We start from the raw sequence: 288,358 nt of genomic DNA, 5'->3' as shown, positions 1-288,358 counted from the left end.
AATAATTTAAAAGCATTTTTAAATATCTTCCATTTTCTATTATGAGCCTTTGGATTTCCACAGTTTGAGAGAAGTGAGACATTGTGGCTTAGAAAACTAATTACAAAACATAAAAATGCTCACATCTAATGGAACAAATCAGACAGAAAAAAGATTTCCATACAGAAAGATCAATGTTGGAATGGAAGCTACAGCTTTTACGTAAGTGTCTTCCTCTCAACATCTTTGTTATACATTCGCTTTGTTCCTGTTAGCTTACTAATTAGCTGTGATTTTTTTTTAATGCCCCTTACACTGGGTTAATTTTGTCTAACTCAACAGCAGGGGTTTGTGTAATAATAATTCACATAGCAATGTCAATGATTAAAATCCGTTCATTAACATGGTACCTTAAAGATAATGAATGTGAAGCTTTTAGCTAACCCAATCTCTAGGCTCAGAAAGGCAGTTTTTGCAGAAAATAATAATAAAAAAAAATCCTTGTACAGATTAGCTTTTGCCAGTAGAACAAATGAGATCTTTGTTTGGGTGTATTACAACACAAAGTCATACAAATCAAAGAGCATTTATTATGAATACAATGATGTAGCATGCTTCTTTTGACAAAAGAATTCTAATAATGTACTTGAAGAATGCAAAACAGGCATTCAGAAGTGCTAATTTTCTGGCATTTTTTGTAGACAGCACTGTCAAGGCACAGATAATCAACTGAGGGGTCAGAGTACCTTGAGCTGAACGTTGTCAGAGATGTGGCGGAAGGTGCTTTAGGCTGGATACGTCATTTCTCTTCAGCTTCTTCAAAAATTTTAAACAGGTTTATCTGTCAGGATACAAGAAGTGTGGTTCAGTAATTAGGGACACAAGATGAAATACCATTTTGGAAAGTTTTAATAAGTGCTAGAACAACTGTTCTACTGAACTTGCTGTCTTTTCTAAAAAATACCTTTCCACCTACATTCTAATGGTTCTTACATTTCATTTTTACTAAGTGCAAAAGATGTTTGCTGGATGAATTCATCCACATACAAATAGTATAACTAATAAAGAAAGGTGCCTTAGGAACAGCAGCAGGATAACAACATTGAGAAGATCAGTAACTCTCATTCAAATCAGTCACAGCATTCTCCCCTTGATATACTGTGCTTTCACTTCTATAAGTCAAATATTGGTTTTGAAAACTAATATATAGCGTATCTGTATTTTCTACCGTCCCATTGGACTTTTTTTAATGTCAAATAACATTTGTACAATAGCCAACTAATTTACATGAATAAATTCTGGCTTTAACAGTTTTATTTAAAAACTAGGAAAAAACTGTTCTTGACACCATCTTTCCTAGCTAAGACTGTAGGACTTTTGTACATTTTTAAACTATTTTTGCCTAGTGCAGTGGAAAACTCTAAATCTCAAGCTAAGGGATCATGCTGCAAAGACTCAAGTAAATCTGTGCCTTTATTTATGTAGATGCTGTCACTGAGGTCAGCTGTGTGCTTGTTAAGCCTTTACTGTATTAAGGTTTTTAGCAATTGATCAACATGAACAGAATTCTTCAACAAACGAGCTCAGCTGACATTTTCAATGGGGTGATAGCCAAATGGGTCTTTCAGATCGTCTCTCTGCTGTGTCATTCACTCAAGTAAGTAATTCAAGAAGGAGGTCAGCGAATGGGTAGTTAGTGGGAACACTTACTGCAGCTGTAGCTTCTCTGTAATTTTCCTGTGGATAATTTCATATATTTTTGTCTTTAGTGCGTTGCTGTTCCCATTGCTCTCATAAGCACAAATAATTACTTCCATTTTTTAAAGGAAAGAAAGCAGAAGATAGCCCCCTAGAAAGCTGAGTCACTAAGCTGGCTACTAAAATTAATACAAATATGACTAAGTAAAAGTTTCATCTGATAAAGGCATTAATATGAAAGCTGAAATAACTGCTTTTGAGTAAGAGACTGTCAAGACAAAGCTTCAGGGTTTGATTTGCCCAGCAAAATGCAGAATCTGTGAAAATTCTTAATCTCATATATGTAAACTGAAATGGACTGTATCTTGTTATTTTTCCTCATATTTTGGCTTACAGGCAATAATAGCCTGGTAAATTTGGCAGAACTCTGAGCAGAGTTCTACACACTATGTAACTTGCCTTATAGCTCTCCTGTGCAAAAAAACCCTGCACTGATCCATATGGATTCTTATTTCCCAGAATGCCTCGCAGCCTGAAAAAGTGAGAAGAAGAACCTTGCTCTCCAAATAAAAACATGCTGCAAAATATGGAGCGGCCACAGTTTCTTTGAGCTCCACCAGTGAGGCCTGTTACTAACTGGACACGTTCAGCACCCTGCTACTTCCAGGTCTATGACAAAATAGAGCACGATGCTGGGACTTGCACAGTAATATGACTTCGTACTGGGACCAGAGAAAAGTTTTAGAAGGTACAAGAAAAATGTATAGGCACCTGGGGACTGAAGAGGGAAAGTGGTGCATAGAGCAGTCACAGTTTTAATGCAGCTACACTGAGGTAGTTTTGATAAATTGGAAAATATCCCTTTTTAACCACTTAGGATATAGGCAGCTCAAAGGTGACACAAGATCAGCTTTCCCTCCTGCCACACTTTCATGCTCACTCTTGGTACATCTCTGTTTTCCACACCAGAACATAGTTTATCCCCTGTTACACAATCCAAACAACAATTTTGTATGATTCTTTGGATTTTTATTGGCAAAACTTCATGAGTTCTTCCTGAAGAAGTAGCATATTGAGTTCACGATTATAATTATTTATTCTCTTAAGCAAAAGCTTCCTAGACTCCTAATAACATCATTAAATACCACAGAAGGAATTCATTGGCCTTAATAGACTCGAATCAGTATTTCTGTTTTGGCAGAGACAATGAAAAGGCTAACCCAAGACCCTCAGAAATTCTCCTGGGACTGAACTTTTAAAATGCCAATTTGAATCTGTTTAGTATTGAAGTAATATTTTCTGATTGAATATTGAAGTAATATTTTCAGTTTGTTAGTTTTTATGTTTAATATTTTTGAGTAGTCATGGAAAAAGAAGTGCTTGAGGGACTCCTCGCTCCTTTTCCAGGGATGTCCTCTCAGCTCTGTATTTCACTCATTTCCTCTCCCTTTTTTCCATTCTGACACGCAATCGTCCCCTCACCTTTCCAAATAATAATAAACTGTTTCTTATCAATAAACCTATTCCTAAAAGAATGGGCTCAAATGGATCAACAGCCTGACCTCCATCTCTCTGTGCTGGATGAGCTGTGCTCAATGGAGACGCGGATAATTACCTATGAGGAGATACCTGCTTCAGTATCTCTTTCATATCATGCTATGCCAATCATATCTTATTGAATTGAAAAATGCATATGTTATGAGTCATTATTCTCTTCTCAGCCTGCACATGTGTGAGAGTGCATATTCAGTAAAGACTACTAATAAAAGAACCAGACCTATTGTTCCTATACATATTTTGCCGTATTCTGATAGACATTTCAACTTCTATGGCAGGTGGAACGGCGTACGTGATAAAAGAGAGAGGAAATCAAGTGAAATTGAATATATCCAATTGCATGGTGGATGAAGGAGATATTTTTCCCCTAGAAAATATTTTGAAGCAGCTTATTCCTGTACGAATGGGGACCATCCTCCAGCTACTAAAAGCCATTGGAACAACTTGATTTTTTTTTTTTATTGGATATCTCACTGGTCTGATTGCAAAAGGAAAAATAGTGAAATAAGTAAATAAAAATAGCTGCAGAGATTGAAAAAATTGTTAGTAATTTTTTCTTCTGAAATGTTAGGGTGTTAGGGCTTCTAAGTGTATTGGGCTTTTGTGGCTATGTCTCATTGTGGAGTTTATAAGAGGCCCTATTGCGACTAGTGTAGCACTGTCAGTGTCCTTATTGTCTGGGCTGGGATTTAATTTTGGTACATCACTTGCAACCAAGACAACCTTGGCATTGCAGTTTGTCACACTTTTTTATGAGCTCTATCTCACTGAAGTGCATTCTCCCCAGCCTACAGCCGTAGCCTACTAGTCTGGAACAAAACTCTTGAACGTAATGAGAAAAGTAAAATCATACCAGAGAAAATTAATGGCCAGGCCTTTCTACTGGCTTTATAAAGACTATGACCTCAGCAAAACTGAGTCAGTGTTCATGCTGCTACTTCTGCCTGGAGCCATGCAAGATTTCATACTTCTATAAATTTGGTCCAGGGGAAACATATTTATGCAGCCAAAAGCCAATAGATGTGTAGGTCAGGATTTGGTCTCATAGGTCTAAAGAATAACAGTATATTCTTAGCCTGTATGTGATATAAGTAGGTGTTCTGCCAACTATAGTTTGTATCTTGTCCTTGTGGTAGACCTTTCCCCCAGTGAATCTTGTTGACCTCTTTCACCTGTGGTATGGTTGTGGCTCAGCTTGTGATCTTGATGTACCGTAAGTCCAAACAGAGATTATTGCCCTATTCTGACAGGCTGTGCTGGTTTTGGCTGGGATAGAGTTAATTTTTTCCACAGTAGCTAGTATGGGGCTATCTTTTGGATTTGTGCTGGAAACAGTGTCGATAACACAGGGACGTTTTCGTTACTGCTGAGCAGTGCTGACACAGAGTCAAGACCTTTTCTGCCTCTCACCCCACCCCACCAGCGAGCAGGCTGGGGGGGCACAAGAAGCTGGGAGGGGACACAGCCGGGACAGCTGACCCCAACTGACCAAAGGGATATCCCACACCATATGACATCATGCTCAGCATATAAATGTGGGGGAAGAGGAAGGAAGGGGGGGGGACACGTTCGGAGTGATGGCATTTGTCTTCCCAAGTCACCACTAGGCGTGATGGAGCCCTGCTGTCCTGGAGATGGCTGAACACCTGCCTGCCGATGGGAAGTAGTGAATGAATTCCTTGGTTTGCTTTGCTTGCATGCACGGCTTTTGCTTTACCTATTAAACTGTCTTCATCTCAACCCACGAGTTTTCTCACTTTTACTCTTCTGATTCTTTCCCCCATCCCACTGGGGGGGAGTGAGCGAGCGGCTGCCTGGTGCTTAGTTGCTGGCTGGGGTTAAACCACGACACAGGCTTTGGAACAGCTAAAGGCAAATGCTGAGAGGGAAAGGAAGAGAGGTTTATAATACAGAGATTGGCACAGTTAGAGTAAAAGTTTTCTTGATTTCCTATTGTGAGGCTTTCTGCTTTGTGGAACAGAAACACAGAACAGACTATAATTCCTTAGAGTAACCATTCTGACATGTAATTCTTTCTGAAATATAACTCTGAAACAACTCTTTGCTGTCTTCAGTAGGGACAATAGTTGCATATAACAGAAAGGCCAGATTCCAAGATGGAAACCTATCACTCTCCAAGCAAGAAAACTCTGAAAGTGTTTTGGAAGGATTGTTTAATTTCTGTGGGTTTACCTTTAAGAGAAAATATCAAATGTATGGAATTCCTCTCAAAAAAGTTTCTATAGCAAATGTTAACTGTCACTTCAATGATTACTTGAAAATGGTATTGTCTTACTAGTTTTGACAGGAGTTCAGATTTTGTGTTTGTGACCTCTCTGTACTGTAGGTGTTGTTTTATTGTCAATTGTTCAGAAAATCTCCATGTGGTGAAGTAAGTGGAAGCAGAGATGACTGGCAAAAGTTAATAAACAGTCAATACAGCCTTGCACTGCAACCTGTGCTCCTTTCCTTATTATTCCTGAAATAATGAGATACTTAAGGTGTATCTGAGTACTACAGTATGGTTTAAATCATACAAACGTGCTCCTCTGATCATCAGGTGATGATTTTATGTCTTCATCTTGGACTGGAAACTAAACAGGAGTCCATAATTAACTGATCATTGCAGAATTAGATGGCATTAAACTGAATTTATTTTAATAAGCTGTACTACTTGCCCAGATGAAAGGCTCAGTGGTCTGAAGGACCTCCTGAAAAGAACAGGGAATAAGCTCTGTACAACCAATATCTTTTCTGTTAATATAAGTTATTGATGTAATTATCTATGGTTAAAGAATGAAAGAAATATAGCTGAGCCAAATATGTCTTTAAAAACATATAATAATGGTAATTGCTGCATATTCTTATATCAGAATGGGAAAAAAGAGAAGGAAAGATGAATACGCTATAGGAAAGAAGTTAAATTATAAAGAAAAAAAGACTATAAGCACACTTGTTAGAATTTCTTAGGTTCAAAAGCTTGCTTCAATGTGAAATTCACTATTGGCCATTACAAACACTAGAAATGCACATGCTAATACTTAAGTCTCGTTAACAGAAGATTGTGGTGAGCAAGGATTTTAGCCTGCAGTGTCTTGAATTCACTGCCACACCCATTCTCCATCTCCTCCCCCCCCCCCCCCCCTTCATGTCTGCCTTGATTTCACATGGGTAGAACAATTTTTGGAGTTCATTTATGCTGCTTTTAATTTGGCTAGATGGGTCACCACTGAATGATGTGGACAACGTGTTTCTGCCTTTTTCAGCACTTCCAGCTCTTTGTGGTCCCATATCATGATGAACTCTAAGTTAACCTAAGTCTCTCCCACAAAACATTGCAGAAAACTAATCCACCATAACTCAGAAACCACTTTAAGAAAAGCAACAAATTCCGAGGCAGTAAGTTACGCTACTTGAACTCAGAATTATGTAGATTACTCACACTGACACTCATGAGTACAAAATAGGCACATACATTTGTGCCAGTGAGATGGAATAAGGCATAAGAAAGATATAAATAGGGTATGATCTGCTTTTAGCATACATCCTGCTAGTAACTGGTTTATTGGTTCTACTCCTCTCAGTAATTTTCAACATCAGTAGGTCAAATTCAGTAGGAATGTTTCAGTTATATGCTGGTAAATGATCCTGTGATAAATCTTAGGGACTCCCCTGGAGGAAAGTTAAAAATTATATCAACTGAGAAATCTTTCTAAATATATTTAGATACATTTCTGAATTTGATGTTATCTGTGTTCATGTCAATACAGATCACAGTAGATGATTTTGTTGCAGAATACGTTACTCTGAAACAAAATTATCTCATATTCACTGGGTGGTATCAAAGTGGTCTTTATTCTGCTTTGTTGCAATTAGATAGTGGTGATGGTGTGATGATGGACATCAACACAGTGACAGAAAAAAGGGACATGTAAGTCATCCTGAGTGTAATAAATGCTTGAGAATTTGACAATAACAATTTGAGAGTCAACAGGGAAGCTTGGCACGGTGAAGTGCGGTGAATCAGGATGATCAAATGATTTTATTAGTTTGCTTTTATTAGTCAGATCTATTTCCATTTTTTTTAATATGACCAGGGAAAAAAGAAGTAATTGTAATCAGTTTATCAAATACAACCCTGGCAGAGAGTATGCCACTGGTAACTTGATTTTGTTCTAACTGAATATACTATGTTTTGACTAATCTTCAGCATCCAAGATCATTCCTCTTAAAATGTCAGGAAGAAGAGTCAGAGTAATAGTTTATTTGTTTTGTTTTGGTGTTTTATTTAAAATAATCTCGAAATATGTTTCAGAGCTGGCCTCGTTGTTTCTGGCAGACATGGGACAGGTGAAGCTTAAAAAACTGAAAAACATCTCAATTTGTCTTCAGACCACTACCATGGGCAGTCACAGTATAAGCTTTGCCGGTGTCCCTGCCCTCTCCCCCTGCCACGTGAACTTCACCTAAAATAATCATGTACTCAGTGGGAGAGAAGGGAATCTATAACTGTGATAGCTAATGCCCAAGGCTCCCCTAAGCAATGATGAACAATTATTATAAACTATTTCAAATTATAGACAGTAGGCACTGTGATGGAGACTTTCGAAGACTGGACTGAGACAATTACCAAATGAAGGAAAATATTATTATTTTAGGAAATGTAACATTTTAATACATTGTGAAAAATTATGAGAGAATAATAAATGGAGGGCATAAAAAGAGCTAATAATAAAAAGGAGCTTGGTGAGAAATCCCGCTGTCATATTTGCATTTACCCTGAAACTAATGCCGTGCACATTTTTGAATGCAAATAATTCACAAGAGGAAGCAAAATGAGGATGTTAATAATCATTTTTCCCTTAATGAGAAGCTGTACTTTGATTGAAAGGAGCTTTAAGGTGGCCTAAACTAGGCCTAACAAAGGAGCTTTTTTTTTTTTTTTGAGACTTTAAAGGAATGCATTAGAATAATATTCTGTCACTTAAAATCCCCAGCATTAACATTGTTATCACAAATCTTATTTCAAATTAAAAAAGACGTGTTAGGAAAATTATTCATTCCATATGGGATTTTCTTTTTCACTTTGGCTATTAACTTAAAATGCTTTTTCTTTTGGGAACAGCTTAAGTTTTTAGGTTTCTTTTTTTTTTTTTTTAAATCTCATTCACAAAATAGATTGTTGTACCGGCTCCTTATCTCAGGACTTCCACACCAAGGCTCTAGGTTGCCTTCCTCATTCTTTTATCTAGTGAAGGCTTGTTAGTCCCAGGTGGCTTAAATGGAAACTGGCTTCCTGAACTGACTGGAGTGTCCATCTTCTTACTGCTGCTTAGAAACACTCGTGTATTTCATATGAAAAACTTTAATGAATTAAAACTAGGTTAATTCAGGTTTGAAAACACCATTTCCAAACATTAAGAATATGGAAATTACATTGGATTAGACTGAAGACACCACGGCAATGTTGGCCAGCACCTTTTTATCCACTCAAGGCAAATCCTAAGTGGATATAATTCTATTAAATTATACACACCTTCTATTAAAAGGAAGTGAACCAGACTGATTTGTCCCCATATGGCCTGAATCCTGTCGCTCTCCCCAACAGAGGAGTACAGTATAATTCTCTGTGAGTCATCAACACACTGAAGAGCTTATCAAACATCCTTCACTGTCATCCCATGTATGCTGGAAGACAGCGGTCATGTTTTCTGCAAGGAATTCCAGCAAACGGGGTTTGATTTCTTTCCATGTATTTGTTTTCACTATGTATTTTGAAAACAGCCTGTGGGTTATGTATGCTCTGCACTGCGTGTGGTGTGTGGCTGATCGCTGATGTGTCACGTGATGCACTTTCTCCTTCATTGCACCTGTTTTAAACAGAAAAACGTAAAATAAATATGATGAAGCAAATAATAAATAGGAGTAGTATAAGGACCCGGATCTTCAAAAATGAGAGGTGAGAAGTGCCCCGCCCCCTGCAGGCAGTTACATGAGCTGCCTGCCCCAGAAGCCCTGCCCCTTTTCTGGGCACGTGGTATAAGGACCCGGAAGTCCCTCCCCACTACGTACATGGGGGCAGCCATTTTCTTTTGGCCACCATTTTGTGGCAGAGAGCCTTATGTGCTGCTATCAAACGTACACATTTTCAAGTATAAAATTCCTCACACAGTTCTGTGAGCTAAAACAATTCATTTGAAAGTTTAGATGGACTCTAAGAGGGCAAGTACAATTTAATTGAACTGTGGCTCACAAAATCAGAGTAAGTTGCCACTAATAATTTTTTTCTGCAGTGACCGTTGAGCTGTAGTGTACATTCGCAGGGCATAATTAATATTGCCTGTCATTAAGATGCACCATGTTTCTTATTTTGCCCTTAATTACTTTGATTTGATGCTCCTCATTACTCATCAGCTGGTAATGGCACGGCAGGATAGATGCGTTTTTAAAAGCAAATGGTGACTTAGGGATTGTTGTTAGGATTTTATAGAATTAGTTTCTTTATGAACTGAGCTAGGTAATTGTCTTGGCCCTTGCAAGACTGAAACTAAGCAGGAACAAAGTTCAGTAAATAAGATTAATTTTGTTCTCTATGCCAACCTTACACACTTAAGTAATTTTCTATTCCATGTTTATAGGTTTTTAAGACATTATGATACTTTCAATATTGGCTTGGTTAATTCTCCCAAACAATGCATGAAAATAATTTGATGATAATAATGACTAAAGATTTTAACATATTTTTTAATTAAAGAAACATTTCTTTGATTCTTTCCCCTGAGGTTTTTTCAGGCTTCTCATTAATGTTGCAGCATGATTATACCTTCAGGTTGATCAACCAAAAATTGTCATCTCTAATGGTGCAATGTGCCATTTTTCTCATGGTGTGTGGCATTAACTCCACGAGTAATCAAATTCAAATGCACTCAGTTGGGTTACTCAATTAAATCTTACCCAACATTGAGGATGGCTGAGTATCAATCTCAGGAACAGCTTCCCAATCATCTGAGCAAGCAGCTATTTAGGATATGATCCTGTAACAGCTAATCTGTCTTGAACTACATGTGTGAGATTTATCCATGAGATTGTTTGTGTGCATAAATACGTGCATAAATCTTTGTTTGATGAAGGCCTTACACAGTGTAACTAATGCAATGAAATGATTTGTCCTCTCTTCGGGTCATGGGTATTTATTTCTCTTAACAAGTATGTATGATTTTTATGGGCTAGTTTCTGATTATGTGTTAGACTTAGCAAAATATTATTTCATGTGGCTATGAAACTGTGCTCAGTAACTCTTTTCAGTTTTATTTTCTTAATGATAGTATAAGAGTTCTTATATTTGTGGAATGGCTTCCCCAGCATTTGGCAAATTTTAGCTCAAGTTTAATACGTTACAGGTTTAATAGTTTAATTAAATTTTCTAATATGTGTTCACAGTGCTGCTTATATATATACTGAGGTATTCATGCAAAACTATAAAACAAATCATTGTACACAACAAAGGATATTCTTTTTATATATAGATCAATTCGGAAACTATTCTGCCTGTAAAGACTATCATATGCAATTCCTGGATTTCATTTTGAGGAAAAAATACCTGTAGACACTATTTGCCTTTTCTGAACATAATTAATTGTAGCAGATGCACTTTAATGATGACAAGAATAGAATTTTATACATATATTTACATATTTTCAAATGTCTATATGTTGTGTTAATTTAATTGAAATATTGGTATTATAAAATGTACCACAGCACTTTATAGTGGTTAATGTTATTTAAAGCAAAGTTTTTTAAAAGAGGCCAAAATAACCCTTGGATTCCTACTACACAAAAAATGAAATTAATTTGAACCTCAACAAGTTGCAATCAAAACAACTACAAAGTCTTTGGCAAGTACTGTGCGTGTATGTGTTTAATTTTTATCAGTGACGATTCACTGTCTTGTGGCATTGGTGTTTATTCTGACACTGATATATTGGCTTGTCTGTTTCTATGCATGCATGTGTGCACTTATTTTCAAAATTTTTTGTCAGTGATAATTTCAATGGAAATATGCCTAGGAATCTATCAAACCTGGTACTTGTGTTTGGATTCTACTTTATGCCCTTTTCCACAACTTGTGACCTTTTATCCAGGCTATTTTTCTCTCTCTCACCCCCTGAGCTTTGTCCCCATAAGACTTTTGAAGTTTTATACCTTCAGATCTCCAGCAAAGAATAACAGGGGAGACAGAAACAATTGGAGAAAATGTCACGGATATAATCCAGTTCTACAGAACAACTCTGATTTGTGTTTACTTAGTTTTTAGTTTTCAAGTATATATGACTGTTTACATCTCTTCCTTTACCTTCAGCAAATGCTGAATTGATCTATATCACATTTGCTAATTGCAAATGTTGTTGCAGGTTTGCCATCTGATAACTGATGGAAGCTTTATATTCTGAGCCAAAAGCAAATGCACACAACCACCACAGGTGCATATGGTATTGCTATAAACTACTATTTACAATCACCCTCTTGTTCCTCTGACATTGGCTGAAGAGCAGCTATCCTGTATTGTCTAAGAATACTATGTATTTATTTATGTAATTTTAGAACATAGCAGTATTTTTCCCTGGAAATCAGGATTTGCAAGTAGTGAGGGCAATGGAGAGATTAATGAATCATTCTTTCAACCGTGTTGTCTATCTTTTTTTATATATATATGTATACGCACACACACACACGCAAAATCTGGTTTCTGTTCAAATAATGTATAGCTATTGTTTAACTAATGTTAGACTTAAAATTCTTTCAGGCTAAAAATACCAAGAATATATTAAAAAAGTAAACTTAATAACCAAGTATTCCTAAGGCAGTCTCCTAGCTCACAGTAATTGTTTTTATGGCTGTAAACATACAGACAAAAACTATCTTGACATCCCTAAGATTAAAGTTTTTGTCAAGGAAGGAAAACTTTTAATGTATTAAAAAGGCTAATATATTTTATCGTGCTACATAAAGTTATAATGCCTTAGCAGATAATCTACACTGCATTTTCATTCTTGGAATAGGATTTCCCACCTAGACAACCTTTTATCAGATTGTATTAGGATTTTTGTTTTCCCCTTGACAGCTGTCATTAGTAGAGAAGTCAATGGGCTCATCAACAAGGTAACAAAAGAAGACACCACATAGCTACAGTTTTACTCGAGAACAGGAAATGGAATTACATGCATTAACTGTACTAGGAATGTTTTTCTTCTAGCGATGGAGGTTGGAGACTGAATTTAGATAGGTACTGATGTAGCTTCTAGATCTTGATTTCTCCCTGTGAGACATCATGCTGAATACTTTGCACTGGATCCCCATTGGGAGTGGTGGAAATCATACCTTTTATGCTACTTATGGTAGCTGCAAGATAATGACTCAGGAAGAGTCACTGATATGGTTTGGGGAGCTTTGGTGATGTTCTTATTGTTCTTTGCACAGCAGGCATTAGGGCAAATGTTTATCAGGAAAAAAACCTAAGGGTTAAACAGAACTAAAGAGAAATTCAAGCATGTTTAAACAGCTTTCTCCCAGGCGTTGTTCCAGTTTTTGATTTGCATACGTCTACCAAAATTAAATGGTGTTTTAAACTTAGGAATCTTTTGTATCCCTTATTTAATCCTTAACTCCTAACTTGAGAATTATTAATAACATTAAATATTAGTCTTACACTGTTAGCTGACTAGTAAATGGAAAAGATGTCTAAGAAGTCTTATTATTACCCTTACTGGAATCATTTCAGATTAGTTAAAAGTTACAAAAGACATGCTAATATTAAAGTCCTGCTAGTGGAGCTACCTAATGAAGAATAAGAATATTCGATATAATACCAATTAAAATGAGATGTAAAAAGGGATCTAATACTAATTGGTTTTATCTCTGAATTACTAAATAGTTATAGTCTAGAGAAACAAGAATCCTAGTATTCCTAATTTATTCTGTAACAAATAACTGCAATGGTTTAGAGGAGTTCAGTTTTAGGATTGGTAAATCCTCACTGGCATTTTGGATTAGCTAACAGTAAATGCAGAAATGCAAGTGACTTGACCTAATGGAATTAAAGGTGTTTAACTTAAATAATGGGATGAATATAAATGTTTTTTACTTGTTAGACCTCTCTATAAAAAGTGTTTTGGAACAGATAAATTAATGAATATTGGAGATGTCAAATTAGAAATAAATTCAATTTCTTTGTTCATTAAAGTTTATATTCTTCCCAGACTGCACAATAGACAGTATAATATGCATTTGAAGTGAATTTTTACTATTTTAAGTTCTGGTATCATTCTCAAAATCTTATTTGTTGAATATAAAAACTGATTAAATCTAATCTCTTGGCAGATCTTTTGCCAATAGTATCTCACCAATGATGCTGAAACAGAATTGCAGAAACAATGGTTGTTTTTTCATGGCAATATAATGCAGCTTCCTTTTTATCTTTAGCAGTTTACTAGTTTAGGAGGAATAAGGTGAAAGTGTATAAATGTGGAATTAGCATCTCATTTCAGAGAGAGGTATATTTAGCACTTGCAGATTTCCTTGATCTCTTTTTCTTTCCTGGCACAGTGAAGGACCTTTTTCAGGGATTCAGGAACTCATTCCTTCATGAATGTAACATGGTATATTGGTAACATCTCATTTTATGAAAATGCAGTCTGCTAGCATATGTGCAACAGTGCTGTAGTTCTTCAGACCCAGAATGTTTGGGCTTTATTGACATATTTCTCTGAATCTTATAATTTAATTAAATTTATGAGGTAGAGCTTTTCTTCAATCGTGAGTTATACATCTGTTTCACATTAATCTAAACCACACCTAATGTCTTTGCCCAAGTCTCTATATGTAAATGAACATCAATCACCAAGTTGCCTCTTAAGTTTTTCTAAAGCTGATTCTTAACTTTCTGAGTTTGTAAAGGAAACTGGAAAAACAGTTCCCTAGTTACTTATATAATATAAATATTTTATACTCAAAGAGATTCATGTACCGGTAACCAGTTATTTTATGGTCATTAGATTCTTTGCTCATGGAAAGAATATCAGACTATTTTTATAATAATACATAATGTCAGAGAAGATTGGAGACCATTTTCAAGAGTCAGCTAATCCACTAACATTATGAATTCCCAGTCTGTCAGGACAGCTCTGTAGTGTGAGCCGTGAGCTCTCAGTGCTCTAGTACAGGCATAAACCACAATGACCACCACATTTTTCCCTGGATACTTAAAAAATGTGCTGCTCAGTCTGTTCTTACAATGAAATGACAAATAGTTCCATAAGCTCCAGGATAAATTAACTGTAGATTTCTATGGATTTGTGTCTTCTAGTTGTTTGACACTCATGTTTACAAAAAGACAAGATTGAGGTGAAGTGTTGCTCACTGATAAGGCTTTTTTCCATCTGGTGTCATCTGTGGCTATGCTATAACTTTTATAGATGCTCCTTTACTACTTAGACTGGCTGTTTTCATAAAATTTGAGTGTGGTTAATGATCTTTAACAACTCCATTCTTCTGTAAAATTTGGTTAAGAAATTCAAAAACTTTTGGTGGACCCATGCAGAAGCAGACAGCATTTATGTGCAAGTTTATTTGCATAGGAAAGAGATACTTTGGGGGAAAAAAAGCTTTACTGACTATTCTTGCCCAAATAACTGGCATTTTATGCTCATTTTCCCCTTTTCCCTTCATGGAGGGAAGGAAATATTTTGTCTTTGGGGGGGGGGGGGGGAAGCCTTCTCTTTAACTGTGCACTAATTGCAATTTATTGCTCTGTATCTATCTTTTACAGTTCTGGGTTTCTCCAGAGCAGAGAAAACATGGAGAAGCACAGTTTACAAACATGTATTTTCAGCCTTTCCATGGGGGGGCCATACATTCCAGCTGGCAACACATTAGCTTCCGATTGAAAAGCCGTGAGCTTTGTTCCAGCTCAGTTCTTAATTAACTGCACGTCCTGAGGTTAGTTGTCTCAAATTTCATTCATATCCTCCAATACAATGGAAAGACATTTCTGATATCACTGACTTTGGGGCTAGATCTCTTACTGTTCTATTTCTGAACTCTACCTGAATTTAAAGTAGGATTTTTTTTTTTTTTATGAGAATGATATTTATATGAAGTAGGATTATCATTTTTTGGTCTTCACATGAAGAATCTTCTAAGTGTTAAGGGTATATAATAACTAATTAAGAGACTGGAAAGGTGCCATTTGTTTTGTGAATTGGAATTCCAGCTGATCTTGGGTTTAGTACAATAGATATGTTTAATGCCTGTGTATCTGCATGTATCCTCACTGAAGAAGCCAAGGTTTGGCTTGTGGAGCTCCATAGACAGGAATTCAGAAGGAGTCTTGGATATGTCCTTCTGTACCTGTCTGGCCTAAAATCATTCCATTAGTCTTTTACATATGTAAGCAATTAATTCACAGCTCTACAAAACCCTGTTAATGTTTTAAAGAAATGTATATTTTTACCTGCTATTTTTAAAAAGTGTTCCAAATGAAAATATTTAGAAAATATTATCCCAGAAGTGTGTCAAGACAAAGCAACCTTGTATTTTCTACTGTGTAAGGAGTTGACTGTGTGAATTAGAACTTGCCACAGTGCTTTAATTTGCACAGCCCACATTTGCCCAATTTAAAATTAATCTGAAATTACTTTTTGTACTTTTTGAGAATTTTATAGTGTAGTCATTTTTGCTTAAATTGCTCAAAATGTAAATTTCTTTCTTTAAAAACTTAATCTTTTGGAATTAATCTTGGAAGTTTTCCAAGAATGTTTTTAACAGCTATAATTGGTTCAAGATCAAATCACTTCTTATTTTGCACCTTGGAGGTTGTTATGAACTTCTGTATTTCCATTAAATGGTCCTATATTTTCTTCAGTAAATGCAATTTTAACTATTCCAGTAATTAATAAAACCAAAGAATGGTTCCTACTGTGAGTCTTGCCTACATGCTTTTAAGTCCGTGTATCATAGGTGAGGATATGCTTGTAAAGTCTGACATTTAATTAAGTTGTTTTGATCTTTTGTTCTCCTTTTTGCACATATTAATTATTATACCTGTGAAGTCTAATTCAATTGTTTGATATGTGTTGATGTTTTCATAATATAACAAGGCTTTGTTTCTTGTGTACTAGAGTTATTGTGTAACTGTGATCACAAGATACCCAGAGCTTTGTAACATACAAGAAAAATACGCTCATGACCCAAGTTTACAATACTGATCATTTTACCTGTAGGGTAAATGTCAGTAATTTGAATATGTGGATTGGTTTCCTTTTTAATGGCTACATTTGATATAACAGGACTACGTTCAAAGCGTAGAGAAGGAAACACTTTTAAAAGCAAGAAAGGGGTGAGCCCTACTTTTTACTGTGTATGATTTTTAACAATGACTTTGCCCAGTTCATTTCAGCAGGATTCAGTGGAGCTCATCTATGAATACGGTCGTTTGAAAGAAATGTCCATATTCTTCTATAAATAAATCTGCATCTGAAACCTCTTTCCTAAAAAGAAAGTTCATGCACTGAGTGCAATTGTAATTTGAATCTCCTGGTAGGTCTTTTTTTTTTCCCCACTTCCCTAGCCTAGATCTGATCCCTCCCTGCCAGCTGTTAGTGAACCTGTTTGGAATGAATGACAGCAAACAGTGTAAAGATCTTATTCTGACAGATGTCTCTGAAAGGGACTACAAAAAGGAAGTCTCTCATGAAATAGAAATTTTTTATCCAAATTGCTTGAAGAAAAATGTTGTTGCATTAAGCAATGATTACACTGAATTTAAAACTGAATTTTCACTTCATTGAACTAGCCGCTATTCAAACTCATTGGATGTTTTGCTGAATACTTGGTAAGATGGAACCTTCCTTTGGTTGACTTTTGTTGGCCTTTAACAGTCTATACTATGGCCTAATTAGGAAAGCACAGCAACAGGTCATAATTCATCCTGTGGGAGATAAATGAATATGAACTGAGTAAATGGCTTGAGATTTTTCTTATATTTTGATCCATATTAACTCTTCAATACCTTGCATGTTCACAATTATGTGTGTAATATTTTTTCTCATCTGTATGTGCACAGTTCTGACCTTATTTCCTAAAGCTGAAGGGAAGGACACAGAAGGTATACAACTGATCTGAAATGCCTATAAACCTCAAGTCCAAAGTTTGAAGCTCTGTCTAGCCTTCATGGAGTTTGTTCTGTTTTTTTTCACAACATCTTGCCAATAAAGCCAAAGGATTTGCTTTTGTCTTCGTCCACTATAGCAGTTAGCTGCTCACATCACTCAGTATGAAATTATATCCTTTTACCTTTGCTTTTTGTGTGTTACTTAGTGATGCACTGGGAATGAAAGATATCATATAATATGTCCTATTATTATTTTAGATAAAATATCTGGTTAAATTCTTCCTGATCCAAATGTATGTGAGGTGTATTTCAAAGTGACTAAGAGAATGTATTTGAATTTTTTCAAAGATTTAGTAGGTCTTAGATGGTAGGAGCTTCTCCATTGTTTAGGACATTTATTTACATAATCCAGAGAATGAATGATTTTGATGAGCTAAAATTTTGGTTCTTCAGTTCATTTGCTTTGATATTTAAAAACTTTTTTTAGTCCAGATGAAGCAGTCAGTTACACTACTAGAATTCCCTGGTTATTCTAGTAAATTCTATGGTTATTCTAGTAAACTACCCTAAGCTTTTTCAAATTTTACAAGGAACATGTTTTCCAGAAGATACTTTTTAAAGTGGTCCTTGTGAACTTTTTGCAGACTTCAAGATGTTAAGGATTATAAACTCCATTAGAGTTGTTTTGCTTGAAGATAAAGGAACAGTTCACAACACCCAAAAGACCTCCAGAGCTTTATTGGTATCCCGAAAGTTTCTCCGAGAAAAGAATTCTCTGAGTGGAAATCTCCATGTTCTTTGACAATACGTCCTGTATATATGTAGTGTAGTTACCATTTTTTAGGTAAAAAATAGTGATAACAAAGATTATTGTCTTGCTAACTTCATTAGAGTTTTAGATGATAGTTTAATCATGAGAAGACTTATCCTTTTTTTGTTGATATTATTATGCAGGCATGCCTTGAATCAAAACTCTTCTGGAAGGCATCATACATGCCAGTGCCTTTATACATTTTATCTTGCTCCCTTGTATGTATATAGGCAGCAAAAACACTGTAAAAGCCCAATGGAAAACATTTCTGGGAGACAGTAACTGGGAATACAGTTCTACAGAGGCAGGTGTCCATTCCTGATACCTTCATCTACCGTGCCTCAAATATAGAACAGATAAGGATATGAAGTCTTTGACTAGAAATATATTTGCCTTCACTTTTTTCTATTAATGAGGTTTTGTATCACTTGCTGTCGTGGTTTAATCTCAGTCGGCAACTAAGCACCACGCAGCCGCTTGCTCACTCCCCCCCCCGGTGGGATGGGGGAGAGAATCAGAAGGGTAAAAGTGAGAAAACTCATGGGTTGAGATAAAGACAGTTGAACAGGTAAAGCAAAAGCCGCGCACGCAAGCAAAGCAAAACAAGGAATTCATTCACTACTTCCCATCGGCAGGCAGGTGTTCAGCCATCTCCAGGAAAGCAGGGCTCCATCACGCGTAACGGTTACTTGGGAAGACAAACGCCATCACTCCAAACGTCCCCCCCTTCCTCCTGCTTCCCCCAGCTTTATATGCTGAGCATGACGTCACATGGTATGGAATATCCCTCTGGCCAGTTTGGGTCAGCTGTCCTGGCTGTGCCCCCTCCCAGCTTCTTGTGCACCCCCAGCCTTCTCAGTCGGTAGAGCATGGGGAGCTGAAAAGTCCTTGACTAGTGTAAACACTACCTAGCAACAACTAAAACATCGGTGTGTTATCAACATTGTTCTCATCCTAAATCCAAAACACAGCACTGTACCAGCTACTAGGAAGGAAATTAACTCTATCCCTGCCGAAACCAGGACAGTATCCACCCCTTATTCTATACCATCTACGTCATGCTCAAGTCCCGTATTTTCCAGTGCAACCTCATTAACCACCCACCCCGCTTTCCATCCTTTGATATAACACACAGATGTCATTCCCTTAGTCTATGGACCACCCTTGTGGAATGTCTGTAAAATGTCCAGAAATGTCCATGAAATATCCATTGAGTTCATTTAGTCCGTGACTTTGGGCTCCATCTGTGATGGTGGTCACTCAGGCCAGGAGAGGTGGTGTGTTGTGTGGAGTTACTGGGCACCAAAGCCAGCTCAGGTCAGGTCACTGCTGCACTTGCACTGCTTCTTGTAAGGCTTCTCCTCCATCAGTTCAGGTGGTTCCTGCTATAGTAATTCCTATAACATGCAACTCAAATCATGGGTTACAACAATTTAAAGGTATATCCATGACAATCTCCACCCCTGGTGCCTTTGGGCCAGACCATAGGGTTTAGCATTGCAATGAACTCCTCCCCTTGCCCCTGCTCCGGCTTGGACTTACCCACAGACTGCAGTCCCTTAGGGGTGTACCTGCTCCAAGTGGAGCCTTACCTGTGAGCCACAGTCTCTCCAGGGGTACACCTCCTGCAGCATAGACTTATCCACAGCCACAGTTGCTTTGAGATGCACCTGTTCCAGCATGGCCTTCTCCATGGGCCACAATGCCTTCAGAGATGTACCTGCTCCAGCGTGGCCTTACTCACAGCCACAGTCCCTTCAGAAGTAAACCTGTTGTAGCACAAACGTAACTGTGGCCACAGACACTTCGAGATGTACCTGCTCTGGCATGGGCTTATCCACGGCCACAGACGCTTTGGGGTGTCCTGCTCCCGCATGGACTCATCCACAGGTCACAGTCCCTTCGACTCGTGTTCACACTGGAGTTCCAGCCTGTCCAGTACAGCAGCACAGAAACAGCAGCGATGCCCTGGCCATCTGCCAGCCCAGGCACATCGCCATTGCTGTTATCAAAATGTTCCCAGGCACAGTAGAATATGATGATAAGCAGTACAGCAGTACAGCAAGCAGCGAAAGCAAAAAGCAGCCACTAACGAGCATTAGACTCTAATATACTGTAAGGCAAGCAAGCCCCATGGCAAGCACAGGAGCCTGCCACTTAATAGCTAAATAGCTATAACAAGTATAAATTCAATCTAGCACATTCCAATTAAACCTGTCATTATCTCGAACCCTTCGAGCCCCACGTTGGGCGCCAAAAAAAGGACTGTCGTGGTTTAATCTCAGTCGGCAACTAAGCACCACGCAGCTGCTTGCTCACTCCCCCCCCCGGTGGGATGGGGGAGAGAATCAGAAGGGTAAAAGTGAGAAAACTCATGGGTTGAGATAAAGACAGTTGAACAGGTAAAGCAAAAGCCGCGCACGCAAGCAAAGCAAAACAAGGAATTCATTCACTACTTCCCATCGGCAGGCAGGTGTTCAGCCATCTCCAGGAAAGCAGGGCTCCATCACGCGTAACGGTTACTTGGGAAGACAAACGCCATCACTCCAAACGTCCCCCCCTTCCTCCTGCTTCCCCCAGCTTTATATGCTGAGCATGACGTCACATGGTATGGAATATCCCTCTGGCCAGTTTGGGTCAGCTGTCCTGGCTGTGCCCCCTCCCAGCTTCTTGTGCACCCCCAGCCTTCTCAGTCGGTAGAGCATGGGGAGCTGAAAAGTCCTTGACTAGTGTAAACACTACCTAGCAACAACTAAAACATCGGTGTGTTATCAACATTGTTCTCACCCTAAATCCAAAACACAGCACTGTACCAGCTACTAGGAAGGAAATTAACTCTATCCCTGCCGAAACCAGGACACTTGCCTGGCAAACAACTATGACCCTGTGAGTACTGAGAAAGTAAGTAATCGTCTAGACAACTGATAATTGCTATTCTTATCTGAAAAAAGGAGTGAAAGAATAGCAAAAGACTTGTCACCAAACATACAGTCACAAGGTAATTTTTCAATATTGAAAATACGATCTAATCCAAGTCACAAAAGCTAAATTCCAATACAATGAGCAATGGTTAGTTTGGTAATTTTTCATAATGGAGGAACAAATTGTTAAAAACAAAGAAAGGAATGACCTGCAAATTGATCCTATATGCATGAATCAACCATGTAAATGTTAAAAAACTTGGAACCTTGATTATAAGGTAATAAAGATTAGTTATCCAGCTACATAAAACTAATATGGAATTCATCTTCAGATATGCAAAGCTACACAGTGATGCTTCATCAATATTTGAAATCACTATGGACAATGTTGAGATCTTGATATAATCTCTTAAAACCGTGTCTCACCTATCTAGAGAGTCCTTGTTAACACAGTCTAGCGGATTTTCATGCCACTAAGACTGCTTAATTTTTAGTTCTGTAATTCCACTTACTATGATATACTTATTACACAATGATACTACTTACTGCATACCCCTCTTCATACAATAGCTATGGCAGAAAGTTTTTTAATTGAAGAAAATTATTGCAAGTTTAAAGATTAAACGTGAATAAATTTGATAATTTAATAAATTTTGTAACATTTTTAAGACAACAAAAAATAACCTCATATCTTGTATAAAGGCACAGTTTTTCTGGAAGGTCTCCAGAAGGTCTCCACCTCTCACCTACCAGCACAAGGGAGCACGGCACACTCTTCCACATCGTATGAACTGATTGCGATTGCCTACATAGCTCTTTTTTCCCCATCCATTTCAATCAGAAATTTGCTCCAGAGAATGAGCCAACCATCGTTTTTCTATGCGATCTGCAGCAGCTATATCTGACGCCCATCGCCATGCTTCTGTAGCTGAGCTCTGTGCTGCTTCTGACAAGTCTGTTTCCCTCAGATTGGCTTTAGCCGCTCTGTTCAGTGTGCCTGCAGACTCTTTTCATTATAAACAGTAGGGTTGTGGGGATGAAGAGAATAAAGAAGAAACAAGTAGATTGGTATGAGTGATTTGAGGAGGGAGAAAAAAATCTGCACAGCAGAGCATTTTTAAGATTATGTTATTGCAAATTTGTGTTCCATCTTTGTCAAGAGGGAAGCATCAAGTTTTAATAACAACACATGACAGGCTTAAGGAAAGGGAAGACAGGATTTTCTTGCTTTCTCCTCAGCAGGTGTAAGCAGCTATTTGTCCATACTGGCCAGTCAGTACCTGAGCAAAGGTTGGGTTGGAAGTGGAACAATGTACCAGTGGCAGATAATAAATGAAGCAGACCATGGAATTAACTGGAGATTTCAACGCAACTCAGCCTATTAAAAGAAATGATGCTTGCCAAGACCGTCATCAAAACTGCCTAATGAAAAGAAAAAGCTGCATACGGTGATGTCTTAGACAAAACTCAACAAACATTGAGTATGTTCTTTTTGGACAAAGACATAGAGAAGGTAATTGTGAATTAAATCCAGCTGCACAGAGAAGGTAAATGAGAATCAACTCCAGCTGTGCCTGATTTCCATAAGTATCCAGGATTGCAGTTTAGGCTATAGGCCTAGATATAGCACAATTTACTTGATGCTTCTTGTTGCCCTTGACAAAAAAAACCAACCCAAAACCAAAGAAAAGCTTCATTTATGCTGATATCACTTCAGCAATATTATTGGCATGCTTACACAGTGTGACGGAGCTAAGCTAATCACATGCAAAATATTAAGATAGATGCTGAACAAATGTGTTTGCCTCCCAAAATGTAATGACTGTATGATGTTTTAAGTGGGTCTGATTGTGTTGCTATTAAGGTTACTTTACATTTTCCACTGGAGTACTGGGTTCTGTTGTCATATCCGTGCCAAACTATAACCCTTTCATTCATTAAGACAAACACAGTCACAGGATACATAGTCCAACCAAGTAATATTTTACGATTTCCATCATAAGGGTGTGTATATGTACATAGTTCAGCACTGTCATAATCATTCCATCAGTGTCTATGTATTTGCAATTTTAACTGTTATGATTGTCGTCTTAGTATATTGTCATTGACATATCCCCTCCTACTCATTAATGGTATTTATGTATTCAATTAATACATTTCTTCTAAGTAAAAGGCTATTTTATGACTAAAGCTGCGAAGAGGAAAAAAACCAACCTATGAGTGGAACAAAATGAGACCTTTTGTGAGTAAAGGGCCTTGGAATGCCAGAGGATCTCAAATGCCTATTGTCTGGGGAAGAAAGTGATTTATAATATATGCTGAATGAATTCAGGGTTTGAAAATGAGCAAGGGCATGAGGTTGATTGTTCCAGGACTGCTTTTATTAAGAAATCTGGCATTGTGCTATACATAAGGTGCCTATTTGTCATATAACTGGCATAGTCCCACAATGCCAGAGTGTTTTGATGAAATAGTGGCAGCTGAGGAGTAACAGACAGATAGTTGTCATCTAGATCAACTGTTCCACCACAGAGTTTTATTTACATTTAACCAGACATGGAAAAGATATTTTTTACTAGTGGAATTAGGTGAATAAACTAGTATAATGTAACAATAACACTTTACATTATTTTTAAAAGAAAAAAAAAGCTACTTCTGTCATTTCTTTCTAATGAAAAAAAAAAAAAATTACAGTCACACCAACCATTAAGCTGAAACCATTTGTTGCATGAGGAGGGCTAAATCTATGTTCTAATAGATAAGTTAAATATAAAACATAAGCATCCAAAAGTGGTTTTGCTCAGGAACTAAGTTTTAGATGTCTAATCTCTGGACATCTAATCTCTTCTACATTACCTGACTAGAACATGGTGGAATTATGACCTAAGAAAAGTTACCTAAACACCTGTGTGGTAAGTAGAGGCATGTGAGGTAAGATAGCTCACCTATGCGGTAAGATATGTTTCAAGAAATCTGCTTTAAATTCCTCCTCTGTCTAGAGCTAAGTTGCCTGGTCTAGGGTTTTAAGGTTGAACTCTGCCTACTTGGGATCTGTAGTCCCGAAGCTCCCCGGGTTATACACCGAGAACTGTTCTTTGAAGACCAGAACAACGTTAGCAGTTTTCTTTTCAAATGCACCTGTGGAGAAGAAACCTCATGGTTAAGTGTGGGGTTTTTTTGCTGTGAGATATACATGTAAACCCTCTCAGGATGAAGAAGGAATTTAACACATTTCCTATTTGTAGTGAGTGCTCTCCCTCCTAGGCTATTACACCATCTTTTTCTTGCATTCATTATGAAAGAATATTTAGCTGTATTTTCATTGAGATTAAATTCTGTTTGTACATTATGTATGTTTTCCACCCCCCCAACCCCCCCTCCCCTCCCCCCCCCAGATTGCACCCTTCAGGATTTAAGGAATCCTTTGTATAATTTTTGGATTCCTATCAGGCTTAAGACAAACTAAATGAACTGCTAAAACTGGAAGAGTTTTGAACATGCTCTGAAACAGAGTCCTAGATCCTAGCGGAATTAGACTAAGTCAAACAAAGAAATGCCTCTGTGGTTAGATAGTAGTGAGGCTGGAGCTTTTTCAATCACAATTTTAGACTTTCCCTCAACTGCAGTTGAATTCAGGGGAGAAGGGGTGTTTTTTTAAAAAAAAAAATCTCTAACTGTTAGTGTTTTTCACAGCAACACCCAAAAAGTTGAGAGACATAATGTGCACCTTGGTAGAGAGATAGAACTCTTGAGTGTGAAGACATCGGTGTTAGAAAAGATGGATCAAGAACCTGATCATATTTATCGAGAAAGGAAATAAAAACCAGCTTGCATTTTTTCTTTTGGAGACTATCTCCCCCTCCCCCCCACCCCTGAAAAATAACCAATTTTAGCTGTTTCTGTTCTCCTATTTAGCTCAAATGTATTAGAGGGAGAAAGGCAGAACACATCTTCTTTTGTCAAGGAAATTACAGATAACAGTTTCACTCTTGGAGTAATCTTTTAAAATTGTCCATGGCCAAATTCAACAATGCAACCCAGCCCAGCCAAGTACTTCAGTATGCACATAATTTTATTCACTTACTTAAATCCCCCTGACTTCAAGAGGATTTAAGCAGTGCTTAAGTGCTTTGCTGCAACAGTGCCTTAAATTGGTAGATGGCAAATTTCAGACAGAGAAAGAAAGGCCACAGATTTTGCAGTCTCTGCTGGTAGGTGCCTAAAAAATTGATTTGATTTTTTCAGATGATCCTGTAATTCCTATTGCATCCAATTTTATTCTTTTGGTGCTTTTTTTTTAGAGCTATTTTGTTCTTTTTTTTAGGATCCTCAGTTATACACCACTCCCAACCTCACTCCAAACCTAAAAGAAGAGATTTTTCTGGTCTGGTTTGGGCAAGCAATGTTTCAGCAATTGCACATGACAGAGATAATTTCAAGGCAAATCAGGCATATCCTAAATCAAAATGGATGGATCTTGCAAGAACACACTTCCAACACTTAACAAGGTAAATAGGGACAATTTCTAATGGGTTATTTTCAAAAGCAGTTAGGTGCTAACCCTAGTGAAAGTAAGTTATGACTTTGAAAATGTCACCTTTTGCATTTTCTTTTTGTTTGTTTTAGTTTACATAGATAGTATCTTCTTAATGTGATGACTGATCTTTAATATGATCAATTGTCATTCCACTTCACTGGCAAAAAGATCACAAAGTGTTAAGATGATTAATGTAACTGTCAGGTGAAATATTCATAAATTTAGCTGACGTACCTCATGTACAAAGAGATAATATATATCAGGGTTTATGTGCTTTGCTCACTTTGCAAAACACAGCCTCTGACTTGAGTAAATGCATGCTAAATTATAAATATGACGAGAAGGGAAAAGAAAAAAGCACGCTGGGTTTTTTTACTTTTTATTTCAAATCAATCTTTAGAAACAGATCCTTTTACCATATGTTTACACAAAACATAGTCCTCACCCTGATTTGAATTTTTGGACTGCACAAAAGTTATTAATTAAAACGTTAATAATTAAAAACCGTTTCCATGAAAAGAAAATCCATGGATCAAAAGAGAGGGAGAGTGCAATACACTCAAAAGAGAGTATTGCAGTGTCCTGTGAGCAAACCTAAGCTTTGTGCTGTTGCTCTTTTCCCCATTAAACAGAACAAACTTTCAGCACAAAACCTGGATCTGTTGCTCAGATAAGAAATGGAGCATGTGTAGCAGTTGATGTGGGTTCACTGCTGGCCAAACTCTGCCTGTTGGAACCTGTCCTCAGCAGTATGTTCTGGGAGAACAACATTTCTCTTCAAAAGAAGCACTCTTGTGTGCATTAAGCAAGTGGAGGACTCGCTAGCTCTATTGAGAAAATAAACAGTGCATTTCATGTGGGCTTTTTTTCCCAAAATATTTTTTCAAGTAAGTTAGGAGCATAAACAGAAAAAACTCTTTAGGTACAGTGGCACATGGCATACCTGCACTCAGTCTTGCCTTAAACAGTATGACTTGGGCCTGTGCTACATACCAGCCTACATATTCTCAATCCTCTTTCAGCAGATCTAAATGTAAATATGATAGATAAGGTGATAATTGTTATTCTGAATGGCACCATTTTTGGTTTTCCTCTGTTCTCCCAAATACTGCTGACTTACTCACCCAGTCATTGCAGCTAGTTAGTGAGCAGCAGAATTGAGTAACTCTGATTGTGCATTTCACACAATTTTAATAGTTTTAGGTAGCCTGCTACATGGATGTGTAAAATCTTTAAAGAATTTATACAGAGAACACTTTGGAAACACTTTTTTTTTTCTTTTTAGTGCTTCTTTGAATGTAATTAATAGTGTGGAACAGTTCTAAGCACTTGTTTGAGTGCTGTGCTAGAGCTTTTTGTTTCCAGTATAAACTGATGGAGATCAACACTTTTTTGACACTCCTAGTACCAAGTGCTTATAAAGTGTTTATATCTATAATTGTGTCAAATTATGTTAATTAAGCACTGAAAGACACTAGTAAGTTGAAGTGCTCAAAAAGTGCATTACTGTAAGTGTCACCCAGGGGCTCTTCACATCAGACACTTGGGGGACAATTTTTTTCCTCCCAAGCACCTTTAGAGCACTATGTCTTAAAGTGTCTTTCTAGCATTAATTAAATTAAAAAAGCAAGTGCCAGTTAAGTGCACATGATTTACTCTAATCTTTTGAAATGCAAATGTATTTTAGACTAAAATGCCCTTCCCTTTTTACAATTCACCATTTTCCTCCTCAATTGTCCCCCACAACTTTTCTTATTGAGTATTCAACTGCTAAAAACAACCATGGGAAAGGCTGGGAATTAACTCCATTTTGAATGATTAGGCAGAAAATAGAACTATTCAAAGGATCAAATACCTATATTAGGGTATCTAATAGCCTTATGAAGAAAAATCATATTAGCTTAAGAGAAATGATGTGTAGACCTGGGCCACTCTGAGTTTGTTCTTATGCCTGCCCCTACCCCTCCGGGTTACTCATGGAATTTATGCTGCAGGTTTCTAGAGTAGCTGGATCAGACAAGAATTACGGTTTTCTTCCAGTGAACTTAAATCATTTGTTGGTCATTAGCCACATGTTAGCGTCATGTACATGAGCTCCCAAAGACTAAATGGTTTGGCCAAGATGATCTAGTAAAATGGAAGATTATGCCCCACATTAGATGATTGATCTCCACTGCTGTTGTAAGATGGAAGAGCTTCATACGGCACTATAGATATTTATTATGAGGACAGAAGTAAAAAAATACAGTTTCTGAAGGAGAACGGTTTGAAGATAGAGACAGCAGCACAAGGACACCAAAGTTTAATACATGTTTCCCTGAAGAGTAAAAAAAGCCCAAAACATTCTGAAGTCTGATCAAGAATAAACAGGCACTTTTAGGAATGTTATTATTAAATACCCTACTTCAAGGGCTATTCTGTTTCATGATAGAATATTCTTCTTTTAGGTGTGAGGATAACAATCCTTACATTACCTAATTCTGACTAGACTCTATTAAAATGTTTTTTTCACTTTTCTGAGAAACTGTATTTAATCCCTATGTCAATGTGCTGAGAAAGATAGTAAAGATATATCTGAACTTTAAACATCTTTAATCTTTCTCTTTAGCTCTCATTCTTGTTGCACAGCCTCAGCAATCAGATTTCAACACTCCATTCCTCAGAAGAACATACAGATTTAGAAACCATAGTGAGATAAGATTCTCCTTTGGCCCAAAGACACATTCTGTAACGTCTTTGAAAGGTCTTTTAAATAGCAATGTCTACTGAAATTTTCTAAATAGATAGAATTTTATTTGGTAACGACTAGAAAGTATCAGACAGGTGGCAGGAGTCCACAGGAGTGCAGAGGTGAGTTGTGTAGTCCAGGTAAAGAGACATCCTAGTCAGTCCTCACTGAAAGCATTATCTGAAAGGTCCTTTTTAGCCTAGAGTTTGTAAACTGAATTGTTCTTAACTTCATTCCCTGGGGAAAGATATCCATTTCACAAGTGTCACTCTCAATGTAGCAGGAGTGAAGAAGCCAAGAACTGGGTAAACATTGAGCTTGTTTTACCAGTTCAAGGTAAAATATATTGTCAGGGCATCTGAAGGCTTTCTCAACAATTGCTTACAGTGTGTATGTATTGGAGCAGCTTTCACTGCTGTATAAAGCAGAGGGCTTTATGCTCTACAGATCCCAGTCCAGCTCTTACCTGCAGGTTGATCCAGTTATTGGTGAAGTCAATTACCAAGGGACTGATTTAGAGTGAGCCGAATAAAGTCTCCAGAGTATCAATTAAATGTAGAAAAGAAAATCTGAATCGTGATTAGTTTGAACTGTTATTGTCTGCTGTTTGGAAGAAAAGGAATCAGTGCTCTGATTGTCTACTGTAAGGTTACCTGTTATACACCGTATCCCTCTTTTCTGTCCTTCTAGCTACTTGATTGCCTATTTATTTGCAATAGTCTTCGGAGGTAATGAACAGATTAAATTTAGACAGAGGGCTCAGATTCACTGTTGGCACAGCTCTGCTGAAATAAGTGGAATGAGACAGGAGAGTCAAAATACCTTGTGTTCAGCTACCATAAGCTATCTGGCCTGTTGATGACGTCTAAAATCCCTGCAGTGGATGCTCATGAATGGTTATACCGTGTAATTTTAAAGGGCAATACATACAGGTCTGAAAACCAGAAGGCATTGAAATATAGAATGTATTACATTACCCAGATGAAATAATTGTCAGAATGAGTAAAACTAGGCATTTGGAGGAGGGACCAGTGAAAGAATTCTTTTTGCTTTTGGGCAATGTTTCATTTGATTAGGTACTTTTTTTTTTAATCTTGGGTAAAAGAAAGGTGGACTGGTTTGGATCCAGGTCTTTTTAATATGAGGTACATAACATCCACCGAATGTTGTGAGTAGTTAGACCAATAGTATTGGTTACTGTTATATAAATGACTTTGTAAGCAAAGCATCAGCCAACAGATAGCTTCCAGCACTGTTATTGTTGTACCTGATGCCAGTGTTCACTAATTCCAGGGTATGACAGGTCCTGAAAATCTCAAATCATCTGGCAGACCTTAGGACATCTGCCGCTTGTCTGTCTAGGAAAAGAAAGACTGATGAGCATACAAAATCAGAGGATCATTAAGGTCCAGATTTAAAGCCACAGCCATGTAAAAAGCAGGACAGAAAGGAGCACTAACACAGTGACGTTAAAAAGAGAAGCTTATAGGACACAGGAAAAAAGAAAATCCTGGGAGCAAAAAGAATGAACAGTTAACTGAAAATACATGCCATAATATCCTGGCAGGGCATACCACTTTTTACTGCTGGCTATGAAGGTTTCTGGGGTATGGCTGTACAAAGCTGTGGTGTACCAGAAGTGCCACTAAGCTTTTAGGCCTTCAACTCATGAAAGCAGAAATGGTGAGTCTCTACTTTTTACTTTCCAATGTCCCATTTGCATGAGGGAATGAAAATGCAGCCTTCAATAAAAATGTCTTATTTGATGAATAGCTTATGCTACAGAAATTTTTTAATAAAATGTTCATACATGACACACTTGGCAATTATTTTCCATTGCTCTAAACTTGTATATATCTTCCTTATGCAGTCACTTAGTACGTAACTCCAATGATGTGTTTTTCCCTCTACACCTACAGTAAGTTAGTTTTCATAAGGATGAGAAAGCGCCTCCTGAGACAACACATTGCTGAGAAGAATTAGAAGACCAAAGGTAACAGATCTTTTAATTTAAGATAGAGCCACTTGCCATTTCTGTTCCTTTAAAAAGCAGTCAATTCTAATTATAGAGATTTATCTTGGATTAAGGAAGAAAAACACTAAAGTAAGCACTGCTGCTTCTACTATAACTCTAGAGTTAAGGCTTTTCTAAATGGGAATTATGCATAGTGAAGACAGTAAAGTGACTGCCATCAAATTCTGAATTAACTGTTCATATGATGGAAATTTTGTTGTTCTGAAAATATTTTTCTTTTAACTTTACATTTAAAAAGTGGAAAAAAATAGGCATTACTGGCAATTACCGATGTTGGGGAAGAAAAAAAAAAAGTGAGGAAGAGGTTTTTTGAAAGGAGGAAAGCATTTCTAATAGTTCTTGTAAAGTAATATTCAATTTCATCCACAGAATATCAGAATTCCAATGGAAGAAAACACTTGTGATCCATCTTAACTTGAATATTTTCAGAGTCCAACGCAAATAGTGAAGGTTTCAATAAAAGCTACAGGCACCCTGGTTGAAAGAGATTAACGTGGAAAGAATCACTTTCAGTGCAGTTTCAAAGACAACTGTTGCATTTCCTCTTCTTCCCCTTTTGCCTCACGTCCCTGAAATGTTTTTGATTTTATCATATCTGCCTTTTTTCTGATAGCGTTTGTTCTCCACATGGAAATTCTTTAGTACTCATCACGATATCTGGTAACCTTCCCTGAGATATCATTTATCATGGGACTGTTTATCACTTTCCTTATCTGGGCCACAGATGTGCTGGCCTATATTTGGAGACTTCATTCTTTTCTGAGCTATCAAAAAATCTATGGAAAGGAATGGGACAACAAAAATCAAGCCACCTCCAACAAACAAGGATTCACAGTCTTTAGAACTTTAAAAATATTCAGCTCTTCTTTTGTCCTTGTCACCCTCTTGTTGTAGGAAATGTGACCTGACTATTTAGTACAGTAAAAGATCAGTTTTATGCCAAACTTTCTGGTGTTTCATTGTTACCCACATGGGAAGAGCGGTAGAACTGCTGTGCTACCTCTCTCAAAAATCTTGGTATTGATATTGCACAGCCTGCAAATTTAGCCCTCATTCTGAGGCAGAACTAAGGAATCGGAGTATGTTTTCGGTATATTTTATTATGGATATCCATGATCTTACCCTGAAAACTACAAGCCTCTCTTAAAGCATATATTCAAAAATATGAAGCCAGAGAAGACTTTTAACATCCTCTGTTATATGTAACAAAACCCTATATATAATCCTAACATGAGTATTTTCTGTAAGCAACTTTGGTAGAGGATCGACACGTGGCCAATACAAGAATTTGGAATAAAAAAATATATCAAGATCTGAACAATATCTATTTTGTTTTTTCACATTTTATTAACTCAGTATTCTTAAACTAATACTATGCTAATACTAAAACATCCAATACTACTGGATGATTAGAAGTTGTGTTCTTCCAACTGCGTTATACTTTTTTACTCATCACCCTATTGTATTTCTTAATACAAATAGGCCTGGAGTTACATTTTCTTAAGAAAATAGCCAGAAGATGAGAAGTCACCAAGGGGGAACTCTTGAAGGGTATCTACATGCACAAAATGAAGTGATAAATATATATGAAAGATCAGTGTAAAATTATAAGAACTATATCCACAATTATCACAATGCAATCTAAATCAACTTTAAAGGAAAATGTGGCTAAGTTTAATTTCAATTGTTACTTGATGTAGTTTGCTGAGTATAGATGACAGCTGAAAATCTGTTCATATATTGATGAACTGCAAGAAGAGACAGAACAAAAAACCCAAATAACAAGCTCTGTGACAGTACAAACATCCATTTGAATTTTGACTATTGGGCTTTTGGTATGTTATTTTTCTGAGTAATGAATGGAAGCATACACTCTACTCCAACTTGGCCATGCGTGGCCCAGAGGATGCACTAAGGATGTCAACAAGAGTTCAGAGCCTTTGCCTAATTACAGAAATGTATCTTCAGTAGACTGGACTCTACTATTCTGTTAAGCCTCCTCCAAAGCATAAAGACAGGGATGAAAAGAAAGACTTGGCAGCATGGTGGGAGGTAGCGAGAAGCTGGCAGAAGACTTCAGGATCTAAATAAGCTGTCCTGAGATCTCCCTTTCTCCAGCACCAACAGATTGGATGAGCCCTGGACTTATTTTGCAGCCGCAGCAGGGACTGCATCTCTGTGGATGCCTCAGGACACACCTACCCAGCACCACAAAAATCCCTCTCAGTACCTATAGAAGTACTGAGGCCAGGCTGGCCCCACGCAGAGATGACATTTCAGCTAGAGAGATCACCCAGCAGGAGAGATCTGAGCAGGCAGTGCAGGTGACAAGAAGTGCAGTAGTGCTTTCTCCTACAGCCTGGAGAGGAGCCTGTCCAAACGTGTTTGGGGCACTACCAACAATCAGTTGTTCTCGACCCTGTTTGGGGGTATATTTTATTTACTTTTTAAATGGTTTCACACTCTGTTGCTGTGCTTTCCCAAACTAATGCTGTTTTCCAGTTCCATTTAGTGAAACTATTTTTTTGTACCAAAACTTTTGGTTGCAAGTGGGAATGTATTGTCCAGTGAGTGATCCCAGGAAACTATTTGTTTCTCTTGTTTTTTTTTTTTTTTTTGGGGGGGGGGTATTGAGCTGTTTTTAATTCCAGTTCAGAACTCTGAGTTCTGAACTTGGCACTTGCTGCTATTGAAAACTCCTGACAGAGCACTCAAAATACTCTATACGCTAGGAAAAAAATATCTCCAGTAAATAAATTGGTAGTAACTCAATATTGTAGTCATTAGTAATCTAATTAGAAATCTTTAGAAATCTGAAAGAGTAAGTTTTTCAACAAACCTAAAGAAGGCTTCCAGAGTTAATGAATGATTCAATCCATAACGGGCCTGAAAGAAGAGTATTGAATACATTTGTTTAAGATACGAGTACCAGGCTTTGGCCAGGAGGAAAATCTAGTAGGTATTCGGCATTTAACTTTTAAGTGTCACTGAAAGAAGTCTGTGTGGAGTATGAAGCTTCTGGTAACACTTGTGTGACCCCTTTTACCATTTACAATTGAATGTTACTTTTACCTATAGCTAAACATTCCTGAATTTTGGATTGGGGTTTTTTCAGAAGGTTTCCCTCACAGCATAATTAACTGTTTTAAGTTTCAGATTTGAAATTAACACATTTGATCAGAGGCAGGTTTATTAGTTGCTTCTTACAGAGTATAAAAGAGAAACTTTCACAGTTCCAGTGTAAAAATGAAAACAAAACCTGGCCAGAGCCATGGGTTTATCCAGCTAATAAAATGAAACTTCAGTAGTGGTATATTTTGTGCTGGAACTATGACACGCTTCTTTAAAAGAGCTCAAATTTCCTTTGCAAATGGAACAGCCCAAGGATCTGTAGCAAGCATACAATATTCTGTTATTCATCTGTAGCAATGCCAAGAGTAAAAGAGGAGGAACTGTTATTTAAAAGTCTGTGGAGACAGTACTTGGTTATTTTCTTTAACTCAGTGATGAATCTGCTTTTAATATATGTGGAGAACAAAGCAGTTCAGACCATTACACTTTCTAAACAGAATGTATGAAGAGAGGCAATTCCTCATGCAATGTAGGCAATACTTGTCTAGCACACCAGCTCTTCAACTTGCAATCCCTGCATTGTAAACGGCTCCAAATATCTGCCACACTGAAGAACCATTTCCTCATCAGTGAGGAGATGACAGGTTATTCACTTTTTTTTTTCCTTTTTAAATAAAATCCTTCATGGGTTAGGCAAGTAGCAAGTTAATCACGATAGAAAATATGTGAGATTAAAGAAGAGACACAAAGGCTCCTCGGGGTGCATAGTTGTCCCTTTTGCCCATTTAAAACCCTCATCCAGCTGTGCTTGAGTGGTGTGGTGTGCCGGGGTGAGCATGGATGGTGCGTGATTCCTCCTGCTCTGCATTCTCCTGGTTGGGGCAGTCACATTTTGAAAAATGCTCATCAGAAAGTAAGGGGAGATAGTCCTTCTACTGCAAATTCAGCTGCAGTGTTTGATAGCTTGTCTTCAACCCTGGCATGTCACGATGGTGCTAATCTGCAGGACCCATGGGTAAGTTATCTCTGTGCTGTGTGGCTGGATTCAGTAGTTCAGATATGACTTTAAATAAGATTTATTGTATGCATTGGCCTGCAATGCTAGGCATTTTTTTTTCCTTGTTTTCCCAAAAGGTTCAAAGACATTAGGCAATCCCAGTCTGCCCTTCAGGCTGGGTTGCACCCATCTAGCAAGGGCCTGATTTTATTTGATCGTGCAGTGGTGCTGAGAGCCCATCGGGAATGTGGGAGTCCTGGCTTCAGTTTCTGTCTGTGCTTGACGATTGAATTCGCATCCCCTGGTGGCTAGGAGGTATTTAGGATGGAGATATTCCAAATATTAATTGGATGCAGAAACTGGAAGCCAGAATTCCCTTCTCCCAGGTGAATGCTGAATCAAGTTAGGTTCTGGAGTGATATTTGTTCTTACTTTCTGCTTTTTGTCTATGGCTTCATAGTTAGGATATAACAGCAAATTATATGCGTGTGATTTGTCCATTTATTCAAGGAAACAAATAGTTTCACTTCAGTGGAAACATTTTATGCTGATTTTCACTGAATCGACCAATGCTGGTTTTTTAATTGGGATTTTCACTATCTACTAACATGTTACCAACTTCCATCACAAGCCAAGAGCACTGCAGTATTTCTCATCTTTATGGTTTGACAGTGCACATTAAGAGAGAAGGGGCTCTACCTTGTGATTTTTTCCTCTTCCACAAAATGCAGTCTGCAAAATACAGCTATCGTGTTAGGAATATATTCAAAAGAGATTATGTCAGTAGCTAAGATGGCAAGTTTTAAAATTGAACAAAAGCCATTTAAGCTGAATGTTTCTTTTTGTTTGTTGTTGTTTTTTTTTTCCTGTAACAAGCAAATTCCTACTTTTGGTTATTATTTCATAAATAATAACTAAACATAAGCATGTCTCTACCTTTTTGGAATGCTCCAGTATTGCTCTTTGCTTTGAATTCTTTTACCATTTTACTGTTCAGTATTAGACAAGCAATATTGATAATTATATATATATTTGGCATTCAGAGCTGGCAAATACACAGATGGTGAATAAATTCTTTCACAAATGTAGCGATGTTTATATTTGCAGAAGTAAGGGATACGAGTAAGAAAAAAGTAAGGGGTACATTATGGAATTGAGATTACAAGAAATTTTTAAGCAGTTATACTGCAATTATTCAAGTTGTAATTTGATGTTAGCATCTGTGCTGTGTTTTATATTTATTTTCAACTTCCTAATATGTATTTTGCCTTGACTAAATGCTGTACACAGTACAAATAAAATCTCTCCCACAACTATCAAAGTAAATAGGCATAATCCACAGAATCAGCATCTCAGGGGTATTATATCATCTTTGTCTGTTAAACAGAGTTAATGTTCACCCTGTGCATGTTCCCTCACATATAATAAGGACCCATTCTCAGCACTTATATGGGTTTATTGGTAACATTTTAATGCCAAAATTCTGTATATTATTTCTAATGCTAAAATAAAACAGATATACTTATTATTGCAAATTAGGACAACAGTTTCCAAGCACCCCAGCCTTATCGGTATGTTGCTCTGTCCCACTTCAGGAAAGCTCCCTTCAGTACATGATCGGCAGTGAAATCACAGGGACTTGCAGATAGATTTGAATAAACCCATTTCTATGAAGACATAAGGAAGAAACGATCGGAAGTTCAAAGGTCAGAGCTCTCTGTTTAATTTTTTAATGATTTCCAATTCTTGCCGAGGTTCCCAGTATCAACACTCTGCTCAGTTATTTGTCTAGCAGTCATCCTATCCATATTTGATATGGGATAATTAGCAACTGGCCTTGAGAAGTGCAGCCCTTTCTATCTGCACAATCAATGTTAGAAAGTGTTCTACTTCCTAGGGATAGCCATGTATTTTCTGAACAGCTCTTGATTTATTAAAAGGGATGTAATGATCATGAAAAGTGTTAAACTTACAGCCTTCTATTGACAGTGGTTCTGTTTAGCTTCATTAGATGTGATGCTAACATCTGTCCAGTGAGATGGAGACCACCTGCTCATTTTATGTAAGTTTTAATAATCATCAATTGCTAAAGACCCACATATTCAGCACATTAAGCAGTGCCAATGATCAAAATGAAAGTATTTGTAGTTCCTTATCAGCCTTCCAATTTCGTCTTTTATTGCAATTATTGTATCACAACTTTCTATAATCTTTTGAAAGCAGGCAAGAGTAACAGGTCTTTGTCCTTTCAAGCTGGCAATTTAAGTCTCATGAAGATACCAGCCTGAGATGGCGGTGCTAGTTTCACTGGTTGGCATGATGACGACTAGAGAATGCACAAGCTGTGAATGGTCAGATTTGTCAATGGTTTGTAAACACTGGAGAAATAAGGACATTCTCCAGCATGGCTTGCCAATAGTAACAGGTGACATTAATGTGAATTTACAAGAAAAACTTATAAAAATAAACCCATTTTTTGCTGATCAGTGACATATAAAATGATTCCTCATTCCTTCTTTCCCTTAAAAATAACGAATAGAGTCTAAATTCCTCTGTACACAGCAACCTACATCATATTTTACTAGCTGGTAGAATGGTATTTTTAAAAACAACAGCTATTTCTTTCTTTCATGCCCAGTAAGACCCTTTTCCTTTCTCCTAAGGGAGTTTATACTATGATGAATAAAAGGAGAGAGATAAATGGTATTAAAGCTAGGTGAACCACAGCTAAACAAGTACCTTTATCAAAAAGACAGACCATTCCTGAAATCTTAAAGGGATATTCTTTTTCACAAGGCAACTCTAACAAAGTCCTAGAAAACTCTCCTACTACTAAATTAGTATGTATGTCCGTTAGCATGCATGCATACCAAATGGGAATTTATGCTGTGTTGGGCAATAATGCACTTACACAATTTTTAGCTTAATAGAAACAATGATCTTAATAAGCATATTAAATTGGAAGACACTATCTGATGATGTACATTTTATTTCTCTACTAACAAACTGAATTACATGCTAAAGGTTTGCTGTCAAATTGAAACCTAGTCAGTCCATAAAAGTGATTTAATAACAGGTTCCTGTAGCGCACTATTCCTGCATCTCTCTTTAACTACTGCGGTTTTAAAATCCATTTTTTCTCATCTCATTTATGAAAATGTTTCTCTCTCTTTTGAGCATTATGAAAAGTGAAAAGGGGTACAAGCATGTAGGAGAGATGGTGAACCCTGCCACATATGATGATGTAAAAGCTGGCCATATTAAAGTCAGTAGTAAAACACTAGTGAGCAGGAATTCTTACAAAAAGTACAGCCACATACACAATAAAAGACATTAAAAATAGGCAATAGCATTGTTACTACTATGTATCTCCCAATCTGAATAAATTAAGCATTTTCAGAGGGAAGTAAATGTTTTTGAAATAGATGGTTGATCTTTGATTATTTTTTAAAAAGTGCTTTATTATCAATTAAAATTTGTTGAAGCAAGTGGGTTTGTTTACTACGGAGAAGCCTCTGGAAAAAAATGTTGCTTTGTAACTTTTTTCCTAAGAGGATTCTCTATGCTTGTATTTAATCATTGTATTGTGTGATTCCTGCTCTACCTTTCCTACTCTAGGCAAAATATAATCTTGGAACGCAGCTCCATAATTTCGATATGCATATAATTTTACGTAGTTGATGAATCCAGCATGCAATGGTAAACAGCAGGGAGGGGCTCAATGGAAACTCATTTGTTAGTTTTCCCACTTGGAGGCTGTTATTTTTATAAATTACTGATATTGGACACTGTAGGAGTGCCCTTTTTCATATACACTGAAGTACTTCACTGGCCCCAGGAGACACTAAGACTAGTGGATTTTAATAGTTATAGATCTTAAATGGAGGGTTAGAAATTGTTTCTTTTCATTACAATTACAACAAGGAATTAACCCCAAGGGTATCCACTTAATTTCATAATATATAGACTGGAACGCTAATAATGTGGCTCTTCTAAAATGTAATAAAGAAGCAACTGCCCCTTGGCTCCCTGGGGTAGATTTTTGTAAAATGTATTGCAAAAAATGCAACACAAAGAAGATTTTGCCTTAACAAGCTTTGTAATGTCACTAGCTCCAGTGCTCAAAGTGCTCCGAAGCTCATAGACACCAAGTATTGGCACTGGTTTTACAGCAGGAATTTAGTACCAGCACTTTCGTATCGCTTCACTGGTACAAGGAAAAACTAAAACAGTGATAGAAGGAGTGGAGGGTACTTTACAATTAAGCACATAAAGAAGTGAAAGAGCAGAGGGAGGAAGAGGGAGTACAGTAGTACAAAGTAATTACTTCCTTCAAGGTCCACTTGGACCTATCCTCTAGCCGAGTCTCCTGTGTTATTTTAATCTTCCATGCCCTATTGCAAAACAAGCCTTGGCCTTACAATCGGCAGCAAGTGAACTCCAGTACATTTGCGGTTCCATTTGCACTTGTGAGTAGCAAAGTAGCCTCTGACCTCTCAGTCATTATGGATGGTGACTGTGGAGCAAATTCCTGGCCAAGATCTTAAATACTGGATCAGGCTGTGGTTTTAAATCTAGGTTAAAGACATTTCTATTTGCTGATGATTTTAATGGGGTCTGACTAGATACAGCATCCTAGGAAAGCTTTGCAGTAAAGGCAGCAAGAAAAGAAGTACACTAGCTGTGCCTATTCTATACTGAAAGGAAAAAAAATGCAGTTAGAAGGAAAATTAATTTTGGTTTGGTTTGATTTTTAAGGGTAATGCTTCCAGACATTTCTAACAGAGGTTCTAAGATTGTTGCTTCTTAGGGAAAATTCATTAGGGAAGAAACCTTTGGCCAATGCTTTTTAATTATGCATGATATGCCCAGAATTCTGTGCGCCTACTTATGTTGCAAATATTCTGTTTGTAGCAGCAAATTTAAATAATTTGCCTGACTAATCACGGGTATGTGCAAATGCTCAGCTGATGTGTTTGTACCCATCCCCTAAAATCAGATTCCCCCAGAGTTACTCAAGAAAGAATTTTACCTATAATTTGTGGCTTGTACACATTTATTGGACTCCTACTCCCAAATGCTGGAAATCCAAAATTATGATCTCCGAACTAACTTTTCTAGATAAACTGATAGTTCCCATTTAATTTATGTAAAATTTTCTATAAAGATGCAGAAGCACCTGTCTTTAACAAAAGTTATTATTGTTAACTGTCAGAGATATGCCAAGGCAAGAGAGAATACGTCTAGAAGGTTGCCAAGAAAAAGAATGGAAATGGAAAGAGCAAGATAGCACTTTGTTCACGAAGACAGCACATGGCAATACATCCAGCAATACATTACAAGCAGAAGTGGGAATGCTAAGCACCACATATGCCTAGGATTGCCACTATATGGGTCAGGCAGGAGAAAGCATAGCAGGGACTATTAGAAGATTGGGAGATCAGATCAGAAAGATCACAGAATCACAGAATGGTTCAGGTTGGAAGGGACCTCTGGAGGTCATCTTGTCCAACCCCCATGCTCAAGCAGGGCTACCTAGGGCCAGTTGGCCAGGACCACGTCCAGGCAGCTTTTGAATATCTCCAATGAGGGAGACTCCACAACCTTCCTGGGCAACCTGTGCCAGTGCTCAGTCACCCTCACAGTAAAAAGTGTTTCCTGATGTTCAGACGGCACCTCCCGTGTTTCAGTTTGTGCCCATTGCCTCTTGTCCCATCACTGGGCACTACTGAAAAGAGCCTGGCTCCATCCTCTGTGCACCGTCCCTTCAGGGATTTATACATATTGATGAGATGCCTCCGGAGCCTTCTCCAGACCGAACAGTCCCAGCTCTCTCAGCCTTTCCTTGTAGGAGAGATGCCGTAGTTCCTTAATCATCTTCATGGCCCTTCTCTCCAGTATGTCTATGTCTTGCTTATACTGGGGTGCCCAGAACTGGACACAGTGCTCCAGGTGTGGCCTCACCAGTGCTGAGTAGAGGGGAAGGATCACCCCCCCTTGACCTGCTGGCAATGCTTTGCCAAATGCAGCCCAGGATACCATTAGCCACCTTTATTTGTTTAAAAAAACAAATAAACATACCAAAAGAGCTGGCCTCTGCCACTGCTCTTTTCAACTCACAGTGAAGTACGGTGGGTTGCTTTCTACTGTGGTGCCTTTGTGCAGTTTCAAGCCTTCCCTCACTTTTTTTTTTGCTTTTCTTTTTCCATTACTGTTTTCCATGGATAGTCACCTCAAAATTTTGACTGATAAACTCCATCTTTTAAAAAAAAAAAAAACACAAAATAAACTGGGAGAAAATCTGAATTCATAAGTCTTGCCAGCTGGTTTCAGTTAATTTTATTTTACTGGTATTAATTTTGGCATTTCTGGGCCTTTTTTTCCTTTATTGGCATTAAATTAAAAGGGGGAAAAAGATTTACATAAGAGAATTTATATTTTAACAACTTTCATCACCTTCTCCAGGTTACAATATTAATGTTCTTAAATGTATCCTGAAGCCAGTTTACTCAATAAGAACAACAACAAGAGTAAAAATGTCAAGGAAGAACAGAAGAGGCAGAATAGAAATTCAGCATGTAACCGAGTTAGAAGATGAAGGCTGAAAGAGTCTCTGAAGAGAAAAGTTTCAGGATTAAAGGAAATGCTTGCAGCCATTTCTCCCACTTGTGAGTAATTACTTATATGCAATTGAGTAATAATTGCAATTGAAATCATATGAGTGATTTCAGCACTCAGCGTTATGATCATGGATCATAATCTGGATTTTAATTAAGGACAAATTAAAAAAATAAAATGCTATGGATCTCTTCAAGAACTATTTTTGTAAATGATAAGTCAGAGTTGTTTCACTAGGTGAAGTCAAGTTGAAATTGTATGTATGCTAGGAACTAAGTTGGAGATCTTAGTGTAAGGGCACCCATTTCCTTTCTTCATATGAAAGCACCCATGCTATGTTTCTTCCATTTCTTCCATCTATTCACAAGCGATACAAGAGCAAGTTGTTTCAAGGGAAATCCATGTTATAGCAAGATAACAAATGTGATGTACTTCACAAACAGTGTTATCTCCTTCAACCAGATACAAACATAGATACTATAGGTTAGGTGCCAATTTGTTTCACACAAATGACATGCTGTAAATCACTCCTGCTGTATTGCCATGTATCTAGTCATATTGTACCCAGCCCCTGCGACCCTAGAATAGATTCATTTGTAATGTAAGAAATGTGTGGTAAAACATACACTATAAAAGATAGAAGTACCATACTTGAGAGCTGGAAGCAGAAATCTGAACCACTGACTATTCCTTTTTCACAGGTATTGTAATTTTTGCCCTTTTTGTACTGCCTCCATCTAGTGATAGATAAGTATGTGCTTTGTTTTCCAGTAAGGGTGATTTCTGTGATAGGCACCAGATGTTCTGTAGCCTTTATTCTAAAACCCACATTCTTTTTAAATAAAATAGGGATGCATACCCTTTATTATAGCATGAAAATATGTTACTTGTCCATTTGATAGATTTTTGAAAAGGCATAAAAAACCCAAGTCATCATAAGTACTAAGGTCATATTTACATAAAGAATTGTTTTTGAGAAACTGACTGTAAAGTGTTTTATTTTTTGAAAGAATAATACCAACTGTGCACAGTCCAAATTGTACTGGATCTCTGTGTTGTGGAGAGTATGAGACAGCTATAGACTCCTGCCTGCAGAAAGACCAATATACAGATCGTGAAAAACAAAACTGATTTGGACTCTTAAGAAAGGCAAGGAAGGGAAGAATGTTTAGAATACTAGATCCGTGTGATGCTTTCCAACAGGTTAAGTCTTGAAAATGCCTCACCATAAACTCCCATAGGGAGCCCATGTCAAAGTAATAGAATAAAATGCCACGTTGTTTACAGTCAACATGAGGGTAATGCTGAATGCATAGCTGGAGGTGTGATACACAGGCTGAAGGGATGGGGATATAAAAGCATGTTTGGGATGCTGAAATTACCTTTCCCTTTGACTGGGGAGCAGAGGCTAGGCAAACTGATTGCAATTACTAATCTAGCAGTTCTTCACTTATTTAAATTCTAGATCTTTCAAGACCCTATTGCCCCACCTTTTTCCTTTCCTTTCCTTTCCTTTCCTTTCCTTTCCTTTCCTTTCCTTTCCTTTCCTTTCCTTTCCTTTCCTTTCCTTTCCTTTCCTTTCCTTTCCTTTCCTTTCCTTTCCTTTCCTTTCCTTTCCTTTCCTTTCCTTTCCTTTCCTTTCCTTTCCTTTCCTTTCCTTTCCTTTCCTTTCCTTTCCTTCCCTTCCCTTCCCTTCCCTTCCCTTCCCTTCCCTTCCCTTCCCTTCCCTTCCCTTCCCTTCCCTTCCCTTCCCTTCCCTTCCCTTCCCTTCCCTTCCCTTCCCTTCCCTTCCCTTCCCTTCCCTTCCCTTCCCTTCCCTTCCCTTCCCTTTCCAATATATGAACAGTTCCAGCTGGAAACATAGCATCTCCATCTTCTGTGCATCTAGACAACCACTTTTGGGGGATTAGAAGGGAAACTTTTTTGCATTTTTCAATGTAATAGAGTTGAAAGCAGTTAAGACCCAGCAAATTTAATATTAGAAACCATGAGCATACTATTTCATAATAACTTGTGGCTGATGTTTGCTGTAGGTAAAGGCTGAGAAGATCAGCTTCAAGGGAGTACATGAGAACAGGGATTCTGCTAATGGACTTCGTGTTCTCAGGAGAAGAAAAACCTTGGAATCGTCTCAGCCGAGGCCTTTGAAAATATCTATTGTCCCTGATCAAAAGCATAGTAGATAAAAGAAGCTTAGAAGTGGATGGAGTCCTAGAGGTAGGCTCTGGAAATTCTACCCTAGGTTGCTTTTATTATGAGCTAAAGAGCACTCCAGACTTGCACTGGATTCAGTTAAAAGCCTGGAGTGTGAACATCAGGTAAATGCCTGGTATGTATATAAATATACATATATTTATATATATATGTATCACAGCCTTCCAGAGTTAAGTGAATGAAGTTGTGTGACCTTCTATGTAAACCATTTATCTACCTGCTTGTCCAGACCAAAGCTGAAGCAGAATGCAAAGGCACAGGTAATCAAAGAACTGAGCTCCCTTTTCAGCTCTGTTTAATTATTAAAGGAAGTTTCTACCTAACTTGGTTTCAGTAATATAATCCATGACACTGTAGTTTAAAATCAATAGTTCTTTGGTTAGGACTGAAAAATGTAACAGGACATTTGAACATCACTGGAAACGACTGAATCCTTATGCAGTACCTCACCAGTTGAAACTACTGTTCAGAGTTTCAACTATGGTATGTTTATGCCTGAAATCTCAATAAGAGGCCATAGAGGGTATGTCAAAGAAATGGACAAAAAAAAAAAAAAAAGCTTTTCTAGAAATAGTATTCTAGTTCTTACCCTAAAAGGGATGTACTAGCACAATGCTTGTCTGTCCTTACCTTGTGCAGTAGCAGATTTCACAGGATAAGACAAATATCTGAGTATTAAATTAATTTCTGGATAGGAGAAATTCATGGGACCCTTGATTATTTGTCTGAAAACAAGAATGCCACTTAATCAGCTGTTAGAATAGTGAAAGGACTTCTCAAGCTGTCATTATCAGAAAACATAAACCATCTATTAGAAACAGCCTCCAAAACAATGGAAAGTAACTGGTGAACTAGCCAGACCTCAGAAGCATATCCAGTAAACACCATTGTCAGAACACTTTTTTTAACCTCCAAGTAAACTGTTGTCTGAACTGACTAACTCTGATCTGCTGTACAAGTCTGCCTGTATCCTACCACTCTAGTGGGGGAAAACCATGTGACATTTTGCATGGGGGAAATTCCCCAGTTCCTTTCACCATTTGGGGTTCAGGAAGTCTTGGATAAAAAGCAGCATGGATTCAATTCCTAAATGTCAAAGTGATTTCTGGGTTTTTGAGTCAATAGGAAGACCATGGTAACGGGCTTAAGGCACTATTGGACTGGATCTGGTCACTGTGACTAGCAAATAACAAAAGTTGTTTAATTCTCTGCCCTTCTGCATTAAGTGTATCTCTGTTGTAATGTGTGGTCTAAAACCCTTTCTGAAGATGCCTTATTCCCACCTACTGCAAAGCATTATGTGTGTGAGTCCAGAGCAGCTGCTGCTTATCTGGAAGACTTAGCCAAACAGTGAGGTACGTACTTGTACTCAGAAACGGAGGTCTAAAACAGTGGCTGAGGAGGAAATTGCAACCTATGGGTCTCGAAATGCCGCCTAGCCCTACAAAACAAATGTTTACAGATGCAGTAGAGGAAAGGGAAGCTAGAAAGACTGGTCTAGCCAGGCTTTCTTTGCTGAACAAGTGTGAAGACTGGCAGGAAGGAGGATATTAAACTCCTATTCAGTTAAGGACAACTTTAAGCAAGTAAATAATTTGTTATCCTTGATGTAGAAGGTTTCATGCAGCATGTGGTTGAGTAGGGACTTAAATCAGACTCTGTTCAAGGAGTCTGTATATCAGATGTGATACCTGGTACATAGCAGGTCTGCTAAAAAGGACTTTGGAAATATTTGAAGTGGTCTTTTTATAAAGTTTTTTTAAAAGTTGATTCAATTTATGAATCTGAAAAATTATTCTGTGTCTTCTGGTTATAAATGTCAAAGAACCAAAAGAATATAGTGCACCTTGTAACTAATCTTTTAGCTGCACCAAGATATTATTAGTGTGGAGGGGCATGTGTTGAGAATGGGAGCAGCTTTTGAGAATTGAGGGAAGTATTTCTATTTTTAAAATGAGGCATGCTGTCTTATTCATCTCTGACCATTTCAAATGTGTAATATTCTTTTATTAAATCATACTCCTTTTATTAAGAAAATCCAAGTGGGTGCTTCTTGCTTTCACAATACCTGTAGAATAGACTAAAGTTCACTTGAGGAAAAAAAAATCATTCTGCTTTCATCCCAAAGTACACCTTATTGAGAGTTGTAAATAGACTACACTCTCATATTCAAACTTGCAAAGCAAGGTTTGTGCCACTTTTCTTGGTAAAAGGCAATGTGCAGTTGTACTAATGTCTTTGGGGAGATATAACTTTCTGGAAGAACGAAGGTAAACTGAGGTCTAGGATGTAAGTAGGTACAAAATTCATTCTGATTTGAGCAACTTAATTATGACTTGATTTTGGTGGAGCCAGTAAAGTTTGTGCAGAACATGCATTTTTATTATTAGGAGAGAAATGGTCTGATCACAACCAAGACATTTTTTCATGGTCTTTCCTACTCGCCTTGAGCAAAGACGGATGAGTAGCAGCAGAGACAGCTGTGCTTAGAGCCAGAGATTGTGGCTCTCAGCCTCACTTTGTGGCTACACAAAAGCACAGTTCACTGCTTGAAATTTCCAGCCAAACTGCTTCTCTACACTATATCTGTTATAAAGCATACTTTTCTGCACCAGATAAATGCTTTTACTTGAAGAAATCCACCACAGGAAGTGGTAATGCCATGTCTATTTAAACCTGCATATAATCCATTTCCATATGAGCATTAAGATACTAGCTAAAAGACTTGCAGAATGCCTGTGTCCATATTGTTTCCTTTGTTGTTGTTCAAGGCCCTAGAGAAACCGTAAGTAGGTGCAGCTAAACTAATGTCAGTAATAATCCTAAGTCACTTAGGAGCAGATGACGAATCAGGACACTTAAAAGCTGCAGAACTGGTGTGAATAGTAAATGTGAAAGACAAAAAAGTAGCAGCACGATCCTGCTTATTGGATGGGTTTTCAAATAACGCCCAAATTCAGATGATATAGGAAATTACTGTGCCGTTCAGCCATTGAGGCTGCCTGAAATGACATGTGTTGTCATGTCTTTGAAATGTTGTGATCCTAAATCTCTTTTCAGGACAGTGGAATGGAGGCTGACACTGTGGTACCGTTACATAGTTTTTTGTGTGGCCAGAGCACTCAGCCAGCATGTGGCAAACTGGGTACAGCTCTCTCCTCATCTTCTGTGGATTTCAGCCCTTCTCTTACCTCTCAAAACAGTGTGCTAGCCACCATCGGTAGTAGAGATGGGACTGCAATCAGTTTTTAAGCAGCAAAGCTCAGATGTGCTATTGCTGTTGCTCATGTAGCTGCCTGTACTCTTCTTTTATTTTTAATTATTAAATATTTATCAAAACAAAACACTTTAAACAAGAGTTAAGTATCTCTTTTCCTCCACCTCATGACTTTGTAAAAAGGGAGGTGGGAGGTTGGACATGTGAGCTTAAGTCCCTCCAAGGCAGAGAATTATATCCAGGTTTTCCATGTGATGAATGAGCACTCCTGTTCTGTGAAAAGCCTAATGTATTTGATATTTACTAGATAGGTCTAGAAGATGAGAAGATTGGACAATAGTCTAATTTATGGATCCAGACTGGACTTTGGTCGGGGCTTGGCACCTATTTCATTCACAGTTATTTGGATATGTGATACATGAGACCTGGACAGGCTGGATCGATGGGCCAAGGCCAACTGTATGAGGTTCAACAAGGCCAAGTGCCGGGTCCTGCACTTTGGCCACAACAACCCCATGCAGCGCTACAGGCTTGGGGAAGAGTGGCTGGAAAGCTGCCCAGCAGAGAAGGACCTGGGGGTGCTGGTCGACAGCCGGCTGAACATGAGCCAGCAGTGTGCCCAGGCGGCCAAGAAGGCCAATGGCATCCTGGCCTGTATCAGAAATAGTGTGGCCAGCAGGAGTAGGGGAGTGATCGTGCCCCTGTACTCGGCCCTGGTGAGGCCGCACCTTGAATACTGTGTTCAGTTTTGGGCCCCTCACTACAAGAAGGACGTTGAGGTGCTGGAGTGTGTCCAGAGAAGGGCAACGAGGCTGGTGAGGGGTCTGGAGAACAAGTCTTATGAAGAGCGGTTGAGGGAACTGGGACTGTTTAGCCTGGAGAAAAGGAGGCTGAGGGGAGACCTCATCGCTCTCTACAACTACCTGAAAGGAGGTTGTAGCGAGGTGGGTGTTGGTCTCTTCTCCGAAGTAACAAGTGATAGGATGAGAGGAAATGGCCTCAAGTTGCGGCAGGGGAGGTTTAGATTGGATGTAAGGAAAAATTTCTTTACTGAAAGAGTGGTTAAACATTGGACCAGGCTGCCCAGGGAAGTGGTTGAGTCCCCATCCCTGGAGGTATTTAAAAGACGTGTAGATGAGGCGCTTAGGGACATGGTTTAGTGGGCATGGTGGTGTTGGGTTGACGGTTGGACTCGATGATCTTAGAGGTCTTTTCCAACCTCAATGATTCTATGATTCTATGATTCTATGAGCAAATTGCTATGTAAAAAGAAGAGAAATTAATGTGTCAGCTGCGGTCTCTTATGTGCTGTACATGCAAGCGATCTTACCCATCTTTCACTATTGGAGGAGGTATTGTTGATTAATGTTCAAAAATGTTCTAAATCATAAAAGCATGTTCAAAATCATAAAGTCATGCATGAAGTTTCTTGTTTGTGTGTTCTGGACTTAGAAGCAGTAGAGAAAGAAATTTTCTGGTGGAAAAATTAAATGTGTGTGGCATCCAACTGCTTTCAAGGCTGGAGAGCTGTTGGGTTGGGTAGGTGGACTGCAGTTTTACATGAAGGGGTTTGTGGGACTTGAGCAGTCATGACTATGCTGTCAGGAATTGATAATCAGAGAGTTGTGCTAATGAACCTTTCCTGCTTCCAATAATTAAACTACCTAATATCCTCTACTGCAACACATAATATAGATGCACTTGAATATTTTTGTATCTAGTTCTGGGTATCTGCCTCTTACTAATTCCCACTAGAAACCTCTCTTTGAAGTTTAGACATGTTAATACCTTAAATTACCTGACTATCAATGAATGAAAACCAGATATAACGGAAGAAGTTACACAGGAGGCATGTTTATGGCAAACAGGTTAATATTTCCATTGTGTGTGAACAGGGGACCAACATCATAACATGTTGATTGTGACACTAAATGTGCTACCCAACATCTTTGTGTCTGTGTTCAGTAGTCCGCAAAATTATGATGATGATACCTATTATACACAACTGTTGAAAGAATTAATTCATTAATGTTTGCAAAGAACTTTGAGATCCTCTAGCAGAAGGTACTACACAATTGCTAAGTGTTAATTTATTATCTTTTTTACCAGATTCAATAGGACATGTAGTATAAATCTTTAAAAAAGCAAACAAAAAGCTAATCAGGAGTCTCTTATTCACACTGTCAAAGCTGGTAATGACCAAATAGTCTTGTTTGTGGGAGTACAAAAAAAATAACCCGTGCTACTTGGTATGTTGAAGCAGCAATTAGCACACATGGTAGGGAGAAGAAGTGGAGCTAGACCAGAAATAAGCCTTGATGAGCCTAATTGCCTTTAATTATCCCTAAACATTTTCTTGTTGTCTGTCTTATGAAGGCAGAAGAAACCCTGTAGCTCTAAAAGGAAATAAGGCTTGGTTTTGTTTTTGTCTTTTAAAGAGGGACATAATAGCCACCATGGAAACATGTTCTTAATCAACGACATTAAACTCCTGGCTGCTCTGCTTCTCTTGAAATTGCCTAGCTTCATTATTATCAGGGGGAAGGAGGAGGGGAAGGGGTTTAATCACTATTTAGCTTTTCTTAGCAAATTAAAATATTAATTACAATACACATTTTATCTTTGCTTAAGCTATTTGTAAGTATTGGTGAATGATATCTCACTTCATGCTGGAGTAATATATTCTCAAACTATTCAGACTTACTTTTTCAATTCCTTTTAAAAAATCATCGGGGCATGAAATGCTGTCTTCTGAGAGCCAAGAAAAACTTTTTTTTTTTTGTCTTGAAGGTAACGTATAATTAAAGGTACGTTTTCTAAAAACTAAAATGTGATTACTTCAGCACAGTCAAATGCTACGGGAAGCTGAGCAATGGAAAGCCAGACACCTCCAGACTAATGGACGGATGTTTCTCTTTTGTTTGTATTTACATGACGCAATGCAGTAATCATCAACCCTATTTTTTTTCAGTTCACAGAATAATGAAAAAGAGAGGAGGTGGTTTTTGGTAAAAGGAACTATCACAGGAAATCCATGGCCTCTGCAAATCTACCCCTCTCAAAGCTTAAGTAATATTAGTGATGTTAGTTTGGTTGACGGAATACAGAAATATGGTGGGATTAGAAAAATGATTTATATAATGAGCAAGATCAGCACTATTACGCATCTTTTGTGAGCATTGTACACCTTTTCTTGTTGTGTCCATGCCATTTGTAATTTTTCATTGTGAACATTCTGCTGTTACACTTCATAGGGAAGAAAATTTGCAGAAAGGGAACAAATTAAACGATGACTCTGCATCAAATTGTGGCTCAGTAAACTTCTTTTTAATTAAAATGTATGCTGGCATAAATCAGTATAGTTCTATTAACTGTAATGAAGCTATGTTGATTTATACCAACTGCAGATATAATTAATTCATCTATTGAAGTAGTTTGTGTAGAATTATATGGAAGGCTGTAGGAAACACATAGCATTATGTCAAACAGATGTAGTCCTACACACATTGCTGGCATTGCTGTAGGTCACTGGACAACAGATAGAGAGAACCAAAAGCTTATTACTGGTTTTCACTAAACAGTGGTCTGTGACTTCTGCTTTCCTTATGGTTGTCTTGCAAAGTTTGTGGGTATTGCTGGAAAAAGCAGGGCACGACTGTAAGTAGCTGTGAGAGCATTTAGCCTCTATCACGAGAGCCCTACTAGTCATTGGATGTACATCTGCATTCTGAACATTCGAAGGCATTTAAGCTTAAGACACATGTAGGCTGATTTAATTAAATCAAATCACCAAAATTAAATCTATTCATAAACAGGGTGGAAAAGACAATATGAATCTGGCCTTGAAAATAATTCTCTTTTTTTTTTTAAAGAGTCAAGTTAGCAATTAAGAAGAAAAAGTGAAGTGAAATTTGCCAGCAGCAACTTCCATTTCAGTTCAGTTTTAGACCCGACCTCTTTTACCATCATGATCTCTTCCTTTCACCTTAAAGAATAAATACTTTAAAAGCTTAGGGTATATGTGCAGAGTGGGTCAACCAGCCCAAACAAGATTTTTAATTGTAGCCATGGGATATTAATCTCAGAAGACATGCCATGGGGTCAAAGGATTTTCTTTTCTTAATTGCAGAAACCTTACACAGGCTTACTCCTAGACATTCTTGCTGACCTACATTATTGATGTGGTCTGACTCACTGGTCCTTATTTATTTTGTATGGCACCTCGTTCTCCTGCCCCATTGCCATGTTTTCTGAGTCTTTTTTAGTTTTCTCTTTCTTGTTGCTATTGTTCTTATGCTACAAGGAAAGCTGAGAAAAATACATTATGAAGCCTGGCTACAGCACCTCTTGTGACAGCAGAAACAAAGAATATGGCCATTTCTCATTCCTTCTCTCCTACCTAAGCACAGACAAAGACAGCATTTGATTAATCCTGCAGGCCTGTATATATATTACCTCTCACCAAACACCATTTTCTTTTTTCTTATGTGGGTGCTCTTGGCCTACATGTGACAGGAAGGATTTCTTCCCAGGACCCAGACCATTGCAATGCCATCCTTTGCTTGCAACTTTCTAATAAATTTGTGATGAAGCTGGGCCTGTAGTCCAAGAAAGTGATTATTCAGAGTGGTGGAATGCTAAATATTGCCCATCTTGGAGGCTTCGAGAGTTTGGCCCATCCTGTAGGACCATTAAGCCACTTTCTGAGTTATTTTCTCTTCCCATGTTCAAATGAATTTTCCTTATTGCATACAAGTAAGAAATTTTCATAAGATTTTCACCCTGCCAAACTGTTCAGTTTAATTTTCGTTTTCCATAGACCATATCTACTAACAGCAGTATCATTTGGGCTTGGTCTAAGCAATTCTCTTCCCCATACTTGCATTGTCACTTTAAAGAGTTCATTGTGTTACAGCTACTTATAGACCAGATGCCCTTTATCATAGTTGCTTTCCCCTAGCATTCAGTATGTATAGCTTTGTACGGAGATTTACAGAAGTGGTTTAAACACATACAACTTCTGCTATTGCCTTTATAATTCCCTCCCCCCCTAGGTTTCCTGGAGTAACTCATGTAAATTCCTAGCTGAGCTAAGAAATTAAATCCTTAATAGTAAAATACCTATATGATCTGCTTGAGGATGATGAATTGGTGGGTTTGTGTAGGATTATGTACATCTTGTGCACAGATGTTTGACCTTTCCTATAGACATGTGTTACTTATGTATTTAGCGAGGAATGGGGTTGGCTTTCCAGCAAGAGGTTGGATCAGGCCCTTTGAAGGCTTTGTTTATGTTTCTCTGTGGCAGAATCAATGCAAGAGAGCAAATGATTGCTGCTATTTGCCCCTTTACCTGTGTCAGCACAATTCCCTACAAGCTGAGAGGAATCCAGGAATTAGAAGGCTTTTTGGGGGTGGAGGGGAGAGAAGTTAATAGGAACCACATTAGTACAGCTGCTAGATGTGTAACATTTTATTTTCTCTGTGATCTTTGCTTGCTGTATACGAGGCAGCAGTTGAAGGGAGAGTTTAGTCCTGAAATCGGGTTTAGCCGCTGGGCTGCCACAGAGTTCAGTTTGGATTGGAAGCCAGAAGCAGCTGTTTTTACAAAGGCGAAATCCTGCATCAATCTCTCACTGGTCCTGTTAATTTCACAGTCTCTGTAGAGCTCTTAGCTCCTCTTATTCCCAAAGGTACAACTTTATCTTCCTGAGGATCTTGACTTTGAAGAGTGGGAGGGTTGTTATGATCCCCAGGTCAGGGGAGACTTGGTTTCTCAGCTCCTGGTAAGCTTAAAGAGAGCCTGAGCTAGGATCCAGTAGCCTGTTCTAGAAATGCAGGAATGTGAAGCAAGTAGCGGCTTCTGCTGAGTTCCTGATGATCCTCTTGGTGTAGTTTTTTTTTTTAATGACAATGAGGGCTATATTCAAAATCTTTAAGCTTGATATATGAGTGCCTAAAATTATGTGCAACTTACTTTGAGCCTAGGAAACCTAGGAAAAGATGAAGAGATCTTCCAGACCTAAGTAGTCATCTTACGCTGCCATCGACACTTTACTGCATTCTTCTGTGACAGTTATTTTACTAGGTTGCATCTCTGTTGCTTAAAAAAATGCCCTTTCCCCCACTACTGTGAGGGGATGCATGCTGAAGATAAAGCAGCCTCATAGACTGACCGTCCAAGGTCAACCACAGTGGGGTCTGGCACCGACCTCTAAACTTGATCAGAGACAAGCCCTTGACTTTTACTTGAGTGTGCTTTTCTCTTCTGTTTTGGAAAAGGTCATATCCAGCAGCTACTTGAAAGTAAAATCAGGAAATACACCTCTCTCTTGCTCAAGATAGAGAGAAGATAAGGGTCTCATAGCGTCCTACTGACTTTAACCGAATGCAGTGTAACAACATTTAGGGACACCAAAACAATTCTTTAACTTGGCATGGCTGTGATAACACAGTCTTCAGACTAAACCTCACAAAGTTTGGAGCATCTAAAGAAAGGCTGTCTTACAATAGTTTAAGGAGTACTTCCAGTAGTCATTTAATTTTTCTTTGCCCTAACAACAAATCTTTCCATGCATAGTAAATATAAGGAAGACTGAGAATACTTTTTTTAAGTGGATATATTTATTAATATTCCTCATTTATTACTCACTTGCAGTGAGTGGACACAAAAAAAACCCCGCAACAGACAAGATCTATCCCTGTCTACTCTGTGATAACACATCTCTCTGTCTGTTAGCAAGCTCAGAACTATTCTCAGATAAAATCATATTTTGTTTCTCCTGGGAATATTTTCATGGGGAATTGCTAGTTCTGGCAAACAGTTTTAAAAATTGATTTACACTTGATAGCAATAAATTTCAGATAGACATTGTGAAGTTTTGAAAGCCTTTGCCATTCCATAGTCACACAAACATAACTGCATTGCAGTGTGATGCTGTACAAAGATAACTAAGATAGTGCTGGTATAAGAAACAGTACAGTGTTTGTAGAGCGGTCCTTTGCCAGAATAAATACGTTGTGTTCCTCATCAGAGTTGCTAAGCCCGTCCAAGTTCCCAGTGGTATGGCTATACAGCTCCCAGCAATTAGCTATTTAAGTCAGAGGTAGCAATTATTCATGGAAATGCATTGTGCAAGATATACTTATCCTGGGAACATCCTCCTCATGTGGTACAGTTATGTTAATCATCTTAGTTCCTTCAGTGTCTGCAACAGTGGAGAACCTGTGATGGTGCCTCTTAAGAATAAGTATGGAGAATGGAAAATCTTCTAGGATGTAAATTGTTAAGTTGAGAGTGTTCAAGGAAGCCTGACTCAAAACAAAGCTGTGGTATATGAGAGTGAATGTTTTCTTTTCCACCAATGTAATTTTTCAAAGAAGTTTTGTGTTTTCAGTGCTACCAGCCGTGGAAGCTTCTGTTTCAGGCAGGATGAAATTGGAGACTGTAACGCTTAGCCAAACAGCAGCTCAGTAGTGAAAGCAGAAGCCTCGACGCTGGAGACTACTGAGCTGATATCTTAAAGTGTAAAATCATATTTTGAAACTGCTAATAAACCACCACCCATGGTCTCCAAAGGGCAATTTTGTCTTTGTATGTTATGCTATACTTCTGCTTATATTAATTAGAACTGTCCTCATTTCTGATCTTTGCTGTATTTTCTTCCTTCACCTCTTTCATTCCTCAGCTTGTATTTTATGTGCAGAATAAATGTTAGTTCTGTGTAAACAGCCTAGATGCAGTTTATGTACCACTGAATTTCACTTAATTGTATTAAACTGAAGGTGACCTGAAAGCTGCCTACACTTATATCAGCTAGCAGCATGGGATGAACGTCACCTCTTAGGCAATGCTGTATGGCCTGTTGTGGCTAAGAATTACAGTGTACCAGTTATGAAATGGATTCTCAGACCATAGCATTTTCTGCCATAGCAGCTGCTGACAAGCTGATATCACCTATGTCATTTGGAAACTCATGGACTTTGGAATTGAAAGTTATCTTCTGCTGTTGGAGTAGATTTACTTTTTTCCTGGCAAAAACAGTTAATCCAAAGGTGAAAAGGTATATATGTATATATACACACAATGGCATAGGGACCTCTGATAATTCAGCAGAACTCGGTAAAAGATAAACCAGACATATTTTGATGTATTTCTTAAAGTGTTATGTAAAACACAGACAACAGTTCCTATCACAGAATGATTGTAGCATGAATGGACACATTCCTTCAGAAGTGGAATAGCCCTATTGAAAAATCTTCCTGAAGACTTAAGTCCAGCCTGCTGTCTTCTCATTGGCAATGATTTTTTAGTTCCTACCACCTGTAAAATTGAAGGATCAGCTTTTATCTGGCTGCACAGTTACCTGGAAAAAAGGAATCTTCAATTACAGCTGAAAGTAGATTTATTTCTAGCATTTGACACAGGTTCAAGAAGTCCAGTGGCAATGCAATGTCAAGTATATTCCAATCCATTCTCTTACAGTTGTATTTGACATTGCAGGATTTTATTTTAATAACCTTAGTAACAATGCTTTCAAGAAAGGTTTTCATCTTCCTCACTTATTTGACACTGTCAGCAATGATTGCCGAGTTATCAATAGTCCTGACCTGGGATTTATTTTGCAGCCCAAGATTGGCTTTAAAATTTGTCAGGTCGCATGTTTCCCAACTTTTTTTCCCCACACTGTAATGGATAAAATTGTAGGATAGAAGAGGAAGATGGAGATGAAAACTGAGACTCTCAAGACATCAGCAGAATTAAAGTCCATCTTCTTCCATTTCATTCCTAAATATAGTGAAAGGTGGCAATAGCACACCTGGCTAATCTTTCCCAGAGGACACCCCCCCCCCCCATCTTCATGATGAAGAACATAGCTTGAGACCAACCCAATACTTCCAGCTTGTTCTCTTAGCAACAGGAGAAGCAGTTGCCATGCCATAGTTTGCAGGCGCTAGAGAGCAGGCATGTAGGTCTTGCTATCATCTTCCAAATCCCCTATTTTTAGAGTGGGCAATTGGAATAGAAAGCCGTACCCTCAAACGCTTGCTCGTGATTGAGGAGGACTCAGCTGACACTTACAAGTGACCTGAGTCTGTATGGAGAAGCAGGCAAACTTGGGAAGGCGCAGCTTACAAGAGGAGGAACAATGTCTGTTTTCCTCCCTGGCTGCTCCTGAACTCCAGAAGTACAGGCAAGCACATTCAGGATTAAATACAAACATAAAGGATTTTTATGGCTATCTCCTTGCTCGGTAGAATGATAATGTATTTGAAAATAAAAGAGCAAAGGTTGTAATATCTCGCTTTTTTCTGCTAAATCTCTTCATAAGGTTGTGTATCTTTAACAGGAAAATGTCTGAAAGGCAAGAAGTTCTAAGATGAGGTTAAATGAATGAAAGTCTTGTGAGTTTTCTGAAAATTGTGAGCTTCACAAGCACTGCTATATATTTTACTAATGCCTTCAAATCAGCAAGTGCAAGTCCTTATCTTTCAGTATAATTTTGCTACGATTAATATTAAATATTGTGTGATGTTTTAAGGATCATGGCCTCAACTAATACATATGGAAACATTGTAAACTTCTGTTTTCTGTTTAAAGGAATTAGACATGTAACAGCAATTGCTCTGTCTCTTAGAACGGTCCCCTAAAGTCCCATCTGGGATGCTCTCTGGGCAGATGTCTTCGCTTAGCGTCTAAAATGACACTAGATACCGTTGTTTAAGCACAGAATTATTCTCATTGTTTATTGCTTGGCTGCTCCTTGTGTCTTACAGGGGCAGAGAAATCTCAAATGTAATTAGACAGCCCTGGAGATTTGCCCTATGAGTGCAGATCTAAGTTGTGGCTTTTCCCCAGCTGTTCCTGAAGCTGAAGCTTGCAAAGGGTCTGGTGGAAAGCAGCTGTTTAAAAGTCTTGTTTTAAAAGGAACCTGCACCAGAGGACTGTTCCCCAGCTTGCTCAGTGCTTATGCTGATCCATCCTCTTTGTGCAAATGGACTTTGCCCCACAGCCTTTGATCCAGAACATGTTGCAAGAGACTTGCTTGTCCAAGTCTTTCTTCAGACAAATTGGTCCAGGGAAGAGAACATGCACAGTTAAACGAAATAAGCATTAGTAAAAGTGTCTGTCTCATAATTCTGGTAAAGTGTTTAAAACAAAAGTCTTGAGGGAGATTTTTCTGGCATATGAGCACTGTGTTCTCCCAAATGCCTTAACTTCTGAGTTACACCACCAAGTGCACATTAAATTTATCTGTATTCTGTGGCATAATACAGCAGAATAACTGTGATTTTGAACCTCCACACAAGCTTGAAGAAGTGAGAAGAGAGTCTGGCTCATATCTCAATAAAAAGAGGTAAAACAAGAATTCAAAATTGGGTTCAGAAGTGAAAACGCAGCGGCAGCTCATCTGTATTCATTCTGTTTTGAACAGGAATTCCAGAACATAGACATTTTTCAGCAAAGAAACACTGGTATAGCAAAAAAAGAAAAAGTATAATGCATTAAAATAACTTGCTTCAGTTATCACTTATTTATTTTGTATTGAAATAATCATCAAAAAGCTCTAAAAGGCTGATGTTAGATAGATGCCTGACTATCTTCCTAAATCCGAGCCAAGTTATTATGATTTCTAATTAATAGTGCCACAATATTGTAGCAGGACTGTGGTAATGACCCTGGCAGGAATTTGGCCAATAGCTTTTCATTGCTGTAAATATTTTAAAGATATTTAGCTACCTAAAGGTACCTTTTAAAATGTACCTCTTTCATTTTGGCATTTTACCAAAAACTCAGTCCGAGAGATGCCTTTTGCAGCCTGTCAGAAGGTCACCAAATTCAGTTTATTCTAGAATAAAGAACAGCTAGACAAGCTTTATATTATTCTTTAGGTGTAGAATGACAATTTAGGGGAGACTTTCTTTAAAAGTTTTCCAGGGAAGGACATGGTTTGTAGTTAGCATTGTCAGGAGTATAGTTCTAACACACTTTATAAAAGCATATATTAATTTTGCAACTTCATTTTACAAGTATTAACCTCAGAAGGGTATATGGATATTAGTTTCACGCAGCTGTTGTGGAACGTCTTCTCAACAACCTCAATACAACAATGTTTCTAGGTAGCCCCTTTTCAAAGTTGAACTGGAATTCGGATTCACAAAAGTAAACAGAGCTTTTGCAATATTGACGCTAATGGACTATTTTTATTAGAAATTTGGCAGGACTGGTTTGTTTTAAAATATACCAAATTAGCTACAATAAAGATTTCCACCAGCTCTTTGTTCTTCGCACCACAGAAGAAGGATTTATTTTGGATCCCTCCTTCAGTGCCATTATGTCTTCATGCTTAAATCTCTCACTGGAGAAATACTTGTGCTTACTTTAGTGCATCATTAAAATTCTCACCCTCTTTAGCCAACACACTCCAATTCTTTTTTGGTTTTTGGTTTGGTGTTTTTTTTTCAGATATTTGTTTCTCTATCTTCTTCTGTGATTTTTGTTTCTCTGTTGTCATCGTGCTTCCTTTTGGTCAATTTTTATTTTCCAGGGGCTCATGTTATGTTCAGTGTGTTCACTTGCACCTCATGTAACATTGCAGCCACAGTAAATAATCTTAAAGGACAAGCCTCTCAGATTCCTGTCTTTTCCTCAGCTTAATTTTAAGCTATTTTGGGAAAAGAATGGCATCTGTTGGTTTTATTTTTTGTTTTCTCCTGAGTGCAGATGACCCATTGTAAGGGAACACAATGAGCCATGCCCTGTTACTGAGCGCTGCAGAAGTCAGTGTATGAAAATGAACAAACTGATTCTCTGTCCTTCACTATGATTTGTACTATCCCACTCTTTATTGAATTAAATGTGTTAATAAAGGACTTATGTAGCAGCTAAGAAGGAGTTGGCTATCATTTATCAATTAATTACCCATGAAAACTGACGTTATATGGTAGTGGTAATCGTACCCATGGTGTTAGGCGTATGCTACATAAAAATGCAGTCACCTTGAAATAATGTGGGCAAATCAGCTTGTAACCTACAGGATACTATTGATAATATAGTTCCAAGCACTGAAGGACTGAAATTTGTCTCTGAGTGGTCTATGGATAGATTGTGGAATATTTTCTTTTTGGGTTTTGGGTGATCAAATTGGTTGAGCTACCTTTAATTCTGAAATCAGGGATTTCTCTCTTACCAGATCTTACATGCATAGAGTAAGTTTAATACTTCTTTGGGGAGGGCGGGGGGGGCGAGGCTTTGTGGCAGACAGGTGGTGGAAAACCAAGTTGTAAGAGAAGTTAAAAAGACATTGGTAGAACTTGTATTGACTTCAACGGCTAATTTCTACAGCAGTAGAATGAAGGCCCTGATATGATACTATTCTCATTGCTATTCTCTTTTAAAACCAGGCTAATACAAGGTCAGCTGCAGCCATTTATTGCTAGGGGAGAAAAGGGTCCATGCAGCTGCTAGGTTACAAGTGGTATTATGTGCTTCAAGTCATTTGTGCTGCATTAGACACTGCTACTGCAGGAGCTTAGAGAGAAAACGGTACAAACCAGTACCTTTCTGCCTGGTAACGCTTACCTGGGTTTGCTCCTGGCTCTGGAATGAATGAGAAAACTTGGAAAGAAAGCAGCTATGGTATACAAGTACGGCAATCTAGCTTAGAGGTTGTATAAAATATGCTGATATGCCTGCCCTCTCCTCTTACAGTCCTGATTACTGAAAGTATTCTTGAACCCCCACTACGCTAATGTCATTTAGCCTTCTTGCAGTGCTGTAAGACACCAGACTGTTGGCTCTTTTTGGCAAAGTCATTGACTCGATGAACTTTTCTTGTTATGAGGACTGGAGCAGATGCTGAGACTGTTCAGACTTCGTTGCTGGAGTGTCAGACAATGAATGCAAATGATAGCACATCATTGTTTGTGTTTAGGTTGTCACCGTCTATTGTCTTTTCTCTTCCTACAGAGAAAGATGCAGTCACTTCCCAGGAAGCTTACAGTTGACGTTTGTAGATGAGGTATAACGAGTGAGTAGCAAATAAGAACACAAAGAGGTTGAAGTAGTAACAGTATGATGACCTAAAGCCTGTTTAAATCAAAAGCAATATGCTCATTAACTGCAATTGTCTTTGGAGTCTAGAAAGATGATGCAAGAAAAAAACCTGATGACACCTCAGTTTTTATATATCAACTTACCTAATCTTTCAATAGGCTTTGAGCAGAAAATACAGTGAGTGACTTGGGAAGGCAGTTGACTTTTGTTTTGATTTGGTTAGATTTCTATGCAGTTATTCATCATGGTGTCTGACACGCATAGGTAAAAGGTTTTCATTATCCCCCCCCTACACACATCCCCAGTAAAAAAAACCCTTGATATGAATGTAATAGTATAAGCCACAATATATTTGTAGTTTAAAATGTTCCTCTCTCAAGCTTTAACCTATGGCTTAATAAATGAAAAATAGTATGCACCAAATTGCAAAAATTATGCACAGGCATTCGTTTCAGAGTCAGAGCTATTTGGATGCAGCTATAAATGTACCAGTTGTGCCAATGACTAAACAATACATTTATTCTAGCTTTATTGTTGGACCATTTTACACTTCAAGTATATTATATGCTTCTGATCATACACTGTGCACCGTGTACTCTTTGTAATTATGGCAATCTGACTAGTTGCTAAGGTTGAAAAAGGTAACTGCCACTAGAAATCTGGAAAAGTGAATTAATTAGTACATTTTGTTATGTAAGAGAGCACTGCCAAAGTTCCCATTTTATGTCGAGTTCAGAGATCTGCTAAAATGCTGCCCTTTGGAAAAAAAGGCATTCTTATTATTTCAGCTACATTGACAAAGTTTCACTTCAGATTTTATTCTGAAGTCATATACATGTCTCATGTTGAAATCTGGGCTGTAAATGGTGCTACCTCTGTGCAGTAGAACAGAGGTTAGTAGCCTCTGGAAGCAAATCAGCATAAGGAGAAGTGAGGTCAGGCTATAGGTAAAGATGATGTTGTCTGGAATGTGAAAATAAGACACTGTCACCATTTTTTTGAATAAGCTGTAGCAGATAAGTTCTCAGATAGGATGTATGTTACATAAAACTTCAAATTTGGGGCACTAGCTAAAGGAAACATCTCTGTTGCGAGACTCATTCCCAAACCAGGCATTCTGGTGGTAATTTCGCGTTGGGGCCCAGGACTGGGGGCACTGGCAGTATGTACTGGGCACCCAGTGTTGCTGTAATTGGCTTATTCTTCCTCGAGCTGAGGGATCCATTGTTAAATCCTTTCTCGCTGATTCAAAGCAGGGACTTCAACCCCGAGGTGACTGCCTTAATTTTCCTGTTGTATCTCCATCTCTGTAAGAAGCTTTCAGTCGGACTGGAGGAAGCGAACAACCGTTTTTTTGCTCCAGATACTGCTTTAAGAATACAGGCTTTAAGTCCCTACTGACAATGAACACGGTTTATCTGTTTTTCAGACAGCCGGACAGAAGCACGAGCTCCTCTAAAGACAAATGACGTGTCAGCAGCCAACTGCAGGAAAGAGAAAGGATTCCAAAAGTTGCAAATATTGCAGTCAACTATCCAGGGCTTATTTAATATGCTTTTATTCCAGTTTCTTTCATCACTTTAGTTTTTGCTATTCAAAATATAAGTGGTTCAGGTGAATACATTCACAGAAGTATGATACAATAACTTCTGCCCTATTCCAATATAGAATGGATTACCTCTATGTCTTACTTGCCCTTCTTCTCTTCTTCTGTTTCTATAAAACAAGTGTCCCAGTCAGCCTTTCCCATTTCCTATTTTGATCATCATCTTCTTGTCTCCTTTAAGCTAGTGTGAACAGGAACTGAAGATAAAATGTGTGTTTATAGGTAGCATTTTAAAACAGCTGCAATTTCAGTGCTGGACCAACCTTCTGATTAGACAAGTGGAAAAGCTGTGATGTATACTCTATAATAAATGTCAGAGCAAAGAAGAGCAAAGAAGAAAAAAACATCCTATTAAAGGAAAGCAATAGCCAGGAAGTAAAAGAAGAACCTGTGCCAAAAAGCAAAAAAAAATTCAAGAGCAGAACAGAAGTTCAAGGGTGACAAAGAAAAGGATCACAGTCCCTGACTTTTAGACGGGTATTGATCTAGTGGGGGAAAAACAGCGTATGCTCTCCATTGTGAAATAGCACTTGTTGGGGGTGATGCACGCAGAAACAAGGTTACAAGTAGCAAAGAGAAACAAAGCATTTTTCCATGGTTGGAAAGCATTTTAAAAATTGAGCTCTTTTTTGTCTTTATTTTTAACGTCCAGTACCCAACTCTAAGAATCAAAAAACTGAAATACGAGAAGATCCTCTTAATTACTCGGAAGAGAAATCATAATCTCACTGAAGTCAACAAAAACTTTTGCCATTGATTTAAGCGGGGCCAGGGCTTCACTACAGGCTTTGCTGTTACGAACAGCCATCTGGCGCTGATGGCAGAACAAAACATGGCAACAGGAAATACGTTGCAAAAGCTCCTGTCATCTGCTCTCTTCACTTTTTCCTCCTGTTGAAGACGTTACTGTGGCCCAGTGCTGGGCTTGGAGTATGTGGTACCTGCTATTTTCTACCAACTGGACTAGTTGACCTGGATTCCTTTACTCATAGGGTCATTTGGCTAATGGAAGAAGTTGGATATGCATAAATATAAATGTGTGAGTTGTCTTGTTTCCTAAGAGGAAATAATGCACTAAATCTTGTCATTCCCCAACCCCCAACTGTTCAATTATGCCTTACCTGTTGAGAGAAAAGTGATTAAGTAGCGAGCATTAAATCTACCGGTGATGCTACAAGAAGGAGAGCATGGATGTGGAACAGCACTGGCTCTGCGATAAGGTAATAAAACAGAGGGGATGAGAAACAGAGAGAAATGGCAGGATGAAGACAGTACCAGACAGCAAACCTCACTCTGTTCCCATTAACTGGTGCAGGTCTGGAATAATCTCACAGACCTCAATCAAAATATGCCAATTTCGTATTGGCATAAATTGAGTCAAAACTTATTTGGGCAGATCCTGCATGCTCTGCTACTCCTTGTTGTAACAGAATGCCTGCTTGTGTACTGCCTCGTAACTACAATGAAGTGATTGTGGTAATTTTTCAGTATTTCAGGAAAAATATTCACAGAGAGCTGTATCAGGAGGTCAGAGTATTTTTCCATAATTCACCGAAGCCAACCAGGTATCTTCACGATCTCCGAAATGGAGGAGTTCTTACAGAATCAAATTTCATTCCTTATACTGACTTTTTTCAACTGGATGCTTTCCGTAAGTCTTGCTGCCTCTAGCATGCAGGACTCACAAATTGCAGTACGCTGAGCAGCTTCGCAGCTGTGAAAGCCATTGTTTGTCTGGAGCTACCACTTTTTTCTCGCTGAGAGTATAACCTATTGTACTTCATTCTGGGGCACATAGCAGACAGCAGCGTGCTGATCCACCATTCACATGGGGACACTTCAGATCATTCCTTTGTCCTGTTTTGGAGGATAACCAAATACTAAATATTTGACATGCAGGAACCCTTCCCCTTACCTGCTTAAGCATCATCACCATTCATTCAGGAGAAATGCAGCTCTTCTGTAGGCAAGTGGTGCTGGGAGTTTGAAGATATGCGGATTTGCTAGGCTGAATGCAACTTTGTACCATCCGTGGAGTACATAAGTCAACGAAAGAAAGGTACTTTTCATTTCAGCATTTGCTAACAGATACCTTCTTAATCTTGTTCCCTGCTGGTGTGGCTGACTCTTACAGAAAGTATACTGGCTAGTATGCAGACCATTTCAAGAGCAGTCTGTCTGTATCTTTGTAGTGAACAGAGGCCTTGAAAGCTATTCTATTCCTGATATATTTAATCAGAAAAATGTGAAACAGATACGATTTTCTATATCACATAATGAAAAAGGACTTAGTTTTTATTGGAATGAAAAGTTTATCTAAATAATAAGTTAGCAAGCTTTTAGAACATCACCAATTGCAACTAGTTGCTGGACGACTCCCTTCGAATTACTGAAACTTGTAAATCAGCGTGTAAAGAAGCAAACCAAACAAAGCTAGTGTTTTTCGAACAATTTTCCAGATCCTAATTCTTCTGCTCCAAAGAAATACATTTTCTTTCCTTTTCCTGACAAATAGAAATCAAATATCAACTGATTAGATTTCAGTGTAAATCATCGTATTCTAGGGAAGGGTTGAGAAGCAGACAGAAAGGAGTTGTTTGTTTTTACCAGAGCAACCAAGAGCTTTTCTGTGTGTATGTTTAATGAATGAATCAGCCTACTTTAGCACACAATTGCCTAGATCGATAATTATTCAAGAAACAATACTGCCTTGGGAAAATCTATAGTAATAAAAAAGAAATCTGGATGGGCTGAATAACCTTTTCAGGCAGATATTTATCTCCAAATGAAGCTATTTTTTGTAAAGTTTCTATTCTTTAGAAAATACATTATTGCTTGGTTAAAAAATAATCAGATTGTTAGTATTTAGAGTCTGGAGTTCAGGGTGCCAGTGAAATAAAACATTAATGGATGGTATTCTCAGATGTATAGCCGGGAAGATTGTTAGGTTTTAAGTATAAAGTCAAAGTGGCAATATGAGCTGAATCTATGCATCTGTACTCTAGTGACAACTGTTACCATTACCAATATGAACAGATAGCAGGTTCTAATTAAAGTTACAAGCCAGAGGGAATAGGCATTAAGAAAGAAAAGAATAATTCCGTGAATAAATTGCACTTGATTTACTAGTTCACAAAAAAGGTCTAAAAATTAGTATCTGAAATTACTTTAAATACAGCATCTATCAAACCACAGAACAATAATCAAGTCAACCTAATTAGAACACTTATAACTATAAGCAGCATGTAGCATGTTCTTATCTTGACGTGGGGAGACCAAGTAGTCCCCTAAGTGCCAGTTAATCTACAACAAACTTTTGCTGAGACCTAGAAGAAACCCCCTGCAGCAGCTACCTGCTTACTTTAGATGTCAGACTATCCAGAATGTAGCTTCTTGTACTCTCTGCAGCTGCATTTAGAGCAACTTCTGTGTGCACACCATGAATTGGATCATGAAAGGTCCTCAGCAAATTACACAGCACTTTGCAGGAGCAGTTTTGTCCATAGATGTAGGTTAGCCTTCTTTATATATAGGTGTCACTTTTAGTTACACTTTGGCTTACTTAGTATTCATTCAGGCCAGCAATCCTTTAAATATGAGACAAACATTGTCTCTGCAGATAGCTAGCTTTTAAGAGTGGACGTAGACCAGATTCCTTAAGCGATGCTGAGGAGTACGATACTGTGTGTATTACCAGCACCTCTGGATAGGTAACACTGCCTTGCTGGCACTGATCAGTCTTGTTCTCAGGGCAGGGTGTGGTTTTCATAGCTTTAGAAAACTGGGCTGGATAATTTACGGGAAGCCTATGCTAAGGCAAATGCCTAATCAACTTTCTCTCGCTAGTGTATTGACTGTTTTCTTCATTTTCAGTGGTTTTGTGAGTGGTAGAGTTTTGGTCCATTGAAATAAGTTGTTTTGGTTAAATTCAGTTTTGAAAGCATGCTTTGAAAATTTCGAGCCGTGCTTGGAATGATAAATTTCTGGACTGCTTTCTGCAAGCATATTGTGATCTGGCAACGCTAGGCCGTAAACATGAATTTACAAGTTTGAAGAGTTAGAAATGCTTCACTAAACTGAAGTATTTTGTAAAATTACCCAGTCGGATGGACACTAGTAAGATTTTTCTCTCTTGCCTTGAAGGGGCAGCAGCTAGTGGTGCTGGAAAGGAGAGAAATGAGAAAAAGCAAAATTAATTCTGTACCTCATTTCATTCATATTATCCTTTTATTTTCTTCTCCATCTGTCTGTATTCCCTTCCCCACACCAGCTTTTGAAAAAAGTCCAGGCTCAGGCTCTTCCAGCAGCCTCTAATATGCTTGGAAACCTTCACTGTTTCATATAAACTTGCATGTGTTTGTGCTTTGTCATGGAGACAACCCTGTCACCAGCCATTTCAGCTACGGTTGACGCTCTCCTCAGGAAGGTTTTTAGCAGTAGCTTCACATTAAGCTACTCCTGCCTGAGAGAAATAGAGAGCTGAGTGCCCAGGTCAACATCTGCAGCGGTAGCATGACTGTAACTCAGCACAGATACTGAAAGAAATAGGCCACTGTGAGCAGGTCTTCAGTGGCACGCTGAGGGGCTAACTACTCTGGCCAGCCCAATTTTGACTCTGAGTTTCTTAGCTAGAAGCTGTGTGTGGGAAATGGAGGGCCCTGAGTGCACCTCAGTGCTGTGGTGCTCACCTTTGGCCGGAGAGCATCTACATGCCACCCTGCCGGCCAGGTGGCATGGCCGGTACCGCGAACATGGTGCTACATGGCCTTTCAGCAGCTTCACACAGTCCCTCACGTGTGATGTACGTTACGTCAAAACCCGTGGGGTTTTTGGATCTGCACAGGCAGGATCTGTGACCCTTTCGCAACACGAACGGTAAACCCGGTGTGGTCAGAGCCTTCAGCTGCCATGTGGTGAAAACAAAGATCTGGGAGGATTTTACAGCCTGTTTCCCATAGCAAAGGGATACACACAGGCTCGCAGAGATTTGGAAAGATTTGCAAGTGCAGCTCTTGCTGCAAGGAGCCAGCTGAAGTACGGGCAGATCAGCAGGTGGTGCAGAGCTTCGATGGTGGCATTCACACAGCAAAGTTACACAGACTTACAGGGCTTATCTCTTATCTCCAGACAAATTGTCATTATTTTCAGGACAGCAGCTTCAAGCAGGGGGACGGAGGGAGCCCCTTTGTGACCTAATTTCTGGATTGTGGCATTCGCAGGCTGCACTGGTACACGTGACGAGGCAGTGACACTGCTTGTGGTGCCTGGCTTGCCTTGGCTCACCTCCGCCGTCATGACATGGCTGCACATGCACAGTAGCAGAACTTGGGATGACAAAATGTCTTTAGTGACAAAAATGTATGTGTCTACAGGGTTAGAATTACTTCTGCTCCTGAAGCGATGCCCGTTTTACCTGTGGATGAGGTACCTTGGGATTTCAGTGCCTAAATTCCACCTAAGTTTCACTTTGAACAGTTAAGTGCTTTTGGGGTCTGACACCTAGCAGCTCCACATTTAAGCACATAGTGCAGAGGAAACATTGCTGAAAGAGCTGTGAATGCTTAGGGCAAGAAAATTGTGCCCCTCTAACACAGTAAAATTAAGTCGATCGTGCAGCTGCTGAGAGTGGAGGGAATGGTTGATGTAATTTATTTGGATTTAAAAAAGAAAAAAAAAATCCTTGTAAAAATATCCCTACCAAGAAGCCATTAAAGCAAACCAGTAGTGAGGAAGTGAGAGCTAAAGTAGTTGTGCATTAGAAACTAAGATGTAGAGCAGGATTAAATGGTCAATTTTTTTATTATGGCAAAAGGCTAATGGTAGAGTGCCCCAACACTCTGTATTCAAACTGGTGCTATCTGGAAAAGGGGATGAACATGCTATCTGAAAGGTGGCACTCTTTGCTGTTACCAGAGAATTATTTCAGTTAATCAGAACTAGGGAAGATTGTGAATGACCTGGGTTAACAAAGTGAATAAATGGGCAGTGTGATGCAGATGAAATGCAATGCTGACAAATACAAGGTTGGGCACACATTGAGGGGAATAATTGAAGTATTTGTAGGCTTTGCAGGGTTCTAAATTAACCATAACTATTTAGGTCATTACTTGCTATGATCAGCTTAGTGGAAAAAATTGTGTTGTGAAGGGATACTACGAAAACAAAAGATGATGTGAGACCATGGGGGGGGGGGGGGGGAAGCACAGAATAGAAAATACAATTCCATCCACAAATCAACAATAACAATTCACCCGTAAGTTTGTTCTTGCCCTATCTCTTCAAGCATACTGACAAAAAGTAATTCTGTGGACTGGCAACTAAATGATTAGAGACATGGAGGAGGCTGAAAACAAGGATTTGTTTAGAAAGGAGTCAAGTAATAAGAGACGGAGGGGAAGTATTTATAACAATGAGTGGAATAACGAATGCAAGCTAAGAAGTTTCTATTTATCCTGCTAATGCAAAAAAGCAGCAAAGTGGTATATTTAAAGTAAATGAAAATGAATTATTTTCATGAAAACCTCGTTAACCTTTGGGACTCATTCTCTTAAGCAATCATGGAGGCCTTGATTCAGTTCAGCAGCATTATGCTACTTTAAAGCAATTCTTATGCTACAAGAGGACTGGAACAGTTATTCCAGATAGCTATTCAATGCCGCTTATTCAGAGATCCTGCTTCTCCATTAGAAAAGCCCGTACAGATACTAACCTGCTGCTTCCTATTTGTGAATCAGACCTTTCAATGTGCAAAGATGTTTTTGTGCTCAGCTTTGCTGTGTTTAAACTTTAAACTGGTTGGCAGTGCAGAGTCTACATTGTGCCAGGGCTCCTACTCCAACACACAGAAGGAGGTGTGCATCCAAGGAAGAAATGGTTAAGAATTACATGAACTTTGCCGTAGAAGAGTGTTCTTGATAAAACTACCTATTCCGAATGTTATTTCTGCAACTGTTACTTGCCCCGTCTGGGATCCTGGACTGATGACTTCAGGAGCTGGTGCATTATATGGAATGCACCTTTAAAATCTCCTTGCTGCTGAGTTGAGGCTTGTATGATTTTCAGTAGCATTTATAACCACTCGGGCTGCACCATGGTGTGATCCGTTTCACATGCCAGGAACTTTGATGGGGAGCGGTTGAGATTAATGATGACATAATACAGTAAGAAGAGATAGTAATGCTCTTAGGCATGAATTAATGAAATACCATTGAGAATTTATCCTGCGTGAATAAAAGGATTTAGAAGTTGTCGTTCTAAAAACCGCATGAAGGATTTTACTGAAAAAACCCCAAACGCTCTGTTGAAATAGATGGGGTCCTAATGAACCTTTACTCCAGATTTTTGTCAGAGCTGGATGATTGAGCTGATCCATTAATTAAATTCCTACTAATTTACAAAGTGTTTACATAAATGAGAGGCACAGATCTCTCGCTTCCAGGGCTGTGGTGGTGCTAATTTTTATCCCCAACTCAATGCAAAGCCGGATTCCAACCTGCGGTGTAGTTGTGGAGTAGAGACCCAGCATGCCAGCGGCATCCATGAATCTGGGGTCCTTATCTCATAGTGCAGCCATGCAGCAAGACCCTTGCTTACTGAATTGGTAGCAATGCTCTTCATAAATGTGGAGGGTGACTGTCACCATCTATTTTAAAAAAATCTAAGGTATGCTTTACTGTGACCTCCCTGGCAGACGTGTCTCAGCGGGGCTACAGCTGAGGTGGAACTGAAGAATTACTGCTGCGTCCCACGACTTTTCATTCTCCATCGTCCCCTAGAATTAGTGAGTTAAAACCCCAGTGAAGGTGTTCGTATATATGTAATTGTCTACCTGTAGCTTCTCTTGATTTAAGAATTAATTTTATTCAGGGATAAAACTTTACACTAGCATATGTTGTCCTATAATCAAGTCTACAAGGCAAGTTTTGTTAGTTTTGAGGCAAAGTGGGATACCAACAGTACACAGGGACTGTTTACTTTTTTGTTCTGTTAATGTCTGTTCTGAGTTCAGAAAAAAATTTCCTTAAAATTAGGACATAAAATATGACACATATTTTATCCATAACTTATGTCAATTTGAAACACCTTTTATTGCCTACATAAGTGAATATATGTAAACTTTATTAGTAATTTCATTTCCAATTTAAAAGAAGCAAAGGTGTATTGTAGAATTCACAGATAAAGGTTAATTTTAACTATAAAGGTATATTACCAGTGTTGCATTTCTTCATGTTATGGTTCACTTATGTAGAATTGAGATGTATTTTATATTAAACAATGCATAGCACCATTATACAACAGTTCACTAAATGCACATCCCATTTAATCTTTTGTAGGAATTAATATAACTGGACTGAAGTTACAAGGAAGAATTGAACTGAGCCAGTAGGGTTAACACTGATACTAACAGGAGATTACTAGCCATAAGAAAATTACAGCTCTTCTGAAAGACAGTGCCTAAAATAGCAGCATATTCTTGGCACCATCGTAGGAACTGGTTAACTGATGACCCTGAAGAAACACTTGTTTCCATTAATTCTGCTGTCATTATTTCGCTATTCTCGAACTCTTCCTCTGAATTCTTCTGTCCTTCTGATCCCAAGACAAGATGGCAGGAACGTGAGAGAGAACATAAAGAAATTACAGTAAGCTGTCGGCTATATAATTATATTGTAACCTACTACACTGAGAAGTTACACCAACAGAAATTTGGCAAGGTTTCGGCTGCTAGCTGCTAGCTAAACACAGGACACTCACTAGCATAACATTAAAAAAACCAGGCTCACTAAAAAGCAACATCTACATTACAAAGAAGCTAACAAAAGAATTCCCTTATGATACTTAGGTTCAGCTGGTTCATCTTAGGTTCATCAGCTACATTTTCTTGTTTTATGAATACTTGCAACATCTGCAATTGAATATATATTTAAGATCACAATGCTACAAACCTTTTTCCAGCAAGTAGTTTTGCCACCTTTAGTTAGACACAAAGGAGTACTTGCTCGAACTAGGGTTGAAGATTCTGCTGAAAGTCGGCGATCTTATTAGGTCATGTGTACTGTAATTACTTGAGCACCACAATTTTTAAATCCCTAAGACATGATTTCCTAGGTAGAAGGCAGCAAGTACGCTTTTAAGTTGCCAGACAGACCAAGGGAATCATTTTTGCTCCAAAGAGTCTGCTGTATACCCTGAATCAGAACAAATTCTTATTTCATAGAGATTTCAGATTTTTAAAGCATCTCTACTAAACAGAAGTAAACAGTTTCTGATTAAATTTTAAATGTTCCAGTGACTCTACTGTAAACATAACAACTTTTAAGTGTTAAGGAACATACTGGCAAGAGTTACCAGTAGGGTCGATGGTGAAGATGCCTTTTTCTTCAAGAACAATTGCTACGGTGTCACAGTCCTGATTACAGATATATCGAGGTTTCCTGAACCCCACGGTTCCACCTCAACCTGGATTTTTTTTTTTTTTACAGAGTCTGAATTGTCTCAACAGCAGGAAGTCTTGCCCAAAATATTCTTCTGAAATCCAAACTTTTTCAAAATGCATCGATTTATTTTCCAAATGGGACTTTATATATTCCAATGCATTAGAAGGTAACAGAACTGATACGGCTTTCAAATGAAATTTTGCTGTTCTCATACATATAGTCACAGTGGCCACACACGAAACTGTGGCCTCTGTGATGACGGGGCATTAACTTTAGAGTTACTTGGGAGAACACAATTTCGGAAGTTGTGACAAATGAAGTCCTTGGCGTTATCTTTGAGAGGCCCTGGCTGAGAGGGACAAAAGAGGATTGGGAATCAAGAAAACAAAGACTTCAGACTTCCAATTTTGCCACTGCTTTGTAGATAACATCTTGGGCATCAGCTGCCTTCTGCAGTTCTTTAGTCTGATAAAAATGGGGCCAGTCATGCTTATTTATCTAACTCAAACCAGTGCCATGATGGATTAATTATTTGGATAGCACTTGGAGTGCTACCCAAATGCTGCTTATTCATGTTTTCCCCACTGCAACAATGTATCTTCATCACTAATAATTAACTGCTAATTACTGTTGCCGAGAATATGATAGTGGTGTTTACCACCTTATTTTTAATTTCAGTACAGATGCCTACTTAGAAGTTATGTAAATATATGAAATTACAGTACATTTTCCTAATGACCCTGCTATGTCTGAGTTTTATCCTATTCAATTGTGACTAGAGTAATGAATAGTAAAGATGACCTTTTTTCTGTAGAGCTATATAGACAGTTTCTATTGTATTCTCGACACTTAAATCATGAAATGTAAAGAAGCCATTCTAAGCAGGATACAGCCGGGTCGAAGGGCTGCTGGTGCCAACTATGCTTCGTACATAATAATGCACATTTTACCTATTTGGAAAAAAATTCACATTTATTTACTGTCAAACAGGTGTTAAACTTTACACTGGATATTAGTGATGGGCTCATTATCAACAGGTTTACACAAAGGGATGAAAAAAGCAGAATTTTGTTGAAACAATTTACATTTCATTAGATTTTTATCATAAAATAAATTAATTACTAAATATAGGCAGAAGGAATATGGAAGAGTAATAGTTATGTTTTATTTATTTTTTTAAAGGACAGGCACCTTTTATTCACGAGAAAGCTTGTGAGAAGTGTCCAGTGTCCCCTTCACCCCTTACCACCCAACCCTGATTAAAGAATGAACAGGGAATTGAGTTACAATCTTTGTTAGCTATACCAAATTTGTGCAAGGCTTGGCGTAATTGGCTTCTAAAACAATTTTCTCCCCAAATTATGTTTTTTGGCAATAAAAATTCAAAACGTAAGAATAAAAACTAACTTGTCAAAGCAGAACACTGTTTAGTGAAAAATAAGTGAAAACGGGTAGAACTTGCATTTTAAACATACTACCGTACTATGAACAGAATGTAAGAAAAACAGCTTATAACATATGTGCAACCAAGAGCTTTTCACAATATTTTCTTCAAACTCTTTAAAATTATTTTTTAATGACAATTATATTCAGTTGGACACAAATGTGTTTATTTTACCCTAGCAATAGAACAAAATATAATTTCTTTAGCCATTTTTTCATGAGAACGGTTCATTGTACAGTTGAGGAAATATATGAAATAAGGCCTGTGGCTTGATTGCTAGTGGTTAGACATGTATTCAATCTTTGCCCTAATGGAAAAGATTTGCAGTGAACTGCAAACTGATGCAGAATATCTCTCCTGCTTTTGCAAGTCTTGTCAGGAATAGTAAGGTACAGTAAATTTGTCCCACAGGATTTTAGAGCCTACGTCTTGTATATAATACAATGTAGGCCTAGAAAAAAAAATGGTGCAGCCATATTTACAAATTTAGTTCACAAACTGCTGCAGTAAAATGGCTGGGAAGTGTTTATTTCTCTTTTTTTCACAATTTTGTTAAATTCAGCAGCAGAAGATATCTTAAAATACCTTGTCGGTATTTCTTTTCTTTGTAACAAATAATTCATTTTAGTATACTCTGTGTATATACAAAGTTTTTGTTTTATAAAAATTCACAGAACTGTGAGGTCCAGTCATCCCCGTTACTGGAGAACCACAGGGTCAACAGAATTGTCTCTTCAAGCAGGTATGAGGGAGCCTGCATGGGGCCAATTAAGTCTTTTTAATACTTGTACGTGACCTTTAATATTTCTTTGCTACACTATTAAAGGCTTGTCACTAGTTGCATTTGTCCTTCTCTAACATCCCCTTCTGGAATACATCCTTCCTTGTTAATGGGAATTATATAGCCGTCGCTATTACCCCTGCTGATTTGATAGTACATCTGAAGCTGATGGCCAGCTCCTAGGTTTGGCATGCTCTTGTAGTAAATGTCCTCATTTTCACTCCTCCTGGAGGGAGACAGATCTTCTTCAACGTCGGGGCTGCTCTCTGGATACGGAGAGTCTCTGAGATTGGGCATGCTCGTGTAAAGAGAGTCTCTGTTGGGGGACTGGAGGTGGTCGTCAGCCTCGGCTGTCAGCTGTGAGACATAGCTGTCGGTTCCCTCGGTCTTCACTTTCTTCTGGGGCTGGTACAGAAGGGAGTGAGTCCGCTGAGGAATGAGTGGGGCCTCAAGCTCTTTGTGGTGGAGCTCCAGCCCGGGGGTGTCACTGTGCATCAAAGATGAGGCGTCTGCCACAATGGCGTCATCTTCGCTACTGCTCCCGCCGATCACGGCTTTGGCTGGTAGCGTGCGCTCCAGGTTGTGGTTCTTGCTGCTGCCCCGTAGGTTGTTGTGCACTAATTCTGAAATGATCATTTTCTCAAAAGCAGTATCATTCAGGCTTAGTCCACAGTCTACAACTTGCACACTGTCGTTATAGTCTCCATTGCGCAATGAGTAGCTGTTGTTGAAATTACCATTTAGCGGTAGAGTATCCATGGCACTTGTATCCCTGGCATTGTTCAGTGAATGTCCTGAAATGGAAAAGGACAGCTCTGGTTATTGCCTGATGTGCTTTTTATCACTTTTTTTTTTTTTTAACAAAATTCTTTAATGTAGTTCAGGACAAAGTTGTACTTGGAAGTAGGGCTTGAGAAAAGTTAGGTTATTGAACATTCCCAAATGTAAACAGTTGCACACCTTATAGGAAAGATGCATTTTAAAAATAGTAACGTGTATTTCCTGTGGGGACTTGTGGCATTTTAATTTCTTAATTTAATGTCAATTCTGTTACTCTTCCACAAGGAACTGTTCACTCCATGCCCTTGCATATGTAATGCAAAGCAATTCATTTGGAAACATCTATGTTTTGAAGTACACCACCATGATTTAGAAAAAGAAAATTAACAGAATTTGTCCTAAACGACACTAAATTAAAAAGGAATTAGATCACAGACATAACTGAAGGTAAATGTACAACATAAACCCACATAACTGGCAAGCAACTACTTTAACAACATTTCTAACGTTTTTTCCTTTTTTTTTTTTTGAGATGAAGTAAAGAAAAGAATGAAAAAAATGGATAAATACAAAGAATTTATGTTAAACAAGGACAGCCATCTTTCACACTACAGGGACCAGGGCCCACAAGCACCATCCAACAACACGATAGACAGCAGGTGGAATGACTCACTTTGGACAACTCACATCATGTCTGTCTGCTCAGGCTATCTGGCCTAAGAGTAGCTGATATATAAAAGAAAGTAAAATGATTTATTGTAACATGATGAAGAATTACTGAGCTTCTCAGCAACTTAGTCAGAGCAAGGGTTCAGCAAATTAGATTACTAAGCAATAACAGCTTTTCTTTTCCCACTTAATGTAATTTTTTTGCACTAATATTCTGTCTGCCAACAACGGCCCCAGGCTTCTAAAGGTCAAAGTTTGCCTGCAGTCTGCATCAGTCACAGTGACAGCACTGAATGAATCAGAATAGTTAATTAAGAGTTAGGCCCACAGTTACCATGGGCATGGAAGTCAAATGCAGAAATGTTAGGAATTTCTGTAAGTATGGGTCGCAGAAATTAAACCAAAGAATAAATATTAGTTGTGGAATGGGAAGAGGAAATCAGCCACGGCTGATATCTCAGAGCTGCTGGAGGAATGACAGATTGGGTAAGTCTGCTGGAAACATGAAAAGAAGTTTACGGGGGAAAAAAAATGAAGTCTTACGATGATTAAGGTCTTTATGTTTTTGGTTTTGGCTTTTTTTTTTTTTTTGGCAACACGATAAAGAAAAGGTTTTCCTATAGACACAAAGACATGTAAACTATGACAGCACAGTGCTTCCCAAGCAAAGGAAAAAGAAAAAGAAAAAAAAAACTTTGAAAGAAATTAAACAGTCTGAACCATGGAAAGTCAGATGGTTAGAGCATTCCTAGAAAATCACTTTATCTACAGATATGTCTGGAAGTAAAGAAAGAATGCAGTGACTTTACTGAAATGAGACTGACCACTGTGAGGCTGCTGCATCATATGCAAGGCTTGGAGGAGTACAAGAAAAAAGTTGTTTTGGAAAAGATTATACATTTTCCCGTTTTGGGTTTTTTTCATAATTAAAGCTGCAGCTTATCTTAGAAAATTCAATCTTCTCTGGAAAATATTGTTTTCAATTAACGAGTAACTGCATTTTCTCATGAAAAGATTTTTGTCTTCAACTTTAAAAAATAGAGTAATAATTTCCAAATAAATTCTGAGTAATTTGCAAATAATTTTGTATTTGCGTTATTGTTAACTCCTCTCCATGTGTACTGATTTAAACAGTGATGAGGGTTGTTTGAAAGGTCTCTTTAAGCTTTGATTAAACAACTTTGTAGTTTTGCAATTTCATATATGTTCCAAGATTTTTGTTGCAATGGATCTAGCTGCGCAGAACATATGGCATTTATAAAAGTAGACAACACATGGACCACATGCTGGCATTCATTTTCCTCATGAAAGTGATTAAATCCTATAATTTTAATTCTCTTTTCTTCTGCTAAACAGATACCAAAATATATCTGATAATCCAAAATGAGTTTTCTATGATATACTGCAGAGTTAAGCATGCTAGAATATATTCAAATTGGTTTGATGAGGCAAATTTTGTTGCCCATGATCAGGTAATTCATTCGAAATCTTTCCATAGCCTGTAGCAAGATTACTGTGGGAATGTAAAAATATAAACAAATTGTTAAGCATTTATGCTTGACACTGCTTTGGTTTTAAAAGCAAATTATTTCAGCATTGCGTAACTTCTGTTACCGATAGGGTTTGCTACAGACCTCATGTTGTTTCCCAAAAAGCAGTATGCAAGTACTTTCTGAATGTGGAAACATTTCATTTGCAAATTGTGAACCACTTGCCCGCTGAGTCTACTTCATGACCACTAGTTATGTTTTAATTGTGCCCATTAAAAATCATGCTGAAAAAATTTACATTTGATAGGCAAAGTTAAGTTTTACTCCCATACTTGTCTCTCTGTAGGTTGCTAGAGGAAAGCATAAGGAAAGTAAGAAAACAAGAGAATGAAAATAGAAACTACAGTTCAGTTAAAAAGGAAACTTGAAATAAAAACTGGAAACAAGGTTTTATGAACTCTTTATCAAAGATTTATCGTTCCAGTTATGCTAAAGTGATCTTACGACTCATCAAACAGTAACTGCTAGATATTTACTGATGAATTGCACCGCAGTTAAAAAAAGCAACTAGATAATGTAACAACAAAATGTTAGGTAAGTGATGACACCCCTTCTTCCTACAGAACTAAACTGTTCTAACTGTTAATCTCAAGATTCTCCTACAGGAAAATGATCTACCATAAAGCTGCACTATACTATAGTTTAGATCTCTTTGACGCTGGATACAATTTTCTACACTGGGGTATCCAAAGGTGTCAAGATGCCTTGCGCTGCTTTAGTATCTAATCCGTTCCATAAGCAGGTTTTTCTCAGCAAGCTTTAGAGTCAACCTTATATTGCATAGACATGATACCTCTAAGTGATATATATCTTGAAGATGGGCTCTCGGACCATGTGGTGTCAGTCCTGTAATAGTATATTAAGATTTATGCCACCTGTGTTAAAAACATGGATAATTATTGGTAAATACTGTTATGGCAAAGGCATTACTATAATATAGTGCAGTTTTACAAGCTGACATTGGCAATACTGTATTTCTCGAACTGACAGAAATTCAGAATGTATGGCTAGGGTATTGCAACTTGAGTTTCTATCTAGGGAAAAGAAGGGATTTGGAGCGAGCCAAGAAAAGCGGTTTTATTCAGGAAGTATAAGCACACCTGGTGAGTTAAACACAGGAGCTGAAGGGGCATTACATACAACTGTTTCAGCGAGCAATGTGTTATAGGGGTTGTTAGTGCCGTGTGGTCGAAGAAGAGGGTTTGTTAGTAGGTAATTGCCAGTCATTCCTAAAGCAAAAGAAACAGAAAAAAATGTCAGTTCTTTAATTTTAGGCTGACAGTTTCAATAAAAAATATTTTTTATTCATCATGAATCATGTAGGACTTGTCAAATGTAATTCAGCCGAAAATTTCTGAATTTATTTGAGCTATGTATTTGAAACGGGAGTAGGAAAATACAGTTAGATTCCAGTAATTCACAGGTGCTGTCCAAATCCCCAAAGTAAACATCTGGTGAGAGTGACATTTACTAATGTATACAAAATCAGTTACACAAGAATAGCAATTAAATGTGTAGAGATCAAGGTACTACATAAAGCTATTATAACTTTAAAAATGATCATATGGAACACTTCTGTCCAGAATTGAGAGAACTGAATTTCTCAAATTGAAAGGTATTGAAAAATCTCTTATGACAGGACCAGAGCTGTTATTCACTTTATTAAAAACACACGGAGAGTGGAAGGGAATTGCTGTTTTCAAACAGACAGTGGATGACAAACTGCAAGAAGCACATCTTAGTATATGTAAAAGTATGCATGCTGAGGGGAAAGCAAAATATTTGCTCTAAGAAATCAGAGCATTCACATTTTCTCCTGGGACATTCATGCTGCAAATTTATCTGCCAGGTTTTAAAAAAGAATTCCTCAAATGACAAATTTTCTTTAAACAATCAGTTTACAAACAATGTAAGACGAAGCAAAATACTACAAGAACAGATTTTCTTTAAACCCATTTTACATGTTAATGCAATACCATTTAAACAACTCTCGGAATAATTAGGAAAAAAATCAGCATATTTTGAGAAAGTATTAAAAAGTCAATTGATCTCTGATTTCCAGCTACTGGAAGAAAAATGGGTTGGAATAATGACAAAAAAACTCCACGCAAAATGCTGTGATTTAAAACTTACTTTAAACATTTCATTAAGGTAAAATTCCACTTTCTTTTCTGTTGCATTGCACAGCAGTGTATCAGGATCAATGTATTTCAGACCCAAGGACAAGTAAAGAGCCAGCTATATTTTTATAGTATGGATATTTTTATTTGGCAAGGAAAAGACAGTATATATTCCAAATATTAATGCTTTTGTACTACCATCGATACTTGGTAGCAGAAATGAGCAGAAAATTCTGAGATTCAGAGGATTATTGCCTGATTATGCTAATCTTATTTGAAAGTTTGTATCAGTGAACAACTAAAAAGGTTTTATCGTAGTTTTTTCAGTTGTAATGTACTTATTACTCGAAATACTAACTGAAATATATTTTTCTTGGGTTTTCTTTTGTGTACTATGTTTAATCTTGGTTAGAATTATTACCTGTAATTTATAGTTATGAGAATTTTTTTTCAAGCCAAAATTTTTTGCCACTTTTAAAAGCTTGATTTTTATTTTAAAGGAAAAATTACACTTGCCATTAATTACTAAACTACCCTCATACGTATGTATCACTGAGATAGTGACAGTATTATAACTGAATAAAGATGATATCAATTTTTCTAATCATGGCAGAACATCTCCCGTGACTTGATACTGAAGCTCCAAAACAGGGAGAAGCTTCCAAGACCTCTGTTCAACTCTGAATTAACTGAGGGTGCAGCATGGTTAGAGCAAACCTCAGGAGTCAAGAGACATCAAATTAGGGTGAACTCCCAGACTTTTATCTGTAGCGTATTTATGGGATTTTTAGTAAGACACTGGAAGGGAATGTACTTCTTTCTTGGGCATGAAAAATACACATTTTCTACTTAGGAGAAGTTACTTAATTTTGATTTTGCCAGAGGAACATATGAGATTCAGATGGAGGGAGCAGTGAGACACAGAGGTCTTATCCACTTTCTCTATGCCAAATAGCAAAAACAGAATCATGCTTTCTGAAACCTTTTCTTTTGCAAAATACCACACTTTTTACTTCCACAATAAATGCGAGTTAAGTACATGTCCCTACTACCAAATCTTGAAAAAAACAAGGGAGGAAAATTTGCTAGTTGTGGTTGATGTGGGCTTTACAGCAGCCCTGACAGCGATGAATTTTCTGTTTGAGACTTTCTGAGTTGAGCAGGAACCGCTCGCAATGAGATCAGGGCTACGTGTTCTTCTCCTAGGGATGTGGGTGGAAGAACAGGCTTTGAACTTGGCTTGCACAGAGCAGTATTGCTAGCTCCATTGCTAGCTCAAACTGCCTTAAAAAAATACAGGGGGAAGGGCAGAAAGGAAGGGACATTCTGTCTCAGTTAATACCCTTGTCTTCTAACTGGACATGAGAATGAGGTTATAGATTTCAAAGTCTATTTGAGCTGAGAAATTTGGTTTTGGCTTCTCTGTGCCTGAAAATCTGGATTCTATCCCATGTGACAGATACGATGCTCTTTGAAATAGAAAAGATAAATGCTTTACAGACATCTTTTGCATAGAAATGATATCAATTAGATTTCACTGGGAAAATTTCTGCACCTAAAAATCATAGTCAAATATGCATTAAAATGTTACTGCACTCGTATTTCTGTTTCAGATTTAACCTATAAAGGTTAGGAATGATTTAAAATTATGATCTTGCTTTTAAGTTAAATTATTGATGAAACTTATTTAAATACATTCCCACAAATGGAGGAATTCAACTTCTATAGCAGGGGGCCAGTTGAGGGAACACGGTTTTAAAAGTGCTGGTGGATGACTTTAAACCTCTGCTTTTAGAGAACATTTGTTCCAGAATTTTTTTTCAAAACATTCTTTTCAATTCTTCTGTGTTAAATGGTATAAAATCTGTATAAAATTTAAGGTTTCTAAAACTGAAATGTTCCCAGTGACTGACCTTGATTAAGTGTTGAAGTGCTGTTGATGTCACCTGAGATAAAAGACGATTCAGATTGTTTTCTCACAGTGTCATTCCACATCCTCCTTATACGACTCTGTTAACATAAAGCAGTGAGACAGAAGCATAGTAAGTTACAAAAAGATTTTTTCCTACTTATGTGCTATTATGTAGAATATTTGTGTTTATTTCGGCCTGAAGTAAGCCATTTGTCTAGCACAGAGTGAAACTCCTTCTTTTGTTATTAAAACTCTAATTTATTAAATTTCATTTAGATGAAACACGGTGGTATAAGCCTTCCTATAAACCAGCCCCTAATTAAGGTGTTTGCATTAGACCAAAGTAAAAGGAAATGTTTAAAAAGAACCAATTCTATTATGCAGAAGTATGTATTTGCCATCCAAATGATAATACTGAGAAGACAATTAGTGCTTCTGATTGGAACACATCTCAATAGGCTTTTTATAAATAAGGTTAATTAAAAGATGCTGTCAAAATCTTTGTTACCTGAGTGCCAGAGGAATAGCGAGCACTAGTTCTTGTTGTTGATGCCTTCACTGAACTGTGGGGACTCTCAGTTGGTAGTCCACCACAGCAGTAGGAATGTCGGAAGCATTTGCCATATTCCTTACGTACCTACGGGGGGGGGGGGGAAATTACTTAGCACAAAAATAGCCTCAAATATCTCTGCTGGCAGAAAGACATGAACATTGCATTGAAACTACTCACACACTTTTCAAGCAAATAGATGATTCTTGTCTATTGAATTGTTGACCATTAGCAAAATCAGGTATTTTTCCCTACTTAGCAGCAGCATTATCAGCTATCCAGGATTTTTGAACAAATTATTTCCAAAGTATACATGCGCTTCATTTAGATGTGCCTGAATAATCATTACTGAGTTATTTACAGGATTATTTTTATTTCATCTTCATATTGTAGATTAATATAGCTAAGTTCACCTGAATTGAATGCTGGCTGAAAACAGTCCTTTTTTTATATGAGCTTTTGGTGCAGAAACCACAGAAAGCCTATCTTCCCATCTCAGCACGCAGGAAGGGCTGAGGTAACTAGCCTTTGCACTGCTTGGTACTGCCCGTTAAGTTATCCCTTCCAAGACAGTGTGCAAAACCTGCCATGACCATAAAGGCATTTTCATATAAAGTTACTCTGTTACTCACACAGCTGCTAGTTGATATGGTCACACCTGCTTCGGGATTGTACAAAGCTCACAAACGCCCCTGCCCCGCTCCAGGCAGAGCACCAGCTACGCTGGTCGAGGCACCGTCAGTGTTTCAGAGTCAAATTTTGAACCGTAAAGGCTGGGAAATGGAGCATCTTTCACTTTTAGGACCAAAAAATAAAATCCTCATTACTGTCTTTGCTGAACCTAGAAATCTGAATACACCTATGTATGTGAGATTTCTGTCTGACAGAGCAACAAAACTAATTAATGATTCCAGTATTTGGCCTGCATTTATTCACCTTCTGTTTCCAGTGACCTACTGGAAACCTTAGTTTTGTAATTTATGTGTGTTAACATTTGTCATGAAAGTAATCAGGATTAATTTTCAGAGCAGTTAATTCTCTCATATTCGGTGACTGCTACACTGACTAGTACTTTCAGGTAACAGAAGAATGCATACGCATCTCGGCAACATGACAGCATCAGTGAAAGGACACAGTGGATAGAATTTTTAAAGATGCGTAAGTCTAAATTCGTAAATCTTCCACCAGATTCTTGGGAATCTAAGTGTCACTTCTACATCAATGAGACTCCTAAGTTTCTGCGAAAAGTGGGATTTCAGCTAATCTGGAAATTCTGCTTGACCTATGAATATATAGGACAGAAAGAAAGCTATGGGTATGTAAGAAAGGAAGAGGGGAAAATGCAAAGAGTTAATAAGGTGGATTTACATATGCCATGTGCTGTCTTCAATATTACAAGAGTTTTACTCATGGAATAAACTGTGATGTTTCTATAAACCGCAAGGATGAAGAAAATTTGAATAGTAAGTGCCTTAACTTCAAGCTAGGGACAATAACTCATCTTTTTAGAAAAGTATATGGTACATATTCTAAGTGAACCCCTGTCTATATCAGCACAAAAGACACAAAAAAAAAAAGAAAACAGAAATGCATGGACATAGAGTTATAATCTTTAACTCTGTAGTCTGAAAAACGTAAGTCTATATATATCATCACTAGATGGTATAACACCTAAGAAAATACATTCCTGACCACTAATGGATATTAAATGCTCCAAACCACTACATAGTAGAGACAATAGCAATCAAAACTGTATTTTTACCCAAATACCACCCTCCAGGGCTGGTTTTGCCTAATGCCTATATTGCAGTGAATGTACATTATCTGTCAGTACTGCGCATTCCACTGTCATTATTTCTAAATTATAGCTTGTTGGAAACTGATGGAAGCAACAGCACTATCACCCTGTCAGAACTGGAAACGTAATAGTTTTCACTTTCACAATTCTATTCCTCTGTTCAATTTAGTGACCAACTAGTAATAACGGAATAAAAAGACTACATTAGCTATGCAGACAGAGGATAGGATGATATCCAGTCAAAGGCATGGAAACTTAAAAATCTTAAATGGCAGCTTTAACATTCTTTCAGGTATAAACCTTATTGCTCTAGGTTATGCTTTTTCACACTTGACTGGTATTTTAATATTGCTTTTTGCTGACTCCACTTAATATAAAAACAATGCACAGCTGTAAAAAGAAATAAAAAGGAATCTGTTTTTGATTTTGAAGTCCAATACAAATGGTAGAAAGGGCAACATTATATGAAACCCTAATCTAGAAATTATTTGCATTTTGAGAATGTTTGCATTTTCTTCCCTCTCTTCTTTTCTTAGGCTCAATCTCCTCTCTAAGTGTGCTTTTGTTCTCTCAAAATGAGAGGAGTGCCGTTTTCATCTGGATAAAATTCTTTCTGCCTACCAGATCTTTTCCTAAAACATGGCTGAACGCCATCGTCTACCCCAAATTTAGAGATGCTGATACTGTTATGAGTTGGTACAGTTGAAAACACACAAGAATGTGATTTTGGTACTTACATGGCAACGCTTTACCCAATGTTCTCAAATCATTTTATAAGTATCAGTTAATTATATCTCTGGTTAGCTAATTATAATGGGGGTTAATAATTGCTAGGTCTCCAGCCTAAAACTGGTGAAAATATTTAGAATCTAAGTATCTAAATATTGCAAATTGGGTATTTCCAAATGCAGGATGTATTGCATTTTATGTTAAGTTTTTTTGGGTGGGATTTTTTGACTTTTCCTCTCAGCTATCGTTACTTTCATTTGCTACGCCTTCTAACACAGGCTATGAGGTTTCTTTCTTTTGTTCTACACTAAAGCACCTCTAAGGCATCCTTGAAAGCAGTCTCTACCCTCAGTCTGGGGAAGAGGAGGGGTGCAGGGGACCCGAAGAGAATCCCACCCAGCTGTGCCCTTCACTTCCTTCTCTCCCGCTTGCTCCTCTCTCCCATGCAAGCTTTCCCTCTCCCCAGCAGATCTGCTCCTTCTAGACCCCTCTGCTCCCAGCGGGCGAAGGGGAGCAGAACTAATTTAGCACATCCCACTCATGAGGGAAGGCTCTTACCAGGGGATTCCAGTTTTTCCAGTTAAGAGCATGAAGCTGTTGGATTGCTGGGGGAGGCAAACACTTGAAAAAAAGTATTCATGCTGGCATCTTTGGAAAACTCTCCCTGTTAGCAGTTGTCTAGCGTTAATGACTACTTTTTTCTAAAGTGCATTGAAGTTCATAATAGAATTAATTTTTAAATCTCGCTTAATTTTGTAATGAACGAGCACTTATAGTACAATCCTTGCCTAACGCCCGTAGCTTTATGTGGCAGCTTAATGGGATCTCAGGAGAGGTCCTCTGCCTTGATGTGAGAAAGAGAGAGAGCTTCCAGGCTGAGATGGGCTTGATATTGTAAATGATCCTTTGTTCGCAGTGCTGCAGCGGAGGCAGGATTTATTTCATGTGCACATAAAGGACTTTTGGCTGTAAGTCCAGACTAATACGTACCACATTATCAATGATAAACAGTACATTTTCTATAGTAATTTTCTTCCCAAAGTCTCAAAACTTTCCAAGCCCAGGTTGGAAATGCTGCATCCATTTTAAACCTGCCCAGGCCACAGAACAGTTACGTGACTCCCACAAACACACACAGCAAGAATTGGTTTTGAATCCTAGTCCCCTCCTCAAACTCCTTCAAAATACTCCAGTTCTTGACATTGTTATTTTTTTTCTCTATTTTTTAAGAAATATATGTGATATTTTCAAGGAGTTAAGGAACACACATCTGTGTTTTCAGTAACTTACTTTCTTTTGAAGCGCACAGTGAAAGATGAAAATAAACATTCCTTGGAAAGCATTAAATACTGTGAAGAGATACGTCATCACAACAGTCCCCTCATTGATAAACAGCAGGCCAAATGACCATGTTAGGCCAAGGAGACACAGGAGAGCAAATGCACCCAGGACCCAGGATCTGTAAAAGAAAATTAATTTTAGCAACATTACTTATGAGAATGCAGGTCGCCAAATCCAATATTAACATTTCAGTTCCTGCAGTTGACTTTTACTAGGTTCATATTCAAATGTAAAAATTCCTTGGGTTTAACCTTTTATCTATTAAAGAAAGAACAATTCCATTTGGTACTCTTAGTCTCCAGTGAAAACAGCAAGAGTAGATATGACCTTTTTCTTTCTCAAGAACTGCATAGGATATCAAAACTATTTTGAAATGCAGAAGTATAGCGCAAGCCCCAGCTACTCCATTGCTTTATCTGCTTTTACAAAAGAGTGATAAATCTGGCTTAGCCACTAATCACACCATAGATTTTAAACAGTGGTGCTGCCATATGACACCAAATAATGTAACACAAGTGCACAAAGGTTAAACAGCAGATTAAAAGCCTAGAGCCCAAATCTTTAATGCTCCGATAAACTCAGCTAAACTGAAGCCAGATGATGTAACTTCCGCATGAAGAAACCCTGCTGAAATGTGACAAAAATATGGATATTGCTCTACAGAACAGTCTAAAAAAGATTCCATCATGAATAGGTTAAGGAAAAGGAATTGTAGAGAACGGCACAGAATGAAAGGGAAAGGGAATTTAGTCAGTGAATTCCACATCTAACTAATGATCTTACTTGATAAATGGCTTATTATCTTCATAGCTAGAAAGCATTATAAGCAGAAAAGAGAAACAAAATTATTAGACAGAATTGAAACAGAAATAAGAGCATTTTTAATTGTCTATAAAAATTAGTCAAAATTAGGAAATTCAAAATGCAGAGGCAAGCAATTTAAAATTATAAAGGCATATAATAGTTAAAAATTCTTTAGCAAATCAGGTATCTCAAAACTAGTTAATTAAAATTAAGGGAAATCCACAATATTGACCGAGTTTGTAAAGTTAAAAATCATGCTAGAAATTTGTTAATGTAGGGTTCTATCTTACCCAGGTAAGTCCGTATTATAGTAGCCATCACAAACACGGTAATTACTGGTGTGGATGAGAAGACAGAAAGAGGAAAAGGAAGAAAAGAGAGAGATGCTAAAGATTAGCTCTCTCTCTCATCATGCAACATGCAATGAAGCTGATACTGACCTATCTAGAACATCTAGTTCACAATGTTAGCCTTGCTAAAAATCTCCCTTCGCCATTTTCAACATTCAAAGCAAATCTGTAAGACCCTTTCACATCCAACCCTCAGTGTTAGAAAGTTGCACCATCCCTTCAGTGTTGGTAACAAAAACCTTCAGTACAACGTAAAGCTATACAGAATACAGTAAAAGACTATCTAAAGAAGCAAGAGCTGCCAAAGCCGTGTTAATTATAGAACACTTATATTACTCTGCAAAAGGGATACTGCAGTACAGCACCATGATAAAGTAAACATTTGTTAAATTAGCATGAAAACAGCAGATAATCTTCAAGTTAACAATAATAATAGAGTCAATTCTCTTGGTAGAACAGGATTACGAGTAGAAACTGCTCAGAATCCCTAAATCAAAAAGTCATTTAACAAAACAAACTTAATATAATCATATCAGCCATGCAAACAGGAACATCATTTTTGAACTGCATTTTAAATGCAAATGAAATTACTACAGTGCTGTGGCATTTCCGTGAAACAGTTTCTTGGCACTAGTTCCAGGCTGAAATTATCTAATTTTGACCGGCATTTGTGACATTACAGCAACAATGTGACGAAAGCAGGATTGGCTCTGTTTGCTTCTAATTGACATCTGCAGTTGCTGGGAGACAATGGCATGTGCTCCTAATGGAGAGTAGCTTTCAATCAGTTCAGCAATCAGAAAATAATCATAGTTCTCATACTTGAACACAAAGCACTTACTTAATGTTTTCCAACCTGCTAGAGTCTGGTTTCAAAGTGTTTGAGTGCTTCACCATTTTGCACAATGTGATCACCAGGAAGATAAGATTCAGCTGTCAAAACAGATAAGAATGAAATTAAACTACTTCAAGTAATAGGTTGAATAATGATGATGTTACAGACTAAACAAAACCCCCGTAGTTTATTTTCAATATGTAATGAAACTGGGTAACTATATCAGACAGTCTGCAAAAGGTGATTGCAAATATGGATGAGGGTAAAAAAAACATTAGGAGTCCTTGTTTCACTTAATTTTCCAAATTCACCTCATCATCATGAACCACCGTATTTAGCTCATGTCCAACACTTGCCATTGTCAGTCTAGCTCTGTCTTCCAGCATGTTGTGCTCGGCCCCTGTTCACCTTCGCCTGTCACCTCTGGCCCTGTTCTCCATCTCACCGCCTTCCTCTGAGGTCTATGGTTACGTTACCCCTTTATTGTACTATACTAGTTGTCTTTTTATCACCCCATCCTGCTTCTGGAATGCTTTTCGCCTTTGCTGGTTTCTCCCTTTCTTTTTTTTTATTCCCTTTTGTTCTCACAAATCCCACTGGGGTCTTGAAAACAGCTTAAATGTAACTGAAGAAAAAGAAAGAGAAAAAGAAAAAGAAACACAAAGATGTAGCAAATGCATCAAACTTAACAGTGCCATAGACATGTGCTGGTGGTGCACCCCGCTACTGCCCTCTTTCCCTTTGTAGTCTTGACTCTGTCGAAGCGAGACTGCATGCCACTTGAAGGGAAGGACTACGCTGTCTTATTCTTGTTGTGTCATTCATATAGATAACTCCGGGGAAGACACTGAAGGTAATTTTTTATAGTTTTCCTACTGTGAAACAGACTCACAGGTATCGAGAGATACTAGGTGCCTTTCTCCTATCGATTTCAAAGCATGTGAAAAGCATAGGCAAGTCAAATACAAGGATCCCAGTAGAATATGGGTTGAAAAGTGGTATACAGTCAATTTGAGTAAGTAGTACGTGCTGTCCTATATCATGCAGACAATTCAAATAAAATTGTATGTTTGAAAACAGTAAGAGTTATGTCCTTTCAGGGAGAAGACATACATCCTTATCTACTAGTACAATGGTCCACAAGAAATGGCTGAGCCGATAGCTAAGAGAAGATGGGATAATATGCTTGGACATCCTTATAATACATATATTAGATAGATTATAACCCCATTCTTACAATCTTCCGTATATATTTGCAACTGGTTACTGATGGAGAATGATCAAGCCCAGTCTCTCATTTTGGGGAGCCTTTGGTTTGAGACAGCATCAAAATCCTCAGAGTTTTTGTTAACACTGGGGATACCAGTTCATACCAGACGTGTTCCTACAGCTGTGCCACAATGGTCAGAAATGTCACTCAAATCCTAATAAAGAGCAGGTCTTAACAATCTAGAAAAGAGGAGCATTCTGAAGGCTCTGATCAGAGTCTGTTAATAAAGACATGTATTATAGAAATAATTCCTACTGCTGAGGGCAATCAAGTTATCACCCCTGCTGCTGTCTCAAAATCAGGACGGACAGTATGGACTATAATGCAGTTCTCAACACCAGAACAATGTTTGGCAGCTTTTGACCTCATCAGCCCTGATTCAAAGTAAAACATTTGTACAATTGTATCTTGAGATTCATACAAAAAGTGTATTGATACAAATAACAAAAATAAGCTTTTATAATCTATTTCTGTCTGTGTTTCAAGAACTGACAGAAAATACTTGAACTTAAGTGGAGGTATGTACATGGTGTAGGGTAAGCACGATTTCCATTGCTGCAAAATGTAATAGAAGCATCAATATCTCATGACCCTGCTGATTAACTTTTATGATTCTTATTGGTAATGACTAATCAGTTGAGAAACACTTCATTGTATCATTGTGGGCTGGTTTTGGCTGGGATAGAGTTAATTTTTTCCACAGTAGCTAGCATGGGGCTGTGTTTTGGATTTGTGCTGGAAACAGTGTTGATAACACAGGGGTGTTTTCGTTATTGCTGAGCAGTGCTGACACAGAGTCAAGGCCTTTTCTGCCTCTCACCCCACCCCACCAGCGAGGAGGCTGGGGGTGCACAAGGAGTTGGGAGGGGACACAGCCGGGACAGCTGACCCCAACTGACCAAAGGGGTATCCCACACCATATGGCGTCATGCTCAGCATAGAAAGCTGGGGGAAGAGGAAGGAAGGGGGGGACGTTTTGTCTTCCCAAGTAACCGTTACGCGTGATGGAGCCCTGCTTTCCTGGAGATGGCTGAACACCTGCCTGCCGATGGGAAGTGGTGAATGAATTCCTTGTTTTCTTTTTCTTGTGTGTATGGCTTTTGCTTTACCTGTATTAAACTGTCTTTATCTCAACCCACGAGTTTTCTCACTTTTACTCTTCCGATTCTCTCCCCCGTCCCACCATGGTGGTGGTGGTGGGGGGGAAGTGAGCGAGCGGCTGTGTGGTGCCACATGGGATTAAACCTCAGCCGGCAACTGAGCACCACACAGCCGCTCGCTCACTCCCCCTGCCCCCCCCCCATGGTGGGATGGGGGAGAGAATCGGAAGAGTAAAAGTGAGAAAACTCGTGGGTTGAGATATGAACAGTTTAATAATTGAAATAAAATAATAACAACAACAACAACAACAACAACAACAACAATAATAAAAGAATATACAAAGCAAGTGATGCACGATGCAATTGCTCACCACCCGCCGACCGATGCCCAGCCAGTCCCCGAGCAGCGGCCCCCCTGGCCAGCTTTCCCCAGTTTATGTACTGAGCATGACGCCACACAGTATGGAATGTCCCTTTGGCCAGTTTGGGTCAGCTGTCCTGGCTGTGCCCCCTCCCAGCTTCTTGTGCACCTCCAGCCTTCTCAGTCGGTAGAGCATGGGAAGCTGAAAAGTCCTTGACTGGTGTAAGCACCACTTAGCAACAACTAAAACATTGGTGCGTTATCAACATTATTCTCCTACTAAATCCAAAACACAGCACTGTACCAGCTACTAGGAAGGAAATTAACTCTATCCCAGCCGAAACCAGGACAACCGCAACACATTGTAATCATTTTGTTCCTCTTCTCTAGGTTTCCACTGTACTGCGTAAGTTCCTTGGGTGAGAAAACAAGTTGCTTCTCTCACTGGCCTTTACACCAGACAGAGGACGGGGGCTCTGTGCGTGACTTGACCCTCAGTTCCATGCCTTTAGCAGGCAGACTTTCTTCTTATGTATTTGAAAAAGTTTCTTGCACATTTTGGTAGCTGACTTAACATGAACTTCTCCAGCCTGCTTAAAAAAATATAACTTCGATTTACTTTTTGTGAAAACAAACAGATTAAGAGCTAAGAGACATGCCTCATGCCAATCCTAACACGTAAATCAACTTTGGCTGCATCCTATGCAACTGGGAGTGTACAATCCAGTTCAGAATAGTATTTACAGCACAGCTGGAAGCTAATCCTTGCCTAAGTAGCTACCCTGGAGTATCCTGTATTGTACTAGCAACATCATTCTTGGATCAAAAACTCATAGACGTGGCTTAGCCCATAAATGACTGCCTTATGAAACGAGAAGTTTTTATCCTCTGATTCTTTGTACGACTGAAGTGCTGGTTTGACATATGAAAAATCAAAAGCTTGTATTTACATACTGAGGTTCCTTCGGTGACATGCAAGCAGACACGGCCCTACCCCAGAGCCTGAGCCAAGCTCCAGCGTATTAATGTTTTATGTAGATACTCAGCTCTGTCTGTATATATGTCCTTGCTGGACTAGGGAATAACTGTACATAGCAGTTTCTTAATAGACACTTTAATTCTAATTTAGGTACAGAACCCCAAAAGCAGCCCACAGAAATAATACTGCTGTATCACAGTAGCTGAAAAAGTCCTTCCAAGAAAAAAAGCAAAAAAAGCAAAATATTGTACTTTGAAGACAAAGTAACTATGACAACAGAGCATATGATACTTGTTTCTCCATCACTGTGAAATATTGCATAGTTTTCAGTTTCAGCAGTCAAAAGATCATGGTTTGCCACTTGTTCAAACATGCTGGCATCTGTGTTACACATTGTATTGTTATCAAAAGCCTATTTTGCCCGCTTACAAATACTGTAACCAAACCTTTCTATAGATTCGCTTTTGGCTCCCTTACTGCTCTTCATCTAGAATTCATTGTTTTGGAGGAACTCATGAGTTAAAGACTTTTGGGCATCCTGCCATTTTATTACACAAGACACTAAGCAGTGAGGGAAGGGAACTTGCTGGAGAATAATTGCTTTTAGAATGAATGGCTGAATTACTTTTCTTGGTGAGAAATACGTGGGGGGGAGAAGGAAACCCACTTAGTGCTTTTGCATTCACATGTACCAACTTTGTATAAGGAAAGCTTTTTCAGCCCTGAGCAACTTGGTCTGAGCTCAGAGCTGAGCCTGTTTTGAGCAGGAGGTTGGACCACAGATCTCCTGAAGTCCCTTCCAACCTGAACTGTTTCATGACTGTGTGAGGATTGAACTGTTACTGATCTAAGCAAATGAATCTGTAGATGTTTTCCAAGCTTGACAGACGGTCTGAGTAGGACACCTTTCTTTAAGAAGAATATTCTCCACTAACATGCAGTACTCTGGGGTCATGTAAAGGCCCACATGAACGGCAAGATGGGCTACTGAAAGCAAACTTGTAAGGGAAAAAATGGGCCTCTGACAATGACGACTTTCTCATCACTTCATATAACATAAAGGACTAGCGACTGGCTGGGCCTCATCCTGACAACATCCACCCCAGATGAACCAAAATCTGCACCTGAACAGTACTGCTTTCCTTCAATGATAATAAAAACTATAAATACACCATGTAAACACACACATACAGCCAGAGTGTATAGATCTCAAACAGTCGTGAAATTATACCCTTGATGAAGTCAGTAAAACCTTTTTTATGCTGCACTTCTGAAAATCAGACCAACACTCTTTTGGAGGCTAAAAATAAGAATTTAAAAGTCTGGTCAGGCATCAGGTTCGGATTTGAAGATTCTGCTGTGATACCGAGAGTGACAAAACACACTGTTACAGTAGGTGGAGCTATAATGTGAGATCTCTTAAAACATTAGCTGATAAGAATAAGCAAAAACTTGGATTGATGGTATTTCATTAATGTTTATACTAGGTTTTTGCTGTAATTTCTAAAATGTATTATCCACTATAAGAGACAAGATACTGGATTACATAGAGAACTAGCTTAATCTATACTCTGATTTTAGAAATGTAGGTAAAAGTGAGAAAAAGTAATTAAAGCACCTTTTAAAATACCAATTTCTACTTATCTCTTAGTATGACAAGCGTAATTGAATAGAACGGAGCAAAAGAAAGACAAGATATATATTAAAAAATAAAAAGTAACTACTTTAAAATATAAAATTTGAAGAATTTTTATGGTAATAATCAAATGCAGCACTCCGGAGGATCATGCTTCTTCCCTCAGCCAACACACAGAGGGCCATTTCTCGTTTGGAAATCAGAAGGTACTGGACATGAAAAATGGTGTAAGTAGGATTTTTGTCTTTCTGGCACCTGAAACCTATGTAATTTTGAGAGAGGGAGTGTCTTCAAGTCACATTAACTTTTTTAAAAAGTGGATGTAATAACCTGCATAGAAGACTAATGGATTGGAATTAGTTGCAGGTACAACGAATTAGTAGCCAAATAAAGCTAGATTTTGCAGTAATTATGACAAATTTCCCCCTGTGAGCAACAGATAAATACCATTTATCAAGTATCCACTATAGAAAGATATACATGTATTATTTATATACATAAGCTTACCAATACAGTCCCTTTTCATATGTGGAACTAGATTATGTGTGCATCTGTATGTATACATCCACTGACTTTGGTGAAGCAATGCCTCAACCTGAGTGAAAAAAGAAACTATCTTTCCTATGTTAATGGAACAGGACATCCTAGGAATTTTTGCTTAAACAACCTTCAGTAGCCTAATATATTAGCTCCATCTGTGAGAAGCAAACTCCAGTGGTCTTGGCTGAATTAAAGTCAAACCAGTATCACCCATTCCTTGGATATGAATGAATATGGATCTACATAGAAGTCAAAATACTCAGGCTTTTCTGACCCCACATTACAGGAGTGCACTGTTTGTTTTATAGCCATCAACCTGCTCAACTGAATCATATCTGCCTGAGCTTAGCAGCTTAAAATTCATTCCACACAGCCTGCAGTGCTGACATGGATATGATAAGACAGAAGAACAGAAACACCACTCTGAAGTAACCTAGCTGAACTGCACATGTTCTGACCCTTTTTGAACTCCCCAGAGCTTTTGTTACCTGGCAAATGCAGCTCTAAAACTGCTCTTGTATCTCCAGATCTTTGCTCTTAGCCATGCAGAAGCCTATTTCTCCCTGGGACTGGCAGCGAGAAAGGTGCTCTCTGAAGAAGGCTTCTAAATGAGTGTGCATGCTGAACTCTTACTGAACTGAATTAATTATTAAAGATGCAGATGGAGCTGTCCAAATGATAAGAACAGCTCCTAACGCATCATGATCCAAGCTTTCATTAAACCATTTCAGGCATACTAATGGTTTCCCACCGCTCATTACTTACATGCTCTTTTCTCATAGATATAATAACCCTGGTGCCCAAAGGCATGACAGGCTATGGAAATAGTTTAGTTGAAAGTTCCTCAGAAGACGTACTAAGGAACTTCATACTTCCCCCCATACTTCCCATCTTCATTTTGTACAAACCTGTATACAGATACAAGCTTATAAACTCAGAGAAAAATCTGTAAATTAAAGCAGTAAGCAATATTGTCAAAAAAGAGTTTATGTGCATTGACAGTACTATTAAACTGAGAATCATAAAAGTGATTTGATTAACATGTTAAAAAGCTTATCAAGGTGAAATTCTCACATGCTGCTGACACTAAGTAAGCTACACTGCAAATATGGCTCTTCGGTTACACTGCACATGACATATTATTTTTCAGCCATTACACTTCTCACAGTTCTTCCTCCAGTCTCTCTTGCTTTCTCAGTTGGGACGATTAGAGGGCAAAGCAATTGCTAGAGAAGAATTACTCCCAGGAACTGTGCTGTGATTGCTACCTGCTGTTTCATATTTTTGAAGTTGGGAATACTGCTCCCAAAGGCCTTTTGCGTCTCAGACTAAATGATTTGCTGGAGGATAATAATGTCATGGCCAGTAAATAATAGTGAACTATGTCTGTACATGGTCAATATGATTAAATGTCCTTCACCTCTATTCTCACTCTGACCTGGTTATGAGGAAGTGAAAAAGCCGTCAGCAATGCCCAAGGCTTCCCATGTGAAATTTTATTTTGAAGCGAGAGAGAGAAATAGAGGTAACAGCAAAATACTCCCACTAACAATAAAATAAAAAGCTAGGCACAAAAAGCAAAATTATCACCACACAATCAGACTTGAGGTAACTGAACTATTGTGGTATGAAACTTAGAACAATTTTCTAGTAATGATTACAACTGCAAGAAACAGCTTCGTGTTGAAAAATATTGTCTCTCATATTGAAAATACTAAGTATATCTTTCAATTGTAATTGTAGGTTTAATTAAAAAATCCCTATCATCCTGAGACTCGATTTAATTTAAATGTATTTAGAATAAACCGTACAATTATTATGGTCTATACTTAAATCTTACAAACACTATAATTTTTCTAATTCAACTCATACACACATGAGTTTTGGCATCTATGCCTATTTCTTTGAAAATATGCCAACGAACTCAAACAACTTCTACACTGCACAGCTATCTTTTCTTAAGTGACTGTTCAAGGATTGAAATAGTTTTTGATATAAACAGAGAGTAAACCCAACCTAAATATACATAAGCTTATTTCAATATTGAAGTTACCAGGAAGGAATAAAGTACCTACAAAAGATTGGCTGGGTACATTTTTTATAGAAAGTTCCATAATCAAAGTATCAGTTTATTTGTACATGGAGAAGTAATGTAAACTATAAGCTACAAAAAGTGTTGAAAGTGTATGTCCAGCGTATAGATCTATAGAAGTCAGAAATTTCAAAATTATGCCTGGTGCATGTGCTTCAAGCTGAAAAAATAATAATGACAAAAATACAATTCCTGAATTTGGAAATTCAAGGGAACTGAACTTCTGTTAACATTTCACAACTCTACTACTGTATAAAGGCAGGGGAACAGGTAACTATTTAGACTTTCAAAAGCATGAAAACAAATTAATTCATCCTTCCAAACTATCAGCAGTTATGAGAGAAGCTCTCTATGTACATAGGCTATGTCCCCAGCACCAGCCATCTAGAATATTTCCTTAGTATAGCCAGGCTTTAAAGATACTGAACTAGCAGAGAAAAACAAGGTGAGCCAAAATACACATCTTGCATTCACTTTCCTTCCAAATTCCTACATTGTGCAGTATCGGTAGTATTAGTTTGAAGTAACAGGGAGATGTTTTTTCCCTGGGTCGACAGATGACTACGCGCTTTTTACCTGAAAGCGCTCAGAGAATGGATAATTGACGTACGAACACAACATTCAATCTTAAATGGACAATGGGGCACACAGCTGTGGGTGTACAGATGGGTGTGCATGCGTACAAAGACTTTACTCAAATGATTGCAAGAACGTGTATATGCTTTCTACTGGTTACATAATATTCTATTATTTATACTAAAACAGATGAACTTGTATGTCTGACATACATTACATGTAGCATAAATACACACAGAAGTAGTCATGGAAAAATATGCATATGCAAATACCCATACAAATACTGTGTAAGTGTAATGAAATATAAGACTTATTTAATTATCCAATGTGTTAGAACACCCTTTTGAGATAATTACGTTGGATAATTAGCAGTTAAATTCTGGAACATGTACAATAGTGACTCAATTGAAAGCAATAATAATGGTTCCTTTAAAAAAAAACCCTGTGTTTAGTACTTCACTGATTTTTCATATGACTACACATGTCAATACGACCTTCAGAGTTCAAGCCATTAGGAAAAAACGGCTATGCTGAAGTGCCACCACTGCTTTGACAAATAATCATTTGGTCACACTCTTTAAAAGATTTCTAAACATTTACATAACCATTGGTCACATTACAAATTGTTTATAAGCATTTTCATGAAATGTGTTGTGGTATTGACTAATGTTATTCAATCTTTTTAACTTTGCTGTGAAGCAACCTAAAACAAAAGGAGAAAACAAAGTTCTTACCAGAATAATAAAGGTAACAGGTCCAATGAAACTCCAGATAAAATAGTTATCTACATGGAGCCAGCAACTATCATGGAAAAAAGAGAATGAAAAGTGAACAATTGCATTAGCACCTCAGTCCAATAAATGGAAAGTGCAAAAATACTTCTTAAGCTAACATTTTACCAGTAAACAATGATAAACATTGCACAGTACCACTTAGTCCATGGATAATTTTCCCTAACCTGAAACTCTTCTGATGAGTCCTGTTTAATAACACTATTGAACTTGAAAATACATCATCAGAATAACTAACGTATAAGAAGAAACAAAACCAAAATGAGATCTCTTTCTTTTCAGTCAAGATTTGGTCACAGGTGCTATCATGGACTAATGAATCTAACATCAATAAATATTTTTCACAGGTTTTCCATGTAATCTTCAAAATCTGCTTTTAACTTTGTATCGTATGCACAGTGCTTACTCCTGAGGAGTAAGAGACAGAAAATGTTCAGATGCCATGTTTTGCTGAAAAACAATATGGTATAAATAAAATGCCCCAACTGGCAGTTGAACAGTAGAGAAAGAATACATATGATACCAGACTAAACAATGTATAAACCTATCAGGGCTGACTTCACTTAGCCGTTTGTTTTTCATACAGGCCAGTTCCCTGCTGAACTGCTCTTATTTGTCTTTCATCAGTAGCAAAATCAAGCAGCTTTCTTGTAGTCAACAGTATCTTCCCATTCTGTAACTAATTTCATCAAAGGACAAAGTAAACACTACTGGAAGGCAAATTCATGCCTCCAGCAACTCAAATCCTCAGAAATGTTTTCTGTCTACCTTCTGTCACTTTCTATATATAGCTGTATTTTTGTAAATAAAAGGCAGTGGCTAATTTTAATCCTGCTCTACTCGCCTGATAAAATATTATCAAAGTGAAACATATGGGTTGGAATATTGTACTGTCATAATTCGGGACGAGAGTTAGCTAGAGGGGCAGTTGAACAAAGAGACCTAACGAAGCATTAGCTTAAAACTGGGTGGTTAGGCCTGTCAGATACTTTAAGTTGAGAATTTTTACTTAATATACGTTTGAGGCCAAAAAGTTATTTACTGTTTCAATTTGTTTCAGGTCAATCTTTTGTGTTAAAAGAAAGACCATAATTTAGAATCGGTCTCTCTAGAGTACAAATCCTCTGAACCTAGAGAATTACAAAAGACTTGATTGTAATTTGTGCACAGCATTGCCATTCTCTTACCAATAAAGCTTTCAGATGGTATTTCAGTCTGTCAGGGACCCTCTGACAGCTAATAGGCTTTAAAAAATTATTCACTTGAAAAACACTCAGGTCACTTGCAATTACTTACGCTTTCTCTGTTCCGTAGCTCTTATAGTCAATAGCTGCTGAGACACCAACTACTGTAGCAGGGAAGAGGTAGCCAGCAACATAATAGTATTTCTTCCTAGAATATTCACTTTCAAATACTTCTACTAACATTAGATAAAGCTGCACTCCTTCTAGACACATCCAGGCAAAGGCTGCCAGGAAGAAAAAGTGTAAGAGACCTGCGAATATTGGACATGCAATCTGCAAAGAAAAAGAAAGATGGAAATATAAACCACAAAATCTTCACATCATTACACCTCCAATTAAATAGTGTGTAATAGAACAGCATATACTTCTAGCAGAGATCTTTCACAAATTCAGGAGCATTTTCCCTACCTGAAAACTGAACATTTGAAAATACTAATGTGTGCTCAGTAGCTACAGAAAGTAAATTAGCTGAACAGCGTGAATGAAGATAAGGAAATCGCACCCTCACTCCCCAGTCTTCAATTATAGAGTGGACTTTTCAATTTTATAAGCAACTCTTTAATTTTGAAACTGATATGGTTTTAGGACTTACAGTTTAGATAATCTGAGACATGAACAGTTGGTTCTAGATGCATAATGTAATACCGCTTATTTAAAACTGTGAAGCGGCCATCAAGCCATTTTCATCTGCCGTAATTTGGAAGTTTCTACTGTCGTAACAGAAATCAATCTGAATTCTCTCCCCTTTGGCTGAGTTCTGGATGAAACTATACTGAATTATTAGATTTCAATCCAATGAATCGTTTCAGAATTAATTTCACCAATACTGCCAAAAAACCTGCATGAATGTGCAGTGTAAAAAATATGTAAATAGATAGATAAGGCTCTGTACTAATATATATATACACAAAAAAGTAGTCAATAGCTGTTGAGACATATAAATATATAGAGGAAACATATAGATGTTCCTAGTACGTCAACATTTAATTTCATCTCCTCTTTCAAAAGTTTAACCACCTGTTTCGTTAACAGCCGATGTTTCTCAACTGAAAATGAAAAACATTGCAGTAAGTGGGAAATTAAGGCCACAGTGATACTTTTTATGGATGTAAATACTATTTATGAACATGTCTATCTTATTTTCACACTGAGCTTTTATTTCAGCCTTGCTGTGTCAGAATGCTGAAAGCTTGGCATGTTATCATGTTTTAATTCAAATCCATTTCAAACAGTCATTTCAGAGAACAAGATCAGTACACACAGAGAAAACTTACCTTGTACTCTGTCTTATCGATGCCTATTAGGAAAATGAACTCAGCAATGAATAGGTTGATACAAAGGTTCTTGTGAATAGTGTTACGATCACTTTGCAGGCCACGGAAAAAACAGAATGTGAAGATGCAGATGGCCAGGCAAACAAGAGAGATGACAATTCCCACCCAGGTGATGACAGTGAGGAGCAATTCGTGCACTCCATCTTTGTACTAGAAATAACCAAGAATGGAGAAAATTAATATGACTCTTTATGAGTATAAACAAAAACCTATTTTCACACGTAGCATCCAGAAAAGTTACTTGTTCGTTACATGAGATGGGCAAAATGTACTCAGTAATTTCTCAGTCTCAGGTCAGCTTCCCAGAAGAGCAAGATTAGGGTAAGTAGAAGAGGAGCAGGTCTGAGAGAAAAATGTGACTTTTTTAGCCAGATCAGATAGCATTTTTACTTTTCCTATGGCTCGCTGTAAACTTGTCAGACACGAACAAGTAGAGCAATGTGAAAGTGCCACTGGACTCTGATGCAAAGAAAGAGGAGAGCTTTCCCTGGGACCTTCCATAATAGTACGTGTTCTTTCCTACAGACCTGCAACTCCACAGCGGAGAAGAAAGCAACGATTTACACACCAATTAGGACAAAATGCAGAATATGTTCCACGTGTAATTCCAGCTCTAATCTCACGTTTAGCTAAAGAAGGTTCCTTGTTTCAGTTGCGAGAGAATCACTTTCGTCATCTCTGTTATCTTTTCAGCGACCTTTCCGAATACAATGCCTTTATGAGAAGTCTCATATCCTTGCAAATATTGCGTGCTCCAGGCCCCCTGACATCCAGCAAGTGCTTTAACTAGACAACAAAATTTCAGAGCATGAAGAGGCATTTAAACAACCAGTATGGAAGCTCCTTGACCTTCCTGCTCTAAAGAGAGCTGACACTTGTGCTTCCAGGGAACAGCCTGCACAGCTGCTCCTACAGATACTCTCCAGCTGCACTGAGGGGAAGTCTGTAAAACAGCTGGAAGGTTGGTCAGTAACTTTAAAATATGACTTGAAGTAAACTCTTGTCCTTCCTTGTTTTTCTTTCCTGTTATTTTGCTTGTAACTTCATGGGTGAGGAAGGAAAGTGCTACAGAAAGCAAATTGCTTTGGAAAGAGTGGGTAGAAGCTATAAATACTTAAGAAACTTCAGCAATTTTGGATCTTGCTAAAAATTTAAAGCTAAATCTTTAAAAGTTTGTTCCCTGCCGATGGCTAGAAACATCATTACCTACCACAATTTCCCGATGCGCCATAAGAATTGCAAAGTTGGTTAGGTGACTGCAAGCACACGTTGTATGAGTTTTATTTGTGTCAACCAGTTTGCAGCCTTGAGTTGACCAGTATCCCATCATAGTCCTCTCTGAGTAGTTCCAGAAGGAACAATTTGCATTGAAATAATTGTCAGGCTGGGAGATAAAAGGATAGCAGAAAATGAGGATTTTACACACTAAGATGGCAATAACGATTGTTTAATATGTGTAAAGGGTAATTTAGATTAAACTTTGCATGTTTCGGACAATAAAGTTTTTCATCAGCAAAATTGTGGACTATGTTATACAAGGAAGACATCTAGTTTAAAAGGGACTTTATAGTCCGAAACACTCTTAAGTGTAGTCTCAATTACTGTAGACCCAATTTTAAACAATTACAATTTCCATCTTACGATTTTATGCACTGATGGTACATTATAGCCATTTTTGCTTTCTGCAAAATTAGGACTGCAAATTTATTCTGAAGATACTTTTCCTGTAATTGAGAATTTGAAAATATGATCTTTTTCCTTTGATCCTCACCTTTGGTCAGGCCAAAGTCATGTGAACAGACATCAGGAAAAAGTTCATTCCTCAATGCCTATCTATTTTGATGAAAAACAATCAAAACAGATTTATAGAAAGAGGCAAAATGAGAGGAAAATCCAACCATATTTTCTCTATCACATAGTGATTATTTACTTTCCCCATGTGAGACATGAAAACAGAAAGGACCAAACTAATGAGCAAAGAAACTCATCAAATAAGTTACCATGAAGAAAATATACACAAATTTAAAGTATAACAAACCAAGATATAGTACTTTATTCTTCACTGAATAAATGCATTTAAACAATTTGTACAGGCTTCCAGAACTTGGTCCAAAATTAATGTAAAAAGTTAAAGTGTCATTAAAACTTGCTACATCAGACCATCAAGAATCTTAACAGTTATTTTCTACCCTGCTACTAAAGTAAGAGTTAATTTTCAGTTAGAAACAAATTAGTCATTTACATTTTCATGTTGATTACTGAATTAGCTTTCATTAAGAATACACTTAAGTTCTAATAATCACTGAACCAGGCTCATTTAATTTTATGTTCATAGACTTAACTAAGCTTGTGTCTCTGACCTAGTCCAACATTTAAAATTCAAATGGAAAAAAGGTTATTTTTCTGCATTGCTTTTCTCTCTTGCTGATTTTATGACCTTCCCATTAATTCATTAGTATAACTCACATCAATGTGTTCCAGTGTAAAATGCACAGGATCAGTCAGGTACACCCGGCTAGACTCCTTGTTGATAGAGGCTGCAATGACGTGGGAGTTGACTGCGATCGTGCTATTCCGCCCAGCAAAGTCGCTGCCTAGCTTTATGGTTGCATTTTCAGTACTGAGAAAACGTCCCAAACTTTTGTAAATGATGAAAACCAGTTTTGCTAATCCTACAGAAGAAAAAAAATCCCATCATCATGCCACAGAGATCTACAGAAAGACAGCAACCTGTACTCTAATGAACTGACAATAAAGCATCACTGAACAGAGAGGCATTTTCAGGCTACGGATTTGAAGAAAAACGCTCAGGTACCCACGATCTTCAAGAAAAAACAACAGAGCAGTTTTGTTGTGTTTTGTTTTGATATTTTAACTGGGGGAGGTAATGTAGGTTTTATAAAAGTTAATGGAGTTTCAGTGCTCCATGCCCAAGACTCACCGTTCCTGCTGTTCTGTTTCACAGTGCTTGCAGAGAGCTGAATCGAGTTGCCTCCTTTACTGCCCTGAGGAAATTTCAAGTCCTGCACCTGGCCCTCAGTAATGAGCACTGCAACATCCAAAACTAAGCAGACCAGAAAAAAAAAAAAAAGTGGTAAAAAAAGAGAATGCAGAGAAAGTCTCTTGGCCAGACTGCAATACGCCAGATGACAATATTTCCCCCCACTCTTTATTTAGTTTTCTCACACTGCTGTCCTCATTTGCCACCATAAGATAGATCTGTACGGCATGTTTCAAGCACACAGAGTTAGTTTCTAGTGCACACTACTAAAATGACAGCACTTTAATAGTGATAACATGACATCAAACCTTGTTTTAATTTGTGCCCCCAAAATATCCACTTAAAAATACCACACACACGTTGCAGAGAAATGTTAATTTTGAAGCTCCTAACGTCTATGCAGTATCCTCTGCTAATAAATTTAGAACTTTAAGTATTGATTTAGATATAAAGAGTTTTTTAAACAGTCAGCAAAAGAATACCTAAGTATAGTTATGCCGTGTATTTAGCTAAATCAGTATTTGTATCTAAAAAAAAATTTCTAATTTTTTTCCTAAATCTAATTCTGTATAAAGGTTTATAGGAAACCATTTTATTGGTTCTGCTAAAAAATATTTAAATTGAAAACTTAGATGCCACTCAGCCTTACTTAAGATTTAATTTTGTAACACATTGTGTATTGGGACGCGTTGATGGGATTACCATCGCAGGCTGGATTCCCTCGGATATGTAAAATCATGTAGGTCAGAGTAGTCAATTTCTTGACAAATATCTGCGTTGTATTAAACTGGTCTAACTATAGGTCTAAACTATAGACCGACAAAAGGTATGGAATTAGGGAATGATTTCTGTTTCTCTAAGCCACACAGATGTATGTGCGCTGGGAATTCAGTCTTGCATGGCATCAGAAATGTGTTACTAACTATGACTTGAAGACAGCTTATCACAAGAAGTGATGTTCAGACAGTATACTGAGCTCCATGGAACTGCTCGTGTACATCCTGAGAGAGATTTTCTGTGGTTCTACCCACACTCCTTCAGAAACAACTGGTGCAGTTACTTTGATAATGGACTGTAACACCTTTCCCCATCCTTTCCCACTATCTACTCAAATTAAAAACTAGGCAGAATCATCTTCTACAGTTACAAATATGCAGACATTGAAATGTGAAAAGTCTCATTTCTGCCATCTATTCCAACTCTCCATCTCGGTACCCCTCAAATTAGCAGACTTTCAGCTTCCTTGTACCTCACTGAGACTACGTTAATCTCTGTAGTAAGATGAAGGAATTTTAATTTTATGCATAGCAATGATTTTTGCTTTAACACATCCCGCGTATCACTACTTGCACATCTCTAGTACCAAACCCCTTCATTTCTCTGTCACCACTTAAATTCCAAATTATGCTCCAACTATCTTCAGCTATTCCACAGTCTCCGGAGCATAGCTATTCTGCATTATGGGAGATGTAGTTCACTGAACACATTTTTACCTGAAGGCAGTCATGTTTAATATAAACATCTGGCCTATGTTCTGAGTGCCTAAAATATTTAACTGGCAGAGTATGTTGCAAAAAAGTAATTTAAATTCATTAGGAACAGTTTATATATAACAGGAAAGCATTTCTGCAGCTCTACAGAAAGCAGTTGTCTCAAAAAATCCATACTCTGCCATTTAAGCACTCCTCATATCCATATTTTCTGCTAATGATTTTTCAGTGGTAAATCAACTTTGCAACATCAACTACTTTCCACTTTACACTGTATTAATGACACTAATGAAGAGTGCTAATTTTGAAGAACTAAACAAGAAAGGCATGTCTCCCCCACTTAGAAGCATTTACCCTTCCACCAAATGTTGCGCAGCTCAGCTTTCAAAGAGTATGTCACTATCTGGAATATTTTCTCCTGATTTTGCATGACGCAATGCACAGCACTTCAAAATATGTTTGAAAAGAAATTTACTTACCGATATTTTCTGTGGGCATTGAGACTCTAGTTGGTTCTAAGAGATTATCAGCCAAGACAAAAGCCCCTTCTTCTAATGTATCAAGTAGCATTGTGGCTGCATGGGCTTGTTCTGAAGAATTCATGTCCTTCCAGGACTCCAGAGCTTCAGGCCTGAGCAGGTTGTCCACTGTATCCACAATTGCCTGCATTCATTAGAAAACTACCATTAGGTCTGATTGCCCCAGGCAGCTGGGGAAAATTTCCAACGTTATCTGGTGACAATTATAATACTTAACTGTCAGAATGATTTACTGTGATTTAATGGCACTAGAAAACTATTTTCAACATAAAAATATCTTCCATCCTCTCGCTGGATTAGCTATTAATAGAAGTGCAGTTAGCCACTAGCATTGTGTGGTCTCTAAGTGGTAAACATGCAGATTTGACTCGTCTTGTGTCAGATATAAAGACGGTCTTATTGATGTGCTGAAAAATGTAAAAATAAATGCCAGAAGTTGTGCCCGAAGCTTTCATCTTAAAGTTAATGTCAAAATGTATAACTTCTATTTAAAAATACTAACGCCAAAATTGGCATTCTGCAGCTTAGGCTAAAATGACAATAATACTCTTCTGGAAACTTAGCCCAACTCATGCAGCCATAGCACTGTAACTATTTGTCTATGACAAACTGCCTTCTTTATTACAGGAGGCATGAAATGAAGCTGACTCAGTGGATATAAATTAGCCTGGGCCACTCTCACTCCCCCTCCTGTTCCTGTACCTGTTCATAGATACTTAAAAAGATTACTAACTCCCATTCCTGCACAAAGGTCAGTTAAAAAAGGAAATCAATAGAGCAAACAAGATGTCCACTGACTGTCCCTGTTATCAGTGAAGGCAAAACTGTAAAACTGAATCAAGCTGCCATTTTAAAAAGTCTTTCTTGTAACAACTCTATCATCATGCTTTAAGGTTCATTAAGCTGCATATAAAGTAACAGTAAATAAGGAAGAAGAAGAATTCAGTGACATGATTACATTATTTTTACAAAATAATCCAATCAATCAGAGTAATCAGTTAATCAATTGAAGGCAGGCTCTTACATTAATGCATAATGGAGCTGTGCATTGAGTATGCTGTGCATTGAGTACGCCATGCATTGCTGAAACACCCTGTTTACTCTGTCCCATTTACCTAGTCATAATGTGTCATTAAGCATATATATAATTTGTTTGATCAATTTAAAAGCATTGGGAATGGAAACAGAACACATTGTACAAACAGAAAGATGTCAGTCTGGAATACTATACTGTGCAAATAAACGAACAGGAAAAGTTGGTCAAGGCTATTGTCAGAGCAATATTAATTAGCCTAATCCATTTTAATATCCTCTTTCTGTCTGCATTGTGAGCTGCCACAACCTTCCTGGCAGGTGGAAGATACTTCGAAGTGGCATTAAAGCCTTTTTTCTTTCTCTAATGGGAGAGAGAATAGTCAAAATGCTCGCACTGATACTGCTACAGCCATTAAATAGAGTGGAACAGAAATTGGTCTGCAGAGGCCAGATTCATTAGTCACCAAGAAATACAGATTGGAGCCTCTAATCTGAGGTACACATGAATCCTCTGTCACAAAGTGGGAACTTGCTTAATTTGCATAGTGTAAGTCAGCTTTTGATTTGTAATTTCAAGAGGTTTATTAGTCTTATCTAAGCAGAGAAGCCCATTTGAGACCTACAGAAAATGACACCGGTCGGAAATTAAGGTTGTGCTACGGTTTCTTGTATATCTCCATATAGCACTGACAGTATGCATTCATTAATATGAAATGGTTTTTATTTATTACAGGCTAATCTAACCCTGCACTTTTCCTGTGGAAAATGATCACCTGCCCAGTAATATTTCTGAGGCGTTCTCTCCTCTCAGACAGAGGTGAGCGGCTGGTGGGAAGACCATGCGGCCCCTGCGATGCAGCTGTCGGAGCAACCCCATTACTGCTCTTCTCACGTTCATGTTTGCTATTGAAAATGAAGTATGAAAACTCAGTCTACTCAAACCGTATCTGCTGGATTTCCCTTTACTATTAAAAAATATTTTCTAATAAAATACTATTACAATTATTATTATTTGAGAAGTGAATTTCTCTCCAGATCTTTGTCTCTTTTTGTCAATTTTTTGCATAACTGGACATCTCCCATCCACTTCCTGGGCTGCAGGATAAAAGACAGAAGCGCCCTGTACAGAGAAATGTCTCTTCAATAAGAGTCTGAATTATTTTATTATGTTGCAAAGCATTTCAAGGTTCTTTTCAAAAATCATTCTTACATTTTATCTCAGAGGGTACAAGTAAAAACCAGTATTTTAAAAGAAACTTTGAAAAAATGTGCAATAAAATTTTTCAGAGCCAGACACGATCTGTTCTAGGACTTTTTTCTCTTCTTCACAGGCGCGAGGTGGCATTACTGGCATTGTATCGCAGAGCAGGAGCTGGCCACTATGGACAACCGTTCTACAGCAGATGAAAGAAACTGAAAATCGGGTAGCAATGTGTTACCTGCCTTCCAAATAGCCTGGTTAATGGGACACATGGCACACATTTTACTAGCAAAGTTAGAGAAATGTTCGTCTTTACATCTTATCCTGAAGTCACTGAATCTGGCCTTTGTAACAACTCTTAAAACTGTAAGAGTGATTTTACTAGGTATAAGAATACACAAAGAACAAAGCAGGCTATATAATGTACATTTTTCATGCAAGCAAATTAACTCTAAACAGTCTTTGATATAAAATACTACCAAGCTGAAATAATTTCTGTTAAGTTGCCAGCTTTTTACTCTACCCAAAGTTGTATTATGAGAGAGATGTTACTTCCAATTCAGATAATAACCATTTCTGCTCTTTTAGTTTTGAACAAGTTGAGGTAAAAGAGGTATAAACTTTGTTCTTTAATTTTTTTTTCTGAGTGTTATACCTGTGCAAAGCCAACATTTGTACAGTTGATATGGGGCACAATACACATTTATCAAAGACTGAAATACATAGGATCATGCAGCAAGATGATAAAGCGTGGCAGGTTGCTGAAGCAGGGAGAAAGCAGGGTGACAGCACAGGAGAGATACCTTAAGGTAAGCCCTGCATGTCTTCTCTCGTTTTTGGAGCTTTTTAGTAAGAAAAAAGAAAATCAGAAGTTAGACACATTCTGGAAAGCTTCAGAAATATAAAAAAATTAGTCTGGTGTTCCAAATCCCGAATTTGAACTATAGCCTGGACATTAATCTAGTTTCTGTCCAGCGATGACTGTAAAAAAACATCACACAGGAAACGTTTTTCCCCAACCTTTATACAGGTGCCCAGATATCTTTGCCCAAATGGTGGGATTTGTGTGAAAAGGTCAAAGGAGAAAATCCCTGTGTGGGCACTTGATCTGTCTCTGGGAAAACTCTTTTAAGGGCAGCTAGGGATTGTAAATAAAACTATTGCCAAAATAACAGAGGAGCGCGTGGAGCTCTCTCTCTAAAGGAGGCTGAAAAAATGTTTCGTTTGTAGCTTGTTGACTAAGTTGACGCAAAGAAAAGGCCGAGAAATACAGCATTTCCTCTGAGGAAAAGAGTAATGGTAATAACACTTGTGATTTGTATTTAAACCACAAAGACATACGTTTTCTCTGAAATGTTTCTCTGAACATCATTCCAGAGAAAACACTTACTTGTATTTTAGATATGCGTATTACGACATTTTTATAAAGATCAATTATAAGTGATGTTGGCGTCTTTAAAAAGCAAAGAAAGTGCTATTATTCTGCAGGAAGTCAGATTAAAATAAAACCCTGCACCTATGCAGAATCCTGCTGATTTTATTACATGTTCAGGGTTAAAAGGATCACTGGATAAACATGCTGATTTGTTACAGAATTTCTGAGAGCTAATGCCCATTTCCCTCACACTAGTTATAACGCATTCCAGATTTTAATAAGGAACACAGCTATGTATTTTAGGACCAGTCAGCTATTGTGAATTATATCTTATTCCCTAAAGAAGGTAATTGCAACTTTCCGCTGTATATTTACTGCTGTTTTCTCTTACATGTTTATTCCAGAACTATAAGTACGCAGGAACAAAGTATAGATTAATATTTCTGAAAGGAAAAAAAAAAAAAAAAACAAGGACAATGGTTATCCCAGCAGGAGGAGATGACGGGAGGTGTGTACCTTGTTATAACTCCTTCCAGCAGAGTCTTTTTCACTGGGCCGCAGTTCCTGCAGCTGAGCATCCAAAATGTCCACGAGCTGCTCCATCAGCCTCACTGATGAACTAACATCGCCAGCGAAGACCGGTCCTTTGGTGTGTTTAGCCAGTTCATTGGCCAGACTAGCAGCATTTTCTCCACTTCTAATCTGAAATGACAATTTATATTATCTCAGCAGGGTCCCTTGTTCTGCTTGCGGCTCCTAATTCCAATTCTCCATGTACCTTTGTTGTGGTGAAATAACCATTTGCACATACATTGAAACCTGCAACTAATTGAGACCAATGACGTTCTCTTTATCTCAGAAGATTAAAGGTTCTTAGATCCGTGACACACAAAAGCAGTTCTTAACAGCCATCAAAACCAGAAATCAGACTGGGACTTTTGGGCTAGATCTTCTGTTCATCCTTACTTTTATTTTACCGCCATTATCAGACAGTAAGAAATCTATTTGTTCATACTAGTGCTTGAGGCATTTGAAAGTCAAGTAGCCTGGTACTGACAACAAATTATCCAGTTTTCATAAACTTAGTAAATCTCAGTAGGGAGGGAAAACACAGAAAGTGGCTCTGTGCTCTAATCATACTGTTATTAATGCACTCAGACAAAAATCTATTTATTACAGTATAATTTTTCCTGAACCAAAAAACCTTGCGGTATACCACACTTTTTGCTGTGTGATTTGTAATATTTGACTTATTAAGCAAATACAGCTTTTGTTTTTTGAACACCAGCAAAGCTACTTTGCTTTAAATAGAGATGAAAACACATAATCACAGATTCAATACAAGAACTTAGAGGGAGAGCGTACCAAAACACACATATGAACCTAACTGTTGGCCAATGCTTTGCACGCAAAGTACACGTAACTCCTTCTACTTTAAATGAACGCAGAGTAATAAAGACGGCTTTAACAAACTGAATTATTAATGCTCAGAGTTAAAATCCTTAATCATCAGCGTACACCAGATTAAAAGGTTCCAACCAACCTTTTGAGCCAGCTGATTTACCCAGTGTGAGGTGCAGTTGCTGAGATCGGGGCCTTTGGGGTTCCACGTTCCCGTTAAGACCACGCAGAGATACGAGGCAGTTCCTACAACAGATGTGGAAAACGACAGTGAAATGGAAACCGTTCTTCTGCATGCATTCAGGAAATCGGCTACACTGTGCGCCTAAGCAATGTTAAACTCTGAATGCCGCTAATGGCAGTAGTTGACAATAATTGACAAAAACGTAAGGAAATAATGTAGATTACAAACAGCAATAAAAAAGTCAGTGAAAAGTACCAGACGTTTTCTGCAAACAAACAAAAAGCCCTTGATTTTTCCTGGAGCTCATCCAGAGGGGAGCTCATAATGAGAAAGGCAGCTGTAAGCATATTTTACAACAGTCCTCAAGCAAAGCCCTAAAATTTGACCTAGATTCTCAAAAGCGCATGCGCAAGGTAATTCTGCGGCTACGCTCAAATGCCGTTTGCAGATTAAAACTTGACCATTGCCTGTAGATACTGCATTCTCCAAGTAACAAAAAATCATGTGACAGACAGCTTGAGATAAAAAAAAATTCACCATGAGAGAGCGGCACACTGCTTTTGAAATGTCTGCTTGAAATCAAGATATATTTTTAAAGGCAATACCTCGTGTTCCTTTGGGGCAAGGGCGTTCAACCATCATTCCTCTTTGTGTCTGAGGCCAGCTAATCCCCCTGGCCTCAGTCGGTTCACAGAATCTCTCTGGCAAAGGGAAAAAACTTGTCACAGGAGGAATTTTGGTTGTGGAAACGGGTGGCGGTGGCTTGGGACCTCTGCTTCCTTCCTTTGTTCCTCCAGCTAATGTTGTGCTTATGGGACCTTTCTGTGATGTAGTGCTAGTGGTTGACACTGTGGTTTTGTATAGCTCTGCTGAAGAAGTTATTGTCACTGCTGTGGTAGGCACTGCACAGAGAAAAATAGAGTAATAATAAAGTAAATGACTTCAGAATTATAAAAAAAAGTTCTTTAAGTGTTATTTTTGTAGTTTTAAATGATTCTCTGGTGTTTCTTCTCCTTTATCTTAATATTACTCTTATTGCTATTCTGTGTGCTTAATATACAATTTTGACTGGTTTTTTTTTTACTCCCAGCTCATACCAGTATGATGTTTCAGCACATTCTCCAAATAATCTCCTCCGTAATAAAAACTGACAGTTACATTTCTAATGGCTGAATGGCAGGACTAGTGAGCTATCAGTACATAACAAACATGCTCAAAGCAATTAAAGATTACTTAATCACTTTTGCAGAAGGAATAACTCAATAGAATAATTTGAATCAGCGTGCCATAAACAATGCAGTCCAGCTTTAACAACAAAGGCAGTGGGCTGTAACTAACGAGACCATTTAAAGGAAAACAGATCTCAAAACTTCAAGTCACCCACTATACACCTTCCAGGAAAATAATTACGATAACATCTTCCTACCCGGCAGTCATTCTGCTTGAGAGAGCTGCCGCATGCCCGATTAGCTCCAAACAGAAGCAACGCCTAGCACGTACGTGGTGTTCTCGTGTTTGAACATTTCGGGCCTTAACATCCTTTTTTGATAAAGCAGGTATGAAGACGCAACTCGCTCAAGCCAGTGGCAAGAACCTAGTTTAATCTTTTATGAAACACTAGGATCGGCTTAGGCCAAATCACTTCTGCCTGGGACTCGCAGCTGCTCACTCCACTGACCCACGTCGGGAGCGCATCGCTGGGGCTGCTGAGGTACAGCCCGAGCGATGCCATGGTTTTGAGGCTTCGGAGAGAGAATACTAGTTAACGCTAGTGGAGATAACAGTCTGGAATTCCTGTTCATCACCTTCAAATATATATTGAGCAACGGCTGAAACAATGCAAGTGAGCAACGTAACTGAAACAGTTATCATTAATTATTTCCAAATCTTCATTAGTGTTCACAGTGCTTTATAGACACATAAAAGCACAGATCCTTGTGCTTAGAATAAATAAGCTCATCTCAAGTATTTTTTAAATCCTAACTGATACAGAAATAAGTGAAGCTAATTTTAGGATTAACTTCAAGTGGACAAAGTGGCTTTTTTCTTTCTTTTTTTCTTCTTCTGCTAAGCCCTTGAACTCTTGACTTACTGGACAATGCATCTTCTCTAAATTAAATCATAAACAAAAAACAAAAGAAGAGCTGCCTCGCTTTCTTTCAGCAGATGTTTTTTAAGTTAGTGTTTTGAATAAGATTAACTTTCAGTAGTTTGGCAGGTAACAACTATTTCAAAATCCTTTTTCAATTATATTTCAGTTATAATATATTAGGAGTCTCAAATACGAATTTATCTTTTTATTTTCATATGCATTTAGAGTGGAGTTTTTGAACATCACGATCTATTTTTAAAGACTAAATGCAAAGATGTGCTTTTCATCCCTCTCTTGCTCACAAATGAGAAACTTCTTCAGAGGCTGTCTTCTCTTCAGTCTCATTCTTGGCTGCTTGAATACAGTCTGTGTAATTGTGCTGAACTCATGGCGCAGCCAGCTACTATGAAACCCATTGAAATCCCCGGATCTGTTCTGCAAGCACTTGCCTGACATCTTGTGAAACTGCTGTAATTTTCTTTTGATTACAATGCATCCAGCCTTCTAGTGCTTTCCCAATTAACATTTGTCAAAAGCATTTGCAATCACTTGCAGAAATGTCAGGCAACGCCTGCTGAATCAGGTCCTGGGGAACGGGGAACTGGTGGGGATGGAGAATGATGCAGGGGACAACCAATTATTACCATCCATCCCCTAACACATTGTGCTAATTAGTACATATTTAATCACTGAAATGTGTATTAGCATTATTGCAATTACTACTCAAAACCTATAATGTTTAGGATAGCTTTGTCTCAGGAGCAACATATCACTGTAGGAATTCATAACAACTCTCTGAAGTTCAGTAGTAGCTGCACCCTGAGCTAAAATATCCTGCTGCCATTACACAACTTTAGGTAGAACAATTTTATTGCTATCCATTAAAATACATTTCAAAGCATATCACCTATGATTCAAAAATGACCTGCATAGCTTAGTCGTAGTGCATACTTTAGAAATATAATCTCAGAATTTAGGAGAAAGACTTCAAACCAGCTCTCACAAAACTGAGGAAAATACAGATAATTTCTAAGAGATTTTCTCTTGAATTAAATTTAAAAAAAAAGGAGAAGTCAGCGTATTTAAGAATGTACCAGGAAACTTCAGACAGTGCTGGAAGGCTGGGAAATAAGGTGGTTGAAAAAATAAGAAATGACTGAACACATCACTTTAAGGAATACATCTAGCTTTTAGAAGGCAGATCATTTTGTTTTTAATGACCTGTTGGGGAACTTAATCTACAAGGCCATTCTCCTGAGCTGCAAGAAGACACATGATAGCTGCCACCACCTGACGTGTCTCGTTCTGGAAGCTGAGGGTGATGGCATCCGCCGGCTCACATGCACTGTCTTGCGGAGCGCTTTACCAATATAAGATAATGGCAGTGATGATTAATATGCTGCAGCTAAGAAGAAGAACAAACTCCATGTCGAGGTTATTAACCTATTGTTCCAAGCAGCAGGGGTGAGCTGCTACAAGGCTGAAGATATGTAATTTTTGTCCAATGCCAAAAAAGCTGTTTTTACACTGTGAGATTCTATTTTGGACTTTTTGAGTAGGCTTGACATGCCGAGGAGAAAACAAAAACCTCTTCTGCCTTCTTCCTTTTTTTTAGGAATAGGTGTGTCTCATTATCAGCTGAAGAGTGTCTTTGTAAAATTAAAAAAAAAAAAAAAAAAAGAGCAATAGGAAGTAAATCCAAAGACTCAAGTTGAGGGTAATTAATTTACATTTGTTTCATGCAGTTCCGAACAGCTGATTTAAACAGTTACGCATACTATCTGTTTCTAAAAATGAAGACACCACTGGAGTAAAACTTAACACCTGTTTAACAGTGTGATGTCTATAAAAAACATAACGCAATTGCCTAGGACAGCAGGGGAATAGTAACTTTGTTTCCCCAACTGACAGTGAAGAGTAGATTTAGAGAAGGCACACAAGCTATCTAGTATTCTTTACCAACAGGTTTCTATTCTAAGCAGGCATAGAATAAGTTTTAAAAAAAACAGACCAAGCCAAAACAAAAAAATCCCCACCCAAAATACAACTCTGACCTTAGATTTAAACTTGTGTGGAAATGCCCAGATGATGCGCCACTTCTGAAAATACTAATGGTTCCATTTTCATCTCTGGCATCTAGGTAATTTTAGAAATCAGCTGCATGGATTTTTCAGTTAAACGTATGCACTTATAGCTCAGGTATTTCAATGTATTCGGACACATGAAAATCTATGTGCCTGCCTTCATTTTCAAAAGGTGTCATACACTGAGCTCCCGTGTCAAGCAACGGAGATCAGAAACCTGTGCAAATCCAGACTTCCCTGCCTACCGCTTATTACCGCTGTGTGCCTGTTTTCATGCTTCAGTGAATAGCAGGGAAGTCACTAAGACTCACCTAATTACCTATAGGTTCCAGCTATTATGCTAGCCAGTACTCTATTGACCCTGCCAAATCCCGTTTAGTTGAAAGCGAAATGTTTACATAGCCATTTATAAATTTATACCCTGAAAATGGTAACAAATACGCCACAAAATTAGCAAAATATCTATGATCAAGAACCGTGCTATTTGGTCCCCATTATGTTGTCTTTACTTGTACAACCACTGTTTAATCAATCTGTAGTGTATCAGATTCGATCTAATAGTAAAGACCTAACAACAATTTGCTGCATGACTTTGTCGTAGATTCTTGGTCTTACAAAGATTTAGTTGCACTAGTTTCCTATTATTTCAAGTCCTTGGTGACAGTACTCTCCCAGTTTCTGTTCTGTCCACACTCACAACATCCATATTTTCCTGCAGTGATCCAATAAAACTTAATGATGGGTATCATGGTACAAAAGGGGAGACAACTTCAGTTTGAACAGTTTGCACAGTTAGCGCAAATTGGGATGAGTGTAGATGAAATCTCTCCCTAACGCACTAACACAGAACAAAAGCATTTATCTTCTTTTTGTTACCAAGGAAACCTTACAATGTAATGCTCATATTCACTTTTTAGGGGGAAAATTCCCTTCATTCTTCCTGATCTTTTAACTTAAAATTCCTTTAAAAATTCCTATTTCAGCGAGGATTCATTTGGTCCCTTGGATACCTTCTTTAGAAAGAATGTAACAGGACATATCCACTAAATTTACCAAGGGTATAAAAACCTTGGTTTGTTTTGTATTTTTCATAGTGGCTTTTTGCAGGGCCTGATATATTTTATTTCTAAATTAAGGTTTTGATTTTTAAATGTAATTTTTACACTTAACCTTAGAAAATGTGCTCTTCTGCAACATCTGAGTGGTACGTGTTAGCTGTAGCTCTGAAAACCATTTCTACATCTATATACTATAATTCCCATGAGAAGAGAGAAGAAAAAACAACACATCAAGAATGAGGTTAAGGGGTGAGTTCTAAGGGCAGCAGACCCCATTGTCAGGGTAGAACAGTAGTCTGGCTGCAGCATCCACAGTTTTAGAAATCTGAAGAGTTCTCCTGAAGATTAAGAAAATAAGGATATGGGGAGCACATAACATGGACAGTTGCAAGAGGAGAAAATGGTGTAGGTTTGCAGCAAGGGCAAGGTCAACATTAGGTTAATTATACTGGTATTTCAGACGTTTCAGAGGCAGATTTAAAAATGAAACAAACAACAGAGAGAAAAAAGGCAGGTTTGGGGTCATGGATGAGTCCAAGATTTTGGCCCTGGGAGCAAATGTAGACCCTTGAGCTCAAAAGTGTGACTCAAATGTGACAAATTCATCTTTCATGTAGGAAGAAAGACTGTTGTTTTTGCAGCACTCGGTAGTTGGAAGTTATGGTGTAGACAAGAACTGATAGCCAAGACAGATAGATGGGCAAAAAAAAAGCATCAGCGGGTGTCTATATATCATTATTGCTCCCACGGCAACAGAGGGAACACAGATTGCTGAATTTCCCACAATGGCCCCAAGTTAACCATTTGAACAGAAAAGGCCATGACTTCCAATTTTGAGGCACTGACCTTGTGACACCATTAAATACTTGATATTAAAGTACCATTGCAGAAGACACTAAAAGAAGGTTCTTGTGTTAGGTGACTTAATGAATGTTATCCTAACACCTGTGTCTTTGAGTAGATGATTAAGAAATCTGAGTCAACCACAAAAAACCCAAACCAAACCAGAACAAAAGAAACACAAAAATGCCCTTCATCAAATGTGCTGAAAATCTAATTCCATGAGATAAAAAAAATCCAAATGTGTATTACACATATAGATCCTTTAACTGTGTAACAATAGAAGAATTGATCTTCAATTTATACAGACTTTATGCTGAAACAAAGAGGAACTGAGAAGATAATAGAAATAAAATATAGAGTTAGCAACTGTACAGAATCTCTTCTTGGTTTTATAGCAGTACATCTCAAGGACAATCATATTAGATAATTTTTCCTTCAATTTAGTAGTCTTTAACTACAGGTAATTGGCTTAGGCAAAAGAGGAAATGAACTGAAACATATTCTTAGATCTGCTATGTACAGATCCGTACGAAATTAAAATATTGGGTACTGGCTTTATATAAGGAAAACCACCATTTGTGAATATATGCATCACATAAACCTAATGTCTTCATATGGTTTCTATATTTTAAAAAGGCCATAATCAAAAATCAAAATATATTTACTGATGTCATAATGCATTTAAAACCCAAACTCATAAATCACTCAAAAAATATTCCTTCTCTGTCTTCATGGGTGAATGGACAAAGAGCTTGGACGAGAGGCAAGCACCCTGCAGTGTGCCCTGGACCCCTTCTCGTCTAGGTCTGGTTGGAATAAACCGTTTCTCTCCCTGCCATGCGTGCCAGCAAGGAACCCAGGAACATGAAGGGGTGCTGGTGGATGCCCAGATCTCCTTCTGATATTAGATGGGATTTGGCCAGCACATGTACCATAACTTAGGATCTTGGAGACTCTCTCATAGTAAAAACGTTATGAAATGTCTTACTGGAGACCTTTGGTGGTTTATTAAAGCAAAGAAAGGATTCCACAAAGCTTTTTCTTCTTTCCCTGTTCTTCCTTAACACTTTCCCCTCAATACAATGGTTTAAAGATTAGCTTTTGCCACATTCATGGGAGCTGCCTGAACTGCGAAAGCTACTTAGAGCCTGCACCTCCATTTTCTCCTCTAACTATTAAAGCTTTGGAGAATTTAAAATGCATCTTCATCTCAGTTAAACCGAATGAAAAGTGACATGCATGAGAATGTATGAAAATGAAAGCTATAAATGTTTTCTAATTACATAGGTGGGTATGTCTCTGCTAAGAGCAGCCCCAAAGCCTCCCTGAGGAACGGACTAGCTTGACGTACAGAGCAAAGCTTCCCAGGATAGCTGCCCTCACAGCCGGAGCTCAGTCCCCAAACACTTGGAACCCGCCTGAGCCTGGCCATGTAATGCCAGAGAGGTGTGCAGGAGACAGATTGGACAGATCTTCACTTGGCTCTGGAGATCACTAATGTATTGGTTCTAAACTGCCTTGTTCTGCTGCGTCTTATGTACTTTTGTACCTAGGAAAAGCTATTTGTATGTTGATCCAGTTGTGTGCACACTACGTGGTTTGCACTGCTGTGCATGGATCAGCTTCACTGAAGCAGGATAGCTACTTTTCACGTGGAGAAGCCATTATTACTACTTTTTTGTAGTAGAAAAAACGGCTGCTAAACATGCATACCAGTTAGTTGAGAGAAGTGAAGTGTTACCTTCACTGCTAAAGCAGCTTATCAACATTCTGTTCCTTGCTGCATGCATCTTCTGCCACGGAGCATTTCTCTTGGTATTTACTCTCCCCTGCAGATGTTAATATGTGGCTATGCCTGTTCATGTAATTTTTAGGGATTTCTGAGGCCTAAAGACCTCTGTTTTTCTCTCCTCTTTTGGCAGTTAGTGTCTTTCCTTTTAGGTAGTTGTTCTAACTTCAAGTGAGCTGAATTGCAATTGTAATGGACTTACCAAGAAACCTGCTAAAAAGAGGTTGGATAATCTCGTCTAACCCGGCATTAGAAACTGTGAAAATAGGACTGTGGAAAAATATTTATGCTTGGTATTGCACATTAACCCCATACATCTCCTCTGGGACCGTGCAGCACACATCACTCTCAACTGCTGGCGCCAAGAAGTTAAAAGGTCTGCGTGTATGTTGTAATCAATTCAGAAGTCAGGTAACACCGAACGGACAGGAACAGGCTTCTGGCTCAGCGTGAATGAACTCAACTTACTTTAGCTATAGAAAGTCAAACTGACTGATGGTATAAAGTAAATAAACAATTCCCCAACTCATTCTCAAACACAGAAAAGCTAAACACTTGTATAAAAAAAAAAAAAAGAAGAAAAGTACAAGCCTGTAAACCAAATAAAGTAATTCTATCTCTCCTCACAGGTGCTGCAAATTTGCCTTGCACCAACGTAACGCTATACTGCTCAGCACAGCGCAGACAACCAACCCCTCTTTGCCTTTCCGCCAAGAGCTAAGTCTAAGATCGAAGATATCGTAACATAGCTATCTGAATGGAAGTATAAAGAGATTAAAAATGAGAAAAAACAAATTCTTACCTTGGGCAGGATCAGGTGGGCCAAACTCCAAAGAGTATCGCAGAATGAAGTTGTTATTCCACACGTACAGCTGGTTGTCTCTGGGGTTGTAATCCACTGCAGCGATGTACTGGTACTGGTTGGGGAAAGGAACGTCCACATGCTCGCCTCTGCTTAACCTGGTGTTGTAGATGTAATCAATGGCGTTCTTGCCGGTTTCGCTCTCGTTGTCCTGATACACCGACCGCACTACGTACAGGACACCACATATCATGAAAGCATTGGATGCTGCCCGTTTGTCGTACGTCGTTTCCCAGGTGGCTTCGAAACGCAGGGTGTAGGGGTTCAGCTGGCTAATTACTATCATCCCATTGTTTTGCTCCGTAGCATAAATTACCCATAAGCCATTTTCATCAACTGCCAAGTCAATATCAGTCTTTCCTCCCCATCGGTATGGAGAGGTGTCATGGTAATTAGCATAATTGATTATGGCCTCTCCACTCTTAATTCTAGTCCTCAAGTCGAATTTTACTATGTTCCTAGTTCTTTCCTTGTTAAAAAAGACAGCGCCATCATACACTACAAATCCAGTACCATCCACTCGATTTGGGAGTTTATATGTTGTCTGCTGGCGTCCGTTTTGGAAGTCCTCTAAAGAAGCATATTCTATCAAAGTATCGGTGCGATACGGAGTCCATGGCATGAAGTATATTTTATCTGCAGCCTGGAGAGGATCTTTGCACCAAGCACCTGCTTTTTGTTCAGCTTCATATAAATACGGTGAGTCCACAATTGCTTTCAACGTCCCCGGGCAAACAAAAACTAACAGTCACAGAGAGAAGTAAGACAAGAATTACGTCAAATTAAGACTGTCTCATAATAAAAAGAAAAAAAAAAAGAAAAAAAAAGGTAGGTAAATCATAATGACTGTGTCAGGAAGAAAAAAAATCAATTTAATTGGCACTAGATTATACCTTATGTTATAATTAATGCAATTATCACCCTTTATCATCCACTTTTCTTAAAGTTACCATGTTCTTGCTGTACCAGTATGGAAAGTGGATGGGAACTGTTTTCACTAGTACAGACCAAGGCTCAATGGCATACACAGACAGCTGAAAATGTAGAGCTACTCTTGCATTTTCGTCTTAGACTTTTAGTGAGTACGCATTAACGCTCCAGAGCTTTTAACTGGTGTGCAGCAGTGCGCTAGGTCATTTCAGTCCAAAAAAAAAAAAATCACATCGACTTGTTTAGAACTTTAAGAAGTGGTGAGGCTGAAAAAGGAGGTGCCTCGATTAAAAATAAAGGAACAAAACAAATCATCAGGTATATAGAGAAAGCAATTAGGAGCAGAGAAAACAAAACACAACCAAAGCAATGAATGAAACAGACCAGGAAACCCTGTAACCATGGCATGCTATGGAGAGGGTTCTGGAAGCCAGGCAAGATGACACTTGATTAACAAGAATTTACCCAAGGGTGAGAGAAAGAGAGGGAAAGAAAGACAAAGAGAAAGGAAGAGAAAAAAGCAAGGGAGTCTTCCCTCCAGCCCAAGTATTTCAGACACTATACCCCGCCACCTACTTCAAGCAGCCAAGTCACTTTATTGCAAACAGTCGACTTCTTTATGAGGTGTACTTATGAGATCCTGCTGATTATCATAATATAAGAGTGTTGTGGGGAGGGGAAGGGAAGAGGTTAACATCCATAAGGCACATAACAAGGAGCTGGGGTTTGGACTGTATACGTTATTTACCTTTTTGCTCCACTTCTATTTTAAGCATCGGAAGAAAAATAAAAAAGTGCAAGGAAAAAAGAAAGAAGATTAACATAAATTGACTATTAATCTAAAGATTAAATTAGTAACAGACGCTAAATATAGGGAGAATAAGAACTGCACTATATTGGATAAAGAGAAACAGACAACAGGAAAACCTAGCAGGAGAGAGATTCTACGGTTACACAAGTGAACATGGATCAATCATTTTAGTAGATTAAGGAGGCAATACAGATATGTTGGCATGTAGTTTCACTTAGTGAACCTGAATAAATAATGAATGACTTTACTAATGCATGCTATACATACTCTTCTTCTCAAAGCATAATGCTATCAAGTTGGTTTTTAAGTGACACAGTAATTTGTCATATATGTGCGAAGGCACATATACATATTAGTCAGATAATTATCAATCCAAAATGCAGTATATTAATTATATAGGTTTGTATGTGTGCTTATTAAACCTTCCCCCATCTTTGCCCCAGACATCCCTCTGCTTTTCTTTCTTGTAAAGAAAGCAGCTTGCATCCTTTAGCTCTCCTTAGGCTTTATTTTATTTTTTTTCCTGAATGTTAATCTTGAGAACTTTTGCCACTTTGCCAGTCTATAACTGCAAAATCAGACTAGAAGGAATAAGCAAAAACATCTAGAAAAAAGAAGCAAAAGCACAGTAAGCAAGAGGAAAAGAGAAGAAAAAAATTAATATTTAGCTCATTCAGATATTCTCCAGCATCATCGATTAAGCCCGAAACAGCAAGCTAGTATGCAAGGACAGTCATACTAAGTGTTTAAAACAAACATCCATCCCATCACCATACATGGAAAACAGAAACCGAACCCGATTAACAAAGTTACATTACTATAGCAATTTTTCCCCAAGGGAGTTTTAAGGAACATATTACAGGAAGACGTATAGCTGAAGTCTGGCTAGTAAATAGCTTTCCAATAATTATTTGCAATAAAATCTATATCATATACTCAGTAGCCTTTGAAGTATGCTCCCTTAGTTTCATAAAATGACCTGGAAAATGACAGATGTACCAATCTGTGTAACAGTAGCTGCTGATACCAAAGAAGTGTATCAAAACTATTTGCACAGCTATTGCATTTTCAGTATTACGGTATTATCCTGAAGAATGTATTTGTATGTTTCATATAAAGTTTTGGATTTTCAGTTTCATTTAACAAAATTACATATGATTATTTTGAGAGAATGGTATTGGCTGAGCCAATCTAGTGTTTCTTCAGGGAACAATTCCAAAACTTTATGGGGGACGGGGAGGGGATTAATATTGTCAAAATGAGCAGTAGTTTTCCTAGCCTTTGTTCATTTATACATCTTTAGGTAAAATAGTTGTTTTTCTGCAATTTGTAATTCTTGAGTTATCCGAGTAAACAGAAGATATATTCTGAGGTGAATTCCTGGGTTTCACAATCAGTGTTGATGGCTTTCAGACGATTCTGTTTGTGAACTTTTACGCATGAGTTTATTCCTTGCCAACGAGCAATATTGATATTGTACCTGCTTAGAATTAGTAATAGGAGAGGGGGAAAAAGATAGGGATAACTAAAATCATTACTGGCATGTCTGCTCTGCGTGCATTGGTGTACAGCTGTACATTTTTCAGAGACAGATGGGCTTATTGAAATAAACAAATGCTGCGAAGTCCAATCAATACAGACAGAGAGAGAATAAAACACTTTAAAACGTTTTCTATTGAATTCCTGAGTCCAAAAGAGGCTTAAAATAAAAATGCACAGATGTACAAAATGGTACTTTTGATGTTCTTCTTCATGAAAGGGCTGACTTCTGTTATTCAGTCAAAGTGTCAACATACATTGTGCAGCATAATTGAGAGAAATGTCAAGTATGGTACTCTCATTTTCTTTGTAATTTAATCAATAACAGTCTTATTTTCAGACAAAGCAATGCCTATCAAATTTGTCTAGAATTTTAGTTTTGTTGGAGATCCAACTGAGTATCTCAATAGTTGGTTTTTGTTTTGTTTTTTACTAAAGAGGATTAGAAAAACATCAACAACAGGTCTACCCTTTGAGATGCAAAAAAAGCAGCTTTTCATTAAGTACTTTCTTATGAGGGCGATGAATACAGAACCCAGAGAAAGCTCAATCAGTATGTATGATCAGCAAAGCAGCTATGTATTTCTGGAGGCCAGCAAGACATAAAGGAGCTCATAAACTGCATTTTGTACAAGGGTGACACCAACTCCAGTGTGTAAGAACCCCCAACTTTTATCACATCACCTGGTATGATTGCTATTTGTAATCTATCATGGACTGCAAGGTGCCACAGTGAGACACAGCAAATCTTGCAGTCTTGCAGTCACTGAAGATGACGTTCAGAAAAAATAAGAACCATAACTGAACTTTGGTTAGAAGTTCTGTGATCATTAAAAACCTCCCTTCCTAGACCCACAAAAGCCTATCCCACCTTCCTAACAAGTCTCTTATGCTGGGACAGCTGCTATTTGCAAACCTAATGATTTCAGTCATTCCGTATGTTTAGATATGGAGCACTGGAACCAGTAAGGGAGAAAAAAATTAGACTTGATAACTGGAGTTTATCAGGCATCAAAAAAAGAGACTTGGAAAAATACCAGGATGGGCTTTGTGGGACAGGGAAGAAAGATGGTCAACAATCAAAATGGCTACTGAAGCACAATGTGGTTTGAAATCAAGCTTCAAAATTGATTTTAGTGACTGGCAACCTTTTTGATGACTGCTGGCAATGACAGGTGATGCATCTTACAGTTCTGGAATTGGGCACAGTGTCATCGCTGTACATGCTGCAGCTGACAAACTCCAAAACTTACAGACTTTGAAAGACAAGAAGTATCCAGAATCCTGAGTTATGATAGACACAGAATTACATTAATTCAAAGGTAGGCCAATGCAATTGACAGTAAACAAAAATAAACATTTTAGAAGTAGAATAACTACACGTTAGAGTACAGGGTAGGCCGCGCTGTGGCACTATACTTCTGAAAACTGGAAAAGAAAAGATTCCTGTAGATAGCAATACCCAATCGGTAGAACATATCCACACTTCTCTTCCTAAAACAGCATAAAAAATTATGTTTGAACATTATTTGCATTACACTTTTTCTCTATGAGCTAGCCTACTGGAACTGGAAACATAACCTCTTGTCATTTGACTGACCTCATGGTTTGGAATCAGATGCACTGCCCTCTTTCTGAGAATTTGGGAATGAAAATAGCGCTAAAGTAAAAGTGATCTTTGTGGAACAAAACTTTGGTTAGATTGGGGTAAGACATCACTCCTCAAAAGTGGCACGAGAAGAACGGTTACAACAAGCCACCGGTAACTACACACAGGAGGAATGGTACTAGGGATCACTGTATGCAGTAGGCTTCCAATCCTACAAATGGTACAGAAAAAAAATCAGCAAGCAACCATTTCACAATGACACAGCAGAAATGAAGAAAAAACAGATGATCTGTGTTTGGCCTTTAACAACAGCGAAGGTTCAATGTGGTGAAGCAGTACAGAGTAGTATTTCAGACTAAGTCGTCTAACTTTTAAAATTGTGCAGTAAACCGTATGGACAGTTTTGACATAGCTTTGCTTATGCCAGAACTCATTTCCTTCCTTTTTGGATATATACTGTCACCACAGTGTTTTTGCATCTCAGACTTGGCCTGTTTCCTGTACCAACAGAAAATGTGACTTTGGTTAAGGATTACTGCAGATCAAGAAATTCACGCTTAATAATAACTTAAGGGAATGATCAGTGCACTGCTCAAATGCCATTGCAAACACAGCTATTTCTCTGGTGAGTTATGGGACGAGGGAGGAGTCACTGCAAAGAATGACCTTACAAGAAAGCAAAACCAGTTAAAAGTGTCGAATCTGCAGAACTTTTATAAACATGCATACATGTCAATGAAAAAAAGCATTAATTATTGCAAGGAAATAAGAAGTATGCCTAAAGCTACTGAATTCTGGCATTAGAAAGAATATTGTACAAAACTGCTGAAGTAGCCGTAACTTCAAATTTTTCTGTCTCCATATGATTTCAGTATTTACTTTGTTTTCGGTGAAAAATTCTGTTTTGGCAGTTGATTCAAGGCACAATTCATATTTTCTCTTTACATTAAAAGTGAACATTTCTTTCTCACTCTTTTCCCCATTGCTTTTAAGAACCAAGTTTGAGTAACTTATTGATGAATTATTCACTCTGAATTTGCGTTCACTTATAATGTGCCCCTGAAGCACAAAGTCCTCTTACAATGTCCCCCAACTGGGGCATTTGCCTCGGAGTGTCAGTGTTGGGTTTTGCTGTGCACCCAAAGTCACCACAACAGCAGGTAGCCTTTCAAGTAGATCATGATTAAAATTGCAGTCAATTCCTGCTTTAGAAGTCTGTGAGCCAAGCCAATTTGTCAGCAACTGGTAGCGGGCAAAAGTACAAATTTCTATCTGGCCTACTGAATAGCTAATTCGAGTTTGTTTTCTGGAAAAACAGTAGCCTTAAAAGCCAAACACTTAAGAACACAGACAGACACTTGGCCAGCATCACACCATGGCTTCCTTCCACACTTCGTGAAGCTAATTGGAGGCCCTAGTCTGCAAGTGCTCTGCATGCATAATGGGTCCGTTGGCCATAAACATATGCTTCTTTTTCATGTAACAGCACTCCAGCTTTAATTGTGAAGGCCAGAGGAAGTGAGCAAGAATAAAAAGATTATACTTACTGTAAGGAACACATTCATACTGAACTTCTAGGTATTTGTATGTTCCAGGACAAGGATCAGGAAACACATCTGACCCAGTAACTACTATACACTGTGTTCGGTTGTTGCACCTGTAATGGGAAAAGAAAGCAAGCTAATTAATTTAAAATCACATTTAATTTGCAAGTTCATACTAAAGTACTATATGCAGTGCTAACTCTCTTCACACTTGGGCAGTCCAATCTGTAAGACAACAAAGTTAATTAATACTAGATCACTCAAAGTCCGTAAATAAGGCTTCAAGACAGTATTTCAGTTCAGGCTTTATACTTTTAAATTTGGAGACTGATGTTATCTCAGATGTCACTTGTTTCCACTGGTACATATAGCTGTCCCAAATATATACTGATTTGATACTACTGTTCAATAAAATCAAAGCAAAATGCAAAGATGATACAAAATGAAAAAATGTGTAATTTTGAATAACGTACAATAACACAAATGAACAATTCCTTCCATCTTTAGAGATATACATACTGCTGAATGGTTTTGCATCTCAGATTTTTGTTGTGATTCAAGGAAATTATTTTGGTTGGAAGAGTTATTGTAGACAAAGAGCATTAGCATTTCCCTTTTAATTATTTTAGGAGCAATTGGTGGACTCTAAACTTCCTCTGTTAGGTTACAGGAAGAGGTAAAGAATGACCGTCTGAGGAAATAAGAAAAACAGTTAAAAAGAAGAATTGCAAGAAAATGAATTAAAATGTATTTTAGAGGAGACTAAATACTGAAACATATTATCTCATTTGCTTAACAATGGAAGCAAATGCATTTTAATACAAAGAACAACTTTATTACAATGCCCCTAACCCCAAGGGTCTACTGAATTTAATGGATTTTTAAGGTTTTTTTATAATAATAATCAAGAGATTTTAGACTACTATTCATTTTTCCAGGAAAAAAAAAAAAAATTAGCTTGGAAGTGGAAAAACAATCACCTAATCCTGAAAAGATGGTCAGAATGTAATACAGAAAAAACAGAAGGAAGTGGAAGAAAAAAAAGAGAAGGTCAAGGAGTTTGGTGACTAAAAGAAAAAGAGCTTGGCTTATCTTCTTAGGGGTTAGTTTTGTTTGTCAGCAAACTGAGTAACAGAAGTCTGAACTTAAGTAATAGTCTAGCCTTTGACTCCAGCTGTACATGAACTTCTCTATTGCCCTACTACTTCCCACACTCCCTGAATACCACATCCCAAGCTAAAATAACCTATCTTGTATCAACGGCTTTCCACAGCTGTACATTGCCAACAGGTATAAGAATAATTCACGCTACCTCATAAAAAGTAGAGCAAGCACATTTGAAGAACTCTGATATAAATCACGTTCCCTTTTATATACTAATCAAACTAGCACAGAGCTGGTCAGGGCATACTGTGCCTCTTGCTGAGCAAACTCAGGAACAACAACTCTTCTGACTTTATTAGTTAATTCTGCTTTTCTTTTTCCTTTTTTTAAGTTACCTGTTTCTAGCCTCATAAGGCTTATAATTGTAGAACTAATTGGAAATAGCCAGGGATTTCTGTATATACACACAACCCTGGATGCAGATAGATGGTGAGGAATTCGCATGTCACCTCTGCGCTGCTTGTGGCAGTGACTTTCCAGAGAGCACAGGCAGGTCCCTGCACAGCCAGCACACAGGTAACGCCGCGCCACTCCCAACAGCACTATTATTCAGTGCAACAGCTCATGTAGTATATTAGGGAGTCTGGAACGAGTATGACACATCCAATGGCTTTCAGACCCATGCTGAAGTGATGAAATGTGCACCCAACGTGCAGAGAAAATCATGGTGCTGAATCTGTAATACTGAAAACATACAATACAGCCACTTTTTTGTACCCACACGAAGGTCAAAGAGCTGCTCTTCTGTGTGTTGTGTAGGAGGAGGTTGTAGAAGCAGGAGAAGGCAATATGGCCCAAAACCTCAAAGGTATCTCTGTTCTAAGCCCCGTAAGGGGTTTTTTATGCCCCACACCTCAGGCCAGACTAACCAGCATGAGAAACCTCAGATGTAAGATTTTATAATTAATTTCTTTAAAAGTCTTTCTGTTTCTTTAGTAAAAACCTTATGCTGAAGCCAAAGTAATTCCTACAAAAAGACTTTGTGTAGTGCATCATTCAGTATAATGATTTCCACAGCTTTGAGTTGTATGAAAATTTCATTTTACACTTGAATGAGCAGCAATTAAGAGAGAAATATTGATTTGTTACAAAATAAAACGGATACATATTGGGAGAAACTGCTTGAGAATGAAACTGATGAAGGTCATATGTAGCTGTGGGAAAAAAAGTTTTACTAGCAGTATTTGTAAATCTTCTGAAAAAGATGGACTCTTGTCTCCCTATGAAAAGTTGTTTTCTTCTCTTTCATTTTCCCCCAGTGAAAGACTCATAATGTTGCCATCAGTCAGGAAACCGAGAGGAACTTCATGCTAGCTTGTACCAAAAGGATGTATAATAATAATTCAGAAGAAAATGCAGTATTTTTTTCTTTGTGCAGTAAGTGCCAGCGTCAAACTTCAGGCATTGAGTGGCATTTAGAGGAAGTTGTTGGCATTCTAAAAACTTTTGACTATATCTTTATGCAAGGCTTCACCTGCTGAGCATATGGTCACCTTTTTCTCACCTTTGGCCAAAATGAAGGAGACCCCAATTCCAAACCAATGAGCTATGCCCACTGCTGCAGTACACAGCAGTGCTACAAAGCACACCACCACCACCTCCCCAAGAAGTGCAATTACTTGGATAACTGAATGAATAGAAGTATTTGCTTTAAGTTGTAGCTTTTTACATTCACATCACTGATTTTGCTGCATTGCTGGCTGCATTTTATAAAACATGAGTAATTTTCATATAAGGTTCTGATTTTCATGCACTTCCAAGATTTCAAATTAAAGACACTTGATTAAGATATTCACATGTGAAAAAATGGAAATTTCAGGTAACTATTTGTTACATAGTTAGTGGTCAAATTCCAATTCCAGTGAAACCTTCACAAAAACCCGACAGCAACTACAGCAGCTGTCAATCCAATTCATGGGTTACAGAGAAGAGATGAAGAGTAAGTGGACTTCGTAGAGGTAGTTCTGAGACAAGCAATTCAGGGAATTTACACTTCTGTGATTTATACTCTGCATAAACGAAAGTCTTCTGTCTGCTGCACTGTTGGTTTTTTTCCCCTGTAGAACCAGGGATACTAACTTCTCTATTAGTTATTGGCCTACAGTTCTGCTGCTGTCTGCAAAGACCATTTTACAAACTGATAAACGTTTCAGTTGAGCTTCTTTAAGACAAGAAACACTGAATTCTGTCTGGTATTTTGGACAAAAGATATTCCACTCTCCATAAAATAGCACTAAACAGCAGATTATCCTACACGGCTACAGATTGTCAAAGCTACTGCATCACTGCCATAGCAGAGCTTCATCATTTTGAGAAACCTTTACACGTAGAAACACTATGCCCAATGAAGAGGATATTACACTGTTACACCTTCAACTCAATCCCGTGACCCATTTTCATTCCTTTTTGTAATGGGCAAGCCCTTTCTGAGTGCGGCCACTTCATGGGATTCTCCAAAAGAAGACTATAGTGGAAATAAAGTTCCTGGTGATTTGCAAAATCGGCCTAGACATCATCGGGGGGGGGGGGCAAATCCAAACCCCAAAAACCTTAACTGGCAAATAACTTGGGAGTCCCTCATTCATTTTAACCAACGTTATTTTTTCTACACAATACACTGTTAGTTCGGTCCATCTATTCAAACTCTTTTAGAATTATTCCAGCTGAAGGCATGATACAAACCAGCTCTAATTTCTGCAAATTAAGAAGTCAAATCACAAATACTTTAGTGTTTCAGGGTCTGTAATCTAGTGTTTAAGTTTTCTATAGGTTTTAAGTACCATTTAAGTGTTCTGTAATCTAGTTAACTGCATACTTCCCTAGCATATGTTAAAATACTCAAATTCTCAGGTTTTTATGTACAATCTTAAAATTCGTATGATCTCACACCGAGGAATGTCTTCACGCCTAAGACATTCACAATATTCACAAAGATTTATGATACAATGACTTTGTCATTTACAAGGAAATAAAGCAGATCTGCAAAGAACTCTATACAAACTCAATAACAGTTGATTTAGGAAAGGTAATATATGAATTAAATTTGAAACCCTAGTTAGGAAAAGACTAACTGTAGCACTGAAGGAATGATAACTCAGGTTCCTGTGCTAGCAGCAGCAGGAGTTTTGCAAGGGGAAATGTAGGAAGTATCACTATTCTCATGAATGCAAGGAGCAATTGTGTACTCTAACACTCGTTTCTTCAGTATTTTAGTATGAATGAAGAAAGGTTACATTTTCATAATGCAGATGCATCACTTAGAGTAATCTGAAAATCAAATGGAGTGTTTAATTAACAGTTACAGTACAATGTCTGAACTCCTTTCACCTCAGGAAGAAGACTGTGCAAATGAGGAATGGCCCTTTCACATTTCAGATGAATACAGAGAAAAAGGAAAGTAAAGCAGCTTCAGCAGGGCTGTTAGCAAGTATCTTCTGCTCACGATGTAGCCATGTCCGTGCTGCATCCATCTCCTTCTGTGCTCAGCTTTAAGGACAGCTGTACTTTCCATGATAATTTGTTTGCATTTCAACTCTAATCTTGACTTCTACAATTCCCAACAAATTGCTTTTGCTCTTTTTTTATTATTTTATGCTCATTATTGCACTTTTCCACGTGCAATGTATGGAGATGAGATTCCATGTGCAATCTATTGTGTGAGGTGTTTTAATCAATAATCTTGTTCTGCTGATTAAGCAGGGGCTTCTGTTTTGGCAAGATAACATTAGTTTCTCCTGTCATGCTCCAAAAGCTATTGGGAATCTTCAGCAGATCATTAGATATGCTACAAGAAAGCTTTGGTACGTTCTCTTTTCTTTCTTAAATTACTTCTTCACTGTCCTATCATTCCCCGTCACCGCTGGCACTGCATTATTATTACAGCTCCCCTGAAACTTGCACTAGAGCTATGTCTCCAGGCCATAGGATGCCATTTTCAATTGAAGCTTCTGCTTGAAAATATAAATTAAGAAAATTTCATTATCTCCTGCCAAGGGCCATTATTCACCACTGTTCTAAGGAAGATTAAAAATGCAAGATCTATGGACTTGAACAAATACTCCAGCATTAAAATGAAAAACACAGTGTATCATGACTGGACCAGAAAGTGAAGTACTGGAATCTGAGAAGCAGATTCTGGAAAGACATTAGCATTACATGGATCGAACAGATTGACTGAGGGAAGAGGTCATCTTTATGGGTAAGTCACATCAGTCACACAAAGATACACACAGTACCTTTTGAAGTGGTTTGCAAAGTTAAGGTATTGTCGCAGTTTAACCCCAGCCGGCAACTAAGCACCACGCAGCCGCTCGCTCACTCCCCTCCACTGGGATGGGGGAGAGAATCGGAAGGGTAAAAGTGAGAAAACTCGTGGGTTGAGATCAAGACAGTTTAATAGGTAAAGCAAAAGCTGCGTGCACAAGCAAAGCAAAACAAGGAATTCATTCACCACTTCCCATCGGCAGGCAGGTGTTCAGCCATCTCCAGGAAAGCAGGGCTCCATCACGCCTAATGGTGACTTGGGAAGACAAACGCCATCACTCCAAACGTCCCCCCCTTCCTTCCTCTTCCCCCAGATTTATATGCTGAGCATGACGCCATATGGTGTGGGATATCCCTTTGGTCAGTTGGGGTCAGCTGTCCCGGCTGTGTCCCCTCCCAACTCCTTGTGCACCCCCAGCCTCCTCGCTGGTGGGGTGGGGTGAGAGGCAGAAAAGGCCTTGACTCTGTGTCAGCACTGCTCAGCAGGAACGAAAACATCCCTGTGTTATCAACACTGTTTCCAGCACAAATCCAAAACGCAGCCCCATGCTAGCTACTGTGGAAAAAATTAACTCTATCCCAGCCAAAACCAGCACAGGTATGTAAGAAATTATGTCCACATTACAATTTACCCTTCAAATTTGTTTTGCATAAATAACTTTGACAAAGATAGTAACATAAAAGAAACATCAATGTTATTTGGAAAAGGATACGAGCTAATGTCTAGCCAGAAATGGGCTATCAAAATAATTTTGCGTATTCCTAATGCTTTATTTCTGTGAATGCCGTGTTTCATTAAGTAAGGTAAAACTGGCAAACACAGAAAACAGTCATGCGCACTTCACTTTAAAAAGAAAAAAAAAAGATACAGTATAAAGCCACATTTAATAAATAAAATTCATTTTTAATAAAATTGTCAATACATTAAAAAAATCTATCTTGGTATGTTTTGAAACTTTTAAGTCAGATCTGACAATATTTCTCTTTCAGCATATTGATTAAATACTTAAAAGCTAGCATGATGACATGTTCCTGCATATCGCCTGCAGCAACCTGCTTAAACACCACTTGAAGCATGTAAACTCTGAGTTGTAGCACCACATACTCCATATGGTCGTCTTGTTCCTTATTCACCCTGGGTGAGCTGCAGTCTGAGTAAGAAGAGATGAGAATGTGGGATGACTACACGTCATGTATTGACTTTTAACAACAGCGTATTTTAAATTGAAAAATTCCTGAACCTTTTTACCCAGAGTAAATGGCTGTCTTTACATATGTATTCCTAATGGTCTACAACTGCCACGTGAGATGTGCTTCTGCTTTTGTATGCATATTCACTAGACCTCCACTCCTGTTATTAAACTCAAAGTTACATATGTATGAAGATGTCAGATATTACTTAAATGCTATGTTTTATTAATTTGGCCTTAGAAAGTATGTACAAAACTTACATATAAAATAGCCAGAGAACAGAGATTTTATTTTACGGGTGTATAGATACATACGTATGCACACGCACATACCACAGTAGATAGAATTTAAATACATTCCTTTAAATAATTTTGAGTTTCAAATTCACCTCACAAGAAATACATTATTACATACTGAAACCTAATGAGTCAGCAAATTGGGCCTAATCAAAGACTGAAAAAAAGACCTGCTACAAAACCCTAGCCTTGCTATAAAGCCCTGCTTTGAAGCAGCATTGGCCAGCCATCACTGCAATATCCGTAGCGCTCCAGCAACCGCAGTAACACAACCCTACCCACGCAGAAAGAGTGAGCACACACATCCCTGCAGAGCCATGCCTCCTTGAAGACAGACATGTAATCTTGCAACTGGCTTTTAAAAAAACCAGGATGCCACACTGGCAATTTTGCTTACTCACGTATAAAATTTTCTAAAAGTTATTTTCAAGTTAGAATCCCTAAAACTATTATGGGGGAACGAGCATGCAAACAAAAATAGCACCAATTTTACCTAGCTCAAAGGGAAAACAAATTTAGTGTGCTGTGGTGGTAGTTTTCATAATCTAAGAAAAAAATGGGAGATACATGAGCGTGTATGAAAGCAGAATTTGGCCACAAGAATTGTGTCTAAACATCGTAGATCTTCCTGTGACTGCTAAAGCATTAAGGCACGCTAGAAATTGGTTTGAAAATTCACAAGCCATCCTTGGGATTTTCTATGCACTTGGCAACATGACCACTACAGCAATAAACCTGGTGGCTTCAGAGGAAAAATATCGGGGGGGGGGGACTGAGAAAATTGTTTCTACTTTCTTTTTAAATATAATATTGATGATTTGTTGAATCTTCCTAATTACTGAGTAAACATGACATAAGGAAGCTACATAGTGTATAATTAATATTGTAGAAGAAGGTGCACGATAGCATTGTTTCCGTTTGCCCAATAAATACGCAATAACATTTAATTGTGTTTTCTTTATACAATGTAATCTTGTGGGAGTCTGAGGGTACGCATTAAGGATGAAAACTCCAAATAGACTATAAAACACAACAGAAAATACGCAACTCCCACAGGCCCTTTCTTAGGATTACCCAGTTTGATTCACTATCAATGAATGTGTGTCAGACTTGTATGGCAAAGTAATTTAACAGAGTATTTCTTGCTTTCAACCTCTTACAATTTTTATATATTTAATTATGACCCATTTGCCTTTTAGTATTCACATTCTCTAAGTTCAAAGCAGTCACTGTTAAAAAGACGAATCTTCTCACTTACTCACATCTAAGCTGAGATATTTTTTTCTTGTTAGAATTCATTCTTTTTCAGTACTTTGTTTACTGGTGTAAACACTACTGTTATGGGGTTATTATTAACCTGAAACTGAAGCATCAGATAAAATAGGGAGGGGAAAAAAAAGAAAAAGGAAAAGGAAATGTAGATTCCAGTGGGATACGTAACTCCTGCCTTCTCTCGGTAATTTTTTAAGTGCTTTTATAATCCCATCTTTCTATCTCCACTACTTTCTACCATGTATGTGGAAGGCCTACTAGAACTATCAGAGCCTGTGAGGAGCTGACCGTAAAGCAAGGACAGGAAAACTAGATATCAAAAGATGCAATAAGGTGTGCAAAGTAAACGGAACAATCTCCTGGTGAGGTTTGCATAGGTGCAAGCCAAACCCAAACCTTGTCACAGTATGAAGCAGAAGAAACCTGCTTTTTAGGGAAAATGTTTCTAATGTGACCCCACCTGAAGAAGAAGAAATGAAAATAAAGTCATATTCATAATCTTGTCATATTATTTATGTGCGTGCATATTTGCAAGCAAAATGCAGCATGGGATTACAGGCAGTGTATGTCTTAGTACACCAACTAAGCCAAGCAGATCCGCACTGCTGAAAAGTAATCAGTTCAAAAGATCCAATTAAATGTTTCATCATTCAGACAAAACAAATAGCCTGCAGCTGTGCTTATTTACTAATGAAAACTTTAGCAGTGCAGCATTGTAATATCTGAGCAATTTACACAGATTATTCACACTGAGTGTGTGTGAGTGCAGCATCACGCCTTGTGGGTTGAGCAGGTTTCAGGGGAGAAACATAGGGTTGGGTAATAATACCAGAGCTTTACGAAGGGGCATTTATTTCTGAGACACAGAGCTGGAGCAGAGCATATAGAAAATCCAAGTGAAAATCCTGAAGCACAGTGTCTGATCCTTAGGCATAACGCTGCAACAGACTTGCAGGAGAAGAGACTCCCAGGTAGAGAGCATAGGATGACAGCCAAAACCCTTTAAAACTCTTTTTTGCAGCACTGTCGATCTTTTTTATCCATGGCTTGGCATGCAGCATATTCATAACGTAGTTAAAAGTTATGTAACAAGACAGCTTCTGAGTCATTATTAAATGAGTAACTTGAAGAATTACAATATTGAAAATGTGTAGCTTTATCCATCACGTTAATTTGCACAGATCTTAAATACATTTTAAAAAATCACCCACTTTAATTACTAAAATAAGGTATTTCAAGTGACAGGTATGATTTGTTACTGCAACTTTTGAAATGTAGAAGCCTTGGTACACTTTTAATGTTCACCCTTCGACTGGACCTCCAGGTCAGTTCAATGCAAATTCAGCTTGACTCACTATGGGTCTCCTGAGTTTAAAACAGCTCTTCTGTTTGCAGAAATGCATATTCAACATAAATGTATCTTAGCTCTAACATGAAAGTAAGACTTATTAATTTACAGAATTGACAACCGAGGCAACATGATTTCATAGGGTCCTTTGGTTTCCCTCTACAATGGACAGGATGAGGACAATTTCAAATGGGGGGGTGTGGTAGGGGCAACCCTAACTGAACTTTAACACATGCATTCCCCTTGAATAATTAAAAATATTATAGCCTGTATCAATTAGGAGCAATTATTTATAAAAATGTTCACCTATTGCAGTTTGCATATTGAAAAATGATCACATTTTTAACAAGGGAAATGGGAAATCGCTATGGGATGCCCTACTTAGATTAAATTAGCAAGAAACTTGTTATCAGACCATATAAAAGGTACACCATAATAAGACGTGACCTTGCAGAACCTTGGAGCCAATCTGTGATTTTTTCCCCCTGTAACCCTTCCTAATTATCTGCAAAGTTACAGACCCTTTTGTGGCAGGTTATTTTTCTGTGAATAGTGAGGGGTTTTGGGCTTTTAAATATTTAATTAGTCTTCTGATATGAGAATTGTTGCACATGCCAACTGCTTCGATTTTCAAACTGTGTTCATCCTAATTATGTCCAGATTTAGATTGGTCATCCCAAACCTCTCACTCTTGTAATTATTTACTCCTTAAAGATCATTCAGCGGAGAAATATTTTTCACCCTTATGGCTCTTTCTTTCCACAAATGGCTTTTCTGGTCCGTTAATTACCCACTCAGAGGATTAGAGTTTGTAATAATGCAAGAGATCCTGCATGTAAGATGAGTTTTACAGGGTGAAAAAGAATAAATTGTTTTTTGTAAACTTGCCTTGGGGAATATCCCCTTCTTGGGTTATAATTTTCATCAACAGGGGCCATGTGCCCACCGCTGCACATCCACCAATTCCACAGGGCTACGGAGTGACTCATTTCTATGGCTCAACAGAACTCAAAGCAAAATGCTGAGCAAGAGGCCAAAAGACAACTTGGTTATTTTATGAGATTTATTAAAGCGCAATCTGCTAGCAAGATGGTACGGTCCTTTTACTCATCATTTTTAATGTGGATTTCATGGCTTTAAAGTTATATATATTTAACCAATAACTAATAATAAAATTACAACTTTTCGTATTTCATCTGCTGATTTTTTCCAGAAGTGCTGTCCCTTGGGAGGCCTTTAGTCAACTCTGTAACAGTGGTGTCATTTCCTATTAAAATGTGTCTGAGGGTACTCACTACAAATACTTTCTTTTCTTCTGAGAGGAATGCCTGTCACAAAAGCACTGTTATTCATTACCCACAGTGATGTCTGGATCTAATTATCATCTGAAAAGCTTGCAGGGCTTCCAGGTATAGGACTTCCCTTGCAAAAGTATCCTTCTGCTCTAACTTGGAAAGCACAATCCCACTTTCTTCTTTGCGATTTGAAGTTAAGGGATTAAGTTACTGATCTGAGCTGTGCACTTTCTGATTCCTGGAACTCCCAGTTTTAAGCCCAACAACGTTTAGGGGGCTGCTTCCGTTTGCTTGTTTTTCCACTGCAAAAACCCTACGTATTCTGCGGCTGGTATTTATGCAAGTCAAGCAGATTCAACCTCTGTAAAAAACTCATCAGAAAATTCACTGGCTTGACTCTGTCAATGCACAGATAATCTTTAACTGTGTCAAAAATATTCATGATCTAATCCTTTTATCAAACTGTCTACCACTGAAGGAGTCTCATGTGCCTGCACAATTAAAAACCCCATGTTAGCCATACATAATACTGTATTACATTTGATGCAAATCCTTTTCTATTGAAATAAGCACTGGGCTGACAGCAGGAAGTGACCGATAAGAAAGCAACAAGGCATTGCTGATGGCATGCATGATAACTGAGCACTCACTCATATGTGTTCTGTCTACAGCACGTTACCCAAAGTGCTCCTGTTTTAAATGCGACTCCAGGAGGTGTTCTTTTGCCGTATCTCTGTCACAAAGGCAGCAAAATTATCTAAGCAAGCTGAATATACAAAGTAAATAATGTTTTTCATACCCACCAGTGATGCTGGCACTAGACTAATATACTGAAGGCAGTATCAGTGCTACTACACCTTCGATGAGAAAACACCTACAGCTTCACAAGTGTAATAGTATAGTTGAGTTCAATGCTGTTAAGAAATTCAGTAAACAAGGAAAGGTTATGGGTTCAGAACGGTCACGTTATTGTGACGCTTACAACTCAGCTTAAATTAATGTATTAAACAGACAGAGGAAAAGAAGCGCAAAATCTGAGTGACGGTGAAACAACAATTTTACAGTGCTGGAAAAATGTGTGTATTAAAAACATTTCAAAATTGCTCCATCATATAGATATATATCACAAGAAGCAAGATATCTGAGAAGCAATGAACAGTAAGGTTAAAGATCACAGATTACTAGGAGCATAGATGCCTTTGCAAATAAAACGACAAAATATGTATCTTGCCAGGTGAAACGTTATACAGCTCGGTGTCATTAAGAAGTAGAAACACTTCTTCCTGTAAAGTGTTCGAGCTATATGACTTTGGTCAGGGTAGCTTGCTCAATGAAATGATTCTACTAGCATTTCTTTTAAAAATGTTACAGGACCTGTTTTGCGTGTGTTCATGTGTGTGTGCGCGTGCGCACTAGAAGAAACGGAAATTCAAAGATTCTGATAGCTAGTGTATTAAAGTGAAAACTTGAAAAAAAATACAGCTTTCAATAGTAAATCTGTAGTAACGATTCTGCACTGCAAGAATATTATAAAGCAGGTTTGACATGGAAAAATTCTATGTGATAAGAACCTTTCCTCCCCATTGATGTGTCTACAGCGGGCTAAAAATATACTGAATACCGAGTATTTGGTCTATGTAACACTCTTAAGACTGCATTAACTTCATTGCAGTAACTTGTTTTATAGGCTCAGTTCATCATGACCTATAAAATGTTAGGCTGAAGCGCTTTAAATATCTGCGAACACCATGTGCAAGCCTGGGAGTACAAGGCACTGTGCTGTGAAGCGGCAAAGACAGTACTCTTCTGAGAAAGTAGCACACACTCTTATGTCACCGATATAAACAGGGTAAGCATGCTAAATAATGTATGAAACAGGCGGCCAATCTATATAAAACAGGAATTCTAGTTGAATTCTTTGTTTCATTTTATTGAAAAAAACATAGAAGTTGACTATCATACTAAATTAAAGAACATACATGCAAACTCCTTTCATTCACAGTTATTATATGAAAGAAAAAAATAAAGACCAATTTCATTTGTGGCCACAGCATTTTTGCTAATTATTGTTCTGCAATATGTAGAAAATAAAATGCAAAGCAGGGAATTATCTATGTTTTTCAGTAATGACGGCCCATTTATTAAGCAATTAGATTGCAATTTTATTATTAGAGAGGAAAAAAAGAAATGCTGTAAAATACTGTTATTGCTTGTATCTTTGATCCTTAAACTTTTCCATTTCAGCAACCTCATTAATGTCAAAATGCCACAAATACAGCCACCCCTTTTTAGACTGTATAGCCTGGGCACAGGCAGAATCTATGGGATTCAATAAAGAAGTTTTTTCTTGTTGAATTCAACTAAAAAGCTTAATTGAGCCACAGAGGTCAGAAGGTTCTTTTTATTATAAGTAGGAGATTATTCTGTGGCAGAAGGAAATTTCCAGAATGAGAGATCCACTCATTTCTCTATACTACTCTGTAGCTACTTTTTAATTTTTAAACCCATGTTACTCTTCTATTCCTTTCCTCTGAATTAAACAGCTTCACTGTAATAATCTTCAAATTCTAATTCCTTTGTGTTACTACTGAAAACTTTTTACTTTCATCGCTACTGCTGACTTTATAACACTAAAAAATACTCATAATTTACTTACATATATTTAATTCATAATAATCTGTCCTAATTTACGATCTATACCCTGCTCTGCCCATCTTCATGTACCTTTTCCATGTCAGTTCTGTTTACTAAGTGATATTCAACGGATTTCCTATAATGCAATGAACCTTAACAGGCAGCTTTTAATTGCCTCGCGTAGGAAACCACATCACTATTAATTCCACAGCAACAGTATAAAATAAAACTATTGCTTCTCAGACTCTAGAGCAATTAGACCTCTCGGCTATTTGGCTAACTCTGCTTCATGATACCCAGTGCAGTTAATTATATTTTTTGATGTTAATAGTCTCTGTCAGTTTCAAGCATAACTCCTCTTTGATGAATATTTAAATTATATTTGAATAAAAAAATAATCTTGGTTACATTTCATATTCAGCAGTCATCACAGCTTAATAAAGGTCTCCTCAGCAAGGGTTGAGATAAATGGCTATATGAACACACGTATAAAGTCCTAAATCAACTTATCAGACAATGTAGCTGTTTTGGCTAAGTATTATAGAGGATATATTGGGGTGGGAGGAATTAATAGGCTTCAATTATTACAGTATTATTCTATACGAACTAAATTTGGCACAGTAATATATAAGTAAATCAGATTTTTTTAATAATAAAGTTCTGAGTGCAACTAAACCAGGAACTTATCTTGGCTAGACTAGAAACTCAAAAACTATATAAATTCATACAAATTCGTCTAAGAGAACGCAACATTCAACTGAAAGATGTTGAAGGTTAAGCAATGTTGTCTCAGTCAAGTTCTCAGAAACACTGGTAAGTTGCCAAGAGAGGTAACTATGTACCCAAAACATATAGTATGTGATTAACTGTAGGCTAAACAATACGCATATCTCATAGAGCCCATTTCAAAAATCAGAACACCCCCCCCCCCTAGAAAATCACAGGCTGAAACATGTATTTTATACGATGCTCAAATATACAAGAAAGTGTATAATACTTAAAAATTTATATATACGTATGTATAGTTATTTATATTTATTTTCACCCATGAACAGCAAGGAAAGACTCATGAATGTGTATATACCATCCTGCCAGATAAGATATACAGACTTAAGAAGAATTTGATGGTGTTTTTGCCGATAATAAAGGAAAGAAAACAACTTAAATATAAGATATGAAAACACTAAATAAAATATCAAGCTACACCCTGGTAAAATAATGAATCCAATCTTTTTTGAAGTAAACTACATCTAAATTTTAAATGTCATTAGTTGGTATCAATGATGCTTTTGTTGTTTCCTTTGTAGCTTGTCCAATGCCATGATTACAGCAACGCACGAATGTGTTATGTGCTTGCGTATCTGTAATATAATTTCTTCTGCAGAAAATAATAATAGAACACACCACAAAAAGATGATCAAGTACCACTGACAGCTATTTCACCTTACCTGACTGCTCAGAACCTTGTAATATGAGGATAAGTAATGCCACGATGGAACAACCCCATTAATAAAACCCCCTATTTTTAATGAGTAAACTAGACCTCCTACTTTCATATTAAGAATTAATGATAGTGAAAATGCACATTGCCAGATAAGGTTCTTCTCAGTCATGGGTGTTACTGTTTTTTTCTGAAATAAAGCCAAGGACTACGGTAAGCTTCATAAATATTCTAGGCTCTGTGATTACGCCTAGTTCATGAAAATAGGCTATGTGTATTTCTGCTTTTTTCTTTACATTTGAGTCATAACTAAGTCTTGTGACTAACACATAGAAAACAAAACAAAAATCAATCGAGCCATGGCCTGGTATTGTGAAAAGCTTAGTTTAAAAATAAAGAGCATTTTAAGCTTCTGCTACATCAAAATAATCACGGGAGTGACTGCCGTACTAAGACCTACGTCTGTTTCAGATGAGTAGCAGCCTTCATTTTTAAAGGATGCTTAAAAAAAGGTATCGAATGTTGACAATCTTGTATGGTACATGTTTTGTGAAGCAGTTGTCAGCAAGCTGTAACAGAAACTGCTGGCATGCCAAAGCAAAAGAAGGACCTCGTACATGAGGTAAGCATCGGTACCACAGCAACTCCGATGTGCATAAATCCTGGGAACGTACCTTATCCACATCAGCCTGTGCTATCCTATCATCGACACCGGTACTTCCCTGACACGAAAAGGACAGATACACAAGCTTTTAATGACCAGAAAGTAGAAAAAGGCAAGGTGTATCTCTTGTTCTGAGACACTTTTCACTACATAATCTCTTTGGCAAAGGGAGGCAATCTTCGTCTGCAGAAGGGAAAAAGCAAGGATAGCAGCAGGGGTCAGCAGAGCCCTTGTCTAAGCCCGGCAGACCCCCAAAGTAAAGTGCGCCATTACCACAATCACAGTCATTTGTGAATGGCAGAGGATAAAATCCTGCCTGTGAAAACTGTTTTAAGTCACATTACGAAATGCAAATCTGAAGCGTGCTACAGTTTAAACACGGAATCAACCGTGGGGCCCTGTCTGAGGAAGCTATTTTTGAGGCACTAAAATGCTTCTTTGTGGAAGTCTTGTAAAGGCTTGAATTCAGCTCTGCAGTGACCCCACAGCAGGTTTTGCCTTCTACCAGCAAAGACACCCTGCACGAGGTTTGCTTTTGGCTAGACCTTTTCACTCTGATGAGTGAGATTAATCAGTTATAGGAGATTTACCCACTATCCATCCAAGCCTGGAGTCCAGTGGAAGATTTTCTTTATTCACTCACATTATGGAACAGACCAAACTTGTTTTCACTTGAAAGGACACTAATATGATATGGCAATGTTTCCTCTGCAGACCTGACAAGCAGAAACAAGACGGAGGGCTTGAGAGATGTGTCTTCTTCAGAAAAGAACTCATTTTGTTTTCTTTCAAAAATGTCTCACTCTTACTTAAATATAGGATTTTTCAAAATGACGTATTTGTTGGACATGTAAATAGGTGGAAAAGAATGAACATCTCCATTCTTCCACTCTCCCGTTGGGAAGGATTAAGAAAAAATAAAGTCTCAGGAGAAGGAATGGATACGCTGCTTCCTTCAGCTTTCCCTTGATCACTCTGTGGGGCAGGAGGCACTTCGCTTACATTTGGAAGACCCTTCATTTAAGCGCAGCTGTCTTGCAGACAGATGATGGACGGAACAGGTTAAGAGTATTACCAAAAGTTCACGGTAACAAAAACCCAAGCATGAACTCTTCACTGGTGTCATGACGGACATGGTAATTGAAGGTACATGTGTTGCGTGTGCTATAGATAGGACGGGATACGTGCAACAGAAAAAACACTTGCTGCTGAAGAGGATTTATTCCGCTTTTAATCCTTTAACTCTTCTGCAGCAATACTTTAAAAAGGAAGGGTATTTAAAAAAATTACAGTTCCCTAAGTTCATCTATTATATCTAACATATTTTTATATTTATGCTTATGTATTATAATGAGGTTTGCTTTGTTTGTGCATATTTAAAAAGCAAAATGATACTGATTAGATATGTTTAGTGAAGATCACATACAGCTACAATTATAGTATAAATTGTAGATGAAAACAGAATTTCAAGGCCATTTCAGTGCAGGATTGATGTAACCTCCTTTCTGTTGCAGATCAAAAATAAACTGAATATACCAACTGTGAGATTATATTTTTAAATGTGGATGTTTGCATGGTCTGCAAAGTCTGTATTTTTAAACATTTTGTATTTTTCCTCTTTTTAATGTTCAAAACTATGCTCTCAGATTCAGAACACAGATCAGAAGTTCCTATTTAAAAATTCAAGGTATTTTAGCCTTTATTAGGAAGGAAACAATGTTTTATTTCTGAAGTTAACATTAATTTGACTGTCAACATTAAATGCTTGGATTTTGCGTCTAAGTAAATGATTCCATAGATTCAGAGTTAATAGGCTGTATTTTCTTTAAATACAAAATGTTAATTTTCTATAAGCCCCGCCAATAGCTATAACTGTAAATTACTCAAAAAATAAGGTGTACAGATTGGAATGGACCTGACATTTTTTTAATATTGATTTCTCAAGATTTAAAATTATATTATTCAAAATTATTACCTGCCACACTACCCAAGTATTTATTTAAATACACAGGCAAAATATATCATCCAATTGCACTGTACTGGAATCAAAAAGATAGTTATGGTGTCTAATAGTTAAAATAATTGGGAACTTTTCCTAAAAAAAAGTTTAGGACTAGGAAAAATGATTCCTACTAAAAAAAAAAGCCTATTTTTAACTCAGAAGAGAAAGGTGCCAGCATGCAAAAATGCATCTTAGCAGGTTACTGTTCTACTATAAAATTACATACACAATATGTATGTAAGGCAAGGCCTTTGCCTTTGAAATGTATTTTAAGTATGTATTTACAAGTACTTTTAAATATCTGTTATTATTTTGAGCTAATAAAACAGAAATCCAAACACTATGTGGTATCTATATAACCCTTAGTGCCTGTCCTAACAAAAACCTATGGCCCATCCACCTGCAGCGGCAGAGCAGGGCTTTGAAGTTGATGCTGGAGGCAGAAAGTCCCCATAAACGTACAGGCGGTTTGAACGCAACTCTGGCAATCCACCTGCAATCCGCGTACGACGGAAGTGGACTTAAGACTAGGTCATAAGTAAACTTTATCATGTTAATTTTCAAATCTCTGCTGTGCTTATAAAGAGCAGTACTAGTCAGCCTTACCAGCTTCAAAGTCTCGCGACAGTTTCTGGCTACAGCCACACAAACACACTTTATGAGCGAGCAACTAGAGCAATTTCCTCAGGCTGCTTTGCATCTTCTGCTTCCCTGTTCATTTAATTTCTTTTTAAATGAAGAGGAAACAGAGGAGATTTGTCCCTGCTAAAGGACAGCGGAGCACCAAGGAGTTTGACTATTTTAACATCTAACTGCCTGAAACGTGGGTCCTCTGCCACTCACTCACACTACTCCCTCACCAAATATTCTAGAAATAAGCTCATTTCTGTGCTCAACTTTAGCACGTGGTAGGATCTCTCAAACTTGACTGTATGCAAAGGCGGGGGTTAATTATCAGAGAAGTGTGAAAGGGGAGAGGGATTTTCTAAAGGTCTAGTCTCTTTCTTCAAAGCTTTAATTTTAACCGTGCCAGTCTGAAGTTTACACGGAATCTAAATACATCTGAAAGACTTTATTCTAGAATAATTGGGATGTAATTTCAATCAGGGACTAAAAATTTAATAACTACTTTACAAAGGTAAAAGCAAAGCAATGAAGTCATTAGTGTTCTAGTCAGGCTTCCTAGAAAAGCATTAAGTTAAAAATCTTTTGAGAACTGCTGAAAAGAAAGAAAAGAGAGGGAGAAAAGATTAAGTAGCAGCTTGTTCTGAGAAAGAGGAACTGATGCATCAGTGGACACTGGCAAAGTTTGTGTGCTAATATCTCAAATTCTCTGGAAGGGGAGCAGGGCATGTGATTACATGGCTTTGTGTTAGACTGGAAACCTCATCTTATTTTTCAATCTTCAGATTTCACAGTGTTGATCTCATTAAAGTAGTGTTTTCACGTTGTAACTGCAGTAAGCGTAGTTGCTGTGCAAAAGCTGTGGAGTAATGTTGCAAATGAATGATGAGTATTTAATAATTGCTGTGGAACTACATTTAACTGCAGGTCTAAACTGACCTGAGTGGTCAAACGCAGTGGTAAAAACACTGCTGGCTGAAGTGATAAAAACATGTCTTTAGTGCTTAAAAGTAAACATTGTAAGATTTTAAGTAGCAATGTAGAAACTATTGCTGCTTATTTCTAAAGGTACAGAAGAACAGTTTTCCCTGTGATCAAATGTTCTAACATTGGGGTTTTCTAGTCAGTTTAAAAAAAAAAAAAAAAGACAACCAATGAATCTGATAGTCCTTCAGGTGAGATTTTCTATGCAACTGCTGCCATCAAAATACAGCTGATGTGATACTTTTAGGTATCAGATCAAGGACGTGCTGAGTACCAAACAACAATTTGCCTTAGACAACAAAAAATTATGATCACCAATGCAGTTATAAATAAATGAGATACAAGAACTTTTAGTATTTCATAAGAAATTTGCAACGTTCTATGCTTGCAATATAGCACAAATTGAGCAATTTTGAGAAAAGATTAAACAAGGCAAGAGACAGCTTTTCTACTTAATAACAGGATCTGAGAAAGAAAACTACGAAAGCAAACTTTCAAATTACTATAAATGCCAGACAAAAATAGAAAGCAAAGTGTCAAATTATCTTTGCCATTTGTTCAGACAAAAAAAAAAAAACCCAAAAATGAGAAACTCTCTCTGAGCACAGATACTCTGAACCAATGTCATACACGTGATCACAACTTCATTGTAATCTGTTGAAAAACGGGTGAGAGTGGAAGATTGGGGAAGTTCAAAAATACTCTCTGCTATCATAAACTTACAGTTGATTAACTGAAAGGGGAAGATTGAAGTTTCAGCTTTGCAGTAACAGTTTGATGTCACTTAAAGCAAATTGTGCCTCTGTATTTGTCTCTGACTACCTTAATCTGTATATTTGCGGTGAACGTAAGGAGGACTTTGATCAAAACACAACATGCATTTTACACAACAAGGAAGTCTACAGAGAGGCACTGCATTTACAAAAGCAACTGAAGGTGGTTTCAAAGGGAGTTGACAGATTAGAGGACGATGACACTGCTTCTGCAGTCTCAATGGAAATCTGGCTTGATCTAATTAACAACAATGAACTAGAACCACAAAAAGATAATTCAAACATGATTTAAAGAAGTTATATTACCTTTTTACTAGCGTAGCAATGGAGCCTTTCCCTTACTGATCACAGAACAAGTCACAGGTTGAACACAGAACAAGAATAAAAGGCCTGATACCCTTAATTTACCTCCAGCATTTGAAATTGAAGCCTGAGATCTAGCCCAAATATTTGACTACAGAAGTAGAGAACGTGCATGTATTCACAAGAAAATGATAAAAAATTGTAAGAGTCCCACTCATGACAACTTGAGTGAATTGGGAAATCCAAATGGAAGATTATTTTTAAGATGTGACTATATGTTACTGAATGCTACCATGTTCAAACAGAACACAGTAAATGGAGCACAGCATGCAGGACAACTTGCATCTTTCATTTGACACATCTGTGTACATGCACCAGAAAGCTCCCAGGTTATTCCCATCCCCTTTTTGTTCAGATTCCTCACCCCAGGAAAAACGCACTGGGAGGAAAACTTCCCACCAATCCTGAACTTATTCAGGCTTGTAGTTTAAGCCGGTAACAATGCCAGTGACTGATCTGTGCTGACATTTCCACAATTGTCAGTACTAGGCGACCGCTGCCCGTATGCGGCCTGTAGCACAGGAATTTCTGTGGATCTTAGTTCTGATGCACCTTTTGTATTAAAAACACTTTTATTGGCTCTTCTGACTGATTGTCTTTGTGAATGACAATTGCTGTCACTAAGACATAATGTAACTTGTGCTTATATGCGTATGTGCTTCTGTACACACATGTATAATGACATAGAATCATCCTGGCATTTAACCATTCTGGCATTTTCCATTGGATGCATTTTACAGGTGAGCAATGATTTACTGCATTCATAGGAAATGTGTAACTTTGCCAGGGAATGTTGAAGTTACTGAAAAATGCAGCAGCCATTTGGACACATTTTGAGTGCTGTTTGACCACCTAAAAGACAAGGAGACAGGGAATCTCCAAATAAGTGAATTGTTCCATTCTCCTTACAGTTATCTTCCTGCTTTTTAACTTTTGCTCACGGAATTTAAAAAAGCCTCTGTAATAGTAATACTTCCTTCTAATATTACTAGATAGAAATACTACCTCAATAGCAAACTACAACTCAGCATTTCCTACAGTATATACCTCTTACTGTACTAATTCAGGCATTTTTCCTCTTTAGTCCTCAAAATGATGTATATATTTTTACCTTTGTGTCATAATTTTGTAGGCATCTGGAAGGAAGCATTCTGTGTTCTCCATCTGGAAAGGGTCAGCATCACAAATCTTGTCATCTGTCCGTCCATAGTTAGCACTTTCGATCATAATAACATCGCTTCCTGGACACCGGAGGTCAATGGAGTAACCTTCGCAGGACAGCTCCCTCCTAACCAAACCAAACGGTAGTGCTGCTCGGCTGAAACCTAAAAAAAAAGAAAAAAAAAAAGGGACTGAGCCTAAAGAATATATTGCATTGGACTATTCTTTTTCTGTCACATAGGCACTAACTCTCATCAGTGTGCTAAAGGAAGTGCACCTTTAAACAGTTTGACCTCGTACCATGTTAAGTGAAGCATCTTTCATGAAGCTGTCACATCCCTACACCACTGCTGCTGTGTCCTTAATCTGGGAAAGGAGGAAATTCCTCTTCACTTCTTCTAACCCTTGCCAGGGCAGACAGTGGTGCCTGTCTGCACGGCTACATTGCACATTCCCTCTTTGGGCACAGTCAAACAGGCTGTGTCTGAAAGTGGGAAGCAGCAGACCAAGCAGGATTTGCAAATGCAGAAGTGATTTAAAAAACCAAACCAAAACAAAACCCCAACCCCAAAGCCATAGTCCAACTTCATTAGTCTTTCTTAATTTGTATCTTCCTTTCTCCAGGAAAAGTTGGTTTCTTTTGCATAGCTACTTTATGTCCCCAGCATGGACATGTCTGTGCTACCAGATCCAATATACATGCCAATACTTTACCTAGTTGAACTTCAGTGCTCCTTACTGTGCCTTTTACATAAATTAAACCACAGACAGGTAAGATTTCAAACAAATATATGGTCAGATATATTATCACAAATAAATGATCAGCAAACTGCAGATGTATACTGTATAAAATCTCCCTGTCCCTCCCAAAAATTACATACGGGTTTCAGGGAATTCTCATTTTTAACATGTTTTTCTGCATGAGAGAATTCCTAAAAATAGGTAACTTCTCTTAAGAGTAATGAAGCAGTATCAAATGCTTTAGAAACAAAACAATGGCCCAGATATTCACCCAGATGTTTTGCCTTTTACAGACATTTCTTTATGCAAAAAAATATTGCATCAAAAAACAACTGTAGCTGTATACTACGCTCTCTTGTACACAGAATATTTGTTTCTTACAAAATGTGTGCATTACTGTTTTGGAAGACAAGCTGGGTAACATGATAGTGTTAAATACCTATTTCTTTAGAATAGTAAATCCTTTCTAAATTTTCAACAGAATCACAGATATTTCCTATTTTTTAAAAAAGTCATCCTAATACAGTAGCACAAGGCCATTAATATTTTAGTGCAGGCTGCTGGAGACAAGTTGTGACAGCAAAGAGAAAGCTAGTAAGTATGGAAAGTTGGAGCTCTGGTGTTTTGAAGGCAAAGAAAATAAACTTTTCATAAAAAGTATGATGCGTTAGAAGAGGCAAGGAAGCAAGGATCTAAAAAGATCAAGAACTTGAGGTAACCCCTTGATAGTAAATTTTCATGTGAACCAGAGGCTGTCACTTTTTCTATTGAATTAATGAACTGTGGATTAAAACTCCTAGTGCATGACGATGATTATCTGTTAGGACTGCAAAAAAGAGCTGTTGATAATGATCACGCCAGCATCAGGATGTGGCTCCCTGGCAGCCAGAACCCATCTTCCCGTCCGCCCCTCCTCTACCTGCACGCCCCTGCCTTCCCCTTTGCACCAGCACCAGCTTTCGTCCAACTTGTGTAGTAAACTAATGTGAGGGGCCAGTCTGACTCTAACTTCTCTCCACTGCAGAAGAACCGACGAGGTCTCAGAGGACCAGCTCCTTGGCTGGGCGGGAATTCACCCCGGCACAAGGGGAAGGGGAAGGCCAGAGCGCAGCAACCAGGTCTGCCTTCACATTACATATCCTACATGAAACGGGTACCATTACTCTGCCAGTATGTTTCAGTATTTGTTAATAAGGGCAGAAGCCATATTGCTGTAGAAAGCACCACAGTTCCATCTCAAATTCACTCCTGGCTGTTGGTTTGGCTGCACATACCGTGCACAATAGCAAACACTATTATTAGAGGCTTGCTGAAGTATCATGAACTGAAAGCTGGAAAGAGCTAAAACATGAATCCATCACATTAACACCCTATATGTTCCTCTCATGCAGCAAATTAATACAATGAAGACAGAAGCCGCTCACAGCTCAGTGAGGGCGTGAAATGGGCACAGAGAGGGGTACGCGCAAAGCCCCCACCACACATGCATACAGCAGCTCCTTTGATTAATTACCATCACGACAGCCGCGTTGGGACCAAATATAATGCTGCCAGTGACTGCCATTCCTACATCCTACCGCTCCTGTCAAATTTAATGCCATCCACATAAAGCTCATCCCCCCAGCTGGCGGCAATGGTGCCTGGATCTTCTGCACTCAGCAGGGCTTCCCCCGGCGCTAGGCACTGCCATGGCCTGGCCGGGGGAGTCTGGCCACCCTCTCCTCCCCTCCCTGCCTCCCACGGGAGCCTCCCACGTGCTGTCACATGGATGCACGGCCCCACTTTTGGGTTTCGATCAGCAAGGAGGGGAACAGCGGCTTCGGCTGTCCAAAGGGGATTTTTGCAGACGGGCAGAGCGGGGAGGGGCGTGGGTGCGTAGGGTACTGCCGCTGAGGTGTCGGTGGCTACGCATGCGGCGTCTGTGCAGCAGCAGGTCAGACGTATGGATCGTTATGGGGCCAGGGCTGACAAACCCACACCAAGCTACCTGTGACAGGTACCGAACCCTTACTGCGGATCCTGCAGCACAGCCTCCACTTCTGTTAGGAAATACCTTGAATCCAAACACAAGAGCTCCGCAATTTGTTACAGCGATCAGCTGCCTGCAAATCTTATTCCACCATCGATGGCAACTGCTATAAGTACTATGAATGTGTTTTACCCTGCAATTTTTCCCCCTGCAGGCATCCATGAGAAGTTCTGTATTAGGACAAACATTAAAAATACTAGAGCGAAGTTAGATCACTTCACAGGCAACAGAGAACACACCTGAGATTGTAATGTAGGTGTTACACTGTAAAAGCAGCAAGCAATAAAGCAAAACAATGCAGCATGCGTTAGGCGGGGAGACTGCTCTAAGGAATCTCTATGGCGCAGAAAGAATTTTAACTGAATAAAATAAATAAATTTAAAGTCCGCTAACAAAGTTGCTGTGATCTTTATTCTGAAGCTTTATTTGTAGCTTTTTCCTATCAACAAAGAAAAAATAAGCATATCAACAAGCAAAGTGTAATTCAATCCATCTTGTAGCCCTGACAATCGAAGAAAGAACCAGTGGGAGGCCCTGTGAGCAAAAAATCAATATTGCAGCTTTGTGCCGTGCAAATGTGAATACTGCCAAATAGCAGTGCTTAGGGTAAAATGAACTGTTTTGCTCCATTTTCTCCTCTCTGAACAAATGATTTTGAAACGACAGCTTTTTTTGGAGCTATAAAATGTCAAGCAATAACTCCCTGCGCTTTAGGCAAGTGATTGGAATAAATACCTCTTGGCAACAGGTGCAATGACTTAGGACTGAAATTCATTTACATTCAGGAGATAATTCCCGATAAACAGATGCACTGCCAAAGGATGGAAGTTTGAACGACTGGCATCTGAATGCTACTGCCCGCTTCTGCATCATTCCAGAGCTTTTTAGACGTAAGTATGTGGCTCTGTCAATAATTACTGTTGTCACTGGTAACTTTGTATCTCCAATGCAATTCCTCATGAATATTTTCAATACTGCATTTTCTAACCAACCTGTGTTCAACCTGCTGCTTGCCTTGCTGTACCTTGCATAAACCTCTTTTGTTTGTCTCTGCTCCTGCAGTTGAAATCAACATTCCTCGTTGAGGAACCTCGGTCCTGCTAATTGCTTCAAGGCAAACTGTGCCATGGATGACACCGTTCCTGCTGTCTGCCGCCCAAGAACGCCAAGTGCTTCCCGACTGCAAAGACCTTTCTGGTGCCGGGGCTGGGACTTCCAGCACAACCTAAACATTAACTCAAGTAAGCGCCTATTACCAAATGCAGCATATGCTGTCTCTGATTCATTCGTGTCTGTATATATTAATCAGTGTTGTGTGTGTGGTTTTTTTTTAAATTGAAGATTAATACCTAATGAGAGAAAGAGCATGGTTTCTGTCCTGCTGACCATTTTGATTACAGAACAGCTTCCTGGCAAACATATGTTTCCTGCACGTTTTATCTGCTCACAGATTAGTTGAGTGCAGGCTCTTTATTGAAAGAACAAAATAAATGGCTTTTGTGAAATCGCATTTCTAAGAAAAAAAGGTAGAGGCGATTTTCAGTGGTAATATACATTCTTTAATGCTTTGTTGATCAATCCATGTAGAAAAACACACTGAGAAAGAGATCTAAATGAAACATCACAAACAAAAATCTTTCCTCTTATACTTTAGTCTACGAAATGAAAAAATGCAAGTCCTATGAAAGAAATGTAACTCAGAACCATGTTTCAGAAATACGTTAAATTCACATTTGGCTAAGAATTGTTGAAGATTAATTAAGTTTGCAATGCCTTATTTACGGTCTTGGTTCCTTCGTAAGACACAATTTGTCTTTAGAAAGATAACCTAAATTTGTCAAAGTGCAAAGAAAAGTTAATAATTCACAGCATCCTGCCCACTAGCATACCACCTTTTTGAGCTGTCAATAATAAGAGAGTGTGCTAAGTTCGGCAGATAAAAGCAAAAAGGCACCACCAAATTTGAATGTTCACCCCATACAGAGGAAAAATAGTGGAATGTAAACAGGCTAACATCAGTACTCCTTGACATCAGAAGCAAGGAACCTTTGATTAAAACTTACAAGCACAGAGAAAGTCAACATGGAAATATAAAATTATTTCAAAGAATGCAGATACTGGAAGAACTGAGAATCCAAAACAAATCTTTGCAGAAATAAACATATATATGTCTCTGCAAGCAAGGAAATATTGCTTCTTGTGTTATTTGGCTCTAACAGAAAGGTCTTTTGAAAAGAGCACATCTTTTCAAACAGAATGTTTACGGTTGTCTCTTTCACAATCTCTTTTATTTTACCAAATCATGCAACATGATGATTCAAGTTCTACACAAGATGAAGTGATGCATCTTGGGCAGCATTTCAATGATATATGTTCAACAAATGCAAAGCCCGAAAAAAACTGTGTTGAGAATCCTCTCCCTCTCCCAGTGAAGTGTGTACATGCATGCACAGAGGGTGCACGGAGACAGCTGAACGTACTTCACCATCTGAAAATCATGCAAATGCTCAACATGGGCTCCGCAAACCATTTCTAATTCCACAGAAAAGCCTCAGCATCCTGCAGTTTCTAAAGAATCCCACGAACTCTGTCAAGGGAGACTTTTCTCCCTGTCTCCCAGCACCGTACATATTTCACACAGACAAGCATGTTATTTTGTTAAACAGCTTTTAAATTATCCAATCCTGGTCAACAGATCACTACCAACTACTGCAAAGATAGAGGCAATTTAAATGACAACTGTGCTTTCTAATTCTATCTTTGAAGGAAAAAGTCAGTCTGGCAAGCATGGCTATTAAAAGATTACACTGGCACAGCAAGAGCTTCTGATACTGCGCAGGGGTCTGAAGTTCACAGCACTCGGCTCTTCTTTCAGGGAAACGCAGCAGCCAGCGCACAGCCAGCCCGCGCTGCAGCCCGGCAGACAAAACCCCACTGTTCAGTCGGGGTAAAATTAGGCAGGAAGCGATCATTTCAGAAATACTCTCCTACAGCTGTATTCTTTGCCGTTTTAAGTATAAACTCATTATTTTCATTTAAGATGCTGGAAGGAGGGGACATCTAGAGAAAAAGGATTATTTAGTGAAGGAAATCTATTTTCTTGTAAGAGACATCTTTCTCTTTTTTTTTTTTAAACTCATTCATACAATGGGATTAACTCAAAACAAGGTACATGAAAGCATGTTCATTATTTGAACTTTAACAAAGAGGCCCGAAGTCCTTAAGAACAGACTTGACCATTTAAACATGCACATAAATTACACTGAAGCAAGGCAACTATTTCATTGAATAAATTAGCTGTGAGGGGTGATTTTTAACACTGGTTTCTAGGCTTCAGTTTCTCAGACATACCGTTTCATATTTTAATTACTTCGCTAAAATCTGGAAGCCTGTCTCTTACAAAATAGAAATATGAATTGCTATCCAAAAAAGCTTTTAGAAATATTAATGATGGATTTTTATCAATAATTTTTACATTTTATTAGATCGCGATTTAGTCTTCAAAAATTTTAGAATTTGAAAAAGCTTTGTCAAATTTTAGCGTTTTTCAAGATTCAGTGTGAGCAGCAGAATTACAACAGTAAGTAATTTTCTGTAATTATATACTTAATATTCAGTGTACATAAACATAAAGCATGGTATGTCTGATTAATGAAAGTCAGGGCAGAAGCCTGAGTTAACGCCCTCTGACTCACACCAGGACGGGTCCTGCCTTCCAGGTTCACTGAAACTTACAATTTTCCTTTTACAGTTTCCAGTCTCCATGCAATTCTCAAAATTATCCCTGTGAGGCTCTCTTCAGCAAAAAAAGAGTCAGGGCTTACCTGCTTTCTGCACCTTGTTGAATGATTCAGCAAAACCTAAAGTAAGCAGCAGCATCCCAGCCTTTTTAAGTAACAACGTCGATCCTTCCTGTGTATGGCTGGCAAGGATCTCATTTAAATTCTCCGAAACAGCTCTCACCCCTCATTCAGAAGGGCGAGAATATGTCTTTCCAAGGTAGCAGAATTAAGGGGTGTTTTGGATTGTACTTTTGTTGGGATTTGTGTTTTGCTTTTTTAAATAGCAGGAGAGAAAAGAGTGCTACATTGACAGACCTCCAGACCGAAGTCCTTCAATCATCCGGAACAAGAACAGCCCAGACAGCAGCCGTGCATGCATCCCCACATTAGTCCATCATGTCTCAACCTTATTTTGAAGGAATCACCACTATGGGAAAAGAGATAGTTTGGTCTTCATGCCCATTTAATCCTTCACCTCCCTGCTGAGGCTGCCACAAGAGTGCTAATTAATGCTAAACTGTGAAAATGGGCTTCTGCACTTTGAATCCAGCCACACTGAAACTGGATAGAAACCACTAATTCCTTTAATGAAAGTCACCAAACCAGAGCCTGGATCCTGGCAGCATTTTAGCAATGCCTACATATGGCAGATGGAAACCATGTGATCCAAACATGAAAGTCTAAATATCTAGTGTAAAAATATGAGTGTTGTTCAGTTCTCACTCAGAACCAAATTTTATTCTCATATGCATGCACCTTTCCCATCCCTTTCAGTGGGAGCTGTATGCATGAGAGCAAAACTTTGCCCTCTTGATCTAAAATTATCCCAGTTTGAAACAGTATTCATCTGTCAATGATATTTCTTTTGCCAGCCAGATGTCTGTTCTCAGGCTGCAAGAATCTCCTTCCTTTTTTCTTTCACATCATACACACTTGATCCTCTGCCAGCTCGCAGAAAGCACTCTACCCTTTTCTTTCTTGCCGTTAAATACACTGCATCTTCAAAACTTCTCAAGGCAAGTAAGTCCCATGGTCTCTGTAAATCCCCCTCCTGGAGGTTATCTCCAGTTTACCAACTGTGAACTCTCTGAGCACACCACCTGTCAGGAAGGAGAAGCTTCTGAATCAGAAACAACCTCCGAAACAGGGAGGTAAGACACACAAAGGCTGATGTGTCAGAAATGTTGTGTCAACAGGATTTCCCATTGAATTATTTCCTCTGCACAGGATGCTAGTAGCAGAATAAAAATAAATATTCTTTTATTTTCTGTAAAAATGTATTTTGACAATAATTTATCTTTCCAGCTATCTCAATCATTTTTGATTGGAAACCATGCGTTGAGGAGGGGCAGGGGGAAAGGAAGAAAGGGGGTATGATTTCTATCAGCAGTACTCAGAGTGAACAGCTGACAAAAGAAATATGTTTTTGTTCCCATCTTTAAGAAACCCAAAGCCTTGTCACCTCAGAGGTTGACAGAAACCATGCAGAGATGTACCATTTCCTTGGGAATATGTGCATTGGTTAAAGTTAAATCACTCCAGCAGGTGACATGTTGGTTGCCAATAATAACCCTCGGTGTACTGTGTACATTGCCTTCTTAAACGGGTTATACCCTAACCTGTTTAAGAAAGCAAGACATTTAATCTCACTAAAATGTAGAAATTGGACCCTGATAATTCTGGCTCATTTTAAAGAAAATGTTATTCTACAAATGCCGGAGTTTAAAATACCAAATACGGGCCTAGTGCTAAAAAATTATCACACATTTAATTAAGAATATTGTACAATTGCTACCATATGGTAATATTTGAGATCACAGTTGTAAAATTACAAAGGGGGCGTTTTCTTGTTTACAAACAGAAATATATATACGTTAGAAATGGAATCAAGCAACAATGTAAGAGTTCATATACTCTCTTGTTTCAATAAAATGATGGGGTGGAGTCAATTGTCACAATATAATTTACAGTGGAAAAATTATGTGGTTAATTTTAATGACAGCAAGCCACTTAAAGAGTACTTATAAGTATGCAAATAGCACAGCAATCCCCCTTCTCATTCAGTATAGCTTCTGAAACATTTCTGAGGGCTCAGGAGTAGAAAGAAGAAACACAGGCTCAAGATCCTGCAGATGCAACTGCTAAACCAAAATAACACCGTCATACCTTTTGAAAACAAGGAGAAGAGCAATGTGATGAATGTACTTTAAGGTAAATGTGCCATCACTTCAAATATTCCCACAAATAGATATGAGACAAGAGTAGCAAGCAATCTTGGAAAATGCCTGTCAGAGTGAAAGGCTTTCTTCCTGACTTTACCTTCTATGAAATATTTGTGGATTTCTAAAAGACTATTATAGAGAGAAGAGGGTTATACCATACATAGTTTTTACAACAAACTTAAGGTTCTGGCACATTCCAGGAATCATGGAATAATCCTACATAGATACTTGAGAGCATCCTCTGAATAATAAATTGCACGAAGAAAGGAAAACTATGTAATTGTTTATAAATATCTAGGTAATTTTAGAAGTCCTAAGGAATATATGCAGTTCTGCCATGCTCCCTGGGCAGCAGGGAGTAAGAATGGCAACAGAGGTACCACTTCCAGAGTAAATAAAGGAAATATGCACCTCTGCTACCCTGTCAAACTGCTGTTAATCACTCATAAAGGAACTGCATATCCACATGCCTTATTGCAAACACGAAAGACAAGGGAGATAAAGTCACAGGATAGCTAAATTCCATCTGGGCTCAAATTCAGGGCTTCTGAATTTGGATTCTGTTTTTTAATCCTGGAATTTGTGTGTGACCCTGACTGTCACAATGTGGATGCAAGAATGCTCTCAGCTTTTAGAGAACCAGCTAATGAGTGCTCAAATGAAATAAATGAAAAATCAGGATCCCTGAAATCTCTCTCTGAGTACTAAGACAGAAAGTAAACCATTTTCCATAATTATGTGATAGGAGTTCCATAATTAATGCTATTTACATTAGAAAGTAACAAAAGGGATGAATACACACTGTAACACAGAAAGGAAAACTGCATTTGCTCACTACTTCTATTTAGAAGCACACATCTAATAGCTGAAAGACTGTGCTTCCAAAGTTGTTCATTGATCTTAATACAACCAATAATAAAGGAAAGGACTAGGAAAGCTCTGCACCAGAGCAGGTGAAAAAATCATCATTAGGTGCTCAAGTATAAGCTCAATATCCAGCAAGACAGAAGTACTGCACCGGTACTACAGATGTGGAAGGTAATTTCCTCACTAATTAATGCATTTTACATAGTGGTTCACTGTACCAGGTCACAGTTCTCTTTTAAGAAAATCTTTCCCTATATATCTAAAGCAAGTATTTCAGGAGGAGGCAGCTGTGAATTATAAAAGATCTGATTGCTCCACTTCTTTCCACACCACCTAAAACGACATTTTCCTTCCGAAAGAGCCATATTTTCCTGATACATTATTTAGGTGTACAAACAGGCGGACGGCTTCTGCAAGTCAGAGGGGATGGCTCCTGATCTAACTGCCGGGTCGGGAGGGAGCACCGGGGCTGCCCAGGAGCTGCTGGTCCCGCAGGGCTGTCGCCTCCTCGCTGTCCCGGCGCAGCAAAGCCAGCCTTGCCAAGCCGACTGCCAGCCTCTGCTCACACCCACCGGGTCCCTCCGCTCGTCGATCCGTTTACATTGTTGTTTCTTCTTCAGCAGCGAGTTTTATTAACCAAGATAATTTCCAGTGAGCTCTGAGCACGAGCAAAGCAGCCGTTACGGCAGCGTAATTGAGGAGGGAGTTGTTAATCTGCTGGGGATGCCAAGGAGGGAAGGAGAAGGTTAGGGGTGTCCAAAGGAGGCAGGAATGAGCAGGTGTTAGGGTAACTATTTAAATTAGGCGTCCTGACATAATCATTTATAACGGAGGCTTTAGACTCCCTGGAAGGCACTAAAGCTGGATATCCTATCTATTCTACTCAGTAAGCAAGCTTCATTTCTTTTGGTACAAACAGCGATTTTAGTAAGTCTGCACTACCGCAAATCAAGCTGCATTTAATGAAACTATTCTCTGCAACTTACACAATCCCACGGTAGAACTGCAGTGCCTTTTCCGTCTCTGCCACTGCTGAATTTGAAGTCCAGATCTTTAGTGGGTTTCAGCAATGTATGGCTCATGTTATCTTTAAATACACAATAAAGACAACAATGTTTGAACTCCAAAACCAAAAAGAACCCTATTTTTCACGATGGTTTTCACATACACAAGCCTCTAGGAGATTACAAGGGTACTTAGTGAATCAAATGCAAAATACAGAAATAGTATTATCTCCCACTGAAATGCTGTCATCTCTGAAGGATGTGTTGAGATCCAACATTATACAACTCTTCACAGTAGTAATTTTGTAATATTTTATCTGCTTGAAAATAATAGGGAATTTTAGGTAAGCAGAATCTTAATTACCCCAATTAAGTTCTCATCCCGCATCACTAATATCATTGGGAGCTTTGTCATTAACCTCAATGAGTGCAGGATAGATTCCTTAGAATTTAACCTGGACACTCAATACTCTTGTTCTAATGAAAAATGCATTAATGAGCTTCATTAGACTACTCCATTTTAAAGAAGCATCTTCAGCAGTCAGTTTCCTTCAACAGCCTAATGGGGCGCTGGTGCATTAGTGAGCTAGGACTTGACACAAGAGTGTTTAGGTCACTGTAAGTCTTTTTATTGACTCAACGAGCTTCATGTTCAGCCCACCAAGGGAAAAGCAACACCTATTGACTCACTTCAGAAACTCCCTGTGGTAAAGATGACAAAACGTGTATAAACTTTTGAAATTAAAACTGGGGTGGTACAGCTGAAACACTATACGTAGTGAAATAAACACAATTAAAACTAAAATTCCTCCCTATAATTAAAAAATGACACACATTTTCTACACAGTCTGCACGGAGGATCCTCAACCCATTTCAATCACTACCTTTTTTCCAGTCATCTACTGGGGCACATCATGGGAAAACTAGTGATCTTCTGTGACCTTCATTTTATTTTATTAAATGCAGCAGACACCTCATGCTGAAAGCGAAATAAAAAATATGCAACCCAGGAAAGTACTTTAAGAAAAAATGCCCTTTGGAAGACCCAATTTCAGTCTTGATATATTAATGACACAGATTTGCCAATGACATTTGAATAAAAATCTCTATTATATAGATTATTGTGTTCAAAATTCTATTCTGAATTACTAAATTTAGAACAGGCCCCGTAGATCACGATTCAGTCAATGCTTTATAAATGTGGGAAATACATATTTGAAATACATGTGAAGTTGGAGCAGACTAACTGTACTTCCCATCTTTAGCAACACTTTAGGAGAGGATTTCTGTTTCAAATAGCTATCCAACTGGTAGTAGTAAAAAACCTCCCAAGTATCAAAATACATTCTTTGTTTACACAACAGTGGCTGATGTATTGCTAATAAAGCCTTCAAGGAGAAAATAATGTGACTTGCCCAAGCAAGGGAAACTGGCGCTTGCAGATACTATTTTATCTTTCCCATAGCTCTAAGGACAATTTAGAGGTATCACTTGTTGCAGTCCCTTGCCTTTGAAAAACTGGGGGGGGGGGGGAGGTTTGGGAAGGGTGGAAGGGGAGGTGGTGAGTGCAGACTCTATAACAGACGTCTAGTTAAACGCAGATTAACAAGTCATCACCCAACATAATGTCCACTGAATTTCAGTTAACTGCTGTCTGAGCAACCTGCCTAAAATTCCACAGGCTAAATGCCGAGCCTAATTTGTAGCTGGTTTAGAGCCACATCAATCTGGGATAGGTGTAGCTGGTTGTAACAATAGTGCGGGGGTATTCAAATTTGGAAGGGAGGGGACTTATGGAAATCCCTCTCCCTAATTAAATCAGAGAATGAGAGTTTGAAGTGGTAAATAATAAATCACAAAGAATCCTCAATCTGGTTGTCAAGGAAACCAGTATGCCTCTGCCATAATTGCTGTGAGCCCAATCTTGCCCTTTTTGACATCAAGCCTTATCATGCATTCTGGTCAGAGACTGAGAAAGTAGCTTTTCTATTCCTCTCAGGCAACCCCGTAACTCGCAGTGAGCTCGCCTGAGCGGGGCCGCACCACCGCGGCATTCAGCGCCATCCGCCTCCTGTCCGCCGATGGACATTAACTAGCGAGCGCCGGTATACTGCCATCAACTCTTAGATTAGAAATGGGACCGACCGGCTTGGTCGTGGCACTGGAAGGTCTCAGCAGCTGTGTTTACCAGAAAGGCATTCCTAATTTACTGTTGCTAACAGCTTGAGCCTGGTTATCTCAGCCTGTCACAAGTCCCAGGAATTTCTAGTTCCCCTGTGCTCCTACTCCCCTGAGCACATCCTCCTGGGAACAGGAATCAGCCGTTCATTTGACTCATGGACATCAGAGATGAACAGGGAAAGGGAAGCACAAGACAAAATAAATGCTTTCGACAGCACAACAAAATAGATTAAAAATTGACTCCATGCCAAGTCATTCAGATAGCTTACTGCATCACTGTCTTTTTCCTCTGCGATGATAATTACCTTTTATAAACATATCCAAGCTTGTTTTTTCCTTCTGTTTTTGGTGTAATCGCACATCACCACTGGACACACACCAAACTTTGAGCATAAGCAATTCCCAGTACTTCAACACCAGGAAGGCCAAAAAGGGGAAAAAGCTGTACTAGTGTCTCTATCTCATCCTTCAAGAAATCCTGAAGCAGGCTTTAGAGGAAGTATCTTCAAAGTAAGGAAATAGGAGGAACAACGGGCAAGTACATTATGTTCCCAGCTGACTTTAAGCAAAAGAAAATCCAGAGAGACAGGGAAGGATTGTGGAAAGGAAAAAAAAAGGGAAATCTCCCTTTAGGAACTACAGAGAGAAAAAGACTACCAGAAAGGTTTCTAAAGGAAGAATTGCAACTGATTCTTGTTTGAAACGCTGCAACTAGTTGATTGTCTCCTTGCTATTTTACCAATAGATAAATCTTCTTTCAATTCCTAATCCTATTCCAAGCAACAACCACCAAAACTAGTTTAATATATTTTTATAAATTTAATGTTAGCAAAATACGTTAGAAGTAACAAGACTGATAAACCCTGGTGATTTTAATCCTTTGCTGTACGCCATTCCAATGATCTTTGTTTCTTTCAGTACTTAAAGAATGCAAAGGATTCACCTCAGGATCCAGGTTTCAGTGGGACACTCTGGATATCCACTATGTAATTCCTGAACTCTACCATGACATCACATTTGGGTAAATGTCATTTACAAATTTATTTTTATCCATTACTCAAAGGGGTATAACATGTTAACAGCACTTTCTTCTGTCTGTTCAGCTACTACTCAAGGAAGGCTGTTTATTAATTTTATTGACTCTAGCAACTGTCATATCTTTTTTTTTTTGGTTGGTAGATAAACCAAGCATCTCAAGAAAACATATGGTGCAACACAGTTCTACTGCTGTGATATTCAACTATTCCAACATAAACTAAGGACGTTGGCAAAAACCTTTGTTCAACAGATCTGTAGACATGCAATGCATAAAAAGTAGTAAATGCTTGTTCCAGACCAGGCTCAATCAAAACAAAATAAACCCTCCTCCAAACCCAACCCAAATCCCATCCATAGTCGTCTTCCCAGGAAGCACAATGTAGGTGCTTGGTAGCTAAGAAAGCTCGGAGAAATTCATCTTTGACCTTTGTTCCAGAACAGTTCATAGGATCAGAGCATCATGAAATAATTCAGGCTGAAATGGACTCCTGCCTCTTCCTATTGGCTCAAAATATTCTTTAATCCAAATACCTCTTCCAGCTATAAAACCTAAATCATATATAGGAAGACTTATTCCTACGTAATTTAAAAACTTGAAGCCCCTGTAGTTGTCATCCCAGTTAAAAGGTACAATTGTCGATTAATTTCAGCCAATTACGATAATGCATATTACTATCTGTATCACTGTATATGCCTCTAAAACTCAATCACCTTAAGAAAAAAATGAAAAAGACAAAAAAAGGTTTCCATTAGAAAAGACAACGCAAAAGCAAATGAATGTGCCATTTGGGTATAAACGCGCTCATTTGCAAAATACACATGTAGCATCCATCAGAAGAAAAAAGGCCTTTAGCTGATTTACAGATAATTTACTATAGCACACTCTTACCACTATATTATTCTTATTTGAAAAATTAGTCTGGATTCCTGAGCACAATGACAGCAACCAGTTTACTTTTATGTCTTTTGTTAAATATCCGTGATCTTGAACCTTTAAGGCTAAACATCTCTCTGACAAACTATTTCTGTCATCCAAGAGTTTCACATTCTTCGAGATTCAAAGAACGGTGTCACTGGCTTTCCCAGTGACACAACCTGCTGGAGGAGGAGTTCAGTATTACCCAGACCCTGCTCCGTCATAATCCACTGTGAAAAAAATACCTCCGTCTCTTCTGTTGGTAGGAAGCCGTAACAACCTGATATTTCTCCTCTGAACAATCTTCCAGGTGGTCAATTTGATTTGTCAATTCTTTAGGATTTTTATGTCCTCTGTTTGAGCAGTCTCTATCCATCATCTTTTGTCTTCACCTTTTTGCTTAGACTCCTGCAATTTTGAACAAAAGCCTTCAAACGTCTTATTCTCTACAACACTAATCCCTGGACTTCAATGAACTTTGCTGTTATGCAGGGAGTTTTTGCAAGGCATTATTGGTTCTTTATCTGAAACCAACTTGTTACACATATGGTATGAACCGAAACAGAGGTGGTTTGTCCCGTAGCAGTAGAAGCCAAGGGCGTCCCACATCTTTATGTCTGTGCTAGCCCGCACGGCGCAGCAGTGGGCATGCTGCCTCCTTGCCACTGCAAACTTCAAAGCACCGTCTGTACTTCAAACTGGCCAAAGGCTGTGCTGCAGGGTAGTGCCGAGCTGACGATCGACTGTTGCCAGATCTTGGTTTATCAGGTTGGGCGTGTTACCACTAAACTGTAGATAAGCAGTTTCCAAACAGTTCTGAGCTCAAATGCAATTTTAATATGTCCCTGTACAGTATCATGCAGAAACATCCACAACTCTCCTGCAGTAGTTATTAGAAATGGTTATTAATTTTAACTGGCCTAAGCTAGCTTTTAGGGAAATTATATCTTCAGGCTTCATCACCTATCTGAATAGCCTCTTTTTGCAGTTACCATTGCTATTCATCTACTAAGAAATACAGGCAATGCGTTCTGTATTTCCTCACAGATTACCAACTATATTAAGCGAAGATGACTGGAAGCAAAACAGAAATAAAAAATTAAAGGCACTTTGAAACAAACTGGCTGTGATGCTCATTTATAGGCAACTTATCCATAGGCCTCTGTCCTGGTTTTGGCAGGGATAGAGTTAATTTCCTTCCTAGTAGCTGGTACAGTGCTGTGTTTTGGATTTAGGGTGAGAACAATGTTGATAACACACCGATGTTTTAGTTGTTGCTAGGTAGTGTTTACACTAGTCCAGGACTTTTCAGCTCCCCATGCTCTACCGACTGAGAAGGCTGGAGGTGCACAAGAAGCTGGGAGGGGGCACAGCCAGGACAGCTGACCCCAACTGGCCAAAGGGACATTCCATACCATGTGACGTCATGCTCAGCATATAAAGCTGGGGGAAGAAGAAGGAAGGGGGGGACGTTTGGAGTGATGGCGTTTGTCTCCCCAAGTAACTGTTAGGCGTGATGGAGCCCTGCTCTCCTGGAGATGGCTGAACACCTGCCTGCCGATGGGAAGGAGTGAATGAATTCCTTGTTTTGCTTTGCTTGCGTGCGCGGCTTTTGCTTTACCTATTAAACTGTCTTGATCTCAACCCACGAGTTTTCTCACTTTTACCCTTCCGATTCTCTCCCCCATCCCAGTGGAGGGGAGTGAGCGAGCGGCTGCGTGGTGCTTAGTTGCCGACTGAGATTAAACCACGACAGCCTCTTTCTTGGAGAGTAGGACGAGACTGAAAACAAACTCCAAAACAGCAAACCACAGCACTCCCCTTTGTGAAAATTACACAAACTTTATGTTGAGGAACAAGCTCTGGGTGCAGGACAATGTTCCAGTGGCTCTTTTCTTTCCCAACCCTCCTTCCAGGTCCCTGATGGAATTAGATGTAGTTCACAATCCCCCATTCAGAACAAAAATGAAAATTGTCTTGGTATCAGATTCAACAGATATTTATCAGATAAAAACATCCTAGCTGCACGGGACTGCTAATTTTAAAGATTACCACCGCTATTGATTTTGAAAGACGAAACATTTCCCATTGTCATGACAATTTTACAAACTTACAAATCAGAAACCCTTAAATTTTTACAGTTCAATTTTAAGCATCTCCTCTTAGTCTTTGGACGTTAACCCTGTAACAGCCACAGGTGACAGTGTATCAGAAGAAGAAATGAGGGTTATCTCACCCAGGTAGCTACTGAGAAGCTTTATGAGGGCTTTCCCATCACCTTTCTTCACCTGCATAGCAACAAACCAGCTAGTGGGACAGACACAGGAGCTAAATTTGTTCAAGTCTTGCTCAGTAGGGTTGCTGGAACTAGGACATCGCAGAACATCATAGTGGAGGCAGTTTTACCACGAAAAACAAATTTGGCACTAATATGAAATACCTGACAGTTTGGAGTCCAAAACTTAATCAGTTCTGAAGGTCTGTCCTTTATGAAAAGAAACCACTAAGACACTAGCAGAATAATTCAATGAACTGGAATCTGTGGCTTCAGTTTTTTTCTGAAAATACCACATTTTCTCTTAGGCTTGCAAACACTTTGAACAAGTGGCCTTTGCAAGGTGTCATTTAGTAAACAAAAAAATATTACCTTGTGAATTAAAACTACTTTAAATAGAATCTGTTGTGACCACAATTCATATTAACATGGCAAGCTCTTACAGAACGCCTTTTCAAGGAAAGAAATATATTCCTTGCGTGTTCAAGTATAGAGCCATAAACCATATGAGACCCTATTTATTTCAAATTTCCCATGATGCCATTTACTCCAGCTTTTAACCTTTTATGTGACATTGAGCTATTTTACAATCATAAAATAGTAGAAAAAAACGACCTGTTAATTTGAAAGGGACACATTACAACATCTCTCCCTGGCACTATAATGTTTTAATTTCTTTTTTCAAGGCAAACCAGTTGGAAAGTGACCATCTGCTAGTCCGTTAGCACTATTCAAGCAAAGTAATGCACAAAATGTCCTCCTTTCCCAGCAAGAGTAGGACCATTAACTGAAAGGAATTTAGGATATTGTCATGTGAGTTTAACAGATTGATTCACAACAAAATAGAATCTCCATTTCTTTAATTACTGTTAAATGTACTGACTATAAGGTGATGATACAAAACTGCTGCACATTGTGTGACACCTAGAGCAGTACAAGAAATCTGAACCTTTCAAAGAAATAAATTACTATTATCAAATTTCCTGTGCAAATTGTGTTCTTCTATTTTGAGTGTTAAGCTAAATGCAAGCACACTTTTACAAGTACAGTTCTATTTCTCACTTCAAAACACACAATGTGCTTTGGACACTGGGTAAGTTTTCAATATCACTTAATGTTTTGAATATTTCAAAACAGTTGATAACAGCAGTGAAAGAGGAAACTCGACAAGCTCTCCATGCTGATACAGAACTTTTTGGATGAGTAGAGCTCAATGGAGCCGTAATCTCGGCTGGCACCTGTACATGATACTATAACACATACAGCTAGAACTGCAAGTTTGAGAGAATAAATTAAATTAAATTCACATTCATGTTAGCACTTTAAAAGATGTTGTCAGTACAACTTTGTATGCATGCAAGCCACTGCACTTTTGAAAGTTTTACACTAAATGTTTAGAATTCAAGCACGCTGTCTCTAAAGGTTAGGAGATACACTGGCCGTATCTTAATCGGCCTTTATCCACATTATTCATATCTGTACCTTCTCAACATACCTAACTAAACTGCAAATTAGGCTGAAAATGAAGTAACTGCACTTCAAATTGTTAAATTCTAAAAGAGTTTATCGTATGTTGAATTGTGAAATACAGCAGATGTCAAACGCCATTACACAGTTGCCTTAAACCTGCCGTATATTTTACTTTAAAAGCATTTTTCTCTTCTTCCTCTTCCTAGTCTCCCTCTCCCTATCAAAAAATAATCAAGTAATTCAGGAATTTACACTACTAGTACAATACTTGCTAAATATAAAAGACTGTTTCTCAGCTGTTTTTTGGAACAAATAGATCTTTTTGACCAGTTATTAATGATGTAGTAATCATATCCATTTGCCCAATAAATGTGCAAGTCTTACCAGTTTCCTTATTTTTATTTATAAATTTCATAATGGCAGTAAGGCACTTTAGACTGTGTATTTCTTGGGGAATACTGCACTTCAGGGACTGTTAAAGTCACTCTGCCTTCAGCCTTTATCACCCTACGTGAGGTATAATAAACACTGAGAAATGTGCTGCCTATTGTGTGCCTTGTTATAAAGTTCATGTCCAGCAATTCTCCTGTCCTTTCTGTTTGACTTTCCTTTCTTCCCAAGCCTCTCAGACATGTTCTCAGCAAGTCTAACTGATTCGTAATGATTTTGGACGACAGACTGGTGTTGAGCGGTACAGGCTCAAGTTATGCAACAGCCTCATTCACATGGCAAAAAACTCACCTACTGCGTACTCCATTAAGTCATGATCAGGGAGTACTGCTCACTCATATGCTGGATTCTGGCCCTTTTTGCCTAAAAACTTCCACTATTCCATACGAAATTTCCTGTGCTCTTTATTAGTGTTGAGTTTTCCCAGTAACTACACATTACGAGGCTTCAACTAAGTCGAGTAGACCTTGCTCACAATGTTTCTCGGGACTCAGGGTACGCTTTTAACAGAAATTCAAGGAAGGCTGTATGTCATTTATGTAACTTCTTTACCAAAGGGTCAGACAATTCGGTGCTATTTTGCAAGGTGCAGAGAAAAGTTCTAGTCAAGCAGTAAACTACAAAAGCTATGCAGAAGACGGAGTGATCCTCCAAACATGCTTGGATGCCATGTAGGAATTCAAAAGCGACATTACCTACAATTGCCTTAGTTCTTGGACTGGCTGAATTGGACAAGAGGGGAAGGCCAGATGACACTACAAACTTATCTTGCTGTGAAGACATAATTGTTAATTCTCTGTGTGGCTCTAATTCTCATACAAAAAGCCAGGCGCACACATAAATATGTATTTATTTGCCGTTATGTTAATTTTGTTAAAAAACATCAATAGTTGATCAGCTGAAAAATGTGTGCAATTTTGAAAGGCTTTTGAAAACATACATGTCTGACTTGACCTTATGACCATTTTCTCCTTCAGGCAAACCAATATTATAACCAGAACAACACGAGAGGATGAACATTGTTGGGGAGTTGCTCACTGTGCCTGTCATACCCCGTTAATGCAACTTTGATTTGCCTTTGTTCTGACAGTAGCAAACAGCTGCTTGTAAATGAGCCACAGTCCCTGGGCTGCCTCCCATTATTCCACACTTTTGTTTGACAAGGTCACTTGCTGTGGGGATTTTGGGGAGAAAGAGTGTGCAGCCTATAGAATTAGAGTTAAACCACAGGCAACCCAGCTTGAATGCTCTTATTATTTTTTTTTTTCATAGCACCAGCAAAGCAAGAATAACAAAGAGAAAATCTTTTGCTCGGTGAGCAAGTCAAACTTTTCTTTTTCCCAGTGTTGATTTCATAATCCTAAAACTATCTTATAAAAAGCACGTCATGTTTCCATAAATCCCCTTTCATTCAAATCTTAACAGAATTTGTATGAAAGATGTACTTAATTACAAAACAGGATTAGCAAAAACAGATTAATATTGTTTGTTCATCCGCTGCTACAATTCGTCAGGAGACAATACCCAGCTATAGCTAACAGCGACTCCGACAAATGCTGCAAAAACACGAAGAAACAATCTGAAAGATTTATGCCAGTTTCCACAGGAAATTGATTTATTTTTGATAGGAACCAAGACAGACTAGTCTTCCAGAAAGAAAAGCATCTCATAAGCGAATTACTGCTATGATAGCTGCCCATTTAAGGGCAAGCAGACATTTCTTTGACTTGGAAGTTTTATAGTCTTGAATTAAACTGTAGAATCAGTTTACAAAGACTTTAGGATAGTATCTGGTACTATCAAATCATCCCCAAACCTTCATTTTCCATTTTGACCTATGATCTTAAAGACAGTGAAAGCTGTCATTGAGGATAGCCTGTTTCTTTGTGACAGCTCTTGCTTTTGAAGCCACGCATAAACAAGGAATAGGTGGCAAATATTTAAAAGGGATGGCTGATACTATGGGAGACAGCCAGTGGCAGTCTGCAACCACAAATGAATCACAGCAGAGCACTTTCAAAATTTACAAGTGAAGAAAGAAGAGGTGCTAACTTTAAAAACGTCTTTCAGGCTCTTCAAGGAGGGTCACTGAAAACAATGAATGGAAATCAGTCCAAAAACCTTCCCCAGCAGCCAACTGCGCTATTCCGAAGGGACAGTCCCGATTGTTCAGATTTTTATCTCATCGGCCCAAAAAGTGACTGAGCTCTTCCTGCTCTTAATTGTTTGCTTCCTAGTTTTTTGTTGGAAGAAATAATGCTGGAAGAAATAATGTCTTCATCACAAAGGGCTCTGCATCCGCATTAAAAGAAAAACTTACAGACATTTCTGTAATCTTTGATTTAATTTCCGAGTCTCCTGGTGTTCTCAACAGAAAAGCACGGACAACTGTTAGACAAGTTTACACATCTTCCCTGGTCAGACTGAAAACTCTGAGCTTGGAAGATTACATTTACGGCCATAGGACAGGGACAGGCAGCCTTCTACTCTCTTCCCTCTTTAGCTAATTCAGCCTAAACCTTGCTCTCCACCACAAATCCTTCAACAGCCACCTACATGCAGGTAAGAGAAGTCTTCCTGAGTTTCAGCTGGAAGTAGTTTTCCTTGTCAAATGCCGGTTACAAAATACATAGTTAGTGACATACCTGAAATATTCTAACTGAATTACACTTGAATTATCCCCTGCTAACAAGTAGCCATCAACAACAACAAAGTCTAATGATAATTCATGGTGACAACTCACCTTCCAATAAAGCACGCTGAAAACATTCTGGTAGTCGAATGCCAGAGTGCAGGATGGGAGGTTGTTAGCCTCATTTGTATTCAAAGGCAGGCAAATCACTAAAACTCATTTACATCCTTCCATCTTTCTTAGTGCATGTCAACAGCAGGTGGTCTATCAATACTACCTTTGAAATAAGTAGGTGGTTTAAATTGCCTTCAAATTTCAGTAAAAACCCTGAATTATACAATAGACCTTGAGTCTTAACTCTCCTGTTTTCTTTGTGTGGGCTGTAAGAGAACATGAGTAAGTATGGCACTTACTTTGTTCGTATTTTAATCTACATTAAAAAATAAGTTTTACACATAAACCTAGGCACCTTAATCTTGAACGTTAGGAAAGACAGTCGCAGACACAACCATCTCAGCAAAGCAAGTTACAGAAGTTTATTTGCAAAGGTTTGAGTAAAATCCACAATAGATTATGAAAGACTTGTATAGATGATTTTTTTTAAAATACACATTTTTAGGATAAGCAGATGAAGACTGACTCTTGAATCCTTCGATGCATGTGTTTAAGTTTCCCTGCTGCTAGCCCACTGGAGACTACTACTCTGAATAGATTATGTTCACTACACACTTCTAGGGACATATGTCTCCTATTTTTCTCTGTGGCACTGTGACTATCCTAACAGCCAGTTTAAAAACACAAATGTCTGTTGTCAATCAGGGCCAATTTCTGAGGAAGTGAGAAGAAACACTGCCTGAGACAGGAATCAAGGACATCTTCATGCCCCAAAGAGTACACAGCCAGCAGTAAGCAACATCACAAATGTGTTTATACAAACCCAGAATAGATTAAAGTAACTAAAACCAGCATTTGGTTGCTGTTCATCTGTGATGTTTGCTTTCACATTTTGACAACTCCCTCAGAATTTCTGTGAAATGCAGTGTCCGTCAAAATTAATACTTTGATGTCTGGCTTCAAACTTCTATAAAGAATGGTGCCTTTTGAAAGCAAACACAGAGGTCAGTAATAACTCCCCAGACTCTACAGATTATGCTAAATTAGCTCCCACATATTGGAGAGCGGGTGGAGAAAGCGTAATACACTGTCCCAGTGTCCTTGAAAGACGAAGCTGGTGGGGTCAGTCCCCACGAATCCATTACAACCCAAGAGGGTTTGTTTACTACCCGTCTGGCCTCAGCTGAGCATTAGTAACAAACGACATGCACAATTTGCATTTAAAGATTTGAGTAAGGTTTGGTTGCTAATAAATACACATATTTGTTTATACGAAGGGGATTTTTCTATGTGAAAAGAGGTCAGGATGCTGAAGGTGCCCCCTATGCTACTAAGCATAAGGGAGCATGTACTTCACAACGAGTTAAAGATTGTTTAAAGACCAGGGCAGTCATTATGCTGTATTTACTGTCTAGACAGGAATAGCTCCACCTAACCATTCCCAAAGGTTGTTAGCATTTCTAAAAATTAAGCAGCAGGAGGAAAAGGTTAAGATCAACTTACTAATTAAGTTACACTCACAGAAATCTGGAGAGGGGAAGGGAAAGTAAATTTGAATGGCATCCCCCAGTCTCAGTACCAATCCTCAAATACGGGTCTTCCTCCACGAAGGGAAACCTTAGGACTGAGCGTCTGTGTGCAGGGTTGATGTCCAGTCACAGGGCTGCACAAAAACCCCATCAGCTTGAGACAGATAAAAGAAACCCCTTGGAGGTTATCTAAATTACTGGTAGACACAAGCAGTGTTTTCATTTTATTTCCATACTGTAAATCTGCGGTCTGCTGGTAAGTACATTCTCTGGTCTTTTTTAGCTTTTGGTGTTAAAAGGTGAATTCAAGATAACTGCCAAACAATGAGGCATGTTCCACGCCTAAGTTATGATGTTAACTGTATGATGAAAGCAGAGATTTAGGTCACTTCCACGGTGCTTAGCAAATTCCCAAGGGCACTTGACAGGAAAACAGCACTCCTCCACCCGAGCTCCACTGGCAGCAACCGAGATAAAAGAGATCCCTTCTGGTGACAAGCATTGCTCAGGAATTCCTTAGCAAGTGGTGAGACGGGATTGTCTGAGAGATCCCTCAGACTCCCAGGACGGAGAGAAGCTCTTCTGCTCTACAGGTTCATGTAGGTGGAAACCTTGGGTAAAGCTCAGAGAGGTCTTTGGTTTCCATTGCCACACAGTGCTCCTAGGTATGATACGCAATATCGTTTGTGCTTGTTTACATACGGGAGATGAGAGGAGTCTGTTGATGCAATAATAATTAAATGCTAAGCCAAGAAATAACTGCATGAGCAAAGAACGGGTGGCATGCAGAGCCACTGCCATCCACACCTCTAGAAACAGAATGGATGAATGTAAATCAAACTGATTAGAATCACTTAAATTGCTGTTTGAATCAAAGTTCAATTATTTAAATTGTTGGAAAGAAACCTATATTTAGAGAATCAATTTATCCTTACATCTGTATTTTTATTATTAAAGAAAGGACAACTCAGTGATTGATAATCAAACATATTGATTAACTTAGATTTTAAACTGAATTTGCACTTCCCTTTGCCAATTTGTAGCTATACCTACCTCAATGATATTTCAATTGAGATTTTTACGTTCTTCCTCTTTTGTTACAGTAGAAAGGGTAAATAAGTTTTTTTTAATTAAGTGAGTATCAAATCTTACTTACGTTGGACCTTTTGGGGGGAAAAAACAGACTGGAATTCAACTAAACATGCACGTCTTCAAATCTGGTGGATTATTGCCATTTAAATTAAGTTATCCAACTTGTTTACATTATAAATGGACACATTAAAAAAGCACAGCATTTTCTGGAATGAAAAACTGAATTGTTTGGGTTTGGTGACCAGGTCGTGCAAAATTTTAAAACCAGTTTAATCTCATCCTCTTACATCCAAAAATGGAGTTAGAGATCAGAAGAAAAGAAAAAAAGATTTTTCTGCTTTCACTGTTCCTAGATAACTTTAGATTTTAACAAACTTGTCACAGAAGTGGAATAAACAGGATAAATGGAAACTAAAAATAAACCCCAAACTATTTTTACGCCTGCAGAGGACAGCACTCATGCCTAAAGCTAGTTTAGCACCTCCCAGACTTTTGTTCCAGATCAAATCGATGCTTTCACCATTCCTCTTTCTTAGAGAGGGAAGAAGCGAACCAGTAGTGCTTGAATAGTGCTTATTAAATGCAAACCGAGAAGTGCCTGCAAGGGAACCACAGTACCTGCAAGCGGCACAGCAGTGTCCCACCCCTCCCTGGCCTCCCCCTGCCCTTCGCCTGCCTGCCTTCCTCCCTTCCCAGGCACTGGGGAATTAATAAACCCAGCTCTGACTCCTGACATCACTACTGCTAAGCAGACACTAATGACTTTTTTTTTTTTTCCCTTTCTCCTACTTCCCTGTGGGTAGAAGTTGATAATAAACTCTGTATAAGGCACTGGCGCTCTTACTGGGGAGAAATAATAAACTCTGCGATTCCACCTCTTCTCTGCCCATCTCTCTGGGAGGGTAGATTAATGGTGAGGCTTACATTTTCTCTCCACCTCCCTCAGCCTAAAGGTTAATAAACCACTCAGCATTTGCTTTTCGTGGAAATGATATATGTGGATTAATTAGCATTTCCTAGGTAACACATTAATACAATTGTGAGTTCTCAATACCAGGTTGTTCCAGAGACCTATTATAAAATTGTAACCCAAAGGCAGCTGAGGATTCATTCATTTCAGGACCGAAGAAATAATTCTGGCTACGACTACAGCTGTAACTTGGCCTAGAACTGAGCAGAGACAGACTACTGTATCGAATCAGGAGCATGACCAGGAGCTGGGTGACCTAGTTAGAAGCTTTTACTCTCTTTTGAGATCACTGGCAGTAGGCCTTCATGCTTTAAGACAATTTATACTTGATCGAGGTTGGAGGATATCTAACATCAGCATCAGGCTATTCTAGAACAGCATCTTGCAGGGTTTCCTGTACCTTCCCCAAGCAAATTATTGACAGGAGGAGCAGAGCGGGCCCCTTCAGCCTGGGGCTTAGGGTGGCCTCAGAGGAGATAAACGTTCATCCCCTGTCAAGCACAGAAGACACTCTCCAAGTTTCCAGCTCCTTGCGCGAGTGCGCCTGCACGGGAGTATTTTTGTGTAAAAGGTGGGAGATGGCACCAGCAGCAAAACCAGAACCACTCCCGGCAGGTTCACCTTTGAAAGAGGCTAAATGCAGGAACAAGTGTTGACTTCCAGGTCTCAGGTTGAAGGAGATGCCTGCAAGTAGTCCTGAGTGCTAACTCAGAACTAAGCCCCAGAAAAACACATTTCCTACTGGCTAGCAGTGGACAACTCCAGGTCAGACCACCAGCAACTTCAGATCCCACTTGGGGGTACCACCAAGTGTACAAGGAGCACAATGACCGTAAGAGCGTGGGACCACACACCTAACGTTAAGCAAGACCAAGACTGAATGTCTAATCTCCAAAACTCCCATGCCAATACTGCAACGTCTAAAGATTACTGCTTCCCAAATTAGCAATTACTTACTGTTAAAAACTGATCTTGAAAAGAAAAAATGCAAAGATCAGCTATATACATATATATGCCAGAGAAGAGGCCAAAACTAAAAATACACTGAATACAGTATCTCAAACGATCTGTATAGTCATTTTTATATGACTCGATTATGTTTCCAGGAAGGCATTATACAGTTTCAGAGCAAGGCATCTGCCAAACTAATGAGAGCCCAAGAGTCAAAACAAAAGCACAAATAAGTACTGAAAAGTAAAAAATTCCCAAACTATACGTAGACTCTACTGTCTAAAACTGCAGGTGCTTAAGAAAGAAATTATTTCTTAACTGTAACATAAACATTTACAAAAGTCAACTTTTTCTTCATCTGGTGTTCATCAGAAACTTTTGCTCGAGTCTCAAAGCAGCAGCCCACAATTTTTGCGTCTTCCAGCACAAAAAAACAAAGGGGGTGTCACTGGGGATGGGAAAAAGAAAACCTTGAAGAGCTGGCTGAGAGTAACTAAATACTTCAAATCTAAATTTTAGTCACTTCAGCATGTTTGGAAGTGATGCAGGTTGGCCGAGAGCCATCCTCAACCCAACAAGTGTACCTCACCAGCTGGCATGACACAGAAAAGAGCCCCCGACACCTCAGGAGGGAACAGTCAGGAAGAGATCGGGTGAATTAATGCTGCACTCCAGGTTGCGTGCCTGGACAAAACTTTTCTTTGTTCTTCGGCTCTGCTTTCAAAATCAGTAGGTATTTAAACCGCTTGTTCTTCAGCTCAGATTTCAAAATCGGTGTTTATGTTTTATTGTTTTACAGTTTGGCAAGATCAAGCACAATTAGCTTATAAAATACTATACTGCCTTTCTTCAAGGTTGAGGGAGGGTGAGGAAGCACAACGTTAACATCGAGCAGTTACACACTTGGGCAGCTCTGGGCACACTCAAGTTTTATGCCATAGTATACTCCGGCAGCTGTTGAAGTTACTGTGTAAACCAAGACAAATAAAACTGTGCGGTCAACTTCAAAGTAAACCTTGTCTGCATTTGCAAAACCAGGCCAGGCCCACTGAAATGCCACGTTTCTGCTGCACTGGGAAGATGTGGGACTGGGGGGAGGCGGGGACGCAGGTATGCAGCACGGGCTGGGGCAATTTACTTACTGTAAATTTAACTGATTTTTTTTTTTTTTAATAAAATTTTTCAAGAAGTTTTCTTGGATCCACACTGAAGTTTCTGATCAGAGGAGGCTGAACATACCAAGCCAGGAGTTAGGATTTTGAACGAGGGAGAACAGAGTTTCAGAACTGTCCTCCGCTGGAAATCTGGCAGGTTTTGAGGACCCTGTGTTTTGTGCAAGAGCTCGCGGGCTGCTATGGGTCGCCAAGGAGGGTCTGGAGGCAAGAGGGGCTCAGCATGCAAAGCCTGCAGCTCGTTTGAGGCGAAATGTCTATTATAACATCACAGAAATGGCTCAGAATCTATGAATTTCCATTACATGGGGTACAAAATCAATCCAACAGAGGGTGAAGAGGTGATTTATGTGTAAGTACCTACAGGAGGGAGAAGCTCGCTAGTAACTGTCCTCATAAACACAAGTGAAGGCAGAGGCAAGCAGAACACAAGACAAAGCCACAAGGAGCTGTGCACGTTTGAAAGTGGCACGCTTTAAAGCAATGAGGAACACTCACTGTCCTGTGAGCAGAAAAAGCAGTTCCTTCTGACCAGTTCTGAAGTTCGAAGTCCACCCAGGATACATGCTGTGACATATGCATGTATAAGAAGAATCCCTGAACTTCTGTACAGGACAAACAATCCAAACAGCTTTATCCAGGATTTGAGAAGGTTACTTCTTGGGGAGTGAGCGTTAGACAGTCTCAGAGCTTTTTTCTTAAATTATCAGGTTAAGGATCTTCCAGTGGAATGGCAGAGCCCACCATTCCTAATGATAAAGTTAAAAAAATAAAAAAATACTAAAGAAAATAACAAAGAATACCAGAATTACCCCTCCTTAGTTATTTAACGTAAGAAATATTCTGGTATAGTTTGTAGCTACAGCTAAGTAACTCAAACACTGTTAGTATTTTAAGAGGTACCAATCAGTGGTTCATAAATGCTTTTTGATACACTGTAGAGTTATTTGTTTTAAAAAATGCATGCATGGGCATTCCAATTATTCCTAAAATAGGGAAAAATATGAATGAGAAAATTATTGTTATTCTACATTATTTTCCACAAGAAATGTGAATTTAGACAGAGGCTATCAATCTTAAGAGAGAACACTACTTTTAGAAAGCTTCATCACAAGTTTTATTTTAGACTTTATTCTATTTTCTGAGTAGAAACAGACTTCTACAAGCAGGACTGCCTCAACTTCTGGCTCCAGACCTACCGTGAAAAAGTGCATGCATGCAGTTGTTTTGTAAGATCTCAGTTTATTTTCTAGGAATTACTACTCACTACTTACAAAGACGCGTTACCAGATTACCCATTCCTATTGCTTATTAAAGCACGAACAGGGTATCTCAAGTCTGTCATAGACATAATCCTGGGGGTGCCTCTTCTGGTCTCTGGACAACACCACACACATCCCAAAACATCAGTGCTACATTACCCTTTCAGTTGCATGAGGTACCTTCTAGCTAACAGCCCAATTAATCATGAGGATGTACTTGAAAAGGAAGTTGAAATCTTGTTTGGATAATGAAGCAGAGATTATAGGATGCCTAAGAAGAAATTGTGCCATACAAGCACAAATTGAACATGTTCATTATAGTGGTACAATACACTTATTAGAACTTTAAAAAAATTAATTGACAAAATCTTAATTATAATTTTACAAATTAACAACTTCAGGTAAAAATGGATGTGGATAGATGAAGGGGTCTGAGGAATCTAATAGGGTCAAATTGTATGCTGTTGAGAATCCACACAAATTAATTTTTTTATTTATAGTTATTAGCTCCACAAAAATGCTCAAAAAATAGCATCTTCTTTTATACATAGATTGAAGAAGCTGAAAATTAAGAGGAAATTGTCTTTCTAACTGAAGATAGAACACATTTTAGTATTACTGATCTACAATTGTTGAGCCTAAAAATCCATTTTATAGTATCTCTTCAGAGTTTCATTGTACATTAAAGAGTATTTGAGTCCAGCCATGTGAGGCGCTGGACTCTGGTGAAGTTGGAGAGGGGACATGTCCACAAGTTCACCCTGATGTTGTTCTCCTATAAAAGATGTTATATCTGCATTACTTCTTCCATAAAGGTAAGGACTTCACAAATACAGAGTAAAAAATAATCTTACATGATTTTGCAATCTGCATGTACATCCAGCCAAGTGATAATTCGTTGCTTATTCTTACTGACACCTTTTGTAAGTAATTTTTTTAAATTATTCATTGGATTCAAAATAGTCAAACCTCATTATCTAGTTTCTCTGGATTTACTTTCAAATACAAAAGTATCTGTATTCCAGGTACTTCAGTTATTGCAGTTATAATTGTCTGTATTCCAGTATTCCGGTTATTCCATGAAACTGGCAATATAATCATTAAAATGGGAGAATATGGAGGACCTGAATTTTTTTCCTGCTTAAGCAGGGAGCAGACCTAATCATATAGAAGTCTTGTTTTATTATAATTTTAAACAACACCCACCCCTCATTACTACCACACAAATAACTGGGTTTACACACCTGTATCAAACTTTCAAAACCACTATGAGACTGAGGAACATTGAATACCTTTGTTGTATGACCAGATGCAAACCTACTGTAACTCTGGCCAAAGACCCTGTGCTACTGAGTAATCAAAAGACAACAGCTCGACCTTTTCCGTGCTGTTATCCAATTCACAAATAAAGAGCATTAAAAGAGATTACAGGAAAGCCTTAAAGTACCCAGCGTCAAACCTGTTTCTGTTAGCTCTGAACATAGAAACAGAGGTAGGAATTAGTGGAGGCACTAAATGCTTGTCAATTCTAGGGTTTATATGTATATTTTCAGACTCTCAGGAAAACAAGAGATATTTACACAAAGTCATAAAAACAAATCTTAGTAAGAGAAAGCTAGCACTGAATTCATGGCTAGTGAAGTCATCGCAATTAAACTTGCTCTCATTTAATGAGGATCTGGTCTGAAATCTCTCACCTGCAGGAATAAAACAACTACCATGATGTTTTAATTTTATTATTTTGCCTTAATTTAATTTCAGGGTTTTTTTTAGGGAAAAAAAAACCTTACGAAATCAGATCTGTTAAACTACCTACCAAAAAGGGCATTGGACTACTTAAATAGGCACTAAATTCTGCGCTCACATATAGTCTCACAGAGGCTGGTAGGCTCTACTTTCATGGATAAGCACATCCTAAAGAGATTACAACATCTTAGGCAAAAGGCTATTGAGTTACAGTGTGGATTAAATTACAGAATTTGGTAAGTGTGTAGTATCATATATCAGCACATCCACCAGTTTAGTTCAGGAGATAAATTACTAAAACTATGCAAGAAACTGAATAGCCTCTTATGACAGTTTGATGCATTATTGATTTTTTCCCCATTTTTATTTCCAAAACAAATTTCATTTAATTTTCATTATTTAATTCCCATCAATTCAGGCAATTCACAGACTTTTTTGGCTGTTGAATGTCTTTGTGCAGAACACATTTAAGTAACTGAGTGGAAAATTCTGTTATAACCATGCTTTTTCCTTCTAACTATTGGCAATTATTCTCCCAACCCACTGACAGAGTTACAACCAACTTAATTTTTACATATGAAGACTGAAGAAAAAAATTTTTACGGGAACACAGACAGTTATCAGTACTCCAGCATTCCAGGTTACTACTCATCCAAAGCAATAATTACCCCTTGATTCAGCTTACCAGGAAGTCACCTATTTAATTTTTGCCCTTCTGTTTTAACAAAGGTTCCGTAATACAATTTTTGCCTTTTCATTTCAGTTGCTTACACAGGATACTTTAATGCTAAAATAAAATGATCTATATTAGATCAGCCCAAAAGCTCATTATTCATACTTTAGGCAAGCAAAGCAAAGAAGGTAACTCTTTTAAGCACTCAGTCCTGTTAAATCTTAATAACAAAAATAATATTTCTAGGATATTTGTACACTACAGGGTAATATGAAGCAAGCCAAACTATAATAATGAAGAATAACCAATTTAAGTATTTACAAAAATATGTCTCTTTATGGGAACTGTTGAAACATAATCCAAGAAAGAAACAACTATATTCAGCCTCTGGGAACTTTTGCTAGACACATTGTTTTACATTTATATTAGATCATAAAACATAATTGATATTTTCAGAAAAACTGTTTAAATTAGATGAGGAAAAGCTGCTTCAGCAGTAACTTCATGCTGGTCAACCAGAATGCAATACTGTCACCTACATATACGTTTCGTATCTGGAAAAAGCAGAGTATTTCATAGAACCAAAACTGAACTACTAGAAACAGGGAAACTAGCACAATTAGCACAGAGTTATTCCTTACCTGTAAGAACAAAAAGTTATAAGTCTATTTTTAAGACAGACAAAGAAAATCTGGCAAAACTGCAACAACATTTTTTGCCTGCTAAGAGAACATATTGCAAAATATATTTTACCAGTCTATGTGGCCTGAGGGGCTACAGATTGCACAATGATCAGGCCTAATTGTATAATAGCACAGAAGAATTTGGGATCCCAAGATTTCCTTTTACCTGTAATAAACTATTGTTCAGCTCATTCAATAATGGAATATTCTACTTGGGTCAATGATGGCAGCTCAGGCAAACAAAAGAAGCCTTTATGCTCCATCTAGACGCTGCAAGGTGCTTATTCAATTTCTTCTGCATCAGGGGCACTGTTCCTTACCTAATATGTATACATTTGCTGAGTGTTATTCAGCCTTTGTTGCTTCTGACCCTCACTTGGCATTTAATTCCCAGTCCACCAGGGTATTCATGCTTGATGGCACTGATGCACACACTGAATGCTTTATTTATTTAATGGTACAGGGAATGAAGCTATAAACTGTATTAGACAATATCCTGTTTAAAGATGCCAATGGTCGGTGTCACACCATTACTGACCCATGTCTACAGCGGTGAATATGTCATTGGAATTTAGAGGACAGTATATAATGATTACAGATCAACACTGCAATAAGGAAAGAATAAGGTTTCAATTCAAATTCCTATTTAACATTTTTCAGGAATATCATTATAGTATTGAAAATGTTATGCATGTTTTTATGTTCTCTATTTTTCAAAGATGCACATTAATCTTCGCTGTTAGGAGCAAAGAAATTTTCCTCCAAATACTGCAGACCCTAGTAAAAACTGCTGATACTACAATGAAATTTAAGATACATCCCTGTGTAGCTATGCAGAATTGTTTTAAAGCATGATGGTCTGTGCCTAAAGTAGTAGAGAGCCGATTGTAAACAATTCACGTATAATTTGGTAACTAGTGAAGAAAAATACTGACCCTTAGTCGGTTGAATAACTTTGTCATTTGTAACAACAGAAGTAACTTCACCTACACTGGTACGGTATGGTCTTTCTTCTAGTTAAGGTAAGGTTTTCAGAACAGCCAAACTCATGAACGTTATTCAAATATTCTCTCAAAAGGTCTATTATCTAAAACCAACCAAACAATATTTGACCAAAATATTATGGAAGTGACCAACACAGTTGTGACCTACTGAAATCTCCCCATTTGAATATACCGACTAAAGGGAAATACCACACAAATGCTAATAGGCAACAACAGCAAGAGGTATTTTAGAGGAACTTAAATTATTCTGGAAGCCTGGGACCTAAGATCCATAACAGCCTATATCATCCGTTGTTTTTAATTATGTCTTTTAAAAAAGCTCCCCTGCTGTGCTTCTGAAATACTAAATGGCCTCCACAGCTACTTGGCATAACTCATTCTAATTCATGATTACAAGATGGTATTTTCAGACTATTCCCTCTTTCCCAGCAACTACTTAAATGGAAAAAAAATCATTCTGTCTTAATTCCTATTTAAGCCATCCATCTGAGGAAAAAAATTTGAAATGCAATAAATGCCAAGTCACAGTACGTAGCATTTACATTATGTTTCTGCAGAATTCCTATGTAAAAAATTAAGCATGCTGATTTTAATATTTGTTTTTAGGAAAAAAATCAGAATGTAGAAGTTTTACTTTTAAGCAGGATTGTGTGATCTGAATAAGATTTTGTTCCAATTTTTATTCTTCTGTGCAGGATACAGAATTTTAAGATTACAACCACATATGTTAAAAGTAAAATGTTCCGCTCAATACAGTAGACATCGCATTTCCTAACTGCACTTCTACCTTCAAATGCTAAAAGTTGATACGTATATTTATCCTGTAAGCTGTGACTTTAACTATTACTTCTAAGAAGGTTATGCCCTTAAGGTTCAAACAAAACACACTGGAAGACACCCTTAAAGGAAAAGATTCAACCACTTTGTATGACCTGTCCTCTGCAGGATTACTCCCATAAACTCTGATAGCCTTTTTCTTTCTTTACTCTTTTCTTATTCCTAAAATACTACCGATTCTTTTTTAAAGAATACTGCAATTAAGAACTGTATCATTTGCATAGGAGAATTACTATTGTTATCTCCCTGAGAAAAGAAGAGGAAGGTAATGGAAGGGGAAGGGAATAACTGAACGCTTGGGGTCATAAGGAATAAGCCTTAAACAAAGACAGAATACAGAGTATTCATGAATTTGCAACTAGTCAAAATGTGCCAAGGACTGTGTTTCCTCTCTGTAAGCTCTTTTGTGCTGCACGTAAGCAAAAGTCAAGCTAAACCCAAAAGAAGCAGTATCTGATTTTCTGGACAGTTTCTCTGATAGGATGTGGCTTGGGTTCTGTTTATCTGGAATAATGCTTGACAGCTGCATCCCCCAAGCACATGCTCCGATACAACGTCCCAAGATGGGTGAAGCATGTATAACAAAATGAAACTTAAAGCAAGACAGCCGAGTCAGACTAAATCCCCGTTTCATCCGAGTCCTTTCTTCGAGACTGAAAGACATGGGGACTGTCTCTTGGTAACTTACAGAGAAACCACCAGGTCTAGGGGGGGAATATAGTGTCATTCTTCGCCTTTTTTTTTTTTTTAAACATTGATTTTGAATAGCACATTAAAAAGAAGCATGACAGAATCAATAGAATTTAAGACGCTCTTGTAATCTGGGTTTAACATCATACTAACACCTCTAATCAAAGACGGGGAGCCCTTTGTGGCATTTTGACATCTACATCTATCATGTGGATACGGCTTTTATTGAGCTGAATTAACAACTTTAGTCAAATAATTAAAATCTAGCTGCCCAAAATATCAGAGTAGAAGTAGTTTAACACTTCATCATTCTTGTAAAAGTGTAATTTTAGTTTGTGCATTATGACAGCTGTTTTGTGGGTTTACAATAAAAGTAATCAAGCAGTAGAACAGAAAAAGAAATTGTAAAACAGCAAAAGAAATAACATTACAGTAGCCTGCCACATGTTGAAATTAGCACCGATTTTACTCCACGGAAATTAAATCCACCTATAAAAACTGATAATACCTCAAAACCATAAGCAAGGGAATACTTATAACATCAAATCCAACCTGGGTTCTATTTTTCTCCTTAAATAAAAAGGGTCATAAAAATCTCTCATTTCCTCCCAAAAGTGGGAGTAAAAAACATCATGGGCTCTATCCTTCAATTTGTCTTCTCATATCCTGTTGCAATGGGAAAAATCGATTCTCCAACTACAAACTGAGTTTAAAAAGACCAAGGCTGTCTTTTCAAATGGCATAAACGAGCATCACCACAAAAAAAAAGGGGGGGGGGGGGGGGGAACAGTTTAGCTTTCATCTTTGCTGCTCCTCCCTTGTTTTGGCTAGGTGTTTTGTGGTGTGGTTGGTTGTTTTTTTTTTTTTACAGTGCAAGTGGATCACCCATGCTGCATAACTGATCAGGGTTCAGACCACATTTCTGTAGGGAGGGGCAAACTAAAGCTGAAACAGGTCCCGGGGTGGGGGAGAAGGGTAGGGTGATTTTTTAAGTGGTCACACTGGCTTATTTTAATCGCAAATGAGTATAATCTCAGTTTTCTATTACTCTCAGCAGTTGAAGGATTTGTTAATTTAATTAATAATAATTGAAATATAGACAAGACAACAAGTATTCATAATTCTCCATAATAGAGATTCTTTTGCCTTTCCCTTCTATTATTATTGGTACTGGTGTACAAGACCATTTACACTAACAGATATGACCTTTTCAAAACGAAGGAGTAAGTGTGAGACAGGAGAAGGAAAGGAGATGAAAGATGATGCCGGTACCGCAGTCATTTTATGCTAAAGGCTCTGCTTAGATGCGTAATTCATATCGCTGAAGTTAGAATAATTTGAGACCTGAGTTTTCAACAGCCTGTATAAATGGTGTGTTGTGTTTCAGGAAGTGTCGTCTTCACTGAAATGCTGGTAACGTGTATATAATTATTTCAAAATAAAAATCACAATTTTTAAAAAGCTTCGATGCCTTAATTTTAAAAATAAACTATATCTCAGTGACTATCTTCTTTTACTACCTTGATGCCAGTTATTTTGAGTTTTATTGATACATATCTTTGTTTCAGCCAGGTTTTTTCCTTACTATGTTAACAATGTTAATGAGAGAACCACACTTTCCATACAGTTGAAAAAAAACTTCATAGTCATGTCTTCAATTTTTTTTTCTTTTTTCACTTCTCTCATGGTTCAAAATGCAGAGTAGGTATTTCAAACTATGAGACTTGTACCACAGCAGTAAAGACCCTACAGCAAAACACTTCCAAAGGGCCAGGCACTGTCCCCAGATGCACAGCATGGCTTCTTATTTATTTCAGTGGGAGTCTTAAACAGGCAAGGAAGACAAAAAATCATAAACTTAATCTCTTCTTCAGGTGCTTAAGTAATAATAAAAAAATACACCTAATCTTAAGTACTTCTACTCAGGAAGGTGCTGACACACTTCTCACCTCTGCAAAGTGAAGAGTAATGAGACAACTTAATTCTTTCATATTTCGACAATGCTAGCTATGCCTAGAGACTGCAGTTACAATTTCTGGCAAGAAATTTTCATTCCTACGACTCGGATCCAAGTCCCAACAAGCACCTAGGCTGATAGATCCGAGATAACTCACAGATTGAGTTTCTAGGTTAAATTAATACAACCCTCTACTACTCACTTTAGGCTGAGTAAGGTGAACTGAATTTCATTAAGAAAATCTGGAAAGTGCTGTTTGAATTGGCAAGGAAATAGGGAAGGATGGTGGGAGGCAGAGACTACCAGCTGAACACATCTGCAGCCTCAACTCCAAACCTTTCTAGAAATCCACAATCCTACTGGATGAAGGGGGGGGGAAGAGACAAGAACATGCGCTAAAGAATGCTCTCTTATCCGGACTGGCCGCTAAGCCAACATTAACTTGAATGCCTTGATGCTTCTGGGAGATTAAGAATTGCCCCAAAGGGAAACACTGCAAAAGAAAGGGATTAACAAGAAGTGAGTTCTAAAAACTTCTTTTTTTTTAAATTGTAGACAAGCCAGAAATAGAGAACAACAGCTGAAGGGGAAATTAGAAAGAAAATGAAACTCCTGCAGACGATAAGGAATTGAGAGGGTTCAGATCTCTCATGAGATTATTACAGCCAACAACCCAATTCAGAGAGATGCAAGATGCACGTTACCATTTCGAACCCCTTACAGCATCAACAAATCTGACTAGCTACAGTGTAGAAAATAAACATTACAGGCAAATATTTTAATTGTAGTGCTAATTCAGTTGTTTTTACTATTTGTTTAAAAGTATACTGTGTTCATATAGCTAAATGTTTTTGTTTGGGGTTCTTCTGCATCAATCCCACTCAAGCACATCACTGTGGAGAAACCTGGAGTGGGTGACGACAGGCTTTTCTCCCTCAGACACCTTCCAAACATTCTCAACCTCACAAAAATTAACCAGAAAATCCGTACAATATTTGGTTTTCATTACTTTAGTGTTCCATGTGAGAACACGTGTATTACTCATTACAAATGTCTCTCGGGCAGAATCATTTGGACTGGGAGGTTGCAGGTTTTCCTGCATAAGAAGTATTTTCTTCCTCCCACCCTGCAGGAATATCTTGCCTTGCCGCCATCTGCCTCTCGCCGAAGGGGACACCTCGCTGCCTGCGGGGCATCAGCCAGGGGAGCATGTTCCTTCTGCCTGACACTCACAATACCACTTGCCATGCTGACACTAGCAACTTAGCAGGAAATGCATACCACTGCTGCCAGCCCGATGTCCTGGACTCTCCCTGTACATGTCAGGTAGACAAACACTTTTAAAAATTGAGGAGCGTAAAAGGGTCACATTCTTGGTAACAAAACTGGGAAGAGTTAAGGAAGAAATGTAAAATACGAAAGCAAAATTGTAGAGCTTGCTTCCCAAGGAAAACCTTCCCAGCTCTTGCACTGCTTGGTTCACTCGGCAGGTTTTTGAGCTCCTCCTCTACCCATAGCTAACTTGCTTCAGAGCGGTACTCGCAGCTACGTTTCCTCTGTTCCTTTGTTAAAGATAGAGTCCCCCCAGGGCTGCTCACAGCACTTGCTCAGGGCTACCTTCCTCTCCCTTCGATCAAAGTGGAATATCTCAGTCTCCTATCAGGCATCTCTGCCTTTCACGATTTCCAGCACTAGTCATATCAAATAATCAAATATAGCTGTGGAAATTTGTGTTTTTCCCTCCTGCTTTCTGGAGTAAAAATTTATTTTTAAAAAATGCAATTACATAGGACACCACCCTCCGTGCACTAGGGAATCAGGTTTCATTCAAATGAGATTCAAGATTTACTATAATGTACAATTCCAGATTATAAATCTTATCTATTTAGAAGTATTCAGCATGTACATAGCTTACTTATTACCTAATGCCTCCTCTTAGGGTTTTATGGAGGTCACATGCAACGTAAGAATAATATGGCTGGCATCTAGAATGCCTTTTCCAGATTACTGTCCATTACTGTTTCATATCAGTTTGGGACTCTTGTCACTACAAAATGCAGTTCCCTCCAGCTGAATCTTAAGCAAAAACTCCAAACATAACAAATCTGTATTTCTGACACTGTTGTAACATCCAATTTCTTTGTTCAGATGCGGATCCATTAAGCTCCAGTAACAGAAAATGTGCTGTGTTAAGAGGTGAAAGAATACAGCCCATGTTTCTTAAAATAACAGCCAAGATTTTCTTTTTGAATTGTTTTAAATATCTCCTACACGTCCCAAAGGAATCTACTGCCTTCTGCGTGAATCTCGCCTCTTCTGCATGGTACAGGGCAACCTCTACATAAAAAATGCCATGCCTTGGCACCAAGAGCTTGCCATATGAATAATCGAAACATAAGAAGATGCTTGAGAATAGTGACAACTAAGATAATAGAATTGAAGTGCACAATAATGTGTTTAAATACTTTTTGGTTATTGACATAACAAAGGAGATTACATGTTGACAATAGGAAATAGCTGTATCATGAAAACAATGGAAGAGTTTATTTCTATAGCTCAACCTCTATCTCCATATATATCTATACATATTCTTCAAAATAGTGTGTGAAGGTAGTCTTAATCATATAAAGTTGATCCAAAAGAAACACGCATTGTAGAAAAAAAGCTGGGAAAAATAAAACTATCCTTCAAATAATTATTATATTGTAGTTATACGCCATAACACAGTATAGTACTAAAGACCAATAGTAAATTTGAATTACAGGATATAGAAATTGAATTTGCCTAATATGATACACTGACATTTTATTTGAACAACTTTTTCATCATTTTAAGAATTACCGTTTAACATACACATTATACATACATCATAAACGGTACTCTTAAAATCACTTAATTTTTTTCCAAGAGAAAATATTTCACTATGAATATTTTCCATTTGTTTCATTTAGAGGCACTTTTTCTATTACAAGCTTTGAAAGGAGTGAAAAAATCATGTTTTGTGAAAGAGTCCAGTTTTCTCTGAATTCAGTTTGTTTCTACATGATCAATCCCAGTTGAGCTCATAAATCTCACAGTAAAACTTATGAAACAGCTACAACAAATATCAGAAAGACAAGAAATGGTTGATCTGACTTTCCGCTCAGGCTATTGCAGGATGAACAGATCAGTTTCCCAGATGTCTATTCATGCCTGGACTGGGGAAGCCATTATAATGAAAATCAGAGTTAAAAGGTCTGGGGCCTCACCTGGCCTGGAGGTATGCTCTGAAAATCCTGTTTTTCCTGGTCTAGGAGTCACCTAAAGAAGTGACCCCTTGAACAAGGTAAATGAGTTCTTCAGAGGCCTGAAATAAATTCCTAAGTGCGAGATGCTATTTGGTCTTTGCCATTTACCCATTTCCCTCGGGTTAATGCACTCCAGCAGAAATAAGAGCTGGAAAACGCCACTGTCATAGTCTCCCATGACTAGATTTTAGCAACCTAAAATGCAGATGCAATGCCTACTGGCACCCATAAACATACTTTTCGTAACACCTAGGAACCTACAGCGTGCACCTACCATGAAGCGGTTGCCTCCATCTCTAAGCACATCAACACTTTTAAAAATACTTGGCTCTTGGGACAGAAAACTGAAGCTTTGTAGAAACTAGGACATTGACGGGAGATTGAGGCAATAGTTTCAGAGTTAATTTGATCCAGCATAAAACTGCGCTACCAAAGAGAGGGGTAGCCCTGTGTTCTCCTCCGTGCCCTCCTTGACACCCAGCCCCTCGTGCCACCCCCAGGGCCCGGCTGGGCAACGGCCCAGCACCAGCACCATGATCGGGGCCGAGCCCCGGCTCCTGTCAGCACGGGGCCGCAGGGGTGGCCGTGCCAGCGGGGAGAGGGGGAACCAGCAGTTGGGGCTGGGGCGGAGGAGGAGCACCCCCCCGTTCAACGGCAGGGCAGACCACTGCCGGGACCGAATTCATCGAGAAACCGGGACACCCGTTGTAAGTCCCCAAAGCCCGTGAAGCAAACTGACCAGCGCTGCTGTTGCATTTCAAGTAAGCTCCAGTCTTCACCAATTACCCAGACGATTCTACCTCCAGAATCAGATTAAGATTTAAATTAGAGTTAATTGATTGAAAAAATTCCTTGAGAAGTTAATTGTTCTCCGAGCTTGCTGAATTGCTGCCTACAAACTCAGAGACAGAAAACAATACAGATTAAGCACATGGAGAAAGTTTAAATTAATTTTAGGGAGCTGGATCAAATTACCATGAATATTTATTTTACTTTAGATTGGCACTAACAGAAACATGCATTGCCAATAGTTTAGATATGCAAAGAGAATAGAAAGATCTAATCCATTACATCAAAACCCACGCACTGATTTTTAAGGCAGTCTGATTTGCATAGAGTAACTGCATGCTCAGGTATTACTCCAGACTCATTCCTTTTAGGACTACAGATTCAGGATAGTTTCCCACCTCTAAGATGCAAAAAGAGAGAAATATATATTTATAACTGTCCTTTTGGTACCTGCTGAGTTTTTAGTCAAAACTGTTCATCTATGAATGTATATTTTATGCAACAGATGCCAGAGGAAATGACTTGACTGTAAGTGAATTAATTTATTTTTAAAATAATGTTTCCTTTAGCATCCTTAGTTTGAGAGGAAAGGACCTCTGAATGCTCATCAGGGTTCCAGTGTTTACTCCCTCTGTATTTTAGGGCAAGTAACTTGACCTTTCGTTCCATGATTTATTCATTTATAAAATGAAGAAATGTTAACACAAGAGCACTAGAAGTTAACTGTTCATAAAAAGTTCTGAGGACACCATGCAGTGGAGAGCTGGCTACACTCTACTGCACACCTTCCCAAGCTTTCAAGCTACTTTTTTTTTCCTTTTTAAAATTTTATGTCATTTTTACTTTTTTCCCCCCTAATTAGGAAATTTACTTAGAACCAGTTTGCTAATACAAGACCAGGCTTTAGCAGCGGGGAGATAAAATTCAATGGATGCACATAGCTGTTCTCTTCTACTATCAAAATCACGTTTTCTTCTCCAGAAACTTATGCAGAAGACGGAGAAGCAGGGAAGAGGAATGTACCAGCTAGTGGGTTGGTGGTGGTTCAAGGTGAGAATGCACGGGAAGGTTTCTGAGCGCCAAGTTTCCGTGCTGCTCAGCTAACCTGCTCAGTTTGCCTCGCGGGGTCAGGTCCAGTACAACTAGCCTGATCCTGCAGCAAGCTGCCTCTGCTGAGCCCCTGAACACCCCTCCAAGGTTAGCATCAGGACCAGCACAAGAGCAGCAGGGAATGAACACAGCCAACGCAGGAGTGAAAGGAAATGATGATTAATCCAGCGTCATCTGTGCATGACATAAATGTGACCTAAGTTTGATTAGTCTTCCTAATCTAAGCAAAGGCAGAGAGAAACTCATCCATTTATGAGGAAGCATTTGTCGGTTAAGTGAGAATTCTTATCAAGTGCTATGTTTTGTGAGGTTTTTAAAGCACCTAATTCTCCCTGATTGAAACGGAAGTTAGGCGCCTAACACATTCAGAAATACACCCATAATTGTCAGCCTTGCCTCATGTATTAACTAGAGTTATTACCTTGATCAGTTTTACTCCTATTCAAAGTGATAATGAAATGGCAATTTTTTCTAGCTGTTGAAACACAACCGCCTTGTTTTCTTGCAGTAACATTGCAAACCAAATAGGTTACAGAAGAAATGAAAGCGAGGAAGACAGAGCTATGCACGGGTTTGTTTTCACAGAACCATATGAGAATTAGCCTCAGAAACAACCTGAGATCCTTTAAAATAGGCTTTGGGATTGATAGTGATGTTTTTTGCATACACTTAAGACCACGATTTTTAAACACAAATTATGATATAGCAGCATGAGCTCAACATGAGTATATCAAGAGACGGTAGGAGTCATTTTCAAGCTAGTTAAAAAAATCCTGTTGATCTGCTAGATTCTGTAACTATCGATTAACTATGTATTAAAATATTTATTAACTCTTCATAACTGGTTTTAAAGGGTGCATCATTAGTAACTAAATTTTCTTCATCAGGATTCCAATCTCTGGTCTGAGTTTTTCAATTCAAAAGAAAGGTATTATCATCCATCAGGCTTTTTTTTTTTTTTTGCTTTGGGTTGTTTTTTGTGGGTTTTCTCCTTGGTTTTGTTTATTTGTGGGTTTTTTTTAATTAAGAAGTTGCTATATAACGACTCCTGAGTGCTAGTAAATATTAACTTGCAAACTAGAGGGAAGAAATAAAACAAGCGTGAGGGTGCAACTACTAATAAAATTGTCTTGGGCATATATATATAACTGAGATGCTCAAGTGAACATCATGAATATTGGACTGTATAGAATGCCTGAGAATGAAAACAGTAACTCTTATGAGAAGTGTGGAAAAATGCAAGGAGAAATCATAAAGAAACAGATGTTGCACTTACTCATAGTAAGGAATGTATCTATTCTATAAACAGAATTATTTCTATTAAAGAAACCTAAAAGGGCAATTGGATGACATCAACACTTCTTAAGTTTCTTTGGATTCATTTTAATAAATATCAGGTAAAGGGAGACATAATTTAGCTGTCTGAATTACTGGATTATGAATTAAAAGGCTCCTTTTACCATTCCGTACTCAAACCACAGTCATATTAAGCATAAGACTGTAATATGAATTCTTAAAGAATGAGAAAATATTATCAGTTCTGCAAGTGATTAAGTCTAGCCCAAAAAGAACATGTAAGGCAAATGCTTTGGAAAGCCTGCCTTTTTGTATAAATGACAGATCAAAGCGGTATTAGTAAAATTATATAATCCTGTTAAACTGGATCGTGGAAAAGGAGTACTGAAAGGCAATTTAGAGTCTACCACTTCCTTAAACCACCACATTCTATTTATTTTAGCTTGCAGGTCCTTGCAAAACTCTTACGTACTTTCCTTTCTGCTGAAATCACAAGACAGGACAATCAGGTTTGTTATCAAAAAACCTCCAACATAACAAACACATGCACGCATTTTTCTTGGGCTGAGGAATAGCAGTCTTCTGCTTTTCACACTGGCAAATTCTATAAAGACAGAAAAATTCTCTCAAATTTGTCTTCTGTTCTTCACTGAAGACTTAAAAAAAAAAACCCACAAAAACAAACCATACACAGATGGATGGAGATTTCTTACATGTTGTGCACACTGTAATGTCACCACAGGACCACCTGCAATCCTGCGCTGCCCAGATAGGTGTTCTCAAAAACACCTGGGTAAGCTGTTTGCCCAAGGACTATGTACGGGAGATAAGAGGTAATTAGCAAATGAAACTATTCCTAGCAATCCTCCTTCAACATTAAGTGCAGAGCTGCAGCAGCAAGCTGGCACCTGGTAGAGGGAAATGCTAGATGTGATCATTTCAATTTACACATTCAGCACTACATCCCATATGCTTGTCAATGTGAAAGTGTCAGTGCTAACAGAGATACCCTAAGAAAATGCTCTGTTGAAATGCTGACATGAAGTTTTTATGTATGAAGCAGACCCTCTCCTCTGGACCATCTGTAACTTCTTCCTTTTCTCATGGGGCATGTGTTGGCCATAAAATCTTTTCATTAAAAAAAAAAATTAAAAATTAAGTTTGACTTTGAAGAGAAAATTTTAAGCCCTTAAACATCCATAAACCAAGTTTATATACCCAAGCATCATTCATATAAACACACTATTTGCTCAGCAAGAAGAAAAATCTGCTGAGCAGGAAAAGTTTGCTGCAATTAGATATAGCAAAATTTATAACTGTGCTGCAAAATTAAAGAAAAGTATCTGGCACTATGACTTCTGTCACTATATAAAGTTAACCAAACCGGCAAAATATGACTGTTTTTGTCTCCTGACTCTGTGGTATATTTTTCCATGCCTATGTTCTGTGCACATCTTAAATTCACAGGTGTTTTTCCGAAACGTTTTCCAATGATTTCATAACCAGAAATTCTTTAAGTACAACAAAAGTAGGAAGTCTACTTTTGTGTGACAAGTGACAGGGTTGTTGAATTAGGTGACCAACTAAGGCTAAGGAAGACAATGCAGAGAAGTTGAATGATTTCCTCTGCACAGCTGAGGTTTGCGAAGTGGCATAGATCATCAGAAAAGGATGATGGAGAGAGAGAAACAGGATGACAAAGTCTGCAAGACAATGGTGTTACTCAGTATACTCCTTAAATGATCTGGAAATGGGGTGAGACGAGAGAGATGGAGAAATCTGCTCCATGATAATGTCTTTAAAAAGTAAAGTCTACAAAAGACAAGGAGATTCATGACCACAGTAACGCACTCCAAAACCTGAAGATACAACTCAGGATATTAAAAAAGTATTTCATTAAGCAATGAGTTGGGACAAATCTACTGGGACTCAATGACAATGGATAATTAAGAAATGCCCACTGTAAGCAGGCTACTTTCTGCATTTTAGTATTTTGGCACCTTCCTCTAAGGCTTCAAATATTGACTACCAGTGAAAGAAAAAAATCTCAACTAGAAGGACCAAGATACAATGAGGCAATTTACAGTTCCTGTAGAAGTGTATGTAATCTTAAAATCCCTAAAGCACCTTTGAAAGGACTAGCTTATCTGGGAAACGAGTCCTTTGGAAAAATCTTGTTTCCCTCTTCAAGGCAAAAATCAGATGCAACTCTGATATCTACGTAACCACACCCCTACAAAGCCACAGAGACAGTCTTCACATTTGCACTTTTAAACACTCGCAAACAATTTGGGATACCCTTCGCCATCTTCATAACCAAATCAAGGCTCTAGATACTCTGACTTTAGATGACAGAGTCCCACGAAGTAGCATTAATCATATTAACTAAAGAGTCAAACCGGTGCTAGATTCTAACAAAGAATGACACATTTTAGACCCGTTTCCCCCTTGAAAATAACATACTCGTTCATCTGGCACAGTGGTTTCCCAAGCTCCAGCAGACGTGCAGATCTTACTATTTTTTCATCTACCTAAGGATGGAGCACTCCGACCATGACCTACACCTCTCCCACTTGTCCAGTGTCTGATGCCACGGTCACATGGTTCAGGGAGGTGAGTGGGGGAAACATCTTCCTAAAAGAAAGATGGACTGTCTTCTGCCAGTCCTGCTCCGCCTATCAGCCCACCATAGGGCCACCACATGGGTGCCAGAGCCAGCACAAGGGAGGGTGATGGGGTGATAGAGCAGGACTCAACACTCCCCACCACCATCAGATGAAAATACTGTAGCTCAGCGTTAACCTGGCTCACCCCACTGATGTGCACGTACCCAGAAGCGCAGCCGTGCCCGACCTCCGTGACGTCGGCTCCTGGGGCAGGCGCAGATGTCCTCCTGCTCAGGTGCGTGGACGGCACCTGCAGCCTTGCCCTTGATGGTCTTCCAAAGGCACACTGCCTACTGCAAACATCTTCCGATAATTAAATCTTAATACTTTCACTTTGGAAAGCAAACACCTGACACGGAGAAGCTGTGCACATCTCCACATGCTCCAGAGACTTTCCTAAATAACTTGTCAGCAGTACTAATTGAAAGTGTGTAGTGTTAATATGTTAACAGCAAACATATGATCAAAAATACGTATTTTCCACAGAAAATTGGAATTTTTCAGGGGAGAGGGAAGAGATGCATGTGGATCTATTATTGTGTAAATTTATTATTTTTTTAAGTATTTATTTGGGATCTAATTTAGAAATTACTGTTACACATACTAACCATATGCTTCGTGGGTTTTTCTTCTCCCTTTAAACAGCATTAAAGCCTTACATTGACCTCATTTGAGCTACTTCAAGTTCTGATCTCCTACACACAACATACACAGAAAACAATTGCAGTGCTTCTCTAAAAGTCTCTGACTATAAGGTCTAGGTGTATATTCAAATGACACGGGCTATCTGACAGGTCTAAAAAGAGACTTATCAGTTTAGGTTGCAGACATGCTATTGTGTTGTCTGTACTCCTGAGTCAGCAGAATAAGCATTCTTGTAACCTTCAATGCTCTGGTTGAGGAAACCAAAAAAGGTGAGTATGAAAAACCCAGAGAAAAATAAGCATTCTAAGTCCAGGGATGTTAGTTTGCCGTCATCAAAAGGAGACACCTACCTATGCTGCAGATCTAATTCAGGAGACATGACTTTATAAACGCTCAAAGAATAAAAATGAAACTTTAGCTGTCCATATACGTACATAATGTTAAAAAAAAAATATATATAAAAATATACCTGTTTTTAAGCTCAAACTATGCAGGTAATTTGTTCAAAAATTAATTCTCAATGAAGGTATACATTTGTGTGGGTAATACAAGTGGAAACTGATTTCAGAGTCTTTTATTCCAATACCTCCATCACTTCTAATTCCCCCAGGTTATCTTAAGGATGTAGCATAATTGAGAATTATTTTCATGGAACAGCAATTTTAGATAAATGAGATATTGGAGATGAGAGTCGTATGTCTAAAAATGCTTTCACATCTAAAACATGAAATATCAAGCAGTAAACATAGCGTGTTATGCCTATTTAAATGGTTATCTGGCATAAATAAATAAATATTAAAAAATCTTTTTAAGAACTAAATTTTTAGTTAACAAGCTTCTAGTAAAAGTCACCTCATGAAGACCAAACTAAGGTACCACAAAAATGTGAACTGCCTTTTTATTGATAGACCTGTTGTTAATACTCATGAGAATCGCTTGCGAGCGGTTAACTAACACATTATCAAGACATAAACACGTTGCATAAAAATTCTCAAAATTTTCAATAATGAGCTTTCCTCATGTTATTTTTTCATAGTGTCATTGGAAACAATTCATTGGGCCTTATCAGACAAGAGTTCCCATTTTCTATCATTCCATTTTAACCTGCCTAATCAGTTGAACAAAATTACTTTATGTAAAATGATTCCTTTAGTTGCCTTAGCTACAAATCCCTGCAGTATTGTATAATTGAAATCTACTCACGTAAGTTAGGAATAATTAGGACCCCAAATTAAGCCAAACACAAAGTTAATTCAAATAGTCAGCTGCTGTCATTTAAACGGTTACAGAGTTTTATTGTTGCTTAACATCTTTGAATACTTTTAAATGCACCTTTTCTTTTCTCCCCCCCCCCCCCATTACGATCCGATCCCTTACTCCAAATGGAAACAGGATCCAGAGAATGAATTTTGGTCAGGTCACAATCATTCATACCTTGACCAAAGATTTTCTTTAGTGAAGTTTTTCCCCGTTATTGTCACTATTTTTTTTTTAAATCAGCCAAATAAAAAAAGGAATTAAAAAGAATGAAAACAGACGAGGCTTTGAGGTAAATAAAGTTAGAATCATTGAGTCTGTTACAAATGGCATTACCACGGCGACAAACTTTTAATAGCAAATATTCAGAAAGTATTAAAAAAACCTTTTGTAAAAAGAAGGCAACATAGAAACGCTGTTAAAATGGATCCATAACAAATCTAAGAGCTAGAAAATAATGCATCAAAGAGGTAAGGTTACATATTATAACTGGAGCTGTTGCCAGGACTGAGTTAGGACTCTGTGGATTTAACAGAGTGAAATTCAAAATAATTTATACAGCAAATTAATTGTTATACTGTCATATATAATACATGTAAGAAAATAATTGTTATATTACTAGATTACAGTGTAACTGGTAAAGAAAACTACTGGTGGTTAGATGCATTTCTTGACCGTTTTTCTGTCAGCACTTAGTTTACACTGCAGAAAAAAACACTGCATATTATAAATCATTCAAGACAGTTTATATATGGATGACTTCCAGACTTTTGTATTCTGAATTTTTAAAAATGTATTTGCACAGCATGCTTTTTATATATATGAAGATATATATATCTCTCTCTATCTCTACACTAGTATAAAGATATAGAAGATTTAAAGTTTTTTATTACTGGGCAGGATTTGAATTGAAAGCCTAAACCAAACAGTTTATGCATGATATGCTATGCTGATATATTTAATTTTTTTCCAGCTGGTACATTAATCCATGAAGTGATGTTTTGTGGACTCTATCCATCTTTACGGGTAATAATCCACATCACAAACCACCCGTTTGCCCTCTAGTACTTTCCATGCTTCGCTCTTCACGCATGCCAGCTTCATCTGTTGCAAATTAAATGATGCTAAAGCGTAAGCAGCAAACTGTTCGTTTTTGTTTACTAAAAGCGTATTTATCTTAAGCCACTAAAAAGCATCATCAGTTCTAAGCCACAAATCCACATTTTTCCAATAGACCTTCAATGGTAAATGTTAGCAACAGCACAGAATAAATCAGAACTTTATTCTTAAAGTAACATTTTATAATTAAAAAAAATTATGACAAAATATTAAAGGCAATCCACAAGCCTAAGTTAGAGAAAAGAACTGGGGCAGCTCAACAGGGAGAAATAAGAGAAATTAATGTAAAACACTGTGGAAGGCAGATCAAGTCACATGCATAGTCAAACAGGATCAAGAGTGAACAGGCAAATCTGACTGGAGCTCGCTAGGAAGATGGTTAAAACAGAAGTGATACGAAATAGTGCTGCATTCAGACTTTAAAAAGCAAACATTTTTCATTGCTTTTCCAGCTGTGCTGGTTTTGGATGGGATAGAGTTAATTTTTTCCACAGTAGCTAGCATGGGGCTGTGTTTTGGATTTGTGCTGGAAACAGTGTTGATAACACAGGGATGTTTTCGTTACTGCTGAGCAGTGCTGACACAGAGTCAAGGCCTTTTCTGCCTCTCACCCCACCCCACCAGCGAGGAGGCTGGGGGGGCACAAGGAGTTGGGAGGGGACACAGCCGGGACAGCTGACCCCAACTGACCAAAGGGATATCCCACACCATATGGCGTCATGCTCAGCATATAAATCTGGGGGAAGAGGAAGGAAGGGGGGGGACACGTTTGGAGTGATGGCATTTGTCTTCCCAAGTCACTGTTAGGCGTGATGGAGCCCTGCTTTCCTGGAGATGGCTGAACACCTGCCTGCCCATGGGAAGGGGTGAATGAATTCCTTGTTTTGCTTTGCTTGTGCGCGCAGCTTTTGCTTTTCCTATTAAACTGTCTTCATCTCAACCCACGAGTTTTCTCACTTTTACTCTTCTGATTCTTTCCCCCATTCCACTGGGGGGGAGCGAGCGAGCGGTTGTGTGGGGCTTAGTTGCCGGCTGGGGTTAAACCATGACACCAACTAAAAATGCAGCAGATAGGAGAATCTGGTTTCAGTATCAACTTCCTCTCAGGTTTCCTAAATGAATTACTGAACTCAAATTTAACAGGAAAATTGCTCAAACAGCACCTTGCATTAATTGTACTTTCTGCTGGAACAGAACAAAACTACCTAACTCCTGAGAGAGACATCAAAATCCCTGCCAAGGGAGAACACAAAAGCCAGCTCTCCTTCCATCATTGAGATCCCTCATAAAACTCACCAAGTGCTGTATCCAACAACTGAAAGTTATGTGGTCCCCCTGGGTTTCTCACATGTATGTGTTGCTTAGGCAACAGATGAAAAAAAATTCCTTTTGCTTCCCAGCTAGTCTCCCACACACACATTTTATACACCGAGAAAACATCAGTGACTATTATACTAGTATAAATCGAGAACACAAAATGAATTAAACATTCCCAACCACCTGGACTGGTCCAAGCTCAGGAGGAACAACCAGGGAGTCTCCCCTACCACTGCCAACACACTCGTGTACGTTTACACGGGTTGCCTTAATGTCACCGCGACATGGATGAACCGTCTCCCTGATTGAAAGACGGACCCACGAACCGAGCTAACATTCATACAACTCCACTTCTTTACACTTCACAAGAAAGCCAGGAGATAGAGATTACAGAAACACAAAGAGCTTTAGCACAACTGGAATTTGAAAGCCAGTGAAGTAGTTCAAGACTCTTTCTGGAAGGGCAAGAATTTGGGACGCCTTCAAGCAAAAGCATTTTTTCAGCTCCTATCTATCAGAAAGAACCGCATATTCAATTTATCATATGATGTCTTTTGATTTGAGGTGTGGCTCATTTACAGAACCACCCATACAAAATTTATCCTGTGTTAAAAATGTAAAAAATTCAGTATTCCTGGAAAAAAGTGAACGATGATTGGCACGATATCCAGCGTTCATGAGTCTCGTTCAAAATGTCAATCCAAACAAACCATCAATGGATAAACTAGTGCTATCTATAGAAATGAGTAAAACTGGAGCCGGTCCAGCTTTGACAACAAAATTTTATCAAATTTGAAGCAATTAGAAATAAAAAAACTTGCAAGTGTGGTTTTACCAACGCAGGCACATAATAAGTACCATGTAAAATTGAAAGTACAACAAAATTATGCAGGAACCTTTACTATATATGTGTGTGTTTTATTTCCTTATCTTCCTTTCTTCTGATTTTATATTTGGATAGCATGTAATAGAATGTGCTGCTTTAGAGCCATATTATCCAAGTACAAAGTCATATAATAAACAAAAAAATAATAGAGGGAGCAACTAAAAATATTCTCCTAACCAACCAATGTTGATGGGTAAATGTGATACTAATTAACCACTGTAAAAGGCCAGTCAATTTTTAAGTGTCTCTTCCATGAAGGTTACTGTATAAATATACACAATTGCGCAACAGCATGTTGGGAGCTCCTGTACTATTAAGTGCATTTATGACTAGAGTATGGACAGACAACAAGCCAAGAACTTCTCCCTGTCAATGGTTTTCTCTCCTCTTCCTCACGTAACACAACCTGGAATGCCATCACAAACACAGAAGTGGGCACATATATGAAACATACATCAGAGCTGTTCACGTAAGTCCTTTTTCTGTAGTGCTTTCATCCTACATACACTCGCTGCTATTAAGACATCCGTACAACACACAATTAGCATAAAATGTATTACTTTTCTGTCCCATTTACTCACAGATGTAGACCATGAACATCAATGGAGCTACTTGCAAATATAAAGCCCATTATGTGCTTGTAGAACTTGGCAACGACTATTAAATCTAAAATCATTATACTTTATGATAATTTTTATAATCTGATCATAAGGCCACTAAATGTAATAAGAAAGCCAGTGCTGAGGCACTCAGTGATATCAGATGCTTTAGGCACTTATACTTCCATTTTACACTATGACCTAAAAGTACAATATAAAGAAAATGTTGTTGAAGCAATATAAAAAACCTTCTTACTAAGACAAACAGTATTCTTCCATTTGACATAAAACAGAAACGAAAATAATTAAATACTTTTAAAAATACAAGTGTTAATAAAAGTAAACGATACCTTTTTCCATATTTAGTAATAGAGTACTAGTGAAGCCTATTAATTTTTTAAAAGACATATATGTCCAAATTCTGCTATTGTGTTCTTGGAAAGGTACCTTACTGTAATAAACTAATCTAAAATATACCCAGATTTATATTTAATAAAAGAAAAGCCCCTTAGGCAATGCTGTCAGTGCAGGTTAGCCGAAGGTTAAGTCAATCCCCTCTCACTGCAGTGGTCAGCTGCATGGCTCGCCTTGCCCACCGAGACCCAACGAGGTTGCAGCAACAAAAGATGGTAAACTGAAATAATAGCTTAGAGGGCTCTGAAAATATAACACCTGCCCCTAGCACAACACACTGCGTTTCTACAGTTTTACGTGTTACAGGGTTCTTTTCTTCTTCTGAATACAGAGCTCAAGAAGATGCAAAATCTCCCCTTCCTAAAGGAGAATGTTTTTAAGTAACTGAGGAAGAAGACAGCATATTAAAATAGTAATACTATTATTCATCTCAGAGTAATTATGCATTTATACTTTTCTCTTTGCTTAAATCATAAGACCCTTACATTAACATTTCCTAGCAAATTCTCATATAAGTGTTAGTACAGGATTTAAAATGGTTCTTCATGCATTCTTCTACATGGTTCTTCTACATTTTAAAATAGTGGTGATTTTGCTTTGGTTCCAAAAATGTAATGTTACAGCATAGGATCCTGCAGACTTCACTGCTCAGGGAATATATGAAAGGATATTCACTGCCAGCACGTTAAAGAATCTCTGGCTTTTCCAGGCAGTCTGTCAATCTCTATTATCTGGAAATGCACTTGAGAAATTTAACAGACATTCTTCTTTAAGAAGTTTGGTCGCACTGTTTAGATCAATTTCCTTTCAGAAGATACGTTGGGCCTACACCTCCCTCAGAAAAGGAAAAAGAGATGTCCCAGATAAGTATGCACCAGAATATCCCAGTGACAAATGGCATGCTCTTCCGGGAAAGAAAACAGGACTCAGTGCAGCCGTTGCTTTCTGCCGAAACCCAATTGCTCCCTTCACACAGATACTTTCTTCTGCATAATCTGCATTAACCAATTAAGAAAAAACATTTGCTAGAGAATCATAAATATCATGACAAAAATGAAGATAGCGTTGGAAGGCTTATTAGAGAGACCCTCCAAAGGGCGGGCAATAACTGGCTGGCCTTAGTACTCTGGGTGTGCTTACGGATGCTTTGCGACCTCTGTTAAACCAAGTAGTTGCCTACTAACTGTGTGCTTCACAGAGCTCTCACTGTGATAAATTCCCCGGCTAGAAATTAAATTAGTGCTCCTAGTTGCTCTTGCGTGACTCCGTAATGGGTTTCACCCCTTGTAGAACTTAAATCTGCTAATTAACAGAAGTTGATTTATTCTCAAGTCCAGGGTACAAGATTTTTTGAGTTTTTATCCTGGGCAAAATCCTACTAATACTTCCTAGTAAAAGTACAGGAAAACCTACGTGCTTCTACAGTTTGTCGAGTACCTGTGCCATATGCCTTAGACACTCTAAGTCTGAGTGGCTTGACAGGAGGCTGAAGATCTGAAGCAATACACTAAAATAGCAAATACCTTTGTAGTGGCCCAATGTACGTTATCTGTATTTAGTATGTCTTTTCTTTAGTACATGCACTAACGTTGGCTATGCACTTAAAACTGCTCCAAATTTAACACTCAGCTCCTTGGCTGGTATAAGTGGAATTTATAGGAATTTGTATTTCTCAGCGTAATGTTAATTAAAATGTACATTCAGAGGCAAAAACAGGCTGGATTTTTTTAAAAAACATCAATGCCGTTTAGGAAAACAGAATTAAATAGATAATGAAAGCATCATGCTTCTTCCTTGGGACAAAGCATAGATAATAATTCATAATAAAATGAATTAAAATTGTATTAAACCTTGATTAAAATAAAATGTAAGCAAAGAAAATTATTTCAGTGCTTCCCAAGCACTTGCGCTTCTCAAGCAGCAGAAGAGAATAAAAACAAAAGGCATCTAAAGCTAGTAGAAAAGGTAGACTTTCTAAGCAAGATAAGGCTTAAAATATCAAAACTTGTACAGTCCAAAAAACAGTCTTAATCAGAATGTTTAGCTCTGACATCTTTTTTTCAAATGCATATTAGTGTATCTGTCTTAACTTGCTTGAAGAGAAACCAATAATACATATAATAAGCTTTTTACTCTGCTTTGCTATGGAAACAAGGCATGTGTGATCTCACTCTGACTTTCTGTATTTTCTCAGATAATTTTTAACTTGCTGGATGATTTCGCCTAATTAGGAAGCTGGGGGGGTGGGTGGGGGGGAAGAAAAAAGATAGAGGTGGTATGTCAAAAGTAATTCCTTTCCTATGGTTCGTAGGAAACAGGTACGTGAAGGTGAGGGACTCAACTGCATGGGACTGACAGGAGCAGGAACCCACTCCTTCCGTGAGACCAGAGAGCCGGGACGGCGTGGGACCGGGGACGGACTCCAGCACAGCCGCAGTGGAAGCTCCCGTCTCCCCCAGGAAATCAGCCACGGTACGAGGCCGGGCTTCACACAGCTAACTCCCATTCAAACTACTTTCCAAGGTAGATCTTTCAGTCCGTCTTTTGTAATAACATTGTACTTTGAGAGACAGACCTATAGTAGAATATGCTAGAAAAAGGGACAGAAAAATACCTTCCTAAATGACATTCATATTCAAGCTCATGACTTCAGCTTTTCATTCCTTTTTCCTGCCTCTCATCTTATTTAGGGCTGGAATGCTTGCTGTTGATGGTAATAACAATGTTTTTCAAGCCTCTACACAACAATATTGACCTGTTGCTGATCAATGTACCAGCAGCGTATAATAACTTGGTGCGGTTTTCCCTCCAGCTGCCAGCACTCACCCGTTCCAGGTTCATTTTACCTGAAGGAACAGACTGTTTCAAAAGCAACCCCACATGAACTGCTCTAGCCAGGAAAAACAAAGCAAAACCAAGACCTTCTTAACTGAAGATACGATTCCTATTTGGATAGGCGACATTAAAATAAAATTGCAGCCTTCATATAACTGTGCCTACTTGCTAATTCCCTGGTGAGTTAGAGTTAAGGCACTGTGAGAGTAATGAAGTCTTTATCTTGATTGGAAAATGTTTCGTTATATGAACAAATGAGTCACTTGTCCACACCCAGGATCTTTTTATCCCCCCTCTCTCTCTGTTTAACTGTACAGAAACATTAAAGTATAACAGCAGGGAACTCAACCAGGTTTCATCGCCCCCACCAACTGCAACAACCTTGTACGATTTCTATAAAAACCCCTAAGTTCCAAGCGAGAGAATTAAAGATTTTCTTATTTCTAGCAAAAGTTAGATGCTCTTATTTTAACCTTTGTTCATGTTCATACTTCCAGGCATGAAGTGCTACTAAAGCACGTTACACTTGGCATCTCTTATTACTGAAGCAGAAGGCAATGTAATCTTGTGAGAAAGTGTAATAATGCGGTATTCATTTTGCTTCTGTGGCTGGAAGCCAAGTCTATATTAATATTCATTTCCAGTATACAGAGCCACAATATTTCATTTATTTTAAGAATTTACAATTAATTTGGTATGATTCTGTTATCTGCTCCCAACTTCCTTCCCTGTTTCTTTTAGCTGAAAAAGCAGCTCTTGTATAGACTTTAAAAAAGTAAATTCGCAACTGAAGCATCAAAAGATTGCTACTGGCTACTAAAAGCAAGAAAAACAGGGACAGAACAAAATGAACTTGAAATATTACAGAGGACAATGGAAATTAGCTTTCTGCAAATGGCAAAAATTCAATCTGCAGAAGTTCTCAGTTGACTTTTTCCTTTCCAAACTCAGCAGATAAAACATTCTTTGCAGCGTGCTGTTTGCTACTGTAATCAGACCAGAGAAAGTAAGTTGTTTGTCTGCTTTTCCTTTCTGTTTTCAAATTTTATCAACCACCACATAGCATTAAACTGAAAGTAGCCTTGTGAATCTTTGAAAAATGTACTAGATATAGGGATCTGAAACAATTACAATAACAAATAAAATCCTCAGTATTTTAAAACTTCAGAAAAAACATAAATAGATGCCTCTACTTCTTAGACCTTTGGTTTCAACTAGTGCAACCACTTTTGCAATTTAAGCGCATTTATAATTAACACAAGTTATTACCAGCCAGTCGTAAGATTTATAATTCCATTCTCCTAACATGCATTTACCTTCCTTACCTGTGAAAAAGGATGAAAAGCATTTTATCTTCCAGCTGTTGGCACTTACTTTCCTATAAAAGTGACATTATACCCAAGTCCACAGACTCAACAGACACCAAGAGAGCAGTCAATACAGCAGCTACCAAATCAGAAATCCCATCAATGATGAAACCATCCAAGATCTGCAGTGTGCCGTGGGAAATGCCAGTTTTCTAATATATCCTGGCAATATTTAAAAAGAAAGAGGGGAGGGAGGGGAAACTGACTGTGAAAGCTATTTAAGTGAAATGAGACTTCCCCATGTTCAGAAACCTTCACGAAGACTCCTAGGACGCACTCCCTGATAAATGTGTATGTTCAGACATACATATGAATAACCTATTTTAGCAAAGCTCGTCTGTCAGTACAACACAAGATCACAGTCTTAGTCTAGAATAAATGCTTAGGAAATTCCACAGTGAACATGGAAGACTGCATACAATATTTACATTTTTAACCTTGGGTTTTGCCATTTTTGGGGACTAGATCCTTTTTGTTTGTACAGATTTGGGAAAGAAGAGAGGGGGAGGCAGAGCAGCTGTCCTGAAGTATCTCTGAAAATTTAGCCTTAAAATTCAAAGAATTTTGACAGGGTAAGGTATGTATCTGCTTTAAAAGATGGTGAGATCACGCCACAGATGCACCAAAGAAGCCTATATATTATATACCAATTACTGAATAATGTAAGAAGGCAGGGAGGTGCTACTTTATTACTAAACCAGTCTTTTCACCTGCAATCTATTCAATCAAAATGATTACACACAGAAATAGCCTCAAGTTCTATACAAAAATTTGTAATTAAAAATTCATGTTTTCCTGATCATTCATTTGTGTTTCTCTATTACTAATTAAAAGGGCCACAAGAACAGCTGGGGAGACAGGCTAACTGGATAAAACAGAGTTTATGAAGAAAACCAGATAAAGAATAGATGATACAACTTTTCCTAAAAAGCTTTTTCCTTCCTCATATCTTTAATTTAAGAGCTATTTTAAACACATTTGATAGCGTGAAGTATTTTTCCCTTTTTTTTAAAAAGCAAAAGTATTTTTAACTAGATGCTATTCCTCTATGCACTTTGAGTTTTATTTCCTGAAATTTAACTTGCATAATTCTAATCTTAATGAAGTGTTTGCCATTTTATTTTCAGCCAGCCAAATTACAAAAGTAAAACAGGTATCTCATTTGCACTGTTTAGTTATTTCATATCACGTTTAACATATCTATACATTGCTAACAAATGGTTGCACAATGAGAACAGAAAAAAGCAGAATAAACAGGAAGAGTCCAAAAATAAGGCACCTACCAAACAAGGATATTAATACTGTCACTTCAGTTGCCTGAACACTGCATTTCAGTTTCAATATACCACACTGTATCAAAACCAATTTTTTTTCATTAAAAATGAGGATTTGAATCTTATAAATTAAACCTAGAACACGCTACAGATACTTTTAATTTGACATCTTAAAACTTCAAGTGATCTAACAAATTAATTGTACAGACCATTCGTCTCATCTGCAAACAAAAGTAAAAAAATAAACTAAAGCTTACCTTCACTACACTGCAGGAAGCTGATAATGAGCAGAAACCAAAAACTTTGCATTCTGCAGCCAGAAGACACCATTATTGACCCCTGTAAGAATTTTCTTTGTATTCCTTAATGAATCCAGTTATAAAAGCCCAGCATCATCGAAACCAGTGGTCTGCATTATTCATCTTCATACCTGGAGAAGCAGAGGATTTGGAAGAAAAGGAGAAAAAAATCCATCAATAGCTGAACACCAATAATTTAGAATACCAAATTTTACTTGACATGAAGACAGAAATTTTTAATAAAAACTGACAGTACACCTGTACTGTAGCTGGGAATTTGGCAGGTTTGTGGGATGTAATCTCTCAAGGTCAGTGATCATTAAACAGAATGCCAAATAATGATACACGTTAAAGTTGAAAGTACGAATGTTATTGATGTACTTGCACTAAGACACATGGGGAAAAAAAAAAGAGAACGTTTTCTCTGAATATAAGAAACTGGATTTGCAGATGACTAGGCTAAGCTTTTCCCACTCCCCAAATCTGACACAACCTGCATTTCTCTACCTCAAAGAACAACAATAAAATTAAATCTAGGGTACTGCCACATTTCTTCGTGATTCGAAACATGGAGTGGCTGAGAACAATGGAGCAACTCTGCTCAACAGTAAGGCTCTGCAGGTCTCCTCCCCGCCACGGCCAGGCGTTCCCTTTGTGCTACACACAGGTTGCTCTCCTCAGATGTGGAGCCCTAACAGCAACTTTGCCGACAAAATACTCTGTTTGGTGAGGAAGCCTCTTCATATGACTCTACAGTTCGCTGTATTTCTACCCAATAAACACCTTCAGAGAAAAAGAAATAAACATAATAGATGAGACTCTCCTGTCCTTAGCCTCTGACAAGATTTGTCTCCGACTGAGAAATAGCAACCGAGCTGCTCCTGTAAACGATGTGCCAAAGGAAGAATTCTTAAAGCTATCATTTGCATTTGAAAAATATAATTATGGTGATAGAGTGCAGTTGCTGTGATAGAAGATTTGACAGCAGAGTGCTCCCGTTCACTAATGACTTCATTCTCTCACCAGCTAACTGAGTAACTACATACTTCCCCTTCCATATCTCACTGTACGAAGCTAGATCGTGCTTCAGCCCCGACTATTAGTTTGGGAAGCTAGAGAAAAATGAACATCCATATAATATAAAAACAAATTATTTTTAACTACAAAGCTGGCACCATATATTACAGATATGTGAAACTTTGGAAGAATGACTCTCTGAACATTGCGGCAATCATAGATCCAAAGAGCTGAGTCTGGTGCCACATTGGCTTGGTCTCTCCAAAACCAATGGACAGGACTGTGTGGATGTATTCCTGAGATATTTGAAATTAACATTACTTTAAAAACATATAACAATGACTATGTAAAAATTTAAGTGGCAGGATCCAAGTCGCTTATGAGTCTTACGAGTACTGGAGTATGTTGAGGGCTTTAAAAAATACATTTACCCTTTTGGCAAGGAGAACTGGAAAGGATGAAGAGCACACAGTGCCAGACAAGGAAATTCTATGATCTGCAGATCATTTTCAGAAGTAGAAAGTGTAACTCCTTTTATATTAGTCAATGTTAATATTAATCAATGATAAGTTTGTTCCCTGAGCACACAGACAGCAACAAGACTGACACTCAGTTTTTTCCCCCAAGGAGAGAAAGATGAGAATTAACAGAAAACATTATGGAACAATTTCTCTGGCTCTCAATGAAGGCAATGTGACTGTGGCAGAATAGGAAATTATTAAATAGCCAAGTAGGCTTCTTTACTTGGCTCCTCTTTAGGAGGAGTGATGCCACTTCAGTGCAGGCATCCCTCTCGCACAACACAAGCGTGCCCATGATTTCTCACACAGGGAAATGAAAGAGAACTGACATCTGAGGCCGACTGATTTTATGTTTATTTATACATAAAAACAAACCCTTTTTCCTATTTCCAACTACAGACAGGTGCTCTTCAATCACAGGCACTTTTATCCACATGTTTTTCAACAAAGAGCATGCAATAGCAAAGAGTGCTTCAGTGCAGGACAGCCAGAGCATGGCTCTCCCTGGCACAGACCTATGTGCCTAGAGGTAAAAGATGTGCCCTCAATTTAGATGGTGATACACCAGCTGCTACAGGACAACCCAGAAGCAGTTATGAAGAGACAGTCATATTGTATCTCCAGAACTTTCACACTGGGCTGTGAGTGTTTTGCAACTAAAAAAAAAAAAAAAAAAAAAAAATCTAAAAATCCACAAAGGATGCACTGCATTCAGCAGAAATTACAATTGCAAAGGAGCTCCTGCTGAGCAAAGAAGAAAAAATTGCCACCATGATATATCAAAAAAAAACCCTGGAGATAGTTCAGCTAAAAGCTTGGGAAGAGCTTGGATTAATTTTTTACCTGTAGCACCCAAAGGAAAAATCATAAAACTATTTCACAGACACTACAGACTAATCAGCATAATTTCAGTAAGCAATCAGAATAATCCAAGAGAAAAGATGAGGAACAATAATGGCTGAAAGTGAAATTAAGTCAGCCTTCTGATTGCTCCCAGTCCATCCAGAAGATTTTGACTTACTGAGACTCAAGTTTTATCATTATTTCCATAACATATCACTGCACACCCAGATTTCGAGACATCTTCCTTCACCTCCAAGTGGATAGTGACATACCTGTGCTTTATCATCCTTAAACTCATTGCTTCCTTGTGGGCTTTTTTGAAATTGGAGGAGGGGAAAGGGTTGTGTTAAAAACAAAAACAGTAATCAAAGCACCACTTGCGGTACCCAACATCTCTCTAGGAAGTAGCTGCAAAATTTATGGGAGAGACTTTTTTTTTTAAAATCGAGTAAGAGTTCCTGACCTTGTAAACTGACTTATTTTAACTGTTTTAACAAGAAACCAGAGTTTCTGAAAGGATATTGATGTTTTTGTGATACCAAAACCAGCAGAAACTATTCAACTACGAATAAATGCAAAATATTTTAAGGACAAATTTAAGTGCTTTGTGCAATATATTGTTCTCTCTAGATTGCTGTAGCCTACAGACACAGTGTGCTGCTGCAAAAAGAATTCAAAAGAAACTAAACAGCCCCTACCAGATTATCAGTAACATGTTTTTCTAAAAAAGCAAGAAAAAATTAAGCAATGTTTGAAATAGGGTTTGGTTTGGTTTGGTTTTGCTTCTTTCGAATAAAAATTAACACCTTCACAGCGAACAATTTTTAATGCAACCTATATATTTGAGAAACTCTACGTGGCTCCAAGTAAAAGAACGGTGCAGTTCTGAACCAACTATTCATCGGTATAACAAAAGCTAATCCTGAAAACGGTATCCAGACATGAGCTGGAGCCAGAGAGCACTCCAGCTATAGACACTGCTGTCAGCCGCATCCTTCTGACCATCCATCTATCAGCGATACGGAGACTGTCAGTGGCATCTCACAACAACAACAAATCCCAAACCAAACAAGCAGGACCAGGAAAAGAGGTATTAAGTTACTTCTGTGTAAACAGAAAAAGGAGACCACGTCGAGCGGCTGTCCTGCGCAAATAACTTATTTCCCCTCAGACCTTAATAAACCTTTTCACTGACTCTGATCACTGACTGCTTGGGCTTGTGGGTGGGGCAGAGAGAAACTCCCTAGAGCAAAAGGTTGCTTGAATTTCAGAGTGCAATAAAAACTGCCCAGAAAATTTCAGTTGTAACTTAAATCCCTACCTCTGGGCCATACTGCAGTCTCTCATAGAAAAAAAAAAAACACCAAACCTCTGCTGGAAACAGAGCGGATCACCTTGTTGTTTCTTCGCATATGCGCTGTTAAAGGAGACTAGATCAGTACTGGAAATGTTAATGTTCAAACCTGTACCCTGCAAAGGTATTGGGCATCTCTTCATACTGTATTCATAAGCTGTGCTCCAAGTCCCGAATATCTTAGTGCCCCTGCCTCGCTTCCCTGTTCTTCTGTACTTCTGAAACTTCTTACAGATGGAACACGACCGCTGCAGAATACATGCCACTGTTGGCCATCCCTCTCCCCGCAACATTGCTCAAGAGCACCCCAGAGATAAGAGAAAGCTGCTCCAAGCATGCTCCTTGAAATACTTTCATCTTTGAAGAGAAAGACCTCTAAAGGACTGCCGCGTCCCGATTCCACTCTGTTTAACCTTCCCAAGGTTTTATTTTCAAAAGCCAAAAAAGGGTCTTTTAAGAGCTTCCGGACAACTGACACAGCATGCTCAATAGCTGCCTTTTCCCTCCTGTTCCATCCAGCTTTTCAGGCAATTAAGACAGAGGGGAACACAAAGATCTTTCCAGCGAAGCAAGAATGTTTTTCTTTAGCTGCAAGTCTTTCAGACTAACGCTCATGTATTTTACAATATAGTGCTTAATTTTCCAAATCATCTTAGAAACACCGTGAATCACTTGCAACCTCAGTCAAGCTTTAACATCTCTATTACAGAAACAAAAATTACACTAGCTTTACAGGCGATGAGGCACAGAGAGGTAAGGAACATCAGCCATAGCTGCACAGCGCATACACGCCAAGGAACTAGCAGAACCCAGGCAATCCTTCTTATAAATCCTGTATGACCTACCTTGCCACACGTGCAGCACCCCCACTGCCTTTCATAACCCAGTTTATGAAACTAAGTAATTCTGTAATATATCTGAGACACTCTGCAGAGGAAAGGAGGGGGAAGAGGAGGCAAGGGTGAGTAGATATATTTTCATACAATATAATAGACCACTTAGTCTCCTGAGAAATCATGTGTCCACGTGCCTTCCCATCATGAGGCTTTCCCAATTTAAAAAAAAAAAAAAAGTTAAACTTCCTATAATCTGTAACATAAGAATTTAATTAGTGCCGTGTGATTAGTAAAACTGTCTAAGCCACATTAGTAAAATACTAGAATTAGACTAATGCTGTTTATGATCCAAGAGCTACAGTTTTATACACATCTGCAATGAGACCCAGCTCTAGTTTTCAACGTTGAACATATCTTCAGATGCATTCAATATGAGTTATTCCTAAGTCTTCAATATGGTTATTCAAAAATTGACTTACATCAATAACTTTGCATTAGTGCTACAGTACCAGAATGTAGAAAATCTTCAAAGTTATGAGATCTTACAAAAAAACTTGAAGAAAAGCAAGACCCCGTGCTGGTTTACTTAGCACCCTTCTACTACCTATGGTAAACAATCAATGCGTGATCTGTTCCAATTAAACAAGTTGCATATTGCAAGGAGAAAGGAAATGCTAACTCTGCTCTGTCTAAAATTGGTTAACAAAGACTTATTTTCCATTAAAAGCAATTCAATGCTTAAAATGTATCAGAGGGTCTTATCTTCAATTCTGTATTCAACAGTCCCTATTAGCTGCCAGCTTGAACACTGGATTTCTAACCCAAAACATCTCTTTCCAAGTTGCATGGTGGGAATACAGTATCAGGGAAGGGAATAATACAGTAAGAACAAGACTTGACCAAGGTCATCCAATCTCGCAACAAAAAAAATTACTTTAGTGCATTCAGTTGCATCATGCTCTGAAGTGACATACCCATGCCTGAGGAACGCCTCAAACAGCATGCCATGAACGTGCACCCTAAATTGAGAATGACCACAGAAATGCCCACCCCACATCAGTCTGGGTTCCCAGCTCATCAGTGCAGCAGATCATTCAAAATACCAAATCTACCTATGCAAGACATGACACTAAACAGTGCACTGACACTATTTTAACAGTGCAACATCACAATTTAGTCCATCAGTCCACAGAAGCTCAGTGGTCTACCGCAATCATTCACAGAGAAAATAAATAGAATTTAAGAGGAAAAAACGAAGATTTTTCTTTCTCATCAGCACTCCAGTTCGGCTTGGCCTCACTCCTGTGTTTTACAGACACATTACATAGTGCTCCATTCCCGACAAGCCAGCTTTGCCCCTTCTTGTTAACACAGGATAAAGCCTCGACACTCTAGGGAGTTTTCATTCAATAAGCCAGCAAAGTAAACCTTTGCTAGCGCTAATAAGAATGGCTTTTTTTGGCTCCAGGCACTCTCCTTTTGCCAGGTCTGAATTTCTCTTTTTGCCTTTGCTAAGCACTCAGAATCAAGGGGGGGGTGGGGGTGGGGGGTGTCACTCAATCTTCATTGCAAATTCCCTGTATTTCACCTTAATCGACATCGTGCCGCTACATCAGACCACCTCCACTCAAAACAGTGCAGGTAAAACCTTTTTAACACTTCTGCCCTCTGTGTCACTACATCTTCCCGGGGTCTCAAAGATAAATCCCCAGCATCCAAAGACAGGGGGAGGGAAAGGGATGCTGTAAGTCAATTACAACCGTTATCGGCTGTAATATCTTAGTGTCACGCTGAGCATGTTAAATATGCTGATCACTTTGGACACCAGAGACACAGTCTGAGGCTGTTTGCCATTCTCTTCATTAAACTGCAAAACAAATAGCTCTCATTTTCAAACCTACATAGGACAGATTTTATGAACATCAAAAATAAACAGGAAAATAATGAATAGCTATAAAAAACACTGAGAACCATATGACAAACCAAAAGAAGCAATCGTAACAGCTGAAGAAAATTCAAAGGCTTTTCAAACTTCTCAGAGAAGAGAAATCCTCAAAATAATCTATTTATATTAGAAGATATCATTCCTTTCCCTCAGAAAAAAAAAAAAAATCACTAGACTAACATCAGCCAAAGACACTGCAGTCTTGTAAGACAGTAACTGTTTGCTGACAGCCTTGACAAGGCTTTGCAAAGGCCCATATTTCTCAAAGCTGTTACGCCACTTAGCTGATCTCTTTTTTTTCCTCCCATCCAGTGTTTTTTACTGCTGAGAACTTGTTTGAAGTGGAAGTAGACTGAAAAACAAAACAAACAGAAAAGTCCTGGGACTGCGGTCAGACATGTCCGTACCTGTGCAGCGACGTGGTGTTTCTCTAGCTGACTGCAAGGATTTCAATGCACCCGATCTGCTTTATGACCGCTCAACATGGGGCTTAAGCAGGGAAATGAGTTCAGATATGCCTTTCAGAGCTGACACGCTGAAGTAAGACAACCTCATTAGACCAGCATAGAGCCACCAGCAAAACACCCATGAGCTACTAACTTCCAAAATAAAATCAAATTACAGGCAAGAGCAGACAAGAACACGTTTTTACCCATGCATTTACAGCATTTTTACCCATGCTGTAACTGGGTTAATGGGGACTGTATAGCCCCAATATGCTGGACCTGCAACCGAACCATGGTCGGGGACGGCTGTGCTGCAGCCTCGGCATCTGGTGTTCCTGCACAAACCTCAGTTTGGGAGCACCAATCCCCTGGAAGCTACCGCACTGAAGACTTCTTGGCATGTGCCAAGGAATATTATCAAAAAGATTGATGAAGGTGCTGTGATAGCATCCATTTTAAAGCATCCCATTTTCTATCGGTTGTACTTAAGATCAGTATATGTGGTCTGTATTCAATATAAATGATACGGTTCAACTTTCAAGAACAAGCTTGTGTGGGCAGCAAAGTCACTTTTGATTATTTTTAAAAATTCTATCAAAAACCTTTGTTGTTACCAGAGAAATACCAACTCTTTAAAAAGTAACTGAAAAATATTTATCATTTTAAAAAAAATCAGGAGGCGGCGGCACTGGGTGTAATTTGTGGCCTGTCTTTTGCTTAGAGAGGAATATGGTTCTAATGTTAACATCTGTGAGACCATGGCCTAATCATTGTGCAGTGAAATATGAAACAAAATCAATGGTGGCACATAAGATGTAATCTCTACTGTTTGGCTCACTGCACTGAATCCTTGACTTATAAATCATTGTTACTAGCCATTCAGTGAATCAATATTCAGATTCCCTCTTGGTCTATACATATGACCACTAAATGAAATAATAATGACCAAAATCTGTCATATATTAGGTTATCAATATTACCAAAAGGGATTTCTTGGGAGCAATGAGGTAATCTAGGATAAAATACATCAGATGAGCATGCAAAGAAATGTGAAAAACCTGTGACTAAATATAGAGACAGCAGAAGAAAGGTATTTTTAAATACCTCTTCTTCCATCATATCCTCAAGTATTAACGTTTACCATAGCATCACAATAATGCATTTCATGAAAGACCGTTTCAATAATGTATGCTTTTAATTATGATTTAAAACATGCTGTACTTAAGCATTTTTTTTTCTTCTTTCAAATGACCCCTTAGGTTCTAGTTTTCTTTCTTCTCCCTGAAGCACAATTAATATTACAGCGATCAGAGAGTAGTATTTTCTTACCAGCAGCCTGATAGTCAGGAGCTTCAGAAGACCACATTTTAGTTCCACTAAAAACCACCACCACCAAACAAACTTCTAAGAGTAATTCCATAAAGTTGTATTTTCCAAACCATTCACAAACCATTTAGTTATCAAAAGGTAGTGGATCACCTCTTGCAGAGAAACCTGAGAAGTGCTGTGTGCTACCATCCCATACTCGGCCATGAGCCACGTCAAAATTCCCAATTTTGACAACAGAAGAAGGGAAGGAATGACGGAGACCTCAAATACGTCACCTTTGAAAGAATAATCAACTAAGAATGGTCTTTAACTGCTTTCTTAGCACACAAGAGGTTCTCCAGGCAAGTATGACTTACAAGTAGAAACTTCACTGAATTTACATAACCCTCTGGAGGACTTCTGCATGTGTATTAAATACAAAAAAAGAAGCACACATTGACAGAAGACACATTTTTCAGGTTTACCAATTTTACATACCAGTAGCACTTAGAAGGCTGAAAACTCAAAAATCATGAAATAAAAATCAACAAACTCACTGTTTTTCTTCCCTTGTAAACTGGCTTTTCTCATACACACACTCATGGTGAAAACAAGAACTCAAGGGTGAGAAGCCATATATGACAGTACTGCACAGACAGCACTAACTCTCTTCCTTGCACCTACACACAAATATACGACCAAATTATGTAACTATTGCTCGCACATCGTCAAGAATGTGCGAAACATGCAATAAATATGGCAAATAAATCTCCAGTATCTATTCAGAAAGGGCCTGATTCTGCAATGAAACAAAGACTTCACTTCTGCTACTGGATGATGGGCTCTGTAGAGATGTACGAGTTGCCTAGGCATCTGATGGTGCAACTGTAGTTAAAGAGTATTTTCTTGTACAATTTAATAAGCAATGAACATTCAGGTGACTATTCTTAACTGTGCGAGGCAGTTAATGACTACCAGTCATTCATCAGAGCTGTACCACTCCTTTAACTGGAGTGAACTGTGGGCTTTCTTATTTATTCAAACTGTAACAGAAAAATAGAAAAACTATTTCAGTTCATTTGTTATTTCTTTTGTAGAAAGGCTAAGTCGGAAAACTAGAAAGATTACATTTGGAGAAGTTACGAGCAAAAAGAGCTCTAAATTATAATTCAACAGAAAGGCTCGTTCTACTTGCATGTACCACTGTTTAGAACTCTTCTCCCTAGCATCTTACATAGTATTTTCTCTTCCTTCAGGGGGAGAAAAAAAAAAAAAAAAGATGTCTTTTGGAAACAGTGAAAAGAGAATGTGAAAAGGGAAGTGTGAAGTGATACCTTCTATTAAACAAAATGGAATATGGGTTATCTCCAGCACTGCCATGCCAACCACAGCGAGCACTTGAGGACGAAGTATCTCTAAATCGCTTTCACTCGGAGAATTTTAAAAAACAATGAATACATTTCAAAGTATTCAAAAGAATGAACTCTTTTCACTGGAGTGACTGAAAACATTATATTTCCCATACATTTTAATTTTTTTTAAATCATCCATACAGCACAGATGAAATTTAAGATACATTTTAAACACAATTTTTAGCAACAACATGACCTCTGATGTTCTGTGGTTTCATTAAGCAGACCAAGAACTCTGTGTCACGCATTTACAATTTATTCTAATATAGGTCTTGGTAACTCAATGAGACAATGACACTGCTACTTTGGAAAATATCGTATTTTTCTTTAATTAGGTTATGTTATGATTTTAAATAATTTATTTACCCTTTCACAATTGCAAATACTTAATGGCCTTTATTTTGTATTCTTTTACTAGAAATTAAAGGTACTTTTTTATTTATCCTTTCAGTATATTACATATATATAACAATGTTATATATATACATAACAATGTAATATAAACCTGCTCTTCATGTGTTCTGCTGCAGTTCATGAACTGTTTGTGCAATTAAAAAGAAAAAAAATACGTCTACATTTGTCTATCAGCAATATTTATAAGTGAACAGAGCACAAAGATTACAAAATTTTAATAAGAACATTATATTATAGTAGCAATAATCTAGGTGTTTTACTGGGAAGTGAAGTGGATTACCGTAAATGAAATTTTAAATGTTCTTTCCATTTTATAGATAACACAAAATGACTCTTTTCATGTCTCCAGCGATAAGGATACATGTGCCACACATTTAAATAGTGCCTTCACCCTATCCAACCCTGCTCATGAATTAATAATTCAGTGACATTAATACAAGAAGATAAATGATAAAGAGGTTACAGCACAAGGGCCAATGGTACACATATACTTCTTATAGAACAGCTAATACCTCTCTGCCAATTACAGTTAGAACTTTTTAACAGTTTTCAATGGCATTTTTACTATCTAAATAGCAGCTTATGCACACACAATTTCACACAACTCAAGCTTAATAAATCTCCTGCTGCTACCAAACAATCATTCGGGGGGATTAAAGTGCAACATCTGCTAACATTAATAAGCATTTTACATACCAATATGTATAAAAGCAGTTGCTATCGGTCTTCTGAAAAAGCTTCTAGACTGGTTTGGCATAAATTATACCTTTATCGTTCAACTGGTAACTTCAGCTTACGGCAACAATAAGGTAGCTATTTTGCTATATAGCAGGGAAAAAAACAATCAAATTATGTACTGACTGCAATTATCATCTGTAGTGGAACAATTTTCAAAATACTTGAAAAATAAACAAAAAATGTATGTATGCAAAGAATTTCAGGTAAGAAGCTGGTAAAGTCCCACAATTTCAGTATTTACAAGAAACCGAAGCTACCAATCTGTTTGCAAGAGACAGTTTCTCTCCTAATAGCAGTTAGAGCTTTTTAATCCACCTTGGGCTTTTTTATTTGTATTTCTACCAAAGCAGAACCTACTGTGAAAGAATGTGTGGCTTTCCAAGGCATAAAATAAATACCAAGGGTTTTATTTAATTAGGAATTCCAGCATACATTTTTAGGTAGAATTTGGCAAATGAGCGTGTTTTGGAGTCGAGAGACGTGTAACATCAGCTTGAGCCAAGAACACAGTTGGCACACACGGCACAAACTTTTACGCGCAGCCCTGCCAACGCAACTCAAGCCCTGCAGTTTAGCCATGGACAGCCGAATGCCAGAGCCTGCCAATCACCCCTTCTCTGTAGTGAATACAATGAGCAAAGTCATATTCTAGCTGGTGTTACCATTTTATTGTAAAGCAGCTTTCAATATATTTTTAAAAACGTGGAGAGGTAAAGTATTTCAGGCTCTTACTTCATAAGCCCTACAATCTTAGTATTTTTTAGAAACTGAAAAGAATCAATAGTCAACATTGCAATAATAGATATTATAACACTTATAATACCTTTGTATAGCGCTCCGAGATAATTTTGTTTTGTGCACACAGGTGGGCCAGTATCTGCAAGCTCATTTCTTTCTTTTATGCAAAAAGAAATTTGTATCAAAAATATCCAGAGAGATGACAGAACAGCAAACTGGATCAAATAAGTATGTAGAAAATACTTAATCTACTCTTCTTTTTAATTAGCAATTAATTTTCCATTATGAATTGCTTAAACATTATTGTTTTAACATTATTTTTAAAGTCAAAACATTGCTTTAAAAAGTACTATTACCATATTTTCCTGACATCACCTACATTCTTATTTGACGTGTTATAAGAGAGATGAAGAAAATCAAAGCAATAAGATAATAAAAGATTCCAGCAATCCCAGTGCTTGACAACTAACACTCGGGACCTTTTGATGCTATCAGGCTTTAAAGTACCCGGAACCAGGGCTGAAGCCAGGCTTAGCCGAGAAAAAACAGTCATTTAAAGACAGAAGGAAAAAGCTTAAAACAAAAGGTAAGTACATTTGGTATCTACTTTTTCCTCAGACTGATGGTTTCTTTAGGCTGAAGTCTGCACCTGCAATTCCCATACATATTTCAAAGATCGGAATCACTGTTGCCGGAGGAAGCACATGGGGATTAAGAACCCAGATGCCTCAGTGCCACAAACAGTCTTTCTTAAATACAGCTTGAATTTTAGATTACCATTTTAAAATAAAGATTTTTGAAGTTACTGTGCGCTGCCTGTAAAAACACAGCTTTATGTAAAAGTGACAAATTCTTACTTTTTTCTTTCAGACTAGAAAAACATGATATTGGCACACGACTTTGTTTTCAGGCTATTCCTCCATCGGCACTCTAATTCTCACATCAGACATGTCCCCTGCCATGTGCTAGCCTTACATGCTCTTGAAGATTTACTGCTGCTGTAGTAGTCTCATGGCTATTTCAAATCCAGGTCACAAATTTCCACAGTTACTCAGATTAACATTTGCAATTTAATCTATTTTAACACAAGAATCCAACAGCACTGAGACGAAAACGAGGTGACTTTTTTACTCAAAGATGACTGAATATTAAATATGAAATTTAACAGGTTTTAATCATAACGGCTTGTAAACAGTGTAATATATACATCTGCCCTAATTTATAAGATGAAATTCTCACATAACACTCATCAAACTGAGCACAAAAAAATTGTTCTGGCATTTCACTAAATTAAAATCTTCAGTCCCCACAGCAAGAATGCACAAATTTAGATTTTATTAATACCTTAAATCAAACTCACTTTTATGAAAGGCAATTTACAAGTCATCTTCTCTTGTGCTGGCGAAGAACAGAACGGGGTCTTAAGCATATTTTTACAGACACTTTGATGATAGTCTAACCTTTTGGTCCGATTGCTATTTTTAACAAAAATAGCATTTTCTTTGAAATCAGGCAACCTCTTGTTTTCTTTAATATAGTTTTAAGCCTTCAGTGACAGAGTGGCTGACAGCTCAACAGACAGAAGGTAAATTTAAGAGAAGTTGTCCCTGTTTAGAAAACGCATGCCGTTTTACCAGCTTCTCATTCACCAATCTGAAAAACTCCAAATTTAATCTAGTTCACCGTATTTCACGGCCTGCCCAAAGATATCGTATTGTGCAAAACCTTCACACTCACAAAACCATGCAAGTCATACACATGCTCAACAAGCCACCTTGATTTAACTGGTGCTCTACCTACTTTAATATTTTAAATTTCTAGCACTAAATAACACTACCAAGCCTTCTGCATTGCAGGCACTCCTGCAATAGATTACAAATCAGATGCACAATGAAATCATCAGCAGCAGGTAGACTCCCCCGTACTGCCAGTTACTCACCAGAAATCAGTGAGAGTCACACTGTGGGGCCCAAAAAAAGGGGGGGGGGGAAGGAGGCGGGGGGGGGGGGGCAAAGGGAGCAGGCAGAGCTGGGAGATGGCATCCCCCCAGCTAGTTTCAAGTGCAGTGGAAGCGGGAAAGCCCTTGGGTAGGGCGCAGAAGGAAGGCAAGCAGATGGAAAAGGGAAGGCCTAAGGAAAGACGCGGCAGTGCGGGCAGGCTCGCCCTGCCGGGCCATGGCTGGATGTGTCGGGGAGCCTGTGCAAAATAAAGAGGCATTTGAAGGAGCGGAGGAAGACTGACAGTGAAGGAATGCAAGTCAACAGGGAACAGAAAACATGCAGCACAGTACAGAAAAGGGAAGGACTTGCTAGCACGAAATAGCTGAGTGTAATCTGAATTCCTTCAAGCGGACTGCCAGCATTTAGGATCAGTTGCCACACTCTCATAACCCAATGTATAAGACTTACTTCTATCCGGGACACAAACGCAAGCTATGCTAACTGCAACTATTCACTTTTTAATCCATATGAAAAGCCCACCAATCCACATCAGAAGCCACAAATCTTTTGAAGAATGAGTCAAAGCAGTAATAAACGTGGAGACAGAGAAAGATAATGTTGGCAGTAAATGTTACAAGAGAGGCCAGCACACACACGCAATGAGATGCATGTCTGCCTGTGTACCTGCATACAATTACTAAGAAACATTTGCTGTTCTGCAAGTAATCATATTCTATAAATGACTGATGATTTTACAGTGCCATAGTAATAATAATAATTTTAAAAAGCTGACCACAATTTCAATACAACTATTGCACATTCTGGGCAATTTTTTTGTTTAAAAATCAAGTCCATAAGAGGTTGTGACAGTAATAAATATACAGTTTATTTATGGGTCACTATTGGGCTGAACTGAGATTTCATTTCTGGAAGGAGAGAAAAAGAAAGACAGAAGGATGAATAACAGACAAAAATGGAAAGGAAAAAAAATAACCCAACCTAAAGGCCCGTCTTCTCGGATACGTAAGAAGCGACAGACGGAGGCATGACAGAACACTTCACCTGACACTGCCTGGTTATCAACATACTCTCTAGAAGTTACTCAGTTTTATTTTAATACCTCTTCAGTCAAAAGGTGATTTGACATTTTTGACCTAAAAATAGCAGCTTTATAGATCTTCTAAAAATAAAAATATCTAACCCAAGATTAATATGGTGTACAATACAGGAAGACCTCACAGCAAGCACAGCATAAGATTTCAACAGCCAGACATTTCACCCCAATGATTTCTGGTCACCAAAATAAAAACCAAATTCACTGTTACAGTATTATTTTAGGACAGTTAAGTAAATATCACTTTTCAGCTTTTCCACAGTGTTGTTATTTACTAACTAGAACATGTACACATACAGTCAAGCTGGCTGAGAGTGGAACGGAGGAAACCAGGCTCTTCCAGGCTGGCAGCAACCTTCGTCTGTGACTCTGGACAAGCATCTCCTCCTGATCTGCCTCACAATTTTATCACATGATAAACTGGACACTTTATGATTTTGAATGAAGAAGTACCAATTAACAAATACTCAGACATATATGTAATCAAGCATACACACATTCATGAGCAGATATTCATTTACTATTGTTAATTTTTTTTTATTACTTCACTTTCAAAACTATTTATAAAAAACAGTCTCCAAGAATAGCTTAAGATAGGTAAGAATAAAAATATATTCAGCTAAATACTTTCAAATATTTAAATATACTACTAAATGTTGCATTCCTCTCTAGGAAGTTATTGATCTTGCAATGCCCACTAACAGCTCTAACTTCCAAACAGCAGGCACCAATTGCTTCAACATTCACAAAGCACCAACTTCTTAAAGCCTGGACTCACACAAAAGTCCGTTTCCCACTTTTCATTTTGAGCCCCATTCAATAAGCCATAACTACGATTTTTTTTTCGTGTTGTTATTCTATTACAGGTACTGGGGTTGAACAGGCTGTGGTATGGGAGGAAAAGTACCACTGCCCTTCTACTGAGGACCAAAACATCAATAATTCAAGATGATTGAGAAACACTATTCAACAAGACGATTAATTTTTAAGAATGTGGTGGGGATAGTAACAAACATCGCAGATCAATTTTAAGTTTTACAAGAACCATCAACAAAGCTTACGAATATGAAGCCTTTGAAATAAATAAATCTACATCTCTCCTTGTTCCAGGTTAAAAAACCTGGACTCTAGGAGCCACAACTCCAGAATCCAACCAGCAAAGCTACGAGCATCACCGGTGACCCAGGCTGCTGTGTGGGGGCACTCGGCTGCTCCAAGTGTGCATTAGAGTACTTTGTGCCATATACTGTGCTGCACCGCTTAATAAGGTTTGTCAACACAACTCTGAGGGCTTTTTGATCTTAAAGTTGTTCTGTTGTAGGTTCCCCCTCCAGAAGTGAGCATTCAGTGAAAATGAATGTCAGTGAGCACGCTGATCAAAAAAAAAAAAAACAACAAAAACCCCAAAACAACAACGAACCACCTACCAAGCAAAAATTAACACACCATTACCCGAGACGCTCCCGCAAGCTCCCGAGGGTCCCCGTGCCGTTCACCTGCAGCCCTGGAAGGGGAGCGTGGTCGAAGCCTCCCCCAGCCCCGGTGCAGGCGTGTGCCCTTTCCGGGAAGAGAGAGAAGCAAATCGGTGTTTCCCATGGAGCACAGGATGAACCTTTCTGCTCCTAAGTGCTCTTACGGTTTCCATAGTGAATGTCATTTACATGAAGGCATTATAAAGGTTCCCACATGAAAATGCATCTCTGGCATAATTACATTCTTTCAAGTTACTTTTCCTTCCACTTGCTCTAGTTCTTAGGTGAAAGGAAAATATTGACAAAAACAGGACATGAGGGGGACATGTGATAACCACAGACTGAAAAACGTGAAACCACCAAGCCATTTACAACTGTTTTTTTTTAAAACTTTAACTCTTCGTTGCTACTGGGCTGGCTGAGATCAACTACACAGGGTAAAATACTCTTTAATTTATAGCCTAAGGGTTCTTCCATGTTTAAAAGGAAGGAGCATGTAAAGAAATACAGTAACTTTCTCAACCCGTCTGTTCTTTGAAATGTCTTCATTAAAATGGAGATTTTGACTTTTTGACTGTGAATAACAGAAAAAGGACAAACCTGGTTTCCAAGGATCTTCATCTGCAGACGGCGCACACAACGCTCCCCTCTTTCATCTCACAACGATCACACTTTTTTTATATCACAGGCAGTTTTTGAGGGGGAAGGACAGATGGGACTACCTCCAGTTCATGATGATTAGCAAAATGAGCCCTAATTACACCTTTGTTTTATTGTGAAGCAACTGAAAGAATCTACCCACGAATTTGGATTTGCAGCACAGAAGGACTCCTACTTTCCCAGACCTGAGTCGCAGCCATGACGGAGACCACCGCTGCATGCAGGATGGCGACAGCTACAGATCAGACCATCTCACCAGAGCTCCACATCACAAGCCTACAGTAAAACAGGCGCTCCCCATTTTGTTGTTGTTGTTGTTTTTGGATGGAAACATCTTGTACGCATTGGCATGCACAGTTTTTCACTAACACTGCAGTAAAAACACAACTTGTTCAATGGTCAGATGGACTTGAGTGAATTTTAGAGCACAATACCGGGAGCTACCTCTTTATACCATTTGTGAGCCATAATAAAATTCCACCAAGCATATTTGCTCAGTTGGTTTAGCAGAGCTAATATTTCCTATATGTACAAGACCTGTTGTTCTTTTAGGTAACTTAAATAATGGCTGTAATTAAGTGATTGAGGAGATATTAATCATCTCTCTCAACTGTGCCGAAGTAGTGAACAGAGTTGTGCAAACCGCTTAACCATAGCACTGAAACAGCAACAAATTTTCCTACTGCCCCATGCATTTTTCATAAATCCTTACCAATTAGTTTTAATAATCTGTTAATGCTGCAGCTTTATTTGGCGTATCGGTTATTATGTATCTATATAAAATATAAAAAGAAATAATTTACTGGCTATCTTCCAGCAGACCTACTATAAAATTTACATTTATTTGACTTTCCTTCAATTAACATATAGGACTTCGGTAACTTTTTTTTTTAATATATAAAACTATATTGAACAAAAAGAGTTGTTTTAAATAATTGTTTCATATATCGAGTGATTTTCTGTGAAAAATACACAAGAACTAAGAAATGTATTGTTTACAGAATCTTAGCAATCTATCACATGCAAAGATCAGTGAAAGCTGGACAAAAAATTAAAATAAATATAATTAAAATAAACCAAACTTTTAAATTGGCCATTAATTAGATAGGTAATAGAATGATGCTGATTTCACTGTAAGTGACTATACTATTATCTCTAACAAAAAAAAAAAATCAAAGGGGCTATATGTTCAGAAGCAGGCTGAAAACAGTACTTTCTAATCATGCCACTCTCCAAACACTGCTGTGGGTATCACTGTAATCAGAAATAATATCATTAGAAGTGAAGATGTAAAGATATACGAATTCTGTACAGGTGACGGAAGTATAAGGAAGAATTTCATTCACAGGTATACTTCAAAGGTTATACTGTTTTAATGTGCTCTGTTCGGCAGATTTTTCAGTCGTGAGCCAAGAACTGCCGATTACTTGCGTCCCATTTGCCAAATACAAAAGCTTTATTAGTCATAACAACAGTGGTGATCCAAACAGACAAAGACATATAAATAATAATAAAATAGATGGGGAAAAAAAAACAAACCCAGACTTATCCCTTCTTCAGGGTTAGTTGTCTGTGGACAGTTAAGTATGACTTAGTGTGGCTTCATCTTTAATTCACACTACAAGTAAAATGACTACAATGTGGATTTGTGCTTTGATTTATTGTCTTGCAAACAGAGTAATACTGATTTTAAGAAGCCATTCATTACGGGATTTGTACAAAAAGAAAAATGGTTAATCTTTATCTTACAGTTATATATACATATTCCAAAAATGTTTCAGGAGAGCACATAAGGACAACAATTTGCTAAGAGTATTTCTGCATGTATTTTCCTCTTTCAAACACAGAAATTGTCTTCTAAAAGATTAGAAAACTTTTTTAATGATAAATACGTGTAAAACCAATCCACCGTTACCTATTTTTAGTACTTTTAAAATAAATTATAAATAATTGTAACATTTAAAGCATTGATAAAAATGCTTTACCTCGTATTGAATTTTTATGCATTATTCGCCCTTTTATTCTAAGTACTGGCAGCTTCTTATACAGGTTATACAAGCCAAGCGCTGCCCTCAACAATGCAGTCACAGTTCACGCACTTAAATTGGTTGGAGCTCCACGTTCATCAGGGGGTAACATTCGTCCTTTTGTGTTCTCTTTTTACTTACAGACAAAAGATACAATCGTTTTCCACAGTTCAAAATGAATGAAATGTGAAGCCAATCTAAGAACCTACAAGAGTTTTTCTAAAATAGAAAATGTTATTCTGCGGGTCATAATTCTTGTTCCGAACACAAGACTAAAGACAAAGCTCCAGAATTTTGCTCTAGTTCTGTAAACACAAGATGTATGAGTTACTAATGACAGATGAAGTCATACATTGCTACCATGATTACAAAAATAATGAAGTTTTGAATATTCATTGTTTAATGCAGTCTTGAGGCCCCAGTTATTTTCCAGTAATCCACCAGAAAACATTTAAACCTGTGTGCAACGTTACCTTCTATCAGCACATTTTCAGAAGTGGAATATTTCATGTCAAAAGAAACAGGTGCATCTTTCCTCTGGCTTTTGGTAATCAATAACAATTTAAAACAGATGGGTACAGGATCTTTCTACATAAAGTCTTATACACAGAATTAATCCAAAACATCCAGGAAATGTCGTGTCTTACAAATTTAACTAATACTATCCATGCATGTGTATAATGCATGGAACATATATTGGAAAGTTCTTCTACAATAAGAATTGCCATCTGTATATTTTCTTAATTTAGAATGACCTAATTATCATTTTGTTACAGTAAATCAGGGGCAGAAAGGTATTTTGTTTGTTTAAACACTCATTATTCCAGTATTTATTGAATCATACCTCAAGGTACCATCTTAAAATGTGTAGCTATTTCATCACACTTTGCCATTCAGACTGCTGTTCTACTCAATGCAGTTACTCATAAATGACTATATAACCTAATGTATTTTGTTCAATCCATCCCCATAAGTGTTTTTTATTGATAAAACGTAATTAGTTTTATTAAATGTGACTGGTACATTGCTTCTGCCAAGTGAGTGAGTATTAATGTCTGACTTTTTTTGTTTTTAAAAAAAAACAGATGGAAAATTTTAAGAATTAAGGAACAGCTTGAATGTCACTTACATGAAAACTGTACAAGTATGACATTATTGTCACTTTTGTTGCTTACAGTAATTTTAAAAAGTATCTAAGTTACTTATCACCATAAAAACCTGGTGCTAATGAAACAGAAAATGTGTGTTACGCTACAGCTAAAACAAAGTAACATGATCTTGTTCAAGTAGGCTCTTCCAATGTAGCAAGTAAATTACCATTGTTCTACCTTCAAAATACAAGGCTGTTAAAAAATGTATCTTAATCCCAGCTGTATTATCCTCACAACAGAATTAAAGTTACATGAACGTCTTGATTTTCATATTGTACGGCAATCTCCACTGAATGGAATTTCTGAAACATCCTTACCTCACCGGGAAAGACACACTGTGTAAAGGAAGATTATTTCCATTGCCTCCCCATAATTCCTCAACAAGATTAAATTAAGAAACCTCTCTTTCTTCATCATGACTAATACATTAGTATTTTCCCATGCAAAAAGGATGATGCAACTTTTCAACTCCCAGCACCTATCAAAATCTCTACGAAAGACAACATTTATATATTTTCTGTAAATCTTACCATTATAATCCTATTGGAGTGTAATTGCTGTGGCTAATATTCTTACCCTGTTATGAAAATGCTCAACATAAATGTGGCACTGAGTTGTTAAGATAATACATGATCATGCTGTGAGAGGGTAATACCTATACAATAGCCCTTGCCAATACCATAAATCTCTTTATTAGACAACAACCTATTACAGGAGATCTACTTAACTGTTTCCCTACTTAGAGGGCCATTTGGTGTTACAATAACAAGCTGACTTTTCACATTAGCAAGGATTAGCCAGTATAAATAATAAATCGACACCAAGTTGCTGCTCTTTTAGAGATGGTAAATCTTTCCTGATGTTTAAAAAGAGAGTCCAAACTAAAACCCTGAGACGTTAGGCTGAACATATGTTAAGTTTAAAGTTCTGTTAGTTTAAACTAACAAAAAAAAATCAACTCTCGAACCAATTTATGTGGCAGATTTATTACAGGAGAGCATGTTACGGAGAGCTGTTTCTGTTTTATGGAATGTGCATGCATACCGCTTTATTTCCTAACAGCATCATAGCAAATCATCTTTAAATTTACTGAAATATTTTAAAGTAAAATGCCTGCCATTTTCCCAGAGATAAATAGTGCAGAATTCATCTAAGTACCGTACAGTTTTGCTTGCTGATCATTTTCTTCTCTGAAGTCTTAACTTTTTGAAGGATCATACACTTTCACCATCCAGATAACTATAATACCAATTATAAAACCTGCAATACACCGGATCATTTCTTTCATTGTGCTAGATTAAGGAAAATCACTATTTAAATAAGTACTTCCCATTCTTCGAGCTAGTTTTTAAGTTACAATTTACAAATAAACTCAGGTTATGATATTCCTTGCTCTTTGTTGTCAGTATTTTTCTAAAGCTTAAGACAGCAATCTTTACCACTGTTTGCCTGCTTTAGTCCAACTGTATGAATTCATCAATTGTATTTGGATGAAAACTCATTCACCTTTTCACATTTTATAATAGAGAAAAAGCAAAATGAAGAGTTACCCTTGCATCTGCAATCACCTTGAGTATGATTCACTGCTTGCGTAAATAGAAAAGACTTACCTATTGCTTTTTGGCTAGCACACTACACTGCAGGAGATGTACCGAAGACCTGTATAGTACTGTGTTGTCTCTCTGACGCTGCCATGACATTTTTAGAATCAGAGAAGACAGTTTATGCAACAAAAATCTGCTTCCCATCATATGGAGTACCAAAACTGTCGTCTTGCACCTCGACATGCAAGAATTGTTTTCCTCAGTTCCTTTTTAAGCTTTCAATAAAAAGGCACTTCTTTGAAATATGAAATATTTCTAAAGTCAGCTTTTGCTCACCGATGTTTTAAAATTTTTGCCCACTGTTATTTACTGTTACTGATGGACAGCCTTTTTAAAAGCTATCTTGCAGAGCCTTTCTGCTCCGCGTAACAGAGAAGGCATTGTGAAATGAAATTGTACTTACTGGAAACAATTCAGCCCTGAATGCCTTGATTACTCTGATTATCTCATATACAAGCTCCCTCTGCAGGTAATAAGAAGAATGAGCAAAAATATGTGAAAAATGTGGGTAACAGCTGGCATAGGAACCCAAATAATCAGTCATCATTTTAAAGAAACTCCCCCAGAAATCCTTCTCCAATGTTATCTGACGTAAGGAGTTAACACAGAAAACATTCTTTTTTTTCCCAGCTCTGTGTCTCTTCTTGTCCCCTCAGAAAAGTTAAACATTTGGCTTTAGTCTCTCCTGTATCAAAATACACAGATTTCTTTTTCAAAGTCACCTAAATGCTTTCAGGGCAGAAAAAAAAAAGAGAAGGAAAAAAAATTTAAAAAAAAAAAAAAATTGCTCTACTTACCCAGAACCAAAGAGAAATGAAAGACCACCCCAAACAAGAAAACAAATTCATCCTATCTGATGCATCTCCCTAACCCAAAAACAAACAAACAGCAGCACCCTCGTTCTATTTACTGCTGGGAGATAAACCCCAACGCCACTTTCGGATACAATTACACATGCACTCCACCGAAGTTTAAAAAGCAACTGAACTGAATGGTAAGTTATCTTGAAAATTAAAAAAGTCCCTATCAATTTATATCAAATTATGAAGTAACAAATGTCGTTTTCATCCAATTGGAGGTAAACTGCTTTTCTTCCAAAAGACATCACCCTTACCTTAAAATGTCTTAAGTTTGTTCACCGTAATAGCATGAGCTCTCTAGATAAAAATCCCTTAAATGCAAATGGGAAAAAGCTTCAATGAACGAAGCTATAAATATTAAGCAGATCAAAATTAAGCCTTCGTCCTATCTAACCTTTAGCACACACTCAAAAAACTGGGAAGCCATCAGGCAACATTAATTTCTCTTCTAACACAGAAAGAATGAAAGTATGCCTGTGGTTTTGTTTCTCTTACAGAGCCAAATCCCACTTTCTTTCCTTCTGCAAGTAGTGCCATTAGACTCATGAAGAATACTCATAAAATAAATGCATATGCATAGGGCATAAAGTCATATATGCCCTGTGTGACTTTAATTTTCATTGGAAAAACAAACTCCAAAATATAACCTTTCAAAGTTCCAATGTCAGCTTTAAAAAAAAAAAGGGGAAATAGACTCATGATATTCTAGTATGGCTACAGTCATTACATGGGACAAACGTAGGACAAATTTGGGGTGCTCACTTCAAGATGATAAGACTGCTGCATACAGAGCTCTTCTTTGCTGCTGGAATATCTTTAACAGTTGGATCCACAACCGGTTATTCTCAGATACTATTATACACCTCCTCAAATGAGGGAAAGAATGAGGAAGTAAAGAAAGCAGAGGGGGAAAAAAAAAATCTAACATTTTGGAGAGATGATGCTCTATTCAAGCAGCGGGTAAGATTATTGCCTGAAGGGCAAAAGGATTTCTTCTCACTTTCAAATTATGTCAGCCTGCAACTCCCCTCCCTCTCTAACACAGCTCCCAGCCTCAGCCCATTTTCCTGGCACAGCAGTTCAGACAGGAGTACACCTCAACTGCCGAGGCACCTTCTCTCCTTTAAGCATTTTATACTGATTTACACAAGAATCAGCCTCACTGATTGACAGTCAGCGTTTAAGAAATACCTATTAGACTGAAGGAAATCAAAGCTGCAGGAAACACTGCCCTTCAATATTTAAATGACAAATTTACCAACGAAGTAGTTATGAATTGGTCTTCTGGAGAACGCTCACTTTGTTCAAACTGAAGATGTAATCATTATTCATTCTGGGAAAGCAAACTTTTCCAAATCGGTCATTTCGCATAGAAAAACTCTAAATTAAGCTTAGAAGAATGAATAAATGATGTCTGGATCAGATGAAAAGAATTCTGCCTACCATCAACATCGGAATCGGGAATTTGCCAGAGAAACGCAGAGTCAACAGCAGAACTCGTTCTCGGGAATCTTTTCTTAAAATGTCACTTTATTTAGAAGCGACGCTGCCCAGTGCAAGGGCACTGTTTCTGAACACCGTTCACACCGGTGTAGCCATGAAAAATGACAAATATGATACTGTAAGAGAATATAAAGAAAGGTGAACTAAAGTCTCCTTCTGGCATGTGATCTCTCTCCACCACTGCGGCACTAATTTCAGACTAAGGTGCTCTATTTACACCAGATCCATCAACAGCAAAGCAAGTATGATAGTCAGAAACAAGGTCGGTCATCCCCTCCCCAGCTGCCAGAAACAATTTTTTAACAGTAATCGTCGTTAGATTATTCTGTCATCTAGATTCTGAGCAATAATCGGTTTGAGGTGTCGACTGATAGGAAAATACCAACAGAGGGCACAGAGGAAAGCAGCAGCCTACCCCAAGTGAGAGATTTGGGATTTTATCACGTCCAGAGGCAACTAAATAAACAGAAGTAGCTTAATTTCTAAAGCACAATTCTCCAGTGATAAATTGTTTTGCTGCTACTTTGCTGATATTATCTATTTTTTCAACAGTTGCAGATACAAATCTAACTGTACATTAAGGAGATACACCTCCCTAGCAGCGGCGCACGTTGAGTGCTCAGCGGCTCCCTACACTGTCCCCACCACAGAAAGCAGCAAAGAAGCCCAAGACATATGAAAATTCCCTTCTTTACTGATCTTCTTCACCATAAAAGGTATGAACACTCCCAACACCTAATCTATGCATCAAGGCATCCCTAATTTAAGAATTAACATATTAAACACACTTTTATTTGTACAGTATCAGAATTCAGGATCTTAAATAGCAGTCTTCATTCCTGTTATTTCATTCCAGCTTTTGTAGCTCATTGTGGCCAAGTAACACATCATTAAAATATAAACGTAGTACAAAAAAACCTCATATACATTGATCAGTGTCAAGTCAATCTGCATTACATTTTAAAAACCGTTCCATTTCTTCCCTGTATTGCCGCTTGGTCAAAAGGATCTTTCTCGGGCGGTAAACACGTTGTGAAACACTGTTAAAGCAAAAGGACAGTCATTTCGGAGTTATTTAGCACACCAAGGGACAAAACAGGCAGACCTAGACTCTACCATATTTGTATGAGGAAATGGCCTAAGATAAATCTCCTGTGACAAAAAACTGCATGACGTTAAAAGGAAAATATTCTTAATATTGCATCTATGTAAGAAACCTAAGTAGCTTCTTATTAGCTCTAACTGGATTTTCTCTGAAGCTAGCTACTTTCACTACTGAAATACAGACATTGATACTTAAATCTTTTTGTGTAAATGTTAGTGTTTATAATGTGCTCCTAAGAGATTAAGATTAGGAAAAAAAAAATAACCACACAACCAAGACAGGCCCTATTTTTCTCAGCCCATGATCACTTGTCAAGCCATGATTAATGCTGTGCTCTGTAGAGGGAGACATTACATCTAGGCTACAACAGACCTAAATTTTACCCTAAGGCAGAAGTCTGATTTAAACATCTCTATTCAAAGTGACATTTGTCCTCTCTTTTCAACCAGTTTCCTCTGAAATTCCAGTAAACTGACTTTGTGACCTACAAACGGTCCATTGATTCTAACTTGTCGTGTTGCCTGTCCTTGTAGCAAAGTTAGTTTTGGTGACTGAATGAAGCAAGATGTTATGCATTCAAGAAAAATACAGGAGCAGAGTCCATTAGGTGCTCTATTAAATGCTCGGTTGGATAACAGTGACTAGAATTTACGACTATAAGGATTCCAGCTTACACAGAAGAGCTAAAGATAAATACTGAGGTCAACATTAAAAATCAGAAAATATTTTTATATTCAGAAGTAACAATGGCCTTCGTATTCTGAGGTGATGAGCAAAGATTTTTTTTTTATTGTATTACAGACAAGAACACGGGCATCGTCAGGGCCACCCTGAAAAGTAATTACATTTTATCTCTTGCCTTTCCCTCTGAAATGTCTGCTAAGGTATTTACATTTGTCTGTTACAAGAACAACAAGCTAGACAGGAGAAAAAACTAGTTGTGATCACTTATCTCAAGTAAATACTATTTCTCCAGTGAATGGTATTATTCCATCTATTTTATAAAGTTATTGTTAGATCCTCCGATTTATCTGTAACTGCTACTGTAGGAATAATAAGACATGCTTATACCTTATAAAGAAATAGCCAAATAGCAGACCTGGACATGTAGGATAGTCAATATCCTTCTTACTGAACATGAAAAATGGCAACATTTGATAATGTTAAGCAATTTAGACAGTGCTGGCAAGTTCCTACTAGCCAAGGTAATCTTATTTCTGGTGCTTTTCGGGGTAAATTGATTTTTTTTCCCCCTCCTCTTAGCTGCTCTGATAATTGAACAAATTTATACAAGTGTGAGGGGATTTTACTTAGCAGACAACACACAAAACATTCCTCAAACATGAAATATCTTACTCATAGAAACAAATTTTTGTTGTAATTAAGCAAACTGTAGTTAGGCTTGCTTTGCGCCAGGATGACAATCAATAGCATTTTGTTGGAGACTGCACTCTACCTGCAGGTGTTAAGCACTGTGCTTGCTTCAGTCAGGCTGCAATGTTTTTGATTATTACGCCTTTCTAAATAATTTGGGTAAATAGCAGGCTAGAGTAAGTTGAATCATTACAGTACCTTATGAAAATCAAAAAGAAAGAAATCATGACATATGCAGATTACATATTCTTCTAAAACCCATAAAATACTCCATTTAATGTAACGATCCATAACCTGGAGATGCTACGATTCTGAATTTGAAGGCTTTTTTTTATTCCTAAGGAATCAATTTCTGGTTAACTATCAGTTTGTATCTAGAGAATGCTGTAAGACCTTACCATTAATTAAGCAAGTGTATTTCTACAACCAAATCGCTTATAGTAAGCGAGACAATCTTCGCAGCCTATGCTGTAGAAACACATCTCGTACATTACAGGCTGAAAAAGGCATGAACTCCAAGAAAATTTTCTATTGAAAAGGGCTTTAAGCCTGTCATCTTTCACCTTTTAAATGAAGAATGTTAAAAAGAATCGTATTTGTTAAATAAAGACTGGAAGTATTTTCTAAACCAGGTATATATTCATGTTAAATCGCAAGTTACCAATATTCCAACAGCCACCTACTACTTTTATTTTAAGAACTGTTGGAAACAAAGTGCAGCTATCTTTGAAAACTATTTAAATATTAAACACGATTGTTACGAGTATTGAGAATGGCCTTAAAATAGGGGTTTGTTTTTCCAGTTTTCTTGACATCCAATTACAACCGTGATGGTTTAAATCTTTTACTTGTTTCAAACTGAGGGTTTGGAAAAATAATAAGACAGCTTTTAAGTTTAAAAGCTGCACATAAATACTTTAAAAGGTGAATTTCTTGCAATTTCAAATTGCTTTTGTACATCACAAACATCAATCCTAAAAAATGCTTCGAAAGAGTCTGTTTAACACGACATCTCCAAGTAACACGTCTGACTACAGATTTCACTAGCCTGTGCTCTAAAGTATATTGCTTTATAACTGACTGCTTATCTACCTACGCACGAATATGATTTCAATTATACACCAGACGTAGTTTAACTTCTTCTCTTGCAGTTCACCAGGTAAAATCATTAATCGCTACTTCTAGTTCTTGTATTATCAGCCATCCACAGATATTCCTCAGTGGAAATGCAGAGAAGACGTAGAGCATTTTTTGATATAAAATACCTCCAAGTGGTTATTGGTAAGTTTTTCTTCATTATTATTATTATTAGGCATGGTGCTATCCTCAGCAAGAGCAGTACTAGAAGTTAACAGTGTTTTCTTACGTGTATGTCAACATCTTAGGTGGACACACAGGATGAGCAAGGGCTTGGAAATACATAAACTTTTTAGACCAAATTTTCGTAAACTATGATTATGTTTCTACCCTCTCTAAACATTAAACAATTATTTATATTGGATGGATATTATTTGTATGAATTTATGACACACTATATAGAGATGTATTACAAATATAACTTTGATAAATATTTTGCCTAATTAGAGACTTCTCTTTCCAACACCCTTAATTGAAAATTATGGACCTTTCTAAAAAGCTGTCACTCAAGACTGCAGCATTTTTTCTTCATCATAACTATTTCAATTTTTAAAATATATATTAATCAAAATGTCACGTCTACATATTGCATTTTCAGAAATAAAAATAATCGTATTATTACATAACCATAAAGACTACAAACTTTAGGACTATACTACCTTGCTTATTTGAAGTTTAGTAAGGTGCTTCCTTACCAGAGACTAGAATTCCTGAGTAACCCCCTTTCCTGACTTTACGCATTAAAAGCAACGAGAGATAAGTAAAACATTGGGAAAGCTTCTGAAGTGATCAAATAAGAACTAAGTAAGCAAACTTTGGTTTTTTTAAAGCTCTCCTCTTGCTCATTTTAAGAAGGGAAACACCCAGAAGCCTGGTGTTAATGTCTCTGCTGATTGTGAAAATTGCAGCAATAAAAACTCCAACTGCTTGTCTTAAATTAAGACTTGCAAGACTACATGTGAGATCTGTATCTTTACATTAGTTTTTATAACATTTGGAAGTTTGGTTGCCTGCTTTGATGTTGGTCTATTAATGAGCAGGGGAGCCAAAAGCCAGGAAAAAAATGTTTACTGGAAATTCTCAAGTCAAAACCTGAAGTAATTGGTTTGTTCTCCCCCACATGATTCAATATCCTGATTCCCCAACTACCAGCTCCCCGAGCTATCTGAACGTCCACGCTTTTTTGCTGTTGCCAACACATAGTAACCCACAGTGATTGAAAATGGCAGCTGAAATGCTGCTGCAGCACATTAATTTTTCTCTAAGTGGTCCAATTTTGTCATCTGAATGTTGAAAATCTTCTTTCCACTACATTTTTTTTTTACCTTCAGAGATTCGTTGAATTTGGGGTTGCCATCATACAAACCGAAGTGCAACATTTTCAAGACAATTTTTAGATTATCCCTAATAGCTGAAAGGATAATGCGCTTTCTTTATAGCACTCTGCATTCAAAGCAGACTAGTTAACAGCAACTTAAGTGTGATAATGGCAATTACATCAATATGTTCCTTTCATACCACCAAAAGGTACTACTTCAGACAGCTGAAGACATTAGGTAAATAAACTGCTGAAATTACCTGAAAGTAATGACACACAATTTTAGGGCACTAAACACATCTATTTACAAAATGCCCAAATGGTCGTGTCCATTTAAAAGTAACAGAAATCTATAGAAATTATTTCATTAACTGCAGGGTTTTTTGCCAAGACATACCATATATACTCAGTTCCTTCATTAAATGAAAGGAAATCGAAGCATTAGTGAAGACAATCTACTCCAAAGGCGCATCACTTAAAAAGAGACGCCCCCCCAAACCATCAAATGGAGAACCAGAAGGGGGGGGGGGGGACGGACAACACCAACCAAAACCAAACAGCCCAAATGCTACATACCAAGCACTTAAACCAACAAACACAAAATGTATGTTTTAATATCCATATCATGCAAGTAAAAGGTTTGGAAGGAAGTAATAGGCGAGGAAGGCATAGGAAGTTCCTTTTTGCCAGAGATATAGACCAGAATACAGTCCCCAAGAAACATCTGGTCCCTGGAAGCGGTCCCAACTTACTGACAGATAACTCGTTTTTGCTTGGCTTTTGGGTTGCTAGATTATGAATATTCATTTGCAAAGATAATAAAAGGGTGGGCCGGGCCACATCCCCTTTCAGACTCAAGGAAACAGTAACAAAAGAATAAAAAACTGCAAACATGCAGTCATGTAAAACAACTTACAATGCCATAAATGTTCTACACTGCCACCAAAACAGCACTCCTGCCATACTTGGTTTCAAATTATTTATTATAGGGTAATACTAACCACAAATTAAGTTATCTTAGTAAACACACTATCACTGATTAAATGAGATTACAAGAATTACTCATTTTCACTTTTTCTAGAATAAAAAGGAAAAGGAAGCATATGGCCAGTGGCGAACAAAACTTCTTTTAAAACTCTCCATAAAAATATCTATTATTCCAGCCTACCCACCCATTAAGGAGGGGAGCATATTTGTTTCAAAGGTCTGGAACCGAGAAGTCTATTATTACACGATTTCATTTGTTTTCTGAAGTAATTAGAAGGTCTTCCCCATTCGGTCCCCGCACGCAGGAACGTGTAGGCCGTACCCGCAGCATGAGCGCGGTAGAAAGGGCTTTCTAAATCCCCCCAACAGAGAGGAGACATCAGAAACCACGCAACAGTGCCTGTCATAAAAGGTCACTTTTCTTCCCTCGGAACAAACCATTAATCAATGGAGTGTAATTGTCCGAGCGCTCGCAAGGGCTCTGCAGCGAAGGGACCTCGTTTTTCACTCGCATAATCGCAAAACAGCGAAAGTTCAGAAACATAACCCAAATCCCCCTCCCCATTTTACCCCTTTACAATTCCCACTGCCCTTTGGGCCTCTGCTTGGGAGCAAATGGAAGACGAGCTGAAGTTTCCTCAATTGAGCCGGAGCTAAGAAACCTTTGATATGCTAATGCCCTCCTTCAAACGGTAAGACTTCACACTCGCATTAATTCAAACAATTTGTGCAGAATGATGCGAAATGGCACCTCTTTTCGCGGCAAGCAACAAAAGGAGGGAGCCGGAGCGCCTGAGGAAACCAAACAGCAGAACATTTGTTCCGCAGGACTCCTTCCGTCGCGCACAGGGGCATTTCTACGCGAAGAAAAACACACCTGAGCACCAGCGGGTCTCTGCACTTTCCGACAAACCGCCTTCAAACCCCAGCAGGGCTAGCGCAGACTAACAACAAGATGTTATTTTTAGAGCCAGACACAGCAACGCTGCCTCACGACACGCTCTGTTTTCTGTCTCCAGATGGCCCCAGATTTCTACATGTGAAAATAAATAGAAATTTAAAAAAAAAAAAAAAAAAAAAAAAAAGTTGTTCTCACTCCACAGCCAACAAAGGGTAATTTATTCCTCTTCCCAAAGCCCACCCCCCCCCCGCCCCGCATGCACGGGCTGGTGGACGGACGCTCGGTTGAGTTACAAAAATAAACCCGCAACAGGTAATTATTTACTGAACGGATGCAACTTTCCCCGCTGCGCGATGCGCGCCCGGGAGCGCCGAGCCGCGGCGGGGCCTGCTCCGCGGGCGGACCCCCGGCCCCGCAGCCCCCGCGGCGGAGCGGCCACCCGGCGACGGGCGGGGGCTGCGGGGATCCGCCGCGGCTGCCGCAGGCCCCTCCGCAGGGCTGGGGGGGGCGGCCTGCGGGGGGCGGCCCGGTCCGCCTCGGCGCGGGAGGAGAGCGGCCGTGCGGGTCGGCGGCGCCGGCGCGCTGCTCGCTCCCAACGGCCGCGGCCTCACCGAGGGGCACATTCCTCCTCCGGCGGCGGGGGCCGGCAGGCGGGGTGGCGGCCCCCGCGGGAGCGCGGGGGGGCGGGCAGCGGCCTCGGGCAGCGGCAGGCGAGGCAGACCCTAAAGTAAGTGTCTCCCCGCCGGCGGCTCGGTGGGGGCCTCCAGAAGTAGGGAGCAGGCGCCGGTAGAAACGAGCGGCGAGGCTGCAGCGCGGAGCTCCGCTTACCTCTGTCTGGGAGCCGAAGGCGGGCCGGGATCTCTCGCCCCGGCGGGACCCGCGAGCCGGGTCACCCCGCCGAGCGCGGGGCTGCGGGAGAGCGCGGCGGAGTTAGTCCCGGGGCTCCGGCGGCGGCGGAGCGGGGAGCGGGCGGGCGAGCGCCGGGCTCGGGCGGGGAGCGGGAGGCAGCTGGCTCTGCGGCTCGGCGGGCTGGGGTAGCGCAGAGCAGAAGGCGGCTTCTCCTCCAAGCAGCCAGCCGGGAGGCTTTTCTGGGGCTAAGTCAACATTTTCCTGCAGTTTCCGACACTCCGCTCCGCACGAAACGTACGATACAGCCAGGCTCCCGCACGCACGCACAAAAAATTAAATTTAAAGAACAAAAACGGAATGGAGGGGACGACGGGCGCAGCGTGTGTGCCCAGCCTTTGGAGTCCTTTCTGTGCAACGATCAGGAGACGGGAAGCCGAGGCGATGCCAGCAGCAGGAGTAGCGGGGAACAACTCGAAAATGTTACAATGGACCCCCCCTCCTCTCTGTCTCTGTCGCTCGCACCGACCGGATTTACATCTCCCGGGATGACATTCTGGCCTCTGGGGGGGTGGGGGTGCGGGTCCGGCCCCTCCTCGGATTTTCTCCTCTTCCTCCCGGTGCTGCTGCCCCGCCAGCGACTGGAGACCGGGCGCCGGGCGCTGAGCTAGTAACGCGCGCAGCAATGGGAAAAACGCAATACATACACACCAAAAAAAAAAAAAAAAATCCCAATGAATTGTATCGCAGCCTCCTTTTTGCTCATGCACCTCTCCGTGTGTGACTGGGGATTGCGAAGTCCTGACACAGACTCTCCGCCGGCTCTGAACTGGAGTCACCTCCAGCCTCCTCCCCCTCCAATCTCCACCCCCTCTCCCTCCGCTCCCCACCCCTGGGCTCAGCTAATCATATAAACATATTACCACGTAGAGCAGCACCGGCGAAGGACAAAAACCTCTCCCTTCCTGCCTTCCCCCCCCCCCCCCCCCCGCCTTTCTTCCAGCCGGGGGGGTGAAGGCTAACAACAAACGCCCGGCCGCTCGGCACCAAAGGCCGAGCAGATCGGCTGCGCGCCAGCGCTGCCCGCTCCCCACCCCATCGCCGCGGCTGCCGAGAAGCGCGTACCGCCGCGGAGCCGCCGGGCGCCCCTGCCCGGCGCCTCGGGCCCCGTCGCTCCCCGGGCCTGGGGCCTCGGGCCTGCCGCCGCCCCCTCTGCCTTCCCCGGCGGCTGCTGGCGCGCTGCAGGCCGGCAGGCGTCTCCGCGGCACTTTCTCCTTGGCCGTATCCTCCAGCGCGACCGCGCACCGCGACCGCGCACCCAAACTTATGCGGCCGGCCCTGCTCAGGTGCTGCGCGGAGCGGGGCTGCCCGGGCCCGGCCAACTGACTGCACCGCTGTGTGTGTTCCCCCACCACCACCCCCGTCCGCACCCAAAAATAATTCACCAGGCTGGGCGACTAGCGAGCGAGAGCAGGCGGGAGGAAGGGGGATCTCGGCTCCCCGATGCTTTCACGGCTCTTTTGGCCCCTTCCCTTCCTTTCCTGGCATTGAAATTGCCCGGCTCCTGCCCGCCGAGCGCGGCTCCCGCACCAGCCCTCAGGGACGGCGCTCCGAAGCGCAGCGATACGTTAGGGAAAACCTGTCAGGACAGGGTAAACAGCACTTGGAAACGATTTAAAGGATACTAAGTTGACTCATTCCTGTGCTCAGATACAAGACGCAGTCTAGAAGCGCTGTTGCATTCTTTCCAAAAATCCGCTCTTAGAAACCAGGGTCTGGGATTGTTGGTAGGGTTTTTTTTTCCCTCTGTATTGATGCGAAATACTGAGGATCCGCTCTGACCTTTCAAGATGTGCAACATGAACAATTTCCAGCTCTCAAGGTCAGGGAGAAGCAGCTGGGCATCAGCAAGGGCTCGTCCGTGCGAGGAGCGCGGCGTGGCCAGGCCCCGGGGGGGGGGACGCGGGGCCCGCGGGGGGCGAGGGCCGCCGGGAGCGCCCGTGTGCGCGTCCCGCCGGCTCCGCGCCCGGGGAGGGCTGGGCCGGGCTAGCGCAAGGCTGCGGTGGCCGTGGGGGGAAGCAGGGGTACGGCCGCAGATCAAAGCAGCGCAGACCTGGCCCGATAACGCCCCTCTCCACGTTGTTTGTTTTGTTTTTTTTTTTTCAGCCATTCCCTTCCTTTTCTAGCTGCAGCAGGGAAATGAAAGCCCTCTCGATTGAATGCACCCGCAGAATCGCGTGCGCAAGGAGGACCACTCGGGGCTTGATCAACTCCTTTAGGTCCAAAGCATACTGACAATTCAGCTTAAAACACCCACACCGCACCAGAAAATCAGGAACGTTACCTCTGTTAATGGTAGTGATTTATTTTTTAACTTAATTATTTTGTCTTCCCTGCATACCTGTGCGGTTAGTGTTCCTGTTTAGAAAACTGTAACGTGATTAAGAGAAAGGTGCCATGTTTAAAAGGAAACAGGATCTTTAAGACCTTGCAACATGAGGTGGTAAGAATGATAGAGCTGGTCCAGGGCTCTTCAAAACCACATTAAACTTTCAACAGGGCTAGCAATAATCCCAGGGATTAGTATCTAAAAATTCACTGAAATACGGCATGCTGTAGCCACGCTGACCTTCCTCAACTCACGTTACCTGTCGAGGGGACTGGAAAATGGAAGAGCAGTCCCAGGCTTTTAGGACCAAGGGAGGAGTTCTGCCATAGTGCATCTTCCTGAGGCTGGTTTCAACTGGGTTAAACCTGCAGAGTGCCTCAAAACCAAATTCAGCATGGGAGGACAGGACATCGTGTGTCTGTGTGATAGTTTTGTACCTACTATATATAGTTAAAAGTTAAAAGCATGGGTTACTGTGAGAGCAAAATGTAGCAAAAGAGCAGGTTCTCTATTTTTTCCCAGTCCTGTGTGTATCCCTACTGTAGCTGACTGCCCTTTCTTGCTGAAAATATCCTTATAAATACCTGAATAAACCCTAAATAACCCCTTATGCATTTCTAATGGAATTAAATCATACAGGTATTTTAATGTATTTTATTAGAAACTGATTTTCATTGAAAGGGTTGGATGCGTCTGTTATGGGAACATGCTTAAAAAGAGGGTCATAGAAATGTACAGATATACATATTGATTGGCTATCATTTTACCAGAGGTTTAAAACATCTCATCAACAAACCCTACTTTTTTTGTCAGATACATGTAATCGCAGATAAGCAGTGATAGCCCTGAGCTAACAGCCTTTTGCTTAGTTGATGAGAGCAGGATTTAGCCAGAAAACAGTCGAGAATACAAGAATTAAGTGGGGTTGGCGGTTTCCCTTTGAGAGGACATGAGAGAGCGGAATTCTTCTATTTGGATCAAAAAGTCTGTTGGTTTCTGTAAATTTTTTTTTACCCACAAAAAGATTGAAAAGAACTGCAGAACTGGGCCTTGTGTTAATATTTGCTGAAGTCGAAGTGAATTCACCTACGTGGATTCAACTGCAGGACTGAAGTTTATTTTCCCCCTTTTCATCAAAAACTTATGGACTCATATTTCTTTCTACATGCCGAAATGGAGTTTTACAACTCTAAGTTTTACAACTCTAAGGTGTAAAACTGAATTTTAAACAATTGGTAAAAATTCAGACAGAGACCTTTCAGCATTTGTTTCGAAAACACGTGCTTCCATTAATTCTCATTAAATCTGGATTAAGATGTAAGAATATCTGGCAGAGGTGTATATTGTTTTGGCAAGTAAAATATTATTATTCAAGTGATTAATTTTACTTCACATGAATCAGCATCTGTTTCTTTAAAACAGGAAAATTGTACACACATATACCCATGGCATACTTGAATCTGATCCTTTAGTGTTTACTCAGCCACAATTATTGCCACATTTGAATATTAATATATAAGAAGGAATTATACCAAATCAAGTTTCCTTTCACCATGAAAACTGCCTACTTTTTGCTTTTTGCCATATCCCTATAAAACATGTATCTCATTCCATACGGACTCCACAAGTAAATACAGACAAGTAGATTTTCCTTAAAATCTTGCTTTGCTGCAACAATGCAAAATATCTAGCTCGAAAACACTACAAGAAATGTTATAATCTTAGCAAAATCACTTGCTAATATTTTGTTTGCCCCTTTCACTAAGGTTAAATTTTGTAATGTTTCGTGTTAAGCTGTATAGTCTGTGTGTATTGCTCTCAAATTGTTTGGTGAACCTGCTGGATCATGTCCTTGAAAAACTGAAAGCAAATTCATAGTGATTTTTTAAATAATCACAAGAACTGTGTATCAATTAGCATTTCTAGGGACTACATGTAGGACAGTAACAACTGGAAAAGATTTAACTAACTGTCAGCTGTGCACTTGAAGGAGATGCATCTGAGAAAGGTGATTTAACTTGCGGCAAAAGTTAGCCGAATTATGATGTCTGTAATATGATCTTGTAGACTCCACTAGAGGGTTTTTTTGCCACAGAATTGCAGCTAACATCTGCCTATTCTTAAAAAGGTTAGTTTAAAATGTTCTAATATCTTGATAAATAATATTTTGTGTTGCCCTAAGTGTCAGTTCCCCCTTGAGAAATGGTTTACACAGATTTGATTCAACCTATTTTTTTATTACTGGAGTTTTATGACTGAACTTTAAATACTAGCGACTGACATTTCCTCCTATCTGTATGTACTCCTGTGAATAACGTATCGATGAACTTATAATTAGATGTAATGTTAGCAAAGACTGACAGAAGAGGTGGTATATATGCAGTGCAGTAGCATCGGCTAAAATTGGTGTAATATAAAGACACGGTTTAATTGGTATAATGTAAAGACATGGGTTTTTTTCCATGGTACATGGAAAAGCAACAAACCGTTACATGATTTTACCCTTTCAACACAAAACTGAAAAGTCAAAATTTTGCTTGTTTTATTTAGGAAAATACCCAATTAATTTTGCAGACAAATTTATATAAATAAAGTGTGAATGATACAACCCATACGAGGAAATTTCCAATGTATTGTCTTAAAAGTTTGGAAATATATCTTGACAATTACCGGTCTTTTAAACAGAGTAATTGATTTTAGTGTCGCTTGGGAAAAAATGAAACCCATCAATAAAATAAGAGAATTCTGCAGCTGTTCCTAACAAATAAATGTAATATGAATTTGCATTTCACATAGTTTACTTCAGTAATCAATTTTAATGACTCATCATCTATATCATTATTTAAGAAATGACAAAATCATTGACTTACTCATAACACTTGCTAATTGTTTTTAAAAATAACTTCTACACATGACTAAGGAAACACCCATTTCCATTTGCTTTATGTTAAATCAACATCTAACCACTCATGGTGATTTCATTCAAAGAAAACAGAAGGAACACATTAGCTGTGTGGTTAAAGAGATTGATGGGCTTCAAACATTTTAGCCATGGATGGTTTTTTTCCAACTGTAGAAACTCATGTTTTTAATTTAAATAGCTTCAAGAAAATGAAGATCATTTTATTCAACAAAGCTGTTGTTTCTTGTTTCTTAGACAGAAATTAACTTAATTTTGTTTAATTAAGTAATATTAGAAACAACCTTGCTCAGAGAAAATGTAGCTATGAAACAAAAGCATGTGTATGCCATATTAACTAGGTATTCTGAAACAGAATTTTTGTATCACATTAATAAATTATGAGAGATCAATATGATTTTTACCAGTGAATTTAGATGCAGTTTTTTATGTTCATGCTAAGACATTGCAGTTGCCTCTCCACTCTCTGAAAAGTAAATCTGGGGGAGCGATGGAGCTCGGTGTTATTGAAGAAGTACATTCCTTACTTTGGGTATTTATGGGTGTATGTTGGTGGAGGAAAGTTTACAGTTTAATGCTGCAGGCATTTATAAAGGCCAAAGAGTTTTCAAGATTGAGCTGTTAGGAGTCACGTAGCAGAACACGGTTAAAAAGAGATGAGTACAATTCCCTGTTTTCATATGAAAAGCTCAGCACAGAAGCTGAAACGATCATACCGGGAAAGGAACTGCAGTGCTGAGCTTTTGGGGAAAGAGATATGTCATGAGATCCCAATTCTCCAAGTAGTTTTGCACATTTCTAGGTTCCCTTTTCTCCAACTGCTATATCTGCATAGGCATTACTTCTGCATTTGGGCAACAAATAGTGTTTGTTAAGGAAAGAAGCAAGGCCCAAGAGAATAGTAAGAAATTAAATAGATTTTTCCATTTAAAATAAATGTAATTTTGCCTGGCAGGTAGGGAGCTCCTTCTCCTCCTCCCCCTTACACAACTATATCATACAATTTGCTGTGACTTTGCTAAATCTCTGTATCTCTTTGACTCAGTAATTGGCAGCCAGAGGAGTACCCCATATCTCAGACTGGCATGCGTGGAGGTCACTGCGTATTCTCACCACCTCTCCTCGCCTCTTGCTACCCTACTGCTTGATATAACAGAATGGGAAGATTTGAAACTGAATGGGAGAAGGACTGGTTGTCTATGCTAAACCCTTATACCTCTTATGATTCGCATTATCAAAACTCCAGTTGCAGATCTAGAACTTATGTTCATTAGAGTGCTTTTAACTATAATATTACCTAGGTCACTGGCCACCCTTCTGTTGCTTGTGTCTCACAAAATGAAAGGTGATGCAAAAAAGATGAACAAAGAATGAAGAATTCAAAGACAAACCATTGTATTTGCAAGTGTGAATCCATGAAGGCTTTTCTCTTCTTACCCAAGCACCTAATATAATCATCCCAGGCACTATTAAAATCCATGTTCTTGATGCCATAGGCCAAGATTTGAAGAGATACTAATCTTTATCTGCACAGCTCTACAAACCCATAAAGATTTAGACGCCTACGTTGGGGGTGAGGTTAAATTTACTTTCTTGAGACGTTACGGGATAAAATACATCAAATTCTTGGACCACCGACCAGAACTCAGGCCTCCCCATTCTACCTGACTGCCCAAATCATTAAGCTACAGAGTCATGTTCCCTCTGGTGCTCTCTCTTTCTAGCCCAGTGAATCCTGAATCATCGTCTGCCTGGTGCATGACTTTAACAGCAGAAGTGAAGAATATCTCCACCTCCAATCAGGCTGCGGGTTAGAGAACTGTTTAGCTGGGGAGAGATACGCATTTGAATCCCTTCAGGCAGAGGAAAGAACTGGTCTTGTTTCACACACTTTGGACAAGTCTCTAACTGCTGGTTGTAGAATAAAGCTACACCTTTAAAAGAAAGTGGTGCTTACCGCTGGGTTTAGTGACAGGCAAACTGTGTTGGTGGGTGTCAGGTGCTCTTAGAGTACGACTGTCACCTTTAGCTGCTCAGCTTTGTTTTACAGACAGCCTTAGCAATGATGTAGGCACAGAGCTCCTTAGTCTGGTTTATCTTGACTGAAGCAATGTTCGGCATGATGAGCATTAGAGCTGTAGGAAAATTTAATGTAAAAACATGGAAGTGCCTGTTGAACAGAGACATCTTTCCCAGGTAGCCAGCATTGAAGCAGAGGGTTTTTTAAACTTAAGGGCTCAAATTCCTTCCACGTTTCTCTTCAGAATCTAGTTGTTGGAATTCTATATGATGCCTACATGAAGATCTGGTCCATAGTCACAATAATCAACTTCAGAGATATGGTAATAGGTTATGAACAGGAAAGAACAGGGTGCTCACGATCAGTCATGAACGGAAAAGAACCTTCCACTGGGACTTCCTCGCCTCATGATTGCAACTTTCAAATTCCCTTATCGAAAGGCGGGGCATGAGAGCCATATTTGCTTCCAAACTCACATATTTCAGTTCACATTTACTGTTTTCCCAGGGTGCCACCAGGTGTTATTCTGTAAGAAGAGGGTTTTTTTGTTGTTTTCTTCTTTAATTTATAATTTTCAATTGGTAGCTTTAATCAAGGCGATGTATAAGTTGTGCTTTATGTACAGTTCATCTGGCTCTTCCCAGTTTCCCAAGCCACTCTGGAAGTGCTCATAACCTCAGTTGATTGGTTATACCTGCTTTGATTTTGTTTTGTGTTTAAACTAAGGACTTGGTCCCTTATATTTTTTTATAAGAATATATTTTTAACTCTTGGTACTGATTGCCATTGAAATGCTGACAGTTATGTGATTGGCTCCCTCTGGAGCGGATACCTGAGATGCATCATGGATCACGGGTCCGAGAGCCTAGAAACAGCAGCAAATTCAGTCTCTTCCTCCTCCTCCCAATCGGCTTTGTACATCAGCACTGCTTCGCAATCCATCTCAGCTGGCATGGGCAGAGCATGGAGAGGGAGACCCAGATTTGTTTCCAGGCTTACATCTTCTAGTTCACATTTTGTCATGCTTGTGTTACATTGCCAGGTGTAACTCTTCCAGCTGTAAGAACAGTCATTTTCCTTCACCGAAACTGCCTATAAAAGCCTCTGTTTCCGTAATGATTTGTTATACATTACAAACACCTGCAGCACATGGGAATTAATATCACTAAAGTATAGGGATCAAAGATATTCCACCTTTTTTTCTTTAATTAAATGATCATTTACTTCTGACAGACCTCGATGTTTTTGACAAATAGTATTTGAATCTGATTGAAGGTATGGTTACGCCTTTCTAAAAACACTGCAGTCAAAGAATGATATTACTACCATGCTCCTGTTGTGAGGAACATCGATTGACTGCTTAGTACTACTGCTAATTATAAATATTAAAATATATTCAATAATTAATTAAGATGATATTCCCCATCCCACTGTGAGCACTGGCTGCTGTTTGTTGAATAATCAGCACCAAAATATGATCTTTTCATATTCTATCTGGTAACTCATGGTACTACATTTAATATATCAGTAAGACAACACACTTACTTAAGCTTTTATTGCATGCTTGGACAGCAAAGTGAGAGCTCCGTATGCATTTGCACAGGAATGGGAGAATTTTCTGCATATGCAACCACTGAATCTTGCGGAGGAATAAACCACAAATTTGTATTGTACCATTTAGGTGCCCCGTTGCCTTTCTGTTTTCTCTTCTGTCGCCTCTCTCGATGGCTGCATTAGTTTAATTTGCTTTCTTTAGGATTTTTGTTGATAGTAAAATTAATGTGCAAATTCCCTATCAGTTGTATATATTAATATAATTCCTTCTCAAATACAGCTCATTGAAATTAGCACTGGTAAAAGGTGAGATACATATTCATACAGTTATTTACATAAATCCCATTCAGCTTTATGCACCCTAAGCTTTAATGCAAAGTATCTACTACTGCAGGTAATTTTAGCACAAGCAAAACAGCACATAAGTGACATCTGACTTCCCAAAGATTGGATGTCTTTTAATAAATAGATTATTTGAAAAGAAAAAATTCTATAAGAAATCACATTTTTGACATTGTAGTTTTTATGACTAAAGATTTAATTTAATATTCTGCGTATTTTAACTTTGCCACTTAGTGCAACCCAGTTTTGAGTTTCCAAGGAATTTATTGGTCAAAATTTATCACCTTACAATCCATTATCATAGTAAACCTTACAAATTAGATCTTTTATTACAGTGCTAAAGCTAGCAGGCCAACTCTGTTCTCCCTTGCAAGCGAATTCAACTGCATTTTCAAAAAAACTAGTACATATGTGGTAAGACATTTGTTTCCTTTAGGGAAACTAGTGTCTTTACAACCAAAAGTTGAAAACAGTGATGTATTTCTCCAGTGAATCACACACAATTGGTTCTTTGCAAATTACATAAATTGTGCATGATGCCTAATTTATGATACAGTATAAGATAGTGTATTAATCTGTTAAAAACCTAAACTTTTCAATAAGAACAATAGTATGAAGCAACTTATAAGACAGTGTACACACTAGACCACAAAGTAAGTTTTCTAAAAATAAGTATATACTGTGAATTGATCTATGCAGCACAACATTTTTATCAGTTCTAGTGACAAAAATATCTTTAAAATCAGTTGCAATGTGCATATTGATCTGCAGATTATTCACTTGGATTATAGAATGCTAACTATAAGAAAAGTCATTATGTCATGATCTATATAGGTTTAGGGAATTAAGACATCATCTATTCCTTGTTGTGAAAGACATTTGCTGCTAAAAATATAAATTGAAATCTACTATGTGCAGGTGCAGATTCTACTTCGCAGTGCAGCTCTGTTTGTGTAAGCGATGTTTTCCCTAGTAAACAGAGGAGCTGCAAGGTCATGAAACAGACAATGGCACATATCTCTCAGAAAATTATGCTTTACTGTATAGACTCACAATGTTTATATTTCCCTTAGCATAATGCAGCAACACATTGTGACTTATAGCAGTCTCTATTTTTCACAATTTTCCAGTTAATGAAAGTAATGTTTAAATACTCTGAAGTTAGATTATTAACTTCCACAAAATAGAAACAGATGTGTGTCTTAGTATGCCATTAAATTTATGATTTACATAGTATTCTTGAATACAGCTGAGCAGAGGCCAATGATTCTAATTTGCTCTAGATTTACAATAACCTGATCTGGTTTTTGTAAGTACTGAAACACTTTAAACAAAATTAGAAAGCCGTTGTGCTTTGTGTGATTAAAGATGCAATTCCCTTTGGGGTAATGAGAAGAGTTAGAACATGTTTCTTTCTTTATGGATGTTTCTATTATAAACACGAGTACCATATATTGTGTATTTTTGTTACTATTTCCTTGTTTTTAATTATAAAATAAACTGATTAAGTTGTACTGGAGTTACACTGAAACAATGCCAAAATCTAGCTAAAGAATGCATACGGAGGTTCGTAAAAATCCTTAAAATTCTTCCGAGGGTCTTAAGGTCTTGTTAGAAAAATACTAGTTCCTTGCAGTTTGCAGAGACCAAAACTTCTCTCTCATTTAAAACTACACAATTTAAAGATTTATTTAAAAAGCTAACACATTTCTCAGCTTTTTAAACTATGTTAATGAACAAAATTTTACAGGACTAAAGTTCAGTGGATTCATAGCAATTTACATCTGGAGATACAGATTTTCTGTATCTAATGGCAGAAATGACAACTGGAATGAGTGTTATCATTCAAAACACGGTGTATCTATGGGTAGAGATCAGGTTGTGTTGTTGCTTTACTAAATACTGAATTTTTAAAAAAAGAGGCAAAATGAGATCAGATATGTCAGATATAAGCAAGTGGCATGTGAGAGGAATACCCTGTGTATGAATATTTAAGGTCTGATTCAAAGATTCTGAAAATCAGAAGTTAGGCCTAGAAAGGATGTATGTATTCAGGGTTAGCTAGAAAGGACGTATTTCCAAATTCTAATCTATGACTCTAAAGAGGATTTCTTTTGTGGCTAAAATGTACGTCATTTAGCATTGTAATTCACTTTTCACATAGAAGGTGGCATAGCAATAAAGTGTAAGCATCTGTTTCATAGGGACTTTTTATAATAATTTTTAAGGCTACCTCAACTATTCTTTGCATATTGCCCCCAAAAAATCAAATAGATTTTATGAATGTAGAAGTACTGAACCAGGCCTTTAATTTACATAGTACCTGGAATATAATATTATTTCATATATTATGTTATTAATTTGCTATTTTACATAATGCATTGAAGATAATATATGCTGAATATTATATATTCATATTTAATCATAGTACAATATATGTATTTATATTTATCTTTACGTCTGATGAAATGTTTAATATTATTAATCCTTTCATTTTAATTATATATAATTATCATTTAAAAAGGAGCATTACCTTTTAATAAAAATTTAATCATACATTTACTCAAGCACAGGATCAAAATGCTACATGCGGATGAGATGTCTTAAAAGTGATTGAATGCATTCAGTTTATTTGGTCACTCACTCTTCCAGTGCACTTAGAGATTGCCATTTGTGCTTCACTCCAGAGATCTCCAAGGGTAAGCTCCCTCACTCCTACCACGTTCTTTGATTTGGGATTACAGATAGACAGTCATATAGACTAAGCCGCAAGCATAGCTCTCAGCCTGCATGTTGCTCCAAACTCTGCTTTCAGTTTTACCAGTGCACCCCCTGATAGCTATAGCATATGGTCCATTACAGGTATTTTTGCATTTGGCTGTGGATTGGCGTAATGCAGCACTGGTAGAATTTTTGACCCAGGCAGACTGATGTGCACATAGTTCATTTTAAGAAAGTATGAGGATCACTATGGATTTTTGCTGGGGGATCTGACAATGGCAACCGGAGTGAAAAAATGGTGGAAGAAAAATTTTCCATCGTACACTGAGGTTGAAGTGCATAAAACTGGACTAGTTTTGTGGTTTCATCTGAACTTGCTCGGAAATATTTCTATTAAATACGTAATTGCCCATACAAGAAGCATTAGGCTGACAACAAGAGATTGGCAAACATAGTAACTAATTCAAGTAAAGTTTAAGTTATGTCTAGGGAAGAATTAATATTAGAGAATTGTTTGTTTCCTTCTTGAAAAATGAATATGGATATGGAATGAATTATTGGTAGGAATGAAGGGCATCAGGACATTGGAACCTCATGCTTATTTGTCACCGGTAACTTAACAAAAGCTGAGGCCCCACTTCTGCAAACACACAGGTTTAGGTGAGCAAACTTTTGCTGAACCAAGACCATATCCCCGTCCTACAAATATGTATGCCTGTTAAATCTCATCAACAATATTAACTTAGAAGTCACAGATACAGGGAAATGTGTCATCTTATGTCTTGTGTTAAAATTGATGGTGGGTTTTGGAGAAGGAGTTTTTAATTGTTCTGGTAAATTCATACAAACTCACTGAGTCCCAGAGTAAGGAATTGTGTTTGCAGCAAACTGTCGTTCCTGGAGCTCGGTGTGATTAACTTGGAGACTGGAGGTAAAAACTGCAGATGAGAATTCCATATGTCTGAGGCAGAGCACCTGAAAGGAAAGCTCACATTTTAACAACAGAGCATGGGATGGCCATTATAGGAATATATTGTCTTGATAAAAAGGGAAAACACCTGGTCAACAAAGGTTTTATAATATTTTTTCATATTAGTTACTTTAAAGTCATATTAAGCTGTTGGAAGACTTTGGTTCATTATGAACGCTCCGTTTCTTAAAGATGCTTGGTGAGTCTGGATGCACTTAGCATAATTTATTTTCCAATTGACTCTGAGTTGCCCAGACCTACTCTATTGAAGTCAACATTTTTTTTTTCCAAAGAGAATTAAATCAAGTTTAATTTTTCTTCAAAAAGAGACTTAGTTAGATTTCTTAATTGTCAATTTTCTTCAAACAATTACTGCATGACAACATTTTTTAATAAATGAAAATCCAATACATTTTGTGATTCCTTATGTTAAAGCCCACTCTAAAAACATTTGTCTGGTGCAATTACTCAGCAACTCAGAATAAGTGGGAAGTTCAAAACTGTATTTATATTGGTTTTGAACCTTCCTAATGTGATTTAAAATTACCTTATCCCAAAATACATTTAAATCTCAAAGGGGACTGTATTTTAAATGTTTCCATGGCTGGAAGGCTTCATACATTAAAGAAATACTAACTAAAAATACAATGGACCCTTCTCTACTCTTTTCTTTGTGTTTCCCAGAGCTATTTCCTATTAATATTGACATGGGTAAGACAATTCAGCAAACTTCAGAGTGATAACGAGGCCATTTTGCAATGGATCTTTTGTTGAGCAATGAAGATGTGTAGAGGAGGGCAGATTTCGACTATTCGGTTCCTGCCATTCTGATCACTCTCTACTGCGTAAGACTCAGGACAGAAAGTTTAAGTGCCTAAAATCTACAGACTGCCTGTTTTCAGAAAATACCAAAATAGAGATTCTAGTAAAAATCTGTAGGAGAACTTTCCATCTTCTGACAAGACATTTTTTACTTATGCAGAACTGGTCTTTGTTGAAGAGCTTCTGTCTTCATTATTTAATTTCTTTGTGGAGCTTACAGTCAACATGATCCCGTTGAGTTCTTTATTTAATATGTTTCAGAGCACAGGACACCTGCCGACTTCTTTAATAACGAGTTGTCCTCAGTTGGCTTATATGTGAAAACTGTGCAGCAGAGGCAAGTAAAGAATAACCTTAGACATTAAGACTGATTCCATTAAAAAATAAAATAAAACTATGTCCAGGCTCCACACCCGAAGTCCCTAAAATAAATTTGCAAGGGCTTTTCACAGCATGGAATCCAGGCGGATTTTTTTTTTTAATTGAATTCTGTTCTGTGTAAGTGCAGCTCAGTGGAATTCAATTTCCATGTAGGCTCCCAGGAAAGAAATACATGCTAAGTATTTTTATTGCTAATGTTTTGGATTTAGTTTCTTAAGTATTATTTAGATTTGACTGTGGACAGAGTTGCTAGTATTTACCATAACACAGTGCTCTGTGCCTTTTGTTGGAGAAGGGACTCTTTAAAAAAGGATTGGCTAAAGCACAGAAATTTAACCATGAATAAATTCCGGGGCTTTGTATTGTATTAATAAGGCTCAAACTCTACCTCTTTGTACAAACCTTATGAATTCAATGGAAAATCTCCGTATTCCCAATTCAACCTTTATTTTTTGTCCCACTTCAATATATTTTCCCTACTTTGTTGGAAGCCTCTTTCACACCTTGTTAGGAGAAGTATGGGGAAATAGTGTTACAGATGATTCAGGGAAGCCCTACAGTCTCAGTCCTGCAGTTCGTAAGTAAGGGAAGAAACCTTAGTAAGATCAATGAGTCCTTCTTCTGCTCTGAGTGGATGGTAACTAAAACAGATAAATCAGACTTTGACCAATTAGTTTATCTTAATTGGCTTTATTCTGCACGCATTCACATAATTTCTCCCATAATTCTTTCACTTCTGCTGAAACACATTATTTTACCACAACTCACAAAACTCAGGTGATGAATAAAAAGTATCTCACAAATGAAAACTATGCTCAGCCACTGTTAGCTCACACTCACATTGTTTTTCCTAGTCAATAGAATCTTAAAAAATGCTTTTTGCCTCACAGCTATAAAGAAAACTGTTGACTGATAAGGCGAACTGTTAGATAACTGTTTTATTTTAGTTTTTTAATGTTAATCCTTGATTTCAGACAAAGAAATACTCCGAACCAGAGGTTCAGCCTTGTTAATTATTTCATGTTACAATCAATAAATGAAGCAGCCCTTAGCCACCCTTGGTGTTCTGTGAAGGATACTCACCTGGTGAAGGAACATGTGCTCCCACCTCGGATTCTGTCACAAAGTTTGGACCTAACCCAAAGTATGCCCAAATCTGTATTAGAAAACAGGCTGTGCACTGTTCATATTTAAATCTACTTCCCTTTTCTCTAAGAGGAAATGTCTCAATTTACTGTATTGTCTACTACATCTAGCCTATAATAGATTATCACTATACCCGTCTCTCTATATTCTATATTACATATTACGTATTATCTATTGTCTATTTGTATTATATTGTCAAAGAATATTTAAGTGTTGGGTTAATAGAATTATTATTTTTTAATTGTGTATCTTTTATAGATAAGCTTGTTGATACATGTGTAAGGTTTATTAATACTTTTGTTAAGTTTGTCAGGAAATTAGGATATGGTAGAGATATATGTCTTTTTAAAATCTGTCTTGCAACATCTTGTGCACACAACCTCTTTTCAAATTCTGCTTATGAGTAATCATTTTATATGTGTTTAAATCACATTTCGATTTTCTGTAGACACAGTTCTTACTACATAACCTATACCGTTGCTAGTTTTGTAAACATGTTTTCACTGTTACTTCAAAGAACTGAGACAAATCAACAGCTAATCTGCAGGATGATAGCGACCAGGACAGCCTATACGTTTGATTATCAAAGGATTCAGATCGGGACTGATAGTGGACAACACACAGAGCAAATGGCAAACCCAACCCAAAGGACTTCTGTAGAGCTACCTCCTTTTGAAGTTGCACAAGGTTTACTTTTCAGTCGTGGTGTTGCTCAAATGTCATGGGAATGGGGGGGTGAGCAACCAACGCCGAACCCAACAGAAATCTCCCAAGCTGAAGCCTAGCAAACCACCATGGTTTCAGTGCATGGTGCAAGGACGGGCCTACAGGGCCATTTCACCCTGTATCTGCCTGCAGCTACAATCCACCAAAAGGATGCCGGGTGGATTTAGGTCTGGGAAGTAACAGAGGCATAAATATTTGGGAATACATGCTGGCTAGGGATTCGGTTGGGATTCCGGTCGAATTTCACACCAACTAGGAGCAGAAGCTGTGCAGGCAACACAGCTGCCCAGGCTGCAGGCAGGGCAGGCGTTCGGGCCTTGCCCTTCTCTGCAGCTCCCTGCAGCCAGCTTCATCCGGGCAGCCTTCAGGAGGAAGACTGCACTCTCCAAAGATTTTTTGTCATAGTTCATCTTCCTTTTATTGTATTGTAATTCTGTATGGTGCAGCTAAGCTGTTCACAAACAGATAAAATTATATATATTTTTTCATTTCCAGCTCGTGTCGCTTCTTCCTGTGCTCCGTACAATTATTTTGTAGCGCATGAGGACAAATGTTTATGTTCTGTCTAATTCAGCCTAAATAAAATGTTAAAAGGTGACAATCTCTTTAAACATTACTGATCATTACTTACAAAACTATATTTTAAGATTGTGAAAACAAATGCTTTGACCTTGTGAGCTCTGGAAATATTTAAAAAACAAATCTGCTATGCTTTTTTGGCTAAGAGTTGTGATTTGCATAGTTGAACCTTGAATGCAGTCATAAATAGCTACAGAATCCAGCTTGGCATAATGCCCAGCAATGTTAGGGTGCCAGACAAAAAATCGGGTCAACCGCTTACCAAGTAAGTCATTCTGTCTCAACAAGGTGATGGCTAACAAAGAAGCTACAAGGCTGAAGACAGATAACATATTCAGCTGCTGTTCGGGAAGACAAGAACTTTTCATTTATCAGGATAATCTACTCGTAATCAGTACACTGAGTTGAACACCCTCTTGTAAAAAAGAGAAAAGCCCATCAATTGTTTTTGCTAATTAAGATGAATATTATTCCTGTGAAATGAACCAAAAAGTTCTGTGTAACGAGGATCCCAAAAGAAATCTATACTCTAAAAGAATAATTGTACAGAGTTTTAATTGAGAGGAAAGTGAGAACTGTTTTTTGTCGTCTTCAGTTTTTAGCTGCGGTGGTCTTCCACGTATGTTAGTGGGTCTTTTATGTTCTCAGTTTATCTAAAACATGATTTTCCATATATTAAAAACAGTTGTGGAATTAAAAATTCATGACAAAATTGTTATATATTTAACAAAATGCTACCACTGAATATTACATATTTAGGAATAATTTGAGGTAGCAGATAATTTATTAACATATATAGAAAAAAGTCCATTTTTAGATTAAAATCTAGATGTTGTGACTGTTCATAGTAATGTGCATTTAATCTTTATTCATTAAGGACAGCTAGAGTTAGAAATGAGAAGGAAAGTATATTTTCTTAGAGTTATATTAATTATATGCAAGAATATATTGTCTTCTGTGAGATTTGTCTTGTTTTTAGGATTAAAAAAAGCCTTGCAATGTTGAAAGGGAGTAATACTAGGAAGCTCAGTTTCCTATTCCTTAAACAAAAGACACCCAACTTGAAAATATATTTATATTTGAATTAATATTTACATAAAGGAAATCCATAATCAGCAGAGTAACCCCGTATTCCCGAGCAAGTCAGGGAAAATTCATTGAGGTGTACATGGTTATACATATAAAAATGAATTCTCCCCAAAATAATCTATTACTGTCTTTGTTGTAGTAACCCTTAAGGTCCAAGCTTTTGTCCTATCATCGTCTTCACTTATAGTGTAAATCACACAGTTGGCCTCAAAATAAAAATAATTTCACTTAACATGCAAATTTAGAGTTATAAATTACCTCAAATCAGGATACTGGCTGAATACATTTGTTTTCATGAAAAATGAAATGTTTTGTCTCTCTTCTGCCCTTCCCCCAAGCCTTCTTCACAAGATCAGCCTCAGGCTAAAATGGTTTTAAGTAGAGGAAAGCTGCTGGTAAACACTTACCTTTGACAGTATTATTGCCTAATGAACATTGCAGAAAAGGGTGTATGCAGTGCAAGTGTCTGTCTGTGGCTGCAACCTACATACGATCCTTGTGCCAAGTACCTACTGCTAATAGGCAAATATACACAAAAGAGACAGGCCCTTTGATGGTTTAATCCCAAACATACTTAACTGTCACATAGTTAATCTTTTTGATTAAAAATGACTCGAGTTCTTCTTGAACGTTTTTATGTTTGTGGATGAAGGTTAAATGTAGTTCTCATGCTTGTTTGGACTGTTCTTTTTTTTTTTTTTTTTAAGTTTTTCCCCCCCTTAGTTCGACATGACTTTTCCCTCTCTTTAATCACAGATACGCCCCTAAAGGATCCTCAACCCTGATACTTCTGAAATACCCCCTGCTAGCAGGCAGGTAAAAATACATTACAGACTTTGCCAAAGCAGACCTCATTGTTATTATCAGAGGACTAGACCTACAGGTCAAAAACAAGTGTTTCAAAACAGCTTCACATGCAGGTTTTACTTTCCTAGAAAAAAGTTTCAAAGAAAAACTAACCTTCCATGTTCATCAGAAATCAAGTCATCTTTCTTAAAGTTCATCAGAAAACTTGTGTTTTGCTATTGGTTTTCTTGAACACTGGCAACTTTGATACTGTTTCTATCAAAGACAACAAAAAATCAGTCCCACATATTTTAGATCTATAGTTGTTTTAAGCTCTTATGCGTTAAAGTTTGCAAATAATCTCCTTTTTTAAAGGGTCTTGAGTTCCTTGTGGGATTAGATGGAAGATCTTTCAAGTGTAACGTTAAGAAGCAGTCACATTTCAAGTCAGAATTTGTGCTCCGATGGGATATTTTTCGAGTAATATTTCTTTCCACTTTAACAGTAGTTTCACTTCATGATGGTTTTATGTTGATTTCAGACTACATTTTTATGTAGTGGGAAAGAATTTTTTTTGTAAAGTGAATGCCCAAGACCTGTTGGAAAACATTTCTCCTTAGCAACGTACTCATAGGATTCAGTATAGTTTGCTCAGAAGTGTTATTTTAGGATGACCTTTACACATACAGTATGATGAATTTTTCGTTTTATTTGATTGTAAAGTTGTTATGATCAAGGGGCAAAATAAATATTGCCTTTTTCAGCCATAAAAAAAAAGAACGACAAATGAAACCATCTTTTTTAAACAACATGATAACATGCAGAAGTGATGTCTACGTTTGGAAACTACATATTTTTAAATTCACAGATACAGCAAAGCCCTAGTGAAACATAAATAAAGATCAATTTTATGTGATTCAAATAGTAACGCATGCTATGGAACTCACCCTTTCTCAGCCTAAAGAAGAGAGATATTTATGTTCTTCACTGACAGAACAATGTATTTAAGTTTATGGGAATTTATACATTATAATAAGTTGTTAGGAAAAATAAAAAGTTGAGCATTCTGGGGTCAGCAGCATTTCTAACAAGGATTTTAAATCCTAACTTATTTTCTTTTGAATAATTAGCATAATGTTCTGCAAATCTTTTCTAGGTAGCTTACAGGATTTGAATATTCAAATATTTTCAGTTGTATAGCCGTATAATTATGAAATTGTACAGTACCGTTATTTCTCAAGCAATTTGGCAGTCTTTTCTTACAAGAATTTACCTTATGTTCTTTGTTATCAGAAACAGAAATAGCTTTCTGCTTACCATTCTGGAAAAGATGGAATTCGTCATTCTGCCATAAAGACCCTAGAAAGCACAGAAAATGTTATCAGTTATTATACTCTTATCTGCAGGGATTCTAGCTGCCAAACAATGCTTCAGCATCAAAACAAAAAATGAAAATATGTGTTCAAATCATAGATCAATAGTTTAATGCAGTTCTGAATATGTATTACATGTACTTAGCAGGTACCGGACTAGAAAAAAGCACAGGCTATTGTGCATATCTGTATTTAGAACTGCATGCCAGCTGGAATTTATCTGCATAATGTTCATAAAATACAGACATAGGATCTTGGCATCCAACTTGTGATTGTGCTTTTGAAAATAAAACCATGGGCTTGCTGTCACTCTGCTATGGAGTGGGAGAAAACAGGGTAAAGCATGTGCATAAAGGGTTAAGATGAAAAGAGACAATTGTCAATGAAATGTTAAAGATTTTCTTCTTAACTCATTAAGAAATTTGTATTACGATTTAAAAAAAAAAATCTTTTCACGGTTATTAAAATAATTAATCAGCCTTTACATTTTGCTTTAGAAAACGGTTGCTCACGGGTTCTAAGTTTGCAATGGCTAGACTGGGGTACTGAGAAAGCGCTAAGTACACCACACTCCTCATCAGCATGCTTTCACTGTGATGTGGAAATGAAAGAATGGATACTAGTTAACTCTTTTTTCTTCCTTCTTTTCTATTATCCCTTTCAGTCTGTTTTATACCTGACAGCGTAGCTATTCTGTTTTCTTTAGAAAGAAATGAATCACTGCTACCAGTCCCTTTAACTAAAGGCTGAACAGAGAGTGATCACTTTCACTCAGTATCTACGCAGAGAGGATTTTAACTTTTCTATAACATCTTGTGCTATATGCTAACAATTGTGCAGTTCAAGAATAAAAAGTTTTCAGGACAATAGGCTAAATTCTGCCATCATTTCTCACACAGAATTACTCTTGCTGAAGTGGGCAGGGTTAGGTACAGAATCTGCCTATCTGCCTCGTACATAGTTTTCAGAGGTAAAACAGTTTTATTCCAAAGAAGGGAGAACACTTAAAACCCACTTGTTATTCTAAACTATTTTCATTCTTTGAGAAAATTAAATCCTAAAGTAAACATGCAAGGGAGAGAATTAAGGATTTCAATTAAAAATTATGTTTAGAAAATGTTACTATAACCAAGAGATACAGTCACAAACCACTTTTAGAAAAAAATGTTGATGTCTAGGTAGGGCTATTACCTTTAAAGAGGAAAACTAAAAACTAAAATAAATGATAGATTGATTCCAGGTTCTCAACATGACCACATATACTGCTGGATGAAATATAGATATTTACAGGTAAGGGAGTGTCCAGATAAAGAAGAATTCCCCGGTACGGTACAGGAGTTATTTCTGTTCAAGGAGTTTACCTTGGGCAAAAAGGGAGTTTCCAGGGTGTTCAGTGCTGCAGAAATTCAGACTTAATCTAGGTTGCAGCACAGCACAAGATATAGGGAGCCTGGATAAAGCTAATGTAAATTAGAACAGTCCCTGAGGGCTGCTCTAATTTACACAGAGATTCATTGGCCTGTATCCAGCCTTGAATCTGAGCATCTACAGGGATGGCTTAAAGATGCTTTTGCTCCATTCTTTGTGGGCTACATCTTCTGTATGGTGCTTCACGTGAGAGGTAGCACAGAGTATCTCTTTTGTTCCATTTATGAAATGCAGGAAAATAGGGTTCCCCTCAGCCAAAGAAACAGTATTTCATGTAAGCTTTGAAAATGAACCCTTTGAACATCCATCTCAGTTGAGCCAAGTTCCCACAAAACACGGGCTTCTGCGGCCTTCCCAGAGATCTTTGCTCCTCAGCCCTCACAGTTTGCAAACCGTGCTGTTTGGGTGAGGAAATCATTAATCCACTGCCCATTTGGGACTGTTACATAAAAAAATCCATTCATTTCAGCAAAGTAGCGGTTGCCTTTCCTCCACACAACTTTTGAGTCCCCCTGCCACAAAGCCATAATAATTTTTTTTCAAAGCTATTTGTAAACCAATAAAATGTCACCATTTCATAAATGAACAAAAGTTCTCATTGGCTTCAAAAGGAATTATATTCACAAAAGGGTAGATTTTGCCTCTAGTTCTTAACTGCTTAATTATTAAGATTCTACAACATGAGTTACAACGTTGTAAAAGATGAACTGAAAATTGTGTGCCTGTCCCCTACCTACCAGCCACGTATGCAAGCCTCCAGACTGACACACAAGTTGTTCAATACTTTCACACGAGTATCCCTCTGAAGTCATTGCAGCAATGTTTGTGCTTAAAGTTAAGTGTATGTTTTAATGTTCTGCTAAATCATGGCTTAAATCCTTACATGGATTTCGATGAGCAGAGCAGCTGAAAGTAAAATAAGTTTAGTGTGACAGCTAATGTATGAGTTCTTTCTGGGCACTAATAATTTTTAATAACAGGTTATTTGCTGGTATATAGTATACGGAATTATTATTTTAGAAGAAGTGAGTCAAGGCTTCTCCTAGCTTTTGCTTTCACCGGCTGAAATAAATAATCTGAGTGGATGTGAGTATGACCACCCAGTTCTCAAATTTTGTTTAAGAAATACTAACAAGTTTTTGATTTCCTTTTTCTAAATCAGATTTGTCTATTAATGTTGCAACTACTTTCAGCGTCTCTGGCATTGGCATTACAAATGTCAAAAAAGCCCCTTATTCAGTTCTGTAATTCCTGTTTGCTCACTACAGTTTCTGAATCAATAAACAAAATCACCTATTTTTAATCGCTAGCTCCTGAAGAGGGCAGCACGTTCTAGATATTATTGAACTGTAAGCTTTGAGATGACAGCCTGGGCTTTACTGTACTGCACACAGAGGAAGGGGGAATAAAAACATTCTGGATATTTTGTGTAGACAGTTCCCATGATACAATAAGTCAGCAAAAGTTCTAGGCTGTTACAGACCAAGGTCAAAACTGTATTTGATTATTAAAGAGAACATTCAAATTAGCTACCTGAAGCAATGCATTTAGAAAGAGAGCAACAAAATACCAGCAAGAAGTACTTCCACAAGGAATATGTTTTATCTTTAACACTGTAGATAACTTTTCCTATTGGCAGTGCATTGACTATCAAAACTACTAAAGGGGTTAGATTTAATTATCTCACTTCTTTGCACATTTCATCTCAATTGCTATGGCAACATTCAGTTGCCTCAGCAGCAATGTACACTTTAATCAGATATTTCCTCACTCATTTCTCTGTGCACCACAGCAATGTAGTCAAATTTACAGCCAAACCCTGATGCATCTGATAACACCTCTCAGGAATTAATGGCTAGGTTTCCCCTGCCCCTCACCCATAGCCACAAATATTTCTAGAGTTTTGCACACTGATGACAAAGGCTTTAGGAGATGAAAGGTATGCATACTTTAAATCTTTCCTACTTCACTGATTTTATGTTGTTTTCTGCCACCACTGCCTTTTTACATGGCTTCTACTTACTTGGGAACTCTTCCCATCAAGCTATGGGCAGGTCTTCTGGTCCCTGCAGGAACCCTTTCAGGGCTGAGAACAGGAAACACAATAATCGGGCAGACAATATGGTTCCTCCCATATTCCACCCTGCCCTGAAAAGCTTTTTGTTTGATTACTCAGCCCTGATTAAACGCTTCGTCAGAGTACATCATAGTTTTTTAAACTTCTTGGCCCAGAAATCAGGGACATAGGCTAAAATAAAAGTAATTAGGAGTGATGAGCAGATACTGGAGACTCCATATTGAAATGCAGACAGTAAGAAGAGTCAGGAAGCTAAAAGTACAGGGGGGTTGCTAAATTCAGGTTATGGGAAGTCTTTATATTTCTGACATAGAATATCGTCTGGTTTGAAAACATGTCACCACCAAGGTAAAGTGGGAACAGAGATAAGTTCCTAATGGTGCCTAGCTTCTATGGTGAAAAACACATTAGAAATGCATTAGATAGATTGAATTAGATTGGATTACAGTCAGACACATAGGAAAGAATGATAGACATAAGGCATTAAAATATAATTCTTCATATTCTGAAGATTGTCTTTAAATAGACAATTAGTTCATTTTGCTTTTTTGCATTAAAGAAAATGTTCTACACTGCTTTTTGTTTCTACATGCATTTTTGATAGCTGTTCACCTGCTCACGTGTAATAAACTATCACAGCTCGTTTTCAAATAAGGTCTTGGATTACTGCTGTCTTAAAGATTTTTGGAAACCCTGGGTAAGTGCAGAGTTGACTTCAGCCACTGTTGTCCCAGAGAGATGTAATGGAGCCAGAGCCACTCTACATCTTGTCAAGGATAACAAAGTCTGATCAGCCCCCCCGACCATGCAATATAAAGTCACTCTCTACAATTTACCTCCATGTGAGCCATAGCAGCTTTTCTAGAGGCTTCACAACTCAAGAGACTAAAAAAACCTGTAAAAGCATCAACTTACTAGGAACATACAGGAAAAAATGTGCCCGGTATGCTTTTCATACATGACGAGGGATCTGATCGTATGTAACACGAAAGTCCATGTTACATGGGATGTCTGTTGAGGATCTGGGGAGACTTTTCCAGCTGAGGTGCTGAAGCCTGACATTTGTGGGCCCATGTCATATGACAGCACTGTCCCCTAATCCGTCAGTGAAGTTGCTGTATTTTTAGGGTTCTGAAGAAGAAGCTACAAGTTACAGAATCTACAGTGCTTTTTCACATCGGTACTTCTGATGATGTACACATACACCCTTTGAAATCAATGGCTCTAATCTTATAAATGAAAACTATTTATGTTTGCAGGGCTGGTCCCAGTAGTTTAAAATAGGTATTTCCCTGCAGCTTTGTATATATAATATAAGCTTTATATATAACTATACACTATAAGTTTTAATAATGTGTCCAAACAACATTTGTGCCATAGAGGATGCAAAGATCATTTAAAGTTCAGAGTTTGCAATTCTGTACTAAAATTAAAATTAAAAAAACCCCAAAACTTTGTACCTAAAAAATCCAATATCCATGCATAGCTAAAAATTACAAAATGTTTGTGGTATAACTTGTTCCACTTAAAGAATTCATTTACAAGTTGATTCATGTAACATGGGAAGAGCTATGCTGATTTCCACCAGCTGAGAATCTGGTGCATAGTCTTTATCATCATAATTTTATAGTGCTGAAATTATCTATGCCATTTACGACTGGAAATCTATGACAAACAACATATCCCTTGTTTGAGTAGTTTATAAATCGGAGACTTTTGTAAAAGATATTGCAAAAACCCCCACAGAACAGTGCCTTGTCATTAGAGGATGCTTTTTGGACCTTGTGGGATTTTACTGCAGTACAGAAGAGAGGAAATTTGACTTTATTCTTTATGGGCTCAAAGAGCATATGAAGAAAGATGCATGGAACAGAAATGATCAGAAAATATGGAAATGGACAGAGTTATTTTCTGTTCCTCTGTGCACATTCCTGTTTAATTTGTTAATTTTATGAATTTATGAAATACAACTGAGATGAAGGCTGATATATTTGGGATTATTCATGTACATTTCCAGTATAAATATTCCAGTTCTGGAACATATTTTCCTACCCTTTTGATTCCTGTCTAGGACTGTATGAAAGACCTACCCAACAAATACTAAGAATAAGTTATTAAAAAAAAGCAGACTTGTTAGAGAGAAAGTATTTTAAACTTTATAAAGCACTTTATGTGTTTGTGTTTATTTGTAATAATCAAACGTTAAACATTTTCAAAACAGTTTTTTGGTGAGGATGTGCTTTCCGCAGGGTACAATACAGTGTAATACAGTGTAATCTCTAAACTAAGGCATGCCACGCAGTTCTATAGGGGACACACAGTTCTTACTAGGTTTCTTATCAGCAGTTTACAAATTTTTGCCATGGGTCATTTTCAGTAATAGTTTGTCTCCTCCCCCCCTTTCATTCCTTCTCCAAGTAGGTTTTTCCTTAGTCTCCGTTTTAACCTAAGCCCGCCCCTTCCCTCATTTTGAGTATAATAAACTACATTTTTTATACCCTCCAAAAACTCACTTCAGTGATCCAGCAGGGTTCCTTTTCGCTCCGGCACCAGCAGAGCTCCTGGCATCCTCCCACTGCCCAGCAACACCCTGCTCTCTGCAGGCACCTTCTCCAAGAGCTGCTGCACTCCAGGTATCCGTCGCAGAGCCTCTTCCTGATCCACCAAAACAGACATTTTCTTGGGAGAACCACCCATTTCCCTTGACCCTGGCTCTTTGCGGCCTGACTGTCTTGCCTCAAAAAGAGGACATGGAGTCTGGCACTGGTAGCTGCTGCAGCTCCACTTTTCATACGGTTGCCAAAGCGGGGAGAAAATTGTGTGACAGAGAGACAGGGTAGCATGACAGGATAATCCAAAAGCTGAGTAAAATTCTTGAGTTTCATTTTTTTGATTCCCACTTCCAGGTGCTCAACACATTCTGCTTCTCCCTCTCCCCAGGGTGCAGACGCACTGCTTGGTATATTGCTTGGAGCAATTTCTGCTCAGTTCTCTAGTCACTTAGTTTCAGCTCTACTCAAGTTTAAAGAACCTTTCTATAAAGCCTAATAAATACAGAGTCCATTTTCCTTGTTTATGCAAGTGACCGTATTATTAATTTTTTTTTACAGCTTAACCAAGCTGAAGAGTGGAACTACTACAGAGGAGACACTGCTCAGTTTTTATGTATGTTATACACACACACATACATACATATATGTATATACAGAATTTATGTATGCTCTTTCTGTAGCACTAATACTCCCTAAAGGTATTATTATGTTGTTAGACAAAATTAAACAAGAGCTAAAAGTGCACTTGAACTGAAAACTGTTAAAAAATGCCTACAGGCAAGACGAAAGTGAACAGCAGGAATTTATCCAGCTGTGTGTGTCTAGGAGTTCCTCTGGGCCAACTGACTGTGCTCCCATTTCTGCTGCAGGAAATGCAATTTCAAAAAAAATTCATGTAGGTGTTGTGACTTTCAAGCAAAATGACATGCACATTTTTTTGTCTGCCTTTAAGATAAAAATGGAGGGAATGTCTGTCAAACTCATTAGGCTACAGGACTGAATGGAGAGGGATGGTGGGAATACATAACAGAAGAGCCCAGAAACAGTAAGAGTAAGACAGAGATCTACCAAGGTCAGATATGTAATGGCAAGTAGTTTTGCTGACAAGCACATCTAATAACATCTGGAATCGGTGGAGTATGTGAGATCAGCTTTGAAAACTTTTCTAAAAAAGTCTGTCCTGATATAGTATTTCTAAAACTAAATGCATAAGAGGCCTTTTTTGTACTGGGGGATTCAATGAAATCCCATAAAGAATACCTGAGATGTGCAGAACTGGCATGGCCAAAGGTCTGCATGTTGAGATCAAAGATGCAAACGTAAAAAACAGTAGTAGTAATATGTGTTAAATATGTACTAAATTTGGATTTGCAAATCACGTTTTATGCAGGTGCAAATGGATGCACTCATTAGAGGTGAGGGTGAACAAACCAAATAGATCGTTTATCTTTGTGGGTAAAATTATTAGGTTTACTACTTCCCTTCATTCAAACCTCAAAACAATGTATGTCACAGTGAAAGAATTTGCTGTGTAAATTATTACGTGGTTTGCACTGAGAAAGAAAAATGAGACGGCTCGATATCCTAGTCACGTAATGAAATAAGGAACTTACTCTAACCAGTTAATTCAGTTATTTTCATGACTCTGTTATCCAACAGTTGCCACCATGACAATGCATCTTTGTTGACTTAGAAGTACTCAAAAATCAAAAGAACGTTTGGACCTGGAGATGAGGATATGAAGATATGGTAGGAAGGAAGATTAAAAATGTAATTCCGTCTCATTTTTACAATACTGTAATCCCATCGGTACCACTGGAAGTACTCCTAATTTTCACCAGGACAAAAGAAAACATCTCTTCCTCTGATTCTATGTACTTGGAAACTATATCTTACTAACGGCTATATTTATAGTCCGACTGCTATATAATAAAAGGAAATATGTGAAAATGAAAACAAAAGAAATATTAATGCATGCATCAGAATAATACAACAAATAAGGATGTGGCTTTCTCCTGGTGAAAACGGAAATTAATCTTCTCTTCTGCTTTGAGCACTTTGGCTCTAAGCTCAAGTCTTATAATCTAATTGGTGCATCATGAATACTAAATGCAAGTAGCTGAGATTCATATAATTTTTTGTTATATGAAACTAAACAATTTGTATATGTGAGACTATTTTTCCTTCAGAATAGAGCTCTGTGAAACAAATCTAGCCTTAAATTAAACAATAGCCTCAAAGACATTTGCCTTTATAGGGTACTTCCATGCTTAAAAGTGCCGATGTAAAATGTACTGTTTTTGTTCAACAGATCTGCTCTTTGGACTAAATCCAGATTCCAAGTTATTGGGAGAGACTTTTACTTCTGGATCAGGCCCCTTGTGTATATTCACATTCATGTATGATTACTTTAGTGGAAAAAGTGTTTTTATTCCCACTTCTGATGGAGTGAACTGAATTCTCTTTTGGCATTACTTACTGTATCAACAACAAGATTTATGCAGTCTCAGTGCATTTAAATTCTGTGCTATACTAAAACTGAACTATCCCAATGAAGGGTAGCAGAAAAACTGCTAAGGTTTAACCGGGAGCATCTTTAATAATAACAGGATGCATGAGATAGAAGGAACCCAGCTTGGCCTTTTGCAGCCCATTTGAGTTTTCCAAGTTTTGCAGTTAAAAGCTGTAAAAGATATTTTTATTAGTGGACTGAGAAAATTAGATAAATCCCCTGAGACTTAAAGCATGTGGAAACCTGTTCTGCCATTATAACAAAGTCATTTTTCATGATGCAACTGCACTAAAATAGTTCCTTTTGCAAAACAACTCAATTTTTAAATTATTTTTGCGTATGAGTAGAACACATTTAATAAAACTCAGTTGTACCCTTTTTACACGTTCACATAATAAACACTCTGCTTGCACTATATCCTCGTTGCTTTCTTTGGCAAAATTTGGCATATACTGTGGGTTGATATTTTGTTTATTACATGCGATATTTTAAAGACCATTTGTGGAAAGGATATAAAAAATAAGGTTCATGTGCATGTGCACGTGCATATTATAGCTGAGACTGCCAAAGGAGCATGGAGAACCTAGAGCCCTAACCCTGATTGAAATTCCATGGAAGGCAGGCTCCCGCGGCAATCCCAGACTATGTGTGGAACAGAATTTCTCAGCATTTATTCAGGCATGCACCTTAAAGCAAAACTTCAGTGTGATCAGGTACCGCACACATAGTAATGAGCTTTGCAATTTCCTGAATAGCTTTTATGAGGAGGGCTCGTGCCTCTGCCTTTCTCCTCCCTCTGCTGTTTATGTCCTGCTTTCCGTCTTCCACTCCCTTGCCTTCACAGCAACCTGATGGACTTAGCAGGAACTGGGGTCATCGTGGTGATCAATGACTTGGGCTGTTGAGCATTCAGCCATTGATCACACTGAATAGATTCATATATCTTAGGCATGCCATCACAAGCAGCTGCTTCTACTTAGCTTGCCAGCTTTCTGTCACCTCGAGGATTCAATGAAGTTCAGAGGCAGTGTGAGAAGGTTATATAATTCTGTCAAGAGATCACGTCTTTGATTTTTTTCATCTCTCAGACCTACATGTCTACCCTTTGGGGGTCTATCGCAGACTGAGAACTTCCAATATATTACATACCATAACACAGCAGTATAAAGAGTGCTATAAGAAATATATAAACGTCCTTCCTTTGAACAGAATAGCAGGAGCCTTCACTCCTTTCTTTTATGAAAGAACATTACCTAATGCTGAAGAGAAACCACAGCTGTATTCATGTGTGCACGCACATGCTTTGCTTGTAATTTGAAACATATTCCTATAAGCTCTCAGATACTATCATATCTAGTGTTCCTTCTCTAATATTTAAATATTCTGTGTCCAGTTTGGAAGATAAAAAGTAACTTTAATAGCTTGGATAAAATATTCACAGTTTAACAACTTTACTGGGAAAATAAAATATATTTCACCAAGTCATTAAAAGGACACTGGGAACTTGAATGCCACTTTCTCATCTGAAAACTTGTCATGCAGTGTAGCTGAGAAAGATTAAAGACCTTTTTTTGCTCTATTTTTTTCCTGTTTACTTAGTGCAGGTAGTTTGTGCTCTGGCTCACATACACTGAAGTACAAAGCTGCCACAATTTTGGATGTTACCACTTCCCAGCTTTATGCCCTGCCCCTCTGCTGGAGGATCGTAATCCCATCGACAGTCCAGAAGATTAGGGCAAAGGCTCTTTCACTGGCAGTTTAAATTAACAGGCGATGTGAATGTAGGTGGCTCAAGTACAGGCACATGCTTCTCTCTCTTGTCCCTGTAGGTTGACAGTAATTTCCAGCAGAACTGTAAGATGGACAGCTGTGAGCATGAATATCCGAAATCATGGCGGCTACATCTGGCAGAGCTTGTCTGTCAAAGACCCATGACGGAAAGGTTGGTTGGCAGCGCGGTCTCCGCAGGCAGGGGTCTGCTGGAGAGAGGCGCTGGAAAGCTCAGGCCTAGAAAACCTCTCCAAACAACAGGCAGCAGTCAAAGAATGAAAATAACTGCAGTGCACAGGACAAAGCAATGTTGTCGTAAAGTCCTATTTCAAAGTTTCAAAATAATGCTAAAACGATTCACAGGACTCAGGCTGGCTGTGTGCACTGGGCTGAGTTCCTGTAGAAAAAAGGATGTGAGGGGGGGAATATGAATGTGTTCATGATTAATAATGATGGCTATGATAGTAATATTCTCTGGTCTTTTAAATGATGCTTCCAAACATTCACAGAGAAAAAAAAAAACCTGTAGACATTTTCTAGGAATTAGAAGAAACCCTCCAACATTCAAAAGATCTTTTTTTTAAATTGGTCATCTTGAAAAAATTCAAATTGACAGTGTCCCTTTTAATGATACACTTCAAAGCTTTATGAAATCTCCCTGTCAAATGAGGCTACTACTTTAACACATATTCAAAGAGGTGTATGCAGCTTGAAAATGGATTAAACAGTCAGGAAAAGAGGTCATATTCTGTTATACGAAGGCAGTTCCAGGGCTTTAATGAATCTGGAGAATTTAACAATAAACATGGTACATAAATTAAGTTGATTTACTATGCAATCTGCTGCTTAAAAACCAATGAAATAAAGACTTTAGGCTTCCTATTCCACCACCTTGCTATTTTTACACTTTATCATAACAAAAAATGAAAAGAAAGTGGTATCAGTCAGTATTTCAGGATTCCATATGAGCTTTTCACATAAACCAGGTGCAAGCTATTAAGAATATGCTTCCTCTATTTTTTAAAAACTCTTTGTCTGTGTTGTTTATTGCCATTCAGTTAAAAAGGAGAGAAATGTCCAAAGCTAATCTATACAGTTTGGGATTTTTGGTGTCTGTCTTGGCTATCCGGATGCATCAGCTCTGTTCCCGAGTACTTGGTATCTTGTAAGGCCCATTTGAGTTCACATTAGAAGACATAAAATTTTAGTAGAAAGTTATGGGAGTGGTGTTTTTACCCAGAGTAATTTTAACTGAAATTAAACCAAATGCAAACACATCTCTCCATGTTAGGTTTGGTATAACCCATTTCAAAACAAAATCCATCACTTGGACTAAAACTAAGGTGACATTGTCACTTTAAATCACAACTCTGTATTTCAGCAATTGGCGTCTCATGAAGTGGTTGTGCCACTTGCAAAATATTCAAGGACAATATTAAACAACATCTACAGCTTTCCTAATGTTATTTAAAAGAAAAATCAGGTTTTTCATCTCTCTAATTTCTTTGCCTCTTCAAATACTGTTATTAACATTCTTTTTCACACACCCTCCTTCCTCCTTGTCTTTTAATTTTAATTATTTTTTTCTTTTTAAATTAATCCTTTGTTTGAACTGTTACTTTTGAGAGAGAAGAAAAGTTGTACAGTGAACAGCTGAATGTTTGCCAGTTTGCTTTGGGTCCTTTCATGCTCCTTCTCTGAGGCCAGATCCTACAAGGTGCTGAGCATCAGGCAACTCACTAAAAGTTGAGGGTGCTGAGAATATCTAGGAAGAGCCTAGCATATTGCAGGATCATGGCTTGCCTAGCAAGTTCTCCAAGCGATGACTATTTATGTTTCGCTGAATAGACTTAGCATAAATTTTAACATCTCTGATACGATTGGGGTTTTTTATGGGCAAAGAGGAGGTATTTTTCATGACCGTATCACTCAGCACTTTGAGAATGAAGCATACATAGCAATGCCACCCAAAAAGTCTGGCAAAGAACCAGGTGTCATAGTTACAAAAGCACACAAAAATTGGAATACATTAGAGGCAATTACAAGGTATGTAAGCTCTTCAGTGCTGAGAAAGCATCCAGATCATTGTGAGTCCTGTCTTAGTCAAATAATAATTCAAATCAAACTTACACACAATCACCAAGAAATCACAGAAGCGAAGCATGAATGACTCCCAAAGTACTATACACTTTGTACTGTTCACCTGGGTTGGTTTTTTTATGTTACAGGTGCAACATTAAGGAATATTGTAAATATACATACTAACTAAAATAGAAATTTCAATCTTTTTAAAGAATCTTTTGAATTAAAAACAGTAACGTTAACCTAAATTTCTTACTTATAATTTTTCAATCTGTTATACAGATAGTATACATATTTGCTGTTTCTCCACTTCTCTCGGGTAAGAATTTATGATTCCTTTCACAGATGCAGCAAACAGCCACAGAGCCTGCAGCTGGACCTGAGTAGCGCCCGTATCATTCAAATCTGAATTGCGCCGGACATTGTGCTGGGGAGGCCCACCGCCGCCCTTGCTGCTGGCTGCCTTACACAGGCAGGGCTGCAGCGGCTCTGGGGAGACTGCTCTCCCACTTACACGGTGTCGTGACACGGTAAGTCCCTGCAGGATAGAAACTCATACAGCTCACAGTTCTCTGGAGTTAACTTTAGCAAAGGCATATCAAAATCTTTGTGGTTAAAAGCTGTATAAATTTTCCCAGGCTTTTCTTTGATGTAAGAAAATTATGTTCATGGCTATGTGTTCGCAGTTACATCTATCCCAATGACCACATAACCTACAGATATGTTGTTGCTTTTTCACTTCAGATGTGGACAATCAGATTATACCCAATGTACCTATACATGTCAATATAATACAGTGATTTATGTTTACATATAATGCTCTAGTTATACAATAACTTCTTAAAATACAGAACCTTTCATTGCGAAGGATCCCCAAGCATTTCAAAATGAAAATCTCACCCTCGTTTTGAAACCTGAATCAAACAGCCCCTCCTGATCACAAAAGTATCAATACGGACAAAGACTTACTGCAGAAACAGTGTGCATATGGGCATGATGAAAAGCTGAAAAATCTGTATATGAAATGTGGTTTGAGCTGTGGTTTGTCTGATACATAAAAGGCTCTGCCAATTATTTGCTAACTCCATGGGAAAATCTCAAGCAAGCAAAGAACCTTTACAAACCTAACTCAAGCAGTGTCCATTTGCTGCATCCACCAGGTACGCAAGCAAGGCCCGCAGACTAGAAACAGTGCTGTAAACCTCGCCCTGAATACCAGTAATCCACTGGGATGTTTCCAGGGAGCTCTTGGTAAACACTGTGCTGATGATAAACTCCCAGTAATTTGCCGTGCAATAATTTGTTTAGAAAATGCTAGCAGTACGTTTCCATTCAAGAATAAGTACAACCCTTACCTAATTACAGAATGACTTTCCATCACTTATATCCTTTCATGATTCTATACCAAATACATTCATTAACCCTATGTATCGTAAAAATCTTCTATTAAAATGTAGCTGTGTTGCCTTTCAAGGCAGAGAAATGGCAAGCATTTGTTCTGAATCTACACAAGCTAAAGTGTTTAGAAATACTAGACCAGGAAGAAAATTAAAAAAAAAAAACAACAGGAAAAAAAGATTGTGAAAAGTTCTTGCTCCTGAAAAACTCTTGCTCCTTTTGAACTAGTTTACTCAGCTTATATCAGAAAATATCAACGAAAATACTTAAGCCTTCAAAATTTACTCTATTTTAGCAATTAAGAACAGCTTTTCCTAATCATACTCTTTTTCTTTCTGTTTTGTTGTTTTCTATCTGGCTTTCCAAACACAAACATACATGCATATAATTTCTTTGAGTTTCATGTCTTCTTTCATCACATCTCTTACTTCCATCTTTTTTTTTTGGACATCATTTCTACTGGTGGTGCTTTGCATACTTTAAGCTTTCAACAGCTTAGACCTGAGGATTATATTTCCCCTTTATCATTTACACACACACAAAAAGGAAGAAAATTATGTTTCTAAATAGAAAACTTCATGTCCTACCGTGTCCATAAAATTCTCTTTCCATACTTACATTGGTCTGCCATAATCAGTCTCTCAGACTTTCCTATCATTAACCTCTTTACTGTCCTGTACTCTACCTTCTTTCTTCCTGCTTCATGTTCATCAACTGCCTCAACAGATTAAAAAAAAAGTGAACTGCTTTGATTAAAAAGGTACAACCCAGGTTAAAGAATGTTCTATTTTGGTTTAGCTTCTTAACTTGTTTTTAATCAATTTAAGCAAAATTGAAAACAGCCACTTGGAGATCAATGCAAGAACATCAAAAAAGGGATTTGAAAACATTTTTTACAACAATATAAACTCACATTTTGAATGAAAATATTTTATTTCTGAGTAGACATGTCCTTAATAATAAATAATGTCTGTCTTTCCTAGTGTATCCCACATGTAGATCACAAAGCACAATTAACTGAAGAAATCAGTTAACTGAAATTTCATAGAAACAGCACCGCTGAACGGTAAAATGGTGCTCAGCCATCAAGTCAGGTACAAAACCTGGAACTGCACCACCCTGCTGCTCTATCCGCTTGCCAACACTGTCTCCTTCCTGGTTTCATTTTCTTCAGGTAAATTGCTGAGGATACTGAGTGAGATAGGAGATAAAATGAGATCTAGACCATATTCTAAAATTAATATCCAAGTGGCATCTTGAAGGTCTCCCAAGTACATAGTCAAACTGGTTGAATATGGGAGCTCAACATGAAACTCAACCGGATGAATATGGGAGCTGAATGCAACAAATCCCTTAATTATATCTGATTTCTACAATTTCATGCTTATCTAAACTTCATTTGCTCTATTCCATAGAACAAGACAATCTAGAAACTTTGCAGATAAAGCTAAATTAAGATGCTTGGCTGGGCTCTTAGAAAAGACTTTTACTCAAAATACTGTTACAAAACATATCCGCTTAAAGTCATGACATCGCTGGCAAGACTGAGATCATACTGTGGGAACATCAGGGCAAATTCACCAATAATTTCAACGCTTTAATGAATTTCTGAAGTTTGGTGGAATTTTTAATGTTTGCCATATTCTTCCGGGTTTTTTCTTATTATATTGTCTATTTCAGTTGTTATCCATAACATGCACGCTGTGGTTTTATGATCTGCCCTGCTGCCCCTACATCCATCCCCTTTCTTTCCCCAAACTGACATAACACATGTTCTATCAGCAAGAAAAGCTTCTGGTGAATTTTTTGATACTTTCTATCTTTTAATAGTCATTCAGCATCAGCATGTATCTATAAATCAGCAAAAATTTTCTTTTCTCTTGTGAATTTCAGACATTAGATGGTCACCTTTCCTGGAAAGACGCCAGATTAGTTTGTTCTAAGGATGGTTCACAGCGGAGTTCTCTTTTTGAATAACTTCCAAATAAGTAAATGAATGTACAGGTTTCCGCTGATTGAAAGTGCCTCCATCAGGGTACAAGGCAGACTAAGAAGCCTTTTCATATTTCATCTGATCTCAGGTCATTGAATTGATTCTTTATATAATACTGAATAGACTTCAAGATTCTGTAATTAACATTCAGAGTACTGCCAGTACGTGATCTTAGCACACTCTATATTATGGAAGTGATTACTTCTTTTTTCTTGTGGCACTGCTTTTGCTAGCTGTTCCAAAGGTTTACCAAAAACTAGGTGTTTCTGCCCTCTGTGCTCTAAAATTGCTGTATCAATGGAATTATTTTCCTTTAGACATCAGACTATGAAAACACTTCCTTTTAAATAGCAAATTAAAATGCTGTATTTTAAATTGGCTCACAATTAGCCTAGATGTTATTTTAATTTATTGTCTTACTGCTTTGCTAAGGAACTCCAGGATTCTTAAGAAGTTGCTAGGTTTGCATGGAGATGTCTTTTTTAATAATTGTAGTTATCATTATGTGTCAATAAAATGAAAATATCTGAAGTGCTTGAAATAACGTTCATAAGAATTTGAGAGTAAATGACACTAATGATGAGAGCATCTCAAAGGGTATAATTTAACAATACACAAAATAAGGAAAGCACAACACAAAATTCCCATATCAACTCAAGTTCTAAAATCCTGTATTGGAGCCAAGATACCTGGTGTCTTATCTAAACCTCCAGGAAATCAAATTCCAAACACTAAAATGGAGGATCTAGCTACTGAAATCCTTCTTTAGGGGCTCAAACCAGAGTTTTACGGCACTGAGTTAGCATTTTTGATAGGGATCTCACAGTAAATTGACCTTTCCTGGTTGAAAAGATGCATTACCTGTAACCAGCTGCTAACCCTGCCTTGACCTGCCCCAAGTCCCAAGGCTATGGAGGTGTGATAAACTGTTTTCTTTCTTGTCTGCAGCCGTTTTCCCAGCCAATGTAATTCAGATGCATATTGTCAGCAGTGAGGGAGGCCACGCGATTAAGTGGGGAGAAGGAAGGAGTAAGAGCACCCTGACTTTAATCCTGATTGAGCCATTGGAGGAATGTGTGACTTTGATGAACTGCTTGGCTTCCTTAAAGCATCATCCAGTTTACTGGGCTAGATAAGAAGCCCTGCTCTGAAAACCATGGCCATACCGTCCAAGTTAAGCACTACGTGTAAATAAATGAAGAGGAAACAAATCTCTTTTTTTGTAAAATGTTTCTAAGGAACATTGTTAATGAGGCAGCCGGGGCTCAGGAAATGCAGCTAATTACACTCTGCAGATATAAAAGCAGTGACAGATCCCTTCTTTCCTGAGCATAGGTCTATCATGCAGCTAATGTGCTCAGACTCCTGCAGAAGGTAAAACCTGATGATTGTTTACCGTAGCCAGACAGGAAAGGTTGCCTATCCACCAGTGGTTGAGCCCCAGCAGCACTGGCCTTTCGAACAAAAAGAGGCTGAGAAGATATTTATAAACCAAGCAGCATCCTGTTCCTTGAGGGAAGCGCACCCTTAAGCTGAAACATGGGTAGGATGCTGCTAAACACCCTGCCTCGCAAGAGCCTCTTCTCGGGGGTAAAGTGGTGGAGAGTAAACAAAAAGGTATATAATTGTAACACATTCCTATAAAATGCGATAAAACATATTTTGATACTGATAAAAGTATGATCAAAGGTTCAAATAAACTTACTGCATCAATTATACAGTACTTGTGTACCGAAGAATACATTTAAATAATGATTTGCTTCAGAAAATACTTTGAAGACAGCAGAGAAATATATGGTTCTGTTCATTTTTGATCTTCACAAAGTGTAGTTATTTTTGGAAAGACAATTGTTAAAAATATTAATGCTATTGGATGGAGCAGCACAGTTTACAGTAATTGCTACTGGAGTCTGCCTGGTGATTGGCTGTCAATATTTTCACATGAGACTCCCCGCACAAAAATGTGCTCTTTAGCCTGTACTAAACCAAAAAAATACAGAGAATTCGGGTGACGAACTGGAAAGTAACATTGTTTCATTTACAGTGAAAACCGCTGCAGTCACAGAGCTAGCACACTGGCTGTGTGTCCCTATATCCTCTGAAAATAGCGTTCGCTTTGGACTGAAGTCCTCCAGTAATAAAAAAATGCTCTCTTACCAGCTGTACAAAGAGGGGAAGTGACATCACTCTGAAAATAAATATAGAAATGGATTTTCTGGAAATATTTATACTTCGTTCATGGATAAAGTGCTGGATGTACAGCCAAGGAGAGCCCACTGCTCAGCTTGCACCACTTGAAAAGAGGAAAGTTTTTAAACTTGCAAAGATTCTTACTCCAGGGACTTTTTTTTTCTTTTAAAATAACTGACTCTTGACACAACCTTGTCTCTTTCAAAGGCCAAACATTTTCCTTACTCCCAAGTGCTTTGTGAGCCTTAGGGATATATTGTCCCTGGCAAAACCAAGATAGCAATATCCTGGGAACGGGTGATTTCCATCAGGGACAAGGAAATCGCTCCAAACCACATTTCATTCTGGTTACGGCATTTTAATGAGATTTGCAAGCCCTTCTGAGACAGTCGCAAGAAACATTCAGCACCAAACCCTCAACCAGAGTCCTGAAAGTTATTCTAATGTCTCAGCAGAGGATGGATCCTAGGACTCCAGTTTTGCTGTGATATTTCTTACATTATAATTAGCATTGACTAATTAAGGGGTGACTAAGTACTGACCTCCCAATTAATTCTGAAAGAAGCCGGATGACTGGAAATACCTACCAACATTTGAGAAGGAGCTTCTTCTTAATTGTTTCCTGGAAAACAGCTTTCAAAAATCTTTTTCAATAACTTCCAAACCCCTTCATGATATGGATTTCGACTTAATCAAGAGAGCTACTCTTATTCTAATGAACACATAACATCCTATGAGAATACGAGCAAGAATTTATATGGGAAATAATAAAATCGTATCTAGCAATATAACTCTTAATGTGCAATAAAAGTGTATATACATGAATGCAAATGAAGACACCATCATTTATCTCTCTATGATCATGCCTCAATCACTAATAGCTTCTTTGCAGACAGTGTTGCATGGATCCAGATACTGCATTGCCTCAACTTAGAGTGAAAAAGCAGCTCATTGAGAACAGGTTCTGTGACACCACGAGGATAAAATAATAAAGGGTCTAAAATGACTGTTAAAAGAAATAAATGGTAAAGTAGCAAATCTTTAGGGGAAAAGGTGATTTTAATTTCATCAGAAATGAACTGTGATTCAGATTGTGCTGTTTTTTCAGTTTACACATTTTGAATTAATGTAGCATGAATTATGTTGCATAAAACAATGACAATACGTGAATTCTACTCATGGAAATCACTCATCCATCAGCCAGTGTCAGGTACATTCAGAAGCACATGCATTAAGTTCTGCACTGTAAGTTCAAATCGTTTGTATGTGAATAATGCTAGTTGCGAAAATGAAAGAAGAAGAGATAAGGAAACTTTGGGATCCTTCTGCACTGACTTTTCTTTGACCCAGGAACGAACAATGAATGTTTGCTTTCCCTTGGAAGGGGTGCCTACAAGGCTACACAAACAAAGAAGCAAAAGCTCAGCTGGTGCAAATTAGGACAGTTGCATTGACTTAATGGAACTGCATCCTTTCCACTAGCTAAAGATGTGGACACAAATATTAAAGGTTGCCCTGTCATATTTTTTTCAGTACAAGGATCAATCATGAATCCTTCCACAAATCTTCAAACAGAGCTTTTCCCAAGCGATGATTTTGCAGATCTGAGTCTGAGTTTCTGTAGAGCTTTTTTGAATGCTCCAAAATATTTGATTCCTCTCATAACAGCGCTTTTCTGCGTTCGGCTTCTGCATTGTTTTGTTGCTTCTGTAGTACTGCAGCAAAAAAAAAATGGCAGTCCTTTCAGTTCCTTCTCAGTTCACTAGCACTGTGCACTCATCAGTAATGTTCAAGGGAGCCTGGTCGTGCATGGCCGTATGCTTCCTTCATTCCTTCTCCCAGAAATGAACTACAATGACAGAAAATGAGCAAAGGCCAAGCCTGTATCTACCTCAATAAAAAGGCTGTACTCTATTTTTAAGAATTCCTTTCAGATAGAGAAACAAATTCTGTCCCCATAAAAGCACATTAAAAAATTGAGGTAGCTCATGAAAAGAACATTCGCCACATTTTACTGCCGTCCGAAGATATGTCTTCTATATAGGTCTGAAGTGAAGTGATACCATATTTGCCTGGGAACTGAACTTTTTTTAAAACGGTAAGAGAAAGCTTGTAATAGCCTGTCGTTCTCATCGGTGCTATTAGGGTCAAGTGAACCCTGCCCTTGTAAATCCATTGATATCAGAGGTTTCTGTGGATCTTTTTCTAAATGAGTGTAGCGTTTGGCATAGTGGCTACATGGGCAGACTCAATGGATCCTGGTGTACAGTTCTTGGACGCTGCTATTGTCTTCTTTATTAGAAAGTCCAGGAGTTTTCTAGTGCTATTATTTGGCAAATGCATTTTGGAAGAGAGCCAAAGGACTGCTCTCCTACTGGCTCTTGGGAAGACTGGTACTCCAGTAGAAATCAATAGAGCCCAGTAAAAACAAAGGAGACCAAATGAAGATTTCTGTTAGTGACTGTACGACTTCCAAGCTTACGTGTGCTGCCGTAGTGGCTTGTTTTTACTGTTCAGTGATACTTAAATTGAACACCACTGTTAGAGGGATTATAACAAAGAAAAGCTTATGAAAAGAAATGTAAAAGAGAATAGAAAAAAATGATATGAAGACTGCAACAAGAAGGAGGAAACAAAGAAGCAGAACTGGGAGAGTAAACTGACGAGGAAAGTGAGGAGTCTCATGACCAGACATGGGCACTGGGAGTGGATCGTTCAGAATAAAAAGAGAGACTGAACTGTTCTGAACTTTATTTTCAGGAGAATAAAAGAGCATAGGTTCCTAAATGTTAATTTGAAAAAAGCACTTTTCCTGAGGCAGGGGCAGCTGGATGCTTTTTGTTAATAAAGCAAGAGCTGATCCAGGTAGAATTCCCTAGCAGTATGTGTATCTTTATCTGTATCCCTTTTCCAAGGGTCACATGAAATCACTATTAAATTATTTCTTGCCGTTCTGATTTTGATGTTTTGCTGAAGTTCAGAAAATGGCTGCCAGCCTAAACTGTGAACTGCTTTAAATCACTGCTATGCAGGTGATGATGAATGCTCTCTAGATTTTATCTGTAAAGTGGAAAAAATAAACAAGAATACATTACTCAACCCCTAAGATTTTTTAGAAGCTGAAATTCATCTAAAGGAACACTTGAGTCCTGTCTACCACCCACTGAAGTGACTAGGAATTTCAGCTAAATAAAGAATGAAGGTGAGACTGAAATGCCCATGTAATCAACCTTCACAAAAAATCTAATACAAAGTTAAAACTCTTTTGAGATAAGTGCAAACATGAGAGCACTGAAATAACACTAAAAGAAATGAAGGAGACTTTTTAAAATTCCCAACTTGTGCTTTCCTCAAAGAGTAATTCAAAACTGATTAAAAGTATTAAATCCTTTTTTATGCAAAGGGTTAATAACAAAATTCAAATAGTGGTGTGGTGTCCCATGGATACTCAATAATGAAAATTCAAATGTTCATTTCTTTAAGCCTTTTGTGTCCCTTTTCTAGATAATTGTTTTTTTGCCTAATTTTTGAGGCTATTTAATAACACCTCCTGCTAGACATCTCATGTAAACTCAGCAAGAGGAGGCATCCTGAGTAATAGAAAAGACTTCTGCTCATTTTAAAGCTCAAATTCATACTTTTCTTAACAAAGGAGATCCCCACTGTTAGAGTTTGGCAACCGCTAGGCCAACTGCATTGGGGAAGATTGGATTAGGAGGGGCAGCTGACTGTGCAGTAAAGTTTCCACTCTCCAGCAGGATTTTTATGTAAATTCCATTACAATTCATGCTTTTTGGAGATAATGAAATGGATACAAAACACTCCAAGGTTTCCAAGTCAGCAAAATAATGAACAGGGGCATTCAGAAAGCTGATTTAATAAATTTTTAACATTTGGACCCTTGTATGAATAGGATTGGCATTTCTGCAATGTATCACATGGAATTTGCTTTTAATACCACCGCCTAAAACCCATAGCTTTTCAGGTTATTAGTGATGTGTGAACATCAGCTATCAAGAGTTTTCCTCAGTTTAAGCTCTAACAAGCTGTATCATTTTCCATGTGTTTGCCTGAAGGCAAGTTTTACCAAAGAATCAGCCAAATATTTTTGGAAAGAAGAATATTTTCAACTCAACAGCTTTAAACAACTGTCTGTGAATATGTCACAGCACTTGTTATCAATAAGCTTCAAATAAGAAGAGTCTGGGGTCAAGAGGGGCCATTACCATGATCTTGTACTCTGTTCTCCTGCATAACGTATAGAATTCAACTTGTCAGTATTTGCTCTGATCATAGTGTGTTTGAACTGGAACCTGGATAAATGCTTTGAGATTTCTTCAAATTTGTATGTTTACTGATTACAAAATTAAAATGTGTATATATTTGTAAAATTGTACATAAAGACCTAACATGCGTAAGCACGCACTAAGCATTTTTAGACCAGAAATACTCTCACAACATCGAGTTTTGCCTTTCTTCCGATTCAGCTGATATGAAACACTCTGGATGCAAAAGATGCAGTGAGAATACTTCCACTACATTAAAGTACCCATGCCATCAGGTTCATCAATCAGCTTAAATAGTAGAAAGACAAAAGACATCATGGGAGGGCCAACACAGAACATAATACACATGTACTACTTAAGAACTGTGCAAGGCCTTTGGGTACTTCTCTTCTGGGGTTTGTGTGTTAATTTTAGTATTAACCTATTATTAGTGATAGTCAGGTTCACAGTGCTCAACAGGAATATCTATTCAGCAGCAACATTCAAGGCAAAACTGAACTGCTAATATTGATAGTGCTCTGTGTTTGTATACGTGACTTCCCTATTGATATAAATTCATCCCTTAGGGTAAAGTGGAAAATATTCACTTTTAGGAGCTGAAAGAAGGAAATTATTAGCAATTATCTAAACTACACATGTAGAAAGGTTAGCAAAATTCAGAAATTATAAAATACCGGGGCCGTTTATGTCTAAAATAGTAAGCTTCCCATGACCTTTTGGTTTAAGTAAGTTTTCTTTTAAACAAACATCTATTTATTTAAATAAAACAAATCTCAAGGAATATTCACATAAAGTTTCTCTTCAACATGTATAATCAAAATAGAAACCAACTAGTGTTCCAAAAATCTTTCAAAAAAGGAATCAACCAAGATCCACAACAGAGTTTGTATGATGTGAACATCTAGCTATTAAGGTTCATTAGGATGATCGATGAGGTTAAAAGGTGAATTTATGAATTAAAGTTTACAAGTTCTGTTGTTTAATGAAAAACATTGAGAAGCTGCAGAAAGTAAAATCTGAGAAACAGCTATTCTTATTGTTTAGACCACAAGATCACACTGGTCATATTGTATCATTTAAGAGTAGATGTAATAGGCTTTTCTGAAACAAACAAAAGCAGCAACAAGTTATAAACAAATGTGATTTGTGGTGGTTTTTTTGTGGTTCCAAGTTGCTTATTTGGTTATAATCACATACCTTGCTTTTTCTAGGGAAACATTTTCCCAAATACACTAACTTCAGGAGTAAAAAAGAACGTGAGAAGCAACACAGAGAACAAACACGTTATCCAGCTCTGCCTCCATTATACTAAGCAGTAATTACTCTGGAAAGTGCTATTAAGCTAACTACTCAGTGGACCAGATTCGGCTACCTATATTCACGCAGTCTAACATGCTACCCATCAGTTAGTCCTCCTGGCCCATGCTCTGAACATCATTACACAGTGAGCAGTTACTAATATGAACAGTCCCACTCATTTCAATACAATTATTGAGAAAAAAGAAACAACTCAGGATGGGTAAAGTCAGTATCAAAATCAATCTCAACAGGAATAAGGATGGCAGCATCAAGTCTTCTGGGAGCAGCCAGTTCACTTAATGCTAGAGTCAAACACAGTGAAGAGCATTCATATCTGATAGACTAAAAACTGGGATGGAAAAAAGCTCCTAACTAAGAATGATAGGAGTGGAAAATCTTATTTCTTCTTGCTAGAATAAATAAGAATATACCCAAGATACAGCAGAATCAAAAGAACAATAAAAAAGCCACTCTTTTTTCTGTGTTTAGGAAATTATCAGAGTTGTGTTGCTCTTTGTCACAGAGATATAACACTGTCTTCAGGTGGTCATTGTTTCCATGTCACCTCTGAACCAAACCCCTCGTCAACATGCTCCTCAAATATTCTATTGTTTTCTTTCAGTGAGTGATTTATAACATTTCACAGCAAGGAATGTGCCACATCCATTAAACATTAATACCGAGTTATAGTTTTCTAAATCATAGCTATCCGCTTTGTAGTCTTGTGCCTGACTTGTGTTTCAGAAAAAGAAAAATATATTTTTCTGTACTGTCAATTATTTATTCAGCACTGGGCTCTACTGAAATCTCCTGAAAACAATGGGAAAATGTCTTATTGTTTGTTTTTAAAAATACCTGAGTTTGCTTGAAATAAACAGTGAGGGACAGTATAAATATGATAAACCATTTGATGAGACTTGAACTGAGGCCACAGCACAATGTATCCTCATAGCTAGGGCAGCTCATGAGCACTGCTGGAAGAATTCCCTCTGAAGGAAAAACCCTACAATGGCCTTACATGGGAAGACGTGAGAAATCCTGAGAAATTGGGATTTTTCTTTAAACTGGAGAAGAATAGACCTAGTGGTTTTGACACAGAAGGGAGATGTTTCCACTGGACAGTTGCTCTCCAGCTGGTCCATCACATTCATTGTTACTGCTGCCTCTGATGCCTTCTGTGAACACAATTTACTAAATCACTTGAGCACACATTTAAAATTATGTACGAGAATAATCCCAGTAAAGTGAATGGAACTATTTATGTGTTTAAAATAGACACATGCTTAAATGTAAGGCAGGATGAAGCACATAATCCTCTCAACATGCTATTTTCAAGTTGTAGCTTGGCGAGTGAAAACACATACAGTCACAGAGCAATTCGCAACACCTTACCAATCTTGTCTCTGTGACACTCATTTCAAGCTATTAGACCCCGGGTCCATGGGGAAGGTGACTCTGCAGCACGCTGGAGGTGTAGACCTCCTTGAGCACTTTTTGCTGGCTATGTGGCAGAATCTGCTGTGCTCAGAAAAATGTATGTCTTAGGGGAAGGATTTGGAACTAATGCTTTCTAGAGCATTCTTAAACTCATGAAATCAAGTCATCAAAAACTTTTTTTAGAGCATCGGTATTTTTCCTCACTGTAATCTAAGTGAAACCTTCCAGCTACCATATAGTTATATTGGACTCCCCTCTTAACCACCCAGCACCCTAAGCATGGTAGAAAGCCTTGGTGTTTCTACCTAACAGAGCACTCTGGAATTCATTTGGGGACCCTGGGAAGCCCCAAACCATAACCGTGTCTAGCATATACTGTTTATAGTCAATTTTGTAATCTATGGTAGTTATTACATTTCAAACATAACGAAGAAGTCTGCACTAAATAATGCGAAAGAGAAGACAAAGCAACCCCATCTCAACATGTGCAGTAGACAATAAAAGCATTCCTGTACATGCACATGAGGAAATTAACAGCATTCCCCACATATTCATTCAAAGCAGTGAACATGCTGTGCTGGATGCACATATGCATTAGAGAAACAAAATTGCTTTAAATAATCAAAATACACAAAGGAACATTTTTCTGTGTGGCTGGAAATAACCCTGACAAATGTTAATGTTTTGCAAATGAAAAACATTCTTTAAGAAACAACAGAAAATTTTCAGACGCATACAGAGTAAGCTTCTACGTTAACCTCTGTTATACTACCTAGATGTATACAAAAATCATTGTGTGATGACTAAGTACATTCAACCTTTTTTTTTTCTGAATTATGAATCTATTTTGACACGATCCAGAGAAGGTCAACAGCATGATTAAAGATATGAAGAAGTTTCCATATGGTGAGATACTAAAGAAGAGCGGACTATCTGAGTTTAGAAAGGAGAAAGGTAGCAGCAGATGTTGCTGATGTATAAATTAATGAATGACAAGAAAAGACCTCTGGATTTTTCCCTGTGTATATCAACAGACAAAAGAGTTTCATCCAAATTAAGGAACAGTTTTTAGTGTTCCTGCTATTGCATTATTCACCATAAAATTAATCAGCGAAACTCATTGCTGCAGTAAAACACTGAGATAAATTGATTGCAAACAGAATTAGTCACACATGGCTGAGACCAACATACTGATTAAAAACTGGACAGGACTATACACAACTTACATTTCTCGGGCTATCAGTTTTGACGCCTCAGAACATAAGCCTGGCAACTGTAAAGTCCAGAAAAAAGCCTTGCACTGGTAAGTAATTTTTGGGTAGGGGAGAAAAAGCTACATATGGTCTTTTGTCATTTGTCTCCAAAAGGCACAAAACATCACACAAGAGGTCTAATTTTGCTATGACAATTTCTACATTACATTTGCCTGCAAGACATTTTTTTCTAATTGAGAATAGTGGCAATATATAATAAGTAAATAAAAAATGAAATTGAAAAACAAGATTGAGTTGTAGCTAGTGTCTACAATAAACGAAGCTCAAATCCTGCTGTTATGTTTCTGACAACTTTAATAATAATAGATCATCTTGTTTTAGTTGCGCACTGAGAGTGGGCTACAAGGTATGTCACCCACAAGAATGACTAATATGTTATACTTATCACTTAAGAAGCAGAACTATCTGCACTCTGCTTGCTAACTATAGGGCAGTGCAAATTACCCTGACAGCACTGTGTGTTCTTTCTATACCTTGCTTACAGGCCAGGATTGCTTAGTCCCAATGTATTAATAAGTAAGTGCAAGTATTTCAACAATCAGCATTTTAGAATTTGCATGCAAACTCTCATGCTGTGTAATTATACACAGTGCTGGCACTCAAATTAATTAAAGCTGATTTCTCTGTGACTGCAAACTGGTCATATCCCCAGACTTGCTCTAGTATGAAGTCATCACCCTATATTCAATATGACACTTTATGTCCCTAGCATTCTTAGCAATGCTAATATGCAACAACTGTAAATTAGGCCATATTTTAGAGAGCAGCTGACAACTGCTGGTTAGTTGTTGAGTTCCCCCCCTGACACTTTCCACATAAAAGTAAGAAACCAGTTATTTCCATTGTGCTTGCTTTGTAATTATCTCAGCTAACAATGTAAACAAATTACATACATTGTTTCAACAGATACTCGCCCATGTTTGATTAGGGGTTACAGAAAACTTATAAAACACAAAACCTAACAAAAAACATCAACAGTGTTTGTTTGATGCTAACATACAATTAGTCTCTGACAATTTCAATGCTAATTTAAAAACTCCTTCTCTTTCTTTCTTTCCCTGAAATGGCTTTTTATTTTAAAAGCCGTTCTCTTGCCGATCAAGAATAGGGAACTGGGGAGGCAGAGCAGAAGAGCTGATGGTTAGATCTGATTACGATTTCAGGACGACTCATCAAATAGAGTGGAACTGTAGCAGAGACAGCTCTTCACAGCACAGATCCATAAATGCTGACTTCTGGGGCAGTGCTGAGTTCCAGCCTCTTTCACAATAAAGTTGTCTGCTCTGGTTTTATGATTCAGCTGGAAGAAGTCCTTTTTAATACAATTTTTCAGCTGAGATCTTGTCTGAGAAATTAAAATATTATAGTGATCTTTTATCTCACAACTATGTCTGCAAGAGGAGCATTCTTCTATAACCATCAGAAACAGAAAATAATATAATGAAGCCCAGTGCTATCCTGCATTTACAAAATTTCATCCAGAATGCTTCTTCAACTACAGAACTAAAGTACTCCTAGAGAGTTTGTGACTTTATTTCCTTGGAACCATAGACTGCTCTTGGTGCAGAGCCACTCCATGAGAGCTTCTCCTATTTGTACCAGTAGATTTACCATAGCAAGGGACACCAACAGTTTAAAAAAAGATTTAACTCTCCCACTAAACTAGAAAGCACACTCCCAAGTAGGACCAGATCTTTTCTCTCCACGTAATCTGGCCCCAGGAAAAGGCAGAGTCAATTCCTTCAAAATATGACAAAAGAGAAATGCAGAAGTGGATATCCTGATAAAGTAGCTGATGTTGCCCAAAAAAGGACAACAAAAAAGGATATTCCTCCCATTAGTGCTGCAGTGATCACTTAGTTCTTTGCAGCATTGCATTTACTGATTACTTTTGTCCTTGTCAACAATTTAAAGGAAGGATATGGTCTTTTTTAATTACTTTTAATGTGAGGTGCTGTGTCCATGACACAACACCATTAGTTTTGTAAAGCACAAGGTCTAACTTCCCCAGACAGTTCTTGTTTGCCAAATACAGTTAACTGTGGCAGTAATGACAAAAGGCTTGGTTCGATATCCTGCCGGTGCATCACTTGAAACGAGTTACCCTGACTTACGCTGGCAAACATTGGTTCAGAAGGAGGACTTCTGTATGCTAACAGTATTAATCAGCATAGTAACTTATCCTCTCTCAATTGACAGGAAATGCTGAAATACCATGAAGAGAGCAAAACCCACTTTCTTTAGCTTGAATTGAAACACCACTGTGGCTGTTATGCTCATCCTTTCAGTGTTGAGCATGTTCAGCGTCTGCTGGATTTGAGGTCCATTTCCATCACGTATAAAAAAAATAAATCAGAACGAGACGTGTCAGCTCAAATTGCTCTGACATAGTAACAACATGGAAATCCTAGAAAGACTTATTTTGGGTTAACGGAAATTGAAAACACCAGAAATATAGGGGTATAAATATAGACATGGCAAATATTTGCAGAATCAATTGAGCTTAAGCAATAAGAATATTTAGAATGCCTTTGATAATGTTTTAAAACTTAGCAGAGGCCATATATTCCATGAGTCCTCATTAAATTCAAGAAACAGTGAAACTAGGTAAAGGCAAAAACTATTCCCAGGTAGTAGGTTTCTAACTGCTGGTTTCTTTTCAAATGCTACATTATATTCACATACTTCTGTTCTCTACTTGGACACGCCAGGCCCAGGGACTTGTCTCTATTGCCAATCTGAATATCATCTTTAGCAGCATTGCTGCAGTTCAGGTAGTACTAGAAACAACCATTATCTTGTAGAGTTTCTTGTTTATTATAGCATGGAAATAACATTCTTTGAGTCATGCCTACAGTACTAATCTATACAGGCTTAAGCACCAACATTGCTAGTACTCCAATGGAGAAAGTAAACCTTTTTACACATGTAGCTGGAGTTGGCTCCCAGGGAACGCATAAATCAACACCAAAAAGTCATAGAGTAAAGGGAATTGTGCTACCTTCCTTCTTCAACACTGGGGATATCATTCTTGGTGGCTTTGAAAGCTCAGTTTTATGCTACTGGCTATAAATGCTATAACCTCCATTAAATATTTCAGAAGAAGACATTCAGCATCAGTGAAAAATTGGGCCTGCAATTGGGGCAGCACGGATTCAGTGGCAGAGTAAGAACAGGATTTTGACCACAAATTCCTTCCTGGGGTATTATTGCTTTCTCTAAAATGCCAGTGAACTCACATCCTTAGTCTGCTAATTCTTGCCAGGTCTTCCTTCACAAACCTCCATAAACAGGATCACTTCAGGGTGGATCCTCAGGTTAGCACACACCTCATTCTTAGCCAGGTGCAATTGGATGAGTTGGAATAGACAGGAATGAGACTAGAGGTCAGTCGCTGATACCCAGACCTCTTTGCTGACCCATCACACAGGCCCTGTACATACAGAAGAAGGAGACAACAGATGCAACTCAACAAAACATGCCTTCATATAAGGAGCTCTTCTATTCTGACGTCTGGAAGACCTCTCGTAAGTGCTAAGATAAGGTGAGATATAAGATAAGATGAGCTCTGTTCAGCGTCTCTGAGCTTCACAGGCATGTCACTACCAATCAATTTCATACTACAATACTTTGACTACAGTCAGCAGTCTGTGCCATTATGCTCCAGAGTGTGCTGCATTTCTGAGGTGGCTGAGCTATTTGAAAAAAATGATAAGCACGATGGGACCATTGGATAAAAAGTATTATGTTGTTATCACTGTTATGAAGAAATAAATAGATGATCACTGAATTGATTAAGTAAACTATTGTCCTTCTCAGGAATTATTTAGATATGCCACGTCTGTCTAGAGCAAAATAAAAGAAAAGAACTCTGAATATAGACCTTTAATGATCCCATCTAATTGTTAATGCAAGAGCAGCTTATGCTTCTTGAGAAATTACCAAAAACATGTTTAGTTGATAGAGACAAATTTTCATCTCTTCTTGTTCATTAAAAGAGATGTTTGGAAGGCAAGGTCTATATAGTCAAGGGTAATAAGTGTATGAACTCCCTGAAAGGATGCTTGGAAATAACAATACATGAAACAATAGTCCTTTGTTGGATCCAGCTCCTGTCCACTCAGTTAATTTTAAAAGATTAGAAATCAAGACTCAGAGAGCTGCAGATTTTCTAATCCAGTAGCCATGATTTCCTTACAGGTGGTACGTGACACGACAACTGTTTTTTCTGTGATAGTCCTGAAAAACCTTACATTGGATTAACGTTACTGTGAATAAGTTTGAAAAAGTGAGATACATAAAGTTAACCAGAGGTGTAAAAATCGCAGCTAATGCCATCTGAAAAGAACAACAAAGAACAGTCAGATACAGCATGTGTGCGACCAAAAACTCCATGGTCTACCACATAAGAGAATGTGGAACACAGGCCTGGAAGGGACCCTTGGGTTTTCAAGGCAATAAATTGAAAACCTCAATATATCCTGTACAGTAATCCAAAATGTGGAAGCCTAGAAAAGAAGTGTGTATAGCAAAATAGCCTTTCTAGCCAAATAATGTATTGTTTACCCCATAGACACTATGGGATTACTCTACCATGCCATGTACAAACTGGGAAGTTTCATAGCAACTGATGAAAAAGTCACCAGTTATTGATCATTCATTATTGATCAAAAATAAATGAATGAGATTTATTATACTGAGTTTATTTTACCAATTTGACTAAAAGCAATGAGTTGCTGCTTAGCTTTTATCTCCTAGTTAATTTCCATGTTTTGCAGCTCAAGAATCTCAAAGCTCTACAAAAAGTTAACTTCAGAGTCCTAATAAGAGACTGCTGAAGCTGACAGAGAAATTGTTGAGACTGATTCTGCAGCTCACTCTTTGTGACTGAGCAGATGTATTTCTAAATTTTCCTTCCCATCATTTACCAGCTCCTTCTCCACTATATTTAGGATTGAATGCTCATTTTCTGAACATTTTCCATTCTGTTCGGTTTGTTCCACATTTGAGAATCAGTAGGTCAAATGTGCTCCAGACTATTTTGTTGGACTTGTTAAAATCAAATCGAAACTGTATGATTAATGATATGAATCATCTGTGTTGGTTTTTTTTAAACAGGAAAGTAAACAAGTACTTGTCTAAAGCTCCACCTGCTTTGCTGCTGTTATGGTGCTGTGCATATCAGAGAAAACAATTCCCCCTTCTCAAGGCTGAACTAAAATTAGGCTCCACCTGCAAGATGTTAGTGAAATCTTACACAGCTGCATTCCAGAGACAAGTTCCACAGATTGCTTTTGGAAAGCACTGCGCATTTCTGGCAAAATCAAAATCAAACTTGTTAGCTTTTTTTGCCTAACTTTTCAAAAATGTATTATTAATGATAAATGTAATTATTATCACACTAATCATGGTGATAAGTAATCTCAAAAATAGATCCATTTAAAATGTAATTTTACACCCACATCCCACTGTATTTAACCACTTCTTTGCAAATGCAGGCAGTAATCATAATAATACTTAGCACTTAGACAGCACTTTATTCATTTATAGACACTTCTGTGGCACTCATCACCAGAGTAACTTTATTTTCTTTATTATGTCTTCAAAGTGCTGCACTGACATTAACAAATTAATCCTCACGGCACTTCAGTGAGAAAGGAATAAGTCTGATCATGCACTATTTACAAAGCAAAACTACTCTTATCCACCCTCAATAGCCTTTTACTCACTAACAGAGTCAGTAGGAACATTAGAACATAGATCACAAGGACTACAGAGCTATTAAAAAATATTCCAATTTCAACATTGAAGTGACAGACAATATTGCTATCGACAGGGCCTAAATATATATTCCTACCCTTTTTCACAATACTTCTTTCTGACAAGTGAATGCTAAATATTCCAGCGTATGGCATTGTTGGAAGTGTCTGCACAACTGTAAACACAACAAACCTAAAACAAATCAGTATTTCATTTAGCAAATGGGATTGAGCTATAGAGACTTCGTTTTTCCAGAGGTGATGGGTTTTTAAGACCTTCATTTAAAAATAGAGCTTGTGCATATTGAAGACTGAAGTGAAATTTGTGTTGGTTTTCATTTGCTGTGTTTACAGGAAGACAATTGCTTATATGAGACTTTTAGTAACAATTTAAATGTAAAGTGGATTAACTGGATGTAAGTCAGTTAATATAGTAAACAAAGGATGAAAACAAATACAGTCTTGTTATGTATTCGATAGCTCCTCTGCAGATAAAATTTAATAAATGGGAAAATATGTTCTCAAAATAAGGCTCTGGGATGTACAGTGTCATTAACCAGTTGCAACACAATATAATTGATACCTCAGGACAGACACACAATGGGTAATTAATGTCACAATTTATTTTGCATGCTAAGATATTATAAAATAAAAATAATTGAATCAAAATAGGCCACCAACTGCAGCGCGTGAGTAAACATTTTGTTTACCGTGCTTCCCAATTGTTACTGTCAAAAAAAGAAATATAAAAGGAGGTTTAACGTTCAGTTCCTAGGTAGTGAACTCCTCTCTCTTTCCACACTACAGGCCGTTAAAGACTTGACGGCCCCCTGAGAATAAGTAATTCTAGTGCACGATATAACAAAAGAGTCAGTACACTGGCGGTGTGGGAGTGGACTGGGGCACTTATCTAAGTTTCATTCATTGCAGCAGCCCAAGGGAACAGTGCATCAAGCCAGCTGCACTGGCTCAGTTCATCCTGTAACTTTACACTATTTTCCCTCTAAGTCACTACTAATCCCTCGGGTTTACATGTTTTTTTGGGCGGCATCAGAGAAAAGCAGTGTGAAATTGCCTGAAAGCCTCTTTATAAATAAGACTTATGATATAGACCAGTTCTGTTGTTGAAAGACTGAGAGAAATGCCCTTGAGGATCACAAGAACCATTTTACAAGTCTCCCACTGTGATTTTTTTTGTCTCTGTCTAATGACTGATAACTTTAAAAAAAACCCCAACAAACAAACAACCATTCCCAGCTTCCTCTCTTAACTTAAGTCTGTCTGGTTTGCTTTTGTTCAGCTAACAACAATATAGCCAATACAAAATATCCTTTGCTTAGACATCTTGGCCATCTTGTTACTAACAAATTGTCTCTTTTTAAAGATTTGTCTTACTCCCTGGAAAGTTTTAATGCCCTGGGACAAATTCCCACCTGGATGTGTGGGTGTGGCTGCACTGAAGGCAAGAGAAGGTGAATTCACTAATACCAGGTCTGGATTTAGCCCAAGCACTTAACATGCATGGCTGTGTAAGGCATATGCTACCAGTCTTGCGTTGCTGCCACTGAGACTCAGTGAGGGTCACTAATCCAAGGAGAGGTTTCAGACTGGCCCTGCATATCATTTAAACCCAACCTCAGTTCTCCCTGTGAGTTTGAAAAGCCATTTCATATGGGGGAACGTCTAGGACTGGCAAAATGTGGTAGTTCAGGGATAAATGTTGGTTTAATCATGCAAGCAACTACTACAAGGTGCTGGCAAAGATAGATTCTGCCCAATTCAGAACTTAGATAATTAGCAAATTGGGTCTCATGTACAAGAAACAAATATAATCTGTGGTAAGAATCTTTTTTTCTAAATGTTAAAGCTTGGAAATCTCCAGATTCTCACCAAGACTCAGAGTGTTTCACATCACACCAAATGCATCATCTCCTGAGCTTGTGCCTGACACTTTATCTAAAATCAGCCTCTAAAATTAACAGTCATCTTACATAGTACCATCTTCTTGACTCTTCTAGCAGCCATGGTTGCTGATAATGATAGTTCTCAAATGATTAAAATGTGGGATACATCCATAATGCCCACCAAACATGCCGACTACTAGTTGTCTTACCTTTGTGGGATTGTGTTTGGAAATTTTGCTTTCTCAAGCTTCGCTTTTTGGGAAAGTTTGTATAGTGCAGCAGCTGATTATACCACAGCCTTCAGTACTCTAATAGTAACATTTGGAATCAGTCATTAGATGACGTAATGTGCTCTGCTTACAAAATAATTAATACAATCCCTATTTCTGAACTCACAGTTTCTATTTCTTTAGTATTTATTGTATTTTGTGGAGGTAAAAAAGATGTTGCAGAGATAATTAT

The 288,358-nt window shown here is 38.1% G+C and overlaps 1 protein-coding gene across 36 annotated transcripts; it reads right to left on the bottom strand.

The window, feature by feature from the left end:
• Positions 1 to 69,308: 69,308 nt before the first annotated feature.
• ADGRL2 (adhesion G protein-coupled receptor L2) lies at positions 69,309 to 235,616 on the bottom strand. Of its 36 annotated transcripts, none has more exons than XM_076340463.1 (26): positions 235,563 to 235,616; positions 202,505 to 202,677; positions 145,050 to 145,263; positions 123,628 to 123,737; positions 118,870 to 118,884; positions 117,132 to 117,932; positions 109,069 to 109,365; positions 108,422 to 108,525; positions 107,395 to 107,580; positions 106,307 to 106,345; positions 103,208 to 103,391; positions 101,179 to 101,301; positions 100,704 to 100,909; positions 99,448 to 99,621; positions 98,178 to 98,387; positions 96,956 to 97,176; positions 95,603 to 95,669; positions 86,321 to 86,412; positions 85,420 to 85,464; positions 85,109 to 85,135; positions 84,275 to 84,443; positions 80,416 to 80,544; positions 79,909 to 80,005; positions 76,976 to 77,104; positions 76,148 to 76,165; positions 69,309 to 73,670 (listed from the first exon to the last, which is right to left on the bottom strand). In XM_076340463.1, exons 2-26 carry the CDS (start codon positions 202,575 to 202,577, stop codon positions 72,916 to 72,918), a joined length of 4,485 nt encoding a protein of 1,494 aa, XP_076196578.1. In that variant the 5' UTR covers positions 202,578 to 202,677; positions 235,563 to 235,616; the 3' UTR covers positions 69,309 to 72,915. The 36 variants fall into 36 exon arrangements, with proteins under 36 accessions (XP_076196578.1, XP_076196577.1, XP_076196581.1 ...); XM_076340462.1 differs by lacking the exon at positions 235,563 to 235,616 and adding an exon at positions 234,100 to 234,394; XM_076340466.1 differs by lacking the exon at positions 235,563 to 235,616 and adding an exon at positions 234,100 to 234,394 and having other exon boundaries at positions 79,942 to 80,005.
• Between the last annotated feature and the right edge of the window lie 52,742 nt (positions 235,617 to 288,358).

The sequence above is a fragment of the Aptenodytes patagonicus genome, chromosome 5 (assembly GCF_965638725.1).
Source record: "Aptenodytes patagonicus chromosome 5, bAptPat1.pri.cur, whole genome shotgun sequence".
NCBI lineage: Eukaryota > Metazoa > Chordata > Aves > Sphenisciformes > Spheniscidae > Aptenodytes > Aptenodytes patagonicus.
This window is presented reverse-complemented; position numbering and strand designations above follow the sequence as displayed.

What these genes read in the sequence shown, in the direction of transcription:
- ADGRL2 (XM_076340463.1), bottom strand. Translation starts at nt 202,577, where the DNA reads ATGGTGTCTTCTGGCTGCAGAATGCAAAGTTTTTGGTTTCTGCTCATT. An exon ending in CATGCAGGGCTTACCTTAAG is followed by an intron (nt 103,392 to 106,306) that starts GTATCTCTCCTG and finishes TAATGAATGCAG; the next exon opens with GCAATTGTGGATACAGTGGA. An exon ending in TCGATAAGACAGAGTACAAG is followed by an intron (nt 97,177 to 98,177) that starts GTAAGTTTTCTC and finishes TTTTCTTTGCAG; the next exon opens with ATTGCATGTCCAATATTCGC.